Source organism: Phyllobates terribilis, unplaced genomic scaffold, assembly GCF_046119375.1.
Source record: "Phyllobates terribilis strain yellow unplaced genomic scaffold, ASM4611937v1 Scaffold_4__5_contigs__length_816908805, whole genome shotgun sequence".
NCBI lineage: Eukaryota > Metazoa > Chordata > Amphibia > Anura > Dendrobatidae > Phyllobates > Phyllobates terribilis.
In genome coordinates this window covers 718,529,614-718,817,971 of record NW_027362764.1, presented here as the reverse complement: position 1 = coordinate 718,817,971, position 288,358 = coordinate 718,529,614, and the positions used below count along the sequence as shown (strand labels likewise).

Genomic DNA, 288,358 nt, shown 5'->3' with positions numbered 1-288,358 from the left:
CACGCAGGTGGATTCGGGCGTGCGGTGGCGACTCGCCCGTCCGCACCCCTGGGATCCCTTCGTTCCTCGTTCCTGGAGCCTTCTCCGCTCCTCTTCCTTCCTTCTCCCTCTTCCAGGCCTGGGCCTCTGTTACTAGGCCCGCCTCCGGAGCAGAGCTCATGCAGAGCCCCTGCTCCCTGCCACTTCTGCTCAGACTTCTCTGCACTGAACTAAGATGGTGCCCACCTTTTATACTCCCTTCTCAATGCACCCAGGAACTGCTTCCTCCCTGCTCCTGCACTACAGGGTTCCCCTTCCTCAGTGTTCCCTCCCCCCACTCCAGCCAGGGACAGGGACTGTCGTGCCCATCTCAGGGGCATATTGGTCGCCTTGCCCCACGGCAATGTGGTGTAATGCATGCAGGTGTCGGGTCCTGATCCACACTACATCCTTACCTGAGAGTGAGATATCACACCTCTGGGTGAGGTGCAATACCTCTGTAGCAACCGAGCCCTCAGGGTGCTACAGTTCCATTTATCTTCAGCCTAGGTGACGTATTGCGATACAGGGCCGTGATTTTGGCTATAAAAGGGTCCCCTAGACCCCTACCCCAAGCTTTTTAAGAGAATCATATATGGCGTGCCAGGAGACTCTATGGAATGCTTTCTCAGCATCCAACGAGAGTATCTAATTACAAATTTTTAACTGCATCTAGCCCAGGAAATACTTTGTGCCTAGTAGCAGTGTCTGCTAGTCAGCGGATTATCCCGGCTGTTAAGCAAGCTACACCACCTGTAGTTTGGACACTTAATTTTTTCAAAGGAAATGCTTCGGGACCACGGGATACTCAGTGAAGAGCATCAGGAGGCACCCCAAGGCATAGGGGCTGGGACTGGCAGTAGGATGCCTTGCGGTGGACAGCCGAGCTCGATCCTTATAAAAGCTTTTTAACTGCAGCAGCTTTAGTGGACGCTACTGGAGCTGGAATTACGCGGCTGCTGGCATGAGACTTGCCCTCCAATAGATCCTTGTAAATGGATTTAAAGTGTATTCATTCAAATTAGAGAGACAATTTAAATTAAAAAGCTTAGAGCTGCCTCCACTACAGGGGGGCTCGCTCGACCCACCAGCGGACAGGCACCAGTATTGGGAGAGGGGGGCTGGCCGTCAGGGTTCACCGCGGCTCTGGCACAAACCCGGCGACGCGGAGGTGGCACGGGCAGGAGCGGACTGAACGTGTCGGCTTCTCACTTTTTGGATTTTAGAAGGGCATGACATGCCTATATCTGTGTCTCCCCCTCCTTTTACTCCTCCACCTCTTTTCTTTTCGCATGACTATATGTACTTGTCACTTTTCCATGTGTTAGTTGTGTCTTCTGAGCAGTTTGTCAGCTTTTGGACACCTTTGAAGGTGTTTTCTATGTGTTTCTATGTGTTTTTGTTTGCCTGCCATTGGTTTTAACGGTGTTCGAAGGTGTTCGACGAACAGTTCGACGAACAGTTCGGCGAACACACGGGTGTTCGACGAACCGAACCGAACTCGAACACTACGGGGGTGGCTCAACACTATTTTTGACATCAAATGATACTAAGATGGCACTAGGGGGGACCTGCCCAATATCCTTCAAGGCTGTCAGAAAAGCTCCTGTATCTAACAGATAGGATGGACTGCGTTGGGTCAAAGGTGTGAGAATTTTTTCCAGGAAGATAGAGTGGTGAAAGTAATGAGTCAGGGGAAGCTACTATTGGTCTTCCGGGTGGTTGTTCAAGATTTTTGTGTATTATTGGTAAGACATAAAAGACAGGGGTAATAGGAAATTTCCTAATCAAGAATTCACTCGTTTTGACATCTATGACACCTGCTGTGAGGTACATTTGGACTGTGGTCTGAATCAATGAGCTCAAGTGTGGGGTAGGGTCATTAGGTAATGGTCGGTATGTAGTGGTATCTCTCAATTGACGTTCTATTTCCTTAGTGTAGTCAATCTTGTTCATTACTACAATGGCTCCCCCCTTGTCGGCTGGCTTTATTATTAGTGATTTGTTATCCCTTAGTTCCCTCAAAGCTTGCTGATCAAGTGGTGACAAGTTCTGTTGGTAATGTAGTTTGCCCCTCTCGCTATCAGTGCATTCCAAAAACTCCGCTCAATCAACAAAACTGATGAATGTCTCCAATGCGTGGGTGCCGTGTGGTGGTCTATATGTACTCTTGTTCCGTAATCCTAATTTCTCTGCCGTAATTAATGCAATGGTGTCTGTTTGACTTTTATCTTTAATAGACACAGTTTTGGAGAAATGTGTTTTTAGACGCAGTGAGTGATAAAATCACTGCAACTCCATATCTAATTGGAATGTATTGTATTTACCTAACGGGCAAAAGGATAGACCCCGCTGTAATACCGACAATTGAGGGATGCTAAGGGTATAAGATGATATATTTACCACCAGGGGGGTGCTTGAGATCTGGTTATTTTGCTGTAGTCCATATTCCTTGTGTTGCCTGCCCTGCCTCGTTTTCTTCTTTGTTGTCTCCGGGGTAGGCCTAAAAAAGGAACAGAAGAAGAGTGATGATCCCGTCTGTCTACTTCTGAACCTGATGTGGAGTAGAGTAATTGTCGCGCCATCGGTAGACTCTATTGGACTCGTAGTCTTCGGTATCTCTTATGAACTTAGATCTTTTCCTTGCTTCGGTGTCACGTCGGTGGTTCTCGATGTTGGTTTTAATCTTGCCTTGTAAGTTAGCGTATTCCTCAGAACTAGTGGTCGTTAGGAGTTGGGCCTCTATGTTCTTGATCTCTTCCTTGGTCGTGATGATGGCCTTATTCAGAAAATCAACAGTTAATGTAATTAAATCAAAAGAACATTTATTTAAAATTTGTTAAAATCTTGTGGTATATTCGGCGTTGTTTGCAAATAATGTCGGCCGCAGTTGTACCCTCAGCCCCCTCGGGATACGTTGTGTTCTCAAATACTCTGTAAGGGTAGCGCAATGCAGTTTGTTGTTAATGAGATGCCACTGTTCTCTCTCGAGGTCTCTCCCACGGGTCTCCTTTGGTGCAACTTTCAAAAATTCGCTTGAAAAACTCGATTGAGCCAGTATGTTTGAAGTTTCCTCCGCATTGTATGAAAAAGTGATCGGTGTAGACATGACACTACAGTGTGCAGGCGTATAGGCGTATATATTCAAAAAGAGACCGCCGCACTACTGTGTAGGTGCACGAGTAGGGTCTTGGACCTATGCTGCCAGAAAGACCATTAGGCGCTTTACGTTCCTCCTAAAGAACCGGAGGGCAGAGCAGAGTGAAAATTACCTACAGAAGTGAAAGTGTGCTGAGATAGAAAGAGATCCCAGAGTGAGTAAAACAAACCACAAAATAAAGGATTAAGTACATACTGATAGAAAATATGCCGCCTACTTCCTAAAAAGAAACAGAAGATAGATGCAGGGAAAAGAACATAAACAGCAAAGAGATAAACCCTAGCTGGTCTTTCACTGACTGGCTTAAACTGCAGTAGTATAGCATTTTCAAATAAGACTATCACCAGCAGGGGGAAAGTATATAAAGCCGCAGTTGCAAGGTGATAGGGCAGACAAATGATTAAATGAAAGGTACTCGCTAAGTACTATGTACGAGGGTCAGTCAATAAGTAATGCCTCCTATTTTTTTTCTCCTTAAATAAGGTAGTTATGTTAAATATTCGAATTATTCCTCAAACCTTCTTCTCCAATCCACAGCAATTGCAACTTCCTGCACCAACAGGTGGCAGGACAGTATCCGTTTGCAAAATGGCTGACATCGATGTTCGTATTAGACAACGTTCTGTGATTGAATTCTTGCATGCAGAAGGTGAAACGCCCATTCGAATTCATGAGAGACTGAAAAATGTGTACGGTGATGCAACAGTGGATGTCAGTACTGTTAGACGATGGGTTCGTCGCTGTAACACAGCTGAAGGGCCATCACCGTTGGCTGACAAAATGCGGAGTGGCAGGCCAGTAACCACAGTGACTCCAAGCAACATTCAGCGAGTCGATGACATCATTCGTGGTGACCGTCGGGTGACTGCAGATGAATTGTGTGGCATTATCTGCCTCAGTAGAGGCAGTATGATGAAAATTATTGGACAACTGGGATGCAGAAAAGTTTGTGCACGGTGGGTCCCAAGGATGCTTTTTACCATGCTGGAATACATGCCCTTGTTAAACGGTGGACCAAGACTGTGGAAATGGAGATTATATTGAAAAGTGACAAATTAATCGCTAATGTTGTGGTTTTCAACCTATGTAATTGCATTTGAATTTCTTGCCAATTAAAAGGAGAAAAAAAATAGGAGGCATTACTTATTGACTGACCCTTGTAGTCTCTAAAATTTAATAATGGTTTCTAAAACATCCGTATTCAAATATAGGGATGTTTTAGAAACCATTATTAAATGTGTGTAACGCATTTTAGGACCTGTGTGGCCACAAATACCTGGACCTTCTTTAATGACTCTGACGTTGTGTCTATATGGCAATGCTGATTGCAGCACACTATGTATGTACACCATATGGACAAAAGTATTGTTCCCCCTCCACATCACACTCACAGGAGCTTACAGACATCACATTCTAAACCCATAGGCATTAATATGGAATTGGTTCCCATATTGCTATAACATCTTCCACTCTTCTGGGAAGGCTTTCTACAAGATTCTGGAAGTGTCTGTGGGAACCTTTGCCATTTGTGAGGTCAGACACTGATGTTGCAGAAGAGACGAGACTCACAATCTCCGATCTAGTTCATCCCAAAAAGTATTGGATGGGGATGAGGTCAGGACTATGTGTGACCGGTCATGTTCTTCCACACGAAACCATGTCTTTATGGACTTTGTGAATTGGAACACACTTATGCTGGAACAGAATAAGGCCTTCCCAAAACTATTTCAACAAAATTGGAAGCTACAACTGTCCAAAACATCTTGTATTCTGATACATTAACATTTCCATTCATTAGAACTAAGGGACTGAGGCCAAACCCTGAAAAACACCCCCACAGCATTATCCCTCCTCCACCAAACTGTAGAGTGGACACAATGCAATCAGGCAGTTAATGTTCTGGCATTCTCCTGGCATTCACCAAACCCAGACTCATCCATTAGATGTCGGACTGAGAAACGTGATCCGTCACGTCACAAAGCATGTTTTCACTTCTCCAAAGTCCAGTGACGGCTGCTTTACACCACTCCATCTGACGCCCAGCCTAGCGCTCGGTTATGTAAGGCTGCATACAGCTGCTCAGCCATGGATGCCCATACCATGAAGCTTCCAGCGCGAAGTTCTGTGCTGATGCTAATACCAGAGGAGGTATGGACTCTATGGAACCAGCAGAGCGTTGGTGACTTTTCTGCCCTCTGCTCCTCAGCACTCGGTGACCCCGCTCTGTAACGTTACATGGTCTCCACTTTGTGGCAGAGTTGCTGCAGTTCCTTCCACTTCTCAATAATATCACTCACAGATGATGGTGAAATGTTGAGGAAGGAAGTAATGTCATGAACTGACTTTGTTACATCGGTGGCTCCTATTAAAGGACTGCGTTGGGTTCAGTGAGTTATTTACCACCAGCCAATCTGTCACAATGTTTGCAAAGATAGACAGCATGGCAAGGAGCCGGATGTTATATACTGGAGATAATGGGACTGAAAAAAACCTGAATTCATTACTTATGTCCATAAAGTGTATATTAAGTGGCTGTACAGAGAGAAACAGAAATGTAGGAAGCAAAATTCAACTAGCTCAATTGGCAGCACTTTTTGGTCATGCTGGTCAGCCTCGACTCTTGGGAATTGACTGTTAAACTTGGTCCACAGAACATATACAGTGGTTTGAAAAAAAGTGTTTGCTTCCTAATTTCTTATTCTTTTGCATGTTTGTCACTTAAATGTTTCAGATCACAAAACAAATTTAAATATTAGACAAAGATAAGACAAGTAAACACAAAATGCAGTTTTTTAAATGAAGGTCTTTATTATTAAGGGAAAAAAAAATCTAAACCTACAGGGCCCTGTGTGAAAAAGTGAATACCCGCTTCCCCCTCAAAACATAAATTAACTGTGGTTTATCACATCTTTGGGAAGAAGAGTTCAATTTCCCTAGCCACACACAGGCCTGATTACTGCCACACCTGTTCTCAACCAAGAAGCCATTTAAATAGGACCTGCCTGACAAAGTGAAGTAGACCAAAAGATCCTCAAAAGCCAGACATCATGCTGCCATCCAAAGAAATTCAGGAACAAATGAGAAGCAAAGTAATTAAGATCTATCAGTCTGGAAAAGGTTATAAAGCCATTTCTAAAGATTTGGGTCTCCAGCAAACCACAGTGAGAGCCATTATCCACAAATGGCAAAAACATAGAGCAGTGGTAAACATTCCCAGGACTGGCTGACCGACCAAAAGTACTCCAAGAGCGCAGCAACGACTCATCCAAGAGGTCACAAAAGACCCAACAACAACTTTCAAAGAACTGCTGGCCTCTCTTGCCTCAGTTAAGGTCAGTGTTCATAACTCTACCATAAGAAAGAGACTGGACAAAAATGGCATGCATGGCAGAGGTCCAAGACGAAAACCACTGCTGAGCAAAAAAAACATAAAGGTTCATCTCAGATTTGTCAGAAAACACCTTGATGATTGCCAAGACTTTTGTGAGAATACTCTGTCAACTGATGAGACAAAAGTTGAACTTTGTAGAAGGTATATGTCCCACTACATCTGGTGTAGAAGTAACACAGCATTTCAGAAAACAAACATCATACCAACAGTAAAATATGGTGGTGGTAGTGTGATGGTCTGGGGCTGTTTTGCTGATTCAGGATCTGGAAGACTTGCTGTGGTAAATGGAACCATGAATTCTGCTGTCTACCAAAAAATCCTGAAGAAGAATGTCCGGCCATCTGTTCGTGACCTCAAGCTGAAGCGCACGTGGGTTATGCAGCAGGACAATGATCCAAAACACAACAGTAAGTCCACCTCTGACTGGCTTAAGAAAAGCAAAATTAAGACTTTGGAGTGGACTTTTCAAAGTTCTGACCTTAATCCGATTGAGATGCTGTTGCATAACCTTTAAAAAGGCGGTTCATGCTTGGAAACCCTCCAATGTGGCTGAATTACAACAATTTTACAAAGATGAGTGGCCAAAATTCCTCCAGAGCGTTGTAAAAGACTCATTGGCAGTTATCACAAATGCTTGATTGCAGTTGTTGCTGCTAAGGGTGGCCCAACCAGTTGTTAGGTTGAGAGAGCAATCACTTTCACACAGGGCCCTGTAGGTTTGGATTTATTTTTCGCTTAATAATAAAGACCTTCATTTAAAAACTACATTTTGCGTTTACTTGTGTTATCTTTGTCTAATATTTAAATTTGTTTTGTGATCTGAAACACTTAAGTGTGACAAACATGCAAAAAGATAAGGTATCAGGAAGGGGGCAAACACTTTTTTACACCACTGTAGCAGAGGCAAAGCCCATCCATATTGGAGCCCACTGTCCATGCCTCTTGTAACCAGCCTGGACATGCATTTTCAAAACTTCTCTCCAGGGCATATCTCATGTGAATGCCGCTCCTCCTAGTGTTCTCTTACCGCCACATTAACATGCTGTGCAAAATCTTAAAATGATTTTCTGAGTAACTGGAACTGTCATCACATCCAAGGAAAGATAACTTACATGTCAGGATTCATTTCAATATATTTAAATATCTTTCTTCAGTTTATGGTTCTCGACATAATAATCACAGACCCAGAGTTTGCTCCGTGGATATATTACAATTGTATTACAATGCTGCGGAGATTGTTAGACCATTTTGAAGGACAATGCCGCTGATTCGATGCATCTAGGCTCATCATATACTGGACTGTCTCAGCAGACCTTGACGTGTTACAATACCTTGACGAACTGCCACAGGCTCACAGGCTCACATATCGATGTCATAATGTGTTTAATTTCAAGCCTACCTGTTGCCTGTTAATAGTGTCTATATCTTCTCATCACCGTGGTTAAACCATCTTCAGCGAGTATCATAATGCAACTGGCATGCTCGAGGATGGAGAATGGCATTCATGCATGCAATTCTGAAGATAAAACCCCCATCAGTAGCGTAGCTACAGGGGGGGGGGCAGAGAGGGCGGTCGCCCCGGGCACCGCGCTCTGGGGGGGCCCACCCGGAGCTACGCTACTGTAACTGTATTGGCATGCACAGTATGCCTTTACAGTTCAATTCTGGGCAGAGCAGGGAGACTGGATGTCCCTGCACTGCCCGGCGGCCGATATGCGGCCCTTGAGCAGGAGGGGGGGGGGCCCAAGTGCCAGCATCAGGCTCCTCCGCCCGTCACCGCTGCAAGTTAACTGATGAGAGAAGGAGCGTGACGTTCCCTCTCACATCAGTCCCCATAGCGTCCTCTGCGTCTGACGTCAATGACATCATCACTTGGCGCCCGGCCGCTGTGCTGAAGATGTGTGCGGGCCGGGCGCCAGGAACAGTGAGGGAACGAGGAGGAGAGGTGAGTACTGTGTTTATTTATTTATTTTTCCTATTGCAGGGGGGATATTATGCTACATACTTTGCTTATGGGGGGGAGGAGATCATACTACAGACCGCCTATGGGGGGGAGATTATACTACAGACTGCCTATGGGGGAAATTATGCTAGAGACTGCCTATGGGGGGGGGATTATGCTACAGACTGCCTATAGGGAGAGGAAATTATACTACAAACTGCCTATGGGGGAGGAGATTATAATGTGGGGTCTTTGTATAATGTGGTGGCCATCATACAGTGTGGGAGATAATGTGGGATCTTTTCACAGTGTGGGGGCCATCATACAGTGTGGGAGATAATGTGGGGTCTTTGCACAGTGTGGTGGCCATCATACAGTGTGGTAGATAATGTGGGGTCTTTGCATAATGTGAGGGCCATCATACAATGTTGGAGATAGTGTCGGGTCTTTGCACAGTGTGGGGGCCATCATACAGTGTGGAGATAATGTGGGGTCTTGGCACAATGTGGGGGCCATCATACAGTGTGGGAGATAATGTGGGGTCTTTGTGCAGTGTGGAGGCCATCATACAGTGTTGGAGCCATCAGTTTAGAGGCTACTAATGGGTCAGTATACTGTGTGGGGGTACTATACAGTGAGGGAGCATTATACTGTGTATAGGAAAGTATCATACTGTGTAGAGGGGAGCTGTATATGGGGGAGACTCAGGACATTATTAAATGTTAAGTGGGCACTTATCGTTATAGGGGAACTCAGGTTATTGTAGCGTCGGCGTCCCTGCCTCCTGCTAGGCAGGGACGCTGTTCCCCTCACCTCTCTGCTCCGTACCCGGCGGCTTCCTCCCGCTCTGCTTGCAGCGCCCACTCTCCCCCGGTCACTGTGCTTAGGGCGCGCGCGCTTCCCCTCTCTTAAAGGGGCCGCGCGCGTCGCCCTAAGGAGTCCCCGGCCAATGGCCGGAGGATCCCTCCATATATAAGGCACCTCCTCCAAAATGGAGGTGCCCGAGCAATGTTGTTGCACTGTTCACTACTCTGCTTCAGCCCTCAGGTCCCGTTCCCAGTTACCTGCCAGTCTCCTGCCAGTTTGCTGCCTGATTCCTGCCTGTCATCCGCTTTCCTGCTTGCTAGCCTGAGGTCCGACGGTCTGCCTTCCGACACCTGTCAGTCTGTCTATGGACCAGCTTGCCCGCTCACCTGGGAGCGCTCACCTGCTACCTGCCTGATAGCCTACCTAGAGGCTCCGCCGTCACGTGCAGTGACCACCTGCCAGTCCAGAGACTCTTGCCCGCTCACCTGGGAGCGCTCATCTGCTACCTGCCTGTTAGCCTACCTAGAGGCTCCGCCGTCACGTGCTGTGACCACCTGCCAGTCCAGAGACTCTTGCCCGCTCACCTGGGAGCGCTCACCTGCTACCTGCCTGATAGCCTACCTGGAGGCTCCGCCGTCACGTGCCGTGACCACCTGCCAGTCCAGAGACTCTTGCCCGCTCACCTGGGAGCGCTCATCTGCTACCCGCCTGTTAGCCTACCTGGAGGCTCCGCCGTCACATGCTGTGACCACCTGCTTATCCTGAAACTCTCGCCTGCTCACCTGGGAGCACTCATCTGCCATCTTCCTGCTAGCCTACCTGGAGGCTTAGCCATCACAGGTCGTACCTGCCCGTTTACCCAGAGACTGTCCCGGTCACTTGCTGTGACCTCCTGCCCGTTTACCCAGAGACTGTCCCGGTCACTTGCCATGACCTCCTGCCCGTTTACCCAGAGACTGTCCCGGTCACTTGCTGTGACCTCCTGCCCGTTTACCCAGAGACTGTCCCGGTCACTTGCTGTGACCTCCTGCCCGTTTACCCAGAGACTGTCCCGGTCACCTGCTGTGACTGCCTGCCTGTCTTTCCTGGTCGCCACCCGCTTCCTTGCAAGGACCACCCCCTTGTATAAGTTGCTCAGAGGTTCCGCCTCCCAGACCCATTACAGTTTGCTCGGGCCATGGAACCCGGTGGCACCCAAGCTCCCTCGCTCTCGGACCTTTGTCATGAACTGTCCCGACAGAGGTCCCAACAGGAGTCCATCCTGGGTCACCTGCGGAATGTCAATACTCGCCTGAACACTTTGACTGCCCCACCAGCAACCACCAATACCATAGTATCCTGCTCTGGAATCCGGCTTTCTGCACCTCCTCGCTTCGGAGGCGACTCCGCTCAAGCTCGGGGCTTCATTAACCAGTGCACCCTGCACTTTGAACACCAGTCCCACCAGTTTAATTCCGACCGGGCTAAAGTAGCCTTCATCATGTCCCATCTCACGGGAGAGGCACTGGCTTGGCTAAATCCTCTATGGGAGAGAGGAGACCCCCTGGTGTCCGACCTGCCAGCCTTTCTCACGGCTTTCCGGAAGGTCTTCGACGAACCCGGACGGAGGACCTCATCCGCCTCATCTCTGCTACGCCTCCATCAAGGGAGTCTCACCGTGGGCCAACATGCCATATGGTTCCGTACCCTTGCTTCGGAGCTGGCCTGGGACAACGACGCCCTGGTGTCCGTCTTCTGGGAGAGTCTGTCCGGCCGTATTAAAGATGAACTCGCCGGTCGGGACATCCCTACCACTCTCGACGACTTGATTACACTTGCCACCCGGATTGACATCCGGTTCCAGGAGCGCGCTAGGGAGGTCACCCGTGAGAGGAGGATTCCACGTCTAGTCCCTACCTCCCAGAGACCCGTCACTCTCCAGGCACACTCACCTGAGCCTATACAGGTCGACCAGACCAAGATGGTCAAGACCCGTCAAGACTTACGTCGTGCCGAGGGGAGCTGTTTCTACTGTGGCAGTAAGGAGCACCGGATCCGTTCCTGCCCTGAGAGGTCGGGAAACGCCTGTGTCTAGGATCGCTCGGAGAGGTCGCCCTAGACAAAAGTAAACCCTCTCCATCCCTGATGCTGTCTGTTTCTATCTTCTGCGGAGAGAACCACTATTTTGAACTGGCTCAACTTGACTCAGGAGCTGCTGGAAATCTCATCTCTCAATCCCTGGTAGAAAAATACCACATTCCCACCAAACCTCTGGCCGTACCTTTATCTGTCGCCGCCGTGGATGGGGGCCTCTTACCACATCCCATCCAACTCATCACCGAATCTCTGACTCTGCAGGTGGGAATGCTGCATTCTGAGAGCATCTCCTTTCATGTTCTGCCTGGACTCTCTCACGCACTATTGCTTGGCCTGCCTTGGCTCCAGAAACATGCACCCGTGCTTGACTGGCAGACCGGAGAGGTCCTTCGCTGGGGACAGGACTGCCATAAGACTTGTCTAGTTCCCGTTCGTCCTACCCGTCCTTCTCCTACCCCAGCCAATCTGCCCGGTCTTCCGGTTCCCTATTGGTCTTATGCGGATGTCTTCAATAAAAAAGAGGCAGAGACTTTACCTCCTCATAGACCATACGACTGCCCAATCGACCTGATGCCCGGCTCTACTCCTCCCCGTGGGCGAATCTACCCTTTGTCCGCTGCTGAAACCCGATCCATGTCTGAATATATTGAGGAGAACCTGGCCCGGGGATTTATCCGGAAATCTACCTCCCCGGCGGGAGCAGGCTTCTTCTTTGTCAAAAAGAAGGACGGCTCACTCCGTCCATGTATAGACTATAGAGGCCTAAACCAGATTACTGTGAAGAATAAATACCCCCTTCCGCTTATTCCTGAATTATTTGACCGTCTGAGGGGGGCTAGAATCTTCACCAAACTGGATCTCCGTGGGGCGTATAACCTGGTCCGTATCCGTCAGGGGGATGAGTGGAAGACGGCATTCAATACCCGGGACGGCCACTATGAGTACCTTGTGATGCCCTTCGGTCTCTGTAACGCTCCTGCCGTCTTTCAAGAGTTGGTCAATGACATCTTCCGTGATCTTCTCTACTCCTGCGTGGCGGTGTACCTGGACGATATCTTGGTCTTCTCTCCAGATCTTCCTACTCACCGGAGGGACGTTCGTCAGGTCCTGCTCAGGCTCAGGCAGAACCACCTCTACGCTAAATATGAGAAGTGCATCTTTGAGCAGACCTCTCTTCCATTTCTAGGCTACATAATCTCTCAGACTGGTCTACAAATGGATCCTGAGAAACTGTCTGCCATCCAGAAGTGGCCCCGACCAGAGGGGTTGAAGGCTATTCAGCGGTTCCTGGGCTTCGCCAACTATTACCGCCTGTTCATACTGCACTTCTCTTCCCGGACCGCCCCTATCTCTGCTCTCACCCGTAAAGGTACGAACCCCAGAGTATGGCCGCCCGAAGCAGAGGAGGCATTTCTTTCCTTAAAACAGGCCATCCTCTCCGCCTCGGTGCTGCATCGTCCGGACGGCAACAAACAATTCTTCCTAGAAGTTGACGCCTCCTCCTCCGGAGCTGGGGCGGTACTTACCCAAAAATCTTCTTCCGGAAGAAAGGTAACCTGCGTTTTTTTTTCCAAACTTTTCTCCTCTTCTGAGCGCAATTATTCTATAGGAGACCGAGAATTGTTGGCCATTAAGATGGCACTGGAGGAGTGGCGTTACCTGCTCGAGGGGGCTCTCCACCCGGTAATAATTTACACTGACCACAAGAACTTGGCATATCTCCAGAGCGCCCAGAGACTTAACCCGCGCCAAGCCCGGTGGTCTTTGTTTTTTGCCCGCTTTGATTTCATTCTTCATTTTCGTCCGGCTGACAAAAACATCAAAGCTGACGCCCTGTCCCGATCCTTTCTGGTGTCTGATCTTGAGGAGGAGCCTAAACACATCATCGATCCCGCCAGAGTAATGCAGGTAGCCCCCGTGGGCCTAAATCGTCTCCCTCCCGGTAAGACGTTCGTAACGGAGTCCGATCGGGAGAAGATTCTACACTGGGGTCACTCGTCTAAGCTAGCTGGGCACGCCGGTCAGAAAAAGACCCTCCAGCTTATTACCCGGCACTACTGGTGGCCTACCCTGCACAAGGATGTAATTGACTTTGTTTCTGCTTGTGTGTCCTGCGCCCGCAACAAAGTTCCGAGACACCTGCCTGCCAGCCGCCTTCTTCCTCTGCCTGTGCCTGCTGCCCCATGGCAACATATAGCTATGGACTTCATAACTGATCTCCCCGTCTCTGCCGGTTGTACGGTCATTTGGGTGGTCGCTGACCGCTTTTCCAAAATGGCTCATTTTATTCCCCTGCCAGGCCTCCCGTCTGCTCCCGAGCTAGCTAAAGACTTTATCCGCCACATCTTCCGTCTCCATGGTCTGCCTCTCCACATCGTGTCGGATCGTGGGGTTCAGTTCACCTCACGCTTCTGGAGAGCCACATGTAAACTGCTCGACGTCACCCTGGACTTCTCCTCCCCTTACCACCCACAGTCCAATGGTCAAGTGGAGCGGATCAATCAGAATTTGACCAGTTACCTCCGGTACTTCGCTAATGCCCACCATTCTGACTGGGTGGATCTCCTACCATGGGCCGAGTTCTCTTACAACAATCACGAGAGCGAATCTTCTTCTAAATCCCCGTTTTTTGTAGTCTTCGGTCAGCATCCTCGGATCCCTTTTCCTGTCTCCACCTCTGTGGACAACCCGGCCGCGGAATCTCTCGTTAGCAAATTTTCCTCCATTTGGGAGAGTACCCGATCCGCACTCCTTCAGTCGTCCGAGCGGATGAAGAGACACGCCGACAAAAAACGCCTGGATCCTCCACAATTCCGTCCCGGAGATAAAGTCTGGCTCTCATCCAAATATGTCCGGCTCAAGATTCCTTCCTATAAGTTAGGGCCTCGGTTCAATCGGCCCACTAGAGGTTATCAAACAGATCAACCCGGTGGCCTATAAATTGAAACTCCCGGCCAACTTACGGATCCCTAACTCCTTCCATGTATCTCTTCTCAAACCCGTGGTACTTAACTCCTTTTCCAAGTCTACAGGTACGCCTCCTGCTCTGGTTTCTGCTGAAGACGAGTTTGAGGTAGAGAACATTCTGGCCACCAAAAGGGTAAGAGGAAAGACCTTTTTTCTAGTGGATTGGAAGGGGTTTGGTCCTGAGGAGAGAACATGGGAGCCCCGGGAGAACATCCATGCCCCTCTCATCCTTGCTAAATTTCTGTCTGGCCTAAAAAAGGGGGGGCCTAAAGGGGGGGGTACTGTAGCGTCGGCGTCCCTGCCTCCTGCTAGGCAGGGACGCTGTTCCCCTCACCTCTCTGCTCCGTGCCCGGCGGCTTCCTCCCGCTCTGCTTGCAGCGCCCGCTCTCCCCCGGTCACAGTGCTTAGGGCGCGCGCGCGCTTCCCCTCTCTTAAAGGGGCCGCGCGCGTCGCCCTAAGGAGTCCCCGGCCAATGGCCGGAGGATCCCTCCATATATAAGGCACCTCCTCCAAAATGGAGGTGCCCGAGCAATGTTGTTGCACTGTTCACTACTCTGCTTCAGCCCTCAGGTCCCGTTGCCAGTTACCTGCCAGTCTCCTGCCAGTTTGCTGCCTGATTCCTGCCTGTCATCCGCTTTCCTGCTTGCTAGCCTGAGGTCCGACGGTCTGCCTTCCGAAAACTGTCAGTCTGTCTATGGACCAGCTTGCCCGCTCACCTGGGAGCGCTCACCTGCTACCTGCCTGATAGCCTACCTAGAGGCTCCGCCGTCACGTGCTGTGACCACCTGCCAGTCCAGAGACTCTTGCCCGCTCACCTGGGAGCGCTCACCTGCTACCTGCCTGATAGCCTACCTGGAGGCTCCGCCGTCACGTGCTGTGACCACCTGCCAGTCCAGAGACTCTTGCCCGCTCACCTGGGAGCGCTCATCTGCTACCTGCCTGTTAGCCTACCTAGAGGCTCCGCCGTCACGTGCTGTGACCACCTGCCAGTCCACAGACTCTTGCCCGCTCACCTGGGAGCGCTCATCTGCTATCTGCCTGTTAGCCTACCTGGAGGCTCCGTCGTCACATGCTGGGACCACCTGCTTATCCTGAGACTCTCGCCTGCTCACCTGGGAGCACTCATCTGCCATCTGCCTGCTAGCCTACCTGGAGGCTTAGCCATCACAGGTCGTATCTGCCCGTTTACCCAGAAACTGTCCCGGTCACTTGCTGTGACCTCCTGCCCGTTTACCCAGAGACTGTCCCAGTCACTTGCCGTGACCTCCTGCCCGTTTACCCAGAGACTGTCCCGGTCACTTGCTGTGACCTCCTGCCCGTTTACCCAGAGACTGTCCCGGTCACTTGCTGTGACCTCCTGCCCGTTTACCCAGAGACTGTCCCGGTCACCTGCTGTGACTGCCTGCCTGTCTTTCCTGGTCGCCACCCGCTTCCTTGCAAGGACCACCCCCTTGTATAAGTTGCTCAGAGGTTCCGCCTCCCAGACCCGTTACAGTTATTATGACTGTCAAAGGGGCACACAGAGGGCACTATTACTTTCTAGGGGGCAAAATGTGGTCATTGTCTTCTATGGCACTTGCACATGGCATTACTATATTCTAGAGGTTTGATTTACCATCTAGAGGGCACACAGCAGTTGCAGTAATAGGGACACGGCAGCAGAGGCTCAGTAATGGATATTCTGCAGGATGAGGAGTTTGTGCAGGTTGGGAATAGATGGGGACGGGGCCTGAAATATAAGGAGTCAAATGTGTCTTTGTTGTGATCTCTGCAGACCTGAGACTGAGTCCTGGATGGAGGAGTTGTCGTGTCGGTCTGGGGCAGATGGAAAAGATGGGAAAAATGAACAATTTAATCAGAAAGAACGTCAGCTATAAGTTACAATATATAACTGTGCTGTGATCTCTTATATGTTCTGCAGGACTGGCATCTATCAATATATGTCACCATATGGCGATAGTATCAGTGCTGGTCTTTGTATAGAGATTATTTTTAGTAACAGCGCCGTCATCTGCTGAGGTTCTCCTACATCCACTCTCTGGGTGCACCACCATAGCTGTAATCAGGGTTACCTGGTAAGGGGCCCACTCAGAGGTTTCGCCTCCCCTGAACCAAAACCCTGGCTACGCCTCTGCCCCCATATAAACATGAGAGCTGTCAAAGGTTGCATTGCTTTCTCTGTTATTTTCACTTTGGCGGTTCAGCTAGAACCAGAGGAGGAATGATGAACCAATATAGTTGAATGTGTCATGGGGGTGTGTAACATGTTGAGATGTCTTTTTAGTAATGAGTTCATATTACTGACAGTATAAATTTCTCCTGCAATGACTAAGTCCGGCCATTAGGGGTCAGCAAGAAACAAGTAAAGAAAAAGCCCAGGGATCTGTAAAAAAGCCGGGGAAACATAAAACCAGGAAGTCCTCCGAGGAGACAAGACGTGTCTGATGCCGAGGGGGACGTCTGGGAGCTTGTACAGACTGCAGCCAGATGGTGTGTCCAAGAAGAAGCTGTGCCTTGTGAGTAACTGAGATATGTAACCAGTCACCAACTGTGTAGTCAGTCAGGGAAAGCTAGTTAGTGATTCCAGTAGTGCTGAGAACTGCCTGGTGTATATCACTGCTGATGGACTGATCAGGCTTGAGCCAGAGATTGTGAAGGATCTGGTATACTAAGACGCTGTGTACGTGGATACTACAAAGGAGCCCTGTTGTGAACTACACTTTGAGACTGAGATTGATTCTAATTCCTGCTTACACCTGAATGTGCTAAAGAGCTTGGTGAGAAGAAGAAGCTGATCAAACCCTGTGGCCAGAGATCAGGGTCTAATAAAAGGTTTAGTTGTTAACTGTTTGTATATGTATTAAGTCTGAGAGATTTCTCTTTGCCCTTGTAGGAAGAGAAACTGTACACTGTATAGGTAACGCGTTGGCTAAATATATATGAGTGTTCTCTAAGGGGAAAACAAGGGTACCCAGATCCCATTGTATTAGTGTGGGAGGGAGGTGTAAGGTTATATTCCTGGGAGAACCACGTGCCACGTCCGCGTTAACATCCTGGGTAGGCCCTGTACTGAATAAGGGTGGGAATGGCATAGCCAGGGGTAGTTTGGCTCATTCCCGCGAAATTGGCACTTGGGCTCTCTCGGGCTGCATAACTTGTATTTTGTGTTAGTGGCTGTGGTGGCCCATATTTTGTAGAATCGTTTAACCCTGTCATTTGTGTGACCAGTATAAAGAAAGTTATTTGCCACTATACGAGGTCAGAGTCATTCATAGCAGCGCAGTATCCCTCATACACATTCGACCGGTGTTCCAGTCGTTACATCTTGGCGTAGTCGGCAGGATACGGTGCTCACCATGAATGGTGACAGTAGCGCGGAAGGTGCTGCCGCGCCTGCTGTAGTAATCCACTCCCATCTTCCCGTTGTGACCAGTAGAGACCAGTTAGTTGGTTTCTCTGCAACAGACGCACTACTTAACCACCTGGCAAGTTTGATGGGTATAACTTGCTGTTCAGTGGTGGGTACGCAGGTTGAAGAATGCCATTGCCTTGCACGGTGTCAGCTCTCAGCTGCAACTGGAAGTCGCGCTGAATGCTCTGGAGGGGGATGCCCGCAAAGTTGTCTTGTTAAAGTCCGAGGATAGGCGAAAGACAGTCGACGACATCATCCGTATACTAGAGAAAACATTTGATCACGTGGTGGCAGCAGGGCAACTAGGAGTACAATTTTTCGCCCGGATCCAGAGAGACGGAGAAAGCCTGATCCAATATGCTATAGCGCTGGAGGAACTGCATCAGGAGATCAAAAAGAAGTCGCCTGTAACCGTGGGTACTGAGGCCGATGTCGACAGTATTCTTCAGGATCAGTTCATCGAGGGGATATGGAGTGAGGCGCTAAGGAGCGAATTGTTGCTGAAGGAGCGGAATAACCCTGGTGTCACCTATGCCGAAATACAGGAAGAGGCGGTAGCACGGACTTTGGAAGTGAAGTGGCTAACACAAGAGAGCCGAGACCAGACCCTGTTCAGGCCCAGCTGGCAGCTTTGCATAAAACCGTGGAAAACCTGACGGAACAGGTACAACAGATGCCAGTTCGGGAGACGCCTCCGATATGCTCAGCCTTGACGATCCCCCCTATTCCCCTTTATGGTCACCCCCCTATACCTCAGGAAGGACGCTGATTGCTTCTAGACCTGAGCCATCTGGAGGTAGGGCAAGAAGACCAGTTCAATGTTGGCAATGTTGGCAGTACCGCTGCATATGCCCAAATATGGGCTGTTGTGGCCCATATTTTGTAGAATCGTTTAACCCTGTCATTTGTGTGACCAGTATAAAGAAAGTTATTTGCCACTATACGAGGTTGGAGTCATTCATAGCAGCGCCGTATCCCTCATACACATTCGACCGGCGTTCCGGTCGTTACAGGTGCACAGTTATGGGGTACCTAGTTGGATTGCTAGGGGAGCACTTTTGGCTGGCATTGTTTTAGAAGACTGTGAATGGATATGTTTAAGAGGAATCTAGATAGAACTTTAAATGGGCACATGAATGGCACTCTTTAAAGGGGTTATCCAAGACTATTTAATTTTTTTTTACCATTGGCCTATGAACTAATAGGCTCATAGTTGCTTCCTACCTGCCTGTTGTCCCAGCGCGATCTTTGCCAGTACAGAGCGGTCACAGACCGCTCCAGCCGGAAATTCAGTGGCTTCCACTGACGTCACATCGACAGAGCAGTGGCTTCTCTTCTGCTCTGTTGGCGGGCGTGACTGCTAATGTCATGCTGATTGACAGCCGACTCCCTGCTGCCTAACTGCAAGGAGCCGTCTGTCAATCAGCATGACCTTGGCATTCACGCCCTGTCAACAGAGCAGCCCAGAAGAGGAAGAACTTCTCTGTCAACGTAGAGCAGCTAAATCGCCAGCAGGAGCGGATTAGTTACCGCTCTGAGCCTGTGCTGGATAGAACAGGAAGGTAGTTGCCTCTGTTAGTAACTACCTGTTAGTTTTTAGGACAACCCCTTTAACGGGCAAACTTGGCTCTGGTCTTGCAGCATGGACTCTTATGGGTCAAGACGCTATTACTGTATTCCCAACGTATACCTTGTAGACAGGCCACTTTGTAATTTTTCTACTATACCCTTGTAGGGGGCCAGCCCTTATTGGACATAGAATGATACTGTGACTTTAAAGTACCATGCTCCCCTCTGGGTTTTGTTGTTGGACTAGTCGCCTCCCCCTCCTGTTGTTTTTGGTTTGTACTGAGGGAGATGAACCAGGTAGCAGAGGGACCTCTGTGTCTAAGGGAACTGAGAGGGTCCTGCTGGTTCCCTGATAAGGAGAGGCTATATAAAGAAGCTGTTAATCTATGGAAAGATAAGAGTACTGACTTTAGGAAGATTTGTTATCAGGATTGCATTCTTCAAAGAGTAGAGGAATTCATCCCTCTTTGAAGAATGGTTTCCCTGAAGACTGGTGACCTGAGGCAACAGACAGCACAGAGTGTCAGCCTTTCCTCAACAGTAACAATATTTGCCTCCTTGCATAGGAAAGAGATCCAATATACAGGAGAAAGGACTCAAGTGAATTGATTCGGCACAGTTACACCAGGAACAAGCGGCGGCCGCCATCAGCGTCTGATCTGCGCAATTGTGAGTGACTCACTGGTGTTGAACTGTGTTAGGGTTAAGCATAGTTTTCTTTAGTTAAGACGCTGTAGCAGCGTGGCCCGAATAGCAGAAAGCCAGACAGAGAATTAGCTTAGAGTAGTTTGTGAAAACTTGATGTGTACTGTTTATATTGAACTTTCTTTGCCATAGCTGGAGCATAGCTTTGTAACTTGCTTCAGCTATATCTTCCTAGGTTCATGTTATTAATATTGTCATTGTAAATATTGTTATTCTCATCTCCCGGCATATAATTCCTTTGTACATAATAAAGCCGGAGTTTTGTTTCAGCCTTCTCGTCTGCTGTACAGTACTTGAATCCCACCTTGCGGTGTTCTTTAGACACCGCTACACCCTTTGCATAGGAAAATGTAAGCAGACTACAATATGTTACGCAGTGAAATAAAAGGTATGCTAGAAGGTGTGCAAATGCCAGAGCCCACTGGAGGAGAGTCTACTACTGATGTTTCTTAAAATCTTGGGTAATTCCTCTTGCACAGGACAGCATGAGAAATTATACAGGACACTACTATATTCTTATGTACTTTGAAGTTCCTACTTTAGAGCATTGGAGAACGGCATGGGATGAAGCATCTCTACATGTTTAGTTATTTCTCTTCCTCTTCTTCCGTTATCTTGTCTCTGCTGGACCTGAATATCTGTACCCAATGTACTGAAAACAAACACTAGCAGTGAGCTACAGGTTGCACTTCCTCCAATGAGAAGATTTTCCTGTTCTTAAATGTGTAAATGTTATTTTTTCCTACAAGCATTATGCACTAGCAAATATAAATATATACATGTTTTATATGTCAGAACATTATAGCATTATTAAATTATATTTATTCCGTAATCAAGACTTATCACAGGGTAGTTTTGATTATGAGAAAACCATTTAAGTTACTGTAAAATCATGAGCTACGATAAACATTAGAACATTAGTAGATCTTCAACTCACTATCTTCTAGAGTGTATTGCTAAATAGGGTTAAGCAGAGTGAGCAGCCTCTTCTTACCTCTGTACTCCTGATATCTCCAGTATTCGATCAGATTGACAAGGTGGACGGCAGAGTGAGCAGCCTCTTCTTACTTCATCACTGTATGCATCTCCAGTATTAGATCAGATAGACAGGCTGAATGGCGGTGTGAGCAGCCCCTTCCTACCTCATTATTCTATGTATCTCCAGTATTAGATCAAATATACATCGTGGACAGCAGTGTGAGCAGTCTCTTCTTACTTCAGCACCCCTGGTATCTCCAGTGTTAGATCAGACAGACAGGATGGACATCAGTGCGAGCAATCTCTTCTTACCTCATCACTCTATGTATCTCCAGTATTAGATCTGATAGGGTGGACAGCAGTGTGAGCAGCCTCTTGTTACCTCATCACTCTATGTATCTCTAGCATTAGATCTGATAGGGTGGACAGCAATCTGAACAGCCTCTTCTTACCTCAGCACCACTGGTATCTGGTATCTCCTGTATTAGGTCAGATAAACAGGATGGACAGCAGAGTGAGCAGCCTCATCTTACCTCAGTACCCTGGTATTTCCAGTATTAGATCACATAGACATAGTGGACAACAGTATGAGAAGTCTCTTCTTACCTCAATACTCCTGGTATCTCCAGTATTAGATCAGATAGACAGGGTGGACAGCAGTGTGAGTTGTGAGTGACTCACTGGTGTTGAACTGTGTTAGGGTTAAGCATAGTTTTCTTTAGGTAGGACGCTGTAGCAGCGTGGCCCGAATAGCGGAAAGCCAGACAGAGAATTAGCTTAGAGTCGTTTGTGAAAACTTGATGTGTACTGTTTATATTGAACTTTCTTTGCCATAGCTGAAGCATAGCTTTGTGACTCGCTTCAACCTCATCTTACTTCAGCACCCCTGGTATGTCCAGAATTAGATCAGATAGACAGGGTGGACAGCTGTGTGAGTGGCCTCTTCTTACCTCAGCATCGATTGTATCTTCACTGTTACATCAGAATATCCAATGGGAGCACATCTTCCTATTAGTAATGAGCGAGTATGAACTGTTAACCCTTTCGGCGAGCACCCGAGCGTGCTCGCCGAGTATTTGCAGCGTACTTGGCATCGATATAAGTGTCACCGCGGCTGCATGTATCACATCTGTTATACACCTGTGACACATGCCTGTTTGTTAGGTGACACTTACATCGATGCCGAGCATGCCGCAAATACTAGGCGAGCACCCGAGCGTACGCACCGAAAGGGTTGACAATTCATACTCGCTCATAACTACTTCCTATACATAAAAGAAGGGGTCGGGGCTTTCTACTGCACATGCTCAGAGGCACCGATCCTATTAACATTTTATGACAGGTTTCTGCTATTATAATGAGGCAGCAGCCATTTTAATGTACTGTAGTAGATTCCTCCCTTGACAAAACAAGTGGGATTTGCTTATTAAAGATATTTAGGAATGCATTTATAATGAAATTTCCTTCCTACCTTCCTTTCCCGGAGAGCCACTTTAACCCTTACACGACCTTTGACATGAAGGGAAAGCGCGTCATTCATCCAGCCCATCGTCGCCCCTGTCACATGATCCCGGGGAGGCGATGGGTTGTCACGACAGCCACGGGTCTGCAGAAGACCACCGTGCCTGTCATTACGATACTCGGCCGGCGTTCATAGAAGATCGCAATTTCTGCTATACATAGCAGCACTGAAGCTCTGCTATGTGTAGCACAGGCGATCAGATTATAGCAACTTCAAGTCTCCTAAAAGGAATAGTAAATAAAGTAACAAGTAAAAAAAAAGTTTTTAAAAATATAAAAAAAAAAAAAACACAAAAGTTGAAATCACCCCCCTTTTACTCCTTTAAAAACAAAACAATTTTTTAAAAATTACACATATTTCGTATCGCTGTGTTCATAAAACACAGATCTATCAAAATATAAGAGAAGAAAAATAATCCGATCGCCAAACAGCATAACAAGAAAAAATCAAAACACCAGGATTACATTTTTTTGGCCACCGCAACACTGCAATAAAATGAAAACATTGCATCTACTCCAAAATGTTCTCAATACAAACGTCAGCTCAGGGCACAAAAAAAAAAAAAACATCACCCAGCCCCAGATCTCAGAAAATAAATAAATTACGGGTCTCGGAAAATGGCGACACAAGTAAAAAAAATTTCTTACAAATTTTGAATTTTTTTTTCACCACTTAATTAAAAAACACCTATACATGTTTGGTATCTGCGTACTTGTACTGACTTGGAGAATAATATTGCCAGGTCAGTTTTACCATATAGTGAACATAGTAAATGAAAAAAAGAAGAAAACATTGTGGAATTTAACTTTTTTTTTGCAATTTCACCGCACTTGGAATTTTTTTCTTGCTTTCCAGTGCATCACATAATAAAATGAATCCAGCGAGTGAGGAGACTCCAGCAATGTGGTGTAATTAAAATTTCCATTTATTTGAAGGATGATATTTCCGTAAAAAATGGGCAAACAGAGTAAAAAAAAAAACCTACGCGTTTTGGCTTAGAAAAGGCTTAGTCATGGTACCACATCGCTGGAGTCTCCTCACTCGCTGGATTTTGGTCTGAAGTTGTGTTCAATTCAGCAGCCTGCTGCTATCCGAGCAGAAAGGAGGAAACACCGGGTGAGCAGACTTTATCATTTTCTTTGTATAATAAAATGAATGGTATCATTAAAAAGTACAACTTGTCCTGCATAAAGCTCTCATATTGCTATGGGGACAGAAAAATAAAAAAAGTTATGGCTCTTGGATTAAGAGGAGGAAAAAGCGAAAGCGCAAAAATGGAAAATCGCATGGTCATGAAGGGGTTAAGTATCTCATAACCAAATTGGTTACATTTAAATATCCAAAGAGTTTACAGCAAGACTTTGTTGGTTGAGCAATGATCATGGCTATACAAATAACAATGCCCCCGATTGATGGGCAAGAAAACAGACACTGGGGCAGATGACAGATGGAAACCCTGAAATGTGGAGCAAAGAAATGCAAAGAAATGGCATAACATCTGCACTGGACATTCTTAGTTGATATTGCTGATGGATCATTGTGAGCCCGGTAGAACCAGACGTGTTCCTAAATAGCTTTACCAAATGTTATTCCAGAACTCCTTCGATTAGGATTGGCATGTGATACAGTGGTCTTAGTAAGGGTGCGTGCACATGATGTCTTTTGACATCGGAATTCCCACATAGTCTTTGAATAAGAAGACATTTCGGGAAAATGACAGCGGTGATTTTCCTGAAGCATCTTCTTTGTCATCTGTTATTTCCTTTTTTTATGGTGTCTTTACATTTTCTGTCATATTTGTTTTAATTATATATCTAAAATTGTAGAAGCTTCCAAGAGGAAGCCTCCTGGACAATGGACCAGTCACTTCTTTTAGCCGCTCCATGGCTTTTAAAGCCTAAAGCGGTCAAAAGATGGAACATATGCACAGCAATGTCATTTTGACATTGCTGTGAATATATTCATTGTTTTTAAAGTTTATTGAGAGCTTTTTCAGGCAAGTTGCAGGCAGAATTCACCTGAAAAAGCTGCCACGTACAGATTCCCTAAATGTTCTTCATTGTTTGTAGAGTATTTCAAGTTGCAATACAGGCCGTCCCTGGGTTACGTACTAGTTAGGGACTATAGGTTTGTTCATGCCTTATCTTTGAACCAGATGTCATAGAAGCATAGAATGCTGGTCATCTGGTCCAATCCACTGATCAATGCAGGATTCACTAAACCATCTCAGACAGATGTCTGTCCAGCCTGTGTTTGAAGTCTTCCATTGAAGGAGACTTCACCACCACTCGTGGCAGCCTGTTCCACTCGTTAATCGTAAATGTCACTGTGCATCGTAAGGTCGCAAAGTTAACATTGCGTCCTTATGACATGCAGTGACTTCCAGGGCACCGATGCGGTCAGAAGTCCTAGGCTAAAGTGAAGAGGCCAGGGATTGTGACTCCGGAAAGAAGCAGACTCAAAGGAGGACATCGGGGCAGCTGGAAAGGTGAATATTATTTTTTTAAATTATTTTACCAATACATACCTCATCTTTTACCCCTGCTTCTGATGATTGATAGCTCAGACCAATGGCATCATTGTGCCGGTGGCCCAAACTGTGCACTAACTCATGTTGCAAGCAAAGGCATCCTTGCCTCTGCATCCGAGAAGCACAGGGGGAATAAAGCTATCCGTATCCAATGATCCAGCTATCTTCAGATCAGTGCTTACAAGATCTTTAACAATCTTGTAAACACTGCGCTCCTTGTTTACGCACCGCTGATCAACTACAGCTGTAGCCACTAACCTACGCAGCAAGCAATAAACCATAAAATTAAAAATCTGCAAATTGCAAAGTTGCTTGTTTTTATAAATACTTTGCAAAATTTCCCATTTAAGAAGATGAGACAATCATTCTAATATAACATTTGGCTACACGAAGAGAAAAACACTGACATTTTTTTGTTAAAAATGGTGTAAAAAAACAACAATATTTTCCTATATAACGCTGTGTGTGAAACCAGCCTAAAAGAAATGCAAAAAAATATATATAATTTGTCAATGGAGTTATTTTCTGTTCCCCTGACTGTAGCACACTATTATACCGTGCCACGGTACAAACCTTTCATCGAGAGCACACTGACCTGATACAACACGTCCTGTTCCTGATCGACCTAGTTAGTATATTATCACAGTCACCTGCCTTGAATACATCCATCAAAAATATCAATCGGCAAAGAACGAGAAAGGTAAAAAGCAGAGTTATGGTCCTCAGCCCCATATATTATTAAATAGCTGTAGAATAATGGTTTGGCCGGCAGCCATCATGTCCGACTCTCCTATACACAGGAGCGATGACTCTGCTGAACACTGTGTTCTCTATGAGAGAGCCGCTGCCAGACATCTTTGGTGGCGTCTTATCTTGTCGACCCGGAAGAGTCGGGAGCCCTATACACATTGGATTGTCGGCAGAGGTGTAGCTAGGGTTTTGGTTCAGGGGGGACGAAACTTCTGAGTGGGCCCCTAACTAGGTAACCCTGATTACAACTATAGTGGAGCACCTAGATAGTGGATGTAGGAGAACCTCAGCAGATGAAAGCGCTGTTACTGAAAATAATCTCTATACAAAGACCAGCACTGATACTACGGCCATATGGTGACCATATACTGATAGATGCCAGTCCTGAAGAACATATAAAAGATCACAACACAGTTATATAGCTTATATATATGACTCGCCCAGGGGGATATGGGGGACTCGGTACCCGGGCCTTTACCTTCTTGGGATGTCACGGCAGTCGGCTCCCGGCCCCGTACCCTGGGGTCACTCTTTAAAAGGGGGTTTGTTAACAGTTTTGTCTCATGACGCCACCTGTGGTTCCCGGTAATGAGTACCGGCGCTGCTGCAGACCTCTGGGGGTGATGGGATGGCAGCTGGGATGTTTCTGCTCCCCAGAGGCAGAGCGGGCCCCCGGGGCAGAGTTGATTTAAGGGATGCAGGTGAGATGTGGCCCAGCCGGGCCAGGGGAGAATAACAGACAAGCACACTGGGGGTTTGCTTCAGTACCTTTACTGGTGTAGACGGCAGGTACTGTCCAGGGTACTTGATAGGAAGGGTGCACTTCTGGACTCTCCCCAGTGAGTGGGTATAAGGCCTCCTGATCTGTTTCTTCCTCTCTCTCTGAAGCTTCTGACCAGCCTGAAACTAGGCCTAGTTTCTGTACTCTTTCATTCTCCTCACCTGCATGCTTGGTGGTAAGAACTTTCTTCTGGCTACCACTATCCCTGGATGCTGGGGCCTTCGTGGTTCCTAGTTTTTTAAATGATTGTAGCTTCAGGTGGACCAGGGGTCTAGAATCCTCCTGGTATACTGGGTGTCCCTACTGGGCGTAGAGGACCCTGTAGGTGCGGACCCGGTGTCCGGCTTGTGTTCTGGGGTGAGCCTAACATGCTCCTCTGCCCCCATAACTCCTCTCACTCTTCTCCTTGCCTCCGGCCCCGCTCTAGGCCCCAAGGCTTCAGCACGTGCTTTAGGCCCTGGCTGGCCCTCAGCACAGCAGCTCACATGCTGCTTCTTTACTGATTTCTGTGCCAGCACACACACTGACTACCTAACTCCACCCTCCAGTATATATATCCCTAACAGGGCTCCCTCTGGTGGTATGAGGTGGAAGGGTGGAGGTGTCTGTTATGTAATGAGGGCTTTTGGTGGAGAAGTCCATCCATGCACCCATTTGGGTCCTGTGGTACCTGTGATAGCAGGGTGCCACATATATATAAGCTGATGTTCTTTCTGATTAAATTGTTCACTTTTCTCGTCTTTTCCATCTGGCCCAGACCGACACGACGACTTCTCCATCCAGGAATCAGAGTCTCAGGTGTGCAGAGATCACAACAAAGACACATTTGACTCCTTACATTTCAGGCCCCGTCCCCATCTATTCCCAACCTGTACAAACCCCTCATCCTGCTGATACCCTAATACTGAGGCTCTGTTGCTGTATGTGTCCCTATTACTGCACCTGCTGTGTGCCCTCTAAATGGTAAAACAAACCTCTAGAATATAGCAATGCCGTGTGAAATTGCCCTAGAAAACAGTGCCCACATTGTGCCCCCTAGAAAGTAATAATGCCCTCTGTGTGCCCCTCTGACAGTCACAATAACCTGAGTTCCCCTATAACGATAAGTGCCCACTTACGATTTAATAATGTCCTGAGTCTCCCCCCATGTACAGCCTCTCTCTACACAGTATGATGCTCTCCTATACATAGTATAATGCCCCCTCACTGTACAGTACCCCCCACACACAGTATACTAACCCCTTAATAGCCTCCAAACTGATGGCTCCAACACTGTATGATGACCCACACACTGTGCAAAGACCCCACATTATCTCCCACTCTGTATTATGGCCCCCACACTGTGCAAAGACCCCACATTATCTCCCACACTGTATGATGGCCCCCACACTGTGCAAAGACCCCACATTATCTTCCACACTGTATAAATAGCCTACAAATACTGTCGTATAATGCACCAGATAGTCCTCAATATAGTATAACGCACTCCCCATAGCCCTTCATATAGTATAATGCATAGCCCATAGGCAGAGTCTGTAGTATAATACACCCCCATAAGCAGAGTCTGTAGTATAATGCCCCCCCATAGGCAGAGTCTGTAGTATAATGCTCCCCCATAAGCAGAGTCTGTAGTATAATGCCCCCCCATAGGCAGAGTCTGTAGTATAATGCTCCCCCATAGGCAGAGTCTGTAGTATAATTCCCCCCCCCCATAGGCAGAGTCTGTATAATAATGCTCCTGTAGCATCGGCGTCTCTGCCCCCTGCCAGGCAGAGACGCCATCCCCCTTACCGCCGCGGTCCTGCTCCGGCGTCTTCCGACCTCCCTGCAGCTGCTGCTGGGGCACGCAGCTTCCCTGGCTCTGTGCTTAGGGCGCGCGAGCTCCCTCCCTCTTAAAGGGGCCGCGCGTGCCGTCCTAAAAAGTCCCCGGCCAATGGCCGGAGAACTTTCTCTATAAAGGGCACCTCCTCCAACATGGAGGTGCCCGTGCAAGGTTGTTGCTCTTTGAAACTTACTTTGCTTCAGCCCTCAGGTCCTCTGCAAGTCTGTCCTGTCCGTCAGTCTGATCTTCAGTTCAGTCCGCCAGTCTGACTACCCTCCAGCCCGACAGTCTGTCTACAGTCCAGTCCGCCAGTCTGTCTATGGGCTCTGCCCGCCTGCTTACCTGGAAACACCTGCCTGTTACCTGCTGTGCCCGCCAGCCTGCTTACCTGGAAGCACCAGCCTGTTACCTGCCGTAGCCACCAGCCCGCTTACCTGGAAGCACCTGCCTGTTATCTGTTGTGCCCGCCTGCCTGCTTACCCGGAGCACCCTTCTGGCTATCAGCCAAATCAGCCTGCTTGTCTACCCGGACCACCCGTCAGCCTGTCTGCCATGCTCATCCACTGTACCAGTCAGTTCCTGCCTTCTGACCCGTGGGAGTCACCTGCTCTCATATAAGGTCGGCACCTGGTCCCTCGGCTCGGTTCCTCCCTGGTTCACGGAGTCGACTGAGCCGCCGTGCGACCTTGGTCGGGCCGAGTAGATACTTAGTCCCTCCTTGCACCGCAGTACAGAGGTTCCACCACCCGGATCCGTAACAGCTCCCCCCTTCCATAGGCAGAGTCTGTAGTATAATGCTCCCCCCTCCTCATAGGCAGAGTCTGTAGTATAATGCTCCCCCTCCCCATAGGCAGAGTCTTTAGTATAATGCTTCCCCCTCCCCATAGGCAGAGTCTTTAGTATAATGCTTCCCCCCACCTCCCCATAGGCAGAGTCTTTAGTATAATGCTTCCCCCCCTACCCCATAGGCAGAGTCTTTAGAATGATTCCCCCCCTCCCCATAGGCAGATTCTTTAGTATAATGCCCCCCCCATAGGCAGAGTCTGTAGTATAATGCTTCCCTCCCCTCCCCATAGGCAGAGTCGTTATTATAATGCTCCCCATCTCCATAGGCAGAGTCTTTAGTATAATGCTTCCCCCCTCCCCATAGGCAGAGTCTTTAGTATAATGATTCCCCCATCCACATATGCAGAGTCTGTAGTATAATGCCCCCTCCCCATAGGCAGAGTCTTTAGTATGATGCCCCCCCTCCCCAAAGGCAGAGTCTTTACTATAATGATTCCCCCCTCCCCATAGGCAGAGTCTTTAGTATAATGCCCCCCCATAGGCAGAGTCTGTAGTATAATGCTTCCCTCCCCTCCCCATAGGCAGAGTCGTTATTATAATGCTCCCCCTCTCCATAGGCAGAGTCTTTAGTATAATGCTTCCCCCCTCCCCATAGCCAGAGTCTTTAGTATAATGCTTCCCCCCACCTCCCCATAGGCAGAGTCTTTAGTATAATGCTTCCCCCCCACCCCATAGGCAGAGTCTTTAGTATAATGATTCCCCCCCTCCCCATAGGCAGAGTCTTTAGTATAATTCCCCCCCATAGGCAGAGTCTTTAGTATAATGCGCCCCCTCACCATAGGTAGAGTCTTTAGTATAATGCTTCCCCCTCCCCATAGGCACAGTCTTTAGTATAATGCTCCCCCCTCCTCATAGGCAGAGTCTGTAGTATAATTCCCCCCTCCCCATAGGCAGAGTCTTTAGTATAATGCTTCCCCCCACCTCCCCATAGGCAGAGTCTTTAGTATAATGCTTCCCCCCCACCTCCCCATAGGCAGAGTCTTTAGTATAATGCTCCCCCCCTCCCCACAGGCAGAGTCTTTAGTATAATGCTCCCCCCCTCCCCATAGGCAGAGTCTTTAGTATAATTCTCCCCCCTCCCCATAGGCAGAGTCTTTAGTATAATGCTTCCCCCCTCCCCAATAGGCAGAGTCTTTAGTATAATGCTTCCCCCCACCTCCCCATTGGCAGAGTCTTTAGTATAATGCTTCCCCCCCTCCCCATAGGCAGAGTCTTTAGTATAATGCTTCCCCCCTCCCCATAGGCAGAGTCTTTAGTATAATGCTCCCCCCTCCCCATAGGCAAAGTCTTTAGTATAATGCCCCCCTCCCCATAGGCACAGTCTTTAGTATAATTCTCCCCCCTCCCCATAGGCTTAGTCTTTAGTATAATGCTCCCCCCCCCTCCTCATAGGCAGAGTCTTTAGTATAATGCTCCCCCCTCCCCATAGGCAGAGTCTTTAGTATAATGCTTCCTCCCCTCCCCATAGGCAGAGTCTTTAGTATAATGCACCTCCCCCGCCCCATAGGCAGAGTTTTTAGTATAATGCCCCCCCTCACCTTAGGCAGAGTCTTTAGTATAATTCTCCCCCCTCCCCATATGCAGAGTCTGTAGTATAATGATCCCCCCTCCCCATAGGCAGAGTCTTTAGTATAATGCTGCCCCCCTCCCCATAGGCAGAATCTTTAGTATAATGCCCCCCCTCCCCATAGGCAGAGTCATTAGTATAATGCTCTCCCCCTCCCCATAGGCAGAGTCTTTAGTATAATGCCCCCCCATAGGCAGTCTTTAGTATAATGCTACCACCCTCCCCATAGGCAGAGTCTTTAGTATAATGCTCCCCCCTCTACATAGGCAGAGTCTTTAGTATAATTCTCCCCCCTCCCCATAGGCAGAGTCTTTAGTATAATGCTCCCCCTCTCCCCATAGGTAGAGCCTTTAGTATAATTCTCTACCCCCTCCCCATAGGCAGAGTCATTAGCATAATGCTCCCCCCTCCCCATAGGCAAAGTCTTTAGCATAATGCTCCCCCCTCCCCATAGGCAAAGTCTTTAGCATAATGCTCCCCCCTCCCTATAGGCAAAGTCTTTAGCATAATGCTCCCCTCCACTCCCCATAGGCAGAGTCTTTAGTATAATGCTCCCCTCCACTCCGCATAGGCAGAGTCTTTAGTATAATGCTTCCCCCCCTACCCCATAGGCAGAGTCTTTAGTATAATCCTTTCCACCCCAGTAAAAAATAAATAAACACAGTACTCGTCTCTCCTCCTCGTTCCCACACTGTTCCGAGCGCCCGACCCGCACACATCTTCAGCACAGCGGCCGGGCGCCAAGTGATGATGTCAGAGACGTCAGTCGCAGAGAGGGGACTGATGGGAGAGGGAGCGTCGCGCTCCCCCTCTCATCACTGAGCTTGCAGTGATGGACTGGGGGGCCCGATGCTGGCACCTGGGCCCTCCCCTCCTGCTCAAGGGACCCATAGCGTCTGCCGGGCAGTGCAGGGACAGAGTCTCCCTGCTCTGCCCCAGAGTGCAACTATATGGGTGTGCTGCGCACGCCGATACAGTTACACTAGCGTAGCTCTGGGTGGGCCCCCTCAGAGCGCGCGGCCCAGGGCCACAGCCCCCTCTGCCCCCCCGGTAGCTACGCTACTGATTGTCGGCCAAACCCTTCAGTCTCAATGAGTTCGACTGACGTTAGTTTGATGTGTATGAGGGCGTCAAGACTAGCCGAAGTCAAGCATGGGGTAGTCAGAAATCAAACAGCAATCCGTTGTATTGAAAAAGATGTTCAGGGTTCGGACATTACATTGGTGACATAAATGTGCTTCCATTGACCTATTAATTTGTGTGGGCCATTTATGATCTGCAAATTAGATCAAAATCAGACATCTGTTTTTGTGTTGACAACTAGTCCTCAAAAAAGAGAACAAAGAAAAGGAAATTTTCTACAAAAAACATGGCGAGAACATGTACATGATACACGGCCTAAGGGCGCATTCAGATGTCCGTACAATATATCCAAGATCGGTCCACAATGCTCAGACTGTCCGCGGGTCTCCTGACCCGAGTGTTACAGCTTCATAGGAATATAAGGTCAGGAGACCCGCGGCTGGTCTGATCTTGGGCCAATTTGTACGCACCTCTGAATGAGGCCTACTAGTGAGATCTGGCTAATCCAGTGATAAAGCTAGGTACAAGGTATTACACCACTATAATTGCCAGTTAGCAAAGTAACAGGTCCAACAATATTATTCTACCGTGTCGATTCTACCGTATTGATGCCAAAATCCCTTTCCAACACCCAAAAGGGTATTCAGAATAAATCCCAAGTGTGGTCTGACTAGAGATTTGTGTAGCTGCAAAATGATGTTCCCGTCATAAGCATTTATACCTTTTTTGATGCATTAGAAGCATTTGCCTGACACTGAATGCTTAAGAGAATAAAGTATTTTCATCTAAGACACAGAATAAGCCATAAAAGTCTGATACACGAGGGCCCAACCTTTGGCACCTGCATCTCTCATGAGAATGGAGACCCATCATAATGGGAACCTGACTCGTTGTACAGGCAGTCCAATCTGTAGGTCCATCTACAGAAAAATAAAAACATATATGTATCTCGGAAAATGGCAACATAAGCCAACATTTTTTCTTCTTTTTTAGGCACTAAAATATAAAAAAAACTATATAAGTTTGGTGTCGCTATAATTGTACTGATCTGTAATATCCTGTTATCAAGTCATTTTTACTGTATAATGAACACTGTAAAAAAGCAAACTCAAAATCAGCGGCAGAATTGCCTTTTTTTTACTATATTACCTCAATTCAAATTTTTTCCCCTCCATTCAGTACGTTATATTGCAAACTGAATGCTGTTATTCGAAACTACAACCCGCAGAAAACAAACTCTTGCAAGGCCGTGTCGACGGAAAAATGAAATACGTAGCTATGACACTGTTCAGAGTGGTGGAAGAAGAGAAAAAAAACCCCGAAGAGCAAAAATAAGGAAGTGCAGTAATGAAGGAGTTAATAGGAACTCTGTATAAAAGGAGTGACAGTACTGGCAAGGTTCATGACATGGCCTTCTGTGGGAACTGTTAAGGTGAGGCAATTTACTGGCACTGTGGTGTAAGGAGGTGTGTGCCAGCACTATTGCTTATGGGGTATCCATGTTTGCACTCATAATGGGGTCACTTCAAATGCATGATGGAGGCACTCTGGAAGTTAAATGGCTGAATTACAATTGCAGCTTCTGGGCCCCCTATTTCTATTGCTCCCCTACAAGCAGAAAGCTGGGAGGTGAATTTAGAGATTCCCATAGAAATGCATCAGCTGTTGCACGCTGAACACTATCGCAAGCAGCTGCACAAGGGGCATCTGTCACACAAATAACCACAAGCCCATTTGCTTCCAATATTTTTTGTGTTATCGGCATCAGAATGTGCAATTACTATAAAGAGGTTCTTCCCATCTCACACAGTGATAGAATATTGCTATAAAATGATGGCATATTTTGTGACAGTATGATAATAAGGGACACATCAATGTATAACATTCAGACCGGCCACCAGCCTCCTGACCTTAATTCAAAAGCCTAAGGACTTATTCAGACGTCCATGATTTTTCACGTACGCAAAAAGAGTCCAAGTTTCATCAGTGTTGGTCATTGTGGAAGATTCTACCATTAATGTTTAATCAGTTATTTTCACGTAAGGAAAACTTTAAAATTACCTGCAAAGCTTCTCATATCCATGGGAATATTAATCACGGACTGCACATGGATTGTTCGCTGATGCCATCCATACGCTGCCCGTGATATTCCCGGTGATTTTGATTTAAGACTCCAATCAATCAACAACAGAAATGTCTCCCTGATTTTTTTTGATTCCGCAAAAAAACAAAGACATGTGAATAGCACCATAGACTTTAGAGAGATTGTCCAGGCTTGGGGCTCAAGTCTGCAGTCATTCAATGTAACTGCAGACTTGTGAATCCTCACAGAGTGCATTGCACGCTGTCAGTATTCTCTGGTGACAGCAGCGAACAGTCCAGTGACTGTAAGTATGTGCTTTTCATACTTCTAGCCACATTCCAACTAGACGTGTCCAGCCTCAATTCACTAGTACTTAGCAAGGCCATGCACGTCTAGTCGGCACGTGACCACATGTATACAAATTGCGCCCGCCGACCCCAGCACTGGCACCAGAGAATCCTGACAACACACATACTACATAGAGTGACTGTCGATTTGATCCCCAAGCCTGGACCTCCTCTTTAATGGCTATGTGTTCTATCTGTGAAAACCACAGGATATGTAAAAAAGGGATGTCTCAATGACGCCTTATAGTCATATATGAGGCTGTTAAGTTTGGGACAAAAAACCTGCAGCTAGTCTGGAGATCACGGCATGTAATCTGACCGTGAATGTCAGACGTGTGAAATTGGCCTAAACAGAATTTCAGAGCTCTGTCCTCAAGGTGAAATAAGTCCCTGGGAATTTATTATTTGTTAGGAAAAAGGGGAAACAATCTATTAATCTGGATTTCTTATCACAGAAATTGATGATATACTGATCAGATAGGACATCATTTTGAGACTAGAACCAATCAACGGTGCGGCCCCGTCACATTTCTTCCCTGCATAGGTGTTCCCGTATAGGGCATGTCAGCTCTTGCTCTGACATCCCGATGCGTCCATATGTTCCATGGACGGTCATTCATTTGAAGAAAAGACATTGCAAGAGGAATTGTGGTAAAAAGAATATATATCCTATCCTGGGTGATCGTCACAATGGGGGACTTTTGTACCATTTGAATAAAGTGGTAGTTGAGCATGTGCTTCGCTGCTCCATTCATTGTCCATAGATGTGCCAATGATAGTCGAGCACAGTCAAATGTAGCAGTCCCATAAAGAATGAATGCAGTGGAGGTGGGCATGCTTGATGGAGTATAAAAATCATAGGTCCGATCCCCATCGATCTAAACAATATTACATATCAATATGTGACATGCAAAAGTGGTGCTGTTGCAGAGTGTGACATGCAGAAGTAGTGCTGTTGCTTTAAAAGCATTTAGCAACTATTAGAAGTAACACAAGCACAGAAAGTCTTGTGTTCCAGAAGCATCCAGCAACTAGAGGGGATAACAGAGTCACAGGAGAAGGGGAGTGTTTTAGCACAGCCCCAGGGGGCTTGTGGGGATGTTGTTTACTGTCTGGCCCGAGCCAAAGAGAAAGGTGGCTTATAATCTGTATCTCACAGAAGGCAAGGGAACAGAATTCAGGTCAGGAGGGAAGCTAAACCAAGGTCACTTAGACTCCCTGAGCTAACAGTGTGGAGTATTATCAACCAGGAAGATAAGGACTGGAAGAAAGCCTGTCATAGAGGTCATCTCCCTCATCACACCTTTCCCCCCTCCATCTCCATGCAGGATAAAGAATGCTGTGTGCTATTGAGTCCTTGTGAAGCAAAAGCCTGTGGTTGTGCATGCATTAAAACTGTGCTGTACTGTGCTACCAGATAATATACTGTGTACTGCTGTGTTGCAAAGGAGACTGTACTGTTATTACTGGAGCCTGTTGCTCAAAGAGACATTTGCATTGCACTGGCCGTGCCTCATTAAATGTTACTATTCTACCGTTTATGAAGACTCTTGTCAGATGTGTCTGGTCAGCAACTAAATCTATCGTGTGCCTGAGAGAAACTGTGGCCTATGGTCGCCCTGAGTAACGATTCCCCCAGGATTTCAACAAATTCATGTAACCGGTCTCGCCCCTATCTGAAGTTAGGCGGCGTGCGTGTAACATTAGTGGCCCGTAAGGGCAATCCTGAACAGGAATTAGCGTGTAGAGGGAGAAGAGGAAAGGTGTCTGGAAAAACACAGCAGCACAGCACCTCAACTCAACTCTGCTACACCAGTTAAAGGGGACCAGCCCTAAAGAAAAACTCACTAGCAGCAATGGATGTGGAAATACAAATGGACAGAATTAGTGAGCTGCTTCTTCAGTTAACCTGTGAAGAATTGAGAACAGTAGCAGAACATATAAAGATGTCAGAAGAACAGATTTCCAAAGCACACAACCGCAGGCAACTGTTAGCTGCCATTAATGCAAAAATGGATGAGCTGGGGGAGAAAGAAGCTGAAGACGTCATGGGGACATTCCTATAGGAACTAACAGTTTCTAACCAGGTTGAAGTTGGAGGATGGAGGGGTGGCACCCAAAAGTGGGAATCTCCGTCCACAGACTGAACTACAGGAATTGAAAGAACAATTCAAAGCCCTAACAACAGCCCTGCAGGAATCAACCAAGTCCTCAGAACAGGTGATAGAGTCAGACAGAACCTTTAACCTGCTCGGGTTAGATAAATCAGGAAGACACACCATTGTGGTGTCCGTTGACGGTGGAAACCACCATAAAAGCGAGAGAACAAGATCACCCTGTCTTTTCAACAACTACCAAAAGGGAAAATCGGTAGAGCACAACGGGAAGATCAGATAATTGGTAGAATACTACTTTATGTGGACAAAAATCGGTTTCCAAGTAAACGGGAGAGAGACAATGAGTCACCAGCAGTATCTGTTTTAATTAAAGAAAGGACGAAGCTCTACTTCAGTAAAGATGGTATCCTGTATCGTAAAGGAGGACAAAACTGTCAGTTGGTACAACCCAGAATATTCCGTATGTTGGTCTTCAAAGAACTCCATGAAAACATGGAACACCTGGGAGTGGAAAGAACAACAAATTTGATCCGTGAACATTTCTTCTAGTCGTACATGCAGACAAATTTTGAGAGGTACGTGACCAGGAAGTGTGGGTGTCTGAAAGTTAAACGTCCCAACACATCAACCCAGGCACCTATGGGCAACATTCAAACTACATATCCGTTTGAGATGGTCTCAATAGACTTTCTACATCTCGAGACATGCAAGGGTGGTTACGAATACATCTTGGTGGTGATGGACCATTTCACTTGATTTGCTCAAGCATATGCCACCACCAATAAATCGGGTCGAACAGCGGCAGAGAAGATCTTCAATGATTTTGCTTTGAGGTTTGGGTTCCCTAGGAGGTTACACCACTACCAAGGAAAGAATTTGAGAACCAGCTCTTTGCCAAGCTATGAAAGTACTGAAGAATTTAGAGATCCCACACAACGCCCTATCACCTAGAGGGTAATGGACAAGTGGAACGTTTTAACCGGACATTATTGTCAATGTTGCGCACTTTAACAGCTGACGAAAAGAAAGACTGGAAGAGATCTCTGTCAAAAGTGGTACATGCCTATAACTGTACAAAGAGCGATGCACCCCTTTTCCCATTGTATGGACAATCGCCAAGACTGCCCATCGACATGTTCGATACTCCGGTGTCAGAGACTTACAGAACGTATCCAGAGCATGTTCGCAAATGGAAGGAAAGGATGGCGGAGGCATACAATATAGCGTCCAAAGTGGTTACGCAAGGACAGAGCAAGTGTAAGGAGTGCAATGATCGAAAATGTTAAGGAGCAGAATTGGCACCGGGAAGCGAGGTGCTAGTCAAGAACATACATGAGAACGGCAGTCCAGGAAAACTTTGTTCGTACTGGGGAGGCAAGGTGTATTTGGTCGTAAGGAAGAAAGCTGATGACAGCCAAGTGTATGAAATCCGATTGGAAATGGGAGTCAAGAAAACCGGAATAGTCCATCAGAATTTACTACTACCCTGTGATTATCTCCCACCATAACAAGACTTCCCAGGAGTAGACCGACATCGTTCGAGGTCGACTAAGGGACCAACACAGACTGAAGCTCCGGAGGTGGATAGTGACTTGAAAGTTCCGATGGAGAAGAACACACCGTTGTATTTTTCGGACCGGCAAGGAGAGGGATGTACCATCCTCAGGAAAGTGAACTAAGTCCTGAGGCTTCAGAGTTCATACCAAGGAGTACAGATGAAGTCCAATTCAGATCTGAAGAGACAGATCGACACTCAGGAGGAGTGGAATTACCAGACCGTGCCGAAACAAGCGACTCAGGAGAAGTACGGGAACTTACAGAGGCAGCTCAAAGAGCATCTGAGGAAGCACGGGAAATGAGTGCGCCGGAAGAAACTTCTGTGACTGAAGAACCCGTGGTCTCTGAGGAACAACCCACCAGAAGGATGTCGACTCGAGAAGTGAGGAGGCCTGTGATGCTGACGTATGAGACACTTGGTGAACTAAGTCAAGTGCCAAGGACTGTCGACTGGAAACAGGTATCTCTGCTTGCAGACCAGGTAAGCCCACTTGAGTGGTATTCAGAACCGAGAGGCAGTATGGAAGATGTTGCCTGGTGGAAAGACTTGTTTTCATTCTTTGATTTTCCTTAAAAGACTTTGCAGAAACAAAGAACTGTGCAGCATGGAGAGAGAGAGCTGGTTGAAGACGTACGAAAAGCTCCAGCTGAAGAGATGCTGATTATTTTAATTGTGTTAATTGTTTATTTCTTACAGGCATCCTACAAGAAAAAGGCCATAACATTAGGTTGTTATCAATATTTATGAACGTTATACCAATTTCACAATGCTAATTTGTGTATAAAGTTATCCAACTTTCACCACTATCTCAGAATTGGTCAGATTGACCAATTAAGACGAATGTCGAGGACGACATTCAAAAAGGAGGGAACAGTGTGACATGCAGAAGTAGTGCTGTTGCTTTAAAAGCATTTAGCAACTATTAGAAGTAACACAAGCACAGAAAGTGTTGTGCTACAGAAGCATCCAGCAACTAGAGGGGTTAACACAGTCACAGGAGAAGGGGAGTGTTTTAGCAGGGCCCCAGGGGGATTGTGGGGAAGTTGTTTACTGTCTGGCCCGAGCCAAAGAGAAAGGTGGCTTATGATCTGTATCTCACAGAAGGCAAGGGAACAGAATTCAGGTCAGGAGGGAAGCTAAACAAAGGTCACTTAGACTCCCTGAGCTAACAGTGTGGAGTATTATCAACCAGGAAGATAAGGACTGGAAGGAAGCCTGTCATAGAGATCATCTCCCTCATCACACCTTTCCCCCCCTCCATCTCCATGCAGGATAAAGAATGCTGTGTACTATTGAGTCCTTGTGAAGGAAAAGCTTGTGGTTGTGTATGCATAAAATCTGTGCTGTACTGTGCTACCGGATAATATACTACTGCTGTTCTGCAAAGGAGACTGTACTGTTATTACTAGAGCCTGTTGCCCAAAGAGACATTTGCATTGCACTGGCCATGCCTCATTAAATGTTACTGTTCTACTGTTTATGAAGACTCTTTTGTCTGGTCAGTGTAACGGGTCAGGGAGGCGGAACCTCTGAGCTACTATACAAGGGGGCGGTCCTTGTAAGGAAATGGGTGGCTCCCAGGGAAGACGGGCAGGTAATCACGGCAAGTGACAGGGACAGTCTCTGGGTAGAAGGGCAGGTAGTCACGGCAAGTGACAGGGACAGAGAATTAGTTTTTTGGGCTACATTATCTCCAGTGAAGGTTTTGAGATGGACCCGGTTAAAGTTCAAGCTGTGCAGGAATGGCCTAGGCCTATTGGTTTGAAATCGATACAGAGGTTTTTGGGTTTCGCCAATTATTACAGAAAATTCATAAAAAAATTTTCTATTATTGTCAAACCGCTGACCGATCTCACCAGGAAAGGTGCTAATGCGGTTCAGTGGACTACTGAGGCCATTGAAGCTTTTGTGTTTCTAAAGGAGAGGTTCACCTCTGCTCCCATCCTTATGCAGCCTGATGTGACGAAGCCGTTTTTGGTTGAGGTTGGTGCTTCTTCGGTGGGGGTCGGTGCGGTGTTGTCTCAGGAAAACAAGGATGGAGTACATCCCTGTGCCTTTTTTTCCCAAAAATTTTCTGAGACTGAACTTAATTACGATATTGGTAATCGGGAATTGCTGGCGATTAAACTCGCATTTGAACACTGGCGTCACCTCTTGGAAGGTGCTGAATTTCCCATTCAGGTTTTCACTGATCATAAAAATCTGATCTATCTTGATGCTGCCAAGCGCTTGAATGCCCGTCAGGCTAGGTGGGCACTTTTTTTCTCGCGGTTTAATTTTTCCGTTACTTACATCCCGGGTACCAAGAATGTTAAAGCGGATGCTTTGTCTCGCAGCTTTTCTCCCATGGTCGGTGTTGAGGAGGAAGAGGAGAGCATTTTACAAGAAGGTGTTGTGATTGCTGCTTTGGACTCCGTTTTGGAGGATGAGATTCTTAAAGCTCAGGAGAATGCCCCATCTAACACTCCCCATGGGAGGTTGTTTGTGCCTAGGACCTTTAGGAGAGATTTGTTTGTTGAGTGTCATGAGTCTCGGTTGGCAGGTCATCCAGGAATTTCTGAGACCAAGAGACTTGTGGGTCGCAGTTTTTGGTGGCCTGGATGGCAGAAGGAAGTCATTAAGTGGGTGCGCCAATGTACTGTGTGTGCTAGATCCAAGTCTTCGCATGCTCCTGCTGCGGGGTTGCTTTGCCCTCTGGAGGTTCCTAGTGCACCTTGGACACATCTGGCTATGGACTTTATTACTGACCTTCCCCCCTCTGAAGGTTTCACGGTCATCTGGGTGGTCGTGGACCGTTTTAGCAAGATGTGTCACTTGGTTCCCTTCATCAAACTGCCTTGCGCTAAGACACTCGCTAAGGCCTTTGTCAAGGAAATTGTCAGACTACATGGTGTTCCTACTGACATTGTTTCTGATAGGGGACCTCAGTTCGTGGCTCGTTTTTGGCGTGCCTTTTGTGACAGGTTGGGAGTTCATTTGTCGTTTTCATCCGGATATCATCCTGAGTCTAATGGCCAGACAGAAAGGAAGAACCAGGATGTTGAGCAGTTCTTGCGTTGTTTTGTGGCAGACAATCAAGAGGGGTGGTCTGAGTTTCTGCCACTTGCTGAATTTGCTCTTAACAACCATACATCCTCTTCTGCTGGGTGTTCGCCTTTTTTTTGTTGTTCTGGGAGACATCCGTCTTTTGGGTCATTCTACAAATTGGTTTCGGCTGTGCCTGAGGAGGAGAGTTTTTCCGGTGATTTGGAGAGAGTTTGGACGGATGTGCGTGGTAATCTTCAGGAGGCTAACAAAAAAATCTAAGAGGTACTTTGATAGCAAACGGCAAGAGGTTTTGTTTGCTGTTGGTGACATGGTTTGGTTGTCCTCTAAGAATCTGCGATTGAGGATTCCTTCTAAAAAATTGGGTCCCAAGTTCGTAGGGCCCTTTAAGGTGCTTCAGATAGTTAACCAATCTGCTGTTAGGTTGGAAGATTAACCCGTTGTTTCATGTTTCTCTGTTGAAAAAAGCTGATGTGTCGGATGGTGACGCCTCTGCCACTGTTCCTCCGGTGGTGGAGGACGGGGAATATGAAATTTCCCGCATCCTAAATTCTAGACGGTATAGAGGGAGTTTGCAGTATCTCGTCGCTTGGAAGGGTTTCGGACCTGAGGATAACTCATGGGTGAGGGCGGATGATGTTTCTGCTTCCAGACTTGTCAGAGCGCTTCACAGGAGGTTTCCTGGTAAGCCTGGGCCTAGGGGATCCGGAGGATCCTCTTAGAAGAGGGGGTACTGTTAGAACTCTCCTGTTAGGTTCTTTTTAGTTTGCTGGTCACATGACCATTTTTGCCTATTTAATCCGACTCCGCCCTCCTGGCATTGCTGGACTTCATTGTATTTACTACTCTTGAGCTAGCTTGGTGCTTTGTTGCCGTTCTCTGTTAGTTTTGCTAGGTCTTCTGACCTCTATGCTTTTTGTTGTGTGTTTGTCTTTGACTGCTACTATTTCTGCTAGGAGGTGTCCAACTTATCCCAGTCCCTAGTTCTTGTAGGGATCCCTCCCTCACATCTATAGGTCTTCGTACAGACTAGCCGAGGACTTTAGCGGGTCTGATCGCAGGATCAGGTTCCCCGTTACATCGTAGGGATCTAGTTTAGTTCTATTGTAGGGACAGATCTCCTGTCTTTCCTTAGTCCCTGTAGCAGATCATAACAGTGACGGCAGAGCCTCCAGGTAGGCTAGCAGGCAGGTAGCAGGTGAGCGCTCCTAGGTGAGCAGGCGAGAGTCTCTGGACAGGCAGGTGGTCACGGCAAGTGACGGCGGAGCCTCCAGGTAGGCTAGCAGGCAGGTAGCAGATGAGCGCTCCCAGGTGAGCAGACAAGAGTCTCTGGACAGGCAGGTGGTCACGGCAAGTGACGGCGGAGCTTCCAGGTAGGCTAGCAGGCAGGTAGCAGACGAGCGCTCCCAGGTGAGCGGGCAGGCTGGTCCATAGACAGACTGACAGGTGTCGGAAGGCAGACCGTCGGACCGCAGGCTTGCAAGCAGGTAAACGGATATCAGGCAGGTATCAAGCAGGTGACTGGCAGGTAACAGGCAGGAATCTGGCAGGTGACTGGCAGGTAACAGGCAGGAATCTGTCAGGTGACTGGCAGGTAACAGGCAGGAATCTGGCAGGTAACTGGAAACGGGACCTGAGGGCTGAAGCAGAGTGAAGGCTTTGCAACAACATTGCTCGGGCACCTCCATTTTGGAGGAGGTGCCTTATATATGGTGAAGTCCTCCGGCCATTGGCCGGGGACTCCTTAGGACGGCGCGCGCGGCCCCTTTAAGAGAGGGGGAGCGCGCGCGCGCACGCCCTAAGCACCGTGGCCGGGAAGCAGCGCGCGCTGCCAGCAGAGCGGGAGGAAGACGCCGGGCACAGAGCGGAGAGGTGAGGGGAACAGGGTCCCTGCCTAGCAGGAGGCAGGGACGCCGATGCTACAGTACCCCCCCCTTTAGGCCCCCCCCCCCTTTTTTAGGCCAGAGAGAAATTTATCAAGGATGAGAGGGGCATGGATGTTCTCCCGGGGCTCCCACGTTCTCTCCTCAGGACCAAACCCCTTCCAATCTACCAGAAAAAAAGGTTTTTCCTCTTACCCTTTTGGTGGCCAGAATGTTCTCTACCTCAAACTCGTTCTCAGCGGAAACCGGAGCAGGAGGCGTACCTGTAGACTTGGAAAAAGAGTTAAGTACCACGGGTTTGAGGAGAGATACATGGAAGGAGTTAGGGATCCGTAAGTTGGCCGGGAGTTTTAATTTATAGGCCACCGGGTTGATCTGTTTGATAACTTCCAGTGGGCCGATGAACCGAGGCCCTAACTTGTAGGAGGGAATCTTGAGCCGGACATATTTGGACGAGAGCCAGACTTTATCTCCAGGACGGAATTGTGGAGGATCCAGGCGTTTCTTGTCAGCGTGTTTTTTCATCCGTTCGGACAACTGAAGGAGTGCAGATCGGGTACTCTCCCAAATGGAGGAGAATTCGCGAACGAGAGATTCCGCAGCCGGATTGTCCACCGAGGTGGAGACGGGAAATGGGATCCGAGGATGCTGACCGAAGACTACAAAAAACGGGGATTTGGAGGAAGATTCGCTCTCGTGATTATTGTAAGAGAACTCGGCCCATGGTAGGAGATCCACCCAGTCCGAATGGTGGGCATTAACGAAGTGCCGGAGGTAACTGGTCAGGTTCTGATTGATCCGCTCCACTTGACCATTGGACTGTGGATGGTAAGCAGAGGAGAAGTCCAGAGTGACGTCAAGCAACTTACATGTGGCTCTCCAGAAGCGTGAGGTGAACTGAACCCCACGATCTGACACGATGTGGAGGGGCAGGCCATGGAGACGGAAGATGTGGCGGATAAAGTCTTTAGCCAGTTCGGGTGCAGACGGGAGACCCGGCAGGGGAATGAAGTGCGCCATCTTGGAGAAGCGATCAGCGACCACCCAAATGACCGTACAACCGGCAGAGACAGGAAGATCCGTTATAAAGTCCATAGCAATATGCTGCCATGGGGCAGCAGGTACTGGAAGAGGAAGAAGGCGACCGGCTGGCAGGTGTCTCGGAACTTTGTTGCGGGCGCAGGACACACAGGCAGAAACAAAGTCTATTACATCCTTGTGCAGGGTAGGCCACCAGTAATGCCGGGTAATGAGCTGGAGGGTCTTTTTCTGACCGGCGTGGCCAGCTAGCTTAGATGAATGACCCCAGTGTAGGACCCTCTTCCGATCAGGTACAGTTACAAACGTCTTACCGGGAGGGAGACGATTTAGATTCACGGGAGCCACTTGCATTACTCTGGCGGGATCAATGATGTGCTTAGGTTCCTCCTCTAGATCAGACACCAGGAAGGATCGGGACAAGGCGTCAGCTTTGATGTTTTTGTCTGCCGGGCGAAAATGAAGAACAAAATCAAAGCGGGCAAAAAACAAGGATCACCGGGCTTGGCGCGGGTTAAGTCTCTGGGCCATCTGAAGGTAAGCCAAGTTCTTGTGGTCCGTGTAAATTATTACCGGGTGAAGAGCCCCCTCGAGCAGGTAACGCCACTCCTCCAGTGCCAGCTTAATGGCTAACAATTCACGGTCTCTAATAGAATAATTGCGCTCAGAAGAGGAGAAGAGTTTGGAGAAAAAACCGCAGGTTATCATTCTCCCGGAAGATGACTTTTGGGTAAGTACCGCCCCGGCTCCGGAGGAGGAAGCGTCAACTTCTAGGAAGAATTGTTTGTTGCCGTCCGGACGATGCAGCACCGGGGCGGAGGAGAAGGCCTGTTTTAAGGAAAGAAAGGCCTCCTCAGCTTCAGGCGGCCATCTTCTGGGATTAGCACCCTTACGGGTGAGCGCAGAGATAGGGGCAGTCCAGGAAGAGAAGTGCGGTATGAAGAGGCGGTAATAGTTGGCGAAGCCCAGGAACCGCTGAATAGCCTTCAACCCCTCTGGTCGGGGCCACTTCTGGATGGCAGACAGTTTCTCAGGATCCATTTGTAGGCCGGTCTGAGAGATTATGTAGCACAGAAATGGAAGAGAGGTCTGCTCAAAGATGCACTTCTCATATTTAGCGTAGAGGTGGTTCTGCCTGAGCCTGAGCAGGACCTGATGAACATCCCTCCGGTGAGTAGGAAGGTCCGGAGAGAAGACCAAGATGTCGTCCAGGTACACCACCACGCAGGAGTAGAGAAGGTCACGGAAGATGTCATTGACCAACTCTTGAAAGACGGCAGGACCGTTACAGAGACCGAAGGGCATTACAAGGTACTCATAGTGGCCGTCCCGGGTATTGAATGCCGTCTTCCACTCATCCCCCTGACGGATACGGACCAGGTTATACGCCCCACGGAGATCCAGTTTGGTGAAGATTCTAGCCCCCCTCAGGTGGTCAAATAATTCAGGAATGAGCGGGAGGGGGTATTTATTCTTCACTGTAATCTGGTTAAGGCCTCTATAATCTATACATGGACGGAGTGAGCCGTCCTTCTTTTTGACGAAGAAGAAGCCTGCTCCCGCCGGGGAGGTAGATTTCCGGATAAATCCCCGGGCCAGATTCTCCTCAATATATTCTGACATGGACCGGGTCTCCGCTGCGGACAAAGGGTAGATACACCCACGGGGAGGAGTAGAGCCGGGAATCAGGTCGATTGGACAATCATATGGTCTATGAGGGGGTAATGTCTCTGCTTCTTTTTTATTGAAGACATCCGCATAAGACCAATAGGGAACCGGTAGACCGGGTAGACTGACTGGGGTAGGAGAAGGACGAGCAGGATGAACGGGAACTAGACAAGTCCTATGGCAGTCCTGTCCCCAGCGAAGGACTTCTCCGGTCTGCCAGTCAAGCACGGGTGCATGTTTCTGGAGCCAAGGTAGGCCTAACAAGAGTGCGTGAGAGAGTCCAGGCAGAACATGAAAGGAGATGCTCTCAGAATGCAGCATTCCCACCTGCAGAGTTATGGATTCGGTGATGAGTTGGATGGGATGTGGTAAGAGGCCCCCATCCACGGCGGCGACAGATAAAGGTACGGCCAGAGGTTTGGTGGGAATGCGGTATTTCTCTACCAGAGACTGAGAAATGAGATTTCCAGCAGCTCCTGAGTCAAGTTGAGCCAGTTCGAAATAGCGGTTCTCTCCGCAGGTGATAGAGACTGACAGCATCAGAGATGGAGAGGGTTTACTTTTGTCTAGGGCGACCTCTCTGAGCGATCCTAGACACAGGCGTTTCCCGACCTCTCTGGGCAGGAACGGATCCGGTGCTCCTTACTGCCACAGTAGAAGCAGCTCCCCTCGGCACGGCGTAAGTCTTGACGGGTTTTGACCATCTTGGTCTGGTCGACCTGCATAGGCTCAGGTGAGTGTGCCTGGGGAGTAACGGAGGGAGTGACGGGTTTCTGGAAGGTAGGGGCTAGACGTGGAAACCTCCTCTCACGGGTAACCTCTTTGGCGCGCTCCTGGAATCGGATGTCAATCCGGGTGGCAAGTGTTATTAAGTCGTCGAGAGTGGTAGGAATGTCCCGACCGGCGAGTTCATCTTTAATACGGCCGGACAGACCCTCCCAGAAGACAGACACCAGAGCGTCGTTATCCCAGACCAGCTCCGAAGCAAGGGTACGGAACCGTATGGCATATTGGCCCACGGTGAGATCTCCTTGACGGAGGCGTAGCAGAGACGATGCGGATGAGGTCTTCCGTCCGGGTTCGTCGAAGACTTTCCGGAAAGCCGTGAGAAAGGCTGGCAGGTCGGACACCAGGGGATCTCCTCTCTCCCACAGAGGATTTAGCCAAGCCAGAGCCTCCCCCGTGAGGTGGGACATGATAAAGGCTACTTTGGACCGGTCGGAGAAAAACTGGTGGGACAAGAGTTCAAAGTGCAGGGTGCACTGGTTTATGAAGCCCCGAGCTTGAGCGGAGTCACCTCCGAAACGAGGAGGTGCAGAAAACCGGGGTCCGGGACAGGATACCATGGTATTGCTGGGCAGCGGCGCTGCCGGGTTGCGAGTCATGACACTAGCGGTGGTTGCAGGTGGAGCAGACAAAGTGTCCAGGTGAGAGTTGACACTCCGCAGGTGACTCAGGATGGACTCCTGTTGGGACCTCTGACGGGACAGTTCATGACATAGGTCCGAGAGCGAGGGAGCTTGGGTGCCACTGGATTCCATGGCCCGAGCAAACTGTAACGGGTCTGGGAGGCGGAACCTCTGAGCTACTATACAAGGGGGCGGTCCTTGTAAGGAAGCGGGTGGCTCCCAGGGAAGACGGGCAGGTAATCACGGCAAGTGACAGGGACAGTCTCTGGGTAGAAGGACAGGTAGTCACGGCAAGTGACAGGGACAGTCTCTGGGTAGAAGGGCAGGTAGTCACGGCAAGTGACAGGGACAGTCTCTGGGTAGAAGGACGGGTACTCACGGCAAGTGACAGGGACAGTCTCTGGACAGGCAGGTGGTCACGGCTAGTGACGGCAGAGCCTCCAGGTAGGCTAGCAGGCAGGTAGCAGGTGAGCGCTCCTAGGTGAGCAGGCGAGAGTCTCTGGACAGGCAGGTGGTCACGGCAAATGACGGCGGAGCCTCCAGGTAGGCTAGCAGGCAGGTAGCAGATGAGCGCTCCCAGGTGAGCAGACAAGAGTCTCTGGACAGGCAGGTGGTCACGGCAAGTGACGGCGGAGCCTCCAGGTAGGCTAGCAGGCAGGTAGCAGACGAGCGCTCCCAGGTGAGCGGGAAGGCTGGTCCATAGACAGACTGACAGGTGTCGGAAGGCAGACCGTCGGACCGCAGGCTTGCAAGCAGGTAAACGGATATCAGGCAGGTATCAAGCAGGAATCTGGCAGGTGACTGGCAGGTAACAGGCAGGAATCTGGCAGGTGACTGGCAGGTAACAGGCAGGAATCTGTCAGGTGACTGGCAGGTAACAGGCAGGAATCTGGCAGGTGACTGGCAGGTAACTGGAAACGGGACCTGAGGGCTGAAGCAGAGTGAAGGCTTTGCAACAACATTGCTCGGGCACCTCCATTTTGGAGGAGGTGCCTTATATATGGTGAAGTCCTCCGGCCATTGGCCGGGGACTCCTTAGGACGGCGCGCGCGGCCCCTTTAAGAGAGGGGGAGCGTGCGCGCCCTAAGCACCATGGCCGGGAGGCAGCGCGCGCTGCCAGCAGAGCGGGAGGAAGACGCCGGGCACAGAGCGGAGAGGTGAGGGGAACAGCGTCCCTGCCTAGCAGGAGGCAGGGACGCCGACGCTACAGTCAGCAATTGAATCTATCGTGTGCCTCAGAGAAGCTGCAGCCTATGGTCGCCCTGAGTAATGGTTCCCCCAGGATTCCAATGAATTTATGTAACCGGTCTCACCCCTATCTGAACTTAGGTGGCGTGCTTGTAACAAATAGGACTTCTTTCTACCAGAATGCCACTTTAAGGACTTGATACATCATTTGCGAGTTTTTTTAGGTCACTTTTCTTTTATCGTTTTGTGGTATTCACTGATTTTATTTGTGCCAAATTTTTCAAAATGGAGCACGTGGTTCATAAATTTAGCACAAAATGAAAAATGTCTTTAAGATTTTTTGCTACCAGCTAACATATTAAGTCACATGTTCTGTTAAAATTTCCCAAAAATCTAAATTTTAAAATGATACAATTGATGAAAACATCTACTATCCCAAAACTCCACCCACAATGACAAATGTTAGAAAAAAAGTTAAACATATAAAGTAAGCTTTAAAAACGGCACAAATGAAAAACACCAAAAACTAGGTATAATAGGCAGAAATGTAATAATAATTTTATATAGCGCCAACATATTCCACAGCGCTTTACATACATTATCATCGCTGTCCCCATTGGGGTTCACAATCTAGATTCCCTATCAGTATGTCTTTGGAGTGTGGGAGGAAACCAGAGAACCCCCACGCAAACACGGGGAGAACATACAAGCTCCTTACAGATGTTGTCCTGGGTGGGATTTGAACTCAGAACTCAAGCACAGCAAAGCAACAGTGCTAGCCACTGAGCCACTGAATTGAGACCTAAGTGCTTCTCAAGTGAATGGTCATCCATGTAAGTAACATAAGGGAAGACGAGAGAGTCAGAGCAAGAGCCACTGTAACCTGTATAGCAGGTGGGCAGGAGCACTGGTGCAGGGCAGGAGCACTGGTGCAGGGCAGGAGCACTGGTGCAGGGCAGGAGCACTGGTGCAGGGCAGGAGCACTGGTGCATCGATGGTTTCAGTCCTAAGATCAATGTAGTACACCCAATGATCAGTAAGTGATATACAGAGAGATACCCTCAAGTTCTGTGATAGGAAATCCAAGGGTCAGACCCCGACTAGTCTAGAAGTTAGCAGTACCTACAGTGCTGGCCAAAACTATTGGCACCCCTGCAATTCTGTCAGATAATACCCAGTTTCTTCCTGAAAATGATTGCAATCACAAATTCTTTGGTATTATTCTCTTCATTTAATTTGTCTTCAATGAAAAAAACACAAAAAGAATTGTCCTAAAGCCAAATTGGATATAATTCCACACCAAACCTTAAAAAGGGGGTGGACAAAAGTATTGGCACACTTTGAAAAATCATGTGATGCTTCTCTAATTCGTGTAATTAACAGCACCTGTAACTTACCTGTGGCACCTAACAGGTGTTGGCAATAACTAAATCACACTTGCAGCCAGTTAACGTTGACTCAACCTCTGTCCCTTGTCCTTGTGTGTACCACATTGAGCATGGAGAAAAGAAAGAAGACCAAAGAACTGTCTGAGGACTTGAGAAACCAAATTGTGAGGAAGCATGTGCAATCTCAAGGCTACAAGTCTATCTCCAAAGACCTGAATGTTCCTGTGTCTTCCGTGCACAGTGTCATCAAGAAGTTTAAAGCCCATGGCACTGTGGCTAACCTCCCTAGATGTGGACGGAAAAGAAAAATTGACGAGAGATTTTAACGCAAGATTGTGCGGATGGTGGACAAAGAACCTCGACTAACATCCAAACAAGTTCAAGCTGCCCTGCAGTCCGAGGGTACAACAGTGTCAACCCGTACTATCCGTCGACGTCTGAATGAAAAGGGACTGTATGGTAGGATACCCAGGAAGACCCCACTTCTTACCCCGAGACATATAAAAGCCAGGCTGGAGTTTGCCAAAACTTACCTGAGAAAGCCTAAAACGTTTTGGAAGAATGTTCTCTGGTCAGATGAGACAAAAGTAGAGCTTTTTGGGAAAAAGCATCAACATAGAGTGTACAGGAAAAAAAAAGAGGCATTCAAAGAAAAGAACACGGTCCCTACAGTCAAACATGGCGGAGGTTCCCAGATGTTTTGGGGTTGCTTTGCTGCCTCTGGCACTGGACTGCTTGACCGTGTGCATGGCATTATGAAGTCTGAAGACTACCAACAAATTTTGCAGCATAATGTAGGGCCCAGTGTGAGAAAGCTGGGTCTCCCTCAGAGGTCATGGGTCTTCCAGCAGGACAATGACCCAAAACACACTTCCAAAAGCACTATAAAATGGTTTGAGAGAAAGCACTGGAGACTTCTAAGGTGGCCAGCATTGAGTCCAGACCTAAATCCCATAGAAAACCTGTGGAGAGATCTCAAAATGGCAGTTTGGAGAAGGCACCCTTCAAATATCAGGGACCTGGTGCAGTTTGCCAAAGAAGAATGGTCTACAATTCCAGCAGAGCATTGTAAAAAACTCATTGATGGTTACCGGAAGCGGTTGTTCGCAGTTATTTTGGCTAAAGGTTGTGCAGCCAAGTATTAGGCTGAGGGTGCCAATACTTTTGTCCGGCCCTTTTTTGGAGTTTTGTGTGAAATGATCAATGATTTGATTTTTGCTTCATTCTCTTTTGTGTTTTTTCCTTGCAAGCAAATTAAATGAAGATAATAATACCAAAGAATTTGTGATTGCAATCATTTTCAGGAAGAAACTGAGTATTATCTGACAGAATTGCAGGGGTGCCAATACTTTTAGCCAGCACTGTATAGGTGATAACATTTTAAACGCAGAATACCCCTTTAATCCTACATGTTCCTTGTAAATCGGCATCTTTTTCTACCCACAATCCACTACTGGTCAGACACTTTTGTAGCTAGACAAGCAGTCATCAGGCCATTCTTTGCACTTAGTGCGGATTTTACACAATTTTTTGAAAAAAATCTGCATCATTTTACAGTACTAGAAAAGTGGAGCAATTTCTCTTGCAGTTTGTGTCATTGTTTGGTTACCTTTTTTCTGTTTCTGCAGCAATAGTATGCATAGATTTTTAATGCAGGAATTCTGCAAATTTTAGTTTAGAAATTTGGAAGAAAAATCTGCATCGGATAACCAACTTGTGAGCCTAGCATGAATGGCGTTAGGGTGAGACCTGACAGTGCAGCTGAATATGCGCTCACAAATCACGACCACCTAAGGCAGGGGTCTCAAACTCGGCTGGGTATATGGGCCGCACATGGAAAAAATTAGAATTTGGGGGGCCGCATTCTTTGTTCAATGTGACATTTTTAGTGATACCATTTTTTTTGTATACACCTTTTGAACATTTTTGCAGTGTTTATTTTTTTATGGCTTGGGTCGTTATGGATGTGGCGATAATAAACGTGCACTTTTTTGTGTTTACTTTAGTTTACATATAAAACAGCATTTTTAGTGCCCAATATTTTTTCATGCTTTATTTTATTTTTTTTACAATTTTATTTCCCCCAATTGGCCACATACAGTAATATTGTCTTACAATTAGCATCATATAGTAATAATGGAAAACATCTTGTAGTAATGTTCCCCATCCAAGTCCCCATCTTGTACTAATGTGCCCCATCCAGGTCCCCATCCTGTGGCTATGTGCCCCATCCAGGTCCCCATCCTGTGGCAACGTTCCCCATCCTGGTGCCCATCTTGTACTAATGTGCCTCATCCAGGTCCCCATCTTGGGGCTATGTGCCCCATCCAGGTCCCCATCCTGTGGCAATGTTCCCCATCCAGGTCCCTATCTTGTGGCAATGTGCCCCATCCAGGTCCCCATCTTGTGGCTATGTGCCCCATCCAGGTCCCCATGTTGTGGCTCTGGTCCCCATCTTGTGGCTCTGTGCCCCATCCAGGTCCCCATCTTGTGGCTCTGTGCCCCATCCAGGTCCCCATCCTGTGGCTATGTGCCCCATCCAGGTCCCCTCTTGTGGCTATGTGCCCCATCTAGGTTCCCATCTTGAGGCTCTGTGCCCCATCCAGGTCCCCATCCTGTGGCTATGTGCCCCATCCAGGTCCCCTCTTGTGGCTATGTGCCCCATCCAGGTCCCCTCTTGTGGCTATGTGCCCCATCCAGGTCCCCATCCTGTGGCTATGTGCCCCATCCAGGTCCCCTCTTGTGGCTATGTGCCCCATCCAGGTCCCCTCTTGTGGCTATGTGCCCCATCCAGGTCCCCTCTTGTGGCTATGTGCCCCATCCAGGTCCCCATCCTGTGGCTATGTACCCCATCCAGGTCCCCATCTTGTGGCTATGTGCCCCATCCAGGTCCCCTCTTGTGGCTATGTGCCCCATCCAGGTCCCCATCTTGTGGCTATGTGCCCCATCCAGGTCCCCATCCTGTGGCTATGTGCCCCATCCAGGTCCCCATCCTGTGGCTATGTGCCCCATCCAGGTCCCCATCCTGTGGCTATGTGCCCCATCCAGGTCCCCATCTTGTGGCTATGTGCCCCATCCAGGTCCCCTCTTGTGGCTCTGTGCCCCATCCCGGTCCCCATGTTGTGGCTCTGTGCCCCCTGTGCTGTTCTTCACACACATAAAATAGAAAAAAAAAAAGATGATTCTCACCTGTCCTCCGTTCCCTCGGCGGACTTCCTGCAGATGTGGCCCGCAGGCACCACAGAGTCCGACCCCTTGACGATCCCGACCTGGTCCAGGAGGAGCCGCCGACAGCAGCGCTGCATTGCCGCACAGAGACTGTCTCCCAGCACAGCATTTTCAATGTCAGCCGCCGGCCAATCAGAGGCCAGCAGCTGACATCTGCATATGGCAATGACGTCATACTCGCTGCGCCGACACGCAGATATCAGCTGCTGGCCTCTGATTGGCCAGCGGCTGGCATTGGAAATGCAGTGCTGGGAAACAGTCTCTGTGTGGCAATTCAGCGCTGCTGTTGGCGGCTCCTCCTGGACCAGGTCGGGATCGTCAAGAGGTCTGTGCCTGCGGGCCGCATAAAGCAGCCTCAGGGGCCGCATGCGGCCCGCGGGCCGCGTGTTTGAGACCCCTGACCTAAGGGGACCGATGGCCGCACTATTTGTCCCCAAAATAATGCGCTTATTGAACACCATGTGAAGATTCTGGTTTACAGGCCAATGCAAAGTCTCCAAGGAAAAACAACTGTTGATACAATTTATCTGTCTCTATCCAGTGTGCATGTTGACGGCCATGGTAAACAGCTAACAACACAGCAAAGGGATCTCATTGTTGAAACTTATCAGTCAGGATAAGTGTATAAAAATATTCTGAGGCATTAGATATACCATGGAGCACTGTGAAGATAGTCACCAAGAAGTGGTTAAATTTGGCATAACAGTGCCATTACCAGAACCAGACATCCCTCGAAAATTGATGAAGAGACAAGAAAAAGATCAAAGTTCTAGAATTGCTCAGCCAGAGGTCAGGACTGAATCCAACTGAAAATCTGTGGCCTATAGAGGGCGCTGTACGTAGGAGATGCCCCCCCCCCCCCCCCAGCTGACATATTTGGAGCTACTGCATGAAAGAGGGGGCAAAGATGGACAATTCTATAAGTGTCATGCTGATAGACTCCTGGCCAAAAAGACAGAATACTGTCAGAAATTCAAGGGGCACTTCAATAAAGTATTAGTTTAAGGGTGTGCATATTTATGCAACCACATTTAGTTATTTTTCCACTTGAAAAGATTTCACTTGAATTGTACAGATTACGGGTGACAGGATAGGGGAAAATAATTCTATTTGGCGCGATTTTACATGCTTAAAACCCAGTATGTTAAGAGGGGTGTGTAGACTTTTTATACCCACTGTACATAATATTTTATAAATATTATATATATACACACACGACCATGTTGGCTATACAGACTCATAACACCATCCTGTGCGTCCTTCTTCTAACAGCAGCCCCTCACACTGCCCTGAGCCGCCCCCTGACCTCCTGACTCCACTCTCTCCAGCACACTGTAACCTTCTCTCATTAGCTTTGTGTTTTCTATAGCCCCATAGTTTTGCTACCAACCAATCGCAGCTCTCCTTCCATTTTCCATCGTGCAGAATCGAGATAAGCCCCTGTCGACGATTGGTGGATTGCGTACTCCTCGGTGATTGGACGTGAGTGGGCAGATGGGCGGAGGCAGTCGCAGCAGGGAAGTGTTTTTTTTGCAGGGTGAGTGTGTATCGCTCCAGCATCCGGTCTGCTCTCCGTGCTCATCCGTTACCGAGCGGCGGACCGACCGCGGAACACGGCAGGGAGGTAGGAGCTGTGCTGCGGGGGAGGGCGCTGTGCGGAGACGTCCATGACTCTGCCTTTTATATAGCTCCCTATTGTTCCCGCTGTGCTGCGGGTCTACATAGAAGTCTATTGTGTCCTCATATACAGGCAGCACACAGAGCGCGTTATGTGGTGTGTACAGCGCTATACGGAGCCGCACTGTCACTGTATACTGAGGACTGGAGTCTGCTCCAGTATTGGCCGGATCTACACAACCCCATTGTGTTATCGCGCGTACCTAGACCCCCAATGCCCACCAGTGTTATCGAGCATAGCTAGACCCCCAGTGTCATCGAGCGTACCTAGATCCCCAGTGTCACCCCCCCCCCAGTTATCGAGTGTACCTAGACCCCCCAGTGTTGCCCCCCTCAGTCTTACCGATTTTCAAGCTTAGCTAGACCTGCCAGTGTCCCCCCCCCCCCCCACACCCAGTGTTATCGAGCGTACCTAGACCCCCAGTGTTGCCCAGCCCCCCAGTCTTATCGAGCGTAGCTAGACCGCCAGTGTTGCCCCCTACTCCACAGTGTTATCGAGCGTAACTAGACCCTAAAAGTCCCGCCCAAGCCCTCCCACCCCGTGTCCAGCGTACCTCCTAGACCGCCAGTGTCCCCCCACAGTGTTATCAAGCGTACCTAGGCTGCCAGTGTCCGCCCCCCCCCACCCCCCAGTGTTATCAAGCGTACCTAGACCCCCAGTATCGCTGGCGTTGTCGTCACCCCCATTCCTCCCAAACTGGTCTTAATAACTGTACCTAGACCCCCTGGGGATTTATTCAAGATTCAGGCAACAGAATGACCATATAAGGTACCGATGAGTTCAACCAATATGGATGACATTTATCTTCAATCCGCATATTTTAACGCGAGATGACGCGCCATCATTATCCGGAGCCCGGCTGGAATGTTTAAACATTTTTGGATGATACATAAATGATCATTACGTGAATATTTATTTTCTTTAAAAGTTCTATGATCAACGTGACTTCCAGCTATTCATCTCCTCTGAGGTGTTTGGCGGTGAGGGGGTATCGCAGATGCCATACTTGGGTGTTGGGGGCACTAGTCCTGTGCTTAGGCAATGCGGTACATCTCCACCCCAGATGACGTGCAGCCTGGCTCCCACACTGACCAGATGAGGGATGGACTTCTCCTCAGTTCGGTTCTGGTCACCTGTCCATTCGGGTATTCCTTGTGTTTGTTCTATTTTACGAGCAGATAAATGCATTAAGTGATCTGTTGTATTGGTTATGAAAATGGAAGTAGCAGGGCCCCATTGGTTATTATGGGGCCCATTTGTCTCTTGTTAAAAACCGGGGGGAGTAAAAAGGTCCTGCGTTCAGAACTTTCTTCCATTCTGAAAAAAAAACGAAACCCAGACGGACCACATAATAATCAATCGGGCCCCTCAGCTTCCGTTTTCATGTCTGATGCAGATGATCACTTACTGTTTCTGGTCCATAATCAGAACAAATGAAGTGCGTGAAAGCACAATAGATACATGGAGCTGTCACGCTCATGTCGGGAGAGCCGCCGGCCGGTCCGTGCCAGCACTGCTTTCCGATCTTGCCGTCTGGCTGCGCCCTAAGAGAACACCAGGAACTGCTCTAATCCGGTGTTCAATTAAAATAAAATGTGAATCTTGGAGCATCCAAAGTAACAGATTTCGGTCAGTAGGAAGCAATGGGTTTGGTGCCGCTGACTATGGGAACATAGGATTTTTTGGTTTTATTTGTGCCTTCATGTTATTTGTGTAATTACTCGGCTTACAAATGCATTGGCCAGTCAATTCTGCAGGTTTAGATAATTTAGAGGGGATTAAACACATTGTCATTTACTTACCTTTATATTATTTGTGTCTGTGACTCACTCAGCCCCAGGGTTCATTGTATTTTTAGTGTGAGTTGGAGGAATCTATTGTAGAACTTACTGATCTGTGCCTATAACAGATGCACTGTGTCTTCTATCGCTCATTGGCCACTACTTGTTGGCCTGTGGCTTGATGCTATTGAGTCCCAATGCAAAAAAATCTCTTGCTGGGCCGGACCTTTGCATAAGCACCTACTATGGTTAGCATACAATTGAGGCTGGGATCTTTCCTGGCAAATGTGCTAAGTGGATGCCTCAAACTGAAATGTTCCCTTATTTCTTTTCATTTAACATCTACGTGATGTCTGCCAGTCATTGTCACGTGACATAAATTCATTATGGATATAATGTGATGGCGGAAACCTTCATTGTCCGCCGTGATCGCGTGGTATCGTGGCCGGAATGAATTGGTTCTCGGCTCTCCTTATGATCAGACCATTATAGTCTAGAGAAAGTGGAGCTGCCAGAAGACTTGGTCGCACAGCACCTACCTAGCACCGTGCTTTATGTAGCAGACATGTTTTAGTTTTGTTATTACTGTCTGTACTGAGACAACTTATTGCTAAATCGTGGAAAATCCCTTTTACTAAAGTCACAGAGAAATGAATTCTCCTATTGTGCTGCACAGACCGGCAAATGTGAGAATCGGGCACTGCCATCCTGCCGGTTACATCTGAGAGCCCAGTGATGGCAGCCTTTGCTGTACACATTTTATCTGCCCACTTTTAATGCATTTATATTCTATGCTGACATAAATGATATACCTAATTGTTTCCAACTGTTTATACAACTGTTTTTATATATTTTTGCCTTTTTATAATATGTTACTCACAAAGTGATTTTCGATGGCCGGCAGTGCTGCGCTGAGGATCTTCTGTGCTCAATGTAGTGCCAGAACTGGGAACACTAATGAATGGATGCTTTAGGCTGCGTTCACACTGCTAAGAAATGGCATCAGACCCTGTAATGATTTTCTAAACCCAACTTGGAGCAGCATAGATTCCTATTCTCCCGTCCTATGACGTCTGAAGGATGTCATGGACAGAAATTGGTATATCATGATGTGTAAGGGGTTATCCAGAACTTTTTTTTTTACTATGGGCCGAAGAACTAACAGGCAGGTAGTTGCTAACTACCTGCCTGTTCTACCTGGTGTCGGCACAAAGTGGTCATTGACCGCTCCTGCCGGCGATTGTGGTGCTTCATGTCAACAGGGCAGCTCTTCCTCTTCCACGTTGCTCTGTTGATGATTAACAGATGACTCCCCGCAGTGCTGTCACTCAGCATGACATTGGCTAACTACCTGCCTGTTGTGCCCGGCACCAATCTCTGCTGTCACAGACAGCTCCTGGTGGCGATTCAGCAGCTTTCTCTTGACGTTGCGTCAAAAAAACAGCAGCTTCTCTTCCACGCCACTCTGCTCTGTTGATGGGGCGTGACTGCTGACATCAAGCTGATTGACAGCCAGCTCCCTGCTGCCTAACCGCGGGGAGCCAGCTATCCATCAGCTTGATGTCGACAGAGCAGCCCAGAAGAAGAGCTGCTCTGTTGATGTGAAGCAGCTGAATTGCCAGTAGGAGCGGTCCGTAACCGCTCTGTGCCGGCTTCGGGTAGAACAGGCAGACAGTTAGCAACTAACTGTATGTTTTAGGTTTACAGTAAAACAAATAAAATAGTCCTTAATAACCCCTTTAAGTGGAAATATTAGTTGCTTTAAGGCTCTCTGGGCATAGTCACAGAATGCAGAATTTGCCAATGTTGGATGTTTGTGTTTTTGCCACATGCACCTTGGTGTTTTGTTTTTGCGATAGACTTTATAGGACTTGGAGAGACACGAGTAAAAGTGTTACAAAATAAAAGAAATGCCACAAATTAAGGCATGAAACGTTTCTTTTCTCTGTAAGAACCATGAGGATTGTGTGTAGGAGGCTTGAATGGGGATATACACAAATCTGATGGTCATCACCTATCCACAGGATTGGTCAGTTCTATAGACCGGACTTTCCCTTTAAAGTTGTTCATGGTCTATTCCTTGGCCATTCCTGACAACATGGGTGGGAACATGCAGTACATTGTAGACGGCCCCTCAGGAGCCACAACGCTAATGTGATTAGGGCCGATTCAATATTTTCCCTGCAGTAGATGCAGATTTTATGTATCTTTTTATTATTACAGTGTTTTTTTTTTTAATTGTTTGTTCTCCCACAGGGACATTTGTCATGGGACTGGGCGCGCAGTCTCTACAAGGATGGGTGTCCGGGCTGCTGCTGTGTCTGCTCAGTATGGCCGGTGAGTACCCAAACTGCATGGTTTCTTGGTTTATAATCCATGTTCACTAGAGAAGAGCAAAAAGATCTGAACTACCCTGGTCCTGACATCCAGCTCAGTTTTCTATGACACCCAGACCAGGGCAATGTTCACTTCTTCCGGCATCTTGGGCACCTCTGCCGCTCTCTAGTCCTCCGAACGTACCTCTTGACACCGTGTGTTCTAAGTAATCCCTACCAATATCCTTAATGCGAGACTCACAAAGTAAAGAGATTGAGGTGTCCTGTGAACGGATTTCTGTAGCTCCAAAAAAGAAAAACTCTCAGTGAGTCAAAAGGGGGTATCCCCTGTATTCGGAGCCGAGACTCCAAATGTTACAGAATCTCTGATTCCCTCATTGATCAGTGCACATCCATCTTCTTGGACCCCACTTATAATAAGGGTTTATGGATAGATGGTGCCCTGATGTCCTGATGGGTGGTCCACGTGCTGGCTCTCACAGATGCCTCCTCGCCTTAGTGAAATCCTTGGCACCAGACACGGTGCCATTGTGCATTGTGTCCCTTCTAGATGCCCAGCGCCAGCCATGCCCACCAGCCTCCCTACCGTTTGAAGGTCCCATGGAGAGACAATACTGTTGGCAAGCTAAAATGAGAGTTGGTTCTCGCTTTCTCTTGGATCAATCACTGTTTGGTTTTATATTAAAGTGACTTTGCCCTGAAACTGAAAACCCTAGTGACAGATTTACTCCTGGGATGACATTTACTTTGCTGCCTGCCCCCGGCACAGTTGCTGCATGGATTGGTTTTATATGTTCAGAGCATTGCAATTTTTAACTGTATTTAACGTTCAAAAATTTTTACAATTATTTTTACAATGATTGTGTGAGAAATGTGTCCAGTAATCGCTCTCTGTGCATAACAATGTATGGACGGTAAATTTATCGGACCGTGCATGTCAGAGGCATGAGAGCGTCTGGAGTATGGTCCGTATCGGCTCCGGATCTCCTGACCTGTGCTCTTCATCCTCATAGACACATTTGTGGTCGTTGAAAAAACTCTGACCTGTTAATGGCCTTATAGGTTATAATGGCTATGTGTTGTATCCGTGTAAAACGCGGAGAGAGCGCATAAATGCAATACTGACTATAATGGTGCTGGCAGAGCGAACGTGTGCTCCATGGTGCATCATTTTTGGGCGTATACGCCTACTGGAGGTGGACACCCAGACGTAGTAGATAGTAGGTGTATACACCCAAAAATGATGCACGTTCACTCTGTCGGCATCATTGTCTATGGCTCTGTCAGTGCATACTCCTCCTGAATCCCGTTTTGCCGGGGGTCCGGACGTAAGCCCCGACGGGGCCACTGAACAGGTGACTAAACGCAATGTGAACCTCCCTAATTTAGCTAAATGGTTGAGAAAACGTGCATTATCAAAAATCGTGGGAATTTGCCCATAATGTGCGATGTCAGGTTTGTGGTCACCTAGCTTTGGATTACACATTTTGGCCGCTGTATGTATTGTATGCTGCAGTTTTGAAAGATTGCAAAAAAACTCTGATTTTCCAAATCCCCTGATGTTTCGCTGCCTTTTTTTTTTTTTTTTTTTTTTTTTTTTTTTTTTTTAATGATTGGGTCACAAGCTCCAACCATTGTTCTTTGCAATCTCATACCTGTATGATTCCTGTGGAGAAAAAAAAAACATTTCTGGAGTGAGATTTCTCTTATTCTTCGAGAGTGAATAAATGACCAATCCTGCATTACCCTTCATGGCAGACTTACCAGCTCGTCACAACAACCGTGATATTTTGTCTTTTATAGCGTACTCCCGTGTGTGTATAATAGGCCCGGCACCAGTCGCATCGGGGTCCTGGAGGGTCCAGCAGGGTCTATTCAGGTGGCAGCCGGTGGTTTGTCTCTTCGTCATTCTGGGCACAGCTGAATAGGAGGAAATGCGACTTGTGTGTGTGAGGAAACCACAGACTGAACGAAATGTCTGCTGCAAGTTACAGCACATGGTGATGTGCCACATGTAGGCCGTCGCGGGGGCAGAGTTAGTAGTGTGAACAGCCGGGGTCCTGTAGCTTCAGGCTTGTTTTTTGTAGACTTGGAATATGTTTGTCTTCGCATTGTGGTGTGACGATAAAGCTTCTGTGTGAGCGACTTGGGACGAAGTGCCAGACTATTGGTGTACAAGTCCGTAGAGGTCTATCCAAGAGACTGTACTGTTGTGATCGCTCCATCCCAGATACCGGTGGGCAGGGATGGAGGGATCTGTGGCTACATCTCTGGGAACTTGAGGTAATTTCCATCAGAAACCTCAGTGGTAAACACTTAAGCCCCGATTCATCAGTGTTTGTGTTAGAATTGTGTGTTTTTGTTTTTAAAAGTTGACTTTCGTCTGGTTCTCAGCCACAGCAGTAATCCAAAAGTTTTCGTCTTTGATTTAAGAAGAATCCCTTTAAGGAACTGATTACTGGGGCCATGCAGTGAATCGGCCCGGAGCATGTGCTCTCTATTACCATATTAGTGGAAGGAATGTGTCTGCTTCGGACAACCTCATCAGTGAGATGTAAAATGTGTTTCAGTGGATGAGAAGCTTTGTTTTCAATATTGTTTCTGGCCGCTGAACTGTGGAGGTTTAATGGGGCTTCTTCCCACTAGAGTTCAGCCGCTGTTCAGGCATGACGCTGTACAGTGAGGGGCGTCTGGGCTTCTCCCTGTGTTTCCCACAACGCAATGTCTGGAATTTATCATCTAACTTCCTTCCAGACTTCCCTTTGCTTCTACTGAACTTTCTGTATGACTCTGCGTTCCAGGTTATGGAATTCCCATAATGTATCGTGGGGTTTTTCTCTTCTTTTTTTTTTCTTAACTTAATCGCTTACGGTTATGTTCACACGCAGCATCTTTGCAAAGTTGTTGTTTTTTTTTTCCTGCAGCCAAAAACTACGATTGGAAGGTTCTGTTGCGTTATTTTGCTGGGTTTTTTTCTGGGGTTTTTTTTTCTCACTTATTTCTTTCTATGGGTGAAAACAAAAATCTGCGAAAATACTGAAAGAATTGACATGCTGCAGATTTGAAGAAAGCTCCTGTTCTCAAATTCAGTCAGAAAAATAAAACCAAATGTGTGTGTGCATGATATTTCTGAAATCTCATAGCTTTCTGGTTCTGTATGACTGATTTCACATGCAGCGTCTTTTGCTGTGGGTTTTTTTTTCTCCCTGCTGCTAAAACCTGCTCTCTTGCCGGGAAAAGTACTGCATCAAAAACTCCGTGTTTTTGTGTTTTTTTTTTTTTTTTTTTTTTTTTTTTTTTACATATTTTTTGGGTGCAGATTACATTTACTATAGACAAAGCATACATGTTTAATGTTAGTGTTGGTCACCAAAATTTGCAAAAAAAAAAAATTCTTACTTTTTATGGGTAAAAATCCCACCACTGAAACAATTGACATGCTGCAGTTTTAAAATTCGGTCAAGGGGGAAAAAAAAAAATCAAGTGTGTAAAAGGAGATCTCTGAAATCTCATAGCTCTTGTTCGTACTGGGAAAAAAAAAAAAAAGTGCCGTACTTGATCAAATGGTTTCCTAGATTAATAGTAGAAATGTTTCCGCTAAAACTGGATGCCAAACGGATGCGTGCCGCGAGGCTGTCTGTGGAGACACAGGGCTGCCTCCGGATGTTCTGTGTGGGATTTGATTTTCAAGTCTATGGGTGCGTGTGAAACGTCTGACTGCACTCTGATGTCATCCGAGTGCAGGCCGATGTCCGCTCACAGAGACTATGGAGAAGATAGAAAAATTAAGTTCTCCATCTTCTCCGCACCTGTGCTGCGACTCACATGCGAGGGAACCGGATCACACTGTGAGTCATTAGCTTAATTGGCCCGATTTCTCTCGCATGAGAGCATATACGCCAGTGTGAGTGGACCCTAAGCTATGTTCACACGTTGCGTTTTTTTCCGCAGGCAAAACCTGCTCTCTTGGCCGCAAAGGAGCAGCGTCATATAAGCAGGTTTTTGCTGCGTGTTTTTTTTCCTGCGTTTTTGTCAGGTACACTTGTCTCTTGTTCATGCTGATAAAATTTAGTGCATTAAAAAAAATAAATAAATAAGTGATTCAATTTCCTGACGTCTTTGCACCAAAAACACAGCAAAACCTGGTGCCTGCTTTTTTTTTATTTTTGCACTTACCCATTGCTTTCTATGGGTGAAAAACGCTGAAAGGGACATGCTACATTTTGCAAAAAAAACGCAGCAGTTTGACAAAAGTCAGGAAAGAAACCCGATGTGTACAGGAGTTTTCTGATAGCATATGCTCGTCCTGTAAAATGCAGTTTTAAAATTTGCATAAAAAAACGCAGCAAAAAAAACACTGCGAAAAAGCAACTTGTGAACATGACCTTAGGCTGAGTTGAGAGTTTATGAAACTTCATCCGTTTTTCTTCCCAAAAAAAATGACAACTTTTATCTGTATTGCCATCCATGTTACAACAGCATGTTCGTTTTTATACATCAACATTGAAAAATGTACAAAACTAAACGCTGTTTCCTATGTTAATTACAATGTATCTGTAAGAAAAAAAAAAACTATGGATGATTCATCTCACTGAAGTACTGTTACAGCTGCCTATTGAAGTCTATGGTGAGTGGAGAGGAGCAAAATAAGAGAAGCAGAGGAATGATGCTGTTTTCTCACTCCAGTGTTGGATTCAGATCCACACTGCTCAGTACGTTAAGAATAACACTATCCTATGACGACTTATTCTGAAGCGATGGGTGCGCTTTTAGGTTGGAATTGCTAGGAATCTTCCTTGTGTATTTTTTCCGTTTAGTGTTCCTTTCTTGTATAGCTTAGTTAGGTCTGATAAATATGGAGTCGCAGAGGCAGTCTCCTTAAATTTACGCTAATATCAGGTTTGTTTCGCCTGTTGTCTGTCCGGGTTTACTACCCTAAGAGCCTGTACAAATGATTGCCTCATTTGGAAATCCATTATTTATTTTTTTTTCCGTTGCCTCCTGGCAAGTCGTTTTTAAGAAGGCTTATTATTTCATGAGCGATTTACAACAAAATGGTCAATGCCCGAAAGGTTACATTACTGCAACAGGAGAAGCGGTCAAATTGAAGTGAATAAATTGTGATGCTGCAGGGACCATTACACACAGCGTCCGGGATCTGCCGGCTCTTTGTTCTAGACTTACGAGGACAATTGACTGCTTTCTTCTCAGATTCTCTCTTACTACTAGACCTCGAGACATCGGCCTTGTGTGAGCTGGTTAGAAATGTTACAAAGTTGTGTGGGCTTTTTAGGTTTGGAGGTTAATGTGTTTGTTTTTTTTTTTTAATTAATTTTTTTTTTATTTAATTTTGCCTTTTTTACTAGATGAAGTCTGCATGATATTTTAGAGTTCCTTTAAAGAAAGACTCCATGCCAATAAAGCTGAGGCTGTGTAGTGCCACATGCAGACGCTGAGGGGGTTGTCCATGATACAGGACTACTTTGGCAGAATCAAAAGTGACCTTCGTAACTTGTACAAGTTTTGCCACTAGTCTTAAAGGGGTATTTCTAACCAATAATATTAGAATACATTACTAGAATATGCCGCAATAATGTGACCAGTGATGGGAGGGTCTGATCTCTTGGACCCCTGCCGATCACTGGAACAAAAGGACCAATGTTGTCTCTGCTCCTTCTCTGCCCCAGGGCAAGGGCTCAGTCCCTGGTTTGTTGGCAACGTCACTGTGCAGGGAATAAGACTACGGGACTTCAGGTGTCTCCTTTTTGTGATCGGTAAGGGGTCTCTGAGGTCTGGTTCTTAACAATCAAGTTGCCACTTATGGTAGTATTGTTGTAACGCACCGCTCCTTCACTCTGTGTGATCATTGGGATGTGAGCAGATTGTCTTGATGGACCCTAGTCATATACTATTGCTTGGTATTGTAGGGAAAGGTTTTTAAAGGGTTAATTCAATCTTTGAGGTTTGGAAACCCTGAAGTGACCTGCTCCTTCTCCTGGCAGTTTCTGCTCAGTATAGTGTAAAGGACTCCGGCGGCACAGACCCTCCTCAAGAATGGCCGTGAAACCACCTCAGGAAAACGATTGCCAGTGCTTTCCTGAAATGGCTTCACCTGGGAAAAAAAACTCGGCAACTAAAAGACCCTGTGTGCACATAGCTTTGGAAATCACTACCTGATGGGCGATTAGTGGTGGTCCGACCACTGGAACCCCCACTCATCCCAAGAACGGCTCTCTGTCTGAATGGTGCGGTGCCCGGGCGTGCGTACCACAAACTTCATTCATTCTCTACAGGACTTTAGGGAGAAAGCTACGCTCTGTACTGTCCTATCTGACAGTCCGAGAGAGGTGAAAAAGCTACTTCTGGCCACCGCTGCCTTCAGACAGGACTCTATTCTCTGGATCAGTGTGGTTGTTTTGTTTTTTTCTCCCCTAGTCGTCAGACCCCCTCCAATTAGCAAATTATGACCTATCGTATGGACAGGTGATATCTTCTGAAGATGTCATTTGTTTTGTTCATGAATGAAGGAGAAGACCACCTTTTTTTTTTTTTTTTTTTTACTTCTTAGGTTCAGACATTTAGAAACTTTTCAGTCAAGTGACATTAATTTGTGACTTGTAACTTCCCAGAAAAGGCAAAAAATTATTCAGCTTCTTCTCAGAATTCATGAGTGGGTTTAGTTCAAGGTCAAATATTTGACCAACTATATGGGAGTTTAGATAATCAGAGGGGACCACAAGCTCGTCATAAACTGAGGACAACTCGTATGACAATCTCTACAATCTTCAGCTCCCCAAGCTCTGCTATTGTTTATTTTTAAAGGGGATGTCTTGAATTAGAATAATATGGTTGCTTTGTGAGTCCGTGCTAAATCTGTCCATAGTTTGTGTGATCTTGCAGCTCGGGCCTGTCCACCTCACTGGGTCTTATGCAATACCAGTCACAACTCAAAGATGTTGGGAAGTAATTGTCCAGGGTGTTTTAATACTTAATAAAAAAACAAAAACCTGCTCCCTGTTGGAAATCCATAAGCCTGTATATCTTAGAAAAACTCCCATGTGCACACAGGCTATTTCTTTTCTTTATGGAGTTTCATGTAGCTGGTCTGCTTGAAAAAAATCACTTAAACACTTGACAGACTCTATTGTGCTGTATTCTAAAACCACTTTGCTGGTGAAATGTCTTTTTAGCTTTGTTTTTTTTTGTTGCTTTTCCCACTTCAGATTTTGAAAAACACCTGATAGGAAAAGTGTGCAAGTCACTTTGTTAAAGTGGTTGCAGATGCGATCCGCTCCATTACTAGGCACTGTACAGTCAAAAAATAAAAATAAAAGCTTCAAAATCACTCTTGGAAACAAAAAAAAAAAAAAAACCTGGCCAAAGAAGGAGCATTTACTGAAGCCTTGTACTTAAACGGTGTGTGGTTGCATTTTTGTTTCTCTTGTATAAAGTTTGCTTTGTGTTTGTTACTTCCTGCTATTTGGCTTTGACAAAACTTTGATTTGCGAATTACGTGCGTCTTTAGAGCATTTCTGCAACACGTGTGTGTGTGTGTGTGTGTGTGTGTGTGTGGTTTTTTTTTTTTTTTTTTTTTTTTTAATGCCCGTTGTGTAATTTATACCCAAACTGCTACGGAGGTAATAGAAGGTGAAAGCTGAGATGCTATCTGCTCGCCGACTGTAAGACAAGCCTGTGTATTGACCCTCTCATTAAGCTGACTTCATCCACGATGTTCTCCCAGATATCCGAGCTGTTCCCTTGTTGTAGTTGCACACTCTGACCCCCGAGAGCCGCCGCTCAGGTAGCTTTAATTTGTGTTGTTATTCCCTCCACGATCCGAGGACAATGATTAAACGATTTACATCCAAATGTCAAGTGATTTCTTGCGTGCATGATGCGTCCTCGGTGTCTCTGTACCAGTCGGTGTGTCGAATTGTTTGCAAGTTTTCCTATTTTGGTGTTTTGCTCCGTCTGGAGTAAGGTGCACTAATTATTTATTTGTGAATAATTTTGGCGCATCTTTGGGCTGTCCATGTGCCAGAGTATGAAATTTGTGATGGTCACAAGTTTGCACAAAATACCGCTTGTAAGAAGCTTGCTCGGCATGGAGGCCATGATTCCTCTTTGTCTTCCATCCAACATTACAGCGGCCTTTTTCCCCTCTCAAGGCCCCCATACACATTAGACAGCTGTCAGGCATTCGATTAACGGCTCTCTGATTCCCGCCATTTTCTGTGAGAACTGCTGCCAGACTCCCAGCAGCGGCTTACCTCCAGGGAGAACAACATGGTCATCCCTTGAAGTTTCAACTGACCAGATCAGAAATCAGGAGGCCCCAGTATATAAATATATACCGTATCGGTCAACCTTTTTAAGGAGCTGAAAGACCTTGGATGACTAATTGGCCAAACCCAGCTGCCAAAAGAACTTCAGACTGCCCATTTGTGTCTCCCCTAGACATCATCCATCAGGGGTGAGTTGGGAGCACCCATGTACATGAGATGAAACCATCAGTTCTGACCAGACCACCCCCTCACCAACTATCCTATGTATGGGGGGGCCTCGAAGTGTCCATAGTATTGATGGGCAGCACATGTCTTCTGGTGTTCAGTGTGTGTGACCCCCGATTCTTGACGATACACAGCATGTCACTGAAGGGTTTCATGATCAGCAGGACAACCATACCCACATGGGACTTAATGTATTGTTGGTCACTTAATCTCTGAAATCGCTTTCTTGTGCTGATAAGCGGGAAGAGGTTACAAAAGGCAGAAGTGTAGAGGTGTAGCAGTGTCCTGTAGCCGCTCTGGGTACCGTAGCCGACACTGTGCCAGCACAAGATTGGCTTACTTCTGGTGGCACTATGACATCTACAGGAATTTGCCATAGCACATTCACATGTCTGGCCTTTGACATGGACGTTGTTGGCTGGAAAGGCCTGGATATCACAATGATCTGTTCAGTATCCAACCCAGGGCTGTGGAGTCGGTGTCCATTTTGGTGGAGTCAGTATAAAATGGACCAACTCTGAAAATATATAATAAACTAGATGGTGGCCCGATTCTAATGCATTGGGTATTCTAGAATATGTATGCGGCCGACCGGGCGCAATCAGCAAAGCGTTGTTAAAATTTGGCGCCTATATCGCAGATTGGTCACGGCCGGCGGTCGCAACTAATCAGCAGAGCATGGTTTAAAATTGGCGCCAATAATGCTGATTAGTTGCGGCCAGCGAACGCGACCAATCAGCACAGCAGTGTTTAAATGTGGCGCACAAATCGGTGATTGGTCGCGGCCGCTATTTAAATGTGGCGGCCAAATCGGTGATTGGTCGCGGCCGCTGCCCATTAGCACAGCGTTGTTTAAATTTTGCGCCAAGATCACTGATTGATTGGTCGCGGTCTCCGCACCCGACCAGTCAGCGAATCGTATTGGTGAGGACCGGGGAGCGGAATCGTATTGGTGAGGACCGGGGAGCGGAATCGTATTGGTGAGGACCGGGGAGCGCCGCTGCCTGTGCAGCTACTTCTGCTGCGATAAGCCGGGAGATGAGCGACTGCTCGCAGCAGAAGTATCCCGACCCGCAGCGCCGCTCCCCGGTCCTCCCTTCCGCATGGATGTCAGCGCCGCTGCCTGTACAGCTACTTCCGCTGCGAGCTGCTGGGAGATGAGCGGCCGATCGCAGCAGAAGTATCCCGACCCGCAGCACCGCTCCCCGGTCCTCCCTTCACACCCTAGCCGCTGATGTCCCAACAGTATCCGCATGGTGTTACTAAGCTCCGTACATTTGTGTTAAAAATCGCTGATTTGGGCGCCACATTTAAACACCGCTGTGCTGATTGGTCACGGACGCTATTTAAATATGGCGCCCAAATCGGTGATTGGTCGCGGGCAGCGTCCGCGACCAATCAGCACAGTAGTGTTTAACTTTTGCGGCAAGATCAGAGATTGGTCGCGGGCCAAGACCGCAACCAAGCACCGATTTGTGCGCCACATTTAAATAGCGGCCGTGACCAATTGGATGTCAGCGCCGCTCCCCGGTCCTCCCTTCACACCCTAGCCGCATGGATGTCAGCGGCGCTGCCTGTGCGGATATTTCCGCTGCGAGAACCTGGGACATGAGCGGGCGCTCGCAGCAGAAGTATCCCGACCCACAGCGCCGCTCCCCGGTCCTCCCTTCACACCCTAGCCGCTGATGTCCCAACAGTATCCGCATGGTGTTACAAAGATCTGGACATTTGTGTTCAAAATCGGTGATTAGTCGCTGGCGCTGCCCGCGACCAATCACCGATTTGGGCGCCACATTTAAATATCGGCCGCGACCAATCACCGATCTTGGCGCCACATTTAAACACCGCTGTGCTGATTGGTCACGCCCAGCGTCGGCGACCAATCACCAGTTTGGGCGCAACATTTAAATAGCGTCCGCGACCAATCAGCACAGTTTAAATGTGGAGCCAAAATCGGTGATTGGTCGCGGCCGATATTTAAATGTGGCGTCGAAATCAGTGATTGGTCACGGGCAGCGTCCGCGACCAATCAGCACAGCGGTGTTTAACTTTTGCGGTAAGATCAGTGATTTGTCTGGTCGCGGTCTTCGGACCCATCATCGAATCATCTTGGTGGGGAGCGGCGCTGCCTGTGCGGCTACTTCCGCAGCGAGAACCTGGGACATGAGCGGGCGCTGGCAGCAGAAGTATCCCGACCCGCAGCGCCGCTCCCCGGTCCTCCCTTCCGCATGGAGGTCAGCGGCGCCGGCGGTCAGGGTCCTTCCTTTGCTACCAGCCGGGAGATGAGCGCCTCGCGCCGCTCATCTCCCGGCTGCATCTCCGTCCCGCAGATGGGTCCGGCGGTCGAGGTCCTTCTGCTGGTACCGGCCAAGAGATGAGCGACTCGCGCCCGTCATCTCCCGGCTGCACCGCGGGATTTCCAGGACGGACAGACGGGATAAGACTATTATATATGTATATATTGGTACAGTAGTACAATGCAGGATGTGCTGTAAATGTTTTCAGAAGAATTTAGGATAGTTAAGAAATGTCCTATAATTGTGTGTTCTGTTCCTGATGGAAGGATCTTGGCTTTTAGTTGAGATGAATCTGTGCTGCACTTTATGTACACGCTGAGTAGTGAGGCAGGGCTGTGGAGTCGGAGGTTTGGCTTACCTGGTCCTCCTCGAGAGAGATTTGAGAAGCCCTAATAGCAATTGCACAGCGTGTCTAGACCTTGTCCTTCTGCTTGTAGCCAAAAGGGCCATGCTGTGAAATCTGTTACTTCTGCTGCATGGCAAATGAAGGGTGTCCATTGATTTCCGGAGGTCTAGTCTATAGAAGGAAGTCCGTTTACAGGGATGAATACCACTCCTTTCTTAATGAGGCCGAAAGGATCATATGGGATGACTGTATTTTATGTGTGATGAACACAAGCCTATTGAGTCTTTAAATGGTCTAGTATGGTGGTGTTTATTAATAATAATAAAAAAAAATCGAAGTCTGGGAACTAAATTGGTTTTCTGACTATAACAAGGCACTTGCATCTTTCTTGTCCATGTGCTGTATTTGGTAATGGTCCTGGGCTGCAACACTAGACACGGCCTGTAGTGAAGAACGGCGCTACTTCTGGGGAGGGCGGGCTGGGGGATTATTATTAATTTTTTATTTTAAATCACTGATTCTTGCTTTATCTAGAGAACTTTTTGCATGTGGCCTAGAAGTCACCAAGTTTTCAGTCGCTTTTTAAACATGGTCTTTTGTGAATTCTCTATCTGGAACCTGATTACTGTGAAATTAGTTTGCAGCACATGGTGTGTTAAATGGAGAAGACGATGCAGGTGTCATTTATTTTTACCCCGTAGTCTGTCAGTCGTAAAGAGGCGAGCACATTGTTTCTATTGCAGTGCTTTGGGTTTTGTTTTTTTTCTGGTCACACGTTTGAATTCTCTGTGTTTTTATATATGTTTAACCATCCTAATGTCTGCCGCCAGTATGTGGTGGGGGGGGGGTGTCTCAAAGTACAATGTGAAAGGAGCAGTAGTGACCATGTGCATTCCCCCCCCCCCCCCCCCCAACTCCTATTGGAGCATTGAGCATGTGCGACCACTGTGCCATTACTGGTCTTGCAGGAGGGGTGGTTGTACATGCTCACTAATGCTTCTTTAACATCGGACTTTGGAGCCCCGTTGTATAAATGTACAGTACAGACCAAAAGTTTGGACACACCTTCTCATTTAACGATTTTTCTGTATTTTCATGACTTTGAAAATTGTACATTCACACTGAAGGCATCAAAACTATGAATTAGCACATGTGGAATTATATACTTAACAAAAAAGTGTGAAACAACTGAAAATATGTCTTATATTCTAGGTTCTTCAAAGTAGCCACCTTTTGCTTTGATGACTGCTTTGCACACTCTTGGCATTCTCTTGATGAGCTTCAAGAGGTAGTCACTGGAAATGGTTTTCACTTCACAGGTGTGCGCTGTCAGGTTTAATAAGTGGGATTTCGTGCCTTATAAATGGGGTTTGGACCATCAGTTGTGTTTTGCAGAAGTCAGGTGGATACACAGCAGATAGTCCTACTGAATAGACTGTTAGAATTTGTATTATGGCAAGAAAAAAGCAGCTAAGTAAAGAAAAACGAGTGGCCATCATTACTTTAAGAAATGAAGGTCAGTCAGTCCGAAAAATTGGGAAAACTTTGAAAGTGTCCCCAAGTGCAGTTGCAAAAACAATCAAGCGCTACAAAGAAACTGGCTCACATGAGGACCGCCCCAGGAAAGGAAGACCAATAGTCACCTCTGCTTCTGAGGATAAGTTTATCCGAGTCACCAGCCTCAGAAATCGCAGCTCAACAGCAGCTCAGATTAGAGACCAGGTCAATGCCACACAGAGTTCTAGCAGCAGACACATCTCTTCAACAACTGCTAAGAGGAGACTTTGTGCAGCAGGCCTTCATGGTAAAATAGCTGCTAGGAAACCACTGCTAAGGACAGGCAACAAGCAGAAGAGACTTGTTTGGGCTAAAGAACACAAGGAATGGACATTAGACCAGTGGAAATCTGTGCTTTGGTCTGACGAGTCCAAATTTGAGATCTTTGGTTCCAACCACCGTGTCTTTGTGCGACGCAGAAAAGGTGAACTGATGGACTCAACATGCCTGGTTCCCACCGTGAAGCATGGAGGAGGAGGAGTGATGGTGTGGGGGTGCTTTGCTGGTGACACTGCTGGGGATTTATTCAAAATTGAAGGCATACTGAACCAGCATGGCTACCACAGCATCTTGCAGCGGCATGCTATTCCATCCGGTTTGTGTTTAGTTGGACCATCATTTATTTTTCAACAGGACAATGACCCCAAACACACCTCCAGGCTGTGTAAGGGCTATTTGACCAAGAAGGAGAGTGATGGGGTGCTACGCCAGATGACCTGGCCTCCACAGTCACCAGACCTGAACCCAATCGAGATGGTTTGGGGTGAGCTGGACCGCAGAGTGAAGGCAAAAGGGCCAATAAGTGCTAAGCATCTGTGGGAACTCCTTCAAGATTATTGGAAGACCATTTCCAGTAACTACCTCTTGAAGCTCATCAAGAGAATGCCAAGAGTGTGCAAAGCAGTCATCAAAGCAAAAGGTGGCTACTTTGAAGAACCTAGAGTAAGACATATTTTCAGTTGTTTCACACTTTTTTGTTAAGTATATAATTCCACATGTGTTAATTCATAGTTTTGATGCCTTCAGTGTGAATGTACAATTTTCAAAGTCATGAAAATACAGAAAAATCTTTAAATGAGAAGGTGTGTCCAAACTTTTGGTCTGTGCTGTATGTTGGGAGGGTCTCAACCTTTTTGGATCTTCCAATGATCAAACACAATAACTGGGGTCCAAAAGTCCCTTGTGTTAATGGTCGCATTGGTGAGCATGTACGGCCACCAAAGAGGTAATGGAGCAGTGGTCACACATGCTTGCCGCTCAGTTTATTGACCATAGAAATGGTGGTAACACATTCTCACTAATACTCCTTTAGCATGGGGCACCGAGACCCCCCCCACCCTCACTCTTATCAGTGGAGATCCCAGCAGTGTGTCCGTTTTGGTAGATGATACATTACTTTATGCAACAAACCCCATGGCTTAGTTTTTCTCTTTATCTCCATGGTGCGAATAAAATATTCATATTATTTTTTTTTATTATTATTTTTTTACTATTTGGCTTGGAGGGACCCTACTCTTGTCATAGATCAAAGGGCAATTACACATGACATGTCGCTTCCCTAAATAAAAAGAAATACAAAAAAAAATTCCAGTACCATATAATTCGAGTGCAATCACCAAAATGAGCAACGTCTCAATCTTGAGCTTTGGTACCTGCCGTCGTTCTGGAATTATCCAAGAAGGAATGGAGTCCTTACTCATCACTATATATTCCTAAAAATATCAGCCGTTCAGCTCCGATGCATTAAATGTTAATGTTTCTAGAGCTTAGATGTCATATGAAAGGGACTGCGGGTGGTCTTCTCTCTGCTGAATCCAGATGAGACTCCCTGCAGAGATGCGGAATACAACACATGGGTGAACTGATCTAATGGTCCGACCAAAAAATGAGACCACATTCAAGGCCGCGTAGGTCATTCTCCTATTGTTCCACGTTCTTGCACGGTTTTGGGTTTACTCGAGGCCCATCTGCTGGTTTTAAATTATGTGTGTGTCCTTAGCTGACACTTCTACCACTCTGCGTGAATCATCACTTACACCATTACTTACACTGATGCTGACAAATTGGTGCAATGATTATTTCTTTATTTTTAGTTGGTGTTAGCGTGAATTTACTCTGCATCTTCTTCTTCCATGCGTCCCTGATGAATGCTCTGCAAACAAAATGTACTGCATTATCGCTGACCTCCCAAAAAAAAGTTGTCAGGCACACACTAAGTTGAAAAATATCCCCTTGTTCCTTAAAGGGAATCTAAAGACGATTGTATTACAGAAACTATTGGTATAGTTGTATTTATATCCCGGTGCAACAATAAACCATGCCGCTTGGTAGGAATCTGATGCGCCAGTGCTGAGAAATCGAGCTGGTGAGACATAAGTAAATTGGCCTGGAAGTGCGTTGGAGGCATGTCCAAGTATATTGACACCCCCCCAATGTGCTTTATCCTCTTAAGACATGCAAATTAGTGTTGAATTACATAAGAGAGGGGGTTTCCATGTTCTTGGTTATGACCCAAATGTACTTTCAGGCCAATTTTGCATAAGTTTTCACAGCTCGATTTCTCAGTCCTGGCACATGTCCAACTTGTAAGAATCCTGTTATTACACGATTAGTCTTGGTGGTTTACTCAAGGAAAAATATATGTATTTATTGTTTGTTTTTTTTATTAAAAATTTAGCGTCTTCAGTGGTTGATGGCCATTTAAAAAGGGTAACAAATACCAGCTTTTGAGATTACTCGAGTCTTTTCATCAGAAAGGTTTAACACAAAATCTTAGCTCCCATATTTATACACGAGTACACTGTATTAGTGCCGTAATAAGACAAGTGATGTATAAGCAGAACGATCAATATGGGACGGGGAGAAACACGTGGCAGTAAATATTGGTCGTTCATGGATAAAGTGTGTGGAAGTTTTATTCTCTTAAATGGCGATGAGGATTCATCCTTGTTCTAAGTTTTTGTCCTGTCCACCATCCTAGACACAAACCGGAGACAACCATCCAACATCTGTGCCCAGGAGAGGAGGTCATACTATCTCTGAAACCCAATAAAGAAACCCTCCTTAAACCTGCAGAAAAGGATGGCAAAATAGTCCATAATGAACACATTAGACTACACGAAGGAAGCAAATAAACAACTGGCGGACACACGCTACTACACAAAATTGGGGTCTGTCCCTACTCAGGACTACTACAGGTAGCTAAAAAAAAGTTGTCTCTGGTCTACCTGGCAAATCCATAAGAGATGATGACCCAATATCAGAGAGGCCAAGAACAGGGACATCCTATGCTTCCCAAAATCCAGGAAAACCAGTCATTTCATGTGTGGGAGCCCCGAATGAGTGAGTAAGTTTCTGGATGGGTAGAGGATGAATTCATTGCCACACATTAAAAGAAAAAATAATACATCTGCGTGTGGCCAAACCTTTCTGTAGCCCTGATCAGAGCATCATGGACATGAGAATATTCGTATTGGAAGGTAACTTCAAATCCAAGAGAGACAGAATAATTGGAGTACAAACCTATGACAGCCTGTCTTCAGATCAGGAACAAATGTCACATGGATTTATGTCTTTCTACATCAATTAAGGAATATACCTCTCATGCCTTATGGGGGAATCTCAACCACGGAGGAGACCTCCATGAGTGGACCATAAAACTTTCATATTCCTCTATGAACTGACCAGTATTTGCTGCCCCAACTATTACTCCCCTTCCTATATTGACCTGCTTCCCATCACTTGTCTTATTACTGCACTATCCCTGTGTCCTGTTGTGTATAAATGTGACTCTTCAGATTTTGTGTTAACCCGTCCTGAGTAGTAGACCTGAGTAGTCTCGAAAGCTGCTATTTGTTACCATTTAAATGGCCAAACTGGAAAGATGGGTATCAACCACTGAGGACTCAATTTGTAATATTTTTCTAGTAGTCAACTTCTTAATGCCCTGTGATAGATATATGGGTTGGGTGCATGGAGTGGACTCAGGACTGGAGTCTGTTCCACACAGGACAGGTACACCGTGCTACACAGCCATCATCTCGAACACTGGCAATCGGAACTAGACCCTTAAATGCCGCTGTTAGTCACTGACTGTGGAATTTAAGCCATGCAACCAGACCAGATAGCCATTCTCCTATCTTCCGTGTGTGATTTCTGACAACCCTTCCATTGACAGCCACACGTGTTGTCTTTCATCTGCTGATAAGTTTCCTTTATCGACCACTACATCTACAGTCTTCAAAGTTACCCATTTCTTAGTGCTTCTTCCAAAGCGCTTGAACAGCACCTCTTGAAACCACAGTCTGCGTTGAAATATATATATATTTTTTTTTGCCTGTCAGAGACCTTGCTGATGTAGTATAACTACCTTGTGACTTGTTGCTGTGCTCAGTTTTGCCGTGGTTTATGACTTGTGATCTGTCTGCTTAGTTCTGTCTTTTATAACCTCACCTTTTTGTTGCAGGTTGGCTGTTCTTTATCCTGTTTTAAGGCTCCTACACAGCTGTTTCTGTTTTAGTTAAAATATTTGATCATCATTATCACCTCCTGTGGTATAATCTGTTCTTAATGCAACTGACTTTAATCCTACAAAATCCCTGACTTTGGAAGTGTATCTAGAAGTATTGATGATCTTTTGAAGTCAGTGCTGTCACACCAAAAATGGATTTTTTTCTTTTTTTTTCTTTGGATTTTGATCTTCCTTGGTTTCGCAGCTCCACACATTATTTTTTTTTTTCCAAGCTTGTGCTTCTCTTCATGCTTTAGACTTTCCTTCATCCCATCCATCTTCTAGTGTCACGGGTGTGTCAGAAGTGACAGTCGCCCTGCTGTTGGTTGCAGGAGATCTCTACGTTTGTCATTACAGACATCTTCTTAGAGGCTGGCTGTCTCTAGGACCTAGCGGCTACCTCCCTCTGGCTAATTAGCGCCCTGGCCTGGATGTATAAATACCTGCTGTGCACAGAAGGAAGTGCCGGCGATATTCATTACTCCTTTTGAGACTTCAGCAAGAGCAGTACTTCCTCCTCTCTGGTGTTTTGAGGACGTGTGCGCATTTGTCTGGAGTCGTCTAAAAGCAAAGCTATTTCCCGTTTGTCCTTCCTTTTTGTCTTTAGAGTTCAGTAGAGATCGACTAGTGCTCATCTCCTCCCTTCCCTGGCCTGAGTCTTAACGCCAGGGAAAGACAGGGCGAGGAATGCATGCGGCGATTGTAAGACCCAATATAGGGTCGATAGTTGAGACAGGGTGACACTAGACCAGACTAGGAGGTCTCCACTCCCCCCTTTCCCTAGAGTCTGGGCTCCCTTTCCCTCTTTCCTCTCTGTTGCACTAAGTCTTTCCCACACCTTGCGTGACATCTAGTCCATGATTTCATCATATACTAGACATATAGCTGTTCTAGAGAAAACGAGGACCCTGCATAACAAATGCATCTCGGCTGATTGTGATGTACCACATCTCATTTTCTGGATCCTTGTCACTTCCAGACCTTCAGTGATCTTCCCTCTCACGCACATATGATTGACATGCTATTGCTCTCTTTTGAGAGAAACCATTGACTGGACTTTTATCATGACATTGTCATGTTGACTTGTAGCGCAGGTCTCACATTTTACATGCTAGGTTGCATTTAGACAGTTATTTGTGTCCCGCTATTTTTACTACTTGCCACCTGCTGCAAGTGTTTGTTGTCAAACATCTCTTTCCTGGCACTGTCGTCTGCCGCTCCTGTTTGTTCTGTACACATCGTATGCTATGGTGACAGTGTGTAATCTTACCGAACAGGAGTCATCAGGACCATGTACGGTTTCCAAGGATCATACATTTATTTATTTGTTATCGTGGTGGCCAAAACTAGCGACCTGGTTTTATCCCTGAGGACGTCACAAGCAGGTGCCTAAAGGAGCTGCACATTTTCTAGCACCAGTGGACACCACACTAGGATCCTCAACTACCAGACGTGTAAAATATAAATATATTTTATACCGAACCTTCAAATCTGGGGTCAACTAAACATAAATATGGGGGCAGCAATGGAATAGTGTTTTGTACTAATTCCACAGCAAAAAAACCCCACAAAATTGCAGCATCAGAGCCCAGTCTTGGGTCTTTCACATGTCAGTGTTTCTTGTATGTGTGGTGACAGTTTCCACACGTACCAGACACACTAACAGATGCAGACCCATTCAAATGAATGGGTTTGCACACATGTCAGTGTGTTTCCACGGACAGTGTGTTCCACATGCCGACGTGTCCATTTTTGGACAACAGCACGGATCACACAGACCCATTCAAGTCAATGGGTCCGTGTAAACACACGGATGCTATCTGTGTGACACGTACCGGCGCTTGGGAATCGGTGTACAGTTAGCACTGTACCCAAGCGCTGTGCTCAATGCAGCCCTCATCATGGTTCCCTGCCGGCGCTGTGATCAGCACCAGCAAGGGACCATGATGAGAGTAATAGTCTGCTCCCGCAATGTCCCCCTGTAAAAATAAAAAATCCTTATACTCGTCTGTCCTAAGTGTCCCCCGCTGTAATCCATGCGACTGATCATGCTGGGGAGAATGAACCGCTGCACTGAGCGGGCCCCGAAGCTGCACTCAGTGAGTGACTGGACTTCTCTTGAGCTCAGCAGAAGTCTGGGGCCACTCACTGGAGCAAGTCATTCTCCCCAGCTCCTCTGCTGAGCGGTCGCATGGATTACAGTGGCGGACACTCAGGACAGGTGAGTATAAGTATTTTTTTTTTTTTTTTTTTTTTTTATTAAATTGTATTCTTATTTTCACAGGTGAACACTGCGGGAGCAGATACTACTACTTTCATCATTGTCCCTGCTGGTGCTGATCAGTGCTGGCAGGAACCATAATGAAGGCAGCATTCAACAACCAGCGCTTGGGAACAGCGCTAACTGTACACAGTGTTACAGTTGCGCCGGTACGTGTGATCCTGATTTGGCAATCGGGTGCCAGACACACACTGGCGCGGATATCTCCGGTACAGGAAGTATCCGGACGCGTGAAACCGGCCTTAGTGTTTCAGACACCCATCAATCTTGACTGTTTTCAAAAGTGTTTAGAAGGCTCACCATGGCAAAGAGGTGACTCTGATCTAGTAACAAAAAAGGCTCTCCAGCCAAAGAGCACAGTATGTCTTCAGCTGGCGCTGGCGCTCCTTTTTTTTTTGTTTGTTTTTTTCAGCTGTCTTGGTATGTCCGGACCTTGTAGCATCAGGCTAATTGAGCTGTAACAAAGTTGTCCACATTCATGTTATCTACAGTTATATGAAAAAGTTTGGGCACCCCTATTAATCTTAAGCTTAATGTTTTATAAAAATTGGTGTTTTTGCAACAGCTATTTCAGTTTGATATATGTAATAACTGTTGGATACAGTAATGTTTCTGCCTTGAAATGAGGTTTATTGTACTAACAGAAAATGTGCAATCTGCATTCAAACAAAATTTGACAGGTGCATAAGTATGGGCACCTCACCAGAAAAGTGACATTAATATTTAGTAGATCCTCCTTTTGCAAAAATAACAGCCTCTAGTCGCTTCCTGTAGCTTTTAATGATTTCCTGGATGAAGGTATTTTTGACCATTCCTCTTTACAAAACAATTCCAGTTCAGTAAAGTTTGATGGTCGCCGAGCATGGACAGCCCTCTTCAAATGATCCCACAGATGTTCAATGATATTCAGGTCTGGGGACTGGGATGGCCATTCCAGAACATTGTAATTGTTCCTCTGCATGAATGCCTGAGTAGATTTGGAGCGGTGTTTTGGATCATTGTCTTGCTGAAAGATCCATCCCCTGCGTAACTTCAACTTTATCACTGATTCTTGAACATTATTGACAAGAATCTGCTGATACTGAGTGGAATCCATGCGTCCCTCAACTTTAACAAGATTCCCAGTGCAGGCATTGGCCACACAGCCCCAAAGCATGATGGAACCTCCACCAAATTTTACTGTGGGTAGCAAGTGTTTTTCTTGGAATGCTGTGTTTTTTTTGCCGTCATGCATAACGCCTTTTTGTATGACCAAACAACTCAATCTTGGTTTCATCAGTCCACAGGACCTTCTTCCAAAAAGAAATTGGCTTCTCCAAATGTGCTTTTGCATACCTCAGCCGACTCTGTTTGTGGCGTGCTTGCAGAAACGGCTTCTTTCGCATCACTCTCCCATACAGCTTCTCCTTGTGCAAAGTGCGTTGTATAGTTGACCGATGCACAGTGATACCATCTGCAGCAAGTTGATGCTGCAGCTCTGTGGAGGTGGTCAGAGGATTGTCCTTGACTGATCTCACCATTCTTCTTCTCTGGCTTTCTGATGTTTTTCTTGGCCTGCCACTTCTGGCCTTAACAAGAACTGTCCCTGTGTTCTTCCATTTCCTTACTATGTTCCTCACAGTGGAAACTGACAGGTTAAATCGCTGAGACAGCTTTTTGTATCCTTCCCCTGAACAACTATGTTGAATAATCTTTGTTTTCAGATTATTTGACAGTTGTTTTGAGGAGCCCATGATGCAACTCTTCAGAGGAGATTCAAACAGGAGAACAACTTGCAAGTGGCCACTTTAAGTAGCTTTTCTCATGATTGCATACACCTGGCTATGAAGTTGAAAGCTCAATGAGGTTACAAAACCAAAAAAAGTGCTTTAGTAAGTCAGTAAAAAGTAGGTAGGAGTATTTAAAACTAGAAAATGATAAGGGTGCCCATACTTATGCACCTGTCAAATTTTGTTTGAATGCAGATTGCACATTTTCTGTTAGTACAATAAACCTCATTTCAAGGCAGAAACATTACTGTGTCCAACAGTTATTACATATATCAAACTGAAATAACTGTTGCAAAAACACCAATTTTTATAAAACATTAAGCTTAAGATTAATAGGGGTGCCCAAACTTTTTCATATAACTGTATATGGTGTAAGTGTTTTGTTGGTTTTCCTTCCCCCTCCAGAAGCGCTCCTTTTTCAGCCACTGCTCTTGCTTTTTTTTTCTTGTATCCCATCTAGTAACCTCATGGGCCTCTTGTGGCCTACATAACTGTAGCATTTCATTATAGATTCCCCTTGGTGTTTTCAATCATTCTGCAGGGATATTGGCCCATGAGGACAGGGCAGCTTCTCACCGATGAACCAAATTAGATGGCCCCTCTGAACAGCTTGTTCTACCACGTCCAGGAGATGCTCTAAAGAATTAAGATCTGTGGATAATGAAGGGCAAGGAAGTGAGTAAAAACTAGATTATGATCCAGGAGCCAGTCCATGACACTAGGACTTTGTGGAGTGGTGGGTTGTCCTGCTGAATGTGTCCTTCTGCTGTAGAGTAAAAAGCGGCCATAGAGGGACGATCTTGGTTGACCACAATGCTTTAGTGTGATCCAATTTTTGCTCTCTAGCCCATTTGAGTCTTTCATTTTTTTTATATTCCTAAAGGTCCCATATACGTATATATGAGACTACTGTTGGCTAAACCTGCTGATATTGATGGGTTCAACCAACTGTCTAATGTGTATGGGGGCGCCAGCTGGGCTGATGGTTGGGAGAGGCCTGTCGCACATGGCTGATTTCTGACTGCCGATCTCATTGTTCTCACAGAGATAAGCCACCGGCCAACGTGTAAGCCAGCGACTTTCTTGTGGACAGCACAGGAGCGCTCGGCTAGATGAGCAAGTGCACCTGTATATGGGATAGTTGGCTGAATGATCGACCAAAGCATCATTCGATCTATGGCAATCTGTGTATAGGCGGTCGTAGATAGCAGTGGCACTCGTAGATCTCTTTTGTAGATCATTTGTGCTAATGAACAATGAGTGTTTGTTCAGACGCATTAGTTGGAGCACTAGAGTTGTATTCAACGGCAATGTGGTTGATTGTGCACAGTCTGTTCATCAGAGCATTTCCTCCCCACCTATTCTGCCCCTTTTCGAGGACCAGTTGATGATGTCTACGGGATCCCCTTTTGCTGGATATCTTTCCTTGATCCCACCTTTCTCTTTATATTGTCAACACCATTTCATCCCCCACAAGATTGAAAGTTTTTTGTAATACTGGACCCAGCTAATCCAGCATCAGTGACCAGACTGCGATCAGAATCATCCAGATCTGCCTTTATTATTCCTATTCTAAGGTGAGTTTACACTGAAATTCTGAAAGATGTGGAGATGTAGGATAGAGGAAAATTCAGAGAGATGGATAAATGGGGGATTGTATATATAAAGGTGGTGGTGCTAGACTTAGAAACACAGCCCATATTTTTTGTTTCTCCTGTGATTTATGCTCGATACAAGAGAGAAGAATGCCCTCCTCTCGGTGCCAAGGCTTCTCTTCATTTTTAAATGTTTAATATTCTGTTTCCAAAGCTGCAGAAGGACACACTGGATGTTTTTATTCCGGACAGCTGTCTGTCCATATGCAATGCATATTTTTAGCACTTGGCACAGTTTTCCTAGAGACGTCTCCTGCTATTGCATGAAGCCTCCATATTGTCTTCATGAGCTGTCCATTGTATTTAGAGGCCCTACCTATAGTGACCTGCATAGCCATAGAAGATTACCGACTATTAGAATACTGCAGCTTTTTCTGTTGTGTAGTGGCTATTTTTTTTTTTATTTTCTTTTTTGATTTGCAAAATGCAGCTTAAGTGACAAGAATGGAGGGAACTGATTGAACTCAGACATTTTTTCTGTATTTTCTTACAGTACACCTTTTAGACGAAAAGAACAATCCCCCTATTACTAACCAGAATTTCTGATAACATGGGATGAGAAATATTAATCTGCTTATTGTATGAACAATGCAATCTTTTAGGCCCCCAAATTATTTTTGAGGCGTGCAGGAATAAGATAAACCAAATTCATTAAGAGGCGTGCGACTCTCCAAAAGAGAGAGAGGGGGGGGTAGTTTCTGGAATAAGAATCTGCACTCCTGCTCAGTATGACGGGCGAGTGTAGTCCCGCCCCGGCTCCACCCATTTTAGCGGAGCTGCTTTAAATTTCAAAACTTTTTTCAAACTTTGTTTCAGACCCTTAGATTGGCATGCAAATATATACCCAACTTCTTTGGGTAGGAAATTGGGATAAACTACCACCCTTTAAGATCTCCTTTATCAATGAAGTAGATGCACACAATGTTTTTTTTTTTTTTTTTTTTAATTTCTCTATTCATTAATACAATTTACACATTTTTTACACTTTGCAATGCTCAATTCTGTTTTTCTAGCTTAATTCACTTAAAGGCTGCATAATACTTTTATTTCAGTTTCCTTGGGTCACGTCAGGAGGAGACTTGAATTGATGCAACTTTTTATTTTCTATAGAAGAAAATTGCTGGCAGGAATACCCCCGTGATTACAGCAACATCAGCGCCGATTGCTTCTGTGAATCTACACAGTATGAAACCTCTACCGGTGACTAGGCAGCAGCTCCACTGTGTCTGTAATGTGCCACATGTGTTTTTTTGTTTCCCCCCATCACTCCCCTTTTTTGATCAATAAGGAGACAGGAAGCCAAACCTCTGACTCCTCAATTTCCCTGACTTCCGACTCCACAGCCCTGCCTCACTACTCAGCGTGTACATAAAGAGCAGCACAGATTCATCTCCACTAAAAGCCAAGACCCTTACATCAGGAAAAGAACAGACATTTATAGGACATTTCTTAACTTTCCCAAATTCTTATGAAAACATTCACAGCACATCCTGCATTGTACTACTGTACCCAATTTATTTTAGGAGTCGGTCCATTTTTTTACCGACTCCACCAAAATGGACTCCGACTCCACAGCCCTGTTTTTGATGCATGATATTCTGGTAGTATAGTCATGGGTACTTAAAGAAGGGGGAGGGGGAAGTTTTGAAATCCTGCTAGTGTGAAAAATGCATTTGAGCACTTCTAAAGGTTTTTTATTTTTCACTGTAGATTCACATTATGGGTACATGTGAACAGGCTGAATTTTCCTATTCCTTACTCAGGTTTGCCTCTGCTTTTTTGGGCATTTGAAGCAATGTATACACAAGGATTTTGGAGCTTTTTTTTTTTTTTTTTTTTTTTTTTTTCCCCCCAGATTTTGCTTTCTGCTTTGTAATGGTATGTGCACACGATCAGTATTCGCTGCGTATTACACACAGCACACTTGCACTGCGTACAGTCCACAGCGGCCAGAAGTTACAGCATAGTGGATGGGATTTATACAAATCCCATGCCCACTATGCGCCTGCGGTACACCCGTGGAGACGGACATGCGGCGAGTCTTCACAGACCGCAGCACGTCTATTTCTCTTGCGGAGACGCTGGTCGCCGCAAGAGAAATTCTACCACCGCAATGCATAGGATGCGGTGGACGCAGGTGAATCCTCATGTGTTCAATGAACACATGCGGATCCACCTGCGTGCAGCGCTTTGGACGCAGCATTAGTATGCTGCGTTCAAAGCGCTGCCAAAAAAAGGATTGTGTGCACATACCCGTAAGGTAAAAGCTACAATAAAAAATTAGCACAGAAAATGCTTGCAGCATGTAGATGAGACTTGTATACAGCTACTGATCTATTCTACTGTCAACTTTTTTCTTTTTTTAACCAGTTATGGCACGTGTGATTTCATCCTTAATCCTTACTGTATAGCATGTTGGTACCCAGGTGTAGTTTTTGCCGCCTTCTGTATCATCGGTTCGGTTGCTCGTTACTTGTCTTTGGTAAAGCGGACAAAGTAAAATCAATTTAAAACCTTTTTTTTTTTTTTTCTAAAACTGCATTTTTAAAAACAATCTTTTTACCGTTTTTGTTCAGACCGTTCCTTTTAGCGCCTGCAGATAGAATTACATTCCCAGTAATTACAAGAACATAAAATATTTAAAGGGACAAGATAATGGGAAGGAGCGCCCAGCCCGAACCAGCTTAATAACTCAAACTATGGCAATTCATTGTGACACTTTAAAGCCATGTATCCGTCTGGTGGCGGGGAGCGTCAGCTCGTTTCACATGCTATTTATGTCCCTGCTTTTTGATACACTGGGTAGAGGAATAACTGAGCGACACTATATTCCATAATCCTTTTATAAGCTAGGTGTTTAAAAATGCAGCAGCCCTCGGGCGGACAAGCCGTATGTCGTACTACCGCGCACCTGAGGAATCCGCACATTGAATTAAACCCCCTCAGAATTCCAGCTTCTCTCGTATCATTCTAGTTTCTGCTTGCTTTTATGCTTTCGTAAAGCCATTTTCTTCAAGGTTCCTCCTTCATTAGAGCTTCTTGGTATGACAGATCTGCCTGCATGTAAGTAAGGGTTAGATAAAAAATATCAATACACGGTGTAATTTTTGAGCCGCAAGATATAAATTCTGAATGTGTATCACGTCTCAGGTGAGAACATATCCTAACAGAAGCCACGGCACAATGCCGGATCCATTGACTCATAGTATGGTTTGTTGTGTTACCGTCACTGTTCTGATGGCACGAATATCTCTCCGCTGCCCTATTGGTGTTTATGCATCGGGACTGCTGCTAGAGCCTGAAGGAACGGCAGCTGTCGTCATATTGTCAAGTGTTTGCAGCGTGCCCAAAAGTGTCCAGTGATCAACTATGGTTATGGGACTCTACAGAATAGTTTGGTAGATGAAAATAACTACTGGTTGTGTGTTAGGATTACCCGCCTACCGAGGGAGTTCTCTAGTCGTACAATTCGGTTCGCTAAATTCTTGAGCAACTTGTCAGGACCAATAATACCTCAATTTTTTGGAACCTGAAAGAGTTTCCTTCAGGGAACCTCCACAAACTCCCCGCTGACATCTATCGTTGTGACAGTCTTGGGATATGTGCACACGGAGTCTTTTAGACGCCGGCGTAAAAGTTTTTGAAACCGAACTCTCGTCACTAAAACGCTGGCGTGGTTTTTCCATGAAGCCCTTTCATTGCGCCAACGTGTGGTTGTTCGCCCGTGTGTCTATAAACTATTGAACAATTATCAGGTCCCTTCTTTTAGATGGTTTATGGCTTTTTAAGCCTGAAACGGTTAAAATAAACTGAAGACTGAACAGGAAGACCTTTTGGGGGGTGCTCAGGTCACAGCAGGAGGCCGCCACAATGTAGGAGATGTGATCAGACAGCTGCAGCAGACTCCTGTGTACAGGGGCTGCCGTATTAGAGGTGTACAAGTGTCGTTACACACCTGCAAATGGCAGCCCCCAATGGCTGCAGAAAAAAATAATAAAAAAAAAAAGGAAAAAATGGTGAATTGAATTTTGTATTAAAAATAATTGATTATATAATCAATAATTATTAATACAAAAATAAGTCGAGACACCTTTACTTTTTAAGGCAGGTTCTTGAGCGTCTGAAACAGATATTGTGTTCACACTCTTGTTCCTTCCCATGTGTTCCCTTTTGAGGATCATAAGTTTATTCAGTCGCATTGGTTTCAGTTTGAGGATCAAGTTATAGTTGTCTGATAGCCTTAAAAGGCTATGTTCACAAGTTGTGTTTTTGCTGCGTTTTTTTGTCTGCAGGCAAAACCTGCTATTTGACAGTAAAGAAGCAGCTTCAAAAAAGCATTTTTTTTGCGTCTTTTTGCTGTGTTTTTCTTTTATGCGTTCTAATAGTTTGCTGCCCCCCAAAAAAAGATGCAACTTCCTTTAAGGTTTTTAGCACCAAAAAATGCAGCAAAATGCAGCAAAACCTGATACCTGTGTTTTTGTTTTTTTGCTGTATTTTTGCACTTACCCATTGCTTTCTATTGATGAAAAAAACGCTTCAAAAAAACGCTGAAAGTGACATGACGCAGTTTGCAAAAACGCTGCAGTTTGCGTGTGCATGAGATTTCTGAAATCTGATAGCTTTGGCTGATACTGTAAAACGCAGCTTAAAATCTGCATAAAAAAAAAAAACAGCAAAAGCACAACGTGTGAACATAGCCTAAAAGGGGTTTTACAATACAGAAATCTGCTTCTTTCTCCACCAGGATGAATTGTGCTCATTCTAAAGCCTCTGTCTCACATAGCGAGATCGCTAGCGAGATCACTGCTGTGTCACGGTTTTGGTGACGCCACAGCGACCTCACCAGCGATGTCGCTATGTGTGACACTTTGCAGCGATCAGGCCCCTGCTGTGAGGTCGCTGATCGCTGCAGAATGTCCTGGACCATTTTTTGGACGTTGCCCTCCCGCTGGTCAGCACACATCGCTGTGTGTGACCAGCGGGAGCAGCGATCAGGCTGGTAACCATGATAAACAGTGGGTTACTAGGGGCACACGCGCACTTAGTAACCCGCTGTTTATCATGGTTACGAGCCTGCTAAAGTGAGCGGTAACCTCCGGCTCACCATAGCAGAGTGGTAACCATGATAAACAACGGGTTGCTAGTTGCGCGTGTGCCCCTAGTAACCCGCTGTTTATCATGGTTACCAGCCTGCTCCTGCTTCAGCAGGCTGGTAACTAGGAGCAGGATATCGTGGAAAGATTCTTTCCACGATGTCGCTGCTCCCCTGATCGTTGGTGGGCCTGCCTGTTTGACAGCTCACCAGCGACCACATAGTGACGCAGCAACGATCCCTGACAGGTCGTATCGTTGTCGGGATCGTTGCAGCATCGCCAAGTGTGATGGGGCCTTAAATTCTCAAATCTGGGATAAAATCTGTATTCAGTGGAGATAGATTGATACATTACAGAGATAGGAGACGACAACTGCTACTGATAAGATTCTATGTCTGTAATGTAACAATCTGTCTTCACTGAATATCGACTTTACAAAATAATTGAGAACTTTGAAAATGATCAGATCTAGCCAAGAAGAAACAGATTTCTCTGATAAGATACATTACAAAGTTGCTTATTTTCACGTGTACTATTGATTTATGACATAAATTAAAACGACTTTTTTTTTTTAAAACCTTATCCAACGGATTAACTTAAAAGGAACGCAACAGGAGAATCAACACCTATTCACTAATTACACTGCTGTATTTGTATTTTAGTGGTGATTTCAGCCAACCCCATTGTTTTGAAAAGGTGAGAATTACGATATACTGTGACCTTGGCCCAAACAATGAAGTTGCCTAAAATCAATAAAGGCAAATGCAACCATGTAATTAGTAAATGAGTGTCGGCACTGTTGTCAGGTTCCCTCTTATGCCTGATAGGGGTAGGTTGTGTGCCCACTGTGTTTTTTAAGCGTTTCCACAGCGGCAATTCCGCTGCAGAAACTCTTAAACGCTTGGTAGAAGGTCTGCCATGTTCCCCAATGATAATCCGCATGCTGTTCACATGCTGCGGAAATTCCCGCTGCGGATTATCATTGCTGATAAATCCGCAGCACTAGCAATTATTTTGCTTAAGCGCGGCATTTTCGCCGCCATTGACTTGCATTGGAACACATGTAATCCACATCACTGGATCTGTACATGCGGATTACATGCATTTCAATGTGCGGATGGTACCCGGGTCTAGAGAAGAGGAGACTCTCCTCCAGACCCAGGTACCATAGTACCTGTAAAAAAAAGAATAAAATAAAAAATAAATATTATACTTACCTTCTCATGGCCCCCGGTGTCTTTATTCGATGCGTCCTGGCTTGCCGGCAGCTCACGATGGTCTGAAAAGGACCTGCCGTGACGTCATTTAGTCTTGTGACTGGTCACGTGGCCGCTGACTTCGGCAGTTCTTTTAGTCTACCGCGAGCTGCCGGCAAGCAGAGACACATCGGATAAAGACACCAGGGGCCATCAGAAGGTAAGTATATATTTATTTTTTACCATTCTTTGGGTCACACTACATAAATCTATGCCGTTTGCATGGATTTATATAGTGTGACCAAGTTGTCAAGCACTTTTATAAGTGATGCTAAAATCGCCTGGAAAGCGCTTGTCAACCCGCATGCGGAAATCCATGTGAAAAACGCATGTAAAATCCGCATGTAAAATCTGCATGTACAATCCGCATGTGTTTTGTTCTGCCAGGGAGATGCAGAAACGCTCAGGAAAAATCTGGAGCATTTCTGCATCGTGGGCACATAGCCGGATCCAGTTTTGTTTTGTATTCTCTTCTAAATACGGACACGTTACAACAAATATGACAACTGGAGATGTGAACAAAAAGTACATTATAAGTAATGCTATGGCTTTAGTTACCCAGTTTATAGAGATTATGTTCAGGGAGGAATATTTGACACTTTATTTGCATTATTTTGTGTGGCTCGTTACATGAGTTATGGGACACATTCAGTTTTTTCTGTAGAAACTTCTGTGCAGTTATTCATACAACTAATGCCTTTGCGTTGCTGCTTTTTTTAGCATCTGGTTAGTGTTGTACAAAAGACTGTATGCTTTGTACATTTTATGCCTTCAGACTCTCTAGTGTAATCTGTAGTTCTACATCCGGCCTCTTGCCTTTCTTGACCTTCTTGCTTTCTCCATTCCATTTTCGGAGTTAAGTAAGCTGAAATATTACACTTGTGCTTACATGCACATGCCTGAGCAGAGGATCGATAATTTACTGTAGACATGCTGGGACAAGCTGCCTGAGACAATAATTCCCTGAAGATCGATGTGTTTAGTATTTATTATGTATGCCGGCTCTCATCATAAAATGGGTCAGCTCTGGTGTTCTACAAAGCCATTAATATCCCACCAGGTACGGCTGGCAGCATGTCCTCCTGGATTCCCAAATATGCCTTTACTACGGCTTTAAAGGCAGCGTGTCACCGATTATTTTATAATTATGTGTAGAGACAGATATATTTATAATATTTTTTTCCTTAAATCTATTTTCTGTACACAATTGTAGGGTCAGCCGGCTTGCCTGAGCTTCTTTCTGTGAACAGCATTTCAAGAAATTCTTTCTAGCAGCCACATACCATCAATGGCAATAATCAGGATACTGCTGATTGATTAAGGCTATGTGCCCACGATGCAGAAATGCTCCGGATTTTTCCTGAGCGTTTCTGCATCTCCCTGGCAGAAAAAACGCATGCGGATTGTACATTCGGATTGTACATGCGTTTTTCCTGCCAGGGACATGCGGATGTGAAGCTTTCTTCACTTGCATTTCCGCATGTGGATTGACAAGCGCTTTACAAGCGATTTTAGCGTCACTTGGAAAGTGCTTGCCAACTTGGTCACACTATATAAATCCATGCAAACGGCATGGATTTTATATAGTGTGACCAAGTTAGTTAAAAAAAAGGAATAAAAATGGTTAAAAAAAAAAAAAAAGTATTAAAATGAATGCATTATACTTACCTTCTGATGGCCCCCGGTCTTTTCTTCGCTGCGTCCGGTCTCTTGTACGGCTCGTGATGGTCTAAAAGGACCTGCCATGGCATAATTTTAGTCATGTGACGGGTCACCCGACTGCCGACGTCTGCAGTCGCGTGACCCGTCACGTGACTAAATGACGTCAAGGCAGGTCCTTTTAGACCATTACGAGCCGTACAAGAGACCGGACGCAGCGAAGAAAAGACCGGGGGCCATCAGAAGGTAAGTATAATGCATTAATTTAAAAAAAAAAAAAAATTATTTTATTTTTTTTTATACAGATACTATGGTACCCGGGTCTGGACGAGAGTCTTACAGCCTTAGGCTGTGTGCCCACTACGCGTTTGTTAAGCGTTTGCGCAGCGGCAATTCCGCTGCAGAAACGCTTAACAAACGCTTGGTAGAAGGTCTGCCATGTTCCCCAATGATAATCCGCATGTGCTGTGCATATGCTGCGGAAATTTCCGCTGCGGATTATCATTGCGGAAACATCCACAGCATTACCAATTATTTTGCGTTTGCACGGCATTTTTGCCGCCATTGACTTGCATTGAATCGCTTAATATCCGCATGACTACATGTGCACATGCGGATATGAAGCGATTCAATGTGTGGATGGTACCCGGGTCTGGAGAAGAGGACTCTCCTCCAGACCCGGGTACCTGTTAAATTCTCTTTTTTTTTTTTAAATAAAAAAACACATGATACTTATCTTCTGATGGCCCCCGGTCTTTTCTCCTCTTCGTCCGGTCTCTTGTACGCTGACGTCGGCAGTCGCGTGACCTGTCTCATGACTAAATGACCTCATGGCAGGTCCTTTTACACAACCGCGAGACACCGTGAAGACCGGACACATCAGATAAGGAGACCGGGGGCCATCAGAAGGTAAGTATAATGGTGGGTTTTTTTTGTTTTTTTTTTAACTAACTTGGTTACACTATATAAAATCCATGCCGGTTGCATGGATTTATATAGTGTGACCAAGTTGTCAAGCACTTTCCAAGTGACGCTAAAATCGCCTGGAAAGTTCTTGACAACCCGCATGCTGAAATCGCATGATCAAAACACTTCACTTCCGCTTGTCCCTGGCAGGAAAAACGCATGTACAATCCGCATGTACAATCCGCATGTACAATCCGCATGTACAATCCGCATGTACAATCCGCATGTACAATCCGCATGTACAATCCGCATGTACAATCCGCATGTACAATCCGCATGTACAATCCGCATGTACAATCCGCATGTACAATCCGCATGTACAATCCGCATGCATTTTTTCTGCCAGGGAGATGCAGAAACTATCAGGAAAAATCCGGAGCATTTCTGCATCCTGGGCACATAGCCTTACAGTGGCTTGTGAAAGTATTCACCCCCATTTGGCTTTTTACCTCCTTTGTTACATTACAACCTGTGTTTTTAAATATTTTTGTAATCTGATTTGTGTGTGATGCATCAGCACTAAATAGTCTAAATTGGTGAAGTGAGAAAAATATAGGCATAAATTAAATTTATGGGATCAAATACCTAAAAATTGGCATGTGCATATGTATTCACCGCTTTTGCGTTGAAGCCCCTAAAAATTTCTGGTGCAAGCAATTACCTTCATAAGTCACATGCTTTATGAAAGGAAGTCCATCTGTGTACAATCTAGGTGTCACATGTCTGTCAGTATATACACTTTACCTTTTCTGAGAGGCCACAGAGGCTGCAACACCATTAAGGAAGAGGCATCACTAACCAAACACCACCATGAAGACCAAGGAGATCTCCAAACACGTCAGGGACAAAATTGTTGAGAAGAACAAGTCAGGGTTGAATTCTAAAATAATATCCCAATCTCTGATGATCCCCCGGAGCACCATCAAATCCATTATCATCAAATGGAAAGAACATGGTACCACAACAAACCTGCCAAGAGAGGGCCACCCACCAAAACTCTCAGCCCGGGTAAGGAGGGCATTAATCAGAGGGGTAGCAGAGTGACCAGAGGTAACCCTGAAGGAGCTGCAAAGTTCCCAAGCGGAGACTGGAGTATCTGTCCATACAACCACAATAAGCCATATACTCCATAGAGGTGGAATTTATGGAAGAGTATGCAGAAAAAAAAGCCTTTACTTACAATTTTTGTGTGTAAGGCTCATTTTGAGTTTGCCAAAAGACATGTGGGAGATTCCCCAAATGTATGGATGAAGGTTCTGTGATCAGATGAGGCCAAAATTGAACTTTTTGGCCACCAAGGTAAACGCAAAGTCTGGCGCCAAACCAACACAGCTCATCACCCCAAGAACACTATCCCCACAGTGAAAATGGTGGTGACAGCATCATGGTATGGGGATGTTTTTTTTCGCTGCAGGGACAGGGAAAATGGTCCGAGTCGAGGGGAGATATAGGGATATGCTTGAGCAAAACCTGTTTAAGTCTGTCAGTGATTTGAGACTGGGACAGAGTTTCTCCTTCCAACAAGACAATGACCCAAAGCATACTGCTGCAGCAACACTCGAGTGGTTTAAGGGAAAATGGGTAAATGGTTTGGAGTGGCCTAGTCAAAGTCTCTAGACTTTAATACAATTGAGAATCTGTGGTCAGACTTGAAGATTACTGTTCACCAGAGAGAACCATCTAACTTGAAGGATCTGGAGTAGTTTTGCCTTGAGGAATGGGCAAAAATCTCAGTGGCAAGATGTGGAAAGCTCATAGAAACTCATCCAAAGTGTCTTGCAGCTGTAATTGCAGCAAAAAAAAGAGGCTCTACAAAGTACTGACCTTTTTAGGGTAGTGAATAGCTCCGATCCCACTGCACCATCTTGTGAGCCCAGCTTCTGACAGCTGGAAGTCAGAAGCTCCTCTCCACAAGCTCTCAGTACAAGTCTGAGAGCCAGAACGAGGCTCTTATAGACTTGTATTGAAAAGTGACCTCCGACGCACATACATTGGAGCTCGCCGGTAGGTCACTTTTCACAGGAGACGCACCAGAGTGGCGGCGAAACCGATGAAGGTGAGTAGATGACAGGGGGCAGGGGACTTGCATTTAAAACACCAGTCCAGCGGTGCAATTAAAAAAAAAAAAAAATGCTGTAGTGGTGCTTTAAATCCCCAGTTGCAAAATCTGTGGTTGTATGAATGGTAACATGGGATTCCCATTGAAAACAGTTTATCGGTGGACTATTATTATTTAATTTATTATATACTATATTTTTCATTTTATATCATACACTGCTCAAAAAATAAGGGGAACACTTCTGTGAAATCAACCTGTCTAGTTATGAAGCAACACTGATTGTGAATCAGTTTATCTTGCTGTTGTGCAAATGGAAGGTAGAAATGATAGGCAATTAGCAAGACACCCCCTATAAAGGAGTGGTTCTGCAGGTGGTGACCAGAGAACATTTCTCTGTTCTCATCCTTTTTTGCTGTTATTTTGGTCACTTTTGCATTTTGTCATTGCTCTCACACCTAGAGAAACGGTAGCATGAAGCGGTGTCTACAGTACAACCCACAGAAGTTGCTCAGGTAGTGGAGCTCATCCAGGATGTCACATCAATGAGAGCAGTGGCAAGAAGGGTATTTCTGTCTGTCAGCACAGTGTCCAGAGCATGGAGCAGGTACCAGGAGACGTGGAGGGGTCCTTAGGAGGGCAACAACCCAGCAGCAGGACCGCTACCCCCTCCTTCGTGCAAGGAGGAACAATACCAGAGCCCTGCAAAATGACCTCCAGCTGCCACTAACATCCATGTGTCTGCTCAGAAACAGACTCCATGAGGGTGGTATGAGGGCGCGACGTCCACAAGTGGGTGTTGCGCTTACAACCCAACACCATACAGGGTGATTGGCATTTGCCAGAGAACACCACGATTGTCAGATTCGACATTAGCGCCCTGTGCACTTCACGGATGAGAGAAGGTTCACACTGAGCACATTTGACAAAGTCTGGGGACGCTGTGGAGAACGTTCTGCTGCCTGCAACATCCTCCAGCATGACTGGTTTCTTTGGAGGGCCACACAGTCTTCCATATGCCTAGCCAGAGGTACCATGGCTGCCATTAGTCCTCAGACCTATTGTGAGACTTTATCCAGGTGCGGTGGACCCTGGGTTTCTTCTAATAAATGACCATGCTCGGCCTCATGTGGCTGACCTGTGTTAGAAGTTCCTGCATGATGAAGGTATTGATGCGTTGGACTGGCCCGCCCGTTCCCCAGACCTGAATCCAGTCGAGAACATCTGGGACATCATGTCTCGCTCCATCCACCAACGTCACGTTGCACCACAGACTGTCCAGGTCTGGGAGGAGATCCCACAGGAGACCATCCGCAACCTCATCAGGAACATGCCCAGGCGTTGTAGGGAGGTCTTACAGGCATGTGGAGGCCACACACAATACTGAGCCTCATCAGGAGCATGCCCAGGCGTTGTAGGGAGGTCATACAGGCACGTCCAGGCCACACACAATATTGAGCCTCATTTCCTTGTCTCAAGGCATTCCCACTGAAGTTGGATCAGTCTGTAATTTGATTTTCCACTTCGATTTTGAGTACCATTCTAAATCCAGACCTCCATGGGATATTAATTGTCATTTACATTGATCATTTTTATGTTTTATTATTCTCAACACATTCCAGTGTGTGTGTGTGTGTGTGTGTGTGTGTGTGTGTGTGTGTATATATAGATAATATTTTTTTTTTTTTTATTGTATTTTACTTTTTCTATTTTTTGCGACAAATTCTGTGTTTACCATTTCCTAGCATATCCTAATTGTTGCCAATCTTTTCCTGTAAACGCATAGATCTGGCTGGACAGATCTTTTCCCAGTTGATGATGATGCTTAGTGCTGCATAAAATTAATAACTTTCTTTTTTTTTTTTTTTCTTTTCTAGAATATGGCGTCCATGCTGAGCACCTGGAAAATGTTCATCTTTCAGGGCTCCCACTGGGTAAGTGATCAAAAAAAATAGTCCCGGAGTCTGTTGTATGCAAAAGAAAAAGTGCAACTTGCCCGATCAGTTCCTCCTATATAAATAGGCGCTGGCTTCCAGTTTACTGCATGTAATGTAAGAAATTAAGCGGCTGAATTCGGAAAATATTCAGAAAAGATTAAAGTGACATCTGCCTTACTCTGAGCAGATTTCACTTAACTAAATCGACTGCCTAATTTCCTGCCTACGTAAACCCGCCATTAGCTGGCTGTTGGGAATCTATTTGTATGCAGTGATTTCCATGAAATGAAAATTGTTGTTGGGTACTCTGAGATGGAAGACGGCCGTTACTTGGTTACGGATTCTACAGCGAATAAAGTTTGCTTTTTTGTTTTTTTTATTTATTCTTTTTCTGTATTTTCTTATGTTTGCCTTCCTCTTTTTAATGGCTGTGGATTATTTTATTTTTTTTGTCTATTGTATGCATATTTCCTTCTTATGACCTGACCGGGTGAATATAATTGTTCATGTTTTATGTATATGCTAACGTGACTTAGTGTTGATGCAGAAAAAAAAAACTGCTTCCACCAACCTTCCATGCTAACCTGGATATTAAAGGAGCAGACGGAGAATCTTTTTCAGAAATGATATGCAATATAGGGGTATAGAAGTATTGCCTTGGCAGACACAAAGGCCTTCAGTAGCCCCCAGCTACAATTGCAAGCTATAAGCGTCGCACAGGGAGGTCGATGGGTTCCAGACTTACGGCCGCCATCCTTGAGGCCTTTTTAGATGCTGTTGTTGCTCTTGACAGTGGCATTGAAGAAGAATTTAAACTCGTCAATAATTTTCAGAAGCTGACTGTGTATTACAGTTGACGCCCGCACTGTAGGAAGCGGGCGTATATACGGCAGCTGGTGCTAAAAGGTTAATGGGATGTCTAAGAATGTGGCTGTTCTCACCCAAAAATAAAGTGACAAGGGTTGAGTCTTGTACTGAGAGTCTGCTCCCTTAAAGGGACTCTGTCGGCACAGAATGATTGTTTAAACCAAGCACAGGTGCTCAGTGCACCCTCGGTGTGGCCAGACAGTTTAGTGCACCTTCCCACTTGTTTTCCGTCTATCTCCACCCTTCTTTGGCTCTATAAAGCTAGAGCTGTCAGTCACCTAAAGGTGGGGAGGTAGGGATAGAGGGAAAACATGTAGATTGGAAGGTGCACTTAAATGTTTGGTGACACCAAGGGTGCACCGAGCGGCAGCACTTGGTCTGAATAATCATTCTGTGCTGACAGCCCCTTTTTAAAGAAAATCAGGTTAAACTACAATACCCTTCGCACAACATGGGGACAGATGTTGGTGTAAGGTATTACCATAACTCCTAGGGTAGCACGTCCGCTGTCATGGGGTTAAATTTGACTCGGATCTTTCCTTCGCCTTATATCCAATCACTCTCATGTCACCTGCACCTCAAAAAAAACCTCTCCAAAATCTGCCCATTTCTTAAGCTTGGAAACTGCTTTGATTCATTCTTGTCTTTGATTACTGCCACTCACAACTAATTGTTCTCCCTCATTAACCTCGTCCCCCTCTAATGTTTCCTGAACCACAGAAGCCAGGCTCATGTCTGTCCAGCTGTTACACAGATGCTTCCACCCTGTGCCAGTCATTACACTGGTGGCCCTTGTGCTGGAGTACACATGATAAACTTATCGTCGATAAACACTCGCATAACATAAAGTTCTCCACGATGCTGCACCAAGCCCCAAAATGCCAGAATTGATGTTTTTGGTTTTTTAATCATCGGACTCATCATCCCCCTGCCCCCAAAAAAGGAATAAAAGGTGATCAAAGCATATTAAGCACCCCAATATGGTGTCAATAAAAGTAAAGTTACAGGTAAACTTTGTATTTTATTTATTTTTAAATCCATAAAAAAGATGGGTATACCTGCTTACCTACATGTTTGGTATTGTTGCCAGGTAATTTATACCGTACATACAGTAAAAAGACAAACTCCACAAACCGCCCCCCCTTCCTCCCCCCACCACCGCATTTGGGGGAGAAAAAAAAAGTTTCCCTTATTTTTCGGTACATTATTCGATTATTTGAATAGTGCCAAACTTTATCTCACTTTGCAAAACAAAAACCCTCCTACAGTTATGTCGATGGAAAACAAGTTATGGCTTTTGGAAGAAGGGAGGAATAACCAAATGGAAAGCGCAAAAAACATGGAAGATAACTTTGATATAAGTCCAACCAAACCACAGGAAATCCCAGCTATCCAGAGAACCGGGGTCACCAAGATTGTGGTCATACCGTGCGTTGAACTACCACCAATCAGCTGTTAATTACTGCAGGAAGTAAAGAATCTTCATTCAAGGTGTTGTGGCCGCTGCTGGGTGCTGCAGAGCGCCTTTTAGTCTTTTGAATAGCAGGTGATTGGTGGGGATCCTGAGTGTTGGACCCCCACCAATCTCATATTGTTAAATTATCATGTAGGCAATCAATATTGTGTGACCAGACGACCCCTTTAATTGTCTGAGTCTGCTAGAAATATGCAATTGCTGTCCTCTACTTTCTCCGGCAGTCTCCCCAATAAATGGGCAGGTGTGCTAAGAACCATAAAAATATAAACTTTTATTGAATTCAATTTAAAGGGAGCTTAACAAGGGCTACATCTTCATGTAAGTTTGCTATTGCGTTGCGGTCACCGCCTATTAGCACCCGCAGACTTATTTTGAGGCGCTCCCTTTTATTTGCATTGGTCCAGTACTGATATTTTATACCTGTAACCTAACGCTGCTCTGGATGTATGGTATATGGAGGCTCACAGTGCCACCTGCTGGCAGATACAAGGCTTGCACTGCAATCCTCCAAGTTTATTGGATCAGTAATAAACCTTTTCTCCTTTCTCTTATCGCTCCCAGTCGTCTCATAGTTATGACTCTACTGCAGAAAACTATTACCTGCGTTGTTATAGTTAAAGCTAACAATATATTTTCTTTTCTCCCCATTGTAGCTTGTAGCGGGATTCCTGAACAGATTAGACAACCTAGCGGTATAATCACTAGTCCGGGGTGGCCTATAGAATACCCGTCCAGAATAAACTGCAGCTGGTACATCCATGCCAACCCTGGAGAGACCATCACCATCAGGTATGTGGCATGCTGTTACATAACTGTATGATGGGCCCGGCATTACAAGCCATGTAGCCCCCCAGTGCAACTAATAAATCTATTAATGTGTATGAAGGGATATAAATCACTGTAAGATGTTGATATACACCCACATACTTGTATATTACTCACCTGTGTGTAATATATATATACATGTGATATACATATGTGGGTTTATATGAACATTTTACAATGATTTACATCCCTTCTTACACATATTAACAGATTCACTAAAAAGAGTTAAAAGGTGATCTGTGTTGAATAAAATAGTGTTCCTTTGAAAACATGTTCTTTTCCTGATACATACATGTGTGTATGAGTAATATTTATATACACACTTACACACATGTTACATGCACACACATATTACACATTACATACACACTTGCATATTACACACACATATTATACAAGTATGTGTGTGTGTGTATAGATAGATAATATATATACACACATATATATCTCGTGTGTATGTTTGTGTGCATGTATATACAGTACAGACCAAAAGTTTGGACACACCTTCTCATTTAAAGATTTTGGGACCACAACTGATGGTCCCAATCCCATTTATAAGGCAAGAAATCCCACTTATTAAACCTGACAGGGCACACCTGTGAAGTGAAAACCATTTCCGGTGACTACCTCTTGAAGCTCATCAAGAGAATGCCAAGAGTGTGCAAAGCAGTCATCAAAGCAAAAGGTGGCTACTTTGAAGAACCTGGAATATAAGACATATTTTCAGTTGTTTCACACTTTTTTGTTAAGTATATAATTCCACATGTGTTAATTCATAGTTTTGATGCCTTCAGTGTGAATGTACAACTCTCATAGTCAAGAAAATACAGAAATTTCTTTAAATGAGAAGGTGTGTCCAAACTTTTGGTCTGTAATATATATAAATATATATCTGTTACACATATATATATATTTTACACACCTATATATATCTCTTAGACCTATATATATATATATATATATATATATATATATATATATATATATATATATATATATATATATATATATATATATATATATATATATATATATATTGCACACATATATATATATATCTCTTACACATATATATATTTTACACACATACATATATATATTTTACACACATACATATATATCTCTTACACACATATATATTTTACACACATACATATATATCTCTTACACACATATATATTTTACACACATACATATATATCTCTTACACATATATATATTTTACACACATACATATATATTTTACACACACGTATTTGTAATATGTATGTGTGTTCAATCTATATCAGGAAGAAAAGTAACATGTTTTCAAAGTAATACTATTCTATTCAACATAATCACCTTTTAACTTTTTGTTGGATACACTAAATGTACATCCTGTTCTGCAAACCACAACTCCACTGCATCAATTACGGTCTCCTTTGTCTTAAATTTTCATCCTTTTTCAACCTTTTTTTTTTGAGTTTTGGAAAGAGCTGATAATCATATGGGACCAGATCAGGAAAATACAGCGGGCGATCGTCAATGTCCAAGCCGATTTTCATGGAGTTTTTGCAGGGCAATATGAGACTTGTGGGCGGACATTATCCTGCAAAAAAACCAAGATACCCTTGGAAATTTTTTGCTGAAATTCCGATTTTCACCTGACACGGTTATTCGCTTTTCTTAACCACAAATTCAAAATGACGTTACCTTTTCTGATAAGACTTGGCACGTGCAGTTGTCAAAGTTTAATACTGGTTTCCTTATTTTTGTCTGATAGAAATATTCAAGACTGGCTAATTATCAATACCTTTAGATAGAAGTAGGGCGATGGTTGCCCTAAATTTAGTAAGCTGAACGATCATTTTTTCTGACTAAGACCTAGACTTTTAGTCTGTATTGTCTGTTAAAAGGCTCGTTCACACCACTGTGTTTTTGGTCTGAGTGCCGTCCATTTTAAAAAAAGACGACACTTGGATCAATGTTATTCAATAGGGCAGCAGTTTTTGTTTTTTTTTACCGCTGGAGTGGTGCTCCTATTCTAAGGTCCCTGACCCTACTGTTCTCCTCACCTGCTGTCGTCTTCACCTTTATCACCGCCACTTCCATCGATCTCCCCCCAGCTTGTGACCTGCCAGATCAGTGTTTCATGGAGCGAGCAGGAGGTCACAACTCAATAGTCTGATTGCCTTGTTCTGGCTCTTAGACTTGCATTGAGTGCTTGTGATGTAATTTCTGACTTCAGGCCAGTCAGAAGTTATGGTCACAAGGTGGCACCTAAAAAGGTGAAGACACTGAAGGGTCCGTAGAACATCGGCTGGGACCTTACATTAGAAGCGTCTCTCCAGCTCTGAAAAAAAGAAAAAACCCTGAAGTGGTGCTTTTAAAAGGGTTTTTGTGTGAACCCAATCCCGATCTCTGTCCTGTTAGGACACATGGACCTCTCGTGAGTCCACTATTTAAGGTCTATGAGCCAGAACATAGAACCGCTCTGTACAGGCCTCTCCAGCATGGACTAATTGCGTTGATCATTCTCTCCTGGTCTATGAGAAATCGTCCATACCTGAAAGATTTTTCAGAGACGTTTCAACACATATTAATATTTTTTTTGTTAACGGTCACCTATTGTAAGGATTGTTTTATGCTCGTGTTGGTTTTTTACCAGTAATATTATAACATGCACACAGGACTTGTTGACCTTTTATTCTCATTTTCCTCTAATTTCAGTTTCCAAGAGTTTGACATTCAGGGATCGGCCTCTTGCAATTTCGACTGGTTATCCATAAGTCCAGCACAAAACTCAGACGGGGCCAAGGCGTGTGGCTCTACAATCCCAGCACCATATACCTCCATACAGGACCACGTATGGATCAAGTTTCATTCAGATGACCACATTTCCAAAAAGGGATTCCACCTATCTTTTACTACAGGTGTGGCTGGTAGTAATCTGTATGTGAGGGTGTAACATGGCAGCTTGTGGCTTATTATGGATCATGTCAGAATACATAGGACAATGGCCAGAGAGCTGCTTTAATAACCTGAATCTGTGCCCTGCTTGCATCTCACGGCCCCTTAGACAATCACTTTTCTATATAAGTAGTCCTGCATGGATTCTCTTCACGTCTATGAAAGATTTGGCAAATCGAAGCTCTTGTATAGTCTATGCCAACTAAGTCCAAATGTGGCATCATAAGGGAATGACCATTATAGAAAGGCTTGTCTAAGGCTATGTTCACACTTTGCGTTTTTTTGTGTGCAAATTTATGCAAATTAAAAGCTATGAGATTTCAGAAATCTCATGCACACACGTTTTTTTTTTTTCCTGTCTGAATTGGAAAACTGCTCAGTTTTGGAAAACTGCAGCATGTCACTTCTTTCAGTGTTTTTTTTCACCAATAGAAAGAAATGAGAAACTTGCGTTTTTGCACTATCAGGTTTTGCAGGTACAACAGGATGTGAGACACATTTATTTTTGTGACTCTCTCCCTTCCTTCCCCCCCCAAGTTTATACCATAATGCCTTGGTATCCTCACATGATAATGGCAGTTAGGATTAGTACATTTTTAATTAAGTTAGTGATGTGTGTAAACATTGGCTGATCAAGGTGTGAAATGGAATTATACTGGGTCAACTTAAGGACCAACCAAAGTGTGAAAGTAAACGGTGTCCTACAAACTCAATGCTCTGCCAATGTCTTATATAAACTATTCCAGACCAATTCACCTCCTCCCGCTATTACATTTGCAGTTCTCTATCTTTTCATGAACTTTTTTGTTTAGAATAGTCACTATATTATTTTTTTTTTTTTTTTTTTTTTTTAAGACCTAAAAATCTTTTCCACTAAATTCTTTGATCAAATTGCCATTTTCCCAAAAAAGGGTTTTATGGTTTCAGATATGTCTTGCATTGGTGACCTGTGTTCATGCTTCTGTGGTGGAAGCAAAGCTGAACTTTGGTATCCTGAAAAACACAGCAAAACCTGCTTTTTGTAATCTGCTCCTTTACCGTCGAGAGCGGGTTTTGCCTGCAGGAAAAAAAAAACACAACTTGTGAACATGGACTAACCTTGGACAATCCTTTTTTTACGGTCTGCCAAATAAGTTATGTCTCTAGCAGGCACATGCATAGTTTTAGTTGTAATGTGCAAAGAGACATGACGGCCATCATTCAAGATTCCAGGTGAACTGCCACTGGAGAAATTGCACATTACTAAAACCCGACTCAACCATTCATTATGTAGAATCTTCTTCTTTAAAAAAGGGGATGTTCAGCAACACAAAGTCCAGATCTAAAAACATTCCACCAAATGTTGATTTCTTCTGGATTCACTACATTTCGGGTTTACAACAACCCTTCATCAGGCCAACAAGTTGAGACACCATACCATAGACTTCTGATGGTCTTCAGGTTTGAGGCTATTAAACCACTGCCATTGTTTTTTCTTCTTCAGTAGGCATTCAGGTTGAGACTCCAGGATTCTCATGGAGGGTTGTTGTAATCCCCAAACGCTGCTTTAAATACTCCTTTCTTCTGGATTATCACAAAAGTGTATTAATTGCACATAGAGTACTGTACTTGGGTCTGAATTTTGTGGTGTTTCACCATGAATCTTTGTCTGGTGTGCCGTTTCACAACAGTTCTGGATTGGATGGGATAGTGCCCCCACCAAACTTCCAACATGCACGCTAAATATGTCCATGAGGCTCCATTATTCGACTAAGAGGCCCAAAGTGCCCTCTTGGCCTCTTTCTGACTGCCATGTATTAGTATACTGTATATTATCTTATAATGTCAAACTTTGCCCTTTACGAGCACCTGCTAGGGTCCCTATTTTTGGCAAATGGTCAATAAATCATTTGAAGCTGCACTAGGGAGTCTAGTTGTATTTCCATGAGTGTAAGGGGGCTGAAACAATCCTGTGTAGTGTAGGAGGCAGTCTGTTGTGTAGCAAACAGAACAGCCTGTGACCACTTGTGCTTTTGGCTACATGTTCTCGAATGGTGATAGCCATCCCACCTGGACATATAAGTTAGATGTGGTAGAAGCAGCGCCTAGTGGGAGTCCTGCTCACTTTCTCCGATCTGCCGGTATCTCTGGAACCTCTTATGATTTGTAGGCTCAGCACGATGTCATCGTTGCTGCATGACATACAAATGATGTCGTTCCTGGCTGTCCAATCAAACGAGGAGCTGGAGATGCGGACAGGTAGGAGGCTGTTCGTGAGACTACCTGAGCAGTACTGATATGGCCTCTGTGTCAGGATCCTGCGAATTGAATCTCTCATCTCTGAATATATTTTAGAATATCTTCTGGTTTCTTGTAGAAAACAATGCAGAAAAAAAAATATATAATATTTTATGAAATCCATCTTTCAACTTTTTTTTTCTATTTTAAGGAAAGAAAAAATGCGACCGGAACAGATTTCGTTGCGACAATGGAAAATGTATCTCCGAAACATTAAAATGTAATCGCATGGACGACTGTGGGGATGGTTCAGATGAAAAGCTATGTGCCAAGCTCAATCGCCCGACAGAGGCGGCCTTACAGCCCTGCGCTTCCAATCAGTTTCAGTGCCTGTCGCGTTTCACTAAAGCCTACACTTGCCTGCCTAACTCTGTGAAATGTGATGGGAACATTGACTGTCTGGACTTGGGAGATGAGATTGATTGTGAATTACCTACCTGTGGGCAGTCGCTGAAATACTTCTATGGTGCATTCAGCTCCCCCAACTATCCCGATTTCTACCCCCCAGGCAGCAACTGCACGTGGATTATTGACACGGGAGATCGCCGGAAGGTTATCCTGCGTTTTACAGACTTCAAGCTGGATGGAACCGGCTATGGCGATTATGTAAAAATTTACGATGGGCTGGAGGAAAACTCTCGTAAACTTTTGCGAGTTTTAACTGCTTTTGATTCCCACACTCCACTTACAGTAGTCTCCTCGTCGGGGCAAATTCGGGTCCATTTTTGTGCTGATAAGGTGAATGCGGCCAGAGGATTCAATGCGACCTACCAAGTGGACGGCTTCTGTCTCCCCTGGGAGATTCCCTGCGGAGGTAACTGGGGCTGTTACACCGAGCAGCAGCGATGCGATGGCTACTGGCATTGCCCCAATGGAAGGGATGAGTTGAACTGTTCAATGTGCCAAAAAGATGAATTCCCTTGCTCCAGAAATGGGGTGTGCTACCCACGTTCTGACCGCTGTAATTACCAAAACCATTGCCCCAATGGTTCAGATGAGAAAAACTGCTTCTTTTGCCAGCCAGGAAACTTTCACTGCAAAAATAACAGATGCGTCTTTGAAAGTTGGGTGTGCGATTCTCAAGACGACTGCGGTGACGGGAGCGATGAGGAAAACTGTCCTGTGATTGTGCCCACGCGTGTCATCACCGCGGCGGTGATTGGCAGCCTCATCTGTGGGCTGCTGCTGGTCATTGCATTGGGCTGTACCTGCAAGCTCTACTCTCTGCGCATGTTTGAGCGCAGGTAAATATTATTTCATAACTGCATTATTATTATTACAAAATATGATAAAAAACATATAATGAGAGATGTATGTATTATAATATATATTAAATTATATGATGTATTATGTGATAATATATTAAATTGTTATATTTTAATATATATGTGTGTTCAGGTTCGGGAGCTGAACCCTTTGTAACTGGTGTACTGTCGCTGCGTCAGTGTTTTTGGGTTGTAGACTTGGATCAATTTTAAATTTCCATGTAAATGGGTCTAATGTGTCCTCTTCAGCACAGAAATTGTACGTGACCAATCACTAGTGATGCCTTGGTAGACAGTGTGAGACTCAGGGTATTAGTTGGTGACAGCGGTTGCATGTTTTAGACTAGATGTGGATAAGTAATGCTTATACTGATACATTATGCCATTGCCTGCATGTGCCCCAATTTTGGACTTATCTTGGATAACCCCTTTTAAATAGTACAATTCTGGCTGTTTGCAGGCTCCACTAGAGGGAGCTCCGCAACTTACTGCTTGTTAGTCTTCAGTTCAGTGTAAGCTTCATCATGTAGATGTAATAGTTCTAAATTCTCATAAAGCAATGTATGCCAAGATCAGAATATGTGCCTATTTTTATTTTATTTTTTTTTATCTCTTGGCTTTTCTCTTTCTTAAAGGTCCTTTGAAACCCAACTTTCACGCGTGGAGGCTGATTTATTGAGACGGGAAGCCCCTCCGTCCTATGGCCAACTGATCGCTCAAGGCTTAATCCCACCAGTGGAGGACTTTCCGGTCTGCTCTCCAAATCAGGTAAATGTCTGAATTTATTAGGACCCCTAGTATATTTTTCATTTAACCCTTTCACCCCGAATCCTGTTTTCGCCTTCCTTACCAGGCCTATTTTTACAATTCTGACCACTGTCACTTTGAGGTAATAATTCTGGAATGCTTCAACGGATCCCACTGATTCTGAGACTGATTTTTCGTAACATATTGTACTTTTAGTGGTAAATTTAGGTCAATGTATTTGCGTTAATTCGTGAAAATAATGATAATTTTGAAAATGTTGTATTTTTCAAACTTTACATTTTTTCCTCTAAACCAGAGAGTTATACCACACAATAGATGAACATCAGCATCATTTTTGAAACATAAGAATTTGGAAATGTTAATTTTTTTTTTTTTTGTTAAACTTTTATCAGCAATTTCTTATTTTTCCAACCAATTTTTACAAAACCTTTTTTTTTTTTTTTTTTTTAGAGACCACATCCCATTTGAAGTGACTTTAAGAGGCCTATGTGACAGAAAATACGCAAAAGTGACACCTTTTTTTAAAAAAAAAAAACTACAACCCTCAAAACCACATGCAATAAGTTTATGAACCCTTTTGGCGCTTCACAGAAATTTAAAGCAATGTGGAAGGAAAAAATATTACATTTTCCCACTAAAATGTTGCTTTAGCTGCAAATTTTTCATTTTCACAAGGGTTACATGAGAAATTGAACCCTAAATTTGTTGTGTATTTCTCCTGAGTACACAGATATGTGGGGAAAAACTACTGTTTGGGCGCACGGGAAGGAGCGCCATTTGACTTTTGGGAGTCCAAAATTGGATAGAAATAGCTGACGCCATGGCTTGTTTGTAGAGCCCCTGATTTGCCTAACTAGTGGAAAAGCCCCACGAGTGACCCCATTTTGGAAGCTAGACACCTCAAGGAAATTATCTAGAGGTGTGGTGAGCACCCTCAGGCGCTTCACAGAATTTTAAAACGTTGAGCCGTGAAAATGAAAGAAACTTTTCCCACAAAAATGTTGCTTTATCCCCAAAATTTTCATTTTCACACGGGTAAACAGGAGAAAACAAATGGTACAATTTGTTTCGAAATTTCTCCTGAGTACGCCAATACCCCATATGTGGTGGAAAACTGCTTTTGAGGCACAGTACAAAGCTCAGAAGGGAAGGAGTGCCATATTATAGTGCAGATTTTGCTGGCATGGTTTGAGGGTGCAGTGTCACATTGTCAGAACCCCTGAGGTGCCAGAACAGTATAACCACCACCCCCCCCTCCCCAATCCATAAGTGACCCTATTTTATAAACTATACCTGTTAATGAGTTCATCTAGGGGTGCCGTGATAATATTTGACATCTTGGGAGTGTCACAGAACCTTCTATCATTATTATTATTATAGCGCCATTTATTCCATGGCACTTTACATCTTTATCATTGGGTGATTAAGAAAAAATAATTAAATTATTACCTCAAAAATTTAGTTTTATCCACAGATTTTACTTTTTCACTTGGGGAAATCTGTAAAAATGGCACCAAAATTTGTCTCACAATTTCTGCTGTAAGTAGAAATACCCCATAGGTGGCTGTACAGTACTGCTTAGCCATACAGCGAGACTCGGGAGGGACGGAGCGTTATTTATCTCTTGGCGCACTCGGCAATACTTTTGCATAGCAGGGCATTAGCTCAGTGCATTGCAGACCGGGAGGAGGCATCTCAGGTGCTGCTATGAGCAGGAGCTTACAGGCCACTGTACCTGAGTGACCCTGTGGCTATCTTTCTGCCCAAGGTCACCATGGAGACTAATGGCACAATGTGATCGCGTTGTGCCAATTGGAGCAGAGAGGTAGCTCCCTACCTTTTGCTATGCCGATCACTCTGGCTATTGACAGCATCATCAGAGGGGTTAAACTTCTGCGATCGGCGCTAGCACTGATCGTCTGTTTTTCTGCAGGGTGTCAGCTATAATATACAGGTGCGTCTCACTAAATTAGAATATCATCAAAAAGTGAATTTATTTCAGTTCTTCAATACAAAAAGTGAAACTCCTATATTATATAGAGTCATTACAAACAGAGTGATGTATTTCAAGTGTTTATTTCTGTTAATGTTGATGATTATGGCTTACAGCCAATGAAAACACAAAAGTCATTATCTCAGTAAATTAGAATACTTTATAACAACAGCTTGAAAAATGTTTTTAAAATCTGATTTTTTTTGGCCTACTGAAATGTATGTTCAGTAAATGCCCTCAATACTTGGTTGGGCTCCTTGTGCATCAATTACTGCATCAATGCGGCGTGGCATGGAGGCGATCAGCCTGTGGCACTGCTGAGGTGTTATGGAAGCCCAGGTTGCTTTGATAGCAGCCTTCAGCTCGTCTGTATTGTTGGGTCTGGTGTCTCTCATCTTCCTCTGGACAATACCCTATAGATTCTCTATGGGGTTAAGGTCAGGCGAGTTTGCTGCCAATCAAGCACAGTGATACTGTTGTGTGTAAACCAGGTATTGGTACTTTTGGCCGTGTGGACAGGTGCCAAGTCCTGCTGGAGAATGAAATTTCCATCTCCAAAAAGCTTGTCGGCAGAGGGAAGCATGAAGTGCTGTAACATTTCCTGGTAGACGGCTGCGCTGACTTTGGTCTTGATAAAACACAGTGGACCTACACCAGCAGATGACATGGCTCCCCAAACCATCACTGATTGTGGAAACTTCACACTAGACCTCAAGCAGCTTGGATTGTGGCCTCTCCACTCTTCCTCCAGACTCTGGGACCTTGTGGAGTGTGTCAATGACTGCCTTCTGGACATCTGTCAAGTCAGCAGTCTTCCCCATGATTTTGGAGCCTACTGAAACAGACAAAGGGACCTTTGTAAACACGGAGCATTTGCAGGTGTTTTTTATTAATTTTAATTTACTGAGATAATGACTTTTGTGTTTTCATTGGCTGTAAGCCACAATCAACATTAACAGAAATAAACGCTTGAAATAGATCACTGTTTTTAATGACTCTATAGAATATACGAGTTTCACTTTTTGTATTGAACTGAAATAAATTTAACTTTTTGATGATATTCTAATTTAGTGAGATGCACCTATATAGCTGACAGCCACCAATGATCGCACCATCTCTGCAAGTTTAATCATTTAAAGAAGCTACCCAATTCATATCTACAGAACAGATGGCAGCCACAAATCTTTTTCCAACAAATCTTCCTAGGGCTTTAACGTATGGTCACATCTAAACCACAGTGTGCTGCAGTGTCCTGCACAGCCATTGGCCAGGAGAGCCTCTGTGCAGGAAAGCATTTTAAAGGGGGAAAAAGTTCTGTTTTATCCATCATTTTCTGGTGGTTTGGTAGTCCCGACAGTTAAACGAGTTCATAGTTTTCAAGGGATAGAGAAGATTAGGGATCAAAAGTTGGGAGGCCGCCATACACGACCAATAGTTTGCTTGACCGGTTTGGAATCATTGCTAATAAGCAAAGATGTTTAATTGATGAGCACCTGAAGGACACGAATTACTGTTTTTAATAAGTATTTTTTATTTTTATTTTTTTCAGGCTTCCGTTTTGGAAAACTTGAGAATTGCTGTACGTTCTCAGCTGGGATTCACATCCATTCGACTCCCAATAGCCGGCAGGTCCAGCAACATTTGGAATAGGATTTACAATTTTGTACGGTCCCGTAACTCTGGTTCTCTGTCTTTGGCATCTACCAGTGGAGATGGTTCTACAAGCCAAGGAGCTAACCGAGAGGGAGATCGGGGAAGCTCACACAGGGGACTCTTCTCTGTGGAGTCTGAAGATACAGATGCGGAACATGAAAGAAGAGATGCTCAAGGGGCTGTTGGAGGTGTTGCTGCTCCTTTGCCTCAGAAAACCCCTCCTGCTTCTGCCGTGGAAGCCACAGTGAGTGGAAGTGGGAGTTCTACCACTCCGGCATCTAACAGTAGACCAGCAGCTACCGTCAGGGAGACTCCTGCTCCAGAACTTCCCGTTGTAAGTCCAGCCCGCCAGCAGCTCAGCAGCGCTCTTAGCAGAATGACTCAAGGTTTACGATGGGTGCGGATTACTCTTGGGAGGTCAAGCTCTGCAGGTCAGAACCAAAGCCCCCTGAGGCAACTCGACAGCGCCGGAGCTGGAAGAGAAGACGATGACGACGTAGAGATGTTGATACCAGCTTTAGACTTTGACCTAAATGACTGCACTAGACCATTACTTGATCTTGCCTCCGATCAGGTAGGACTTGCACAGCAGAGTGCAACATCTCAAGGAGCAAGGTCCTGCAGTCGCGATGGTCCTTGTGAGTGTTGTGGGATTGTCCACACCGCTCAGATTCCAGAAACCTGCTTGGAAGCGGTGCTCAAGAATGAAACTAGCGACGACGAAGCATTGCTACTCTGCTAGGAACAGGCAGCACTTGGGAATCATGTTTGGAGCAATAGCTTGTCACCATTTTGTACTTCACAGAAACCAACAAACGCTTGGAATATTCAGGCAAAAAAAAATGAATTCAGGAACTAGTTCTGCATCTTGGCACTTGTGGTTACTACCGTGAATGTCCTTCTGCGGAGATGTTGGTGGATGACCCATAAGCTTTTTATCAGTACAGAATTAAAGTCTAGTTTACGTTGTGTAACCTTTTAGTTGTGTATGTGGCTCCGTGAGCAGCAGTAACTTGTGGCCAAATGCAACGAGTAACGGAGGAGACTTTGCTTTGGGTATAAAGTAATGTCCCTCTGACAAAAATCACAATTGCGGAACTTGAATACTGATTAGGTTGTGTAAGAAAGTGTGTATATTATTATTATTTTTATTTTATTTTTTTATGGTTTGTTTTTGTTTTTTATCATTTTTGAGTTATTCTGAACTTTACAAACCCCTCTGCCCTTTTTTCTTTTTTTCCTGCAAACATTTATCAATGTTTTCTCGTAATAATAATTTCAAATTAGGAATTTTTTACAATGATCACCCAAAGTCAGATGCAACGATTGTGTAAATCCGAGAGCCGCTATTACAGCGTATATTTGTGGAAGTGGGGATTATTGGCTTGGCTAACAAACTTTTCTTATTTTCTACTGTTGTGAGCGACACGGTCCACTTGGGAACCGGGTACTTGAAATCAAATATATCGGTACTTAAATCTTACATTGACGGTACTTGGACTAGAAGTGTTGCACAGAAATAGAAACGTTGTCCTTTGTGAGGGTGTAGTACCTGATTTTGGCCAGCGAGGTCGCTGTGATGGGTACAGCAACCTAAAGAAATCCCAACGTAAGTAAGGAAAAGCTATGTAAAATCCATTTTTGAAAAAAAATATACCTTATTGCAGAATTATTATTATTTTTTTTTATAATGGTTACACGTTTACTTGATGTAGCGGGATATGCTTTTTACATTGTCATTGGAATTATGCTTGAAAAGGGGGAAAAAAATAAATTTTAAAGGGCTCCTGTTGCCTGAATTCAGTGGTGGGAGCTCCATAGTATACAGTTGTGTATTCGCTCTATTACACAATAGCACGTACCCATGGAGCTGCCTCCGCAGTATAACAATCACGACAAGAAGGGAATGTGCAGGAGCCGCACAGGTTATAAGGTGTGCTATCTATATTGCCAAGGGATTTAAAGAAAATGCTGATGACAAGCAAAAATATCCAGGCGGTCTATAGAGATGGGACAGGATTTGAAAACTTTTTGCACAGTTATTTCAGAACCAGCGCTGCTCTGTGGCCCCTGGTCAGATTTGGAGTTAATTTCAGTGGAAAGCAGGCGGTTTTTTGTTTTTGATTTAATTCTTAGACTCTTTGAAGGGAACCTGTCATTAGGTTAATGCCTCTCGAACCACAGGCAGCATGAATCGGATTGCGACTGCATGATTGCAGTCTGATTGTTTTACCTTGAACGCTGCGGCTTTTCAGTAAAAGGATAGTTTGAAAAGCCGGTCATGATAGATGTGACTCATCCGGTGCAGCCTTTGGGCGGCTTCTCCCTGCCCTGCCTCAGGTGGTACATACATGGGAGAGACCTGTCACTCGTCTTGTGTGGAGAAAAGAAAAGCCAGCTGTGGTGCTGCAGGGGAAGGCATTTCATTGGTGTAACCTGCACAGGGGCCACCACCACTTCCAAATCATGTGAAATTTTGCTTTGAGGAGCTATTGGACCGCAGGGGGCCCATATACTGTTCTTTCACATGGGCCCTTCTCTGTCTGTGTCCACCATTGGGGAACCACAATGGACTAGTCACGTCTATCTCTATTGTTCCTGATCGGCTCTTCAAATAATTTTTTCTCTGACCGCGTTGGTAAAATGCATGTATGTGTAAACGCGCAGCTAGACTCCGATGTTGCTGGTGGTTCGAGCAGCTTGAATCTGACGGGATCTTTTTTTAACCTTTTATTTAGCACATGAAGCGATGTTTGCATGTGTGAAACGTGACCACTGAGGCCAGTGATCGTCTGCATCAGTCATGTGATTACTGGGCCCGATGTCATTGCTGGAAGAACTGTGGAGACCTCTAAAGAAGCAGCCTAAAATCCAAGACAAGGGGTAAATGGACCGGCACACCACAGTACCTACAGAGTATGGTGGATATTGGGGCTTCCTCAGGAATTAGGGTTGTCTTGAGTCCAGGCAAAGTGGAATATTTTCCTTTTTAAAGATGTCTCTTCTGCAGCACTGGCAGGGCTGCGGCGCGCCAGGGTTCAGCGAACTTCAGAGTAGCTGCCACTACTGATTGCAGCAGTAGCAGGTAACCGAGGGGCCACGAGCATTAAACAATAACAACATTTAAAAATCATAGTTTTTGAGAACACATAAAATTTGTAATTTACTTGTTAAAAAGTTGGGTGTTTTTTGTTTTTTTTCTCGTTTTTTTTTCTTTTTCCTTTTGCAGTTTTACCCATTTAATAAGATAACCATTTTAAAAGGATTGGAAAATGTGGAAAAATACAGTATATTGAGTTGCGATTGAAAGGAAAAAAAATGTATTGCGTCATGTACTGGGTAGCAGTATATATTTTTCATATCCTGGTTTACAAGAATGTTTAATGTGTCGTGATTAAAGTGTCGTGTCCATCCATCCTTACGGTGACTAGGTCTGTTTTGTTGAGTTCAGCAATCGCACCGAAGCCCATCTACCTGATTTGTTAGTAGAGATTACTAAAGTGCTAATTTAGTGACAGACAGACAGGCGGCAGGGGCTGGAGAATATTCTGGGATGAGGGAAAATGTTCGTGAACTTAACAATTGAGAGAAATCAGTGTTTTCGGACGCCTGCAGAAGTTAGATTTTTTTTGTTTTTCTAATTTTCATCTGTGTGCCATCCATGTGTCCATTTTGTTACATCCATGTGTGATCCTTTTTCTTACAACTACATTAAAACATGTACATGATCATATACAGTGTCCTAGGTTTATAATAGAAATCTATCCGTAAAAATCAGATGCCACTCCGGTGGTCCATGTGGGATCCAGTCTTTATTTTTCTTCTCACGGACAATCTGACAAAGGGGAAGAAATCATTCATCTGGACAGCACATAACACTGGTCAGTCTGCTGTCCTATATATACGCTCGTCTGCATGAGCCCTTGGGCCTCGCAGTATTACCAGATACTAGAGATGAGCGAACCCAAACATAAAGTTCGGGTTTCGTTCCGGATAGTAAGTGTCCAGGGCTAAACGCCAAAACATCAACTTCTCCAGGAAGTCCATTGCAATGTTCGGAGTTCCGGGAGAGAATTTTCCAGCTCAAAAGTTCCGGCCCCTATTTGTTTTCATGGGGGTTTGGGTTCTGATACCCGAATGGAACTTTGGAATAAAGGTCAGGTACCAGAACTCAAACTTTCACAGGTGCTCTCATCCCTACCGGAGACGACGCCGTGGTCTTTGCTCGTTTACAATAATATAACATCATTATGTCTGAGATTTGTGGACTTAAATCTAAAACTTGTGATTTTAAAGGGAATAAACTTCTTCTGTATTTGTGCATAAGTTTTATTTGCTAAACTTTTTCAGAGTTTTTCTGTGGTGGCAGACAGCTGATGTGTGGGCTCACTTAGCCCCCAAGTCGCTGAGCCTACATATGAGTACACCGACCTCCTGCCCACCAGACATTTTTGGCATACCTTGTAGAGATGCCGTAATTGCAGACATGAGTATTTTTAAAATCTGAAAAATTACTCCACTTTGGAGGAAAAAAAAAAGTTAATCAAATCCTACATTTGCCAGGCCTCATGAGCGGCACCTTACAGAAAAGTTCTCCAACACCCAATCCCCCTCGAAGTATACAGCTAGGTTTTCCCAATTCAGGATATGACCAGTAAAGTCATGACATAGATTTAAAGGGAAGAGCTTACTATGCATTGCCTTGAATTTTTAAGTGGGTCTTAATTTTTATTTTCATTTTTTGTTTTAAGGGTTGTACATTCATGTAAACTGGGGCTTTATTTATTATATCTATCTACTACTTCAGTCTCAAGTCTTGCTTGGTAATTGGTTGTTTTGGTACTGTATGTCAGAGAGCAGAACTAATTTCCAACACTCGCACCTCTGTGACTCCTCGGTCTATGTATATTGCTATATACATGCACCAACAAACAAAAGAACACTATGCGCTTTCTTGGATATATTCAGGTGATTTCTGCTTTTGCTACAGACAGATTTGCTTATACTAATACCATTATTTTATTTGGGCTCTTACTGGTTCATTGCTGGTTCTAAGAAATTTTTCACACTGTTTTTCTATATTTTTGTAATGTAAAATATCACCATGTAATATTGACAAACCTGCAATTTACATTGGAAAAAGAAATCTGCTGTTTTTTATTTATTCATTTTTTATTTTTTTTTATTTTTTCGGACTTTTACTGAACATTATTAATATGGACGTTGTGTTTGTGTCTATGCTATTTATTGAATTTAAACACTTTTGAACGGCATTTTACAAGCATGTTTCAAGTCCTGTGCATATGTCCTGTGTAGTCAGTTAAACTGACCAAATGTTTTATGTATGAACATTAAATTTACTTTTTTGCTAAATTTTGTGACCGGTGTCTAATGTTAATAAAATAATTGTCTCCTCAGTACATCTTATCCACTCAACCTATAATGATACAGTCACACTATCAGCATTTGTTCCTCACCTGGTTTTGGCTTACAAATACTGATGTAAAATACTGACCAAATACTGATGGTGTGACCGTAGCCTCAAAAACACTTGGGCTCATTAGGGGATACGTCAGTGTCAGAAGCGCACACCTCCTTAATGAATCCGCCGCGTCTAAAGAGTGGCCAAAGGTTTTGAAACTGACGCAAATTTTAATGGTTTTTACAAAGTTTTCTGCTTCAGTGTTCTTAGATTTTTTTTATTTTATTTTTTTTTTTAAGTCAGATGTTTCTACATTTATACTTTTTAAAAACTCCTGAAACGCTTATACCATAGAAACATCTCGCTGAAAGATCTAAAAAAAATAAGTAATAAAACACTGAAGCAGTTAACTTTGATCACAGTTTGTGTTGGTCTCAACTTTTGGCCAAGGTTGTGCAATCTAAGGGTAGCTGCAGAGCAGGGGAGGTGTTACTTATGCTGAACAATCTTAAGCAGGCATAAACACACTGGGAAGGAAGAGCCCCCCCACAATAGCGTCCATCAGGCTCCATGTGAGACCTGTATTGACAAACGTCTGCTCTGTATCTGTAAGAGAACACCAGCTAACTACGATGGTCTGTGATGACTTTAATTCCTGGAATATGACTCCTTCAGCATAGTTTTCTATTATTTCACCACTTAACACAGATCCTCACCAGTGTGTGAAGAGCTAATAAAATAGCTACCCTAATTCCAGTGAACCCTTCACACTTGATAAATTATTCAAACTTTGTTTTGAAGATGTCTAAGAGTTCAAGGTGTTGAATTGGCCTGCAAATTCACCATTCTCAATCTGATCCACCATCTGTGTAATGTGCTGGAAAATAAGTCCAATACAAGGAGGAAAACCCTGCAGCACAAAGGACTAAAAGGATCTGCTGCTAACATCTTGATGCCAGGCACCACAGGACACCGTCAGAAGTATTGTGGAGTCTGTTCCTCAATAGTTCAGAACTGTTGTGGTGGCACAAGTGAGACCTACACAATATTAGACAGATTTTCACGTTGGTGAATTGCAAAGTTTCTACGTGACTTCTGTTGCTCAGTTTTGAGGACACTGTTTGCTGCTGACTGTGTGCACTTGAATGAAGATGGCCTTGACTCTCTGGATTATTCAGGTAACCGTTAACCAGCTGATCTGACTACTGTGAAGAATTCCAATGATTTTTTTTTTTTTGCTAATGTGGGTCCCTCCTACTAAAGTTCATAGTGATTCTGAATTCTTCCTCTAACCACTGTTCACTGTATTTGTTCTAGACTGCAAACAGGAGCAAGTCTACAAAAATAATACAGGGTGTCCTCCTGGCATGACTTGTAGCACCTTTTGTGGCATAAATAGTAATTATTATATTAGTCAATTATTGACTTTGCCATTCTTTGTCCCCCACATTTTAAAAAGTTGATGACGTTGGTTAGGCTTGGTGAAAATTGCTAAAAGCTACAAAGTTTTGAGTTACACAAAAATTTCACAACTTATCAGACAGTTTTATGCCACAATTTGGTCATAAACTGCAATGGATATTGTAGCCTTTTGTGTTTATCTCAAAGTATTAGGCCTCATTTACACATTCTGTTTTCACATGTGTGTTATTCACAATTAGATAATAGGTATGTGTTCTATTTTTCTTTTTTTCCACCGTGTGCAAAAAAAAAAATAGGAGGCATGTCTGTATTTGATCCATGGCTTGGATTAAGTTTATTGCTCTCCGAAAACCATAGATGGAACACTAATAACGCCAACGTGCTTTACATTTTTAACATTGTAATGAGGAGAAGCTTTGCAAATATGAGTGTTCAATAAGTTATCTACCCCAGCATGTTCTGTCAGTGGTAAATTGAAGAGATTGTCTAGACATGCTACAGGTACAGTAGAAGTTCAGTTTGATGAAATCGCTGGAAGTGATAGGATGGCAAGTGCAGTACACAGCGGTTTTACAAATTAGTGAAGGATTTGCAGCTATTTCTTACAAAGGAAGAAAAGAAGCCTAAAGAAATCCATGAAAGGATGATTGCTGTATATGGTCATGTTGGATCTACCTGCAACCAAGTAAAATTTTACGCCAAGCAGTTTCAGTGGGGTAGGGGAGTCAATTGTAGATAATCCTGGATCAGAGAGACTTGTTGAAACATCTTCAGAGAAAATGTGATGTAAAATAGATGCCATGATTTTGGAAGGTCATAGAGTCAAAGTCTATGTTATAGTTTATAAATTAGGCATTTCAGTTGGCACAGTTTCTGGTTATCATTCATGAGGTTTTGATGTCAAACGTCAGTTCTCAGTGGGGGCCACTAATGATGAGCAAAATGAAACATGTTGCCGGCAATTCTTAGCCAATAGAACTTAGATACATTTAGAGAAAATCAAGGAGACTCCCATTCTCAAATTATTATGGGTGATAAAACATGGGTTCACCACCATGATCCTGAGACCAACCAAGAGTCCATGCAATGGAAGCCCATGGGGTCACCAACTCCAAAGAAATTTTGTGTCCAGCAGTCAGCTGGAAAGATCATAGCAACAGTTTTGCGGGACACAGTAGGCGTTTTGTTACTAGAATTCATGCCACACAAGGCAATAACTGGAGACACCTATGCTTCAACAATGAAGGCATTACAAGAGGCAATCAAAGAAAAATGTTGTGGCCGTTGTTGCTAGGTGTGTTGCTGCTTCACAACAACGTGCCGGCTCACAAGTCTCGTCAATCACAAGCTCCTATCGGGCAATGTGTCTTCATGGAGCTTAACACTAGAACTACTGATGGAGTCATTTTGACTCCTTTCGTTTTTTATTTCTCTTCTGTGACTACATTTTTCAGAATTCCGGCTTGAAACTCGGTGACTTTTCCTCAAATATGATGTGAAAAAAGATTTTGTGAGAATAAATAATTTTGGTGAAAAATTTGCGCGTTTTTTTTCAAAATTTACCAAGAACTACTGAAGGGAGTCATTTTGACTCCCTACTATATTTTGAGGTCCTTTTGTCACTAAATGTTGCTATAAAGTTTTGTGCATAATTTTTTCACTCTGTCTTATTTACCCTGATGTTCATATAGATGTAGTTCAGTTTAAATGTCAACTTTTCACATTTTCCTTGTGTTTTACCTGCTTGTATTACTGTGTAATGCTGAACAAAATAGCTTGTTTACTCTAGGCTCTTATCTTATGCTAATGAAGGGTGGTGTTTTTCTAAGGTCCTAGCAGGAGACAGTATTCTGGATAGTAACTTTACTTTCAGTTCAGCTGAAGAGACAAAGAGAACAGACGCAGACATACGAGCTCTGAAGACTCATACAGGTATGAATTGTTATGAAATAGTTTAGCTGTCTGTCAACTGATTCAGCCCACCTACTTTTGAAGGTGGCAGAACAGTTATTATTTCTTTTAGTTTTCATTTCATTTCTATTTTTCAGCAGGGAACTATATAGAATTATGGAATTTGTGAGGAATATGGAGAGAAGACGTTTGATAAAGCCTCAGGATACTCTGGCTACTTTGCAATCCATACCGGAGGATGAATCTGAATCCGAATTGCAGGAACATGTATTTGATTCTGACAGTGCTGAAGATTTCATTCCTCAGAACATATCAAGTGAATCTGAAGACTCAGAAGGAACAAATCCAGAAGGTAAGTAGTTATGTGTATTTATTTGTTCTTCCACACACTGAGTTAGGGCCTGTGCACACTAGCAGAATTCTGGCTGAATAGCCATCTGGATATTCTTGCCGCAATACAGGCCGTACCTGCCCGCTCATGCCTGAAGCTCCGCTCCGAACCCCGGGCTGGAGCCGCTGTCAGGGACAGAGCAGCGCTTGCTTACGCGCGAGCACGGCTCCGTCCCAGACAGCGGCTCCAGCCCGGGGTTCGGAGCGGAGCTTCAGGTATGAAACTCCGCTCTGTACCTGAGCGGGCAGGTACGGGCCGGATTGTGGTGAGAATATCCGGTCGGATATTCCGCCGCTAATCCAGCCAGTGTGCACGGACCCTTACAAAACAAAAATTCTAAATATTCATCAACTTTTTTACAGATATTCCAAGCACATCAACTGGGGATCGGCTCATGCAGTTATGTTGCCTCGTGACCATCCTCCTGGTCGTGGACAGAAAAAATCAGCAAAACATCCCAGAAATGAAAGAACAACAGATAACGATGGCGGCGAAGGTAATGCAACAACAAACACCAGAGAAGGCGAATCTGAAGGAATACTAGTTTCAGCGGATGGTATTCAATGGAAACCTGTTGAAATTGGAGAACACTTGCCTGGTAGGCGTGACAGCCAAAATATTCTTCGAGAAGCACCTGGCCCTACAGGATACGCCAGAAGAAATATCATTATCGATAGTCCTTTGAGCGCATGGCGTTTATTTTTTGATTCATATATATTGACACATATAAAAAACTGTACGCTTGCAGAAGCATGCAGGAACAATAATTTACAGTTTACTCTATCTGATGAGGAGCTAGATGCATTCATTGCGATATTCTATGCTCGTGGAATATCTGGCACGAACCGTCACTCGATTAGCAGTATTTGGTGTAATGACTGGGGAATACCGTTTTGCAAAGCGACAATGTCTAGGGACCGCTTTGTTGAAATTATGAGGTTTCTCAGATTTGATGAGAAATCTACTCGATCGGAGAGACTGCAAACGGACAAGTTTGCTCTATTTTCTACTGTGTGGGACAGGTTTATTGAAAATTGTATTGCGTGTTACAAACCTGGCCCATACATAACGGTGGATGAGCAACTTTTCCCAAGCAAAACTAGGTGTCCATTCACGCAGTACATGCCTTCCAAACCAGATAAATATGGCCACAAATATTGGCTAGCTGTTGATAAGAGGAGCAAATATCTGGCAAATGGCTTCCCTTATCTAGGCAAAGATGACACACGCCGTGCTGAGGACCGTTTAGCTGACCATGTGGTAATGAAGTTATTGGACCCGTTTTTAAAAAAGGTCGCAATGTTACAACCGATAATTATTTTACTTCAGTAAAATTAGCTAAACAGCTAAAAAGCAAAGGAACAACCATCGTGGGAACACTGAACAAGATAAGGCGAGAAGTGCCTAAAGAAATAAAATCCATGAAAGAGGAATTGTACAACACTAAAGTGTTTAGAAATGAAGACAATTTTACACTTACAGTATATCAAGGAAAGCCCAACAAAAATGTTGTCATTTTGAGTTCCGTCCATCCAGATGTTGTTGTTGCGTCTGATTCCGCTAAAAAAACTCCAGAAACGGTAAAGTTTTACAATGAAACAAAATATGGAGTAGATGTAGTGGATCAGATGGCACAAAAATATACCACACGAACATGCACAAGGAGATGGCCTGTTCATGCATTTGAAAATGCCTTAGACTTTGCGGGTATAAATGCATGGATAATATTCAAGGAGATTACCCACCAAAAAATGTCACGCAAGGCATTTTTGCAAACGCTTGTGAGAGAGTTGAGTGGTCCTTATGTCACAGATAGGGGAAAGGGTTCCACGTCCCAAGTTTCTACATGCTCAGAAGTGATGGTTCAAACAAAATTTTGCCAGATCAAAGAAAAGTGCAAGAAAAATAGATCTGTCGGAAATTGTAAGACTTGTGGTAAGTCTTTGTGTGGGCAATGTACTGCCATAAATCAAAGGCAATGCCTAAAATGCGAAACACCAAATGTTTAGAAGGTGAATTCTGCGCCATATTTTCATTTTTATGCTCCTCCACCTACATTTTCTCTGCTTTTTGTTCTTCAGTTGTTGTTTATATGTGTGCACTTGAATAAAAAAAAATGTTTGAAAAACATCTATTATAATTATTGTTATTTTCTGTAGAAAAATAAGAAAAGCAGAAAAAAAACAATCAAAAGCATTACTGTTGGATCTCACAATAATAATACATTACAAAAAATATAATTATTAATAAATAACCACAAATGAAACTCTAAAAATAAACGAAAACAAGCAAGGAGTCAAAATGACTCCTTTCAGTAGTTCTAGGCGGGGTCACGAGTCCAGTAGTCCTAGTGTTAACCATCCACCCTACAGTCCAGAACCTGAAGAAATTTCTGCACAGGCAATGATTTCAGCAGCAGCAAGAAGTCTCCCTCTACACTGAGGGCATCCATTTACTGAAGGCGAAGTGGAATAAGTGTGTTGAAGTCAAAGGGGACTACGTTAAAAAGTAGTAGGTGCAATTTTCTCAGATTTTTTTTTTTCTTATTCTGGTAGATAACTTATTGAACTTTTTATACACTTTTTTTTTTTTTTTTTTTTTTTTTTTTTATAGTTGATGAAACACTGACACATTGATGAAAATTGGTCCTTTTCCCCGTCTATGAGGAAAAAAATACACATCTAAATGAGGCCAGTGTCTATAACAAAATTTATTTATTGTTTTCAATCTACTTTATAATTTAGGAATGTAAACATAAAGTGCACTATTTATCTTAACATAAACTATAGGCCCCAATACACAATAGATAAGTGCTGAATCAGAAGATATCAACCCACACTCTGTGTATGGAGTCTCCCAGTAGATTAGGATTGTCATACTGGAATTCCAATGGTCGATCCTTTTGTCCTTGAGATATTCCTTGGCCAGAGGAGTCTGGCATTGGCCATCTCACAGAGACTGATAGAGCATTGGGCTGAGCCCAGAGTTCTTAGCTATGGCCATTCATATACTGTAATACTGACCATGCCTAAAAGCTGTAGTAAGATTGTAGCCCTTGGGCCACTATTAGCTCTTCAGCTCCCCTTCATTGCATTCCAAGGGGCTTCCTCCTCTGTCTAACCACCTTGATGCCGCAGTCAGCATCAACCGAGGCAGTTATTGCCTATTGATCCTGGATACAAATCTTCCTGCTCAATCAACACGCTTGTTTGCAGGAACTAGCAGCTAATCATAACATAATAGTACAACATGGGGGTGTTAATGCCTGTGGACAATTTTGGAGCTTTATTTTTTTTTTTCTCTCTTTTGAGATGAATGATTATTTTTGAATTCTGAATTATTAATACAAATCTCTTGCGCTCGGTTTGTGGCGCGTCCTTTGTCCGCTCTTGGTATTCCTTAATATCCTGAAATGGGTTTAGTCGAATGTATTTTCTTATTTTTACCAAGGATTTTTGAGTGAAATATTCATTGGAATGCTTTGAGGAATGAAGTAAATAACAGTTCACAAGTTCAGTGTCTGTAGCTTTTCCCCAGTATATATTCCTACGTGAGGGATTGGATTGTATTTATTCCAAATGTTTCACTCCTATTCTTAAAAATGTGTTGTCCACTTGAATTGTAAGAAACTCTATGCAGTCATTTCTCACTGATTGTTAGAAATAGATCCGTGTCAATTTGTATCCTGTCTCCTCTGCCATTTCTTGGAACCCACATGGACAGGCATTTTGGTCAAAATGTGGCCACCTGGAAAAAAGTAAGGTGGAGCTGATAAAAGACAAACTGGCATATAACTTTCCTAATAGTGATGCCACTTTGTGCAGGAGTGTGTAATATTTCATTAATATCTTTGGTTCTGTCATCACTCTAGATAACCTTACTTGGGATCATCCCTCAACCCTTTGGTGACCATAAGCCATTGAGATGTCATCCCAGTGCCTCAAAACTTTCCATGGAGCCTTCCCTAGTCTTATTTTCAACATCTGATATGCCAGACTCACCATTTTATGGCTGAAATGCATTATTCACTCCCCAAATCACATGTATGTTGTCGGCAGCATATCCTCTGTTTACATGCACTGTTGTGCGGCCAATAGCTATAATTTAATGCCAGCATAAACTGTATGCTCTGCTGATAACGGTTTGGTCGTTCAGTAGCATGTTCTACTCATTCTCTGATTATCGGCTTCTGAAAATGGATTTTAAAAGTGCGAGCCAAACCAGAGTCTCTTCCAAAAGGAAAAGTAGCCATCTGTAGGCAGCTGTTTCAAGAATTTTTGTCAGTGCAGATTAGGGTACTAGATGGCAGGATAATAGGCTCGTTTAATGGGTTGGACGTTGGATTGCTACCTCCGAAAGGGTAGAACTACAAGGACCACTTTCTTTTGGAACATTAGCAAGAACTGTAAAGACTCCTTGCCAGATGGTGGTCTCCATAATGAGTACTTTCACCCCTTTTTACCAATCGTGGCAAGTATATTCATAACTGTTTTCTCCAACACCTGCACAACGTACGACCGCATGCGGCCAGTCTAAGGATTTTGTGTGGCCCGCAGAGCTGTCTGAGATGCTGCTCCCTTCTTCTAGTAATCAAATGTATTTGCGTCTTTCAGGCATTTGGACACCTGCGGTGCTGCTACTGGGGCAGAAGAGAGCACATCAGTCCTGACCCAAACATGGAGCGGCATGATGAGGTCAGCACACTGCTGACGTCGTCCCACTGCTACCGGCACCTCAGCCCTGAGGCGCCGCAGAACAGAAGACGGAGTGAGCAAAACAGTAAGCACTCCATGATAGACCCGCAGATCAAATGCCTTATTGTGGATGATGGGGAAGAAGGTTAATGTTACTGTGAGGGCATATAACAAGGGTAACAATTGTGGAAGAGGCATAGTTTTGCGAGAGGCAGTGGTGGCGGTGGGGTACTTAATTCAGAGGGGTCATGTGGGAGATATTTTTTTGCAGAGGTGCAGTGTGGGGGGGGATATTTTGGAGAGGGGCAGTTTGCGAGGGGGGATATTTTGAAGCGGGGCACTGTAGGGGGGCATATTTTGTGCAGTAAGCAAAGGCATTTATTTAGAGGTGCAGCATGGGAAACTTTTATTTATGGGGCAGTGTAATACTTTTATTTTTAAGGACACAGTATCAGAAAGTGCTGCTGAAGACTGAGAATAGGGAAGTCTGGAGAGATGAGCTATGGGCATGAAAACTCATCATGGTGTCAGTGCTGCATGCAGCCAAAAGGGATGGGAACAACTTTAATCAGAGAAGATGTCACCTATAAAGTACCTGGGTGTAAATGTCTATTTGTGATACTGCCTGCGTCTCCTCAGTGCTGTGGTTCCTGTATGGATCAGAGTCTAATGATAACTGTTAACAACTCCCAGTATGTCCTTACCATTGTTAGAGACGTACTAGGAGTTGTAGGTTCATGCGATACAATTGTATATGGGGCTGACCTGAGATTGCAGTTGATTGCTGTATTAAGCTTGGTGATTTATTCACATACAGACAGTAGTTCTGATGCTGCATTCATGTACTGTAGGTGGTTCTGGCACTGCATTCATGTACTGACTGTAGTTTTTGAGCTTCATTCATGTACTGACTGTGGTTCTGGTGCTGCATTCGTGTACTGATAGTGGTTCTGATCTTGTACACATGTAGCAATCGAATACATGCTTCATGGCTATGTTAAAGCTTAAAAATCTTCAAAACTTAGAGTTTTGAGATTATGATGAGGATTTGGTGAGATTCTGCTCCAAAAACTCAATGTAAGTTAGGGTATGTTCACACTTATTTTTTTGAGCAGAATCTCTCCAAATCCTCCTCAAATAGTCAAAACTTGGTACTGGTGATGTATGAAAGTACTGATGTTGGTTCTGATGTATTCATGTAATTACCCCTTTAAATATTTTGCAGCCCTTGGGATTAGTCCTGTATGGCATTGCTGTCCTTGGACCAAAAAAATGTTGTGTACCCCTATTCTATCATGAACCTAAGCTAGAAAGAACCAAGGGAAAACTATTTTTTACCTGACAATATTGTGCCCACCAGTATTGAGCATTGATACTATTCTATTGTATAAGATTTGTCTTGTAATTTCTGGACCTCCCCCAATTGTATTACATCTTTCAAGTGTGAAAGTGGTTTATATGAAATTATTGTTGTAAAACCCAAGTAATTGTAGAGAGGTTTTCATAGGGGTCAACTTTATCATGGTGGTAGGTAGAAAAGTAAGGGGGAATACTTGGCTTTTTATTGTAGTTTCAAACCCACTGCCATCTCTGTAGCATGGCATGCAAAGGGGCCTTAACAGTAATCCCAGTATGACCAGTAGCCGGTCACTGCAGCTTTTTGATGACAGGACCATAAATTGAAGACTCCTTGGATAGGAGAGGCAGCTGTGTCAAATCTTTTAACCAGCAACATCTTTTTTTTTTTTTTTCCCTAATATGAATGTATAATACTGCCTGCACTTTATTATTACTCGTGGTGATTTCAGATTCAGTTGTCTGTGTGCAGTTGAGTGATCTCCTTGCTTCAGGCTCCTAAGAGTTAATATAATTATATGCTTTGTTCATTTGCTGCTGACATTTCTCCTTCATAAAGTGATGGGTGATGAGAGCTCTGATTGCTTGCAACACATGTTACTGACATGTCTGTTGTTTTCACTTGCTGTGAACCGGGGTCATTGACTTTAATGTAACAAAATGCCCTTTAGGGCCACACACATTTCTGTTGGAGTCAGCTCTCCAAAGGTAAACAAGTGTCATACTATATAAATCCATGCAAACAGCATGGATTTATATAGTGTGACCGTAAGAATGTTTCAAAATAAAAAAATAAACCTATACTTACCCTCTGATGGCCCGGCGTGTGTAGCTGCACTCGCTCCTGTCTGCCAGCTGATCGCGGGACACTGCACTGAAGGGCCTGCGGTCACATGACTGTGACGTCACCGCAGGTCCTTCAGTCCAGCCCGCAAGCAAAGGGAAGGAGACCGGGGGCCGTCGGAAGGTGAATATAAACTTTATTTTTTATTTTATTCTTTTTTTTACAGGTACAATGGTACCCAGGTCTGGATGAGAGTCTCCTCTCCTCCAGAACTGGGTACCATCCGCACATTGAAACGCATATTATCCGCGTGTACAAATGTACTGACACGGATTGTGTGCGTCTCAATGCAAGTCAATGGCGGCGATTACGCAGCGCTTCCGCAAAATTAATGAACATGCTGCAGATTTTTGAGCGCAGCATAAACGCTGCGGAAAGATCCGCAGCATGGGCATAGAACTTGCGGAATCCCCTTGGGGACCATGGGGTGCGGATTACCTAGCGTTTCACAAGCGTTTATGCTGCGGAAATTCCACAGCATATACGCTTGAAAAACGCTACGTGGGCACTTAGCCTTAAGCATGCAATTTAAAATATTTTTTTAGACTGGCCTATCACATTACCTCCCTAATCTTAACTATTCTCAGTTCTCCCTCCTTACGTTTTCCCCAGAATCTGGTCCTTTCCATTATCTGTAACTTACCCCAGATATGATGGCTGGAACTGCTTCTCTTTGGTAAGGCATCTGATATTAGGTGGTATTGATGTTATTATTATTTATATAGCGCCATTGATTCCATGGTGCTGTACATAAGAGGTTACATACCAAATACAGATATCACTTACAGTAAATGAGCTAACAATGATAGACTGGTACAGAGGGATGATGTTACTCACTATTCCATTTCCAGGTTTGCATCGGTCTGGAGCGCAGTCGACTCATTGCGATGGTAAGTATTGTAAAGATTTGATCACAGCAGTAAGTTGTTCTGAACACGGATGTATATTTCATCACTGCTGCTCACATAACATTTATAGAACTAAAGCAGTGAGAGGTCTGCTGTATACATCACATAGGAGACACCGAGATACATCATATAGGAGACAGTGAGACCCTGTTGTATTTACATCACATAAGAGACACAGAGACTGCTATATATACATCACATAGGATACATTTACCTGTCCTTCATGTGTATTGCAAGATCTGTCACTCACTTCCTGCCCTCCATGTGTCATGTGGGGTATGTGACTCACTCTCTGCCCTACTTGTCAGCAACCTGCAAACAAAGTAATGTGGCTATAAATGCACTAAACATTATTGTTTTATATGTCTTGTGTATTATTCTAAAGCAGGGTGATAGATGTATCTCACAGGGTGACTCCCAGTAAAATTGGATGAGTTTGCATGTCTAGAAATGAGTAGAAGATTTGAAGGCTGAGAGTGACTTAGACTGCAGCTGTCAGTGGCCGTCATCAAATGTAAGTTATCTGAAAATAGTAACGACATATGGAGCACAGAAGAGAAACGGAAAAAACAGCAGAGACTGAATAGAAGACAATTTCATAGGAACAATGCTAGAAATACTGATGAAGACATGTCTCCTGTAACTATGGGTTGGAAGCTGCTTTTGAAGCTTGGTTCAATCAAATAACATTCATATTTCCTAATAGACTTGATTGTGGTAGTTGCAGGCAAAAATTCACAGAAGGGGCTAAAAGAGAACAAGGCATCTAGGCTCCAACTAGAAACTGTTACCAATGAGGCCTCCGAGTCCTAGACCAAAGTGAGGGAAAAGAGTATGTCATACTTAGATATATGCATCAAAAGTTTCCATTTGGGGTTGTTCCTGGGAATGGAGCTTTTCTAAATTGGGTGTTTTGAAAATTTGGTCAGAATAGATGATTACAGATCCACTACACAAGGAGGGCCGGTAGAGAGTGACAGACCCCACACTACACATGGAGGACAGGTAGAGAGTGACAGACCCCACACTACACATGGAGGACAGGTAGAGAGTGACAGACCCCACACTACACATGGAGGACAGGTAGAGAGTGACAGACCCCACACTACACATGGAGGACAGGTAGAGAGTGACAGACCCCGCACTACACATGGAGGACAGGTAGAGAGTGACAGACCCCACACTACACATGGAGGACAGGTAGAGAGTGACAGACCCCACACTACACGTGGAGGACAGGTAGAGAGTGACAGACCCCACACTACACGTGGAGGACAGGTAGAGAGTGACAGACCCCACACTACACGTGGAGGACAGGTAGAGAGTGACAGACCCCGCACTACACGTGGAGGACAGGTAGAGAGTGACAGACCCCGCACTACACGTGGAGGACAGGTAGAGAGTGACAGACCCCGCACTACACATGGAGGACAGGTAGAGAGTGACAGACCCCGCGCTACACAAGGAGGACAGGTAGAGAGTGACAGACCCCACACTACACGTGGAGGACAGGTAGAGAGTGACAGACCCCACACTACACGTGACAGGTAGAGAGTGACAGACCCCACACTACACGTGACAGGAAGAGAGTGACAGACCCCACACTACACGTGACAGGAAGAGAGTGACAGACCCCGCACTACACGTGGAGGACAGGAAGAGAGTGACAGATCCCGCGCTACACGTGGAGGACAGGAAGAGAGTGACAGATCCCGCGCTACACGTGGAGGACAGGTAGAGAGTGACAGACCCCACACTACACATGGAGGACAGGTAGAGAGTGACAGACCCCACACTACACGTGGAGGACAGGTAGAGAGTGACAGACCCCACACTACACGTGGAGGACAGGTAGAGAGTGACAGACCCCACACTACACGTGGAGGACAGGTAGAGAGTGACAGACCCCACACTACACGTGGAGGACAGGTAGAGAGTGACAGACCCCACACTACACGTGGAGGACAGGTAGAGAGTGACAGACCCCACACTACACGTGGAGGACAGGTAGAGAGTGACAGACCCCACACTACACGTGGAGGACAGATAGAGAGTGACAGACCCCACACTACACGTGGAGGACAGGTAGAGAGTGACAGACCCAACACTACACGTGGAGGACAGGTAGAGAGTGACAGACCCCACACTACACGTGGAGGACAGGTAGAGAGTGACAGACCCCACACTACACGTGGAGGACAGGTAGAGAGTGACAGACCCCACACTACACGTGGAGGACAGGTAGAGAGTGACAGACCCCACACTACACGTGGAGGACAGGTAGAGAGTGACAGACCCCACACTACACGTGGAGGACAGGTAGAGAGTGACAGACCTCACACTACACGTGGAGGACAGGTAGAGAGTGACAGACCCCGCACTACACGTGGAGGACAGGTCGAGAGTGACAGACCCCGCACTACACGTGGAGGACAAGGCGAGAGTGACAGACCCCGCACTACACATGGAGGACAGGTAGAGCGTGAAAGACCCCACACTACACATGGAGGACAGGTAGAGCGTGACAGACCCTGCACTACACATGGAGGACAGGTAGAGAGTGACAGACCCCGCACTACACATGGAGGACAGGTAGAGGCAGGTAGAGAGTGACAGACCCTGCACTACACATGGAGGGCAGGAAGAGAGTGACCCAGTGAAGCCATGTCAGTCAGTGCAGGGTGGATCGTGACAGCCGCAGACAATCAGTAGCCACAGATAGTAGTCTCCAGTCTTCATTATTACGTCAGAGCGGACTTACCCTCTGACAAAATACTGAAAGGCTGCAGCTGATCAGTGGTTGCGGATTGTGTGACCGGCTGCTTGCATATCTCCCTGTGAAGAGCTTTCTGACACCTCTGCAAATGGCACAGGCAATTGGGAGTCCTGTTTGAGTTGGCAAAAGAAAATATACCTGAAATCTCAGACAGATTGGGGCTTAGTTCTCCCATCTTTGGCTAGCTCTACAGATCGAGTCCACCCACTTTAGAATAGGTGATGATGATGCAGAAGTTGTCAGTCCAAGACAGCAGCTTTGCCCCTCCGTATAATAATCACGTAGACCTTTAATATTCCCCTTCGGCTCTCCTGCTGTTGCAATAATACAACTTTGAATATTTGACTGATGAGAGTTGTAGTTTTGTAACAGTTTGAGATCTATAAGGTTGGAGGCCACTAATGGTGGCATTCTTCTCATTGTTTGCACTTATCGGATACAAGGACCAATCTTCTCAGTTATTTCACCTTTTGATCACTAGATTTCAGTTGTTACAGGAATAGCATCACAACCCGGCCATCACTGGCAGTTTCCTGATCATGTTCCCTCAATGCCTTCAGCCTTGTCATGTTGTTATTCCACAAGCTTGTTACACCTCCTAGTTTGTATTAATGTTTTCTCACTGTATGATTATGTTTTTGTTTGCTATGAGACTGGTACAAAAACATTTACACGACTTTAAGTGCTAATAGCTTGTGTGGATTCCACAAATGGCTGCATAAATTACTGATACTTATAATGAGCCCCAAGCAGCTCTGGTTCATGTCAGGACTTGTTTTGATCAGTGAGTCTAAGGCCACGTTCACACGTTCAGTATTTTACATCAGTATTTGTAAGCCAAAATAAGGAGTGAAACAATCAGAGGAAAAGTATAATAGAAACACGTCACCACTTCAGTATTTTTCACCCACTCCTGGTTTTGGCTTACAAATACTGATGTAAAATACTGACCAAAAACTGAACGTGTCAACGTGGCCTGGAAGGGGGTGAGGGTGGACCCTAGCCAGTCTCTTGCATGTTGCCATAATAATTTTGCATTGTTCTATGGCCCTGTGTGTTTCTATATGCCATTGTAATTTATTACCAGGCCCCAGAATTGCCAGAGGAAAAAGATGGCTTCTGAGATATATGGTTTTCCATCCCTCACATGGACTTATGTTCAGTGCACTTGTTCGTGTTTTCACCGTCCAGTTCCTATGGGAATGTGAGCCATGATAATGCTGCAGCAGCTTAGAAGTTAATGTATGTCGTCCTGAATACTGATGGAGGCCGGGCAGGGAATGCGAGTGGCACAGAGGTTATTTAGTGGGTGGCTCGCCTTCATTCTGTGTCAGTTGCAGAGAACATGAATAGAGAGCAGGAGTTAAGTTACTGAGTAGTGGAAACATCTTGAACGGTGTTCTGCACCAGGTTACAAAGGAAAAATGACCTCTGTGACTGTTCCGGATATGGGAGAACAGCCACTTGTAAGGCCTCATTCAGACATTCGTGTTTTGTCTGTTTTTTTTGGCGTATACAATACTTACCCATTATAACGTATGGTGCTATTCACACGTTCGTGTGTTTTCACAGACATGGAAAACTCACGGAGACGCATCCGTTTTTTTCCAGCATCATGGATGAAATGGGCCAATACAAGTCTATGGGACCATGAAAATCACGTACAGCACACAGTTGGCATCAGTATGTAATCCGTGTGCTGCACGTATTTAACATTGGTTTAAGTTGGTATACATGCAGCACATAAATGCATGTTTCAGAATGGCCATGAATCAGAAAAACCTGCAAGAAGCAAAATGAACATAAACCCTGCTGTAAATAAATAAAAGCAAGTGCATTTAAATAAAATAGGGTTCTTAGTAACACTGTTTTTGATCAAAAATAGTATAAAAGCTTTCCTACCACGACAAGGTGAACCCGTTCTGGATGGTCCTACACTGTCTAATATTAAAAACCTTACCATGTGTCAAAGTTGACCTCTGTGTGAATAAGGGCAGACAAAGGACTGGGTTCTTCTTGTAGATTTTTCTGATTCATGGCCATTGTGAAACATGCATTCATGTGCAGCATGTATACCAACTTAAACCAAGCTCAAATTTTGTGTTTTTTCTTTGTATTTTTTGTATTCTGTGCAGCTAGGGTTTGGCCTCCTTTTCTAGAGCTGGATAATACATTTATAACACTTCCCTTAGCTGGTGTCCACAGTTCAGGACAAGGTAATTGACCATAGATAGAAGATAATGGGGTAAGAAAGTGTTGTTTGGGACTAGCCCATAGTGGGAGCGCAAATGGCAGTAAAAAGAGACTGCTTCCTGTTTTAAAGAGAGTTCATTCACGATTGAGATAAGATCAAGTTCAAGGGCAGTTAGGGCTGATAGAAAGAGTGAGTACATGGGAGATCCGGTAAGCTTTGCTATGTTGTCAGGAGGCTGCATTTTGACTGGAACTGCGGCTAATATGCCAGCCTAAGTTACAGGGAAAATCTGATTATAAAAACAAAAAAATATTTAAGTATTGAAATGCCCCCCAAAGACCTTTTATGACCTTATGGGGGGCAGAACATGTGAAATAAATTAAAAATCAATAAATAAAAAGTACGGTAGGTAAAAAATGAAATAAAGAAAAATCCATTGCCAATCCGAATCGCTGTTACTTGCCGTGCACCTGCCCCCCTAAAAAATGTGTTTGATATATCAAAGTAATTGTTACAGAGAGGAACAAATTTTGAAAAATATTTTAGTGGTACTTTGTGGTTAGAAAAAATTATGAAAAGCAGATGTACAGTTTCTTCATTCTCCCACCGATATCGCTCGATATTGGCAAAAAAAGGAGAGTAAGACAATGAAATAAAAATGAACTCCTATGTATCACAAAAAAAGACACAAAAATGACTTGAATATCTGAATGAGAACATTATTTTTTACAGCTCTTTAAAACTCATGTATGAAAAACCCCCAAAATATGCCTGGTCAGGAATGGGGGAAAATGGTAAAGAAGAACAAGGAGTCCTGGAAGTGATGATATGGGCCCCACATAGCTCTGATCTCAACATCATTGAGTCTGCCTGGAATTACATGAACAGACAGAAGGATTTGCACAAGCGACATCCACAGAAGATCTGTGGTTAGTTCTCCAAGATGTTTGAAACGACCTCCCTGCCGAGTTCCTTCAAAAACTTTGTGCAAGACGAATTGATGCTGTTTTGGATGCAAAGGGTGTAAAGAGCGGTCACTCCAAATATTGATTTGATTTTAGATTTTTATTTTTTTTTTGTTTTGTTTTGTTGATGAAAATAAACTATTAACACTACTATTTATGACAGCATTCTTACTTGGCAGCATTCTTTCCATACTTGCCTGAAACTTTTGCACAGTACTGTATTATTTCACGTAATGTATGGACAGAAAAATAAAATGTTAACTGATAACTCGTTCAGCAGGTTTCGCTCGGGTGACCGCCATCATGAATGATTTTTAACATAACATTTACGGTACATACAATCTTTTTCTCTTTATAGACTATCAGCAGGCGCAGCCAATCAGTCCCGGTCTGCTCTGCTAGTTAAGCTAGTCCGCCTCTCTCTGCTTCATGTTACAACTTCTTATTGCTGTGCCACCGCTACTGCTAATGCATTTATTCAAAAGATCCATTTTAATTTAACAATGAAGCCTGGAAGGGCTGCAAAAAAAATGAAACCAAAATTTTGGAAATATAGTGACAGTGCAAAAACACTGTTTTTCATACTCTGTAGAAAGGTTAATGTTACGATTTCTGCTGTAAATCATAAACTTTAGTATAAGAATGGAGGAATGGTTAATAATACACAGTTGTACTGAATGAGTGCCCTGTAAAAGGTGGAGGAGTGGTTTGTGAAACCTTTCTGTAATTAAAGCTGGCTCTGGTATGTGCTATATCACATAACATACTAGACCGGAGCAGGGACAGAGTCCAGCTAAAGACCCAAGCTGTGACCATCGGCAGAGATCCCGGCCACTTCTCTTATAGGATTATACTAGCAGCAGCTTTCTAGTTTCTTCTGCAATACTTCAGGTCAAGCCAACCAGGCCCATGGCGTCAAAGAGGATTTTGATCAAAGGTGGGAAAATAGTGAACAGCGACTCTTCCCAGATATCTGACGTTTACATAAACGATGGGATAATCCAAGACATCGGAGAGAACCTGCAACCTGACAACATTGCTGATGTGAAGATCATAGATGCCAGCGGTAAACTGGTGATACCAGGGGGCATCGATAGCCACACACACATGGAGTTCCCATTCATGGGTACATCTTCTGTGGATGATTTCCACATTGGAACAAAGGTAATGATTTGGTTTGTAATTGACTTTAAACAAATAGTTATTCATTTTAGATTTAAAAATTCTGCAGATTTCTAATAAACCTCGTAGCAGATTTACCAGCTTCTTAAAATTTTGGTTGAACTCCATATTTATGCATCACCTGAGCTTTGTTAGACAGGACTTCATATTTTCATTTAGCATACTTTTCTATACTTTTAAACTTGGGGTCAGAAAACAATATCAAGTCCGACCTGGCATTGTTTAGCCAGATTCGACATTAGAGCATCTGCTGTTCACGTATCACATATTTTTTTTTAAGTCCAGAAGATAAGAACCAGTCTTGATCATGTGCAAATGACTTGTCGACTTTGGATGGTGTCTTTTTTTTAAAAGATTGCCCCATCACATATGGGACTGCCAAATGTAATCTGCAAGGATACTGTCAATAAGCGTTGAATTCTTCTACAGCGCCACTGACTCGCCCCCTGGGCCGTGGGGCACGCGGGAGTAGTAGTAGTGGCGGCCCGGTCCCGCGGCTCAGGGTGGTCAGGCCAATGGTAGTCTGCTACGTGCTTCAGATAATGTCCGACTATGCCACCCGTGGATTGCGGTTATTAGGAACCGCCGCTGCATGCAGACCGCTGGGGCTGATGAGGTGTGCAGCTAGGGTAGTGTGACTCCCCACGGGAAGAGTGCGGCCCCAGGGCAGTGTAGTGGATGGTGGGAGTGATGGTGGTGAAGGTCCCAGTACCGGTAGTGCCGGAGGAGTGAAGGAGCACACGGACAACAAGTTACAGTCCAGGGTCTTTACTCACAGTTCGTTTGTTCCGGGTCACTTCCGTCAGCAGTGACCGCCCGAGCCGTGCTGCGTCCACCAGGTGAGGGGCTCTGTCAACTCCCAGGCAGTTCAGGAGCATGGCACAGGACCCCCTTTAATCCTTTCTCTGGCCTGCCTCACCAGTGACCCACTTTTGTCCAGCTGCCACGGACTCGTGCGGTTAAACGTGGGCCCTGTCCTCCGCTGTCCCATATGGTGCCTTCCTAGCAGGTTTGATGAGGTGTCGCACCAATAGATGATCACGACGACCGGTCTTTGGCTGAGGGTAGTTTCTCCTCCACCAACTTGGGATCCGGTACCCTTAATCTGCCTGACCCTTCACCCTGGATTCTCGTGGGTTCTTAGGGTCCCTTCCACCTTCTTGTTCCTGAGCCCTTCTGTTTCTCTGTCTCTTCTTCTCTTTCTCTGTTCCTTTCTGTTCCTTTCTCGTGGAGCTGGGATGAGACTTAATCACAGCTCCCTTTCACCTCCTCTCTCTCTCTCCCTCGGCCTCTCTCTAGGCCCGCTCCTGAGTGGAGCTCCTACAGAGCCTCCACTCCCGGTCTTCTCCTCTGGCTGAACGAACCTAGATCTAAGATGGTGCCCACCTTTTATACCTCCCTCTGACCATGAGCCCAGGTGACCAGCAACCAATGAGCTCCTTCCTACGCTCAGGAACCAACCCCTATCTGCCCCTAGAGCACTGGGTGTTCCACCCCCCTTCCCCACTCCAGGCAGGGACATAGTCGGTCGTGCCTGCACTTATGTCTAGTGGGAGCACCGTTGAGCTGTCCCTCGGAAATGGGGTGTGTGTGCTGTATGCAGCTAACAGAGCCCTGGTCCATACTCCATCCTTACCCGGGAGTGGAATACCACACCTCTGGTCTGAGGTGCAATACCCCTGTAGCGGCCGAACCCTCGGGGCGCTACACCACCACAGGTGAAATTTAAGCATTACAAAGTGTCCATTAAATATCAGTGTCTCTCCACATAATGAACCAATATGGAAGGTTTCAGAGGGAAAGTAAGTTCTTTGTAGCTGCTGTACACTCTGCGAATCTTGAACATTTCTATTAAGGGGTTAGAACTTACATGCCCATGACTTCACCCCCTGCTGAGGTCATCCACCCTGAAACTTACATGCCCATGACTTCACCCCCTGCTGAAGTCATCCACCCTGAAACTTACATGCCCATGACTTCACCCCCTGCTGAAGTCATCCACTCTGAAACTTACATGCCCATGACTTCACCCCCTACTGAAGTCATCCACCCCGAAACTTACATGCCCGTGACTTCACCCCCTACTGAAGTCATCCACCCCGAAACTTACATGCCCGTGACTTCACCCCCTACTGAAGTCATCCACCCCGAAACTTACATGCCCGTGACTTCACCCCCTACTGAAGTCATCCACCCCGAAATTTACATGCCCGTGACTTACCCCCTCTTAAAGTCATCCACCTCGAAACCAATTACAACTTGTTATATGAAACCGTGAAAGAGAAATGGAGGTCTTTTAAGTTCTTGTTTCTAACACAGGTCATATTACCTCTAGCTATTTTGCCACTAGCTCAGAGGCAGCTGTTATCCTATCTAGCAGTGTTACCATGAACGGCCCCCTGCGTTCCCTGTAGGCTTATGTGTGGGAGTCCCCATACCCACAAAAACAAGCTTGAAGCCACCTGGAGAGTCCAGAACTTTGTTGGCTCTCCCAAACCATCCATCATAAACCACAGTAAGCGACTTCGAGAAGCTTCCCCAATTACCACAACCTTTACCTGCAATGAAAAAATTTCTAAATCCAACTGTTGACAATCTCAAATTCCAAACCTCAGCGTCCTTTCTAACTTACCAAACTCCAGTGTTCCCAAAAAACTAGCCAAGTCCAGGGTAGATTGGTGGTGGTTTTGCCACCTCCCAATGACCACCCGTTTTATAATAATCCCCATTACCCCTTTCTTCTGAAGTCACACCCATTCTCCTCCTGCTTACTACTACATTCCTACTTAAAGAGGACCTATCACCTCCACATACATTATGGTATATTATAGTAAGGACACTGTAGATATAAATGATCATGAAATAAATTACTTTTGGAAGAATTACTTGAATTATGAAATGAGAGAATCACAGTTTATGGGAGCGGCCATCTTGGGATTGGCAACTCAGCATGCTGTTCTGAGACACACCCCCAAAGGCTGGTTGCTTGGCAGCAGTGTAGTGACCCTAAGAGCTCATTTATCAAATGGTAGTTATAGAAAGAGGGAAAATGTATATAAAGGGGTCTCCTGTCTATATGTACTATGTTTAGAGCCAGAGAGAAGGCTGCAGAGTAACCACAGCGTGTATCACCCATAGCCGCTTAAAAAACTCACATTTACATCTCCTGGCTAAAAATGGAGCAAGGAGAATAATAGAGTTGAAGCAGCGCTCAGTGGAAATAAGTGACAACGGCCGATTTTATCCATCCAGATCAGATGGAATAGGGGAATAAAGTCTGTATCACTTATTTTCATTGAAGTGCTGCTTCCATTCTATTTTTATTATTTTTGAAGGTTTTTAGCTGGTCGCTGATATTTTTCCATATATCTCTATAGATCTATAGATTTATATATAGTGAAACTTTATGTAACTGCGTATTATGGTTAAGCCCCTCTGCTATATAACACATGTATGTACAGGTATATATGTAGCACTCTCTCTTGCTATATAAGTTTATGTGTATATGTCATAGAGAGAGAAATACAAATATACATGTGTACTATATATTACACTGGTATGTCAGTATATGTATCTCTCTATAGAGAGGGAGAGCTATAGGTACACAAATATATCTGTGTAATATATAGTACTATATATGTTACACAGGTATATTCACATCTCTCTCTATGACATACAAAAACATATATATATATATATATATATATATATATATATATATATATATATATATATATAAGTGTGTGTGTATATATATATTTATAGATAGAGCAAGAGAGTGCTACTTATACATGTTTTATGTAGACAGAGAGGCTCAACTATATTGTGCAGTTCCATAAAGGACTGCTATCTCTCTCTCTATATATATTATTTATGTACACACACATATGCATATATATAAACACATGCATATAAATATACATACATATACACACACAAATATATATACAGTGTGTGTGTATATATATATATATATATATATATATATATATATATATATATATATATATATATATATATTGTGGGGTTTCTACTCACTTGGGTGCGTCGGGAGGCAAACAGGAAGCGTTTTCATTTAAATGTCCATGTCGGTTTATTACTTCATAAACCCGGCAAAAGCAAAACAAAAACAAACAGCTTTTTGTGCAGGCAAAAAGTCCTTTAAGCAACATCTCTGGTTACATAGTTCTGTGGGCACACAGGCTGGATAGCGTCCAGAACCCTGGCTCGGTCTGGAGACAACAACACACAGGAGGCCTTCTCCCTCCAAACACACAGACCATGTGCCAAACAACAGCCTCCACTTTATACCTTAACCACACCCAAAGGTGAGGTATGTGGGTAGCAAGACCCACCTATCTCTCAAACTACCTGTAACCCAGTCCCAGGTGCACCAAACAGTCCTTTTAGTGCTTACATGCACTAGAGCAGTGGTTCTCAACTCCAGTCCTCAAGACCCACCACCAGATCATGTTTTCAGGATTTCCTTAGTATTGCACAGGTGATGGAATTATTACCTGTGCAATACTAAGGAAATCCTGAAAACATGATCTGTTGGTGGGTCTTGAGGACTGGAGTTGAGAACCACTGCACTAGAGCAACAGTCTGGGTTACATCACAGAGGACAGCCATCTCTGTGATACATACCTCCTAACAACTATGTGTCCGTTAGAAACCTCACATACCTCCCCCCTCTGCTTAAAGCCCTGGGGCTTGGCACCTTCTACTACCAGACAGGGGATTCTTGAGAGGGCATCGGCATTACTATGTAGCATCCCTACTCTACCTTCTACATGGAAGTTGAAATCCTGTAGGGCTAAAAACCAGTGGGTGACCCTAGCATTTTTTCCCTTTTTCTCCCTCATCCACCTGAGTGGGGCATGGTCGGATACCAATCTAAACTTTCGTCCTAATAGATATTACCGTAACGTGTCCACCGCCCACTTTATGGCCAAGCACTCCTTCTCTACGACAGAATAATTTTTCTCGCATGAGGACAGCCTCCTACTTAGGTAGAGAACAGGGTGCTCCTCCCAGTGTATCTCCTGGGAAAGGACTGCTCCTAACCCGACATCTGAGGTGTCTGTTTTGAGTATAAACTCATTCTAGAAGTCAGGGGCAACCAGAACCGATTGCCTACACAGAGCCACTTTCATTTCTTGAAAGTCCATCTCCGCCTCTACCATCCACTTGGCCATGGCTGATTTCGACCCTTTAAGGAGGTCAGCCAGGGTTGGGGCCATCATGGCGAAGTTTGGGATAAACCTCCTGTAGTATCCCACGATTCGAAGAAAGGTTCTAACTTGCTTCTTCCACAACGGTCTCAGCCATGTCTGGATTGCTTCCACTTTAGTGATTTGGGGTTTGATCTTGCCTCTACCCACTACATATCTCAGGTATTTGGCTTCTTCCTTCCCCATGGCACATTGTTTCGGATTTATTGAAAACTCCGCCTTTCTTAGAGCATCAAACACTGCCTGGACTTTTTCCAGATGACTTTCCCAGTCTGGGCTGAAGATAAAAATATAATCCAGGTATGTAGTGGCATATTTCTTATGGGGTGCAAGGATTCGATCCATGGCGCTCTGGAAGGTGGCAGGGGCCCCCTGCACTTCAAACGGCATCCGGACATACTGGAAGCATCCGTCCAGTGCAGAAAATGCAGTCTTCTCCTTGGCTCCCTGTGACATGGGGATCTGCCAATATCGCTTCATCAAATCCAAGGTGATTATGTACCTTGCTGGCCCAAGTCTCTCGATCCGCTCATTAACACGCGGCATCGGATATGTGTCGAATTTGGAGACCTCATTCAACTTCCGATAATCATTACAGAATCTACATTCGCCATCGGGTTTTGGGACCAGGACAATCGGGCTCGACCAATCGATCTTGGATTCCTCAATGACCCCGAGTTTCAGAATATGACTCACTTCTTTGGAGATCAACTCTTGTCAGGCCTCAGGAATCCGATAGGGCTTCAAGTTCACCCGCACATATGGCTCCATTAGAACCTCATGTTCTATGACCTTTGTCCACCCCGGCAATTCCAAGAACAGATCCCTGTTCTTCTGCAGCAACTCCCGACACTGCTGTTTTTGTGCCATTGTCAGCGTCTCCGCTATTGCGACTCCTCCAACCTCGCCTTCTAGTTTGACTAGCAAGCACGGAGCTTTAACAGCCTCTCTGTCTTGCCACGGCTTGATGAAATTGACGTGGTAGATCTGGTATGGCTTACGTTGTCCTGGTTGAGGAATCTTATAATTCACTTCACAAACCTTTTTCAACACCTCATATGGCCCTTCCCACTTGGCCAAGAACTTACTTTCCACAGTAGGAATCAGTACAAGGATTCCGTCACCAAGACTGAACTGCCTCACTCTGGCTGACTGGTTGTAGACCCTGACCTGTGCTTCTTGTGCCTGGAGGAGATGTTCTTTTATGATGGGCATTACCTACGCAATCCTCTCCTGCATCAGGGCGACGTGCTCGATGATGCTCCTGTGGGGCGTGACCTCAGCTTCCCAGGTTTCCTTTGCTACATCCAGGAGACCCCGTGGATGTTGGCCATACAGGAGTTCAAATGGCAAGAACCCAGTAGAGGCCTGTGGAACCTCTCGGATTGAGAACAATAGATACGGCAGGAGACAGTACCAGTCTCTGACGTCCTTTTCTATGACCTTCCTCAGCATATTCTTCAGAGTTTTGTTGAACCTTTCCATGAGGCCAGCTGTCTGAGGATGGTATACTGATGTTCTCAGTTGGGAGATTTGCAGGACCTAACACAACTCTCTCATCACCTTACTCATAAAGGGTGTTCCCTGGCCGGTCAGGATCTCCCTTGGCAACCCTGTCCAGGAGAAAACATGGACTAACTCATGATCTATACTCTTGGCGGAGGAGTTTCTCGAAGGGATCGCTTCAGAATAGCGGGTGGCATAGTCTAAGATGACCAATATATATTGATGCCCATGAGCAGATTTAACCAGGGGACAGACCAAGTCCATAGCAATTCTCGAACGGTACTTCAATGATGGGTAATGGCACGAGGGAACTTTGAAAGTGAGAGGTGGGGGCGGTTAACTGGCATTTAGGGCAGGACCTGCAATACTTTAATATTTCCCGGTGACATCTGGGCCAATAGAACCTCTGCACGATCCGTTCCTGCATTTTTATCACTCCCAGATGTCCTCCCAAGATGTGTGAATGAGCCATGTCCAAAACCCTCCGTCTATAGGGCCCCAGCACCAATAAATGTTCCACAAGATCCTCCCTCACTTTCGTAACACGGTACAACAATTCGCCGTTCATCATAAAATAGGGAAATCTTGTGTCAACCCCCGACTCCTGTGCAATCCCATTTATGACCAAGACATTGTTAAAGGCTTCCCTCAGAGTTAGGTCCCTATGTTGGGCAGACCCCAAATTCTCGCTGGTCACCCCTAACTCCGGAATTTCAGACTCAGGGGACACTACCCCCTCATCCCCCACAAGAACACAAAAGGGAAACCCATCTGTGAAGAAACGGCACCAGGGGGGCCCCGCAGAATCCCGCTGTCGCCGCTTCTTCTGGTGGATCCACACACCACCACCCGCCTGATGTCACACTATGCCAGACGGAGCATGCGATACGGATCTACCCTTTGCACCAATGTGACGTTCCGCACCCACTCAAGGACGCGTAAGGTCAGATTGGCACAGTTCTACACCATCACCTCCTGTCCTCACAGTTACAGAGAGGCACCAGGGCGTTGGACAAGGTGGTCCACTCAGATGCTGACGTGGCCCCACACTCTGCAGTCTGGCATTCGCTATCTCCTCCTGAGCTAGAAAATCCATTTTGTGAAGAGCTGGGACATATAGTTCTCCCACAACTCGGTATTGAAATATAGTACCTTAATGAAACAGCACACTAGTGAACAAAGGAAAGGATCACTGTCAGCTCAGCTCACAACTACAGAGGGACACTCGCACTGAAGCTCCCCTCCCTTCTCTCTTACAGTTGGGAGTCGGGTTAGCTGCGTCTGGAAACCCGACAACCAGGGCACATGTGATTATTCTAGAATATTCTTCACACCATCTGACTTTGGGTGTGGTGATACCTCTTCAGGGTTAACTTGTTTCTTAACTGAGCCAGTGAAACCTGAACCCTTCTCCCACAGATCCAAAAATAAACAAAAGTCCCGGCCTATAATAATGGGGTGCAACAAGTCCTGGATGACGCCGACCTCGTGGGACTCAATGCCGTGGGCCGTTTCAAAAAACAAATGTGTACAGCATGACAACGGATGGGTTTTTAAAGGCCCAAAATGGATGGTAACTGGCATCCATTTTGGGCCTTTAAAAACCCATCCGTTGTCATGCTGTACACATTTGGTTTTTCTACTTGAAAAAGACGCCGGTACGGCATTGAAACGCGTTGTTAATAAAAAGCCTTTTCATCATCATCTCTGAAGAATTGATTTACTTCAGCAGCACAGCCCACTTACGTGTTCATCCAACTGGATCCAATTTCTCCTGGAGGATTTATCTTCCAGCCACGGGGCAGCAGCTCCCGCAGACTTTGAGCTTTTCTCATAAGCTCCAGTTGTCTAATGGCTTGTTCCGTCTTCAACCGGACAATCCGCTTCATGCGAACACATCGCCAGTGTATGTCACTTAGGACAGCCACCCTCTTCACTGTGACTTTGGTTGTGGACAGGACCACCAGCTGTTTAGCTTTTGAGGTCGAGTACACCTTACAGTCTCCCACGGCCTTCTTAAACTCTTCATGTACTGACTCTCTGGTGCATTCTTCTCTCAAATCTTCGGGTACATCTATGAGGCACTTGTACCGAGAAGTTTCTGTCTCACCAGTGGTCTCCAAACGATCATTTGGCTCAGGTTTCAGGGACAACTGACTTTCAGATTATTCACCCTGTATGCTTCCCCTGAGCTGATTCACAGCTATGAACTCAAGAATTCTCCTCTTGACATCTTCCATCCCATACTGATCTTCTTTTAACACTTCCTCAGCTCTCCTCAGGTCCACCTTCTCATTATATAAAGGTTTAAGCGCAACTTGTATGCCTTTTTCCTTCTCCAAGGCGGCCTCGTTCACTGATTGGTACTTTGCCAGGCGACCTTTGAGCTCGAAAACTTCTTCCTCTAGCTCAGCTATTCGCCTCTCAGCAGCCCATCTCTGAAGCTCTTCCTGCTTCAACTGCTCCTTGTTCAACTGCTCCTTGTTACTCTTGCGCCCGGACTGACTGGCGTGAGCGTGATTAGTGATCCCACTGGACCATGGAGAGCCGAGGAGTGCCTGGAGGGGCGTAACTAAATATCAACCCGGTCCGACCAAGGTCGCACAGCGGCTCAGTCGACTCCGTGAACCAGGGAGGAACCGAGCAGAGGGACCAGGTGCTACTCCAGGTCAGACCCCGGTCACAGCTGTTGACCCACACCGGGGAATGCAGGAACAGGCAGGTTAGCTGGTATGCAGACAGGTGGGTACAGGCAGGCACGGCTGCTATGACGGCAGGTGGGTACTTAGCAGGCACGGCTGGTATGAAGGTAGGCGGGTAATGGCAGGCACGGCCGGTATGCAGACAGGCAGGTGCTGACAGGCACGGCTGGAATGCAGACAGGCAGATACTGGCAGGTATGAACGCAGGCTGGATAGGGACCAGGAACAGAGCCGCAGGTGCGGTGGACTAGTAGAGCAAAACCGCAGGAGTGGTGAACAAGCAGAGCGGAGCAAAACCGCAGGTCCGGTGAACAAGCAGAGCGGAGCAAAACCGCAGGAGCAATGAACAAGCAGAGCGGAGCAAAACCGCAGGTGTGGTGAGCAAGCAGAGCGGAGCGAAACCGCAGGAGCAGTGAACAAGCAGAGCGGAGCAAAACCGCAGGTGCGGTGAACAAGCAGAGCGGAGCAAAACCGCAGGTGCGGTGAACAAGCAGAGCGGAACAGAACCGCAGGTGCGGTAAACAAGCGAAACAGAGCGGAACCGCCAGAGTGGTGAACAAGCAGAGCAGAACAGAGCAGAAGGTGAAGGCAGACAGGATAGGGCTCTGTTCACATGGAACAGACTGGAAAATACAGGAAGATGGTTAGAACACAGGAGGTAGATATGGAGGCAGGGAAAGGGGACAAGCAGAACCAGATACACACAAGGTACTTACAATGAAGTAGCGAGTGGACACAAAACTCACAAACAGAAGTACAGAGACAACGAGTTGGAGTTAGGTGCAGGTTCAGACACTGCAGGAAAAGGGAAGGTACGGCATAGAGAGAAACAAGTAACGGGCTAGGACACTGTTCAGACAGGAACTGAACCGGGAACAAGATACAGGAATGAGCCTGGGAACTCAGCCCCCAGGGTGGCGGAAACAGACTAGAAGTCAGAGATACAGGTAGCGGCCCTGGGTACTCAGCCCCCAGGGTGGCAGAACAGACTAGATACAGGACAGGACCTGGCAACTCAGTTGCAAAAGACAAACTGAGTGAAAGTGTTGCTCAGGCACCTCCTACTGGGTGGAGGGGGTTTAAGTATCCAGTGACTCACAGCAATAGGCTGGAGACGCATTAGGACTGTGCACACAGTAGCTATAAGAAACAAGCAGAAAGCCGCGCCGACGCCCTAATCAGACAAGAGACATGGACACAGTGACGCGCCCCCAGGACTGTGGGGTACTCGGCAGCCGGGCCTATGGATGCCGGTGGGGGAGAATTTCACGGTGGCTGGCCTGGTCCGTGGCCCAGGGCAGTCAGCAAAAAGGGGGATTATTTATAGGGGATTTGTAAAGTGTTCGTGACGCCACCTGTGGAATGCGGCTAAAGGGAGCCGCCGCTGCGGAGCAGTCCTCTGAGGCAGATGTTAGGGCAGCTTGTGATGGAACGGCTCCCCACAGGTGGAGCGGGCCTCAGGGCAGTGTGGGGTAATAGATGGTGGTACAGGTGAGAGACGGCCAGGACGGTTCAGGGAGAAATGACAGACACTCACACCGGGGTTCGCTTTGGTACCTTTACTGGTGGAGATGCAGGTATGGTCCAGGGTACTCGGTACGCAGGGTGCACTTCTGGACTCTCCGAGTGAGCGGGTATAGGGCCTCCTGATCCGTTGCTTCCACTTGCTAAGCTTCTGACCTGCCTGGAGCTAGGCCTGGCTTTGTTACTGTCTCTCTTTCTCTCTTGCACCTGCTGACCTGGTGGTAGGGCCTTCTCTTGGAGATCACTCTCCCTGGACGCTGGGGCCTTCGTGACTCCTAGCCCTGGTACAATAGTCAGCGTTGGTCGTCCTGGGACTTGTAGTGCTCCAGGTATCCGGTGGTCCCTACTGGGTATAAAGGGTCCCTGTAGGCACGGACCCGGTGTCCGGTGTATAGTTCGGGGTGAGCCTGGTACGCTCCTCTGCCCCCTCAACTCCTCTCTCCATTCCTCCTTGCCGTCGGCCGCAGTCAAGGCCCTCACATGGCAGCAGCAGACGAGCTGCGTCTTCGCTGGTCTCAGAGCACACTCTCTGAACTAACTAACGACTGACTGACTTCTCACAGAACTAACTGAGCTGCCTGGCTCCACCCTCCCTATATATATCCCTAACGTGCTCCCTCTGCTGGTCTGAGGTGGTAGGGTGGAGGTGTGTGAATGTGTGAGGGCCTCTTGTGGAGAAGTCCATCCATGCACCCTACTGGGTTCTGTGGCACCCGTACGTAGCAGGGCGCCACAACAGCAGGTACTGGAGCAGTAGTGCAGCATGGACTGACAGGTAAGATTGCGGTCTTGCATGGTGGGAGGTGGTGCACCATGCAAGCACGCCGCCAGGGATGTTACACTCCTTTATCAGCAGAATTCTTTCAGCCCTCTCTGTCTCCAATGCGCCCACTCGGCTCTCGACAGCCAGTCTCTCAAGCTTCTTTTGCTTTAAATGGGCTTGTAGCGTCTCCTTGAGCTCCTTGATCTCGGCTCTTACATCCACCGAATCATCCAAGCTCGCATTATTCGAGGAGGTATTTGCTTCATACCTCCCTTCTCCAGTGGCAAACTCCTGACCCTGGTCTGTGGCTTCTCCGATAGACTCCTCCATCTTTTTCTGCTCAGTTTCCATCCAGCCGATTCTATCCTTAAGGCACGTCTCTTTCCTCTGGAGATCATCACATAACGTCTTCAGCTCCTTCACCTGAGCTTCCAGTCCTAGGATCTTTCTGCGGAGATCATCATTCTCATCACGGGTGTCCTGCAGAGTGGTCTCAATCACTTGGCGCATGTGCTCTGCATCAGCCTTATCATCCTCTAGTTTTTTCTTAACCTTGAGGATATCCTCATAGTCTCTCTTGGTTTGTTGCAGTTCCTTATTGAACTGTTCGCGCAGTTGTTCTAGGTCTTGATCACGTCCAGAAACTTCATCCTTCAGCGCCCCTTTTAAGGCAGATAGCTCCCTATCCCTCTGGTGATGACCCTCATCCAGCCTTTGCTTCTCCTGCATCAGCCGCTTCACCTGCTCCTGAAATCTCTGCACTTCCTTTCTTGTGACCTCTGATTCCTCCGCATCCACAGAGCCTTTCTTCACTAGGTTCAGCTCTGACTGCACCAGGGAGAAACGATTTTTCATCTCGTTCAGCTCATCTTCAGACTCCTCTTTCTCAAGCTTCAACTGCAAAACCTCCTCCTTGGTTTTGCGGAAGTCCTCTTTATTTTTCTGGAACATATCCTTCCATTGGTTGATTTCCTCGCTGCTTTCCTCCAGTTCTCGCTGCAAGTTCCTCACAACCTGGTTTATTTTCTGCCGTTCAGACTCCGGGCTCAGCTGGTCCTGGGACACGTTCTCCATGTTTTTCCTTAGTTGCGGCACGTCACTCTGATACTGCTTGTCTGACAGTCTCCAGCTCTTGGTCATGATTGGCCACCTCCTCTTCCATCCTGATCTCCTCTGCTTCTAAACAAGGATCCATACTGGGAATAAAGGCACACAGCATTGCATTTTCTTTATTTACCCTTTCAGCAAAGGCTACAGGAGCAACTTTTTTGTGGCCCTTGCGCCTTCGACGACGAGAGTGGGACTTTCTCACCTTGTTTAACTCCTCCTGACTGAACTCTCTTTCTACTTCCGTAGTGTCACCGTCAGCTGTGGGGTCTGTGACACTCTCCACGGTGTTGTGGATCAACAAGTCACCTCCCACTTTGATGTCAACCCCTTCTACTGGAGCTATCCAGATATCAACGGTCGAATTGTCATTTTTAGACGGTACCAACACACGACCAGTAACCAATTCTGGGTTTGTATGCTCCACCCCCTTTGAGACTCCGCCCCCTTTTGGACAACCACACCTGTAGGGGGTACTTTAAAAAAAAATCCCGCAATAGTCTTAGGACCCAGTTCACAACATATCTTACTACCTCCCAGGGCACTCTGCGATAGTACCGGCGCCACAGGAGAACTCAAAGAATGGTCCGCTGCCACCATTCTGTAAGGAGCCAACAACTCCTGCCATTCCTGTACCATGTCCTGTTGTCGTTTCTCAAATGCCTGCTGCTGCGATTTTAACAGGCACTTTAATTGCTCAATAGCTTCAGTCTCATTTGCTGCTCCCTTCACAGCCATCTTTATCAGCTCCTGCATTTCTTCAGGATACTCTATTTTGTTGAATAATAATAATAATAATTTTTTATTTATATAGTGACACGCAGCACTTTACAAATTAAGCGGGGACATGTACAGACAATAAATTCAATACAATTTAAGGACCGTTTAAACAGTTACATTAGGAGTGAGGTCCCTGCTCGCAAGCTTACAATCAACAAGATAATGGGGGGACACAATAGGTGAAAAGTGCTTGTTATTTCAGGTCTGACAATTATAATAAATAGGGATTTTCATATAAAGCTGTATGATCCGGTCATCAGCCTGTATGTTTAAGTGCAATAATCAAGTATTGAGTGCAGTTATCTTGTGCATGGAGGGTGTGGAGACAGATGAAGAGTAGGGAACAGATTCTGAATGATATTTAGGAGGGAACAGGGGAAACTTAATTTACTGAATAGTTAATGTGGTAGGCTTGTTTAAAGAGATGGGTTTTTAAAGCGCGCTTGAAGATATGGGGGCTAGGCATCAGTCGGGTCGCCTGGGGTAGTGCATTCCAGAGAACTGGCGCATCACGAGAGAAGTCTTGGAGACGGAGGTGCGAGGTTCGGATTATGGGGGATGTTAGTCTTAGGTTATTTGTAGAACGGAGAGCACGTGTAGGGCGATAGACAGAGATGAGAGAGGAGATATAAGGCGGTGCAGAACTGTGGAGAGCTTTGTGGGTGAGAGTGATGAGTTTATATTGGACCCTGAGGCGGACCAGCAACCAGTGTAAAGACTGGCACAAGATGGAGGCATCGGTGAAGCGGCTGGACAGAAATACAACCCTGGCTGCCGCATTCAGGATGGATTGGAGAGGAGAAAGTTTGGTAAGAGGGAGACCGATCATAAGAGAGTTGCAGTAGTCCAGACGAGAGTGAATAAGAGCAACAGTAAGAGTTTTAGCAGTTTCAAAGGTGAGAAAAGGTCGGATTCTGGAGATGTTTTTAAGATGCAGGTGACAGGAAAGAGTGAGTGATCGGAGGTAAAGGAAAGGTTAGTGTCAAATATGACCCCCAGGTAGCAGGCGTGCTGCTTGGGAGTTATGGCTGAACCCTCCAAGGTAATTTCGATGTTAGGTAGAGTTGGGTTAGTGGAGGGGAGAAACACAAGAAGTTCAGTTTTAGAGAGATTCAGTTTAAGATATAGGGAGGACATGATGTTAGAGACAGCAGACAGACCATCCTTGGTATTTTGTATTAGGATAGGGGTGATGTCAGGTGAAGAGGTGTATAGTTGGGTGTCGTCAGCATAGAGCTGATACTGGAACCCAAATCTGCTGATTGTTTGTCCAATAGGGGCAGTGTATAGAGAGAAGAGGAGGGGGCCTAGGAACTCCGATAGTAAGGAGACGAGGAGAGGAAGAGGAGCTGGCAAAAGATACAGTGAAGGAGCGGTCAGAGAGGTAGGAGGAGAACCAGGAGAGAACGGTTTCCTTGAGGCCTATAGAGTGGAGCATAGTGAGGAGGAGCTGGTAATCCACAGTGTCAAATGCGGCGGAGAGATCCAGGAGAATTAGCAGGGAGTAGTGACCTTTGGATTTGGCTGTTAGTAGATCATTAGAGACTTTAGTGAGGGCAGTTTCAGTGGAGTGTAAGGAGCGGAAACCAGATTGTAGAGGGTCGAGGAGAGAGTTATCTGAGAGATAGCGGATTAGACAGGAGTGGACCAAGCGTTCCAGAAGTTTAGAGATGAAAGGAAGATTAGAGACAGGTCTGTAGTTAGCAGTGCAGTTCTGGTCCAGGGATGGCTTTTTAAGTAAAGGGGTTATGATGGCATGTTTAAATGAGGAGGGAAAGATACCTGAAGAAAGAGAGAGGTTAAATATTTTAGTCAGGTGAGTGGTGACCACCGGTGAGAGGGACTGCAGGAGATGTGAAGGAATGGGGTCACTGTTGCAGGTTGTAGGCCGAGAAGAAGCGAGGAGCTGGGTAACTTCTTCTTCTGTAACAGGCTCAAAGATGGCTAGTGAGCTTGAAGTGCGGCAAGGACGGGGATCCAGGCACTGAGGAGATTGGGCTGAGATGTCCTGATGGATGTGGTTGATTTTTTTCTAGGAAATAAGTGGCCAGATCCTCCCCGCTAAGGTTAGTGGTGGGGGTCTGTGCTTTAGGGCTCAGGAGGGAGTTTAAGGTTTCAAAAAGTCGTTTTGGATTGTTGGACAGTGAAGTGATGAGAGTGGTGAAGTAGGATTGTTTGGCCAGATGAAGGGCATAGTTATAGGTTTTGAGCATGAATTTATAGTGGATGAAGTCCTCTGCTAAAAGAGATTTTCTCCACTGCCGCTCAGTACACCTAGAGCAACGCTGGAGAAAGCATGTTTGCATTGTGTGCCAGGGCTGCCGTTGTCTGTGTCGGGTCTTTCTGCGTGTGGAAGGTGCGGCTTCATCTAGGGCATTCTTCAGTGTATTATTGTAGTGTGACAATGCTAAGTCTGGACAGGAGAGGGAGGAGATGGGGGCTAAAGATGTGTGGAGATTGTCCATAAGCTGCAGGGTATTAATGGTACCTGTGTTCCTATAAGTGTGGTAAGTGGGGATGTCCCGGGTGAGGAGGCAGTTCTTGACAGAGAAGGAAAGAAGGTTTTGGTCAGAGAGCGGGAGAGGGGAGTTAGTAAAGTCATGCAGCGAGCAGAGACGGGAGAAAACCAGGTCCAGAGTATTCCCGTCTTCATGCGTAGGAGAATTAGTAAATTGTGAGGCGTAAATTGTGCTGAAGAGCGTTTGCAGCCGGTCATCTAACCACTTCTCCATTCCGTCTGGGGATACTGCTCCATTCATAGCCATCACGGTACGCTGTTCACATCAGACACTTCACACCAGACACTTCACACTGCTCTCCCCGGAAAAATTTTCGTGGCCCCACCAAGCCACAGCAAGCCAGGTTTGAGTGTGATGACAATTTTCGTAACCCCGCCGAGTTACAGCCAGATGCTTTAATCTTCGTGGCCCCACCGAGCCACAGCCAGATGCTTGCATCCACGTTCGTCGTCCTGTGCCGTTAACCCTTGCAACCAGGCTGCAGTGTCCCGCATTCTCTAACCAATTGTGAGGTAGCGCTATTGATCATGTTGAGGGGCACTCACTTCACTGGGTCAATTAAAGCACACATGCAACGTTTTTCAGTAAACTAAAGTCCAGCAGTTTATTACTCATTATAAACTGCTCTTAATATAGACCATCTCAGTGGCTAGTAGGAATGTTACACACGTAATATCCTAGAGCCTTTCAGTGGCAGCTGTGCCCGCTTGGCTTCAGATACAGTGCTCACAAAGGTAACAACACTAATGTCCATATCAAGCACTGTCTTTTACCTTTGCCAGGTCTAGCTGCTTCTATCAGCTCTGCTCTGCCAAAGCTGTGGTTTTAAGGCTCACCAGGCGTGATCTCCAGGCCTCGTGCCTTCCAGGGCTAATGGTGTCCCAGGCACAGGGATAAGGTCTCTTGCCCCTCCTGTGTTTAAATACCACCCGGATATATATCTCCGCTGTGCGCACAGGACCTGTGATGATGTCACAGTCATGTGATCAGTCACCTGAAGGGGAGGTACGTGGTCAGCCAGAACACACCCTCTCAGACATTTTGGCAATGCAGCAAGCCGCTGCATTACAATATATATATATATTGTATGTATATACTGTATATACGCACACACACGCTTATATACATACACACATATATATGCACTACCAGGGTGCAGCAGACCCATATAAAGATGGCGGCTACACAGGTGCAAAATACTGATGAGACAACCACTCAGAACCTACCATTTCATGGATGGGGTGACTGCTTAGTATTTGAGTTGCACACAAAAAGGCTTTTATAGGGCGCTGTTCACACTTGGGTAGTGCACAGTATCCGGCTAACAGCCTATTAGTTATGCCCATACTATTAGATTAGACGAGCTGCCCGGTACTATCCTAGTGCACCCCATGGGAACAGACACCCCAGTTTACAATGCTAGCACTAATGGGCCCAGCTGCACCCCGGAATAAAAAAGTGCAAAAATGCATATATATAATATATGAGGTATTAGTCGATATTTTGGCCAAAATACGTAAGCTCGAAACTCACGTCAAGGGTCCTCACAGGTGCAAAATACTGATGAGACAACCACTCACAACCTGCCATTTCATGGAGGGGGTGACTGCTTAGCATTTGAATTGCACACAAAAAGGCTTGTATAAGGCGCTAGACATATATATATATATATATATATATATATATATATATATATATATATATATATATATATATTTATACATACACACATATATATTTATACATACACACATATATACAGTACAGACCAAAAGTTTGGACACACCTTCTCATTTAAAGATTTTTCTGTATTTTCATGACTATGAAAATTGTACATTCACACTGAAGGCATCAAAACTATGAATTAACACATGTGGAATTATATACTTAACAAAAAAGTGTGAAACAACTGAAAATATGTCGTATATTCTAGGTTCTTCAAAGTAGCCACCTTTTGCTTTGATGACTGCTTTGCACACTCTTGGCATTCTCTTGATGAGCTTCAAGAGGTAGTCACTGGAAATGGTTTTCACTTCACAGGTGTGCCCTGTCAGGTTTAATAAGGGGGATTTCTTGCCTTACAAATGGGGTTGGGACCATCAGTTGTGTTGTGCAGAAGTCTGGTGGATACACAGCTGATAGTCCTACTGAATAGACTGTTAGAATTTGTATTATGGCAAGAAAAAAGCAGCTAAGTAAAGAAAAACAAGTGGCCATCATTACTTTAAGAAATGAAGGTCAGTCAGTCCGAAAAATTGGGAAAACTTTGAAAGTGTCCCCAAGTGCAGTTGCAAAAACCGTCAAGCGCTACAAAGAAACTGGCTCACATGAGGACCGCCCCAGGAAAGGAAGACCAAGGGTCACCTCTGCTTCTGAGGATAAGTTTATCCGAGTCACCAGCCTCAGAAATCGCAGGTTAACAGCAGCTCAGATTAGAGACCAGGTCAATGTCACACAGAGTTCTAGCAGCAGACACATCTCTTCAACAACTGTTAAGAGGAGACTTTGTGCAGCAGGCCTTCATGGTAAAATAGCTGCTAGGAAACCACTGCTAAGGACAGGCAACAAGCAGAAGAGACTTGTTTGGGCTAAAGAACACAAGGAATGGACATTAGACCAGTGGAAATCTGTGCTTTGGTCTGATAAGTCCAAATTTGAGATCTTTGGTTCCAACCACCATGTCTTTGTGCGACGCAGAAAAGGTGAACGGATGGACTCTACATGCCTGGTTCCCACCGTGAAGCATGGAGGAGGTGTGATGGTGTGGGGGTGCTTTGCTGGTGACACTGTTGTTGGGGATTTATTCAAAATTGAAGACATACTGAACCAGCATGGCTACCACAGCATCTTGCAGCTGCATGCTATTCCATCCGGTTTGCGTTTAGTTGGACCATCATTTATTTTTCAACAGGACAATGACCCCAAACACACCTCCAGGCTGTGTAAGGGCTATTTGACCAAGAAGGAGAGTGATGGGGTGCTACGCCAGATGACCTGGCCTCCACAGTCACCAGACCTGAACCCAATCGAGATGGTTTGGGCTGAGCTGGACCGCAGAGTGAAGGCAAAAGGGACAGCAAGTGCTAAGCATCTCTGGGAACTTGTTGGAAGACCATTTCCGGTGACTACCTCTTGAAGCTCATCAAGAGAATGCCAAGAGTGTGCAAAGCAGTCATCAAAGCAAAAGGTGGCTACTTTGAAGAACCTAGAATATAAGACATATTTTCAGTTGTTTCACACTTTTTTGTTAAGTATATAATTCCACATGTGTTAATTCATAGTTTTGATGCCTTCAGTGTGAATGTACAATTTTCATAGTCATGAAAATACAGAAAAATCTTTAAATGAGAAGGTGTGTCCAAACTTTTGGTCTGTACTGTACATATATACACACACACATATATACATATATACACACATGCATATATACATATATACACACATGCATATATACATATACAGTACAGACCAAAAGTTTGGACACACCTTCTCATTTAAAGATTTTTCTGTATTTTTTTGACTATGAAAATTGTACATTTACACTGAAGGCATTAAAACATGTGGAATTATATACTTAACAAAAAAGTGTGAAACAACTGAAAATATGTCTTATATTCTAGGTTCTTCAAAGTAGCCACCTTTTGCTTTGATGACTGCTTTGCACACTCTTGGCATTCTCTTGATGAGCTTCAATTGGTAGTCACCGGAAATGGTTTTCTCTTCACAGGTGTGGCCTGTCAGGTTTAATAAGTGGTATTTCTTGCCTTATAAATGGGGTTGGGACCATCAGTTGTGTTGTGCAGAAGTCTGGTGGATACACAGCTGATAGTCCTACTGAATAGACTGTTAGCGGCTTTTTTCTTGCCATAATACAAATTCTAAGTAAAGAAAAACGAGTGGCCATCATTACTTTAAGAAATGAAGGTCAGTCAGTGCGAAAAATTGGGCAAACTTTGAAAGTGTCCCCAAGTGCAGTTGCAAAAACCATCAAGCGCTACAAAGAAACTGACTCACATGAGGACCACCCCAGGAAAGGAAGACCAAGAGTCACCTCTGCTTCTGAAGATAAGTTTATCCGTGTCACCAGCCTCAGAAATCTCAGATTAACAGCAGCTGAGATTAGAGACCAGGTCAATGCCACACAGAGTTCTAGCAGCAGACACATGTCTTCAACAACTGTTAAGAGGAGACTTTGTGCAGCAGGCCTTCATGGTAAAATAGCTGCTAGGAAACCACTGCTAAGGACAGGCAACAAGCAGAAGAGACTTGTTTGGGCTAAAGAACACAAGGAATGGACATTAGACCAGTGGAAATCTGTGCTTTGGTCTGATGAGTCCAAATTTGAGATCTTTGGTTCCAACCACCGTGTCTTTGTGCGACGAAGAAAAGGTGAATGGATGGACTCTACATGCCTGGTTCCCACCGTGAAGCATGGAGGAGGAGGTGTGATGGTGTGGGGGTGCTTTGCTGGTGACACTGTTGGGGATTTATTCAAAATTGAAGGCATACTGAACCAGCATGGCTACCACATCATCTTGCAGCGGCATGCTATTCCATCCGGTTTGTGTTTAGTTGGACCATCATTTATTTTTCAACAGGACAATGACCCCAAACACACCTCCAGGCTGTGTAAGGGCTATTTGACCAAGAAGGAGAGTGATGGGGTGCTACGCCAGATGACCTGGCCTCCACAGTCACCAGACCTGAACCCAATCGAGATGGTTTGGGGTAAGCTGGCCCGCAGAGTGAAGGCAAAAGGGCCAACAAGTGCTAAGCATCTCTGGGAACTCCTTCAAGATTGTTGGAAGACCATTTCCGGTGACTACCTCTTGAAGCTCATCAAGAGAATGCCAAGAGTGTGCAAAGCAGTCATCAAAGCAAAAGGTGGCTACTTTGAAGAATCTAGAATATAAGACATATTTTCAGTTGTTTCACACTTTTTTGTTAAGTATATAATTCCACATATGTTAATTCATAGTTTTGATGCCTTCAGTGTGAATGTACAATTTTCATAGTCATGAAAATACAGAAAAATCTTTAAATGAGAAGGTGTGTCCAAACTTTTGGTCTGTACTGTATATATATATATATACACGCATATATATATATATATATATATATATATATATATATATATATATATATATATATATATATATATATATATATATATATATATATATACACACACACATATATATGTTGACAGAGTCACTGGTTTTATATGCGAGGGGAGTTTGTGTCACTCAGGATGCTCTGATGTGTGAACTAAGACCTACGGAATTTCTGCCAGCACGTTATATACTGCTGGGTTACCTCTTTTAAAGGGTGTGGTTTTATGGGAATGATGTAGAGATGGAAGGGAAGTCATTCCCCATACCTCCCCCTCAGGGTGTGTCTGAACAGGGTTTAAATGTTCAGTCAGTTTGTTTTCCTGTGTAGAGTGTGTGGTCTGGAGATTGAAGTCTCCAAGCTGTGTGTGGCTGATGCCAGAGAGCAATACCGGAGGACTGGTGTTGCTGAAACTTCACAGGACTATCTGCAGCCGGCAAAGGCCTTGCTGGCTAGAGGACTCTGTTATATTTCATTTTTTTGTTTTCCCGTTAACCCCAAGAGAGACTGTTTAGTTTTATGGGACGCTGCTGGAGTTTATGCCGCACAATAAACCTGCAGGAAGTTTACCCAAACCGTGTGTCCTGTTTTTGCCTCCAGAGAGCCGAGCAAGTCGCTTTACCACAGTTGGTGTGAGAGTGCTGGCAAAGATCCAGGAACACATGTACCTGCCACAAAGAACGGTGGATGTCCTGGGTGAAGGCCGTCCACCAGCCAGAGATGTCCGGCAACATGGAGGAGCTTATTAAGCATTTAGTCCAGGGCCAGCAGCAGCAACATCAGCAGCACCTGCAACAATTACAGCAACACTGGGAGCTACAGCAGCAGATCCTGCAGCAGCAGCAAGCTCAACAGGAGACAAGCAAACTGTTACTACAACAGATCCAGTTGCAGCAAAAGGCGCAGCAGCACCATCAGGAGCAACAACATCAGATACAGCTTATGGTGGACACCATCCAGGGCAGAGCGACCGTCCCAACCCCAGGGTCGACTGATGACTCCCACGTCAGGAAGGCGGTAAGACGGGCCATGCAGAAGATGACCCCCGGGGATGATGTAGAAGCATCTCTGACAGTCTTTGAGAGGGGGCTGATCTGGAGAGACTTCCACCAGAACAGGGGGCAGAGGTTCTGGCACCATATTTGTCGGGGAACCCCAAAAGGCATATTACGACTTGGCACTGCAGGATGTCAAGGAATACGGCAAGCTAAAGAAAGAGATCTTAGCACGCCTGGGAATAAATATGGTGGTGATAGCCCAACGAGTCCACCACTGGGCGTATGCCGCGACAAGCCCCCTCACTCGCAGATGTTTGACCTACTGCATCTCGTTCATAAGTGGTTGCAGTCAGAGTCCTCCACTCTGGCCCAAATGGTTGAGTGGGTGGGGATTGATAGATTCGTGCACTCCCTTCCCAAGCCAGTACAGACTTGGGTTGCCCAGGGCGTGTCCCCAGAACGCAGATGACTTCATCGGCCTGGTAGAGAGGTACCAGGTGGTTGAGAAATCCCTCAGGAAACCAGATATAGTCACTTCTTCGTACTGGGATACCCAAAAGGGGGCGGGTTCACCACGGAAGGGGTCTAGAGCCACCTCTGGGGGGTGTCCCACTCCCACTGAAGGTGCCACAAGGACTGTTGCTAAAGATATAGTCTGTTGGCAGTGCCACAACCTTGGACACGTAGCCTCCAGGTGTCATATGTCCCCTGAGCCCATGGACTGCAACCTAGGTAGACGGGTCTCCTATTATACTTATCCACCCTGCAGTGTGGACTGTCGACCCGGCGAGGGGCCGCAAGCATGTGCCATGTCTGTTAATGGGGTAAAGGTGCTTGGACTGTTGGACTCTGAGAGTCTGGTGACCTTAATCAGAGCTACCCTTCTCCACCAGTTGATCCCTTCCAAAACTGTGGGCGTTCGGTGCATCCATGGGGATGCCAAGGATTATCCCGTGGCCACAGTGACAGTGGGAATAGACTGTGGTGCCCAGTCCCAGGAAGTCGGGGTGGATAAGGACCTGATACATCCCGTCATAATGGGCCGTGATTTTTCTTTATTTTGTGACTTGTGGGGGAAGGAAACCGGACTAAGTAGCGTGGGCAAAAGCCATGTCCCTGGAGAAGAACCCCCGACGAAGTCTCAGGTGGATTTGTTCCCACTGGTCGTCCTTTCTGACAGCGAGGGCGAGACGGTGACCGAGGAGGCTGACCTCCCTGAATTAGATATGTCCGGAGAGAACTTTGGGACTGCTCAAGTTAGAGAACTGACCTTAAAGGGGGCGTTTGACCAAGTTACTGGTAATATCTTTCTCCTCTCAGATTGTGATGACAGTGGGGGAGGGGCACAATCACCACTCCAGCAGGCTTCAGTGCTGGAAAGTGTGGGTAGGGAACTGGGAGGTGAAGGAGGATACACAAGAACAGCCTCCAGCTCACTGCCTGGTGAGTTATGGAGCACATACCCAGAGCTACACGCTGGACTGAGCACATCCTGCTCACAGTCACAGTGCCTGGGCTCAGACCAGCAGATTGCTGTTCACTTTCCTTGATGCACTGCATCATGGGAGAGTGACGTCAGCACAGCAGAGAAGCAGGGGAATTCTCCTGCCTGGAGGCGTCTTCAGCTGAAGTCTGCTCGGTTGAATGAGAGGCTCGTGCCAAGAAAAGGAGTTTTTCTCCCACTTGGTATATGCCTTGTTTATAATTTTTTGGTCAAATACTAAATGTTATTACATCTGCTTTCATTTAAATAACAAACATTTTACTGATAGGTCCTCTTTAAACCCTCCCTCTTAGGACTCTGGCCGATGTTCTGCCTCTCTTGAAATGTGCATGGCGCATGCCCTCCCTGACTTTGCATAGGAGATGCAACATTACAGACTTTGCATGTGAATGACGGCTATACCAAATGAACATTTGATTGTTTGTTTTAAGATTGCTGCATCGGTAGCAAAATAGGAGCATTTATTTTACAAAAGACTATGTCTGTGATATGATGCCACACTGAGGCACTGTATGGCGGCACACCGGGTGCCTATAGGAATCCTCTGCCGCTGTACAGGCTCCGTGCACACGGCTCTCCCATGTCACTGAGCCATTGCTGTGTAAATAATCAGAGCTCCCAGAATGCCATGATCTTAGTTAACAGTAGAAAAACAGAATACAAATGAATTAAAATGTAAAACTTTTTTCAAGCATAATTTTACTTCAAACGTGTTCTCTGTTTTTGATAAGCCCTACTTGTTTCAATGGTCTTTTTACAATAAGCGGATTACAAAGTGTGGCTATGATGGAACCCCAAGTGATCAGCTGTAATGTGGGGGGAATTCTGGCAGTTTGTTCGAGTGTTCTGTGTTCCTGCAGCTCCCCCAGAGGGTAAATTAAGTATTACACAGTGATCAATTAAATTATTAGAATGTCTGTGTAATGCAGAGCAGTACAGGTCCTCCAGATGAGAGACACTCTTTACAGTTGCTCTTCAATCTGTCCAAACGATTAATATTCTGAACAGAGGACTTCCTTCCCGCTTTATTAATTCAGAACTCCATATTAGGGAAATGGGTTTTATAAACGGGACAACCACCAACAACATCTTGCAACATCTTGGCATGATTTAATAATTGCTCTAAAATTACTTATGACCATTGGAGGTGGGGGGGGGGGTTAAATTGGGAAGGCAGAGAATAAGTTATGTGAGGTCACAGGAGTGTGAGAGCAAAAAGGAAAACATTATTCCACCGGGTTAATATAAGGCCACCGGCCTCTGACAGCAGAGTGGAAGTTCGATCCCCTCCATGAAGCTGTTTCTTTAAACAAGATTCTTCTTTCAGTCTACAGAAGAAAAGTAATAAAATACAACAGGAGCAAATGTAATGATGCTTGCAGAACAACTCTGTGCTTATGGCATGTAATCCATATCTCCAAACCATCTGTTCTGGCCATGTGGTGGACACACGGGAACTCATTAGAAGTCAGCACACTAATACTGTAATGAGTTTTGCACCTGCGTGACCATCTTACATGAACTGCACAGGTTTTGTATCCTCTGGAAGTAATGAATAAGCAATGTGGTACCTATTGATCGGCAAAATGTGAAAATTTTTGAAAACTGCAAGAAAATGGTACAGAAAACATATACAGTGGCTTGCAAAAGTATCCACCCCCCCCCCCCCCCCCCTTTGGCTTTTCACCTCCTTTGTTACGTTACCTGTGTTTAAATACTTTTGTAATCTGATTTGTGTGTGATGCATCAGCACTAAATAGTCTAAGTTGGTAAAGTGAAGTGAGAAAAGCATAGGCATACATGAAAATTATGGGATCAAATAACTAAAAATTGGCATGTGCATATGTATTCACTTTTGCGATGAAGCCCCTAAAAATTTCTGTTGCAAGCAGTTACCTTCATAAGTCACATGCTTAGTGAAAGGAGGTCCACGTGTGCAATCTAAGTGTCACATGGTCTGTCAGTATATACACATCTATTCTGAAAGGCCACAGAAGCTGCAACACCATTATCAAGAGGCTCCACTAACCAAACACCATGAAGACCAAGGAGATCTCCAAACAAGTCAGCAACAAAGTTGTTGAGAAGTACAAGTCAGGGTTTTGTTTTTAAAAAAATATCCCAATCTCTGATGATCCCCCGGAGATCATTGCCAGCCAGTCACTGTAATGCCGCAGCCATGTTGTTTGTGGGCATTACAGTGATTGGCTGGCTGCACAGCGTCACCTCGAGTATTTAAAACCGGGCGCCGCCATCTTGGACACAGTCGCTCCGGATCAGACAGTGTAGGGACAGCGCTGCTGATTTAGGGAGAGATATATCCTGCAAAATAGTTAGTGTAGAGTCTGTAAAGGCTGCCAGATCAAACAAACAGTCCTTCTCAGGACTAATATCCATCCCAGGTATATCAGGCAGGCAGGCTGTATAGGAGACGCAGTGGTTATACCAGCAAACGCTGCATTACAGTCCTGTGTGCTGCTCCTGTTGCTGAAATTGCTGGACTTAGCTCCAGGTCCCGGGGGCCAGGAAAAATCCTTTTTTTTTTTATCTAGATCCTCTTTTTTTTTTTTCCTCCGTCACAATGTACAAATACCCATCTTATTAACCTTTTGGTGTCCCCCCCCCCCCCCAAAAAAAAAAAGTGTGCCTCTGATTTTTCAGACACAAATATATCTGTTGAAAATAGTCTGGTGTAGGCCAGAGAAATAGAAGTGTGGTTTTGCAGTTCTATGGGCCATTTGTATCTAAAAAAAACAGTTTGAGTGTGTCGCTCACTGTTCAGCCGCAAATATATATATATATATTTTAAAAAGCCTGGTATACACCAGTAAATTATTACTGTGCTTTTGCTGTTCCACGGTAAAACATCTCTATTATCCTGTTTTTGGCATTTTTTGCTGTATAAAAATAATAATAGTGTCTCCCTGATTTTTCAGACACAAATATATCTGTTGAAAATAGTCTGGTGTAGGCCCGAGAAATACAAGTGTGGTTTTGCAGTTCCACGGTACAAACCTCTGTATTATCCACTTTTGGGCCATTTGTATCTAAAAAAAACAGTTTGAGTGTGTCGCTCACTGTTCAGCCGCAAATATATATATATTTTAAAAAGCCTGGTATACACCAGTAAATTATAACTGTGGTTTTGCTGTTCCACGGTAAAAAATCTCTATTATTCAGGTTTTGGTAGTTTTTTCCGTAAAGAAAAACAGTAGTGTCTCCTGACTGTTGTGACACAAAAATATATCCGTTGAAAATAGTCTTGTGTAGGCCCGACATCCCAGTGTGGTTTCGCAGTTCCACGGGTCAAATCGCTGTACTATCCAGTTTTGGGCCTTTGGTATCTAAAAAAAAAAGCAGTTTGAGTGTGTCGCTCACTGTTCAGCCGCAAATATCTCTATTTAAAAAAGTGTGGTATACCCCAGTAAACAATAACTGTGGTTTTCCTCTTCCACGGTTCTAATCTACTCTTTATTACCCTTTTTCCATTGATAGTGCAAGTGTAAGCTATTTTACTTCATTTACAATGGGCAAGGTGCGTGGCAAGGGACGTGGAAGTGGACGTTCTGGTGATGGTTCGTGCAGAGGACGGGGCCGTGGCCAAGGTGAAAATGTGCCACAACCAACAGCCACATCTTCTCGCTCCCACTTCTTGACCGAATTACTAGGGAAGCACAGAACAACACCAGTATTGAGAACTGATCAGTGTGAACAGGTTATTAATTGGATAGCAGACAATACTTCCAGTTACCTGGGCACCACCACCTCCGGTCTGTCTTCCACACGGTCAACTCTTAGTAGCCGTGAGTCTCGACCGCATACTCCTCCTCACCCTGATGCGCCTTCCTCCCACCATGCCGAGTGTCGTCAGACAGCAAGTGATCCCACACTTGGACACTCTGAAGAGCTGTTCACTGGTCCATTTCCATATTTGGGCCCCTCGCCTGATACGCTTGAAGTGGTGGAAGAGGAGATCCCATGTTGCGATGCCCAAATATTTGAACAGCCACGGCCACAGGAAGTAAACGTTGGCAATCTGTCACAAGAGGTGGACGATGACGAGACACAATTGCCAGGAAGTGAGGAGGAGGATCGTGGTGCGCAAATGGAAGAGGAGGAGGTGGTGGATGATCTAGTAACTGACCCAACGTGGAAGGAGGACATGCAGAGTGAGGCCAGCAGCACTCAGGGGGAGGGAGGCAGAGTACCCCAACAGGCAGGAAGAAGCAGTGTGGTGGCCGCAGACCGAAGGCAGGCAACCGTTCCCCGTAACACCAACACGAGGGACGTTGCCAGTACAAGCGGTAGGTCTTCCAGAGTCTGGAATTTTTTTAAAGACTCTGCTCATAACCCCAAAAAGGCCATATGTTCCACCTGCCATGCCAGCATCAGCAGGGGTGACAAAACTACCAGCCTGACCACCACCAGCATGATCAGGCACATGGCAGCAAAGCACCCGACTTTGTGGGGCGAAACCCAGGGTCCACGACCAGTGTCAGCGGGTGTCACCACTGCTTCTTCCACTGTTGTGCGTGCAATAGAACCCCCTGTTGTGTGTGCAAGGCAATCCCCTGTCCATACTGCATGTAAAGATGCCCCCTCCTCTCAGTCTTCACTTGTTATGGCAGTTTCTCAAGAAACAGCATCAACGTCCACGTCCACGTCCCACCGCAGCGTTCAATTGTCCATATCCCAGACCTTTGAACGAAAGCGGAAATTCGCAGCTAACGCCCCACAGGCCACAGTCCTAAATTCGCACATTTCACGATTGCTTGCATTGGAAATGCTGCCTTTTAGGCTGGTGGAGACGGAATCCTTCCGCAATCTTATGGCGGTGGCCGTCCCTCGGTACTCGGTCCCCAGCCGACACTATTTTGCCCGGTGTGCCATCCCCGCACTACACAAGCACGTGTCCCAAAGCATCTGCCGTGCCCTCAACAACGCAGTTACTGTGAGAGTCCACCTGACAACGGACACGTGGACAAGTGCTTGTGGCCAGGGACGGTACATCTCTCTGACGGCACACTGGGTAAACATAGTGGAAGCCGGGACCCAGTCAGACCTTGGGACGGAACACATCCTCCCCACACCGAGGATTGCGGGCCCTATGTCAGTCAGAGTTGCCCCCACAGTGTACAGCTCCTGCGCATCCTCCTCCTCCTCCTCCTCATGTTCAGCCTCCATCTCAGATATCACCACATCAGTTACAAGCTGGAAGCATTGCAGTACTGCCTCCGCCAAGCGGCAACAGGCTGTGCTGAAACTCATAAGCTTAGGTGATAAACCTCACACTGCTTGTGAGTTGTGGACAGCTGTGAAAGAGCAGGCAGATCTGTGGCTGAGACCGCTGAACCTACATCCCGGCATGGTCGTGTGTGACAATGGCTGTAACCTGGTGGCGGCTATGAGGCGAGGTGAGATCACACACGTACCATGCCTGGCTCATATGCTTAACCTCGTGGTTCAGCGGTTTCTTAAATCGTACCCCGAGTTGCCAGATCTGCTCGTGAAAGTACGCCGCCTGTCAGCTCATTTTCGCAAGTCGGCTACAGCTTCCGCCGCCCTTGCTGTGTTGCAGCAGCGTTTGCAGCTTCCGGCACACCGACTGGTGTGTGATGTCCCCACACGTTGGAACTCTACCCTCCACATGTTGCAAAGGATTTGTGAGCAGAAGAGAGCAGTTGTGGAGTACCAGCTGCAACAAGGCCGTCGATATTCAGGTCAGACTCCACACATAAGACCTCAGGAGTGGACCTGGATGTCTGACATATGTACCATCCTGACAAACTTTGAGGAGGCCACCAAGATGGTGAGTGGCGATGATGCCATCATTAGTGTCAGCATCCCACTTGTCTGTCTTTTGCAACGCTCTCTGCAGAGAATTAAAGAGGAGGCATTGCAGCCAGAGTATGATGAGATGGATCAAGAAGCCGTAGCGGGTGATTACACACAACCCAGCCTCATCTCATCCCAACGTGCATTGGGGGACAATGAGGGAGGGGAGGAGGAGGAAGAACAGGAGCTGCTATCATGCGTTGTAGATGGTAGTACCTGTACAACTGTCATACCGTCGGTTCAGCGTGGGTGGCCTGAGGACAGGGGGGAGGAGGAAGAGGAGGAGAGCATGGTCAGTCGTCATCTTGGTGAGGACACGGAAATCTTGCCCGTTACCAGTCTGGCACGCATGGCTCACTTTATGTTACGCTGCCTTAACCGTGACCCTCGTGTTGTCAAAATGTTGGGTGACAGTCATTACTGGTTGGTGACACTTGTAGTCCCCCGCTGCAAGGAGAACTTTCACTCTCTTATTCCTGAGGTGGAGAGGTCTACAAAAATGGGGCAATACCAGAAGGCCCTTGCTGCAGAACTCTTAAAAAAATTCCCATCTGAACACGCTAGCGGCAGAGGTCACAGTTCGTTGCCCAACCAAGGCGTACAGGCGAGAGAGATGCAACTCCAATCCAGCAGAGGCAGGGGAATACTGTCAACGTTCTGGGACAGTTTTCTGACACCCGCCCAGCTTACAGGCCCTGAGGCGCGGGGTACTCTCACAAGGAGTGGAAAGTTTCAAAAGATGGTGAGGGAGTACCTTGCCGATCGTACCAGCGTCCTCCGTGATTCCTCTGTGCCTTTTAATTATTGGGTATCCAAGCTGGACACTTGGAATGAACTCGCTCTGTACGCCTTGGAGGTCCTGGCCTGCCCTGCCGCTAGCGTGTTATCGGAGCGTGTTTTTAGTGCCGCTGGGGGAATTATAACTGATAAGCGCACTCGCCTGTCAACTGACAATGCTGACAAGCTGACCCTTATCAAAATGAACAAGGGCTGGATTGGGCCAGACTTCTCATCACCACAAAATGACAGCAGAGTAACATAAAGTCAAATCCACTGTGTTATTTCGGGAGGTGTATTCACATGCACCGCTTCACACCCACACATGGGTATACGCTTCCTCGTTTCGGCTGTTTAATCTTCTTCTCCTTATCCTCAGCCTCCACCACCACTATACCACCAGGGTGCCAGCATTGCAAGTTCCTCCGTCCTTATTTTTGGCAGCTTTTGCTTGCAAGGCATAAGCAAATACTATGGGACATCCACTCCCCAATAATGGGACTTATGTTTGTAATATGCTGTACTGCATGGCTCTTGTAAGGGGCATTGCAAGTTGCTCCGTCCTAATTTTTGGCAGCTTTTGCTGGGAAAGCATAAGCAAATACTATGGGAGACCCACTCCCCAATAATGGGACTTATGTTTGTAATATGCTGTACTGCATGGCTCTTGTAAGGGGCATTGCAAGTTGCTCCGTCCTAATTTTTGGCAGCTTTTGCTGGGAAAGCATAAGCAAATACTATGGGACACCCACTCCCCAATAATTGGACTTATGTTTGTAATATGCTGTACTGCATGGCTCTTGTAAGGGGCATTGCAAGTTGCTCCATCCTAATTTTTGGCAGCTTTTGCTGGGAAAGCATAAGCAAATACTATGGGACACCCACTCCCCAATAATGGGACTTATGTTTGTAATATGCTGTACTGCATGGCTCTTGTAAGGGGCATTGCAAGTTGCTCCGTCCTAATTTTTGGCAGCTTTTGCTGGGAAAGCATAAGCAAATACCATGGGACACCCACTCCCCAATAATGGGACTTATGTTTGTAATATGCTGTACTCCATGGCTCTTGTAAGGGGCATTGCAAGTTGCTCCGTCCTAATTTTTGGCAGCTTTTGCTTGCAAGGCATAAGCAAATACTATGGGACACCCACTCCCCAATAATGGGACTTATGTTTGTAATATGCTGTACTGCATGTGACGCGCCCCCTGGGCCGTGTGTACACGTGTGTGGGATACCCGGTGCCGGGTCTCTGGGTTCTGTAGTCTCCGTGGCGGTGACCCGGTCCCGTGGCTCAGGCTGGTCAAACCAGTGGCAGTCTTTCTTAGGTTTTGAGGTTAATTGTCTGACTGCTCCACCCGTGGATTGCGGTCAGGGAGTACCACCGCTGCGAGGCAGACCGCTGAGGCTGGTGTTGTGTGCGCAGCATAGAATGGGATAACTCCCCTCGGGAGGAGTATAGCCTCAGGGCAGTGAGTGTGGATGATGGGGGTGATGGTGCACGAGCGCAGCAGGAATGACTCAGAGTCTTTGCAGTGCAGTTCAGGGTCTTTACTGATGATTATAAGGTAGACCCTCCCGGGAGTACTGGTTAGCATAAGAGGCCTGGTCAGTCTGTGAGCAAGCAGGAGTTCCCCTGGCCAGGTGGAGTTGTAGGCCTCCCCGTCTGTCTGCACTCTTCCGGGCTACCTTGCTGTAAGCGGGTAGAAGTAGCCCACGTCCCTGAGTGTACCGTGTAGTGCTCACCCGTATGGCTGGTGACTTGGGGCCTTCTGTTAGCCTCCGCTCCACGACGGCGGTGCTGGTCCCTTGCTTGTGACTGAGCCTCCGGGCTTCTATGGCCAGAGGACCTGAAATCCCCTGCCGGCTGGTTTCTGCTGCTGGATATATAAGTCCTCACAGCTTCGGACTCCTGTGTCCGGTTCCTATTGTCTTCTGCCAGGGCGAGCTCTGCTCAGCTTCCAGCCCCTGGTCTTTAGCTCCTAGCTCCTACAGAGCTCCTTGCTGTTACTTTCCCTTGCTCTAACTCTGACTCTGACTGTTCTCTGACTCACTCAACCCCGCCCCAGATCCAGTTTATAAGGGCAGAATTCTCCCCTCCCAGGACTGGGGCAGGAGGATGTTGCATGTTTAAGGGATCCTGACCAGGAAACCTCCCACTTGCTCTCCGACATAATATCTCTATTACTGTGGTGACCAGACCCCTGGGGTGCCACACATGGCTCTTGTAAGGGGCATTGCAGTTCCTCATAATTTTTGGAAAGCCTTCCATTCACTGCTTAGGCCAACAGTGCACGGGAGACCCAGTTGCTATAAATCGAAAAAAAGGTTTAGTTAACGCCCTCTGACCTCCATGTCATTTCCAAGGGGCATTGGAGTGGCTCGAAATTTTTGGTAGGCATTGCACTCACTGTATGCCCTATAACTGTGTAGCCGAACCGCTCCTTTTGTTACAGAAACATATCCTACAAGACATATCTGGTTGACTGGCCTGATATTGATGTGAATGGTCCCTGTTCCTCCTGCTCTTTCTCCTTTGCCACCACCTCATCCATCATTTATCACCTGAAGCTTTGTTTTAACGGGAGTCATAGAACTTGGATAGTAGCAGGAAAACATCCAGCAATCCTCGGAGGAGATAGGATATGCGCCAAAACGCGGACCACCTCAGGCCTAGCCGCTACTACATACATGTACTTGCATTCCAAGAAAACAAAGCAGATGTTAACTTCTATCATCATCATCATGCTCCTCACCTAGGCACTCTCAACTCCCCTGATGGAGAAGCCAGGGCCCACCGGAGGAGTCTGGTTCTCTGGTGGGCTCGTCCAATGCTGCCCTAAAGCAGGTCACGCTAAGAAAAGTGTGGGGGAAGGTGACAGGAGAAATCAGGGTGGCTGGGGACCGAGTATGGACACCTGGCCGCCACCTGGCGGCTGGGGACCGAGCGTGGACACCCGGCCGCTGGGTCGGCTGGGGACTGAGTATGGATACCTCGCTGCCGAAGCGGCCATGAGGTAGTGGCCAGCTTCGGCCTCCTCCAAACTAAAAGGCCCCATTTCAAGTGAAAGCTAGCAGTATGGTATTGCAGCCTGCGGGTGGGTGGGTGGGTGGTTGGCTGCATATTTTCCCTTGCATTGCAAGGAATGGGGGAGGTACAATTGAACACTGCCCTGGGACAAGGACTTGCACGGGGATAGTTGCAAGTCTGCATCTTCTGATGCGGCAAGGATCACTTCTGATGGGCACACTTTTAGACAGTGACCTGGGGGTCAGAGATGCTTCCAGGGGTCTTCCCCATGCTGATCCCTTGTCTTTTCAGCACTGTATGCATGTGTCACACAGCACATGGCCAGATAAGGTTGTAAAATGTTAAAATGACATTTCCCGGTGAACGCATTTGTCACGGTTGAAAGCAATACAAAAGTGCAAAAACGCATGAAAAATGCTACTTGTGAACATAGCCCAAGGTATGGAGGAGTATTTTTGTTTTTGGTTATTTATTTTACCTTATACACAAGTTTTTACCCTGGAAAGGAAATTGCTTAACATATTTCACAGGAAAACCATTTCAGTTTCGTTTTTGAACGTTTTATTGTGATCCCGCAAAAGTGGCTTAATACCTCTGACCACGTTGTTGACAGCAGTGACCTGGGGGTCAGAAATGCTTCCAGGGGCAATCCCCATGCTGCCCCCATGTCTTTTGAGCACTGTCACTATCGTTTTGGGCACTTTTTAGGCTTTCTACAGACTGCCGGGGGTGCTGCCGCAAAAATGCTCGGGTCTCTCATAGACTAACATTGGGCTCGTTGCTCGGGTCGAGCACCCGAGTATCACGGTAAGCTCGGCCGGAGCTTCGAGCACCCGAGCATTTTAGTGATCGCTCAACACTATCAGTCGTCATCTTGGTGAGGACACGGAAGTCTTGCCCGTTACCAGTCTGGCACCCATGGCTGACTTTATGTTACGCTGCCTTAACCGTGACCCTCGCATTGTCAAAATGTTGGGTGACAGTCATTACTGGTTGATGACACTTTTAGACCCCCTCTACAAGGAGAACTTTCACTCTCTTATTCCTGAGTTGGAGAGGTCTACAAAAATGGGGCAGTACCAGAAGGCCCTTGCTGCAGAACTATTAAAAAAATTCCCATCTGAACACGGTAGCGGCAGAGGTCACAGTTCGCTGCCCAACTAAGGCATACAGGCGAGAGAGACGCAACTCCAATCCAGCAGAGGCAGGGGAACACTGTCAATGTTCTAGGACAGTTTTCTGAGACCTGCCCAGCTTACAGGCCCTGAGGCGCAGGGTACTCTCACAAGGAGCCAAATAAAAGGTAGGAGGCGCTGGTAGGCTGGTCACTGATTAGCAGCGAATCAAGGGACACAAACCACAATGTGTCAATGGGATAGTACCAATATAAATAGGGGTATAATTCACGCTTGGGTAGTGGGTAAAGGGAGATTGGGGAGATACCAACGTGGAGGCGTAACTAAGGACTAGTCGTAGATCGGGTAAAATTAATTAAGCTTTATTTGGAATAAATAGATAAAAAGTGTTTAAAACCAGTTAAAAGTTGATAAAGTCTCTGACCAGAGGCCAGTATATCTAGAGAATAGGAGTAACGTATTATATTTTGATAGAAGATGGTCCTTAGTGTGGTCCAGAGGTGTAAAAACCTGTGGAAAAGGGTAAGGGGAGTTAGTTTAGTGGGATTATTGGATAAGGTCAAGATGAGATAGATGGTGACCAATGTACCTGTAGTAGGGTCCTTGTTCTTATTGGTGAATAAGTATCAGGGACTATGGTCTGTTAGGTAGGTGCTCTTATTCCATGGTGGGAGAATCTACAGGGCTAAATGATAGGTATGAAGGATTAATTAAAATAGAGAGATGCTGCAAAGTAAATAAATTCTCTGTACCTACTGTAATCCGGGCGGATATTAGTTTCGGGTAAGAGGAGGTCCAGGGGCTTAGGCTTCCTGTAAACCTGGTGTCCTTGATTATCACTTTAGTCTACCTGCAGTGCGAAGGTAGAGGGTGGGTAGAAAACGATCTTTGCCCTGGTGGGGGCTATAAATAAGTAGTGGATATTTACCTGATGATGCAGGTGTGTTCCAATAGGTGACCTGTAGCAGTCAAGGGAAGTCCGGTGGGTCTAATACAGTGGTGACCCTGTACGTCCTGGTCGTGTGATAATTGTACCTGTGGTGAGGTAAGTCACATGGGTCAGGTGAGGCAGGATGTCAACCAACCAAGGTATGAGAATCCTACTAGGTATACCTTGTCAGGGGAGTTTGTAGCACGGTGGTTCCCCTAGGTCCTAGAGCCGGTCGGTGCCAGATAGGAGAAATATTGGTAGGGGTAGCCTTAGCGTATAGATAGGCCTGGTTCTAGGAGAGAAGCGGCCGGTTAGTCAAATGGAGGGTAAAGCTGTGCAAAGTTGACGGAGCGGTCACTGCGTCCAGTTACTCACAGTTGGGGAGGTCTACGTGGATCTGAGTCAGACAGTCGTCCCAGGGACGGAGGCGTCCTGTCGGCAGGTACCGTGACTGTATCCGGAGCGAGAGCGGAGTCCCGGCCGGAGACTTCCGCTCCTCGCGTGATCTCGGATAGGGAGAGCGCGCGCTTCCTGCAGAAAGCGCGCGAGACTTGTGTGACACGCTGACACGTGACACACAGGATGCAGCGGCCTCTTAGCGCTTAGTGAGCTGGGATAGGGCGGGTCCTACGCGTTTCGAAAGATTCGTCTTTCTTCCTCAGGGATAGTCCTACCCAGCATCAGTGCCCTTATATACTCTAGTCAGGAGAGGTCTTGGTGACTGCCTGTCAGTCATGTGTATGTTTTCTGAACACACACAGGTCTGTCAGTCATTAAATGCAAACAGCTCGATGTCACTGTTTAACCCTTTGGGTTTAAGGGTGTTCAGTTGAAATATCCACTTACTTTCTGTTCTGGACATAGTTTTAATAAAATTACCAGATCTCCAGTGTGTAGGTACAATCTGGATACCTGTGATTTGGGTCCCATTTATGCATCCCTTATGTTTTTCCATGTAATGCTTGGAGAGCGGGTGTTCCTTATATTTATTTTTTATGTTCCTTAGATGTTCGTTTATTCTGACATTCATAGGTCTTTTAGTTCGCCCTACATACATCTTTTGGCAAGGGCATGTCAGACCATATATTGCTCCTGTACTTGTGCAGGTGATAAAGTCCTTAATGGGGTATGTTTCAGTTCCATGGCTGACAGTACTTTGTTTGCAGGTTTTAACCATTCTGCACATTTTACATTTTTTACATGGAAAAAAACCTTTAATTTTTTGTTTAAAGGGGGTGTATATTTGATTGTTTAATGAAAAGTTATTTGTTGTTGGTGCTAATATGTTTCTTAAATTCCGTGCCTTTTTATATATATATTGGGGATTGACAGGTATCTGATCTCCAATTATTTTGTCATCCCTGAGTATGTGCCAATGTTTCCCCACAATTTTCCTGAATAGATGGATATTGGAACAATATGGTGTGATGATCGGAATGTTAAGTTGTTCCCTATCATACTGTGATTTTTTATTGGTATTTCTGGATGGGTTCAAAAGGGTTTCCCGTGGTATTTGAGCTACGGAATCTACTATTTCATTAAGAAATTTAGCATCATAACCTTTCTCAAAGAACTTTCTTGTCAGTTGATCAGCCTCTTTTCTGAAGTCGGGATTTGTTGAGCAATTTCTGTGTATTCGTAAGTACTGGCTACGAGGTACATTGAGTAGCCAGTTTGGTAGGTGACAACTGTCCAGTGGTATATATCCGTTTGCGTCTGTGGGTTTGTAGTAGGTACGTGTCCGGATATGATTGTCTTCAATATAAATATTTAAATCCAAAAAGTTAATGGTTTTGGTGCTGGTGGTAGATGTGAACTGTAGGAAGTAGTTATTGTTATTTATATCCTGTAGGAACTTCTCAAGGGAAAAATGATCGCCTGACCATATGAATAATATGTCGTCAATAAATCTCCGCCACAGGACCAGGTTTGGGTGTAGGGTACCCCCCGGGTGTATGGTTAGAGATTCCCACTCTCCCACATACAAATTAGTGTAGCTGGGGGCGAACCTGGTTCCCATGGCAGTGCCCCATTGCTGGGAGAAGTAGTTCCTCTCATATGCAAAATAATTATGAGTAAGTATGAATGTCATGCATTCTGTAATGAACTGGCTCTCCTGACTAGAGTATATAAGGGCACTGATGCTGGGTAGGACTATCCCTGAGGAAGAAAGACAAATCTTTCGAAACGCGTAGGACCCGCCCTATCCCAGCTCACTAAGCGCTAAGAGGCCGCTGCATCCTGAGTGTCACGTGTCAGCGCGTCACACAAGTCTCGCGCGCTTTCTGCAGGAAGCGCGCGCTCTCCCTATCCGAGATCACGCGAGGAGCGGAAGTCTCCGGCCGGGACTCCGCTCTCGCTCCGGATACAGTCACGGTACCTGCCGACAGGACGCCTCCGTCCCTGGGACGACTGTCTGACTCAGATCCACGTAGACCTCCCCAACTGTGAGTAACTGGACGCAGCGACCGCTCCGTCAACTTTGCACAGCTTTACCCTCCATTTGACTAACCGGCCGCTTCTCTCCTAGAACCAGGCCTATCTATACGCTAAGGCTACCCCTACCAATATTTCTCCTATCTGGGACCGACCGGCTCTAGGACCTAGGGGAACCACCGTGCTACAAACTCCCCTGACAAGGTATACCTAGTAGGATTCTCATACCTTGGTTGGTTGACATCCTGCCTCACCTGACCCATGTGACTTACCTCACCACAGGTACAATTATCACACCACCAGGACGTACAGGGTCACCACTGTATTAGACCCACCGGATTTCCCTTGACTGCTACAGGTCACCTATTGGAACACACCTGCATCATCAGGTAAATATCCACTACTTATTTATAGCCCCCACCAGGGCAAAGATCGTTTTCTACCCACCCTCTACCTTCGCACTGCAGGTAAACTAAAGTGATAACCAAGGACACCAGGTTTACAGGAAGCCTAAGCCCCTGGACCTCCTCTTACCCGAAACTAATATCCGCCCGGATTACAGTAGGTACAGAGAATTTATTTACTTTGCAGCATCTCTCTATTTTAATTAATCCTTCATACCTATCATTTAGCCCTGTAGATTCTCCCACCATGGAATAAGAGCACCTACCTAACAGACCATAGTCCCTGATACTTATTCACCAATAAGAACAAAGACCCTAACTACAGGTACATTGGTCACCATCTATCTCATCTTGACCTTATCCAATAATCCCACTAAACTAACTCCCCTTACCCTTTTCCACAGGTTTTTACACCTCTGGACCACACTAAGGACCATCTTCTATCAAAATATAATACGTTACTCCTATTCTCTAGATATACTGGCCTCTGGTCAGAGACTTTATCAACTTTTAACTGGTTTTAAACACTTTTTATCTATTTATTCCAAATAAAGCTTAATTAATTTTACCCGATCTACGACTAGTCCTTAGTTACGCCTCCACGTTGGTATCTCCCCAATCTCCCTTTACCCACTACCCAAGCGTGAATTATACCCCTATTTATATTGGTACTCTCACAAGGAGTGGAAAGTTTCAAAAGATGGTGAGGGAGTATCAGCGTCCTCCGTGATTCCTCTGTGCCTTTTAATTATTGGGTATCCAAGCTGGACACTTGGAATGAACTCACTCTGTATGCCTTGGAGGTCCTGGCCTTCCCTGCCGCTAGCGATTTATCGGAGCCTGTTTTTAGTGCCGCTGGGGGAATTATAACTGATAAGCGCACTCGCCTGTCAACTGACAATGCTGACAAGCTGACCCTTATCAAAATGAACAAGGGCTGGATTGGACCAGACTTCTCATCACCACCAAATGACAGCAGAGTAACATAAAGTCAAATCCACTGTGTTATTTCGGGAGGTGTATTCCCATGCATCGCTTCACACCCACACATGGGTATACGCTTCCTCATTTCGGCTGTTTTTTGCTCTTCTCCTTATCCTCAGCCTCCACAACCACTATACCACCAGGGTGACAGTGGTCCATGTTGCCAGCATTGCAAGTTCCTCTGTCCTAATTTTTGGCAGCTTTTGCTTGGAAGGCATAGGCAAAGACTATGGGAGACCCACTCCCCAATAATGGGAATAATGTTTTTAATATGCTGTACTGCATGGCTCTTGTAAGGGACATTGCAAGTTCCCCCTTCCTAATTTTTGGCAGCTTTTGCTTGGAAGGCATAGGCAAAGACTATGGGAGACCCACTCCCCAATAATGGGAATAATGTTTTTAATATGCTGTACTGCATGGCTCTTGTAAGGGGCATTAAAATCGTCTTGTTAAGCTACTGTGACCTCCACATCTCTTCCAAGGGTCGTTAATATTGTCTTTTTATTCCACTGCGACCTCCACCACTCTTCCAAGGGGCATTAAAATCGTCTTGTTAAGCTACTGTGACCTCCACGTCTCTTCCAAGGGTCGTTAATATTGTCTTTTTATTCCACTGCGACCTCCACCACTCTTCCAAGGGGCATTAAAAGCATCTTGTTAAGCTATTGTGACCTCCACGTCTCTTCCACAGGGCGCTGATATTGTCTTTTTATTCCACTGTAACCTCCACCACTCTTCCAAGGGGCATTAAAACTGTCTTGTTAAACCACTCTGAACTCCACGTCTCTTCCAAGGGGCATTAAAACCATCTTGTTAAGCTACTGTGACCTCCACATCTCTTCCAAGGGGCATTAAAACTGTCTTGTTAAACCACTCTGAACTCCACGTCTCTTCTAAGGGGCATTAAAACCGTCTTGTTAAACCACTCTGAACTCCACAGCTCTTCCAAGGGGCATTGACATGTTGTTTTTAATTACCTCTAACCTCCACGACTCTTGCAACGGGCATTGCATTTCCTCCTAATTTTTGTCAGCTTTTGCTTTTCAATGCATAGGCGAACACTAAGGGAGACCCACTCCCCAATAATGGGTAGAAGGTTTTTAATACGCTGTAATCCACGTCTGTTTCAAGGGGCATTGCAGTGCCTAATAATTTTTGGAAAGCCTTCCATTCCCTGCTTAGGCCAACAGTGTACAGGAGACCCAGTTGCTATAAATGGAAAAAACGGTTTAGTTAAGGCCCTCTGACCTCCATGTCACTTCCAAGGGGCATTGGAGTGCCTCAAAATTTTTGGTAGGCATTGCATTCACTGTATGCCTTATAACTGTGTAGCTGAACCGCTCCTTTTGGTACAGAAACATATCCTACAAGACATGTGTGACACCCCAGGGGTCTGGTTGCCACAGTGATAGAGATATTACGTCTGAGAGCAGGTGGGAGGTCTCTTGGTCAGGGATCCTATGCATGCCACACCTCCTGCCCAGTCCTGGGAGGGGAAGAACTTCCCCTATATAAACCTAGGGCTGAGGCAGGGTTAGTGAGTAGAGAAGAAGCAGAGGAAAGAAGCAAATATAGGAACAAAACAACAGGAGCTCTGTGGGAGCAGTGTTACAAGGAGTCAGGGGCTGGCAGCTGCAGAGCTCGCCCTGACTGAGAAGTGATCACCGGACCCGGAGTCCGAGGCTGTGGGGACTAACTCCTATCCAGCAGCAGAAACCGACCGGCAGGGGATTGCAGGTCCTCTGGCCCAGAAACCCGAAGGCCCCGAGTCACCGGCCATACGGGTGAGCACCACACGGTACACTCAGGGACGTGGGCTACTTATACCTGCCTCTAGCAAGGTAGCCAGAAGAGTATCGTTAGTTTGGGAGGCCTACAACTCCGCCTGGCCAGGGGAGATCCCATCTGCTCAAGGACTGACCAGGCCCCAATCGCTAGCCAGTACTCCGGGAGGGTCTATCTTTGTGACCAGTAAAGACCCTGAACTACACAGTACCGTCTCCGAGTGGTTCCTGCTACCCCCATCATCCACGTCGGCTGCCCTGAGGCCCTACCCCTCCCGTTGGGGGTTATACTATCACGCTGCACCATCCTACCACCGGCCTCAGCGGTCTGCCCTGCAGCAGCAACTCCTTAGCTGTACTCAACGGGTGGCGTAGTCGTTCAACATCTACCAAGACTGCCAGCCACTCAGTTTGACTCCCTGGGCACGGACCGGGTCACCGCCACGAGACTACTACCCCCATCTGATCCGGATCCGGGTAAGCTCCCCCGTGCGCGCGATGCCGCGCGAAGCAGCAGGCCCAGGGGCGCGTCAACTTTTGGCGTAGTCGGCAGGATCTCGTGCCCGCAACCACCGGGTACTGCGTGCCTGAAAAAGACTGTGAAAACTTACCCGTGGTGAAGATTCCCGCCATCCGGCGCCATCTTCCGCTTTCTTCCCGCCATCGGTGGAGTTTTCCCGCAATCCGGCGCCATCTTCGGCCTTCTTCCCGCCATCCGTGGAGTTTTCCCGCCGTTGGACGCCATCTTGAGGACGCCGCGCGGGAAGAAGAGGGGCGTGGACTCCGAAAGCGCGCGAGAACTGAAGCCCCGCCTCACGTCCGGACGTTGCGTAAGGTCCTGGAAGGAGCCCAGCAGACGCCGACGTCACAGGAGCGCGACGGAAGGTCCTCAACCCTGACGATCCACTGCGGAGCCGCGGCCACTAGGGGGGAGAAGGATGTCGGATACGGAGGAGAGCTTCACCGCTCCAACCCCCGCCAGCGCCACCGCTGTTGCGGTCATGCCTTTCACCATGCCCTATATCCCGGGGGCAGCCTGGCTACCCCAGTACTCAGGGGAGTCACATACCCTGCAGGACTTTAGAGAAAAACTGGATAGCCTCTTCCAGGTGTACCCCCTCACAGAAGAGCAAAAAGTGAGCATCCTGGTGGCCCAATTAACCGGGGCAGCCCAAAGGGAGGTAAAGTCCTGGCCACCTGGGGGGAGGACTGTCGCAGGGATACTAACCCGGCTGAGGGACACCTTTGATACCCGCACCTCAGCCGAGATCAAGCTTAGATTCTACGGGTGCAAACAGCGGGCACATGAGCGTATAAAGGACTATGCCCTGAACCTACAAGAGGCCCTGAGAGCCATTAAGCAGACCGACCCTGACGGCGTGGGAGACGAGGACAGGCTGTTAACTGAACAATTTATAGAGGGTTTATATTGCAATGCCCACCGAACCCAGTTGCGGGCAATGGCCTTACAGGACCCTCATCTGGGATTTGCACAGTTCAAGGACAGAGCCATCCGGGTGCTCCGAGAACCGGCACCAGGTGGCGTTGTGACCCACAGACGCCCCACTACCACTTACCACCAGGAGGCGGCGCCCTTGTCGGCAGGGCCTGTGGGAGCTGATGCGCAGGCTTTGAACAATGACTCGGCTCCAGACCTGCACCATCAGGTCCAAGAGCTAGCTAAAAGCGTTGCTGCGCTAACCCGAACTGTGCAGTCTTTACAGGTTTCCACTCCAGGGAAGATCCAGCTGGCATCCGGACCGGAGGACATCCCGTGGCGTCGACCAAGGAGGACCCCACCGGCCAGAGGAAGACCCAGCGACCGATACAACGAGGACGGACGACCCATCTGCCGCCGCTGTAATCAACCCGGACATATGGCAAGGTACTGTCCTTTAAACTGGCACAACCTAGGGTAGAGGGCCAACCCCTAGGAAAAAGATCATCAGGCCCATCAAACTGGCGCGACAAATATGTGGGAGGACGTCCAGTCTTGCCTGTGGTACTGGATGGCATTCCTATGAGTGCCCTACTGGACACCGGGTCACAGGTCACCACCATCCCGTACGTGTTCTTCAAGCAGTACTGGAATGACTCGGATATTACCCGCTACCCTGACGACGACTTGAGTATCATCGCCAGCAATGGTCAGCCCGTGCCACAGATCGGATTTAAAGAGGTGACCATTAAAATTGGTAGAGTTGAACTGGCAGCACAGGGACTGATCATTGTAGACATTGACAAACACGAGAGTCACCCAAAGATAACTCTAGGAACTAATGTAATTGAAAATTGTCTTGCAGAGGTGATTTTCCTTTTACAGCAGGTTGCCAAGAACGCCAGCTCCGGCGAGCAGCGAGTGCTCCAAAAAGAGATCCGGGCACTGATGTGACGGCAACAGGTGGAACTCTCCGGCGGTGAGATTGGTAGCGTGAGAATGTGTGACCCTTTCCCTATTGCCATGCCCCCAAAAAGTGAAATGATGATTTGGTGCCGGGCAGCTATTGGTCTGAGAGGTAGAGATTACCAGGCAATGGTAGAACCAGTTTACTCAGACAGTAGGCCCACCATCTTGACAGCACGGGGGGTGGTTAATGTACGCCATGGGAGGGTGCCCGTTCGCATAATCAATATCGGGAAGAGGGAAGTGTACCTGCCCCGGTATGCCACGCTAGCCAAATTATATACCATTAACCAAAATGCTATACAATCTGTGGAACCCTTGCCTCCATCTCACCCGGAGGAAGGTAACGGCTCTAAGAAAACAATGGAGGACTGGTGTCAGCAACTACATTTGGGTACTGACTCCACTCCCTCACACCAGAAACAGGGAGTCTATCGGGTGGTTCAAGAGTACGAGAGAGTGTTTAGTAAACACCCGTTAGACTTCGGGCGAGTTAAGGGGGTAGAACACCACATCCCCACGGGAGACCATCCTCCCATAAAAGAGAGGTATCGACCCGTACCCCCTGCACACTACCAACACGCCAAGGGGATGCTTAGAGACATGAAGGAGGCTGGGGTGATCAGGGATAGCTGTAGCCCCTGGGCTGCTCCACTAGTCTTAGTCAAAAAGAAAGACAACACCATGAGGATGTGTGTAGATTACCGGAAAATCAACCGTATCACACACAAGGATGCGTACCCCTTACCAAGGATAGAGGAGTCTTTGGCTGCTTTAAGATCTGCTAACTTCTTCTCTACCTTGGATCTCACTAGCGGGTACTGGCAGGTTCCTGTAGCAGAGGCGGACCGGGAGAAGACCGCATTCACCACCCCGATGGGACTTAGCGAGTTTACCTGCATGCCGTTCGGACTCTGCAACGCACCAGGAACCTTCCAACGATTAATGGAGTGCTGTCTGGGCCACAGAAACTTCGAGACGGTCCTGTTGTACCTGGACGATGTCATCGTATATTCTAAGACTTATGAGGACCACCTGAAACACCTGGCGGAAGTGTTCGAAGCTCTGGCAAGCTACGGCCTAAAGGTGAAACCCTCCAAGTGTCACCTCCTGAAACCAAAGGTGCAGTACCTGGGACACGTGGTGAGCGCTGACGGAGTGGCTCCCGACCCTGATAAGATCACCGCAATTAAGGAATGGCCAAGTCCCTCCAGTGTAAAGGAAGTGCGGCAGTTCCTCGGGTTGGTAGGCTACTACCGCAGGTTCATCCCCGGTTTCACCAAAAAGGCAGCTCCTATGCAGGACCTCCTGATAGGCCAGTCCCGGAAGGCCAAGAACCAGAAGCCGCCCTTCAGATGGGAGAAGTTGGAAGAAGAGTCCTTCCGCCAGCTGAAGATGGCCCTCACGGGGGATGAAATCCTGGCGTACCCGGATTATAGCCAGCCCTTTATCCTCTACACCGACGCAAGTAACATCGGGCTAGGAGCCGTGCTGTCCCAGATCCAGCAGGGGAAAGAGCGAGTAATCGCTTACGCCAGCCGAAAACTGCGACCCACCGAAAGAAACCCTGAGAATTACAGCTCATTCAAGCTAGAGTTCCTGGCAGTGGTGTGGGCAGTCACCGAACGCTTTAAGCACTACCTCGCTTCTTCCCGGTTCGTCGTGTACACGGATAACAACCCGTTGACACACCTGGACACGGCAAGACTCGGTGCCCTAGAGCAGAGATGGATGGCCCGCCTGTCCAACTACGAGTTCTCCATCAAATACCGGGCAGGACGCTCCAATACCAACGCGGACGCCCTGTCCAGGATGCCAAACCTACCGGACGTAGGAGAAGATCCAGAGGGACTGGAAGAAGTCGAACTCCCCGCGTTTCACCGTCATGGGACTATCCAGTATTCCCATCGGGTAAGGAGTAAGCAAGACGCTACGCTTAACCCCTTACCTCACTACAACTGGGCGGAAACGCAAGACAGTGACCCTGCCGTCCGGCTGGTGAAGGAGATGCTGACTCGGCCAGAGGCTCGCCTTGACCCAGATGCTCCGGAGGAAGCCAAGCAACTGTGGGCAGAAAAGAGTAGACTGTTCCTTTACAAGGGGAAGTTGTGCCGCAGAATGGTTAACTCCCGGACGCATGAACTAATCTGGCAAGTAGTGGTGCCACGAAGAGACGCAGCCATGGTGATGGAGGCATACCATGACGGGGCTGGACACTTCGGATGGAAGAAGCTGGAGTTCCTGCTGCGCGAGCGGTTCCACTGGGTAGGCATGAGGGGAACCATCGAGAGGTGGTGCAGAGACTGTGGCCCGTGCAACCTAAGAAGGAAGGACCGTGCCAGCCAGAAGACTCCCCTGCAGTCCATCGTCACCCGGCAGCCGTTGGAACTGGTAGCCTTGGATCATGTAAAACTGACCCCAAGCAGAAGTGGCTACGTCTACGCACTAACCATCGTGGATCACTACTCCCGGTTCTTGGTTGTCGTCCCCGTCAAGGACTTAACAGCTCGAACAGCAGCTAGAGCCTTCCAGCAGCATTTCTGCCGTCCACACGGGTACCCGGACCAAGTGTTGACCGACCAGGGACCTGCCTTTGAAGCGGAGGTCTTCCAAGAATTCTGCACTCTGTATGGCTGCCGGAAGATAAGGACGACACCCTATCATCCGCAAACTAATGGACTTTGTGAGAAAATGAACCAGGTGGTAATGGATCTTCTGAAAACGTTGCCCCTGGAAGAACGCGGTCTGTGGCCTGAGAAGCTGCCCGATCTGGTGGACCTATACAACCACATCCCGGTAGGTTCCACCAACTGTACCCCGGCTTACCTAATGAGGGCGAGACCTGGTAAGTTACCTGTTGACCTGGAAATGGGAGTCCTGACACCCGAGGACACTTCACCAGAAGCAGACTGGGACACAGAGAGGCAGCAGCAGTACCGGAGAGTACAGGAGAGCGTGGAGCGAAGTCTCTGTCAGGCTAGGGAAAGACAAGAGAAAACTTACAACCAGTATGCTCCCGCTGTTCCCCTGGTACCCGGAGAGCAGGTCTTGAAGAGAAAAAGACGGCTCCACAAGTTGGACGACCAGTGGGAGAGGGACCCGTACACCGTACTGCCCTCAAGCCACGACAACCCAAAGGTCTGTACCATCAGTAAAGACGGAGGGGAAACCACGACCATTGTATCCCGGGATCACCTGAAGAAGTGTCCCGAACAGCTACGGAACCCTGAAGAGGAACAAGAAGACCCTCGACCCGTAGAGGAAAGGGAAGACATGGTTAGTACTGTGCTCGGAGACTTCCCTCGGTCTTGGACTCAAGTCAATGGCGCAGTTGTGGTACCCGTACTCACCTTCCTCCAACCAGCATCCCAAGCACCTACGGAGCGACAGGTAGAGCTGGAAGAGCAGCCGGTCCAGGAGGCAGAAGACTCCACACAAGCAGAACAGGAGGATCAACCCTCTGCTTATAGTGAGCCTGCCGTACCCCTAGTGAGCCAAAGAGCCGGTAGACAGCTGCCCAGTTTACCCTTGACAGCTCCTACACCCTGTAATTCAGGGCCAGACAGTCAGCTCCGTAGGTCCACTAGGGCCACTAGAGGCCAGTTACCCGCACGTTGGAGGATTTGAAGTGTTTAAATTGTTTTATTTGTGATCACCTGTCTGTTACTTGTAAATAATTATGTGTTTCTAGTTATTTTTAGGAGTCCTTGGTGGATTTACCGGGAATCCTTTGTACATAGTTGGAGCGTAACCCAGGACGGACTAAAGACTGTTAAGGACTCGGGGTAGGACAGACCCCTACCTGGTTACGTCTCCCTGTTTTGGTGAAATGGACACCTTGCTTTTCTTCAAAACTGCACCAGGTTGCGGACACGCCGTAACCATCTTTGTGTTTTCTTATTGTATTGTTATTGTTATACCTTGTTATGTTTTTCCAAAAAAATATGTTTAGTCCCGGAGTACTAAATTTCACTAGGGGGGAATGTGACACCCCAGGGGTCTGGTTGCCACAGTGATAGAGATATTACGTCTGAGAGCAGGTGGGAGGTCTCTTGGTCAGGGATCCTATGCATGCCACACCTCCTGCCCAGTCCTGGGAGGGGAAGAACTTCCCCTATATAAACCTAGGGCTGAGGCAGGGTTAGTGAGTAGAGAAGAAGCAGAGGAAAGAAGCAAATATAGGAACAAAACAACAGGAGCTCTGTGGGAGCAGTGTTACAAGGAGTCAGGGGCTGACAGCTGCAGAGCTCGCCCTGACTGAGAAGTGATCACCGGACCCGGAGTCCGAGGCTGTGGGGACTAACTCCTATCCAGCAGCAGAAACCGACCGGCAGGGGATTGCAGGTCCTCTGGCCCAGAAACCCGAAGGCCCCGAGTCACCGGCCATACGGGTGAGCACCACACGGTACACTCAGGGACGTGGGCTACTTATACCTGCCTCTAGCAAGGTAGCCAGAAGAGTATCGTTAGTTTGGGAGGCCTACAACTCCGCCTGGCCAGGGGAGATCCCATCTGCTCAAGGACTGACCAGGCCCCAATCGCTAGCCAGTACTCCGGGAGGGTCTATCTTTGTGACCAGTAAAGACCCTGAACTACACAGTACCGTCTCCGAGTGGTTCCTGCTACCCCCATCATCCACGTCGGCTGCCCTGAGGCCCTACCCCTCCCGTTGGGGGTTATACTATCACGCTGCACCATCCTACCACCGGCCTCAGCGGTCTGCCCTGCAGCAGCAACGCCTTAGCTGTACTCAATGGGTGGCGTAGTCGTACAACATCTACCAAGACTGCCAGCCACTCAGTTTGACTCCCTGGGCACGGACCGGGTCACCGCCACGAGACTACTACCCCCATCTGATCCGGATCCGGGTAAGCTCCCCCGTGCGCGCGATGCCGCGCGAAGCAGCAGGCCCAGGGGCGCGTCACATGTGTGGTTGGCTGGCCTGATATTGATGTGAATGGTCCCTGTTCCTCCTGCTCTTTCTCCTTTGCCACCACCTCATCCATCATTCATCACCTGAAGCTTTGTTTTAACGGGAGTCATAGAACTGGGATAGTAGCAGGAAAACATCCAGCAATCCTCGAAGGAGGTAGAATATGCGCCAAAACGCTGACCACCTCAGGCCTAGCTGCTACTACATACATGCGCTTGCATTCCAAGGAACAGAAAGCTAAGGAGGTGGATGGCCTCATGATCATGAATAATTTACTCGTTGTGTAGGAGGCCGACCACTGCTGCTGTCTACCTTCTGAACTTTGTGTTGAAGCCTGATTGACCCAGGACCCGCAATCCTCTATGTCTGGAGGACGTGTTGCATCACAGTGTCCAACTGTGTCCCGGCTTCCACAATATTAACCCAGTGTGAAGGCGTCAGTGAGATGGACCATTCCTGGCCACATTCACTTGTCCACGTGTTTGTGGTTAGGCTGTCCTTCCCACTAAATGCACTGAGGAGGGCACAGGTAATGTTTTGGTATGCGCGCTTGTGTATAAGGCGCACCGGGACAAATAGGGGCGGCTGGGGACCGTTTGTGGACACCCGGCCACCCCCACGCGGCTGGGGACTGTGTGTGGGCACCCGGCCGCGGGGCGGCTGGGGACTGAGTATGGACACCCGGCCGCCCCCTGGCGGCTGGGGACCAAGCGTGGACACCCGGCCTCCGGGCGGCTGGGGACTGAGTATGAATACCAGGCTACCGACGCAGCCATGACGTGGTGGCCAGATTCCACCTCCACATGCCTAAAAGGCCCAATTTCAAGTGCAAGCAAGCTAGCAGTATGGTATTGCAGCCTGGGGGTGGGTGGGTGGCAGACTGCATACTTGCGCTTGTATTGCAAGTTATGGGGGAGGTACAATTGAACACTGCCCTGGGACAAGGACTTGCACGGGGATAGTTGCAAGTCTGCATCTTCTGATGCGGCAAGGATCACTTCTGATGGGCACACTTTTAGACAGTGACCTGGGTGTCAGAGATGCTTCCAGGGGTCTTCCCCATGCTGTTCCCATGTCTTTTTAGCACTGTATGCATGTGTCACACAGCACATGGCCAGATAAGGTTGTAAAATGTTAAAATGACATTTCCCGGTGAATGCATTTGTCACGGTTGAAAGCAATACAAACGTGCAAAAACGCATAAAAAATGCTACTTGTGAACATAGCCCAAGGTGTGGAGGAGTATTTTTGTTTTTGGTTATTTATTTTACCTTATACACAAGTCTTTACCCTGGAAAGGATGTTCCTTAACCCCTTTCCGACCTGGTCAGTAATAGTACGCACCAGGTCGGGAAGGCCGGTTCAGCGGGGGCTCCGGCGGTGAGCCCGCACTGAAGCGAGCACATGTCAGCTGATTATTGGAATCGCAATCCACCCACAGCTGTTAACATGTTAAATCTCTGACAGTGGCATTTAACTCGCGCTTCCGGGAGTCCTAAGCCCCGCCCATCAGTGACCCCGTCACGTGATCGCGGGTCGCCAATGGGTGGGCATGACAACTCAGGGTCTGCAGCAGATGCCTGTGGTTTAAGCATCACTTGGAAAAGTGCTTGACAACTTGTTCACACTATATAAATCCATGCAACCGGCATGGATTTATATAGTGTGACCAAGTAATAGTTAAAAAAAAAGAATCCGAATGGTAAAAAATAAAAAAATAAAGTTTATACTCACCTTCTGATGCATTCTCTGCCCCGTCCGGAGTCTTGAGCGGCTCACGCTGTTGTGTGCAGGACCTGCGGTGACGTCATTGAGTCATGTGATGGGTCACATGACTCAATGACGTGGCAGGTCCTTCACACAACAGCGCGACGGCGGGAAAACACCAGAAGATAAGTATAAACTTTATTTTTTCTTTTTTTTACAGGTTCTTTGGTACCCAGGTCTGGATGAGAGTCTCCTCTCATCCAGACTTGGGTACCATCCGAACATTGATTCCGCTGCGCTTCCGCAAAATTAATGAACATGCTGCAGATTTTTGACCGCAGCATATACGCTGCGGAAAAATCCGCAGCATGGGCATTGACATTGCGGAATGCCATTGGGGACCATGGGGTGCGGATATACATGCGTTTTACAAGCGTTTACGCTGCGGAAATTCCGCAGCATATACGCCTGTAATACGCAACGTGGGCACGCAGCCTAATGATAATCTTTTTTTTTCTTCTATTACATGGCTAAAAATGCTCTGCTCCTCTACTAGGAAGTCTAGCCACCACCAAGAAGCTTTGATGGATACAACATGTATAGCAGCATTCTTGTAAAGATGTATATGTCACAAACATGGATCGTGGACCCCAGTGACGGCTCCAGGTTTTTGTGGGCCCTGGGCGAAATAGTCACAGTGGGCCCCTTTAACACATACCACGATTCATGATGCACAGATACCACAGAGAAATATAGATATAGTACAAGGCCAAATATTTCACTTCTTACATTACATGAGGGATATCTATTGTAAGTTCCACAATAGCTCAGAAACCGGCGAATCCTCCCAGCGCACAGTGCAGACCGGACAGTATAGTCCTCCATACAGTATTATTGACTCGCCCCCAGGGCCGTGGGGTACTTGGCAGCTGGGCCTTCTGGCTGCTTTTGGGAGAGATCACGGTGGCTGGCCCGGTCCGAGACCCAGGGCGGTCAGTGCAAAAAGGGGATATATTTATAGGGGATTTGTCGTGACGCCACCTGTGGTGTCTGGTGAGGATCACCAGCGCTGCGACAGTCCTCTGAGGCAGATGTTAGGGCAGCTTGAGATGGAACAGCTCCCCACAGGCGGAGCAGGCCTCAGGGCAGTGTAGATGAATGGAGGTGCGCTGGGCGCTGTAGTGCAGGGAGGGAAATGGCACCGGCGAAATAAAGGATACTGGACTCCATATAATGCTCCATACAGAATACTGGCCCCCATATAATGCTCCATGCAGGCTGTGCCCCCCACATAATGCTCCATGCAGGCTGTGTCCCCACATAATGCCCCATGCAGGCTGTGCCCCCCCCCCCCATAATGCCCCATGCAGGCTGTTGCCACATTGCACGCTGTTCTTCCCCACCCTATAATGCCCCATTGAAGGCTGTTCCCCCCCACACATAATGCCCCATGCAGGCTGCCCCCCCCCCCCGCAATGCCCCATGCAGGCTGTTCTCCCCCCTATAATGCCCCATTGCAGGCTGTTCTCCCCCCCTATAATGCCCCATGCAATCTGTTCTCCCCCCTATAATGCCCCATTGCAGGCTGTCCCCCCCATATAATGCCCCATGCAGGCTGTTCTCCCCCCATATAATTCCCTATTGCAGTCTGTTCTCCTCCCCCATATAATGCCCCATTGCAGTCTGTTCTGCCCCCCTATAATGCCTCATGCAGGCTGTTCTCCCCCCCTATAATGCCCCATTGCAGGCTGTTCCCCTACCATATAATGCCCCATGCAGTCTGTTCTCCCCCCAATATAATGCCATATTGTAGTCTGTTCCCCCCATATAATGCCCCATTGCAGGCTGCCCCCCCCCCCCCCTATAATGCCGCATGCAGGCAGTTCTCCCCCCCTATAATGCCCCATTGCAGGCTGTCCCCCCCCCCTATAATGCCCCATGCAGTCTGTGCTCCCCCCATATAATGCCCTATTGCAGTCTGTTCTCCCCCCTATAATGCCCCATGCAGTCTGTTCTCCCCCCAATATAATGCCATATTGCAGTCTGTTCCCCCCCATATAATGCCCCATTGCAGGCAGTCCCCCCCCCTATAATGCCGCATGCAGGCTGTTCTCCCCCTTTTAATGCCCCATTGCAGTCTGTCCCCCCCCCCTATAATGCCCCATGCAGGCTGTTCTCCCCCCCTATAATGCCCCATTGCAGTCTGTTCTTCCCCCCATATAATGCCCCATGCAGTCTGTTCCCCCCCATATAATGCCCCATCTAGTCTGTTCTCCCCCCCCATATAATGCCCTATTGCAGTCTGTTCTCCCCCCCATATAATGCCCCATTGCAGTCTGTTCTCCCCCCATATAATGCCCCATGCAGTCTGTCCCCCCCATATAATGCCCCATGAAGTCTGTTCTCCCCCCCAATATAATGCCATATTGCAGTCTGTCCCCCCCCATATAATGCCCCATTGCAGTCTGTTCTCCCCCCATATAATGCCCCATGCAGTCTGTCCCCCCCCATATAATGCCCCATGCAGTCTGTTCCCCCCCCATATAATGCCCCATGAAGTCTGTTCTCCCTCCAATATAATGCCATATTGCAGGCTGTCCCCCCCCACTATAATGCCGCATGCAGGCTGTTCTCCCCCCCTATAATGCCCCATTGCAGGCTGTCCCCCCCTATAATGCCCCATGCAGTCTGTTCTCCCCCCTATAATGCCCCATGCAGGCTGTTCTCCCCCCCTATAATGCCCCATTGCAGGCTTCCCCCCCCCTATAATGCCTCATGCAGGCTGTTCTGCCCCCCTATAATGCCCCATTGCAGGCTGTCCCTCCCCCATATAATACCCCATGCAGTCTGTTCTCCCCCCAATATAATGCCATATTGCAGTCTGTTCCCCCCATATAATGCCCCATTGCAGGCTGTTCTCCCCCCCTATAATGCCCCATGCAGGCTGTCCCCCCCCCCCCTATAATGCCCCATTGCAGGGTGTTCTCGCCCCTATAATGCCCCATGCAGGCTGTCCCCCCCCCTGTAATGCCCCATTGCAGGCTGTTCCCCCCCCTCCTATAATGCCCCATGCCTCCACACATTAAAAAAAAAATGTGGCGGCTCACGAGAGGGCGCGGTGGAAAGACATCATCACACCCTCTGACCTGAGACTTCACAGTCAGAGGACGCAGAACAGACCGGAGCTGCTGCGGAGTCACAGGGAGAGGTAAGTATTGTGCCGGGGCCCTGAGCAAGCGGGGGGGGGAGGGGGTGGTAGGCGCTGGCACCGCTCTCCTCCGCTCACAGGTCCCATAGCGTGCCAGGGTGCCCGACGGCGAGTGGGCCCCCCCACCGTCTCAGGGCCCCGGCACTTGCCCAGGTGCGCCGGGTGCTGATGCCGGTCCTGGTGGACCCAATGTGACACGGGCCGGGCATACCTAGGAGGAACGTAGCTAACCAGCTACTTGGTTTTCGCTAGAGCTCCTGATGGTGGATTCAGGGTTGAGCTGCAGGTAGCCGCGAGGTACCATTCCTAGGCAGTTCCTGGTACTGCAGCTGCTGATCCCAGGGATCAAGATTGCAGACAGGGACACAGGCACTGAGTCACTGGCAGGACTGGATTCCCACTCTGTTCAGACAACAAAGGTTCTGGGTCACCAGGCAAAATGAACACAAACTCTCAGGCGGGACTGGATTCGGATACTGGAACAGGCTCCAACAGTAAGGACTCTGGACCGCTAATCAGAACAGACACTAGTGCTGGTTCAACTGCCGCCGGAACGGTTTCAGATCGGGTACCACAGGAGCAGCTTTAGGTTTAGGTACTGCTGATGCGGCTTGAGGCTCAGGTACTGTCGGTGCAGCTTTAGGCTCAGGTACCGCTGGAGCGGCTTCAGGTCTAGGTACTGCCGGAGCGGTGACAGGCTCAAGAACCGCCGAAGCAGCTTCAGGATCAGGTACGCCGGAGCGGTGACAGGCTCAAGAGCCGCCGAAGCAGCTTCAGGATCAGGTACGCCGGAGCAGTGACAGGCTCAAGTACAGTCAGGTACAGGTACAGGCTTCAGGTTCAGGTAACGTCGATGCGGGTTGAGGCTTGGGTACTGCTAGAACAGCTTCAAGTTCAGGTAGCGCAAGAGTGGCTTCAGGTTTGGGTACCGCTGGAGCAGTTTCAGATTCGTGGACCGCCGATGCGTTTTCAGATTTAGGGACTGCCGATGCGGTTTCTGGTTCAGGTGCAACACAGCTCTCAGGAAACAGGTAAGGTTCAAACACCAACTAACTTGACAGAGACCTGGCAATATACTAATTGCACACAAACACACAAGGTAGGACACTGCAGGGGTTGCTCAGGCACCTCCCTACTGGGGAGTGGGCCTTATATACTTCATACCTCCCAGCTATTGGCTGGGGGCATTTTCAAAGTGCGTGAGCTGCACCTTTAAGAATAGGGGAGCTCACGCACATGCACCCACTATGCAAGCCGCCAGGAGACTTGTGTGGTGTGCGCAGGACTAGAGCAGCAGGAAGTTGAGCAGGGAAGAGGAACACCGCCGTGTGGCCGGGGTGGTGAGTATGTCGGCGTCCTTGCCGGTAGGAGGGAGAAGGAGCATGCAGGGAAGTCGGAATTAGCATTACAGTATGCATCCAAATGCACTGAGCTCCCCCTAGTGGTGACTGCAGGCAGCCTAATTTTTTACACTCAGAAGTGACAAAACATTTGTCATATATAATCACCCTTCCAGGTGCCTTCTGTTTGCCTCTAGCTGCTTTATCTGTGGAGACCGGCGTTCTGATCTTTCTGCATCCAAGATGGCCATCACAGTGGCTTGGGCAGTCTAAACCACACCTTGATGGCACAGGAAAGGCAGGGTAGGCACAGTTCAGTCTTACCACTATGGTGGACATCTAAGATACTGTCTTGAATCTTAGCAGAAGGCAAACAGAGAGCATTAGGTGACTATTCTTGAGAAATGCCATGGAGGAGGGACACTTTAAAGCTTAGCAGTGGCTGTCATACATATATATAGTGGCCATGTGCCTTTCTTGTATGGCGCTGAGCCTGCTCCATGCTGCATGGGTACTGGCTCTCTTACATAGCCGGTGCCCGTCAGTAACTCATATGATCAGAGCCTTAGTTTAATAACCTTAAATGTTGCTGTCAAGCGTGATAGCAGCATTTATAAGGCTTCAATATGGCGGCCATCACTTCTGACTGCAATTGGCACCCCGTGCAACATGATTGTGGGGTGCAATTTGGTTAACGTGACAACCGGGGGCCTTCTGTATAAATATATCAGTTTCTAAATGGGGAGTGAGCAATACCGTCTCCAAATTATGGGTCGCTGGTGACGTTGGTACACCAGGTGCCTACTACATGGAGCTGACTTTTTCATAGCAACTTGTTTGCCTTGTTTCTTATCTCTTAATGCAAGAACAAGAAATCCACAGGTCTGGGTGTGATGTGACCATCTCACCGTACTGGGTGGACTGTTGGTGGGCCAGGAGGCCACCTCTGCTCCTCCACTGATCCCACTCTGTCTGTGACTCCTCTTGGGACACAGTGGCTGCTATTCTTTCCTTTGGGAATATTGTACATGGCTCGCTTGTGTTCTGCTTTCTGCCTAGTACTAACACTACACAAGTTCACGTCTCCCAACTTACCCTACCAACTTCCTCGGCACCATCTAACTATCACCCGGGAACCTTTACGGGAACCATTGTCAGTAAGCTGTGTCCTCTACTACAGGTTACACTGATACTTTTTCCATATTTTGAAGACATGATCTGACCTCTATTTCCAGCCTGATCCTTTTAAATATTTATCTGAAAAGACAAATATGGAACTTATTATATCAGCGGTGGGAATGTGCAGATCTATCATCTCCAGACCTTGGCCTGACATAAATCATTTTACCAGTCCTGGGGCACGAGTATGAATTGCTCCATTCTCCACTTATGTTCCAAGCCAAGTCACATGTTTACATTGGCAAAAAATAGATAGAGGTTAGAAGCTGCATGGTTAATTATTACAATTATTTTATATAAGACGATAAACACTATTCCTATGGGCTGACACAGACAGGAGAGGGCCCCTGTGCAAGAACCATATACGGGTCCTTTGCGTCCAATAGCTTATCTTGATGCACAATTTCACCAGCTTTAGAGATGGTAGTGGCCTCCTTACCTCTTTGTAGCTGCACAGGTTTCACTAATGGTATGTCCGTATGGGATTATTTACCCTTTAAGGGGTTTTCCTCAAAAATAAATTTGCCATCTATCAGCAGGATAAGCATGATCCTCCATAGAATAGAATGCACTCCCCGTGGTCCTCCATAGAATATAATGCACTTCCCGTGGTCCTCCATAGAATATAATGCACTCCCCGTGGTCCTACATAGCATATAATGCACTCTCTGTGGTCCTCCATAGAATATAATACACTCCCCGTGGTCCTCCATAGAATATAATGCACTTCCCGTGGTCCTCCATAGAATATAATGCACTCCCCGTGGTCCTCCATAGCATATAATGCACTCCCCGTGGTCCTCCATAGCATATAATGCACTCCCCGTGGTCCTCCATAGAATACAATGCACTCCCTGTGGTCCTCCATAGAATATAATGCACTCTCCGTGGTCCTCCATAGAATATAATGCACTCCCCGTGGTCCTCCATAGCATATAATGCACTCCCCATGGTCCTCCATAGAATATAATGCACTCCTCATGGTCCTCTATAGACTATAATGCACTCCCTGTGGTCCTCCATAGAATATAATGCACTTCCTGTGGTCCTCCATAGAATATAATGCACTCCCCGTGGTCCTCCATAGCATATAATGCACTCTCTGTGGTCCTCCATAGAATATAATACACTCCCCGTGGTCCTCCATAGAATATAATGCACTCCTCATGGTCCTCTATAGACTATAATGCACTCCCCGTGGTCCTCCATAGAATATAATGCACTCCTCGTGGTCCTCCATAGAATATAATGCACTCCTCGTGGTCCTCCATAGAATATAATGCACTCCCCATGATCCTCCATAGAATATAATGCACGCCCCGTGGTCCTCTATAAAATATAATGCACTCCCCGTGGTCCTCTATGGAATATAATGCACTCCCCGTGGTCCTCCATAGAATATAATGCACTTCCTGTGGTCCTCCACAAAATATAATGCACTCCCTATGGTCCTCCATAGAATATAATGCACTCCCCATGGTCCTCCATAGAATATAATGCACTCCCTGTGGTCCTCCATAGAATATAATGCACTCCCTGTGGTCCTCCATAGAATATAATGCACTCCCCGTGGTTCTCAATAGAATATAATGCACTCCCTGTGGTCTTCCATAGCATTTAATGCACTCCCCGTGATCCTCCATAGAATATAATGCACTCCCCATGGTCCTCCATAGAATATAATGCACTCCCCGTGGTCCTCCATAGAATATAATGCACTCTCCGTGGTCCTCCATAGAATATAATGCACTCCCCGTGGTCCTCAATAGAATATAATGCACTCCCTGTGGTCTTCCATAGCATATAATGCACTCCCCGTGGTCCTCCATAGAATATAATGCACTCCCCGTGGTCCTCCATAGAATATAATGCACTCCCCGTGGTCCTCCATAGAATATAATGCACTCCCCGTGGTCCTCCATAGAATATAATGCACTCCCTGTGGTCTTCCATTGCATATAATGCACTCCATGTGGTCCTCCATAGAATATAATTCACTCCCCATGGTTCTACATACTCTATTATGGCCATCAGTCACTGATTTAAAAAAAATACATACAATACTCACCTGACCTCTCACCTGAAGCTCCGGTTTCTTGAGCCTGTGGAATAAAGCGCTGCACATCTCAGCACAGCGGATGTGCTGTAACAACGTCATCGTGCCCGCTGCTCTGACACATCAGACGCCGAGGAAGAATGATGGGGGAGTAGCTGATGCTCCCTCCTCCATCATCATTGCTTGCAATTTCTGGCAATGGGGGGCCTAGTGTGGGTGCTGGCATAGGGCCCCCAAAGCAGTCGCGTGGCATGCCGCCATTGTGCTACACCACTGCCTAGAGGGACTATATTGTTTAAAACGTAGTAGGTGAGTAATTGACCTAAAAGGATGTGGGTGGTAAATCACACTCCAGACCCTTTTCTCCTGGGTGGGAGAGACTTTTACTACAGTCTGTCCTCTTGGAATTATAAAGGGGAACTCCAGCTTAAATAATAATATTTTCAGGGGAAAAAACTATTAAACTTCACAAACAATGTCATCTATTTGCTTGTAATTAAAGATTCTCATTTTAATACACTGTGAACGTTACATTTCTGTCTTGAGTTTTGCTTCAATGTCCTGGTGGAAGCAAATATTTTGAATCTAAAAATCTGCCCTCAAAAGAACCGAATCTGTTACTAATATATAAAGGCAGCTTATGTAACAGTAAAAGGATCTACTGTTCTCAATAAAGTTGTTTGTTGGCCACGTGACATTCCTCCCTCTGGCACTGCTATCGTGCCCATTGCAGTGCCAAAAAATGATAGCCACTCCCTGCCTCTTCTTATCCACAGTCCACCCCTTATAAAAGTCAGGAGTTGCAGTAACCTGGGCAGAGGTGAATTCAGAAGCCTATTTGTAAGAGCCCGAGCTGATCATTGATAAAATGGCATCACCTAATAGGATCCTACTCAGAGGGGGCAAAATAGTTAATGATGATTGCTCCTTTTTTGGGGACATCTACATTGAAGATGGGCTGATAAAAGATATTGGACCAAACCTACGCCCTTCCAGACCTGATGGTTTAAAAATCATAGATGCCACAGGGAAACTGGTATTTCCTGGAGGCATCGATCCTCACACACACTTCCAATTTCCATTCATGGGATCACAGAGTATTGATGACTTCTACCAAGGAACCAGGGTAAGATCTCAGAAAAATCTTCTCTCTCTTTTAGATACATTCCTTCTAATAGAAGTTGGAGTATAAAGTACGGGGTAATTAAGATATTGGTGTAATCAGAGCCTATAAATGAGAGACAATTAGTTAGCCAACAATTTTTGGAACTCTTATTGTAGAGATGAGCGTTGTTCGACTCGAACTGTTTGCCAATCTCAAATTCGAGCTGTTTTGGGCGGTGTTCGAGCCGTTCAGAGGCTGTTCGAGGTTATGTTCGATAACTGTTCGTGCACCAAAATCATAACTGGATTTTTTCTCAGTAATGCTGAAAATTAATGTTAATACGCAGTTTGAGTGTACAGCGGGGTGGGGGGAGGGGCAGGGGATGGATCTCTGCAGGAATAATGAAGATCTCCATTTTTTTTTCTCTTTCCCGCATTTACAGTGGGGAGGTGCAATCTGTCAGCCTATCAGCAGCGCACACACGGAGCGAAGTGCTTTTTTTCACACAAGCAAGGGCATGTGTCATTGGCAGTGTATGTCACATGTCCTTGCCCTATAAGACCCAGCCATTTTCCCCGTCGCCACCATTTTCTCACTGCTGCAGCTGCGTGTTAGACGGCACCGCTGTTGCTGTGTGCGCTATACCTTGTTAATTTCAAGCCAATTTTCGCACAAATCTACAGATAGCTTGGGAGTAGGGAATAGTTGTGATTGCAGTCCTTTTAAGGACTAGGTTACAGCATTTCCTACGACTTTTATCAGGCAGGTCTGTGCTCTTAAATAGATAGGTTGGGAGTAAAGACTAATTGTAATTGCAGTCCTTTTCAGGACTAGGTTACATCAGTTCCTATCACTTTTTGCCAGGCAGGTCTGTACCAGTGCTGTGCAAGTTTTTTTTCACAGCATTTGGCTAAATCTAGCAAAGCAAATCCTTTTTGGCCTATTGCAGAGTGTGTTAGTCAGTGGAGTAGCCTATCTGTGTTGCAAGCTACACCACCTGTGTATAGAATGCAATTTTTTTTACTGCACCTAGTGAAGTAAAACCTTTTGGGCATAACATCATTCTATTAGTCCATCTATACTGACCTCCATCAGGTTGCAAATTCAATATAATATTTTTCTGCATCGAGCGCTGAAAAAATATTTTGGCTTCTAGCAGTGTGTGGGACTTGTTCTATTAGTCCATCTATACTGACCTCCATCAGGTTGCAAATTAAAAATAATTTTTATCTGCATCTAGCTCTGAAAAAATATTTAGGCTTCTAGCAGTGTGTGGGACTTGGTCTATTAGTCCATCTATACTGACCTCCATCAGGTTGCAAATTCAATCTAATTTTTTTCTGCATCTAGCTCTGAAAAAATATTTCAGCTTGTAGCAGTGTGTGGGACTTGGTCTATTAGTCCATCTATACTGACCTCCATCAGGTTGCAAATTCAATCAAATTTTTTTCTGCTTCTAGCTCTGAAAAAATATTTCACCTTGTAGCAGTGTGTGGGACTTGTTCTATTAGTCCATCTATACTAACCTCCACCAGGTTGTAAATCAAAAATAATTTTTATCTGCATCTAGCTCTGAAAAAATATTTAGGCTTCTAGCAGTGTGTGGGACTTGGTCTATTAGTCCATCTATACTGACCTCCATCAGGTTGCAAATTCAATATATTTTTTTTCTGCATCTAGCTCTGAAAATATTTAGGCTTCTAGCAGTGTGTGGGACTTGGTCTATTAGTCCATCAATACTGACCTCCATCAGGTTGCAAATTCAATCTAATTTTTTTCTGCATCTAGCTCTGAAAAAATATTTCAGCTTGTAGCAGTGTGTGGGACTTGGTCTATTAGTCCATCTATACTAACCTCCACCAGGTTGCAAATTAAAAATAATTTTTATCTGCATCTATCTCTGAAAAAATATTTAGGCTTCTAGCAGTGTGTGGGACTTGGTCTATTAGTCCATCTATACTGACCTCCATCAGGTTGCAAATTCAATCTAATTTTTATTCTGCATCTAGCTCTGAAAAAATATTTCAGCTTGTAGCAGTGTGTGGAACTTGGTCTATTAGTCCATCTATACTGACCTCCATCAGGTTGCAAATTCAATCTAATTTTTATTCTGCATCTAGCTCTGAAAAAATATTTCAGCTTGTAGCAGTGTGTGGGACTTGGTCTATTAGTCCATCTATACTGACCTCCATCAGGTTGCAAATTCAATCTAATTTTTTTCTGCATCTAGCTCTGAAAAAATATTTCAGCTTGTAGCAGTGTGTGGGACTTGGTCTATTAGTCCATCTATACTGACCTCCATCAGGTTGCAAATTGAATATAATTTTTTTCTGCATCTAACCCAGCCAATAGTTTTGGCCTAATACCACAGTTTGGCCACTCAGCTCTGCTCGGTTCCCATCCATTGTTTTTTTGTGCAAACAACTCCAGAGTTGTGAATTAGTTAACCACCAAAATGAGTGGAAAAAGGCCTGCTGCTGGTGGAAAGGGGAATAGGCGTGTTGGGAAGGGGAAAAAAGGTTGTGTCCGTGGGGTAGGTGTTAAAGCAACAGTAACATCTGCAGAAGAAAGACCATCTTCCAGCCAAACTAAAATGTCTACTTCTTTTAGCGGACAATGTGATAAGATCCCTTTCTTACGGCCACGCCAATCGCTACAAATTCCAAATGAGGCACAAAAACAGCAAGTGCTTCAACGGATATCAAGTGCTCCTTTAAGTGGGCTCTCCTCCACCTCAACTTCAACATCACAAATACTCCACTCCTCAGAGGTGTCACCCCAATCGCACTTGCTTCCTCACAGCTCCCAAGTCTCCAGCTGCCCGTCTGAGTATGGGGTAACACAGATGGTTGAGTCTGCAGAGCTGTTTACTCATACTATAGCCTGGGAATCAGAGGTCAGCTCCAGAGCTTCTGTGAATCCAGACGAGGAAATGATCTGCACTGATGACCAGAATCTTTGAGTCGAATCCAGGACCAGACGCAGAAGGTTCTGACCATAATGTAGACCCTCGTTCCCAAACTGTAACTCCTGTTGGTGGAGACAATGAGGAAGACGATGATGAGACTCAAATACCTGATTGGAGCAACAACTTTAGTTTTTTGTCAGGGCAGGAACAGGTTGGCTCTGAGGACGACGGGTGTGATAACACACAGGGTGATGATGATGAGGTTGGAGATCCCACTTACTGTCAACCCACAGTCGGCCAAGAGATGAGGTCAGCAGAGGAGGTGGAGGAGGATGCTAGTGACGACAAGGTCAGGTTGCGCCTTCCTGGACAGAGACGTAGTACTGGAAGCACGTCAACAACTACATCCTCAAACACAACTGTGCCTCTGACCACAAGTCGTGGTGACTCTTCAGGTCGCATGGGTGCTAAGCCTTGCATAGCCTGGGCATTTTTTCAGATCGATAAAGATGACCCAACTCGTGTTATCTGTAACATTTGTCAGCAAAAGCAGCAAAGTAGAGGCCAAAAAATACATAGTTTGAGTACTTCATGCATGAACCGGCACATGGACATGAAGCATAAGTTGTAGTGGGAAGCTCACTGTGCTACAATGCGGCCTAGCCGGCCGGGCCAACCACCGTCTGCCCCATCTTGTGCATCTGCGACCTCTTCATCCTCTGTGACTGGGGGGACAGCAGTCACACCTGTTTTGGGACGCAGACCTGCCACCTCTTTACCCGCAACAGCCAGCGTGATTGGCAGGTCATCATTTTCTTTGGAGGTGGTAACACCAGCTGGTGTTGAGCGCTGTCTGACATCGATAGCACCACCTTTGGATCAAGGCAACCTAACATGTCCGCCTGCATCTTCCTCACAGACCGGCAGTTTGCCGGGGACACCCTTCTCAACCCCGTCTAAGCACAACAGCCAGCCCTCGGTCCCTCAGATGTGGACAAGTAAAAGACCATTTCCTCCTAGCCATGAGAAAGCTAAGAGGTTGAATTTCACCATCTGCAAGCTCTTGGCTACAGAAATGCTTCCTTTCCGCCTGGTTGACACAGAGGATTTTCGAGACCTTATGTCCGTCGTAGTGCCCCAGTACCAGATGCCCAGTCGGCACTACTTCTCAAAGAAAGGTGTGCCTGCGCTCCACCAGCATGTCGCACACAACATCACCGCTTCTTTGAGAAACTCTGTGTGTGACAGGGTGCATTTCACCACAGACACTTGGACGAGTAGGCATGGACCGGGGCGTTACATGTCGCTGACTGGGCACTGGGTAACTATGGTGACAGCAGGACAAGAGGCTGCTGTCCAAGTCTTGCCATCCCCACGAGTTGTGCGTCAATCCTCTTTATCTCAAAGTTCCTCCACTGCTTCTGCCTCCTCAACCTCCTCTCGGTCCTCCACCTGCACCCAAAGCCTGTCTGGTCATGCCACAATCTTTCTAACTGAGCAGAAGGGATCCTGCACACCTCCTTACTATGCTGGCAGCAGGGCTCAACGTCATCATGCGGTTTTTACTTTGAAATGTCTGGGAAATGTGAGTCACACAGCTGAGGAGTTGTGGTCAGCTCTGGAGAACCAGTTTCATGAATGGTTGTCTCCACTGGACCTGAAACCAGGGAAGGCCGTGTGCGACAATGCTGCAAACCTGGGTGCGGCCCTTCGCCGGGGCAATGTCACACACGTGCCTTGTATGGCTCACGTGTTGAACCTGGTTTTCCAGCAATTTTTAGCCCACTATCCCGGACTAGATGGCCTTCTGCAGAGGGCACAGTCGCTGTGTGCTCACTTCCGCCGTTCGCATCCCGCAGCTCAGCGACTTACATCTCTACAGAAGTCGTTGGGCCTGCCACTTCACCGGCTAAAATGCGATGTGCCTACCCGGTGGAATTCAACTCTGCACATGTTGCAGTGACTGTGGCAGCACCGACAAGCCCTGGTGCAATACGTTCTGACGTATAGCCTGGGCCAACGAGATCCAGAGGTGGGGCAAATCACGCTGGAGGAGTGGTCTCAGATCAGGGACCTATGCACCCTTCTGCACAGTTTTGAAATGGCGACGAAGATGTTTAGTGCTGATGATGCCATTATCAGCATGACTATTCCGGTGATTTACATGCTGGAGCACATGTTAAACAGAATTCGGAGTCACGTGGTGGCACAAGAGGAGGTGGAGGAAGTAGAGGAGGAGGAGTTGTATGCGGAAGGGCTAACATCTGCAAGGTCCAGACGGTCGGCAGCACCAAGGTGGCAGGCATGTGAGGGTGGGGGAGATGGTTTTACCAGGGCGTATGGTAGCAGCCAAACTAGTGAGGAAGGTGCAGGAGCCCAGGAAGAAGTGGAGGACGAACTGATGGAAGACTCATCAGATGAGGGAGACCTTGATCACATTTCTGTTGTGCGAGGTTGAGGGGAGAGGACAGAGGAAGGAAGCATGATTGTTACCTCGCCACCAACACAACAGGGACTTGGTGCTCCTGGATGCGCAAGACACATGAGTGCCTTCCTTCTGCACTACCTGCAACATGACCCTCGAATTGTGAGAATTAGAAATAATCCTGACTACTGGGTTGCCACACTGTTAGATCCCCGGTACAAAGGTAAATTTGCAGAAATTATTCCTGCCATAGAAAGGGATGCACGCATGCAGGAGTATCAGCAGAGACTGTTGCAGAATCTTACATGTGCTTTTCCACAAAATACCAGTGGTGCACGTAGTGAATCTCACAGTTCCAACTTGCCAACCGTGGGACCGTCGAGTGTTCAGCACTCAAACCGTAACAGAAACACAGTATCTGCTGGTAACATCAATTTTGCGGAATCATTTCACCACTTTTTTAGCCCAACCTTTGCAAGGCCACAGGACACAAGAAGTCTGACACATAGTCAACTCCTAGAGACGATGGTACAGGAGTATCTCCAAGTAAACATTGAAGCCATGACTGTGTCACTAGACCCTTGCTCTTTTTGGGCTTCCAATCTGGATAAATGGCCGGAGCTAGCCACTTACGCCTTGGAGATCTTGTCATGCCCCGCAGCCAGCGTTCTGCCTGAACGTCTGTTCAGCGCTGCTGGTGGTGTGCTGACAGATAAGCGCACGCGGCTCTCCACTGATAATGTAGACAGACTCACGTTCATAAAGATGAACAAATCATGGATCCGAAACGACTTTTCTACCCCTGTGTCATCCTGATGAGAGTAAAAGCTTGATGATTTGTTAAAATCACCTCAGCAACCGTTTTAAGCTTTAAAATTACTAATCATGTTTATCTGTATCTTGGCTGGAAAATAATTTGGGCTTTGTAGCAGTGTGCAGTACTGATTCTATTAGGCCATCTATACTAAGCTCCACCAGATTTAAAATTACTAATCATGTTTATCTGTATCTTGGCTGGAAAATAATTTGGGCTTTGTAGCAGTGTGCAGTACTGATTCTATTAGGCCATCTATACTAAGCTCCACCAGCTTTCAAATTAATAATAATTTTTAGCTGCATCTAGCCCGGAAAATAATTTTGGGTCTCCTAGATGCGCAAGACACATGAGTGCCTTCTTGCTGCACTACCTGCAACATGACCCTCAGATTGTCAGAATTCGAAGTAATCCTGACTACTGGGTTGCCACACTCTTAGATCCCCCACACTCTTCGATCAACCTTTTCATTTTAATAAAGACAAAAAAATGGTAATTTTTGAAATTATAAGCATTAGCAGGTTATTAGAAACTGAAATCAAAAAGTTGTCAACTCAAAACTTTATTCTAGGTGATGTTACATTTGCACATAGGACCCCTTGTTCGAAAGGAGCTTCTGAACTGTCTCGTCCATTGAATTTGTCAGGTTTTGGATGGTTTCTGCTTCAATTGTTTTGCATGAGGACAGAATACCCTCCCAGAGCTGTTGCTTAGATGTGAACTGCCTCCCGCCATCATAGACACTCCTTTTGATGATGCTCCAGAGGTTCTGAATGGGGTTGAGGTCAGGGGAGCATGGGGGTCACACCATAAGTTTGTCCCCTTTTATGCCCATATCAGCCAGAGATGCAGATATGTTATGTGCAGCATGAGACGGTGCATTATCATGCATGAAAATGATCTTGCTGCGGAATACACGGTTCTTCTTCTTGAACCATGGCAGGAAGTGCTGTTTGAGAAACTCCACATACATTATGGAGTTCATCTTTACCCCTTCAGGGATCCTAAAGGGGCCGACAATCTCTCTCCCCATGATTCCAGCCCAAAACATTACTCCACCTCCTCCTTGTTGGCGCCGTAGCTGTGTTTGCGTGGGGTGTCCATCAACCAGCCATCCTCCACTCCATCCATCTGGACCATCGAGCGTTGCACGGCACTCATCGGTGAACAAAACAGTTTTGAAGTCAGTCTTCATGTAATGTTTGGCCCACTGGAGCCGTTTCTGCTTGTGTACAGTGGATAGAGGAGGTCGACAGGATGGCTTTCGCACAGCTGCAAACCTCTGAAGGGCCCTGCATCTTGTTGTTCGGGGGACGTTGGAGGCACCAGCAGCTTCAAAAACTTGTCTGCTGCTATGACAAAGCTTTTTTGCCGCTGCTCTTTTAACCTGACGTAATTGCCTGTAGTGAAAGACTGAAACACAAATGCAAACAACACAGTAAAGATAAATTCGATCCCAATGGACCCATGTTATTGCATGTAAGACTCATGAAAAGAACGGGCCATCATCTTGTAACAGTAAAGGGAAGGAGAGATTTGTTCCTCTGTGAAGCAGAGAAACAAATAGATGGCCACACAAGTTCAAAATGGTAAAGAGGTAAGAAAATTCCTTTATTAACACATGTAGTAAACACAAATTACAGAGATAAATGCGGACAACAGAGTGGACACAGAGTGCTGGATCCACATGGATAAAACAATGTTAAAAACCGTGACACAGCACCCGAAAGGTCAGCCTATATAGCAAATAGGACTATAAGGGGGACAGCAACAGGGTCACATGTATTAATAAATATATACACACTTATAGAATACCCTTTCCCAAATAATACCCCCAATGCAATAATATCCCATCACAATCAAAATACCCAGCAACAAAAGGGGTTAAAACGCTTATACAGATAGAAGTAATGTAAACAATAGATCATAAATAGGCTGAAATAGCTGTGTACCTGGGTAAGGCCACCAAACAGGCTCTGCTACCGTCACCCCGACGCACGTTTCGGTAGGAAAACCTTTTTCAAGGGGTAATGCTGCACACCAACCATCCACCTTTTATACCCACATATCCATATCTGCAGCGTGCACATGTTGCACAGTAAAGCATGTAACTGACTTCCTGCCTGAAGGATGGCTTACGCACAGCAGCAAACCTCTGAAGGACCCTGCATCTTGTTGTTCGGGGGACGTTGGAGGCACCAGCAGCTTCAAAAACTTGTCTGCTGCTATGACAAGGCTTTTTTGCCGCTGCTCTTTTAACCTGATGCAATTGCCTGTAGGAAAGAGTCCTCAATTTTCCCTTATCAGCACGCACACGTGTGTACTGTGAATCAGCTACATACTTCTTGATTGTGCGATGATCAGGATGAAGTGTCTTGGCAATGTTGATTGTAGTCATGCCTTGACCTAAACACTCCACAATTTGTTGCTTCTCAGCAGCCGACACATCCTTTTTCTTTACCATTTTGGCAGAAAATGTAGGCTGCTTAATAATGTGGGACAGCCTTCTTAAGTAGTCTTGCCTTTCATTGGACACACCTGCCAAACTAATTAGCACAGGTGTCTGCAATTGCTTACAGTGATATAAAGAGCCCTGACACACATCACCATCAATGAATTTAACTGACAAACAAACAAATTCTTCCCTTATCACTCCTAAACACTTTTTGCATAATAATTTGGAACACAGTGTACATGTGCTTTTCCACAAAACACCAGTGGTTCACGTAGTGAATCTTACAGTTCTAACTTGCCAACCGTGGTCTGTATGGAGTTGTTCAATAAAGGGCCCAAAATTAAGATAACATAGACGGGAGAGGTCTCTATGAATAGGAATTCCTAAGTATTTGATACCCTGTGAGGGCCAGGCAAAGGGAAAGTTGGACTGGATGGAATCCTGTATGGATTTGGGGAGGGAGACATCGAGGGCCTCAGACTTCGCTGCATTGATTTTAAAATTTGACCATGTAACAAAGTGATCTATTTCAGCCATAACAGCAGGGATGGATATATGTGATTGAGTGATATATACTAAGACATCATCAGCAAATGCAGAGCACTTGTTCTCGGTGCCTCCCACCTCAATCCACCTAATATTGGGGTTATGGCGAATTGATGAGAGCAGGTGCTCCGTCACTAGGATGTATAAGAGAGGGGACACAGGACATCCCTGCCTTGTCCCATTGGTGATTATGAAAGGTGATGAAAATGTTCTGACGCGCCCCCTGGGCCTTGGGACACCCGGAGCCGGACCCTTTTTGGTGGATGCTGGTGGTTGTAGTCTCCGTGGCGGCGACCCGGTTCCGTGGCTCAGGGCGGTCAAACCAGTGGCGGAACTATTTATGTGGTTTTGATGTTTAAATGTCCGACTACGCCACCAGTGGATTGCGGTCAGAGTGAATCGCCGCTGCAGGGCAGACCGCTGAGGCTGGTGTTGTGGGTGCAGCAGAGCGTAGTATAACTCCCCACGGGAGGAGTATAGCCTCAGGGCAGTGTATGCGGAGGATGGGGGTGATGGTGCAGGGCAGCAGCAGTAACGACACGGAGTCAGTGATGCAGTCCAGGGCCTTTACTCACAGTTCTTATTATCCAGACCACGTCTGCAGGTAACGGCTGCCCACGTCGTACTGTGCTCACCAGGTGAGGGGCTCAGACAACTCCCAGATAACTTTGGAGCGCTTCACAAGACCCCCTTTGTGTGTCCTTTGTCTGGCCTTTCTTACCAACGCTTCTGTCCAGCTGCCTCGGGCCTCCTCTTGGTAAACTTGGCGCCAGTTTCCCTGACCCTATGTGGTGCCTTCCTAGCGGGTGTAGCGAGGGGCTGCGCCACATAAAATGTCACAGCCTCCGGTTTCTAGCTGAGGGTCGTTTCCCGCCTCCACTAGTTTCGGGGACCGGTCTCCCCCTTTGGCCTGACCCCTCCACACGGGTGGATTCGGGCGTGCGGTGGCGACTCGCCCGTCCGCACCCCTGGGATCCCTTCGTTCCTCGTTCCTGGAGCCTTCTCCGCTCCTCTTCCAGGCCTGGGCCTCTGTTACTAGGCCCGCCTCCGGAGCAGAGCTCATGCAGAGCCCCTGCTCCCTGTCACTTCTGCTCAGACTTCTCTGCACTGAACTAAGATGGTGCCCACCTTTTATACTCCCTTCTCAATGCACCCAGGAATTGCTTCCTCCCTGCTCCTGCACTACAGGGTTCCCCTTCCTCCGTGTTCCCTCCCCCCACTCCAGCCAGGGACAGGGACTGTCGTGCCCATCTCAGGGGCATATTGGTCGCCCTGCCCCACCGCAATGTGGTGTAATGCATGCCGGTGTCGGGGTCCTGATCCACACTCCATCCTTACCTGAGAGTGAGATATCACACCTCTGGGTGAGGTGCAATACCTCTGTAGCAACCGAGCCCTCGGGGTGCTACAGTTCCATTTATCTTCAGCCTAGGTGACGTATTGCGATACAGGGCCGTGATTTTGGCTATAAAAGGGTCCCCTAGACCCCTACCACAAGCTTTTTAAGAGAATAATATATGGCGTGCCAGGAGACTCTATGGAATGCTTTCTCAGCATCCAACGAGAGTATCTAATTACAAATTTTTAACTGCATCTAGCCCAGGAAATACTTTGTGCCTAGTAGCAGTGTCTTCTAGTCAGCGGATTATCCCAGCTGTTAAGCAAGCTACACCACCTGTAGTTTGGACACTTAATTTTTTCAAAGGAAATGCTTCGGGACCCTGGGATACTCAGTGAAGAGCATCAGGAGGCACCCCAAGGCATAGGGGCTGGGACTGGCGGTAGGACGCCTTGAGGTGGACAGCCGAGCTCGATCCTTATAAAAGCTTTTTTACTGCAGCAGCTTTAGTGGACGCTAATGGAGCTGGAATGAGACTTGCCCTCCAATAGATCATTGTAAAAGGATTTAAAGTGTATTCATTCAAATTAGAGAGACAATTTAAATTAAAAAGCTTAGACCTGCCTCCACCACAGGGGGGCTCGCTTGACCCACCAGCGGACAGGCACCAGTATTGGGAGAGGGGGGCTGGCCGTCACGGTCCACGGCAGCTCTGGCACAAAGCCGGCGACACGGAGGTGGCACGGGCAGGAACGGACTGGCCGTGTCGGCTTCGCACTTTTTTGGTTTTAGAAGGGCATGACATGCCTATATCTGTGTCTCCCCCTCCTTTTACTCCTCCACCTCTTTTCTTTTCGCATAACTATATGTACTTGTCACTTGTCACTTTTCCATGTGTTAGTTGTGTCTTCTGAGCAGTTTGTCAGGTTTTGGACACCTTTGAAGGTGTTTTCTATGTGTTTCTATGTGTTTTTGTTTGCCTGTCATACCCAGCGGTGTTTAAATGTGGAGCCAAGATCGGTGATTGGTCGCGGCCGATATTTAAATTTGGCGCCCAAATCGGTGATTGGTCGCGGGCAGCGTCCGCCACCAATCAGCACAGTAGTGTTTAACTTTTGCGGCAAGATCAGTGATTGGTCGCGGGCCAAGACCGCGACCAATCATCGATTTGTGCGGCACATTTAAATAGCGACCGCGACCAATTGGATGTCAGCACCGCTCCCCGGTCCTCCCTTCACACCCTAGGCGCATGGATGTCAGCGGCGCTGCCTGTGCGGATACTTCCGCTGCGAGAACCCGGGACATGAGCGGGCGCTCACAGCAGAAGTATCCCGACCCGCAGCGCCGCTCCCTGGTCCTCCCTTGACACGGTAGCCGCTGATGTCCCCACAGTATCCGCATGGTGTTACAAAATCGGTGATTGGTAGCGGCCGATATTTAAATTTGGCGCCCAAATCGGTGATTGGTCGCGGGCAGCGCCAGCGACCAATCAGCGATTTTTAACACAAATGTCCGTACCTTTGTAACATCATGCGGATACTGTGGGGACATCGGCGGCTAGCGTGTCAACGGAGGACCGGGGAGCGGCGCTGCTGGTCGGGATACTTCTGCTGCGAGCAGTCGCTCATGTCCTGGCTTCTCGCAGTGGAAGTATCCGCACAGGCAGCGGCGCTCCCCGGTCCTCACCAATACGATTCGCTGATTGGTCGCGCTCTCCGCCCGCGACCAATCAGTGATCTTGGCGCTAAAGTTAAACACCGCTCTGCTGATTGGTTGCGGCCGCTGCCCGCGACCAATCACCGATTTGGGCGCCACATTTAAATAGCGGCCGCGACCAATCACCGATCTTGCCGCCACATTTAAACACTGCTGTGGTGATTGGTCGCGGATGCCAGCCGCGACCAATCAGCGAGCTTGGCGCCAAATTTAAACAACGCTCTGCTGATTGGTCGCGGACGCCAGACGCGACCAATCATCGAGATTGGCGTCAAATTTAAACAGCGCTCTGCTGATTGGTCGCGGAGGGCAGCCGCGACCAATCAGCGAGATTGGCACAAAATTTAAACAACGCTCTGCTGATTGGTCGCGGACGCCAGATTTAAACAACGCTCTGCTGATTGGTTGCGGCCGACCGCGACCAATCAGCGAGATTGGCGCCTAATTTAAACAGCGCTATGATCTCCCGACGGCAAGTGTGAACGGAGGACCGAGGAGCGGCGCCGTCGGTCGGGATGCTTCTGCTGCGAGCAGCCGCTCATCTCCCAGCTGCTCGCAGCGGAAGTACCCGCACAGGCAGCGCCGCTCCCCGGTCCTCACTAATACGACGCTGATTGGTTGCGGCCGCCGGCCCCGACCAATCATCGATATGGGCGGCAAATTGAAACCCCGCTCTGCTGATTGGTCGCGGCTGGCGTCCGCGACCAATCAGCAGAGCGTTGTTTAAATTTTGCGCCAAAATCGCTGATTGGTCGCGGCTGGCGGTAGCGACCAATCAGCGATTTTGGCGCAAAATTTAAACAACGCTCTGCTGATTGGTCGCGGACGCCAGCCGTGACCAATCAGCGAGATTGGCGCCAAATTTAAACAACGCTCTGCTGATTTGTCACGTCTGCCGTCCGCGACCAATCAGCGAGATTGGCACCAAATTTAAACAATGCTCTGCTAATTGGTCGCAGTCGCCGGCCGCGAATAATCAGCAGTATTGGCGCAAAATTTAAACCCCGCTCTGCTGATTGGTCGCTACCGCCGGGCGTGACCAATCAGCGATTTTGGCACCAAATGTAAACCCCGCTCTGCTGATTGGTCGCGGTGGCCGGCCGCGACCAATCATCGATATTGGCGCCATATTTAAACAACGCTCTGCTCATTGGTCGCGGTTACCGGTCACGAATAACCAGCATTATTGGTGCCAAATTTAAATACCGCTCTGCTGATTGGTCGCGACCGCAGGCCGTGACCTATCTGCGATATAGGCGCCAAATTTTAACACCGCTTTGCTGATTGGTCGAGGCTGGCAACCGCGACCAATCAGCGATTTTGGCGCCAAATGTAAACACCGCTCTGCTGCTTGCGCCCGGTCGGCCGCATACCTATTCTAGAATACCCGATGCGTTAGAATCGGGCCACCATCTAGTACTAAATATCTCTGGAACAGAAATTTTCCACATTCAGTGGCTCAAATATTGTACAGCTAACTCTGCCATCTACTCGCAAATTCATATATTGCATACAGTAATGATAGAATTGCAACTTTTAAAGATAGAATGACTATAAAAGAAAATACAATAGTGCGTTTTCAGAAAATATATAAATAAAATAAATATATTTCATAGTTCCACAGCTCTTTACAAACATCATCATCACTGTCCCCAGTGGGGCTCACAATCTTTGGAGTGTGGAGGAAACTGGAGAACCCGGAGGAAACCCACGCAAACATGGGGAGAACATACAAACTCCTTGCAGATGTTGTCCCTTGTGGGATTTGAAGCCAGGACCCCAGCACTGCAAAGCTACAGTGCTAACCACTGAGCCACCATACTGCCATTATAATTATTCCTCTATAGTAATGAGGTCCGGCATTACTGTGTTATTGGTCAACATGACTTCTGCACAATATCTGCGCATTGTATTGTTTAAAAGTCACTAAATGTTGCTGGATTTTTAACAAAAACGTTTTCAGCTACCGAGAGCGAACAGAAAACCCGAAACATATTAGAAAGCTGCAAAATATAATAGAAATAATAATTAACCCTTTCCCGACATGGTAATTTTTGCACTTTTGTTTTTTCCTCCCTTTCTCCCAAGAACTATAACTGTTTTGTTTTTCCACCGACGTACAGGAGCTTGATTTTTTTTTTTGTGGGATGAGTTGTAGATTTGAATGAATTTTACCATATAATGTATTAAAAACTGGGAACAAAAAATCAAAGTGCGGTGAAAATGCGAAAAAACTGCAATTTTTTGGGGTTTTGTTTTTTACTGTATTCATCGTATGGGAAGAAAAATGACTTGTCAACATGATTCTTCAGGGCCTTACGATTACAGAAAAACAAAACTTACATTTTTTTTTTTTTTTAAGTAGTGAAAAAAAAAATCAAAATTAATACAAAAATGTTTTGAAATGTCAGCATTTTCCAAGACCTTGTTTTCTTACATGGTGAGCTGACGTTTTAATTGATACCATTTTGGCTTATATTTAATATTTTGATAGCTTCTAAATTTACTTTTTTTTGTGGAGTTGAGGCAACAAAAAAAAACCCCCACAATTCTTTCATTCTTTTTTAACCACTTAAATAAAAGAAAACTATACATGTTTGGTATCTGCGTAATCGTACTGACCTGGAAAATCATATTACCAGCTTAGCTTTAACATACAGTGAACATGGTAAAGAAAAAAAAAATTGTGGAATTGCCCTTTTTTTTTGCAATTTCACCTTACTTGAAATTTTTTTCCCGCTTTCCAGTGCATGACATGATAAAATTAATGATGTCATTCAAAAGTCGTCCCGCTATATTGACAGAATAATAGAAAAGTTATGGCTCTTGGAAGGAGGGGAGGAAAAAAACAAAAGCAAAAAAAATAAACATAAAATCACCTGGAGGTGAGGGGGTTAAAGCGTAACGGTCGTCTTAATTTTTATTTCATAAATCAATAATACACATGAAGAAAAGCAACTTTGTAATAGATCTTATCAGAGAAATCTGATTCTTTCTCTGCCAGAATTGTTCAGTTATTATCAAAATTCTTAATTCTGAGGTAAAATCTGTATTCAGTGAAGACATTTGAGATGACAGTTGGTGCTGATAAGATTCTATGTAGAGGGGAGGGGAGGAGCTAGAAGCACAGCTCCTCCCCCTCTTATAAGTGTATCCATAGGAGCTGCCATCTATCTCTGTAATGGGACAGTCTGTCTTCAGTGAATACAGATTTTACCTCAGAATTGAGAAATTTGATAAGAATAATAATTTTTGATAAGAAGCAGATTTCTCTGATAAAATATAGTACAAAGTTGCTTATTTTTACGTAATAAAAAATAAAACAACAGTTATTCTTTACACCTGGACCCGGCTTGACACCTGGGTCCATAACCATAAAAAAAACACTCTGAAAATAATGGGGTACATACATAAAAAGTATCTTTAGGCCAACCAGATTCTTAAAGTTATCATAAATCCTGTGGTGTACCGCTTATAGCAGCAGACAAGGCGGCCGCTTCAGCACCGGGCCCCCCCATTTGACTTTCAGCTGTATCCGCATCCTGGATGCAGATACTGCTGAAAGGAATGATGGAGGAGGGAGCCGTCAGCTGATGCTCCCTCCTCCGTCATTCTACCTGTGCATTTGACGTCTCGGCTTAGCGGGCACGATGACATCATTACACTGCGACTGCTGTGACGAGAAGTGGGGGAACAGGGAAAGGTGAGGGTTTTATTTTATTTTTTAATCAATGAGTACTTTGTGGGGCCATCATACTATGTGGAGGGCTATTTGTGGGGTCATCTTACTAAGTGGAAAAGTATTTATGGGGCCATCATACTATGTGGAGGGCTATTTGTGGGCCATAATACTATGTGGCTGACTATTGATGGGGCCATCATACTATGTGGAGGAATATTTATGGAGCCATCATACTATGTGGAGGGCTATTTGTGGAGTTATTATACTATGTGGAGGCCATCATACTACTGGAGTGCTATGGGGGTCATTGTACTGTGTGGGGTGTTGTGGGAAGCATTATATTGTGTGTGGGAAATTATACTGAGTGGAGGGTTGTGTGGGGGCCATTATACTGTGTGGAAGGTTGTGTGGGGGCCATTATACTGAGTGGAGGGTTGTGTGGGGGCCATTATACTGTGTGGAAGGTTGTGTGGGGGCCATTATACTGAGTGGAGGGTTGTGTGGGGGCCATTATACTGTGTGGAAGGTTGTGTGGGGGCCATTATACTGAGTGGAGGGTTGTGTGGGGGCCATTATACTGTGTGGAGGTTTGTGTGGGGGCCATTATACTTTCTGGAAGGCTATATGGGAAGCCATTATACTGTGCAGAGGGTTGTGCGGGGGCCATTAAACTGTATGGAGGGTTGTGCGGGGGCCATTATACTGTGTGGAGGGTTGCGCGGGGGCCATTGTACTGTGTGGAAGGTTGTGTGGGGGCCATGGGGCCATTATATTGTCTGGAGAGGTATGTGGGGGTGCATTATACTGTGTGGAGTGTTAATGGGGGCCATTAGAGTGTGTGGGAACACTAAGGGCCTTCAATAGGGGCACAATAGGGGGACTTTTGCTATGGGGCTCTATGATTTCTATGTACATCCCTGCATAGGTCTGTATGAAAATTTGGTGCACTGTATCCTCAATGTCTGATCTTCACCTGATGGTTATTCCCTTCTCATTGTTTTAGGCTGCGGTGGCCGGAGGTACCACCATGATCATTGACTTTGCCATTCCAAAGAAAGGTTGCTCACTGATTGAAGCCTTTGACATGTGGCGGAGCTGGGCCGACCCTAAAGTGTGCTGCGATTACTCTCTCCACGTGGCTGTAACTTGGTGGAGTAAAAAGGTAATTATTATACTTAGTATCTACAGTGGAAATCATCGTATTTTGCCTACAAGTCAAATGGAGACTACTGCATTCGGTTTGATCCTGTAGCATCAGATCCCCTCCATCATCCCCCTACTTCTTAGTAGTATATATTGGGTGTAAGTAGTAAAGGACAGATGTAGAGGAATATAACAGGAACAGACTGCACAGGTTTATTTTGATTCTCGAACTGTGGAGTCACCTAGTTCTGCATAGGAGCTGTGTACACAAAACGGTAGTTTTTTTTTTTTTCTTAAATACAAACCAATGGAATTAGCCATGGATAAAAAAAAACTATACAACTTCTGATAAAATAAAATATTCTATCATGGTTTTAGGGGTACTCCAATGTCTTGTCATTCCAAAGAAGGCAAGTAATGTTGGGGATTTTACACAATTCATTTTATATATCCCAAAAAATGGCACTGCATTACCTGAAATAATTGTCTACAGGTAAAAGAGGAAATGGCACTCCTTGCAAGAGATAAAGGAGTCAATTCCTTCAAGATGTTCATGGCCTACAAGGATCTCTACATGGTTAATGACATGGAGCTGTTCCAGGCCTTTTCCTGCTGTAAGGAGATTGGAGCCATCGCTCAGGTCCATGCAGAGAATGGAGATCTTATTGCAGAGGTCAGTCTCATCCTTTCCCTGGCAGTTGGAAACGTTTATTGCATCTCCTGTACAATAGTGACATCTAGTGGCAATTTATGATATTGCATATAAATTTGGAAATTTGGTAAAAATATATATTTTTTAAGGTATTCCCAATTGTATTCATAGCACCACAATGTAATTAATACCATATACTGCTCATAATCATCCATACAAGCTCCCATCAATGTTGGAGCTCACAATCTAACCATTTTGGTTTCCAATGGCAGAAGTGTTATATATGCTACTATTATGCACAATCAAAGTGTCTGTTCAGTTACATTGGCCGTAGATATATTGTCTGTTTAATTGATATTTTAAAGGGTGCTAAGAAGATGCTGTCCCTGGGAATCACAGGACCGGAAGGCCATGAGCTGTGCCGACCAGAGGAAGTGGAGGCAGAAGCCACACAAAGAGCCATCACTATCGCCAATTCTGTCAACTGTCCTCTATACGTGGTTCATGTGATGAGTAAATCTGCTGCCAAGGTCATTGCCAATGCAAGGAGAGACGGTAATGTTACAACCCTAATTGCATAGTTAAATGGTCACTGTCATTTTAACAAACTTTACATAAATCAATAGTACAATAGAATATAAGAACCTTTGTAATATAACTTATCATAGAAATCTGCCTTCTGAACTGATCATCCACTTATTTAAATCCTTCTTGGTCAAAGCAAGATGGAATGCCGGAACAGTGAGGAGGCAGGTTACAAATAGTTACTAAAAAAGAAGCAGAGACAGACAGATCATGCTGCACTTAGTGCATGATTTAGCTTATCTCAGAGCTGGATTCACAGCCACACAGCTCAGTATTGCATATTATGTGCTCCATGCTGTTGATGTTACTTTTGAACATGGTGTAAATGGAGAAAAAAGCGGGAATCCCCCTGTTTCTGTTTACAGGAGACATCATAGCAGCTAAACTCCACCTCCTTGATCAGAGAAAACTGAAAATTGGAGATAGCCCTTCAGAGTGGAAAACTAGTGACATGCAGGATACAAGTCATATAATGGCCGGAAATGGTGTTATTCCTCATGTACACACACATGACAGCTTATTTTGAAAGGGTAACTGAATTGACAAGTATGATTTAATATAACCCGCCCCCCCACCATGGTTGGTCTTCTCCATTTTACTACTAGGTGGGAAATCTATGCAATTCTGCCTCCTCTAAAGCAGCTGCATTGTTAACAACTAAGGAATTAAGACCAAGTGTCCTGAAAAGGATAGAAATCCCTGCAATTCTGGGTACTAAAAGTTGGCAATATAATACGAGGGAGGCATTTTGATTAATAAGTATGGCACTAAAGTTATAGTGAGTTTACTTTAACAACAGCTAGTGCTACCTGTCAGCCTTTTGCTCACACTGAGATCATTGTTGTGTCCCTTTAAGAATACCAATAGGGTCACTGACAAATACACCGCATGCAATAGACATCAAGTATTTCCATTCTACACTCAGGCTTCTGTCCAGAGCTCTGCAGACATCTCCAGATGTAGCCAAGAAGCCATTAAAATAATCCTACATGACTGATGTGTGTTACATAGCGAGGGCCAAATGTAACCCTGCAGTAATTCCATTATCTATGCCGAAAACTACTTCTGATCAGCAGAATAATGTGAAAAGCCATTACACTACCTGCAGAACCTCTCTGGAGACTTTACATCTAACAGAACCATAACTCTCTATAAGAATAAAAGTCAAATGAACCTGCCGATATCAGCAGGAGTGAGCGACAGTCTAATGTGTATGGGGGACTCTCTACTTTCCCTTCAGTCAGAAAAGTAATGATCGGGCAGTTGGAATTTTAGAACTGGAATTTTATAATGCCCAAACCATCTGGTAGCAGATTATTCCCCTTTCCTCATTCCTCATTGAAAACACATGAGCAGTCAGCTGAGCCAAACTTTCCTGTCAATGGGACAGTTGGGAGAGATAGCTGTCTGCCATATGAGCCATCAGCCGACACTTATGTAATGTGTTTGACTAGTTATGGACTTATGGAAACATTGTACTAAAGTGTCAGCCCCAATCACATAAAGGGACAACTGTTCACATACAATGAAAACTCCATCCAGTTAAAATAAGAGTTCCATTCAGAGAAAATGATCACTTCATCCAGATAATGACCACTCCATCCAGATGACAACTCCCCCCAGATAATGACAACTCCCCCCAGATAATGACAACTCCCCCCAGATAATGACAACTCCCCCCAGATAATGACAACTCCCCCCTGATAATGACCACTCCATCCATATAATGACCACCCCATCCAGATAATGACCACTCCATCCAAGTAATGACAACTTCACCCAGATAATGACAACTCCACCCAGATAATGACAACTCCACCCAGATAATGACAACTCCACCCAGATAATGACAACTCCATCCACATAATGACAACTCCCCCCAGATAATGACCACTCCATCCAGATAATGACCACTCCATCCAGGTAATGACAACTCCCCCCAGATAGCGACAACTCCCCCCCCAGATAATGACAACTTCCCCTAGAAAATTATAACTCCATCCAGATAATAACTCCACCCAGATAATGACAACTCCACCCAGATAATGACAACTCCCCCCAGATAATGACAACTTTATGCAGATAATGACAACTCCACTCAGATAATGACGACTCCCCCCAGATAATGACAACTCCCCCCAGATAATGACAACTCCCCCCAGATAATGACAACCCCCCCCAGATAATGACAACTCCCCCCAGATAATGACAACTCCCCCCAGATAATGACAACTCCCCCCAGATAATGACAACTCCCCCCAGATAATGACAACTCCCCCCAGATAATGACAACTCCCCCCAGATAATGATAACTCCATCCAGATAATGATAACTCCATCCAGATAATGACCACTCCATCCAGAAAATGACCACTGTATCCTGATAATGACAACTCCCCCCAGATAATGACAACTCCACCAAGATAATGACAACTCTATTCAGATAATGAATGCTTCATCCATATAATGACCATTCCATCCAGATAATGACAACTCCACCCAGATAATGACCACTCCACCCAGATAATGACCACTCCATCCAGATAATGACAACACCCCCAGATAATGACAACTCCCCCCAGATAATGACAACTCCCCCCAGATTATGACAACTCCCCCCAGATAATGACAACTCCCCCCAGATAAAGACAACTCCCCCGAGATAATGACAACTCCACCCAGATAATGACCACTCCACCCAGATAATGACCACTCCACCCAGATAATGAATTCTTCATCCAGATAATGACCACTCCATCCAGATAATGACCACTCCATCCAGATAATGATAAACCCACCCAAATAATGACCACTCCAACCAGATAATGACCACTCCATCCAGATAATGACCACCCCATCCAGACAATGACCACTCCATCCAGGTAATGACAACTCCCCTCAGGTAATGACAACTCCATCGAGATAATGCCAACTCCATCGAGATAATGACAACTCCGTCGAGATAATGACAACTCCATCCAGATAATGACAACTCCATCCAGATAATGACAACTCCATCCAGATAATGACAACTCCATCCAGATAATGACCACTCCACCCAGATAATGACCACTCCACCCAGATAATGGCAACTCCCCCCAGATAATGACAACTCCACCCAGATAATGACCACTCCACCCAGATAATGACTACTCCCCCCAGATAATAACTACTCCATCCAGATAATGACAACTCCCCCCAGATAATGACAACTGCCCCCAGATAATGACCACTCCACCCAGATAATGACCACTCCACCCAGATAATGAATATTCCATCCAGATAATGACCACTCCATCCAGATAATGACCACTCCATCCAGATAATGACCACTACATCCAGATAATGACAACTCCACCCAGATAATGACCACTCCACGCAGATAATGACCACTACATCCAGATAATGACCACTCCACCCAGATAATGACTACTCCATCCAGATAATGACTACTCCCCCCAGATAATAACTACTCCATCCAGATAATGACAACTCCCCCCAGATAATGACCACTCCACCCAGATAATGACCACTCCACCAGATAATGAATATTCCATCCAGATAATGACCACTCCATCCAGATAATGACCACTCCATCCAGATAATGACCACTACATCCAGATAATGACAACTCCACCCAGATAATGACCACTCCACGCAGATAATGACCACTCCACGCAGATAATGACCACTACATCCAGATAATGACCACTCCACCCAGATAATGACCACTCCACCCAGATAATGACAACTCCACCCAGATAATGACAACTCCACCCAGATAATGACAACTCCCCCTAGAAAATGATAACTCCCCCTAGAAAATGATAACTCCATCCAGATAATGACCACTCCACCCAGATAATGACAACTCCCCCTAGAAAATGATAACTCCCCCTAGAAAATGATAACTCCATCCAGATAATGACCACTCCATCCAGATAATGACCACTCCACCCAGATAATGAAAACTCCACCCGGATAATGATCACTCCATCAAGATAATGACAACTCACCCGAGAAAATAACTCCATCCAGATAATGACCACTCCATCCAGATAATGACCACTCCATCCAGATAATGACCACTCCACCCAGATAATGACAACTCTACCCAGATAATGACCACTCCATCCAGACAATGACAATTCCCCCCGAATAATGACAACTCCATCCAGATAATTACAACTCCATCCAGATAACGACAACTCCCCTCAGATAATGACCACTACACCTAGATAATGAATACTCCATCCAGATAATGACAATTCCATCCAGATAATGACAACTCCCCCCAGAAAATGATAACTCCATGAAAATAATGACCACTCCACCCAGATAATGAAGACTCCACCCAGATAATGAAGACTCCACCCAGATAATGACCACTCCATCAATATAATGACAATTCCTACAAGATAATGACAACTCCATCCAGATAATAACCACTCCATCCAGATAATAACCACTCCATCCAGATAATGACCACTCCACCCAGATAATGACCACTCCACCCAGATAATGAATATTCCATCCAGATAATGACAATTCCATCCAGATAATGACACCCAGATAATGACCACTCCACCCAGATAATGAATATTCCATCCAGATAATGACAATTCCATCCAGATAATGACAACTCCCCCCAGAAAATGATAACTCCATGAAAATAATGACCACTCCACCCAGATAATGAAGACTCCACCCAGATAATGAAGACTCCACCCAGATAATGACCACTCCATCAATATAATGACAATTCCTCCAAGATAATGACAACTCCATCCAGATAATAACCACTCCATCCAGATAATAACCACTCCATCCAGATAATGACGACTGCACCCAGATAATGATGACTCCACCCAGATAATGATGACTCCACCCAGATAATGACCACTCCATTCAGATAATGACCACTCCACCCAGATAATGACCACTCCACCCAGATGATGACAAATTTATCCAGATAATGACAACTCCCCCCAGATAATGACAACTCCATCCAGATAATCACAACTCCCCCTAGATAATAATACCATCCAGATAATAACTCCATCCAGATAATGACCACTCCATCCAGATAATGACAACTCCACCCAGATAATGACCACTCCATCCAGATAATGACTACTCCATCCAGATAATGACTACTCCCCCCAGATAATGACTACTCCCCCCAGATAATGACTACTCCACCCACATAATGACAACTCCATCCAGATAATGACCACTCCATCCAGATAATGACCACTCCATCCAGATAATGACCACTCCACCCAGATAATGACCACTCCACCCAGATAATGACCACTCCACCCAGATAATGACCACTCCACCCAGATAATGACAACTCCATCCAGATAATGAAAACTCCATCCAGATAATGACAACTCCCCCTAGAAAATAACTCCATCCAGATAATGATAACTCCATCCAGATAATGACCACTCCATCCAGATAATGACCACTCCATCCAGATAATGACCACTCCATCCAGATAATGACCACTCCATCCAGATAATGACCACTCCACCCAGATAATGACAACTCTACCCAGATAATGACCACTCCATCCAGATAATGACAACTCCCCCAGATAATGACAACTCCACCCAGAAAATGACAACTCCACCCAGACAATGACAATTCCCCCCAAATAATGACAACTCCATCCAGATAATTACAACTCCATCCAGATAACGACAACTCCCCTCAGATAATGACCACTACACCTAGATAATGAATGCTTCATCCAGATAATGACCACTCCATCCAGATAATGACCACTCCATCCAGATAATGACAAACCCACCCAAATAATGACCACTCCACCCAGATAATGACCACTCCATCCAGATAATGACCACCCCATCCAGATAATGACCACCCCATCCAGATAATGACCACTCCATCCAGGTAATGACAACTCCCCTCAGGTAATGACAACTCCATCGAGATAATGCCAACTCCATCGAGATAATGACAACTCCGTCGAGATAATGACAACTCCGTCGAGATAATGACAACTCCGTCGAGATAATGACAACTCCATCCAGATAATGACCACTCCATCCAGATAATGACCACTCCACCCAGATAATGACCACTCCATCCAGATAATGGCAACTCCCCCCAGATAATGACCACTCCACCCAGATAATGACCACTCCACCCAGATAATGACCACTCCACCCAGATAATGACTACTCCATCCAGATAATGACTACTCCCCCCAGATAATAACTACTCCATCCAGATAATGACAACTCCCCCCAGATAATGACAACTCCCCCCAGATAATGACCACTCCACCCAGATAATGACCACTCCACCCAGATAATGAATATTCCATCCAGATAATGACCACTCCATCCAGATAATGACCACTCCATCCAGATAATGACAACTACATCCAGATAATGACAACTCCACCCAGATAATGACCACTCCACGCAGATAATGACCACTCCACCTAGATAATGACCACTACATCCAGATAATGACCACTCCACCCAGATAATGACCACTCCACCCAGATAATGACAACTCCACCCAGATAATGACAACTCCACCCAGATAATGACAACTCCACCCAGATAATGACAACTCCACCCAGATAATGACAACTCCACCCAGATAATGACAACTCCATCCAGATAATGAAAACTCCATCCAGATAATGACAACTCCCCCTAGAAAATGATAACTCCCCCTAGAAAATGATAACTCCATCCAGATAATGACCACTCCATCCAGATAATGACCACTCCACCCAGATAATGAAAACTCCACCCGGATAATGATCACTCCATCAAGATAATGACAACTCGCCCGAGAAAATAACTCCATCCAGATAATGACCACTCCATCCAGATAATGACCACTCCATCCAGATAATGACCACTCCACCCAGATAATGACAACTCTACCCAGATAATGACCACTCCATCCAGATAATGACAACTCCCCCAGATAATGACAACTCCACCCAGAAAATGACAACTCCACCCAGACAATGACAATTCCCCCCAAATAATGACAACTCCATCCAGATAATTACAACTCCATCCAGATAACGACAACTCCCCTCAGATAATGACCACTACACCTAGATAATGAATACTCCATCCAGATAATGACAATTCCATCCAGATAATGACAACTCCCCCCAGAAAATGATAACTCCATGCAAATAATGACCACTCCACCCAGATAATGAAGACTCCACCCAGATAATGAAGACTCCACCCAGATAATGACCACTCCATCAATATAATGACAACTCCTCCAAGATAATGACAACTCCATCCAGATAATAACCACTCCATCCAGATAATAACCACTCCATCCAGATAATGACGACTGCACCCAGATAATGATGACTGCACCCAGATAATGATGACTCCACCCAGATAATGATGACTCCACCCAGATAATGATGACTCCACCCAGATAATGACCACTCCACTCAGATAATGACCACTCCACCCAGATAATGACCACTCCACCCAGATAATGACAAATTTATCCAGATAATGACAACTCCCCTCAGATAATGACAACTCCACCCAGATAATGACAACTCCATCCAGATAATGACAACTCCCCCTAGATAATAATACCATCCAGATAATAACTCCATCCAGATAATGACCACTCCATCCAGATAATGACAACTCCACACAGATAATGACCACTCCATCCAGATAATGACTACTCCATCCAGATAATGACTACTCCCCCCAGATAATGACTACTCCCCCAGATAATGACTACTCCCCCCAGATAATGACAACTCCCCCCAGATAATGACAACTCCATCCAGATAATGACCACTCCATCCAGATAATGACAACTCCATCCAGATAATGACAACTCCATCCAGATAATGACAACTCCATCCAGATAATAACAACTCCCCCCAGAAAATGACCACTCCATCAATATAATGACAACTCCTCCAAGATAATGACAACTCCATCCAGATAATAACCACTCCATCCAGATAATGACGACTGCACCCTGATAATGATGACTCCACCCAGATAATGATGACTCCACCCAGATAATGACGACTCCACCCAGATAATGACCACTCCACCCAGATAATGACCACTCCACCCAGATAATGACCACTCCACCCAGATAATGACCACTCCACCCAGATAATGACCACTCCACCCAGATAATGACAACTCCCCCTAGATAATAATACCATCCAGATAATGATAACTCCATCCAGATAATGACCACTCCATCCAGATAATGACAGCTCTACCCAGATAATGACCACTCCATCCAGATAATGACAACTCTCCCCAAATAATGACAACTCTACCCAGATATTGACAACTCCATCCAGATAATGACAACTCCCCCTAGATAATAATACCATCCAGATAATGATAACTCCATCCAGATAATGACCACTCCATCCAGATAATGACAGCTCTACCCAGATAATGACCACTCCATCCAGATAATGACAACTCTCCCCAAATAATGACAACTCTACCCAGATATTGACAACTCCAACCAGAAAATTACCACTCCACCCAGATAATGACAACTCCCCCTAGATTATAATACCATCCAGATAATGATAACTCCATCCAGATAATGATAACTCCATCCAGATAATGACAACTCTACCCAGATAATGACCACTCCACCCAGATAATGACCACTCCACCCAGATAATGACCACTCCACCCAGATAATGACAACTCCACCCAGATAATGACAACTCCACCCAGATAATGACAACTCCACCCAGATAATGACAACTCCACCCAGATAATGAAAACTCCATCCAGATAATGACAACTCCCCCTAGAAAATAACTCCATCCAGATAATGATAACTCCATCCAGATAATGATAACTCCATCCAGATAATGACCACTCCATCCAGATAATGACCACTCCATCCAGATAATGACCACTCCACCTAGATAATGACAACTCTACCCAGATAATGACCACTCCATCCAGATAATGACAACTCCACCCAGAAAATGACAACTCCACCCAGACAATGACAATTCCCCCCAAATAATGACAACTCCATCCAGATAATTACAACTCCATCCAGATAACGACAACTCCCCTCAGATAATGACCACTACACCTAGATAATGAATACTCCATCCAGATAATGACAACTCCATCCAGATAATGACAACTCCATCCAGATAATGACAACTCCATCCAGATAATGACAACTCCATCCAGATAATGGCAACTCCCCCCAGAAAATGATAACTCCATGCTAATAATGACCACTCCATCCAGATAATGACCACTCCACCCAGATAATGACCACTCCATCAATATAATGACAACTCCTCCAAGATAATGACAACTCCACCCAGATAATGACAACTCCACCCAGATAATGACAACTCCACCCAGATAATGACAACTCCACCCAGATAATGACAACTCCATCCAGATAATGACAACTCCCCCTAGAAAATAACTCCATCCAGATAATGATAACTCCATCCAGATAATGATAACTCCATCCAGATAATGACCACTCCATCCAGATAATGACCACTCCATCCAGATAATGACCACTCCACCTAGATAATGACAACTCTACCCAGATAATGACCACTCCATCCAGATAATGACAACTCCACCCAGAAAATGACAACTCCACCCAGAAAATGACAACTCCACCCAGACAATGACAATTCCCCCCAAATAATGACAACTCCATCCAGATAATTACAACTCCATCCAGATAACGACAACTCCCCTCAGATAATGACCACTACACCTAGATAATGAATACTCCATCCAGATAATGACAACTCCATCCAGATAATGACAACTCCATCCAGATAATGACAACTCCATCCAGATAATGACAACTCCATCCAGATAATGACAACTCCCCCCAGAAAATGATAACTCCATGCTAATAATGACCACTCCATCCAGATAATGACCACTCCACCCAGATAATGACCACTCCATCAATATAATGACAACTCCTCCAAGATAATGACAACTCCATCCAGATAATGACAACTCCACCCAGATAATGACAACTCCACCCAGATAATGACAACTCCACCCAGATAATGAGAACTCCATCCAGATAATGACAACTCCCCCTAGAAAATAACTCCATCCAGATAATGATAACTCCATCCAGATAATGATAACTCCATCCAGATAATGACCACTCCATCCAGATAATGACCACTCCATCCAGATAATGACCACTCCACCTAGATAATGACAACTCTACCCAGATAATGACCACTCCATCCAGATAATGACAACTCCACCCAGAAAATGACAACTCCACCCAGACAATGACAATTCCCCCCAAATAATGACAACTCCATCCAGATAATTACAACTCCATCCAGATAACGACAACTCCCCTCAGATAATGACCACTACACCTAGATAATGAATACTCCATCCAGATAATGACAACTCCATCCAGATAATGACAACTCCATCCAGATAATGACAACTCCATCCAGATAATGACAACTCCATCCAGATAATGACAACTCCCCCCAGAAAATGATAACTCCATGCTAATAATGACCACTCCACCCAGATAATGACCACTCCATCAATATAATGACAACTCCTCCAAGATAATGACAACTCCATCCAGATAATAACCACTCCATCCAGATAATGACGACTGCACGCAGATAATGATGACTCCACCCAGATAATGACCACTCCACCCAGATAATGACAACTCCATCCAGATAATGACAACTCCCCCTAGATAATAATACCATCCAGATAATGATAACTCCATCCAGATAATGACCACTCCATCCAGATAATGACAGCTCTACCCAGATAATGACCACTCCATCCAGATAATGACAACTCTCCCCAAATAATGACAACTCTACCCAGATATTGACAACTCCAACCAGAAAATTACCACTCCACCCAGATAATGATAACTCCCCTCAAATAATGACAACTCCCCTCAAATAATGACAACTCCCCTCAGATAATGACAACTCCACCCAGATAATGAATACTCCTTCCAGATAATGACCACTCCATCCAGATAATGAAAACTCCACCCAAATAATGACAACTCCAACCAGATAATGACAACTTCTTCCAGATAATGATAACTCCATCCAGATAATGATAACTCCATCCAGATAATGATAACTCCATCCAGATAATGATAACTCCATCCAGATCATGACAACTCCACCCAGATCATGACAAATCCACCCAGATAATGACCACTACACCCAGATAATGACCACTACACCCAGATAATGACAACTCCCCCCAGATAATGACAACTCCACCCAGATGACAACTCCCCCCAGAAAATGACAACTCCCCCCAGATAATGATAACTCCATCCAGATAATGACCATTCCATCCAGATAATGACCACTCCATCCAGTTAATGAAAGCTCCACTCAGATAATGAAAGCTCCACTCAGATAATGGCCAGTACACCCAGATAATGACAACTCCACCCAGATAATGAATATTCCATCCAGATAATGACCACTCAATCCAGATAATGACCACTCCACCCAAATAATGACAACTCCCCCAGATAATAACAACTCCCCCCAGATAATGATAACTCCACCCAGATAATGACCACTCCACCCAGATAATGACCACTCCACCCAGATAATGACCACTCCACCCAGATAATGACCACTCCACCCAGATAATGACCACTCCACCCAGATAATGACAACTCCACCCAGATAATGACAACTCCATCCAAATAATGACAACTCCACCCAGATAATGACAGCCTCACCCAGATAATGACAACTCCCTCCAGATAAAGTGATCGCTTCATCCAACTAAAGTAGGAACTCCATTAAGTAAAGTAATATAACCCATTCCAGATACACTGTCAACTCCATCCATATATTAGCCAGCAATTGAATTGTTTACTGTGTCTTTATATGCTTACATTGGCTTAATGACTAACGTTAACTTTTACATAGTGTGTATAGGGGCCTTACAATATTCGCCCCATTTTTAGAGATATATTCGTAACTGGTGATGTTTTTTATGTCAGAGCCACATGTTTCTTGAACATTCCTCAGCCACTCCCACTTCCTTAGAAGAAAGGTTATCTGTAGTGTATAAATATAAATCAGGAATTCAGGGAAGTTCAGGGGCATCCACATTAGCTGCTGTCATCCAGCGTTTCCCAGAAACAGTTAAAGATGGGTGTAACAATCACTGTTGCAGGCAATCTGAATTGGCCCAGAAGAAGAGAGGTCCCACCCGGACCCTCAGCTAGTCAGTGCTTTTAACTGTATCCATGTTTTTATGATGCGAATACATTTAAGAGATTGAGGAGCAGAGAGCCCTTGGCTCCCTGCTCCGCTACTATCTCTGGTAAGCAACAGCCTACTTAAGGTCTGAAACCTATCAAAGCCTATCAGAGCTTGAGAAAGCCAGCCAGACATCACATCATCGCCCCGTCTGCACCTTGTCATGTGCTGCAGGGAAAAGGAGGAGGATTACAATGCGCGTCATGGGTGCAGAGTGAGGTGAATTTGATTTTTTTTTATTGATGGTGCATAGATGGGCACAAAGGGGGACATCATCAGTATGATACAGGTACTTCTCACAAAATTAGAATATCATCTAAAAGTTAATTTATTTCAGTTCTTCAATACAAAAAGTGAAACTCATATATTATATAGAGTCATTACAAACAGAGTGATCTATTTCAAGCGTTTATTTCTGTTAATGTTGATAATTATGGATTACAGCCAATGACACACAAACTTCATTATCTCAGTAAATTAGAATAATTAACAAAAAATACTGCAAAGGCTTCCTACGCGTTTAAAAAGGTCCCTTAGTCTGTTTCAGTAGGCTCCAAAATCATGGGGAAGACTGCTGACTTGACAGATGTCAATAAGGCAGTCATTGACACACTTCACAAAGAGGGTAAGCCACAAAAGGTTATTGCTAAAGAAGCTGGCTGTTCACAGAGTGCTGTATCCAAGCATATTAATGGAAAGTTGAGTGGAAGGAAAAAGTGTGGTAGAAAAAGGTGCACAAGCAACCGGGATAACCGCAGCCTTGAAAGGAATGTTAAGAAATGACCATTCAAAAATTTGGGGGAGATTCACAAGGAGTGGACTGCTACTGGAGTCATTGCTTCAAGAGCCACCACACACAGACGTATCCAGGACATGGGCTACAAGTGTCGCATTCCTTGTGTCAAGCCACTCATGACCAATAGACGCCAGAAGCGTCTTACCTGGGCCAATGAGAAAGACCTGGACTGTTGCTCAGTGGTCCAAGGTGTTGTTTTCAGATGAAAGTAAATTTTGCATTTCATTTGGAAATCAGGGTCCCAGAGACTGGAGGAAGAGTGGAGAGGCCACAATCCAAGCTGCTTGAGGTCTAGTGTGAAGTTTCCACAATCAGTGATGGTTTGGGGAGCCATGTCATCTGCTGGTGTAGGTCCACTGTGTTTTATCAAGACCAAAGTCATTTTAGAGCACTCCATGCTTCCCTCTGCCGACAAGCATTTTGGAGATGGAAATTTCATTCACCAGCAGGACTTGACACCTGTCCACACTGCCAAAAGTACCAATACCTGGTTTACACACAACAGTATCACTGTGCTTGATTGGCCATCAAACTCTATGGGGTATTGCCAAGAGGAAGATGAGACACCAGACCCAACAATACAGACAAGCTGAAGGCTGCTATCAAAGCAACCTGGGCTTCCATAACACCTCAGCAGTGCCACAGGCTGATCGCCTCCATGCCACGCCGCATTGATGCAGTAATTGATGCAAAAGGAGCCCCGACCAAGTATTGAGGGCATTTACTGAACATACATTTCAGTAGGCCAACATTTCGGATTTTAAAAACATTTTTGAAGCTGTTGTTATAAAGTATTCTAATTTACTGAGATAATGACTGTTGTGTTTTCATTGTCTGTAAGCCATAAACATCAACATTAACAGAAATAAACACTTGAAATAGATCACTCTGTTTGTAATGACTCTATATAATATAGGAGTTTCACTTTTTGTATTGAAGAACTGAAATAAATTAACTTTTTGAAGATATTCTAATTTTGTGAGAAGCACCTGTATATCAATCTATTAACTGTTAAGGCAGAAAGGGAAAATTGCTTTTCTAAAGAGGCAAAGGGGGACATTATTTTAGCGCTGGGGTCCTGGATTCAAATGCTACCAAGGACAACGTCTGCAAGGAGTTTGCGTGGGTTTCCTCTGGGTTCTCCGGTTTCCTCTCATATTCCAAAGACATACTGATAGGGAATGTACATTGTGAGCACCAATGGGGACAGTGCCCGTAATGCCTGTAAAGCGCTGTGGAATTAATGGCGCTATATAAGTGAGTAAAATAAATAAATAAATAAAAAATTGTATAGGGGTGAAAAGATTGCATTAGTAGTATATAGAAGCACAAAGGGGGACATAATTATTATGTGTGGCACAAACGGGGACATGATTATTATGTGGGGCAGGTTGAAATAATTATCATATGAATGCCCCGAAAGGGACATAATTATTTAAGGGGGCACAATTGGGGGTAAAATTATTGTATGTGGTATTGCAAAAGGGGACATTACTCCTGCACTGGGGCACAAAGGGGGTACTATTACTTTGTTGAGGTAGTAGAGGTGTGCTGTAAGCTGTGGGGGCCAAAGCTGGCTTATGACAATGGAGAATAGCATTATTACTGCATAGGATGCTATTTAGTTTGTTTAGAGGTGGTTAAAAATTATGAGCTAAAAATTTCTGCATGTTACATTCTGAAGAAACAAGATGTGGATGGATGCAGAAGAACAGGGGAAATCAATGACTAAGATAACCGAGAACCTGACCGGTGAGTCATTGGATTTATCTGTCAATAATACACATATATGCTATACAGAGCATTTTTAATCATCAGTAAGATGATATTATTAGGTCACTATGTGGTGGTATAAGTGGTCATGGTGAGGTGGTATTATTTATTCCTTATGTAGTGGTATTGTTGATAGTATTGGTGTTATTATAGTGGGTTTTGCTCAGAAACAGTATGGTGGTATTTTTTACTTGTATGGCGGTATTACTTGCAAATTCTAAAGCTGTGTTAATATATTTGTGTTTATTAATTATTGCCGGTGGCACATTTATCTTTATAGACCTTAGAAGGGCCACATGCACCAATGCATCAAAGAAACAACCTGGTAGTTGTAGCATAGCGCTAGCGAGGCATCTCCTTTTACACACCGGTATGCTACATGAAAGTGTGGGTCCTGGCTGCAGGTGTGGACTTGTGCTGGGAGGGTATTATGCCCGTGCAGGCCACATGTATCCGGTGATGTGGACTGGCCAGGACCATAGGTTCCACAGTTCAATATGGGAAACCACCATTCAATAATAAAGTCTTTACTGAACGTTAACTTTGTAAAGGTTATATACAATGGATAGCGAGTACAAAGTCTTATGGACACTTTCTCTAAAATATGAAACATTTTCTGTCTCACAGTATCCTTCCTTTTAGAATCTATGTTGTTTTACTATCGGCCATCTTGTTGTGATTTGCTGGCTTCTAGTGTTTTCCTCTGGTGCTGGGTGTCTTGGTCACGTGATCTCTTCACTCTTTATTACTCCGCACCTGTCTCCCATTCCCCGCTTGACATCAGTGTTGTTTCGCTTGTGCTCTGGCTAAGTTGCCTTTTTAATTCTTTGTGCTTAGGGCAATTGATATCCTGGGACTTCTTGTTCCACCAGTTTTGTTTCCTGTTATCTTCGTTTCTGCAACTTACTTTTCTTTTAGGAGGTCTCCTGTTTTTGCTCCCAGTCCTTAGATCTTTTAGGGACACCCTTTCCCCTTCCTTCAGGTCTTCATTTGAGTTCAGTGCAGGAGTGTCGGTGGGGCTATTCACAAGGAATAGGGCACCCACCCCAGCGTAGGGTTTAAGCTGAGTCTCAGGGCAGGGACAGCTTTTCCCTCCTATTCCTTAGTTCTAAGTTGAGAACATAACATTTCCCATGTAGTCTACTCCAGGGCTATTGAGGCACACTGTTTCATCATACTTTGCTACAACCCAGCTTTAACGCTACAGTCCTGATCAGCAATTCTCCTTACTTGCTCAGCAGTTCCACGTCCTATTTCTTCCACTACTGGCACCCTGGATCTACCGCTCAGAACCCCACTAGTCCCACGTACTTAGTACTGTTTAGGCCCATGACTCGGTGTCCCCTCCAAGGAAACTTCTCTGGAAGGCCACTCTCTCTCATCAGTAACTTCTCTTCAGAATTTCGCTATCCCTAGCCTTTGGTCTCCTCTTACTATGGATCACCCATTAGGATGCACTGCTCACTTTGTGTTAGGAATCGTGGTTCTGTTCTCCCACCTGGGAATGTAGCAGGTACGGTGCTGCGCTACTCTGGTCGCAGGCGCCACCATTGCCCTGACCCTGGAGGTGGAGCTACTACACTTGCACGGAGACTGTCCCAATCGAATGAAGCATCATGTTCTGGTGTTGTAGGATGTGTGAGGACGTGGGTCGCTGTGTCTCTCACTGATTTCTCTGGTTGTCAGGCAACACAGAGCTGTGTTTGGCACTATGCAGTGGTGGGATGTTGCCCAGTCTGCTGTTCAATCTAGCAGGGAGTGGTTGTCTGGGGATGATTGGGAGGTATTCAACACCTGATCATTAGGCGGGCTATTTAATCCTGCTCCCTGCTCTGTCCTTTGATATTTATTGCAGTTCCTATGTGTGATGATGAGTGGTGCTAGCATTAATATTGATTTCTTTTCAGGTGTTTTCTCATTTTCTCTTCTGGTTTCACTTCCTGGGGTTCTTGCAGAGGTACTCACCTGGTTCTTGACTAGGCACCAGCCGCGTCACCAGATGCCAGCTGTCCGTCGACAGTGGGCCTTCGAAGGGCTCTGCCAAAGTCCCCCTTCCATTTACTGGGAGCTGGGTGAAGAGTATCACTGGCCCTCAAGGGCTCGCCTAGCTGGGCAGGTTGTGCCAAGTGTGTCTGTGGCTGCGCCTTTGCTGGTTTGGTGCCAGTCTTGCTGGGTCCCTCTGCAAAGCGTTCTAAACTTGAACTCCCTAACCACTAGGAAGCAGTCACTTTCCCTAACACTAACCTCTCCCCTGTGGGTTAGTCTCAAACATTAACTCTGTCTTACCCTAGCATCACTACCTATGTTACAGTCAACTATATGCATCCTATCCTATACACTATGCCTTACACTATCACATTCTACACTATATATTACTTCACAATATACATAACCACATCACAATACACTACAATTCACACTACACAATATATACAAAAGACGGACGACATAATTAACACAATGCGATTGGTGTCTTCAGGAGCAGGAATGCGATAGCAAAGTCCACCACCCTTACATTCCTCCCCTCTTTATTGATGGTCTTGCTTGACTATCCGAACACCTGGAAGACACCAATGCTATAACAAGAATAACAATCTTCTTTCCAGCAGTAACCCTTAATGGGTCAGCATGATCCTGGTTCCACTAGGTTGGGACCCCAGAACATAGAATTCTTTATAACTTTAGGCTCTCAGGCCAATGTAACAACAGTCCAAAAGTGCATGGGCCCAGTCCATTCCCCCTCCTCCCTAACATTGGTCCTCATGACCAGGATATAGTCCTTTTGGGACAGGGTGCATATGAGAAAAGTCCATTGTCAATGGGAAATGGACACAGGTCCTTCATTGCTTTCTCCCACATTGCCTCGAATCCAGTCCCGAACTGTGGGTGTAGAACCCTCCAGTGCTGCAGCGTCTCTGCAATCCAGCAGGGGGATGCACAACAAAACTGGGAAAGGGGGGAACATAACTACTTGACCGTCCACAGCCATCAAAGTGGGGGAGTCCAGACACAGGGGCCCCCAGGAACCTCAACCTGTTTTTCTTCACAAATGCAACTAGCACAACTGGGACTCGTACTTCTTCTGGATCCATTACCCTCTACTCCTTAGAACCATGTCTTCTTCCAGAACCCGTCCTTCTGCACGTAAACAGCCAAGTGTACACCCTGCGCTACATACACGATCACTGGATTGACTGCCACTGCTGGCAACCCTGTATACGCTTCTACGCTTCACTTTCAGATCTTCAGTGGAGCTGCAGGAGCTTGGATCCGCTGCTCTGGCACCCTCCTCCACGCGAGCCTCCGGACATTAGGGAGCTAGAACCCTCGGGATGGGCACTTCTATTCTTTGTGACACAGCTGCTGACTGTCTCAAGGACTCGAGCGCCATCCTTACTGTAGAGACGGCCACCGCAAACCACCCCTATGGTCCGTCTTCTTTCAAGAAATGTACCCACTCTCCAGGCTGCAAACTCTGGGAATGGGATGTAAAAGAGCTGCGCCCAACAGAGCGGGCACTGACATACACCGTATTCCTGGTGTGGTCTTCCTCAAGGAACCCATACCCACAGACGTGGAAGAAAGAACAAGACCATCACCCTCACCATACGTTGGGCCAGGTCCTCACCTCCAGGGCCGTCCAGCTGGGACCGGACCTGCTCCTCCCTCTTCTTCTTAGTTCACCACATCATTGATCCACTTCTTCCGGGTGGCAAGAGGTTTGCGTCCCAGGGCTGGGGTTCACCTCTGGGCTAGGTGGGAGAACCTCCGGCATAGGTGACCTATGGCATTTGGCAGTCCACCGGCCTGTGAACCAGGCCGACGTCCATATCCCCAGCTCCTGCCCGGCCTTGCTCTTCTCCCATAGGCTGCCTGGCCTCACCTCCCACAATGTCCATGAGCTGGTGCATCCGTTCTCGGCCACCCTTCTCCTTGGCCATCTCGCTCTCTCATCTCGACGACTTGCAACCATCAAATTGCGATGTCTCTCCTCCTCCTGAAGCTCGTCATGGCCCTGCCTCTCACTGGGTGGAGTCTTCCCTGACTCACCATCCAGTTTCTCTAATGTCCCTGCCTGTTTCCTCAGGCTATACCTTACTGGGTGGATCTTCTCTTTCCATCTCACTCTACAACGACGGTCACTCCCTGCTGTGGGCTGGCGTTCTCGACTCTGGCGCTCCCATCTGCAGGTGAACCTCTTGAAGAGCTGGACACCACTTTGCGCCCTTTTTCTTCTGTTACAGCCACAATAAGGGATTTCATCTCACCATTTTCGCCACTCACCGCCATCTTGCAGTCCTTGTTCAACACCATCTTAGACTGCTTAACGGTCGCCATCTTTCTTGTCACTCGAGTCTTCCCTGCACCCCTTGCTCTCTCAGATGCAAGACTCGATCCTGCCGACTACGCCAAGTGTACCGCAGTGCGGGGCGATAGCCTCGGACGAGGCACTTGTTTCCTTTTATGCCCCAGTACGCTACATAAAAGTGTGGGTCATTGCTCGGTGTGAGGGCATTACACCCGAGCAGGCTGCATGCAGCCAGTGGTAGGTTCCACAGTTCAATAAGAGAGACCATCATTCAAAAATAAAGTCTTTACTGAATGGTAACTTGGTAAGGGTTATATACAAGAGATAGTGGGTACAAAGTCTTATGGATGTTTCCTCTAAAGTCTGAAGCATTTTCTTTCACACAGTATCCTTCCTCTGTAGTCTACAACAGGGCTAATGAGGTACACCAGCTTTAATGCAACCCAGCTTTAATGCTACAGTCCTGATCACCTAGGCTTCTTACTTGCTCAGTGGTTCCACGTCCTATGTTTTCCACTACTGGCGCCCTGGATCTACCGCTCAGGACCCACACTAGTCCCACATACTCAGTCCGGTTTAGACCCATTACCTTCTGCTCTATAAGCTCTGAATTCGTGACTCAACATCCTCTTAAAGGAGCCTTCTCTGGAAGGCCACTCTGTCTTGTTGGTAACTTCTCTTCAAAATCACGCTATCCCTAGCCTTTGGTCTCTTTTTGGTATGGATCACCCATTAGGTAGAACTGCTCACTTTGCACTCCAAATTTGAACTCCCTAACTATTAGGAAGCAATCACTTGCCCGAACACTAACCCCACCCCTGTCGGGTTAGTCTCAAACATTAACTATGTCTTGCCCTAACGTCACTACCTATGCCACAGTCAACTATCTACATCCTGCGCCTATCAAATCCTACACTATACATTACTTCACAATATACATAACCACATCACAATACATTACAATTCACACTACACAATATATACAAAAGACGCACGACATAATACACACAACACATTTGGTGTCTTCAGGGGAGAAACGAAATAGCACAGTCCACCACCCTTACATGGGGAAGAAGGGCAGGTCTAAAAGTTTCCCCGTTGCCTGTAGAGCTCTAATTACACCCCTAAAATTAGGAGAGGTCAACTCAAAGATGTCCATGTTCTTGGTAGTTTTTCTTTTGTTATTTTCAGACATACAGTTTCCTGCTAAAATTTCTATGTTTAAGCCCGGGACATTATTATTAACTACTTTCATTATAAACGCCATTTTTCCAATAAAGCTTGTATCGTCAGATATTACTGTGCGTGGGGCAATGGGGGGGCACCACCTTTAAAAGGCAACGACTGTATGTATAAACAGCATTAGCATTATTGCACAGTAATCATCTTTTTATCGAGATGGGCTGTGTATGAGCTGCTCACACTTTCCATATTTTATACAGTGTGCAGCACCGCGGCCTCGCTCTCTCGTGTTTAGAGAGCCTTTATTAACTGTAGGAGGCTCACTCTTCGGGGAAACATGTCAGATGAAGATTTATAGTACGCTGGTAACAAAGCTGCATTTTCAGCATTAAGGAGCCGACGTTATTAGTTTTTTTTATTTTTGTCTCCGGGGGAGTCGCTGCTGACATTTCTTTTCAAATTTAATTTTAATATTAGAAAAGGTGAAAAGAGACAGAGGCCGATCCCCGATTCACAGCTCGTTAACTGTTTCCAATGGTTTTCTACAGGTAAAGTGGTATACGGGGAACCCATAGCTGCCGGCCTTGGCACTGATGGCACTAATTATTGGCACAAGGATTGGAGTCATGCTGCCGGACACGTGATGGGACCCCCACTTCGTCCTGACCCGAGCACCCCAAAATATCTAATGCAATTACTTGCAAAGTAAGTACACATACGGCACCTAACCTTTCATACCTATTGTCAATGTGATCATATAGATCGTGGCTTCTTAAAAAGGTAGTAAGGATTTATTAAATAATGGTTATTATTATTAATTGTTCTCCTCAACTTCCAATAGGTAAAACTTTTTTTATTTCTCAATACTGATTACTATTTTGGGGTCCATACAACTTTCTGATCTCTTTTTGGAAGGCAAAGTGAACAAAAAACAGCAATTCTACCATGTCTATTTTTTTTTCATTTCGACATTCAATGTAAGGGATGAATATTATAATATTGTATTTGTTCGGACAGTTATGGAGGTGACGATACCAAATATGTTCTTTTCTTTTTTTTTTTTCATTTTTGAGGAAAAGGTGGTGATTTGAACTTTTACATTTTTTTTTTTTACTTTTTAAAAATATTTTTCTTTTTTTTTTGGTCACATAGATGATTTGAACTCTTGTCACAATTGACAGCGGCATCTAAAGGAATGTTCTCATTACACTTTTTTCAGACGGATTTGGAGTGGGTCTGTTTCGAAAACTGCCTGAAAAAGTGCTTGAGTAAAGCTCAAAAGAATGAACATTAATTTCTATGTAAAAGTGACTTGCTGTGCGTACGTTCAGGCTTTTCATCGTATTTTAAATGCTTAAAGTGTATAAAAATGCCAAGCAGCTAAAAGAAATGAGCAGACCATTCTTCAGATGGTTTCTGCTTGAAAGACACTCCATACTTACACAATGGGAAGGATTAAAAGACAACTGGAAGTTGCATGGGCATCTTTTGTAGAATTTTGTGAGCATTTTCACCTAAAAAATTGCTCTTATTTTACTCATTCATAATGGATTTCAAAAAATGCCTATAAATCACCCCAAGGGATGCAATAAGAAAAGTTCAAGATACGTCCACAAAAAATGCCTTCGAGAGCACAAAAAAACATTTATATATCACTTCAGTAAATAGGAGAAAAAAATTTCAGGAAAAAAATGCCATAAAAAAACGCAAGCGTTTCCTGAAGCAGTTTCCACTTGAAAACCTCAGCAGTCTTGATTTATCCTATGTAGTGTATATACATCAGAATTTTGGTGTCTCCTTTGTGATGTATACAGCAGTCTCAGTGTCTCTTATGTGATGTATATACAGCAGTATCACTGTATCCTATGTAATGTATTTACATCAGTCTCAGTGTATCCTATGTGATATATATACAGCACTCACAGAGTCTCCTATGTGATGTGTACAGCAGCCTCTGTTTCCCATGTGATATATACAATACAGTCTCAGTGTCTTCTGTGTGATATATATACAGTAGAGTCTCAGTGTATCCTTTGTGATGTATATACAGCAGTCACAGTGTCTCCTATGTGATGTATATACAGAAGCTGCTGAGACTCCTATATGATGTATACAACAGCCTCTGTGTCTCCTATGTGATTATACAGCAGTAACACTGTATCCTATGTGATGTATATTCAGCAGTCTCAGTGTATCCTATGCGATGTATATACTGCAGAGTCTCATTGTCTCCTATGTGATGTATATGCAGCAGTCTCAGTGTATCCTATGTGATGTATATTCAGCAGTCTCAGTGTATCCTATGTGATGTATATACAGCAGAGTCTCATTGTCTCCTATGTGATGTATACAGCAGTCTCAGTGTATCTTATGTATACAGCAGCCTCTGTGTCTCCTATGTGATGTATACAGCAGACCTCCCACTGCCTGAGCTTTGTAAATATAACATGAGCAGTGATGAATTTCCCATGTGAGGAGACCTGCAGTGTAATATACATCTGAGTTGGGAACAACTTATTGCTGTGAGTTCTTTTCAAAACTTATCGCAAAGAGTCGACTGCGCTCTTGAACTGCACAAATCTGGAAAAGCAGTTGAGAGTTTCAGGAGCCGCTGAGCCTGCTCCATACATGCAGTGGGTATACCTGTTGCACATGTATGGAGGATGTCACAAGTTGAACCTGGGCAAAGTGAGCCCCCCAGGAACAAAGGGCATAGTCCAAATAACTGTACAGTGATGAGCTTTGCACCTGTATTTCAATCCCGTGATCAGGACAGATTTATATTTCCTATATTTAACTCCTTCCTGATAAGTGATGTAAATGTGCATCACATGCCAGATGCATGAAGATGTATGAAGCAGGCACAGATGCTGAGTCCCCTCCATAAACTGTGTGTGCTGGCTGTGTTACACAGCTCTGATCAGTGATGTTGGCTCAGTGTCATAGGAGAATGTTCATTTTACAATTCTTCAATTCTAATATATTGCAATATATTGTACAAGTAATCACAGGTTGAAGTCTCCTATGATAAAAAAGGGAAACTTTTTTTTAAGAAATAACAAAAAAAAAACTTAAAATTTCAAATCATACACACAAAAAAAATACACAGAAAGGCCATATCTTATTTTTTTGTGAACCCCCCCCAAAAAAATAGAATAAAAAGCGATCAAAAAGTTATGTATACTGTAACCCAAAATGCTAGCAATGTAAGCTGCAGTTTACCTTGCAAAAAATCAAGCCCTCATACAGCTCCATTATGCGTCTCAGAAAATGGTGACACAAATCAATAAATACCTGAATTTAAAAAAAACTATAAATTAAAATATATATATAATTTTGTATTGCCGTAATCATACAGACCTGGAAAATAATGTTACCAGGTTATTTTACTGCAGAATGATTGCTATAAATATGATACCCAAAAAGCTATGGCAGACTTGTGGTTTTTACAATTTCAAACTTCGGTACATTTTATGTTTGAGGACAATGTCATAAAAAAAATAATTTTGTCCTGCTAAAAAAACAAGCCCTCCTTGGCAGTGTCCATGGCAGATAAAAAACTGATGGCTTTCCGACGATGTTCTATGGCTTAGGGTATGTTCCATGACTTAGGGTATGTTCTATGGCTTGGGGTATGTTCCATGACTTAGGGTATGTTCTATGACTCAGGGTATGTTCCGTGAATTAGGGTATGTTCCATGACTTAAGGTATGTTCTATGGCTTTGGGTATGTTCTATAACTTAGGGTATGTTTTATGACTTAGGGTATGTTCTATGACTTAGGGTATGTTCTATGACTTAGGGTATGTTCTATGGCTTAGGGTGTGTTCTATGGCTTAGGGTATGTTCCATAGCTTAGGGTATGTTCTATGACTTAGGGTATGTTCTATGGCTTGGGGTATGTTCCATGACTTAGGGTATGTTCTATGGCTTAGGGTATGTTCCATGACTTAGGTTATGTTCTATGGCTTAGGGTATGTTCCATGACTTAGGTTATGTTCTATGGCTTGGGGTATGTTCTATGACTTGGGGTATGATTTATGACTCAGGGTATGTTCTATGACTTAGGATATGTTCTATGACTTGGGGTATGTTCCATAGCTTAGGGTGTGTTCTATGGCTTAGGGTATGTTCCATAGCTTAGGGTATGTTCATAGAATCATAGAATCATAGAATCATAGAATGGTAGAGTTGGAAGGGACCTCTTGGGTCATCTGGTCCAACCCCCTGCTCAAAGCAGGATTCACTAGATCATCTCAGACAGATGTCTGTCCAGCCTCTGTTTGAAGACGTCCATTGAAGGGGAACTCACCACCTCTCGTGGCAGCCTGTTCCACTCATTAATCACCCTAACTGTCAAAAAGTTTTTTCTAATATCTAATCTGTGTCTCCTCCCATTTAGTTTCATCCCATTGCTTCTAGTCTTTCCTTGTGCAAATGAGAATAAAGATGATCCTTCTACAATGTGACAGCCCTTGACATATTTGTAGACAGCTATTAAGTCTCCTCTCAGTCTTCTTTTTTGCAAGCTAAACATTCCCAAATCCTGCAACCGTTCCTCATAGGACATGGTTTGCAGACCAGTCACCATTCTGGTCGCTCTTCTCTGAACTTGCTCCAGTTTGTCTATGTCTTTTTTAAAATGTGGTGCCCAAAACTGTACACAGTATTCCAGATGAGGTCTGACCAAAGAGGAGTAAAGACCGATAATGACTTCACGTGATCTAGACTGTATGCTTCTGTTAATACATCCCAGAATTGTATTTGCCTTTTTTGCTGCTGCATCACACTGTTGACTCATGTTCAGTCTATGATCTATTAGTATACCTAAGTCTTTTTCACATGTACTGTTGCTTAGCTCTTTTCCTCCCATTCTGTATATGCTTTTTTCATTTTTATTGCCCAGATGTAGTACTTTGCATTTTTCCCTGTTAAAAACCATTCTGTTGGTTGCTGCCCACTGCTCCAGTTTATTTAGGTCTTTTTGAATCCTCTCTCTCTCTTCTCTAGTATTAGCTATCCCTCCTAGCTTTGTGTCATCAGCAAATTTAATCAGTTTACCCTCAATTCCTTCATCTAAATCATTGATAAAGATGTTGAACAATACAGGTCCCAGGACGGAGCCCTGTGGTACCCCACTTGAGACATTCATCCAGCTGGATGTGAAGCCATTTACAACCACCCTTTGAGTCCGATCACTAAGCCAGTTATGAATCCACCTAACAGTTGCCTGGTCCATTGCATACTTGGTCATTTTTTCAATAAGGATGGTGTGAGATACTTTGTCAAATGCTTTGCTGAAGTCAAGATATACTATATCTACAGCATTTCCCTGATCCACCCAGTCAGTGATTCTGTCATAGAAGGAAATTAAGTTAGTCTGACATGACTTGTTAGTTACAAACCCATGCTGACTCTGGTTAATCACTTCATTCTTATCCATGTACTTACATACATGTTGTTTAATAATTTGTTCAAAGATCTTTCCTGGTATAGAAGTCAGACTCACCGGCCTATAGTTCCCTGGGTCCACCTTCTTCCCCTTTTTGAAGATAGGAACAACATTTGCTCTTCTCCAGTCTTCTGGGACTTCTCCTGTTCTCCAAGAATTTTCAAAGATTATGGAGAGTGGTTCTAAAATTTCTTCTACGATCTCCTTCAGTACTCTGGGGTGTAATTCATCTGGACCTGGAGACTTGAACTCATTTATGTTAGCTAAATATTCCCTCACAATCTTTCTGTTTACAGATAACTTGGATTCCTCTATTCCTTTAAAAGGACAGTGAAGATCAGTTGATGTTACATTTTCTTTCTGAGAGAAAACAGATGCAAAATAGGAATTAAAAAGTTCGGCCTTCTCAACATCCTCTCTTACCATTTCTCCATTTTCATCCTGTAAAAATCCTATAGCATCTTTGACTTTTCTTTTACTTTTGACATACCCCCAAAATCCTTTTTTATTGCTTTTGACATCTCTTGCAAGCCTTAATTCATTGTCAGCTTTAGCTACCCTGATACGTGCCCTGCAGGAACTGCAGACTGCATTATAATCTTCTTTAGATATGCCTCCCTCTTTCCATTTAATAAACATTTCTTTCTTTCTTTTTAGCATGTGTTTAAGTTCTGTGTTCATCCATCCTGGTTTCCTTAAATGCTTCCCATTCTTCCTACTTTTCGGGATTGTTAACGATTGTGCTTTGAGAATCTCATTTTTAAAAATTTCCCATCCTTCCTGGACATTTTTGTCCTTAAGGACATCCAGCCATTGGATCCCTCCTATTCTCTTTCTGAGTCTCTTAAAATCTGCCTTTCTAAAATCTAACCTTGAAGTTTGAGTCTTCACATGTCTTCCTCCTCTAGTTATCCAAAATTCTATAATAGCATGATCGCTGCCTCCTAGGGTCCCAGCCACCTTTACCTCCTCAACAATTTCCTCCCTGTTTATAAGGATTAGATCCAAAGTAGCAGATCCCCTTGTTTTCTCCCCTACCTTTTGGAAGATAAAGTTGTCAGCAAGAGAGGATAAGAATTTGCTTGACCTGTTAGTTTTACTTGAGAGAGATTCCCAACAAATGTCTGGATAGTTGAAATCTCCCATGACCACTACGTCATATTTTTTGGAGAACTTGGTCATTTGATACATAAAGAGTTCATCCATATCTTCAGCTTGCCCAGGTGGCCTGTAGTAAATGCCTACAATGGTGTCCTTTCCGTTGTTCTCTCCTTGTATTCTTACCCAAACAGTTTCCACAGAACTCCCAGTCTCTGAAGCTTCAATCTCTGTGCAGATATACGCTTTTCTAACATACAATGCAACACCTCCTCCTCGTTTATCAAGTTTGTTTGTTGCAAATAAGTTGTATCCTTTTAGCCTTTTATTCCAATCATGTGTATCGTCCCACCAAGTTTCAGTGATTCCAATGACATCATATTCCTTTTCCTGCATTAGTAGTTCCAATTCTCCTTGTTTGTTGCCCATGCTTTGTGCATTTGTATAAAAACATTTTAGTTTGTGATTGGTTTCTCTTCCTCCCATATTTTTATTATTTAAATTGTTTTGTCTTTGTTCTTCCTTTCCACTTCCAGTAGCAGAGATCTCAATAGTATTTGTCAGCTGTATGGCTTTTTCTGGCCTTTTGCTTCCCTTCCCACATTGTTCTAGTTTAAAGCTCTCCTGATGAGTGTAGCAAGGCGACTTCCAAATACATGTTTTCCAGTCTTCGTAAGGTGCACCCCATCTCTAGCAAGTAGTCCATCGTATAGGTAATTCATTCCGTGATCCAGAAATCCAAATCCTTGTTGACGGCACCATCGACGTAGCCAGTTGTTCACCTGTAGAATCTTATTCCACCTCATTGTTCCATGGCCATCCACTGGGAGGATGGATGAGAAGACCACCTGCGCTCCCAATTCTTTCACTTTCTTGCCTAAGTCTTCAAAGTCACTGCAGATGGTTTCCAGGTCCTTTCTTACGGTGTCATTTGTCCCCACATGTATTAGCAGGAATGGGTAGTGATCTGTAGGTCTGAAGAGTCTTGATATCCTGTCCGACACATCTTTAATTTTTGCTCCTGGAAGACAGCACATTTCTCTTCTATGACTTAGGGTATGTTCTATGGCTTGGGGTATGTTCTATGGCTTAGGGTATGTTCCATAGCTTAGGGTATGTTCTATGACTCAGGGTATGTTCTATGACTTAGGGTATGATCTATGGCTTGGGGTATGTCCCATATCTTTTAAGTATGTTCTATGGCTTAGGATATGTTCCATGGCTTAGGGTATGTTCTATGACTCAGGGTATGTTCTATGACTTAGGGTATGTTCTATGGCTTGGGGTATGTTCCATAGCTTAGGGTATGTTCTATGGCTTAGGGTATGTTCTATGACTTAGGGTATGTTCCATGATTTAGGGCATGTTCTATGACTTAGGGTATGTTCCATGATTTAGGGCATGTTCTTTGACTTAGGGTATGTTCCCCTGTCGGTTCTGCCAATAGCTCTATGATTGGACCTGACCCCTCCTCACTTTCCTTCATGTTGCAGTGATGACCTGAGTGTTACCGGCACAGATAACTGCACATTTGACACCTGTCAGAAGGCGCTGGGCAAAGATGACTTCACTAAGATCCCCAATGGAGTGAATGGCGTGGAGGACAGGATGTCTGTGATCTGGGAAAAAGGGGTGGTAAGAAACAGAAAAAAATATAGAGAAATGTTTCCATCATGTCATTATTATTTGATTTTTCTATTACTTGTTATTAACTTCAACCTTTCAAATGTTGGTCATTTCTGACAGCCAGAATAGTATAGTTAGCCATACTGCACTACATAGCTGTGACATACAGAGAACCTATAGGGAACCTTAGAAGAAATTAGAATGGACCCCACTCACATTGAGAGTTCTGCAAATCCACACACCTTTTATTATAGCTAATGTCTCCCATTCAATTTTAAGATCCAAAATGTTGTGTGGGGCAACTCTTTTTTTTTTCTGATTTGATAAATTATGTGCCCACCACTAGGGGGAGCCAACTACATCAGGATTATAGAACTCAGTGGGTGCTGCATTAACCTGGATGCTGTGAGCTCCCCCTAGTGGTGGCTTCATGTAGCCAATCTTTTAGTATTACTGCTAGCAAGGGAAGCAGTTTAACTCAAGATTCCCTTTTACCATGGGCAGTAACCTATATGTTAAGGGAAATATGTAATTGATAGTTCTCAAAATCTCACAGACAAGTGCTAGTAACTTAACACGTCATGCAGACATATATTGTTAGATAATGAATGCTATTATTAAATCAGTTTTCTATAATATACATATACTGTGTGTATATATATGTCTGCATGCCGTTACCTGCGTTTGCTTGTGAGCCTTTAAATGTATATATATATATATACAGTACAGACCAAAAGTTTGGACACACCTTCTCATTTAAAGATTTTTCTGTATTTTCTTGACTATGAAAATTGTAAATTCACACTGAAGGCATCAAAACTATGAATTAACACATGTGGAATTATATATTTAACAAAAAAGTGTGAAACAACTGAAAATATGTCTTATATTCTAGGTTCTTCAAAGTAGCCACCTTTTGCTCTGATGACTGCTTTGCACACTCTTGGCATTCTCTTGTTGAGCTTCAAGAGGTAGTCACCGGAAATGGTCTTGCAACAATCTTGAAGAAGTTCCCAGAGATGCTTAGCACTTGTTGGCCCTTTTGCCTTCACTCTGCGGTCCAGCTTACCCCTAACCATCTCGATTGGGTTCAGGTCTGGTGACTGTGGAGGCCAGGTCATCTGGCGTAGCACCCCATCACTCTCCTTCTTGGTCAAATAGCCCTTACACAGCCTGGAGGTGTGTTTGGGGTCATTGTCCTGTTGAAAAATAAATGATGGTCCAACTAAACGTAAACCGGATGGAATAGCATGCCGCTGCAAGATGCTGTGGTAGCCATGCTGGTTCAGTATGCCTTCAATTTTGAATAAATCCCCAACAGTGTCACCAGAAAAGCACCCCCACACCATCACACCTCCTCCTCCATGCTTCACGGTGGGAACCAGGCATGTAGAGTCCATCCGTTCACCTTTTCTGCATCACACAAACACACGGTGGTTGGAACCAATGATCTCAAATTAGGACTCAGACCAAAGCACAGATTTCCACCGGTCTAATGTCCATTCCTTGTGTTCTTTAGCCCAAACAAGTCTCTTCTGCTTGTTGCCTGTCCTTAGCAGTGGTTTCCTAGCAGCTATTTTACCATGAATGCTGTACAAAGTCTCCTCTTAACAGTTGTTGAAGAGATGTGTCTGCTGCTAGAACTCTGTGTGGCATTGACCTGGTCTCTAATCTGAGCTGCTGTTAACCTGCGATTTCTGAGGCTGGTTGACTCGGATAAACTTATCCTCAGAAGCAGAGGTGACTCTTGGTCTTCCTTTCCTGGGGCGGTCCTCATGTGAGCCGGTTTCTTTGTAGCGCTTGATGGTTTTTGCAACTGCACTTGGGGACACTTTCAAAGTTTGCCCAATTTTTTGGACTGACTGACCTTCATTTCTTAAAGTAATGAAGGCCACTCGTTTTTGTTTACTTAGCTGCTTTTTTCTTGCCATAATACAAATTCTAACAGTCTTTTCAGTAGGACTATCAGCTGTGTATCCACCAGACTTCTGCACAACACAACTGATGGTCCCAGCCCATTTATAAGGCAATAAATCCCACTTACTAAACTTGACAGGGCACACCTGTGAAGTGAAAACCATTTCCGGTGACTACGTCTTGAAGCTCATCAAGAGAATGCCAAGAGTGTGCAAAGCAGTCATCAAAGCAAAAGGTGCCTACTTTGAAGAACCTAGAATATAAGACATATTTTCAGTTGTTTCACACTTTTTTGTTAAGTATATAATTCCACATGTGTTAATTCATAGTTTTGATGCCTTCAGTGTGAATGGACATTTTTCATAGTCATGAAAATAGAGAAAAATCTTTACATGAGAAGGTGTGTCCAAACTTTTGGTCTGTACTGTATATATATATATATATATATATATATATATATCTATAGATATAGATATATATACAATTTTTTTTCATATTTTTATGTTCTTGAATATATCAATCATGTATTTATAATGTTATTTTTTGTCAATTGTATAAGTATTTGTACCTGCTCCACAATTCTGACATCTTTATGGCTTCTTTAATATAGTGCAGTACCTAACCCTATCCTGTAGATGTCACTGTTGCTATTGAGGTCTATAGGAAGCAGTGGCTAGCTCTTCACTTACGCAGCATTGAATTGGCTAGAAAAAAGAATAATATTTAATTTATTGACAAAACTTGTAGATAATCTATCGATTTTGGCAGAAATATAACTTAAAACTCTACAGTCCCGATGTAAAATTTGCAAAAGGGCCCATATGAACCGTAAACCATTTATAATAGCGGTGTCTCATGTAGCAGAGGGGTCTTTGGACCCCCTGAGGCACCAGGGCCAGGGTGAGACTGAGAGTTCACCCACTATAACTGTATTCATGAGATTAGGTAACAATACTACAGTCCTGGAGTTTTATACTTCTTCTTTTGCCCTCCAGCACAGTGGTGATATGGATGAGAACAGATTTGTAGCTGTCACGAGCTCCAATGCGGCGAGGATTTTTAACATGTATCCAAGGAAGGGGCGAATAGCGAAAGGCTCCGATGCAGATGTTGTTATCTGGGATCCAGAAGCTACAAGGTAAAGGCATTAAAAAAATGATTTTCGGTTTTGCAATATAAGATGAGTTATATCACTATTATACGTATGAGCGTCATCGCCTGAGAATAAAGACCATTAGAGAAGTGTCAGGGATGCACAGCCGAGACCAAAAGTCAATACTGAAAGGGCATCTGTCTCCAGATTTTACCATACCAATTGCATATTTTATTAAATAGATCTCGTAGACCAGAAGAGGCTGGTATACTTACTTGGCAAATCCATGTAAAAAACTGTGCAAAGTTTCCCGGCCTAATATTAAAATGAGCATTTCATGGCTTTAGCCTATTATTATTTTAGGATTTTACATCCAATCTAGGATTTTCATTGTAAGAACACCAGCCTCATTAGGTCTAAAAGCTCCATTTAATACTGAATGCAAAGTTCACCGAAAACTGTACTATTGTACTATTAATACTAAATTAATTAAAAACCAACATTTAAGATTTTAAAAACATTTTTCAAGCTATTGTTATAACGTATTCTAATTTACTGAGATAATGACTTTTGTGTTTTCATTGGCTGTAAGCCATAATCATCAACATTAACAGAAATAAACACTTGAAATAGGTCACTCTGTTTGTAATGACTCTATATAATAGATGAGTTTCACTTTTTGCATTGAAGAACTGAAATAAATTAACTGTTTGATGATATTCTAATTTAGTGAGAAGCACCTGTATATATTGTTGAAACCAGAAGTTTACATACACTTTATAAAAAGACACATCTGCATGTTTTTCTCAATATCTGACATGAAATCAGAATCAACCTTTCCCGTTTTAGGTCAATTATGATTACCATCATTTTTAATATTTGCCAAATGCCAGAATAATGAGAGAGAGAGAATGTTTTAAGGCATTTTTATTACTTACTGCAAAGTCAAAAGTTTACATACATTTCATTAGTATTTGGTACCATTGCCCTTAAACTAAATGACTTGGGTCAAACGTTTGGGATATCCTTCCATAAGCTTCTCACAATAGTTTTGGGCCCATTCCTCCTGACAAAACTGGTGTAACTGGTCCAGGTTTGTAGGTCGCCTTGCTCGCACCTGGCTTTTCAGCTTTGCCAATAAATTTTCAATAGGATTGAGATCAGGGCTTTGTGATGGCCACTCCAAAACATTGACTTTGTTATCCTTAAGCCACTTTGTTACCATTTTGGCAGTATGCTTCGGATCATTGTCCATTTGGAAGACCCATTTCCGTCCAAGATTTAACTTCCTGGCTGATGTCTTGAGATGTTGCTTCAGTATTGCCACATAATCTTCTTCTCTCATGATGCCATCTACTTTGTGAAGTGCACCAGTCCTTCCTGCAGCAAAACAACCCCACAACATGATGCTGCCACCCCCGGGTTTCACAGTTGGGTTCGTGTTCTCAGGTTTCCAAGCTTCTCCCTTTTTCCACCAAACGTAACGATCATCATTATACCCAAAAAGTTAAATTTTAGTTTCTTCAGACCACAGGACATGTCTCCAAAAATCAAGGTCTTTGTTCTTGTGTGCATTTGCAAACCTTAATCTGGCTTTTTATGTTTATTTTGGAGTAATGGCTTCTTCTTGGCAGAGTGGTCTTTCACCAATGTTGATACAGTACTCGTTTCACTGTGGATATTGACACAATCTTACCAGCTTCCGCCATCATCTTCACAAGGTCTTTTGCTTTTGTCCTTGAGTTGATATGCACATGTTGGACCAAAGCACGTTCATCTCTGGGACACAGAACCAGTCTCCTTCCTGAGCTTTTTGATGGCTGGACATTTCCATCTTGTTTGTACTTGCATATAATTGTTTGTACAGATGAACAATGCACCTTCAGGTATCTTGAAATTGTACCGAAGGATGAGCCAGACTTGTGCAAGTCCACAATTCTCTTCCTGATATCTTGTCTGATTCCTTTAGACTTTCCCATGATGCTACATAAAGAAGCAGTGTGTTTCAGGTGTGCATTAAAATACATCCACAGGTGTGTCTCTAATTAACCTAGATGTTGCCAAAAAAACCTATCAGAAGCTTCCAAAGACATGAAATAATCATATGGGCAGTCCAGAATTGTTTAAAGGCATAGTAATCTTAGTGTATGTAAACTTTAACCCCTTAAGCCCCGGAGCATTTTTCGTTTTTGCATTTTCGTTTTTGCTCCCCTTGTTCCCAGAGCCATAGCGTTTTTATTTTTTGGTCAATATGGCCATGTGAGGGCTTATTTTTTGCGGGACGAGTTGTACTTTTCAACGCCATTACTAGTTTTATCATATCCTGAACGGGAAAATGGGAAAAAAATTCCAAGTGCGGTAAAATTGCAAAAAAAGTGCAATACCACAGTTGTTTTTTATTTATTTTTTTTACCATGTTCACTTAATGCTAAAACTGACCTGCCCTTCTTATTCTACAGGTCATTACGAGTTCATAGACACCAAACATGTATAGGTTCTTTTATATTTAAGTGGTGAAAAAAAATTCCAAAATTTGGTAAAAAAAAAAAAAAAAAAATAGCGCCATTTTCTAAGACCCGTAGCGTCTCCATTTTTCGTGATCTGGGGCTGGTTGATGGCTTATTTTTTGCGTGCCAGGCTGACGTTTTTATTGATAACATTTGGGGTAGATTCGATGTTTTGATCGCCCGTTATTGCATTTTATTGCAATTTTGCGGCGACCAAAAAACGTAATTCTGCCGTTTAGAATTTTTTTCTCGCTACGCCGTTTACCGATCGGAATAATTCTTTTTTTATATTGATAGATCGGGCGATTATGAACGCGGCGATACCAAATATGTGTATGTGGGGTTTTTTTTTATATATTTTATTTTGAATGGGGCGAAAGGGGGGTGATTTAAACTTTTATATTTTTTAATTTTTTTTTATATTTTTAAAAACTTTTTTTTTTTACTTTTTGCATGCTTCTATAGTCTCCATAGGAGACTAGAAGCAGCAACTGTCCGATCGCCTCTGCTACATACAGGGGACGAGCAGGTCCCCTGCATGCAGCAGAAATGGTCCTGTGCTATGAGCGCCGACCACTAGGTGGCGCTCATAGCGACAAGATCATGACAACCACAGGCGTCTGCTGCAGACCCTGGGTTGTCATGCACGCCCATCGGCGACCCGCGATCACGTGACGGGGTCGCCGGTGGGCGGGGCTTATGACGCGCTACCCGGAAGCGCGCGTTAAATGCTGCTGTCGGAGATTGACAGCAGCATTTAACTGGTTAACAGCCGCGGGTGGATCGCGATTCCACCCGCGGCTGTTGCGGGCACATGTCAGCTGTAAGAATCAGCTGACATGTGCTCCGTTCAGTGAGGGCTCAGCGCAGCAGCCCTCACTGAACGGGGGGTACGCAAATATGCGTACTAATACGTCCCCGGTAAGTAAGGGGTTAAACTTTGCAGTAAGTAATAAAAAAGCCTTAAAACATTCTCTCTATCTCATTATTCTGGCATTTGGTAAATATTAAAAATTATGGAAATCCAAATTGACCTAAAACGGGAAAGGTTTATTCTGATTTCATGTCAGATATTGAGAAAAACATGCAGATGTGTCTTCTTATAAAGTGTATGGAAACGTCTGGTTTCAACTGTATATTTATCTAGCAAAACTATAATGCAAGTGGACACCCTACACAATAATGGGGATAAACCAACAAATTTATAGCCCAGGAAATCCTCAATATCCCTGATGGTATCCCTGAAAAAAACTTTCCTGGGCATGGAGGTTGGCAACCTAAATACGCAAGTGGCACCCCTGCTTACCGATGACTGGCCCTAGTACACCCTAGTACGCCCTTCTAATAATTCTTGGAATTCAAGCCAAATGGACTAGGTAGAATAAACACAGGGAATTGTCACAAAACTATGTGACCAAAAACCACAACCATGTGGATAGCAAAGTAGACGCCAGATAATAAACAAAATAGACAAAAAAAAGTAATAGAAAAGAAATAGACTCAAATTATATAGGCAGAACCTTATAGATAACTGAAATGGATGATGGGTATAATCACTGTCAGCTCATGTGCCCTAGACAGGATGAATCCTATAAAGTATAGTACATCCATACAGATCATTCCCCAGGCTTGCATCAATCACACAGGTTCTCACAACTAGACCTAAGTGAGATAAAGTAGAGATCATGAGCAATATACAATAATTACTTCCCACTTTGTGGCCCCCTACAATAATTGTGCCCTTTGCACCCCGATAAAATAATTATGTCCCCATCTGTCACCAATATAATAATTATGTCCCCTTTACAATAATAATGCCCCCTTTACCCTATACCATAATAATAATGCTCTTTCGCTCACATACAATAATAGTAATAATGTCCCCATGCAACAATAATAATAATAATAATGCCCCCTTTGCACCCATATAATAATAATAATAATAATGCCCCCTTTGTACCCATATAATAATAATAATAATGCCCTGTTACAATAATGCCCCCTTTGCACCCATATAATAATAATAATAATAATGCCCCCTTTGTACCCATATAATAATAATAATAATAATAATAATGCCCCCTTTACCCAATACAATAATAATAATGCCAAATCCAGAAGTGAATCCAGCAGGAAGGAGCAGTAATTCCCATTCCTCTTGAATCCCATTCTGGCTCCAAAAAATACATGGCCGATTCCATCCTAATCGTCCTAATATAAGAGCATGACTATGGACTCTAATTGTCTAGCAGTTCACAATGAATGCAGGTAATATCTTCAATATCCGTATTCTGTCTAATGGACTTTTATTACTTCTGATATTTAGTATTTATTAGGTTTTTCTATGTCCATTGTAAGCAATTTTTTTTAACAAATTGCCTAAGAAAACAATCTAGTTGGCAACCCTGACTATGGGTGTGCCCGCTGCAGTGGGACTGACTACTCAGGTCTATGTAGTGCTGCACAGTCCTCTGCTGGGTGATCACTAAGCAGAACTCCCACCAATAGGGCAGGTGCAGATGAGCGCATTTTTATGCCATCCGAGAAAATCAGATCAATTATGCAAATGATGCTCTGTTCAAGCTCTGTGTGATCATAGTGTGATCCAATTTTCTCAGATGAGAAGATGGAGAAAAAAATGTCTCCATCTTCTCCATATTATCAGTCCGTGGAAATCAGACTGCACTCAGATGTCATCCGAGTGCAGTCCGATGTTTTCCACAGACTCATTGACTTACATGGCCGAGTGCGATCCGAATATCTGATCAAACTTGAGCATTCTGTGATTTTTTTTTTCCCTGGACGGACTCTTTATGGGGAAAAAATCGGCCCCTTGGTCAGAGTGCGATCCTATGTTTTGTTTCGCACTCAAATCGATAATACGGTCATATACACGAGCCCTAACGAAAGATCATTTAAACACCCACCATGGACAGATATCGCCATCTTAGGCTTCATTCTGTTTTTTATGCACAAGTGCCATCTGTGTTTGTCATGTATACAACATGTACCCATGAATGTTTGCCCAGTTCACAATTAAGCCCCTAAGCCCAATGGGTTTGGCCAACTAGATCGGAGAACTCAGCAGCAGTAGGGAGGAGGGACACTGAGGAGCTGACAATCAGGCTGGATGGGTGGAGATTGAGTTTAAACTTTCACATAGAATTACAAAGACATCTGAAATGCATTCTCACAGTAAGTACACCACCCTCATTGGGTCTAAGTGATCTATCTAATGATGTATTCAGTTTGTTTTGGGAATTCTTATTATAAATCAGTGATTTATTTGATGTTCCTGATATTTTTCCCATAAAGAATGTTCCACTTTTGCACCAGTTTGTGATAAATAAAGGTATGTGGTACATTAATAGTTATTTTTCCTGCAAAGTGGAGAAGCAGTCTAGATGACCTTTTATTCCAAAATGTAAAGTGGGCCATAAAATTGCGAGTGAAACAGCATTTGTAACATTACGTACTTCTGCTCGGCAAAGCCCAGGAATCTGATTCACGCCAGGATCTAATCCACTTAAACAAAGTACCGTGTTAAGTCAACAGAATGTCAGCAAAGCATAAATTCAACATGATTAAATTGAAGAATATTCTGGAGTTGAACTCACTCCACTATTGGAGCATCAATTAGACAATTTGAAAGAAGTGTAAGTCAGCAAAAAATTGAGGATAGTCTGGGTGTAGCCGCGCCAGACGCCTGGTGTCAGCAACTCAAGTCCAACAGTCCAAACATAAATCTGATTTAAAGCTTGATGGAAAATTACCTGCATTAGGGAACACATGCGACATTAAGACTTAAACTGTCCTCTTCACGACCACCGATGGTAAATAAACGTTGGTGCTTGCTGGGCTTTGTGCAGCACCAACATTTCTCTATGGTCGGCGATCTTGCCATGCTCGGAACCTCCAGAGTCCTGCAAGTGCTGGGTTTCCGGTGCAGAGCGATAGCTCTGACCAGCGACATCATCGGGACCTGATTGTCTCAGATCCTGATGATGTTATCCCTGTGCTATCTTCTAGATTCCACAATCAATTGCGATTGCGGCATTTAGAAGTTTGTGAGAGGGTGAGGTCTCCTTCTCTCATCCCTCCAGCACCCCAAGACATGACGATAGGGGAGCTGAGGGTTATCATGGCAGCCAGAGGTCAAATGATTGCCTCCAGGTCTGCCAGCTAGGGTGGCATGACATGACTCCGTCAGCAGAAATATAGAAAAATGATACCTCTCAAAATACGGTGATGCAAAAACCTTTTTTTTTGCATAAAAAGAGTTTTTTTAGAGTGTGACAGCAGCCAAACCAGCAGCCATAAAAAAAAACTATTTAAATCTGGTATCGCTTTAATCGCACCGACTCGAAAAATAAAGTCGTCTAATCACTTATACCGCACGAGGAACGGCGTAAAAAATAAATAAAAACAATTCTTTACCTGCTGTTGATTTGTTCATTCTGCCTCCCAAAGATCGCATTAAGGCTTAGCTCACATTTACTCTGCGCTGAACGCTTACACCGTAGTTTCCGTGTAAATCTCTGAAATATGTGATTCAGACAGAACCCCTGGCGGAAGATTCCCTATAATGAGGCAGATGGAGGCACTGGGGATGCCGTCTGGCCTATGATCTACTGTGTCCATCTTTTTAAGCATGCATAAAAGCATGATCGGCTACAGTTTTGTGCACTTCTGAAAAGACAGACACCGCTGAACTGAGGCCAGACGGAGTACAGAGTCACTCTGCTGCCTTATTATAGTGAATGGATCCATCGGGGGTTTCATCTGAATCACATCATTCAGAGATTTAGATGGAAACCCCAATGTAAGTGCTCAGCCTAGAGTGCAGGATAAATGTGATCTAAAATGTCATGTAAAATGTTCCCAATAAAAGCTTCAACTTGTTCCAAAAAAAGCAAGTTCCCACTCAGGTCTGTCATCTGTCAGCGGAAATATAGGGGGCTTCCACGTTATTGGTAGCATCAAGGTTTTGGAAAAGCGCCATAGTCCCCCCCCCCCCCCCCAAAAAAAAAATAAATCCTGGGCTCCTAAATCCAAATGCTCCCCTCCCTTCTGAGCCCTACAGTGTGGCTAAGCCAAATTTAGCATCCACATGTTTGACATTTCTGTAGCGCTGAGAGCCCGCTTAATTTACGAGTACATGTCTGCATAAGCACGAGCTGGGCACAATGTACTGGGCACTACAATGTATGGGCACTACAATAGCAGATTTGCAATTTTCACTCAGCAACATCCACTGCTACTTGTTTCTGGAAAACATCCATGGAGTCAAAATCATCACTACACCTGTAGATAAATTCCCAGAGAGGTGTAATTTTCAAAATGGGGTCATTTTGCTCTTCTAGCACTTAGGGGCTCTGTATATGGAATTGCAAACTATTCTACAAAAATGTGTTCTCCAAGAGTCAATAGTACTCCTCCCCTCCCAAGTCTCACCAAATGTTCTTCAATTGTGAAAATGTGACATAGCATCCACAATTTGTTCCAGCCAAAATAACATCCCTTCCCTTCCCAGCCATGCCATGCGCCCAAACAGCAGTTTTCTACCACATGTGGGTTATCGTTGTACTCAGGAGAAATTGCACAACAAATTGAATGGTCCATTTTCTCCTGTTACCCTTGTGAAAATAAAATATTTGGAGGCTAAAACAACATTTTTGTGGGAAAAAAATTATTTCTTTATTTTCATGGCTCAACGTTATAAAATTATGTGAAACACCTGTGGTTCAAGGTGCTCACCAAACCTCTAGATAAATTCCTTGAGGTGTGTAGTTTACAAAATGAGGTCACTTGTGGGGGAGTTTTAGGCACATTAGAGGCTCTGCAAACACAACATGGCATTCACTATCTATTCCTGTTAATTTTGCGTTCCAAAAGTCAAATGGTGCTCCTTCCCCTCTGAGCCCTTCTGTGTGCCCAAACAACAGTTTTCCATCACAAATGGGGTATCGGCGTACTCAGGAGAAATTGCACATCAAATTTTATGGTCCATGTTCTTCTGTTACCCTTGTGAAAATAAAAAAATTTGGGCTAAAGCAACACTTTTGTGGGAAAAATTTGATCTTTTAATTTTCACGGCTCAGCATAATAAAATTCTGTGAAGTACCTGCAAGTTCAGGGTGCTCACCACACAGCTAGATGAATTCCTTGAGGGATGCGGTTTGTAAGGTGGAATCACTTGTGGAGGGTTTCCACTGTTTAAGCACATCAGGGGCTTTGCAAATGTGACATGGCATCCGCTATCTATTACAGCCAATTTTGCTCTACAAAAATCATGTGGCTCTCCTTCCCATCCGAGCCCTGCCGTGCACCCAAACAGTGGTTTTCCCCCACACATGGGGTATCCGTGTACTCAGGAGAAATTACACAACAAATTATATGACCCATTTTCTCCTGTTACCCTTGTGAAAATGCAAAATCTGAGTTATAGTAACATTTTTGTGGGAAAAAAATCATATTTTACTTTTTCCATCCATATTGCTTTAATTCCTATCAAGCACCTAAAAGGTTAATAAACTTCTTGAATATGGTTTTTCAGGACTTTGAGGGGTACCATTTTTAAAAGGGTGTCATTTTCAGGTATTTTCTGTTACATAGGCCCCTCAAAGTCACTTGAAATGTGATGTGGTCACTAAAAACAATGGTTTTGTAAATTTTGTTGGACAAATGAGAAATTGCTGATCAACTTTTAACCCTTCTAACTTCCTAACAAAAAAAAAATTATACTGATGTATAATAGACATGGGGTAAGTGTTATTTATGAACTATTCTGTGTGATATAACTATCTGGTTTAAGGGTGTAAACATTAAAAATTTGAAAATTGTGAATTTTTTGCAAAAATTCCGATATTCTCACAAATAAATGCAAAAAATATCGACCTAAATTTACCACTAACATGAAGTACAAAATGTCACGAAAAAACAGTTTCAGAATCAGTGGGATATGTTGAAGCGTTCTAGAATTATTATGACACAAATTGTAAAATTTGACCTGGTCATGAAGGTGAAAACTGGCTCTAGCACAAAAGAATTAATCACCAATCCTTAGGATAGTTCATGAATATTGATGACCGGATAGAAGAAGTTTCCCTCCCCCCCTCTCGGCACACATTGGGATGTCAATCATTACTTTGTGGGTGTGATACCAGCATGCTGTTGTAATGAGTGGCAGCGGTCCTAGATTCATCCAGGTACACACACGCCTGCATTAAACTTCATTTGAAACATACTAATAGAGGGATCATTCAACCCCTGAGGAAGCAATGGTTTCGTCAGTGACTGCAGTCTCTGCCCCATGATGACACTTTGTTTAAGTATCCCAGCAGTTAGATAGTGTAGTCAGGGAAGGATACTGAATTTTTAATTAAAGTATATTAGAAAATAGATTAGATTATAGCATTAAATATATAGGGATTTAGAAGAAAAATTCATTTTTATTTCAGAACCCCACTTTAACTACCTTCAGCAATGATCTGCAATACCCAGGAGATAAGCAGAGTGATGTCTGTGCAAAATCTTTCAGGTTCTGTAATCAGGAATGTCTATACTAACATTGCTTTTTTGAAAATGTCTTCAACTGTTACTAATATTTATTTACCCCTGTCCAATGGAAACACTGGTTTACCATATTTTGATTTTTCTGGGCTCATCAGGGGGTTTATAAGATTAGAAAAACATGGCTGTTTTAACCTCTCTATAGGTTTTATCTGGTATTGCAACTCAACTCTATTGAAATGACATTGGCTACGCTGCAATACCATAAACAACCTGCAGAGAGGTGTGGCGCTATTTTGGACATTTTTTTCTAATCTTATACAAATAACACTTTAAATACAGCTTTTTCTTGACTATTTCTTGCTTGAATATTTTTTCCTTGTGGCATACTCCCTGAGAATAGCATTGCGTTGGTATAAAGGTGTCTTTCATTTCACATGGTTAGATATTGACAGTTAGATATAATGAGCGTTATTGTCATGTAAAGACGTCTACGCTAATTCAAACAATTACCGACACTGCCGGAGATATTTAGTGTCACATTAACGTCAGTAGATGTATTATTAGCCTAAGATTCTCATTTCTGGATATGTAGTGCAATAACGTATTTGTATAAATTCTAATACAGAAGCTTAAACCTTCTATGCGGCTGCACCGAGGTCGATGACACACGGTCTGCATATTAAATGGACCAAGGTTGTTGTGAGTTTCTTACAAGCTGGTTGTGATGGATTCGGCATGACTGCTAAACCAGCAGAAACATATTGGTTTTGACAGATGGTGGGGAGGTTATTTTTGAGCTTTACTGTTGTGCGGTGCAGGTACGAGGGATGTTGTGCACGTCTAATGGGCTGTTTTGTCATGTACAGCGAATCTATCTGTTTGGACATCAGCGCTCAGTGTGACCAGTTATCTTCCTTTGCACTGTTTTTCAGTTGATTTGTATTGTTTTTTTCTTTTGCTTTAAGGGGCATGTATCCGAAAATTAGCTTTTTTGCTTAACCATTTTCTCTTTTTACTTTTTTAATAGTGTAATTATTTTTTTCATGTGGCTATTCATATAAGAAAAAATCCTGAGACTTTGCAGTTTTCTGCAGTTTGCATTTCTGCTTTGCTGTATAGACTGAGACAGAGTTAACAGAGTCATCTTTATTATCATTAAAAAGCAAGGTATTTAGGAGCATCGCTTTAGTACTAAAGCTTATGGGGATCACGCCCTACAGCTAAGCTAAGATCACAGTAGGACATGTCTAATGTACAAGGTGGGCCATTTATATGGATACACCTAAATAAAATGGGAATGGTTGGTGATATCAACTTCCTGTTTGTGGCACATTAGTATATGGGAGGGGGAAAACTTTTCCAGATGGGTGGTGACCATGGTGGCCATTGTGAAGTCGTCCATTTTGGATCCAACTTTATTTTTTTCAATGGGAAGAGGGTCATGTGACACATCAAGCTTATTGAGAATTTCATAAGAAAAACAATGGCATTCCTAAACTCTTCATGTAGGAATGTTCGGACCTGACACCCATAATGTGGTGGTGCAGCATCTCAGGGAAAAACACAGGGAACGTGCCATCTTCAGTGCATAAAGAGGGAAACACAATTTCAGATATCCAGTGGCATTGAGGTTTCCACTGAATGGCCCCACTATCTTTGTACCCCATATACCACACCATACCATCAAGATACGAGATGTGCAGCATCTGAAACAACGGATACTGGAAGCCTGTGCTAGCATTTCTTCTGCAGTGTTGCTATCAGTGTGTCAAGAGTGGGAGAAGAGGGTTGCATTGACAATCCAACACAATGGGCAGCACTTTGAACACATTTTTATAAGTGGTCATAAACTTGTAAAAAACTCATGAAAGAATAAAGTTACGTTAAAACCAAGCACACCATTGTTTTTCTAATGAAATTCTCAATAAGTTTGATGTGTCACATGACCCGCTTCCCATTGAAAAAAATAAAGTTGGATCCAAAATGGCTGACTTCAAAATGGCCGCCATGGGCACCACCCATCTGGAACAGTTTTCCCCCTCCCATATACTAATGTGCCACAAAAAGGAAGTTTATATCACCAACCATTCCCATTTAATTTAGGTGTATCCATATAAATGGCCCACCCTGTACTTTTAGGCCACATTCACACACCTAGAGTGGCTAATAAAATGCAGAAGTGGTGACGTGTTTCTATTATACTTTCCCTCTGATTGTTCCACTCCTGAATTTGGCTTACAAATACTGATGTAAAATGCTGATAAAATATTGAATGTGTGAGCCTGGCCTTAGAAAGTATATGGGGAGGGTGTGTAAACATGGATATTGACAGATTTACAAATAACGATCCAGGCCGTTAAAGTTCTGCTCATCGGTTAAATGCAAGTGGATCTGTAGTCATTTAATGTCCTACCTATTTACAGAGAACAGACCAATTTCTGCAGTGGCATGTAAAAGTTTCTGCACCCCTGGTCAAAATTACTGTTATTGTGAACAGTTAAGCAAGTTGAAGATGAAATGATCTCTAAAAGGCCTAAAGTTAAAGATGACACATTTCCTTTGTATTTTAGGCAAAAAAATATATATATATTGTCTTTTTTTCCCATTTTAAAAAGTACAAAAAGGAAAATAGGCTGATGCAAAAGTTTGGGCACCCTTGGTGATTTGTGTGCTTAGATAATTTTGACCAAGATTTCAGACCTTAATTAGCCTGTTAGGGTTATGGTTTGTTCACTATCATCATTAGGTAAGGACAGGTGATGCAAATTTCCCAGCTTTATAAAAACCCAGCCTCCTCTAACCTAATGCCAAAAAACAGCAGCCTTGGGTTCTACTAAGCAGCTGCCTAGCACTCTGAAAATGAAAATGGTGGAGGCCCACAAAGCAGGAGAAGGCTATGAGAAGATAGCAAAGCGTTTTCAAGTTGTCCTTTCCTCAGTTCGAAATGTAATTAAGAAATGACAGTTAACAGAAACAGTGGAGGTCAAGATAAGGTTTGGAAGACCAAGCAACATTTCAGTGAGAGCTGCTTGTAGGATTGCTAGAGAGGCAAATCAGAACCCCCACTTCACTGAAAAGTCCTTCAGAAAGATTTAGCATACTATGGAGTTGTGATATATTGTTCTACTGTTCAGAGACACCTGCACAAATGTGGCCTTCATTGAAGAGTCATCAGAAGAAAACCTCTCCTGTGTCCTTACCATAAAATATATATCAGAAATATGCAGAAGAACATCTAAGCAAGCCTGATGCATTTTGGAAAGAAGTCCTGTGGACTGATGAGTTTAAAATAGAACTCTTTGGCCACAATGATCAAAGGTACGTGTGGAGAAAAAAGACACAGAATTTCAGGAAAAGAACATCTCACCAACCATTAAGCATGGGGGTGGATCATTCATGCTTTTGGGGTTGTGTGGCAGGCAATGGCACGGGGAACATTTCACGGGTAGAGGGAAGAGTGGATTCAATGAAATTTCAACAAATTCTTGATGCAAACATTACACCATCTGTAAAAAAAAAACCCTACAGTTGAAAAGAGGATGGCTTCAACCAATGGATAATGATCCTAAACACACGTCAAAATCCACAATAGACTACCTCGAAAAGTGTGAGCTGCAGGTTACAATGGCCCTCACAGTCCCCTGATCTGAAAATCATTGAAAATTTGTGGCTAGACCTCAAAATAGCAGAGCATGTAAGAAGACCCAGGAATCTCACTGAACTGAAGAATTTTCCAAGGAAGAATGGATGAAAATCTCTCAAACAAGAATTGAAAGACTCTTGGCTGGCTACAAAAAGCGTTTACTAGCCGTGATATTTGCAAAAGGGTGTAATACAAGGTGCTAACCATGCACGGTGCCCAAACTTTTGCATCGGCCTATTTTCCTTTTTGTAATTTTTAAAATGTAAAAGATGACAATATATGGTTTTTTTTTTTGTCTAAAATGCACATGAAATGTGTCATCTTTAACTTTTTAGCCCTTTTAGAGATCATTTCATTTTCAACTAGCTTAACTTTTGACCAGGGGTGCCCAAACTTTTTCATGCCACTGTATGTGCACGAAGCGAATATTCTGTGCGGGTCAAATACAATTGCTATTGCAAACACATTTCCTCTTTACACAGGACAATATGCTGCCAATAATGATAATTTACAAACCTACTAAAAAATCATCGCACCCTATGAACGAGCGTTTGCTCATTAGTCAGGTGATTACCAGCCGGTTTTGATGGGCCAATAATCAGAAACAAGCATTTTTAGGACTGTTCATTACTTACAGTATTTTTCGGACCATAAGACGCACTTTTTTCCTCCAATATTTTGGAGGAAAATGGGGGGTGCGTCTTATGGTCCGAATGTTGGGGGGGGGGTGTATATATATATGTGGGGTGTGGGGGGAGCGGTATCGGTGGAGGAGCGGGGCACAGGAGGCAGCAGCCGCCTACTGCAGCCTACACTGTCCCCGCTGCTAAAGAAAATGCATATTCACTGCTCCCCACGCCCATGGGGCGTGGGGAGCACTGAATATTCATGCTCTTTAACAGCGGTAAACTATGTAGCCGCGCTGCGGCTGCTGCTGCTGCCGGCTATCTCCTGTGCCCACTGTTAAAGGACATGAATATTCAACCTCTCTCCACGCCCAGGGGCGTGGGGAGGGGGTGAATATTCATGCCCTTTAATGAGCGGGCACAGGAGATAGCGGCAGCAGCAGCAGCCGCAGTGTGGCTCGGCTGTGTGCCGGCTATGAAGGAGAGTAAAATCACTGCTCCCCGTGCACACAAACCCGGCGTGGGGAGCAGTGACTTCCGGCAGCTGATCTCTCCATGTGAGCCGCGCATGGCAGTGACGTCATGCGCAGCTCACATGGAGAGAAGAAAGGTGAGTAGGAGTGTTTATTTTTTTTTAATGTGCAGCCTGATGGGGATTAGGGGGACCATGCATACTAGGACAGGGATTAGGGGTGCCATGCATACCAGGACAGGGATTAGGGGTGCCATGCATACCAGGACAGGGATTAGGTGTGCCATGCATACCAGGACAGGGATTAGGGGTGCCATGCATATCAAGACAGGGATGAGGGGTGCCATGCATACCAGGACAGGGATGAGGGGTGCCATGCATACCAGGACAGGGATGATGGGTGCCATGCATATCAGGATAGGTATGAGGGGTGCCATACATACCAGGATAAGGATGAGGGGTGCCATGCATACCAGGATGGAGGGATGCCAGGCATACCAGGATGGGGATGGGGACCACATATAAAAGAAAGGGGGGCGGCATATACTGTATACCAGGATGGGGGATATTGTCAGAATTGGGGGACATTACCCCTATACCAGTGTCAGCAGAAGACCCCCTCTTCCTTAAAAGTGCATCATGACCACATTTTTTGCTTAAATTTTTATTTTTTTATTTTCCTCCTCTAAAACCTAGGTGCGTCTTATGGTCCGGTGCGTCTTATAGTCCGAAAAATACGGTAATTTTTGGCCCATTAAAATGGGCCTTTAAAGCACCATTCCAGCGTTTTGTTTTTTTTATTTTACCGCTGAAGTGGTCCTTTTAATCTAAGGTCCATGCCTTTCGTCTTATACTTACCTGCCGCCATCGTCACCTTCTATCGCCACCGGTCCTGTCTTCTCCAGCAGTTTGTGACCTGCCGGATCGCTCAAGTGTTTGCCTCGTTCTGGCGCTCATAGAGAGCTTTTGACCATTACTTCTGACTTCCGGACAGTCAGAAGTTGCGGTCATAATATGGTGCCATGGGACTGGAGCGGCATCAATAAAAGGTGAAGACGCTGGCAGGTAAGTACAAGACTACTGGCAGGGACCTTAATCCTTTTGCACTAGAGCCTGATTTTGCCTTTCTGACCAGGCCAATTTTTTTAATTCTGACCACTGTCACTTTATGAGGTAATAACTCTGGAACGCTTCAACGGATCCCAGTTAGTGATGAGCGAGTATGTTCTGTTAACTCTTTCGCCGAGTATGCTCGGGTGAGCATCGAGTAGCTACAGCTGCTCGGTGTTATGTTTGAATCACTCCCGTGTTCATGATTTGCAACTGTTTGACAGCTTTAATACATGTGAGGAATGTGTAAGAAATAGACCAAATAAACACATGGACAGAAAAAACAGTTTGGAGGACAACGAACACTATTTTTTATTGAGGCGACTATGTATGCTGATAATATAATCAGAATGCATGGTCTCCTCAATAAAAAATAGTGTTCGTTGTCCTCTAAACAGTTTTTTGGAGGTACATTGTGGCTAATTTCTTTGCTTTAAGAGACACGGTGTAGTGCGCTTTTATATTGGCACAGTGTACATCACTTTTATATTTAGGGAGCACAATATTATATTAAAAAGCTTCTCCTATCCTTTGCAATATAAATGGAAAGCACACGGACTGTAGTCTGATGCCATTAATTTTCTGTCCCTGATTTTTACGGACCCGTAGACTTGTATTGGTACTTTTCACCCGTCATGTCGGACATGTCTCCGTGATTTTTGCATGGTCACATATTTTGCATAATGTGAACAGTCCCATAGACTATAATGTGTAATGTTCTGTCTGAGAAAATCACAGATTTAACATGTACTCGTAAAACATATGTCTGAATGAGGTCTTATGTGTTGATTTCAGTGTTCAATGAGAGCCAGCATCCCTCCTTATCTTAATTTTATATAGTAATGTATAAATTATAATTGAGTAATAGGATCTCTTTTATATAATTAACCTTATTTTTGCCAACATATTTTATTGTTTATTGCAATATAACAAACAAAAAGAAACAATAACTGTCAAAAAACTTTGGTAAAACTATATTTTACCCTACTCTATTTTCTACCCCACCACCACAACAGACTCCTTTATATGCTTTTTCCCTTTGTTTTCTTTTTTACTCCTTCTTGATTCCCTTTTTTGTTGTTACTCCATAAAAAAATAATAATAAAATGTATAAAATGCCATTTAGCTAGGTGCAGGAAATAAACTAATTTTCTATACAAAATAAGTAAAAAAAAATAATAAATAAACATTTCTAACTAAATAGTATAACATTTCCAAAGGTTTCCAAAGATTTTATATGCTTTTTTTATTTTGGGGAATATAACAACCAAAAAGAAAAAAAATAATTTTGGCAAAAAGCTTTGGTAAAAACTGTATTTTAACATACTCTACCATCTCCTCTTTAACACCTCCCACCATAATTACCTTTATGTGCTTCGTCCCCTGTTTTCTTTGTTGCTGCTTCTTGATTCCCCTTTCTTGTTACTCCATAAAATAATAATCATAATAATAATAGAATGTATAAAATGCTATTTACAGTAACTGGGTGTAAAAAATAATAATAAGTTTCTTAACAAAATAAGTAACTAACAATAATAAAAAAAATTCTAAATAAACATTGTAAACATTTCTCAAGGTTTTCAAAGATTGTACTTGGTTCTTAAAAAAAATCGAAATCGACAGCTTCCCCTGGAAAAACCGAGATCTCTCGTGTCTACAGAAATTAAAATATAAAAAAAAAATGTCATAATGAATGTGAGAGTGTGAAACAATTGTACTGCTTTTTAAAATCAAAATCTAAAATCTACAACATCAATGGATATTATGCTCTAAAGAGAACACTAAGACTGTGTCAACTATATGTAGATACGAAATAAATGTCTACAATAAAAAAAAAATACAAATTTTGTTTTTACAATTTTAAAGGAGTTATCCGCTACTGGGTAACCCTTTTTTAACTGCTAAAGTGCCCTAGATAGCATCAAAAAGAATGAATACTCATCTGCCGAACCAGCACTCTTCCAGTGATATCGGCACTGTGTCTTCCAGCGACATTGTTATCTCACTTGACCGCTGCTGCCACTGATCGGTTGCAGCGTTCACTATTTCATCAAAACAGACATTGGATTTGATGAGATACTGTAAGGGTTCAGCCAATTAATGGCCACGGATTGACTGCACCATTCACATGACATAATAATGTCCTTAAGCATCGGGAGACACATTACCAGTTTCGCTGGAATAGCGCTGGTCCGGGAGGTGATTGTGTATTTTTTTTTTTAATATGTATATATATATTTTTTTTATTTTTATTTTAACTGAGACACTTTAGTGGCTGAGAAAGGGATGTCCTTCAATGTGGCTGCTTAGGGTATATATTGTCAATATATTTAGTGCCATATACAGTTAAATTAGGATTGTCTAATTTTTCCCACTTTTGCCCAGACAATAGAACACAGCCTTTACTGTAGACTAATTTGTAGTCTGAACGTACTGCAGACTAAAGCCTCATTCAGACATCCGTTTTTCACATACGTGTCCTACCTGTCATTTTCCCAGATACAGCATGGTCCCGGTATCGTCTACGGTGCTATTCACATGTCTGTATTTTTTGTGGACTATGTGTTTGCAAAAGACTTGGATCGAAATTCCCAATACAAGTCAATGGCTCTGTGAAAATGACGGACAGCGCACGGAAGACATCGATGCGCTATCACTGCAATGGATAAGAAAGGGTTTTGCAATTTTTCTTTTTCATATGTAAAAAATCACTGATAAAAAATTGATGGTAAAAACTGAAACACTGATACTGGATCCAAAACAGAGATGAACAATCATGGACGACTGAATAAGGGCTTGGGAATTGTACATGGTGGCCCCTGCTGGAGGTGAATTTTGGACTTGATGAACTTTTGTTTTCCTTCAACTGTAGGAAGTGTATTCAGACTAGCAGGACTTGTCAGAACTATTTGATCACTGTCCATGAAATGTTTTGAGGTGTGCAGACAATTGGACGCTGTTGAGTATGCTCAGTAGACTGTTATGGGAAACATGACTTTAACCTAGTAAAGCCGCTCGCTGTGTTTCCTGCCTCGTTTCATCAGCAGGCTTTCTTCTGAAGTGACAAAGTGCACACAGGAACATCCCGCTGGCATCTTTATCCTGCTCTTGACCATGGCTTATAAATTAGATAGTTAAACATTATTAAATGTGTCTGAAGTGGCAATAATCCCTTCAAACTGTTTGTGCAATCTGAAAAGGTTAAAGGCAAAATAAGAACATTTCAAAGAAGCAGGTAAAGCAGAAAAAACTCACTGACCTAGATTTATCAAGCCTGGACAAAATGTGTTCATTCCCGTCTGGCTGTATCCTGGCCATTTATCAGAGTGTCTGGACAGTAGTTTGGTCTAAGAAGTTGGCTTTGGGGAATAAGTAACAATAGGACATACTTAATATTTGTCACCAAGCAGAAACTTTACCGATTCTCTATTTGAAGCCCCAATTCAATGTAGCAATAATGCATCAAATTAATGATAATGAAAAAAACTTGAGTTCATTGATGTTTGCTTCTTCTGTACGTGTAGACATGCTTCCATGAACATCTTTTCTAAGTTATGAATTTTTGCAATACTTCATTACTGTAACATCTGTGTCAGTTCCTGTTCCTTCTGTTTCTGCTTCTGGTGACGTGTGACAGTGTCAGTCCTGTTTTATTCCTGGGATTTTTCGTGAAGCTAGATCAGGGAGCTATGGCGTTCATTGTTTTAGTTTTTATTACTCCTTTCTGAGATCTCGGAGTGAGGTTGCCTGCTATTTAAACGCCTGGGTCTCTGACTTCTACTGCCAGTCAGTGAGTTCTGCTTACCTGCCTTGAAGCTCTAGTCCTTGCTGTTGTGTTGTATCCCTGATTTCTTCCATTTTCTGACCTTGACTTGAATACTGACCATCTGCTTGTGATCCCTTTCTATTGCCCTCTCGTGGTGACCCTTCTTGACTCTGGTTCACTTCTCCAGCCAGCAGCCCTTTCGTGGAAGCAATCAAGTGAACCCCATTGTAAGACCTTATCCCTGTAAAGGGATTAAAGGGTGAAGGTCGGGGTTCCCTCTGGAATCTGACCGGACGGATTGGCTTGTGCCAAGTCTGACCGAGGTAGCCTTTTTTAATCTGTGATATCTGTCAGATGTGATAATTATTTTCTTTTGCTTCCTTTTCTCCCAAATACTGTGCTTCAGCGCTATTTAACTGCCCAATGTATGCTCCTTTAAAAACTGATTTTAACTTCAGCTCAGTAAAGATCTATACTCTTCATACAAACAATCAGTGTACGGGACTTTTGCAGTCTGAGTCAATCTGCTCCCCATTCCTGTACTCCGAGGAATTCCTGTACACAGACTGTGTGAATGTAGTGTACTGATTTTTGTTGAACAGCAGTTACAAGGAGCTTCCAAAGGAGCACGAATCATCACTAAAATGGTGTTTTTTTTTCAAATCTATCATCATTGTTTCAAACACTCTCCTGTCTTGATTAGAATTTAATTTAATTGGACCAGGATAAAAAGGACCACCTACACATATGACAAAAGTTGGTCAATCTCGTTGACTGTGGCCATCTGACGTGTTTGGGCACCTTCTCCCCAATAGTTCAAGTTGGGGAAGAGAAGGATCAGACAGTTAAAATATCAATGCCTGGTTCTTTTGTTTTCAGTCCAGATGACAGAAGAGTCTCAAAGTGACTTTTTCCCCTCTGCCCTTTAAAAATTATTGATGCTCTGCCAAGCGTACATCACTGTGGAGGACACAGGAGATAACTGGTGCCCATTGTAATGTGTAATTTACAATACTGGTGACTTTTCATGTTTCAGGGGTGCCATTGGTCCCCTTCAGGCACCCGGTAGACCTCTCAAATTATGCCTTTGACCTTATGCTCTTTAAACTGATACTTTTAGCAGCAATAAATATTACTTTACTGATTTTATATTTTAATAAGAGTAATAATATTGAAACAAGTTATGTAGAATTTTTTATATATGGTCTTATCTTTATACAGGACTATTTCGGTGAAAACTCATCATCAAGCCGTGAATTTCAATATATTTGAAGGAATGGTTTGCCACGGAGTTCCTCTCATCACCATTGCTGGTGGAAGAGTTGTATATGAAAATGGAACCCTGCACACTGTACCCGGCCACGGCAAATATATCCCAAGAAAACCATTTGCTGACTATGTTTACAGCAGAGTTTTAAAAAGAGATGAGGTAAGCCTATGGAGGGTGATTAAGACAGAGTATCAATGTCAGGAGGGAGGTTTAAAGGGGTTATCTCATTTCAGACAACTTTGGATAAACAGTTGTTTCGCAGGGGCAAATTGCTTCTTGTGACATATCGTATTGCAGAGCAGCTACTCAACATTTAACACATGGGCGGCTCAAGTCCCCCAGCCGCTACTGTTAGGCTATGTGCCCACGATGCAGAAATGCTGCATATTTTTTACGCTTCTCCCTGGCAGGAAAAACGCATGCGTTTTTTACATGCGTTTTTCCCGACAGGTAGAAGCGTTTGTCAAGCGTTCTTCACATGCATTTCTGCATGCGGGTTATCAAGCGCTTTTCCAAGCGATTTTAGCATCACTTGGAAAAGTGCTTGACAACTTGTTCACACTATATAAATCCATGCAACCGGCATGGATTTATATAGTGTGACCAAGTAATAATTAAAAAAAAGAATAGAATGGTAAAAAAAAAAAAAGATTCTACTTACCTTCCGGTGTTATCTCTGCTGTGTTCGGTCTCTTGCACTGCTTGCGGTGGTGTGAAGGACCTGCGGTGACGTCATTGAGCCATTTGATGGGTCACATGACTCAGTGACGTCATGGCAGGTCCTTCACAACAGCGCGAGCAGTGCAAGACACCGGAGGGAGCAGACAAAACACTGGGAGGACAACGGAAGGTGAGTATAAACTTTATTTTTTATTTTGAATTCTTTTTTTTTACAGTTTTCTATGGTACCCAGGTCTGGATGAGAGTCTTCTCTCCTCCAGACTTGGGTACCATCCACACATAGAAATGCATAATATCCGTGTGTACAAATGTACTGACACGGATATTATGCGTTTCAATGCAAGTCAATGGCGGCGATTATGCAGCATGTCCGCAAAATTAATGGACATGCTGCGGATTTTTGAGCGCAGCATAAACGCTGCGGAAAATTCCGCAGCATGGGCATTGACATTGCGGCTTGTCATTGGGGACCATGGGGGGCGGATAACCAAGCGTTTCCCAAGCGTTTATGCTGCGGAAATTCCACAGCATACAGTACAGACCAAAAGTTTGGACACACCTTCTCATTTAAAGATTTTTCTGTATTTTCATGACTATGAAATTGTACATTCACACTGAAGGCATCAAAACTATGAATTAACACATGTGGAATTATATACTTAACAAAAAAAGTGTGAAAGAACTGAAAATATGTCTTATACTCTAGGTTCTTCAAAGTAGCCACCTTTTGCTTTGATGACTGCTTTGCACACTCTTGGCATTCTCTTGAGCTTCAAGAAGTAGTAGTCACCCGAAATGGTCTTCCAACAATCTTGAAGGAGTTCCCAGAGATGCTTAGCACTTGTTGGCCCTTTTGCCTTCACTCTGCGGTCCAGCTCACCCCAAACCATCTTGATTGGGTTCAGGTCTGGTGACTGTGGAGGCCAGGTCATCTGGCGTAGCACCCCATCACTCTCCTTCTTGGTCAAATAGCCCTTACACAGCCTGGAGGTGTGTTTGGGGTCATTGTCCTGTTGAAAAATAAATGATGGTCCAACTAAACGCAAACCGGATGGAATAGCATGCCTCTGCAAATGCTGTGGTAGCCATGCTGGTTCAGTATGCCTTCAATTTTGAATAAATCCTCAACAGTGTCACCAGCAAAGCACCCCCACACCATCACACCTCCTCCTCCATGCTTCACGGTGGGAACCAGGCATGTAGAGTCCATCCGTTCACCTTTTCTGCGTCGCACAAAGATACGGTGGTTGGAACCAAAGATCTCAAATTTGGACTCATCAGACCAAAGCACAGATTTCCACTGGTCTAATGTCCATTCCTTGTGTTCTTTAGCCAAAACAAGTCTCTTCTGCTTGTTGCCTGTCCTTAGCAGTGGTTTCCTAGCAGCTATTTTACCATGAAGGCCTGCTGCACAAAGTCTCCTCTTAACAGTTGTTGAAGAGATGTGTCTGCTGCTAGAACTCTGTGTGGCATTGACCTGGTCTCTAATCTGAGCTGCTAATAACCTGCGATTTCTGAGGCTGGTGACTCGGATAAACTTATCCTCAGAAGCAGAGGTGACTCTTGGTCTTCCTTTCCTGGGGCGGTCCTCATGTGAGCCAGTTTCTTTGTAGCGCTTGATGGTTTTTGCAACTGCACTTGGGGACACTTTCAAAGTTTGCCCAATTTTTCGGACTGACTGACCTTCATTTCTTAAAGTAATGATGGCCACTCGTTTTTCTTTACTTAGCTGCTTTTTTCTTGCCATAATACAAATTCTAACAGTCTATTCAGTAGGACTATCAGCTGTGTATCCACCTGACTTCTGCACAACACACCTGATGGTCCCAACCCCATTTATAAGGCAAGAAATCCCACTTATTAAACCTGACAGGGCACACCTGTGAAGTGAAAAACATTTCCGGTGACTACCTTTTGAAGCTCATCAAGAGAATGCCAAGAGTGTGCAAAGCAGTCATCAAAGCAAAAGGTGGCTACTTTGAAGAACCTAGAATATAAGACATATTTTCAGTTTTTTTCACACTTTTTTGTTAAGTATATAATTCCACATGTGTTAATTCATAGTTTTGATGCCTTCAGTGTGAATGTACAATTTTCATAGTCATGAAAATACAGAAAAATCTTTAAATGAGAAGGTGTGTCCAAACTTTTGGTCTGTACTGTATACGCTTGTAAAACGCTACGTGGGAACATACCCTAAGGGATTATTTCGGTGTCAGACTAAAGATCCTGAGGCCCAAAGGAGATAATTGGGGGAGCGCTCTCCATCTACCATTTTCATTGGATTATATACCTTTTGGTGAATCGTTCCAAATAGAGTCGTCTTATGCCGAAACTCTAAAGCCCACAATTGTACCAGAGTCTTGGCCCCCACAGGATCTTTCGCTGGGTCTAAATGGGGTGACACCCCCACCCCCTTGTTCTTAAAGGCATACTTACCAACATTTACTACACCTAAGTCAAAGCCCTCAATGCCCCTTCCATTTTACAATCTGGTTTATATGATTTTGAGGACTTTTGAAAAGTATAGGTATGACCTTCATTTAATTGTTGCCCTTTTTGGCTATATATTTATTAATATTGAAATCCAAGTAGAAGGAGATGCCAGCTACTTCTTCAAACACTGATGTCACCAATGGGCTACGTTTCTACCCATTTTATTAACCATCTGAAAAACAAGAAATATTGAGAAGGCCATGTTCACACAGTGCAGTTTGGGACAGAATTTATTGCTTTTGTGACGCCTCAAAGCCTCCTGTAAGCCCCTTTACCCTGGGAGATGGGGGACTCGGAGTTGGGTCCTGTGATGGAGAGATGGGGTGCAGCCGTGGCCCGGACTCGCTCCGTGCCCAGGGCCGTCACATTAAAAAAAGATGGTACGGGCTTATCCGGGTTGAGTGGCTGATTACGACTACACCACCTGTGGCACCTGGTGAAGGCCACCAGCGCCGCTGCAGTCCGCTGAGGCCTGGTGTTATAGCAGCTGACGTTGTTACTACTCCCCACAGGCGGAGCAGGGCCTCAGGGCAGAGAGGCAGGAAGACAGGGGTAGTAGTCTAGAAAGTCTGCATAGTGCGGTGTGGCGCAGAATAAAGAGTCCGAAGGCCATAGGGGTGAACTTCCAAGGCTTTACTCACATAACAGATGGCAGTAGGAAGGCGACTCCCTGCTCCTCGCGGAGTTCTGCGGTCACCAGGGACGGGGATCCGACAACCTCCGAGTAAGTCCAGTATTCGATCAGGACCCCGCACCAGAGTGTTCCTAAACTACAGACCGAGTCCTTTCCTGTCTGTGTGTGTGTGGATAGGCCGGGTCTCCCTCTGAACCCCTCTCAGAAAAAGGGCACGGGTGGCAGCTCCTCTCCTTCCGTTACCCGGTGGGATCCTCAGGGCCTACCGGGCTTTCCCGACCAGGACGTGGAGTAGCAAGGTCGGGTGTCGGGGGCCGGTACCCATCTTGCAGCCGGACTCCCTCTGAATATATCAGGTTGGCGAGGACAGGTGGCGTACTCCGCTCCATCTGCATCCTCCCTGGGATCCATTTGCGGTGGAGCTACACTCTAAAGCTCCAGGTCTTCTTGGTCATGGTCCTTGACCGGGCTGAGACACACATTATCTGCAGCCTGCCCCTTGACCCAAGGCCAAGGTACGAGGGCTGTGTCTCCATCCTATGCAGGCCCACACAGAATCCGCGTCCAGGGTAGGAGATCACAGTAGTTCAGTCAAAGATCCATCACAAGACATCAAAAGGACCAAAGGACAAAAGACCAAAGACCAAGATGGCTGTTTATTAAATATGAATTATTAAGTGTCACTAAAATGTGAGTCCTCCACCCTCACGCACTAAATGGTTCCCCTAACTCTTGGTTCCCCAGTCTCCCTGTAACCAGGAGGGCAGCACCTAGTGCATTCTACCCCCTCTGGTGGAGAAATGTGGTGTTGAATGTGGAGGTGGAGTCCTGACCATCACACTGTTCTTACCTCAGAGGAGGAACACTACACTCCATTAGAGAAGTGCAGCATCCCTGTGGCGGTCGAACCCTCAGGTGCGCCACACTTTCTTTTTTTTGGGTGCCAAAATCAGGATTAAATCCTAACCCCAAAAAAATGTCAAAAAGTCCACCATTTCATTAATGCTTTTGCCTTTTTTTTGGTGTTTTACGTCTGTTTTTAATTTGCACCTAATTTTCATTTTAATTTGCACCTTTTTCAAAGTCTGTTTTACATGTGTTCACCTCTGTTCTTTTGTCTGAAATTGTGATCTGAGTTGGGGGTTTCTACTTTGGAGGTTGGGGGTTTCTAAAAAAAATACACTCCAGTTCCCCTGTGTAGAGATGTTCTCTGTGCCAGACATTTTGAAGCAAATTTTGAGCCATTTTATGAAACATGCAACTTTTTTTTTGCAGTCAAACAGGTAAAAAGGCAACGATAAAGATCACTTTTGACTTTGACGAAATTCATGAACTGCAGGCACTTTTTTAAAGAATTTGCAGCAAAAAAACAGTAACGAATACTGCAAAACAAAAAGAAAAGTAACTGAAAAATTTTAAAAAATGCAAATTATGAATGCACATGAGACCTAGTCCTGCAATGACAATCTCCTGCTGATAAAACACTGGTTGTATTGAAACTACAACAAACAGCCTAATAAGTGACACATCACTGGAATCAGGATCTCTTGTTCTACAGTATATTATGCTGCTCTCAGATTAAATAGCAAAAACCTGCTGTCATATTCTCTTTAAATACAGTTTACAAAAAAACACCCCCTATTGTGAAGATAACACAGCAACGGTTCAAGCATTATGAATGTCACAATTGGCTCCAATCTGAGCCCTGATCACCATTCCTCTGTACTCCATCACTTTGTCTGGCAATGTATTTCACCAAGGTCTTCTTTTTCAGGTATGTCAACCGCTACCAGTACAGAGAGAACCATATACAGGACAAGTCATCCAGATCAAATAAATGGTGCGTCATTTACTATAATATTAATAGATGATGTACTTATTATTTACAGGAAAACTAAATTTACCCCCAAATTACACAAGTTTTCTAAAACGTCATCAATTCTGACAAAGTTAACATAAAAATACCTAATATTAGAAGTTCGTGATATGACACTTGAGTTTCCTGGTTTCCTATTTCAAAGCTAAGGCCGGAGCAGAGCTGATTTTGTAATTTAGCACCATGTAAAGAGAACCTGCCACTTGCCATACATATGTGATTTTTTTAACCTGCCATGATTAAAGTTTATCACACATCCGACTTTCACATACTAGGGCGATCCTTGGCTTTCACGGATATCACTCGTACCTGTGATAGTCTATGGGGCCATTCACATGTCTGTGATTTTTTTAGGGACTGAGGAGTCTATGGAAAATTGTGGAGACATGTCCGTTTTTAATCCGAGGGTCGGCTCAAAATTGGCAATACAAGTCAACGAGTCTGGGAAAAAATTGGACCGGACGACATCAAGTGCGGTCTGATTTTCACAAACTGTCAGAATGGAGAGGGTGGAGAATTTTTTTTTTTATCATTTCTCCAAAAAACAGTTGACTCTAGGACCACACTCTGATCAAACTCTGATCAGAATAATCATTCCATTTTTGGCGTATGTGGAAAAATCGGACATGTAAATGAGCCTTAACTCTTTAACCCCTTTATGACCTTGGATGTATGAGTACGTCCAAGGTCGCATCCCCATTTTTGGCGCGGGCTCCGGTGACGAGCCCGGTACTTTCCAGGGATATAACAGCTGATCAGATCAGCTGTCCTGTGCCCCCAACAGCCGCGGGTGGAATTGCGATCTACCCGTGGCTATTAACATGTTAAACGCCGCTGTCAATCTCTGACAGCGAAAGTGCGTCAATCCGGAAGTGCGTCATAAGACCCGCCCATCAGTGCACCCGTCACATGACTGTGGGTTGCCGATGGGTTGTCATGACAACCCAGGGTCTGCAGGAGACCCCTGCAGTTGTAATAGACAATCTGATATGAGCGCCACCCAGTGGTCGGCGCTCATAGCAGATGAGCATTTTTGTTACACATAGCAGGGCTAAAGCCCTGCTGTGTGTAGCACAGACGATCGGAAGATCGCAGCTTCTAGTCTCCCATGGAGACTATTGAAGCATGTGTAAAGTAAAAAATAAATGTTTTTAAAAATATTTAAAAACTAAAAAAAATATAAAAGTTCAAATCACCCCCCTTTCAACCCATTCAAAATAAAACAATTAAAAATCAATAAAAAATCACATATTTGGTATCGCTGAGCTCAGAAACACCCGATCTATCAATATCCAAAAACTATTAATCCGATTGGTAAACGGCGTAATGAGAAATAAATGAAAAACTGCAGAATTTACTTTTTTTGGTCGCCGCAACATTGTATTAAAATGCAATAACGAGCGAGCAAAACATTGTATCTACCCCAAAATGGTATCAATAAAAATGTCCGCTCAGTGCGCAAAAGATAAGCCTTCACCCGGCCCCAGATCCCGAAAAATGGAGACTGTACGGGTCTCGGAAAATGGCGCCATTGTTTTCTTTTTAACAAACTTTGCATTTTTTTTCCCCCCCTTAAATAAAAAAGAACCTATACATGTTTGGTATCTACGAACTCATAATGACCTGGAGAATCATAATGGCAGGTCAGTTTTAGCATTTAGTGAACGTGGTAAAAAAAAAAAAAAAACAATTGTGGAATTGCACTTTTTTTTTTGCAATTCCACCGCACTTGGAATTTTTTTCCCGTTTTCCAGTACACGATATGGTAAAATCAATGGCGTCGTTCAAAAGTACAACTCGTTCTGGAAAAAATAAGCCCTCACATGGCCATAGTGACAGAAAAATAAAAAAGTTATGGCTCTGGAAAGAAGGGGAGCAAAAAATAAAAACGCAAAAACCCAAAGGTGGTAAAGAGGTTAAAGGGATGTTCTTATTTCAGCTTTTCATGGCAGAGACAGGAAAAAAATGAATTGAGGTTCCGATCACTGGAGGTGGAGAGATGGAAACATCCCAGAGAAGTTGGTTTCCGTTTTGCCCATAGACATAAATAGGAGTTACGGGAGCAGCGTAGCACAGCAAGAGCCAAAGTTACAGAAACAGCTTACGGTAGCTCAGCCACTCTCCCTACCTCTAGTGGTCAAAGCCCAGATGGAGTTACTCCCATCTCAATCAAGAAAGGCTGAGATACGAATAAAGCCCCCGTCTCACATAGCGAGATCGCTAGCGAGATCACTGCTGTGTCACGGTTTTGGTGACGCCACAGCGACCTCACCAGCGATGTCGCTATGTGTGACACTTTGCAGCGATCAGGCCCCTGCTGTGAGGTCGCTGATCGCTGCAAAGTGTCCTGGACCATTTTTTGGTCGTTGCCCTCCCGCTGGTCAGCACACATCGCTGTGTGTGACCAGCGGGAGCAGCGATCAGGCTGGTAACCATGATAAACATCGGGTTACTAGGGGCACACGCGCACTTAGTAACCCGCTGTTTATCATGGTTACGAGCCTGCTAAAGTGAGCGGTAACCTCCCGCTCACCGTAGCAGAGTGGTAACCATGATAAACAACGGGTTGCTAGTTGCGCGTGTGCCCCTAGTAACCCGATGTTTATCATGGTTACCAGCCTGCTCCTGCTTCAGCAGGCTGGTAACCAGGAGCAGGATATCGTGGAAAGATTCTTTCCACGATGTCGCTGCTCCCCTGATCGTTGGTGAGCCTGCCTGTTTTACATCTCACCAGCGACCACATAGTGACGCAGCAACGATCCCTGACAGGTCGTATCGTTGTCGGGATCGTTGCAGCGACGCTAAGTGTGACGGGGCCTTTACCCTTTAATTTTATACAATCGTCACTGGTCCTCCTAAGGTGCAATGACTGAGTGAAAAATTCCATGCAGACAGATACTGCTACTATATGGCCTAATAATCTCATTTCGACCCAACGCTCTGCTTTCCGGACACCATTGAATGGAGTGGTCACAAACATCTCTCAGATTCAATACATAGAACTAAGAAGCTGTCATTATGGTCTTGTGTTTATCACCTTTTTTTGCCTATTTAAAGCGTCTGCTTCTTCTTTTCCCTCTTAAGGACAATACATCCATGATGACAATCACAGCTGGAAACAAAGAAAAAACAAAACAAAAGTGGTGCACTATACAGCACCCGCCGCCATTCCTTGACTCTGCATCTCTTATTCTTCTCAGAGCAACTACTTAAACATTTCCTCGTTTCCCATCAGAAACTTGCTTTTGCTCTTTTAACTAATGCAACCATTGCGGGCCATTTTGAATCCTATGGGCAATTTTCTGCTGTCATCCAGACACTGAGCATGCATTATACTATATTCTATGCATTTTGAAGCTTTTGTCTGCTATAATAACTAATCAGATATGTCATAAGTATGAATATATCAGCCACATTATTAATATAGGTTGTTTTCTTTATTTCCAAATCTCTATAAAGCTGGGTAGAAAAGCTAAATGTTATAATTTTCAGCAACTTATTATATGCTGGGCTTTTCAGCGTCACAAATCTGCAGCAAAACCCAATCTCTGGCAGGAAATCAGCTGCGTCAAAACGCTGAAAAAATGCTGACGCAAATTTTGGTGCGTTTTTGATGTGTTTTTTTCACCACCCATTACTTCCTATGGGTGAAAAAATGCTGAAAAAAACGCTGAAAGAAGTGACATGCTCTATTTTCCAAAAACCCAACCAAGGCACAAAATACGCAAGGAAAAAAAAACCAAGATGTGTGAACAGCGAATTCTTGTTTCTCATAGACTTTGCTGCTACTGCAAAAATTGCAGCTGAAAATTTGCCTAAAAATCTGCAGCAAAAAACGCAGAAAAACCCAACATGTCTGAACATAGCCTTATACCTATATAAAGAAACAATACAGAAGAAGAATCAACACCTTTGAAATGTGGTGTTGGAGAAGGATGTTATCAATACCATGGATGGCAAGAAGAACAAGCAAATTAATTTTGGAACAATCAAGCCAGGCAGACATGTCCCTCGATGCAAGGATCACCGAGCTACGACTTGCCTACTTTGGACACATCTTACGAAGAGAGCAATCACTGGAGAAGGACATCATGGTTGGAAGAATAGAGGGAACAAGGCGAAGAGGAAGACCAGCAACCTGATGGCTTGATACTACCAGATAATGCCAGAGAAGACCCTGGTGGACCTATCTAGGGTCGCACAAGATTGATCTTCCTACAGATCGTTCATCCATCAAGTCGCCATGGCTCGAGATCGAGCTGAAGGGCATTAAATACTAACACAGGTGTTACACAGCTGTCGGCCAAATTCTTCTTCTGTCGGGAGCTACTGTATCTATCCTCAACCTCCATACACATGACTTGGCTCAATGTGCATGTGCTCTGAATGAGCAGAGGGGTATGCAGACACCTGGTAAAAAAGGATCTGGTGTTAAAATTCAACATGTCCGATCCCTTTGTCCCCACTCACACCACCAACAACTTTTGTCTGAGGAGAGTCAGGAGGCCTTCATACACATTAGATGGTCTGCAGGTCCTGTCAAAATCGACTGGTACAGCCAGCATTAATCTAATGTGCATGACTTAGATCTTATCTACTACTTGTCAGGGAACTGAGAAGAAGCAATTAAATGACAAAGGCAACTGCAGTACATGGAGGAAGGACTTGTAAGGTGTTCTGAATGCTGGGAGCCACAGGGAGCACTAATCAGCCACTTTGCGCTAAACAGGTATTTAAATAAAGGCCATCTGGTTTAGAAATGTACATACTAAATGCTACAAATATATACAGTATTTGCTACACAATTTCATTCCTCACTGTCTTGTCTGATTACATAATATGGATGTTGCATGTTTTTTTTTTAACTTACAATAAAACTAAAATAATACATCATAAAATAAAACATTTTATTCGCAGATTTGGTGGTTTTGACATTCCAGAGTAATGTTAAGAAAAGCTAAAAAAATGGCACAGTATTACATGGGCACGGCTGTGTATATTTTGTAACTTCAGATTTCAAACAGCATTAAATGGTAACTTTTTAATTTAAAAAACTGTGATAAAAGTACCCTTGTGTGGGTATTCTGTGTATTGGAAACTACTGTGTAGGTGCTATGTGAAAATATACTACATGGAGAAAACCAAATAGTACAAAATATCCAGCAACAAGAGGAAAGGTAAGCTAAAACCAAAGATTTATTGGATCATATCATATTATACAGACGTGGATTATATGGAGAAAAGTATTGGAGCATCTATTCTACATATTTCACTTTGAGGATCTTTTATGAAATCCTGCTCTAAACCTATAGGTATTGGAGGAGTTGGATCCTCTTTGGTTATAACAGCTCTTCTTCTTTCTACAAGATTTTGGAGGTGTCTGTGGGAATTTTTGCTCATTCATCCAGAAGAGCATTTGTGAGGTCAGACACTAATGTTGGATGGCAGGCCGGGTTCACAATCTACATTTTAGTTCATCCCAAAGGTGTTGGATGAGGTTGAGCTCAGGGCTCTGTGCGGCCTGTCATGTTCTTGTATATACTCACCCAACTTTTATGGACCTTGTTTTCACTGAGGCACAATGAAATGGTAAAAAATGAAAACTCAAATTCTAATGGAAACTTTAGGAACATTTTATTACACAGTGATTAAGCTTTATTTAAATTAAACTGAAAACTTATTAACAATGGGCTCGGCTTTGGACAACCCCAACTTTTTAAATAGTTCACTTGACAATAAGCAGAACAAAAAGGCCAAAATTCATTAAGGCTGGCATAAAAAATACCATTTATTCTGAATCCATAACTAGGCTGTGAGTGTGATGGCTCCTGAAACACCATTTCTGTGGCTGTCTTTATGTACCGGTGCTCATGTAATGCCAGTGATGCAGTACTCTGCCATAGATCACACACATGTGGTGTGTGGGTATTACCATTTCACTAAGGCAGGAATAAAAGGAAAATAAAATGTAGTTTGTGACACCAGGGTGCACAGTGTTAACTTCTGTTTCCTGGTGTGATGGTGTGTTGTGCACCCGATAGTCCAGAAAAACAGAGAGGATAGGCTATTGGTAAACTTTACTTAAAGCAAACAAACACAGGTAAATCCAGACAGATGAATCAGCAGAAATTCTATTTCAATGCGGCAAGCACAGTTACTTTCCAGCATGATAATGCAGATACATAAATGGTGCAGTGATTCCTGAGTCCTAGCTTCTGCTTATCTGTAGAGTCCTTATCACACAGCTGAGTGCAGCTGTCACTTTGGTCTCTCATACACCAGAGATCTGGGCTTCCATACCTGTTCCTCAGCTCATCACAGGCAAGACCAGACACCACACATGTCTCCTCCTCTCTCCTGCTCCTGCTCCCTGAGCACACACTGCACTGAGCTCAGGACCTTGACATGTCAGCTAAACTTGTGACCTTATCGCCATGTATGGAAAGCAGGGATAAATCATTAACTCTTAGTAATCTGATAGCAGAACACAATGAGTACATCACTCTATGCACATATAAACCATTCTGTATACTGGATCCTCATCTACATTATCTGCAAAGGGAAATATAAACATTCTGCTATTTTTTAAAAAAGTTGGCAGAACTGGCCGGGACTGTCGTAAAAACACCAATAGTCTATGAGCATGGATTTTCTAAACTGGACAAAGCCTTAAATATTCACATTAATTCTAAATCATTTCTATTAACATTTGAAATTTTTAGACTTTATCTTGACCACAGTGCTACAGAAATGTTAAATCTGTAAAAGGACCCCTCCCTACATGTGTCATTAATAATCCTGGTGCCCGGCAGAGTGACCTTTGGTGTACTATTAGAATCTCTGTTCCTTTTATATAGCTTTGTACTGTATCAGTATATCAAAAAAGCACTATGAAAAAGTATACACTATTTGCCCCTTAAAGGGGTAGTCCACTTTCAGGAAAGAGGGCCCCAAACTCTAAATAATACCTAAAATAACAAACTCAATAGGTACTCATCCTCACAGGGTCCTGGCCAGATTCCTACTGCCTCTCCAATATATGTTTTGGCTGCAGCAGTGACCTCACATGAACAGCACACGCCACCACTCTAGCCAATCACTGAGCTCAGCAACAATGTGACATCATCCTCAGCACAGCTGCTGAGCTCAGTGATGTGATGTCACCACTGCAGCCAAAACACTGAGACTGGAGCAGCGGCCAGGAGCCAGTCAAACATGAATGTATATTGGGAAACACTAGGGGCTTAAAAAAAAGATCTTCTACTTTTGTCACCTTCATGTAATTTATTGCAGATCCTTTTTTCAGAAAAGAAGAGGAAGTGAGATAGACGTGTCAATCTGAATGTAGAAATGAAGTTCCCTTTTTAAAGCCACAAAAATTTCCAATTACGATACTCATGAAAAAATAAACTAGATTTACAATCACGAACAGCTAAAGTATGTTACGAGCCTATCGTATTCACACCAAACTCCTTATGGTAAAATAGCAGCCTGTGCGGGGGACCTTATCTACTATATAATTGTCTTATCCCGTCTGTCGGTCTGTCTGTCTGTCTGTCTGTCCTGGAAATCCCGGGTCGCTGATTGGTCCGGCCGCGGCCAATCAGCGATGCGGCATTTCTGAAAAACATGGCGGCCGTTAGCGGCTCATGTGCGGCACGGAGGTCAGCGGTGATGCAGCTGGGAGATGCAGCCGGCTACTCGCAGCATAAGTCCCCCGACCGCAGGTGCCGCTGACCTACATGCGGCTATCGTCGGGAGATCAGCGGCTTCGGCCGCTTATCTCCCGAGGACAAGTGTGACGCCCCTTCCCTCCCCTCCTCTCCCCTCCTCTCCTCTCCCCTCCCCTCTCCTCCCGTCCCTCCCCCCGCTCGATCAGGACCCCGGCACCCGGCGTCATACTTACCCCTCCCCTCCCCTCCTCTCCCCTCTCCTCCCATCCCTCCCCCCGCTCGATCAGGACCCCGGCACCCGGCGTCATACTTACCCCTCCCCTCCTCTCCCCTCCCCTCTCCTCCCATCCCTCCCCCCGCTCGATCAGGACCCCGGCACCCGGCGTCATACTTACCCCTCCCCTCCTCTCCCCTCCTCTCCTCTCCTCTCCCCTCCCCTCTCCTCCCATCCCTCCCCCCGCTCGATCAGGACCCCGGCACTCGGCGTCATACTTACCCCTCCCCTCCCCTCCTCTCCCCTCCCCTCCCCTCTCCTCTCTCCTCCCGTCCCTCCCCTCTCCTCCCGAACCTCCCACTCGCTCAGGACCCCGGCACCCGGCACCATACTTACCCCTCCCCGTGCCTCCGCAGCTGCTCCTGTGTCTTCCGCTGATGCTCTGTGACGTCTCAGGTCAGAGGGTGCGGTGACGTCTTTACACCGCGCTCTCTTCTGACCGGTCACAGCGCACAGCGTCAACATGCCTGTTACGCTGGAGTCCAGAGAAGCAGCTGAGAAGGGAGGTGAGTATTGGATTTTTTGTTTTTTGTATGGGGCCATAGGGGACCTGCATGGGGCACTATGGGAGGATGGATATACAGGGGATATGACTTCCTGAATGGGGCATTATATGGGGGAGAGAGGTGACATCCTACATGGGGCATTATATGGGGGGGAGAGGTGACATCCTACATGGGGCATTATATGGGGGAGAGGTGACATCCTGCATGGGGCATTATATGGGGGGAGAGGTCACATCCTACATGGGGCATTATATGGGGGAGAGGTGACATCCTGCATGGGGCATTATATGGGGGAGAGGTGACATCCTGCATGGGGCATTATATGGGGGGAGAGGTCACATCCTGCATGGGGCATTATATGGGGGAGAGGTGACATCCTACATGGGGCATTATATGGGGGAGAGGTGACATCCTGCATGGGGCATTATATGGGGGGAGAGGTCACATCCTGCATGGGGCATTATATGGGGGAGAGGTGACATCCTGCATGGGACATTATATGGGGGGAGAGATCACATCCTGCATGGGGCATTATATGGGGGGAGAGGTCACACCCTACATGGGGCATTATATGGGGGAGAGGTGACATCCAGCATGGGGCATTATATACGGGGGATGTGACTTCCTGCATGGGGTATTATATACGGGGGATGTGACTTCCTGCATGGGGCATTATATGCGGGGGATGTGACATCCTGCATGGGGTATTATATACGGAGGATGTGACTTCCTGCATGGGGCATTATAAAGGAGGGTCGGGAGACATATGCTAGAATACCCGATCCATTAGAATCTAGTGGTAAAATAACAGCCTGTGCGGGGGACCTTATGGTAAAATAACAGCCTGTGCGGGGGACCTTATGGTAAAATGGCAGCATGTGCGGGGGACCTTATGGTAAAATAACGGCATGTGCGGGGGACCTTATGGTAAAATAGCAGCCTGTGCGGGGGACCTTATGGTAAAATAACAGCCTGTGCGGGGAACCTTATGGTAAAATGACAGCCTGTGCGGGGGACCTTATGGTAAAATAGCAGCCTGTGCGGGTGACCTTATGGTAAAATAGTAGCCTGTGCAGGGGACCTTATGGTAAAATAGCAGCCTGTGCAGGGGACCTTAAGGTAAAATGGCAGCCTGTGCGGGGGACCTGATAGTAAAATAGCAGCCTGTGCGGGGGACCTCATGGTCAAATGGCAGCCTGTGTGGGGGACGTGATAGTAAAATAGCAGTCTGTGCGGGGGACCTTATGGTAAAATGGCAGCCTGTGTGGGGGACCTGATAGTAAAATAGCAGCCTGTGTCGGGGACCTTATAGTAAAATAGTAGCCTGTATGGGGGACCTTATGGTAAAATAACAGCCTGTGCGGGGGACCTTATGGTAAAATAACAGCCTGTGCGGGGGACCTTATGGTAAAATGGCAGCCTGTGCGGGGGACCTTATGGTAAAATAACGGCATGTACGGGGGACCTTATGGTAAAATAACAGCCTGTGCGGGGGACCTTATGGTAAAATAGCAGCCTGTGCGGGTGACCTTATGGTAAAATAGTAGCCTGTGCAGGGGACCTTATGGTAAAATAGCAGCCTGTGCAGGGGACCTTATGGTAAAATGGCAGCCTGTGCGGGGGACCTGATAGTAAAATAGCAGCCTGTGCGGGGAACCTCATGGTCAAATGGCAGCCTGTGTGGGGGACGTGATAGTAAAATAGCAGTCTGTGCGGGGGACCTTATGGTAAAATGGCAGCCTGTGTGGGGGACCTGATAGTAAAATAGCAGCCTGTGCAGGGGACCTTATAGTAAAATAGCAGCCTGTGTCGGGGACCTTATAGTAAAATAGTAGCCTGTATGGGGGACCTTATGGTAAAATAGCAGCCTGTGTCGGGGACCTTATGGTAAAATAGCAGCCTGTGTCGGGGACCTTATAGTAAAATAGTAGCCTGTACGGGGGACCTTATGGTAAAATAGCAGCCTGTGTCGGGGACCTTATAGTAAAATAGCAGCCTGTGCGGGGGACTTTATAGTAAAATAGCAGCCTGTGCGGGGGACCTTATGGTAAAATAGCAGCCTGTGTGGAGACCATATAGTAAAATAGCAGCCTGTGCGGGGGACCTTATAGTAAAATAGCAGCCTGTGCGGGGGACCTTATAGTAAAATAGTAGCCTATGCGGGGGACCTTATAGTAAAATAGCAGCCTGTGCCGGGGACCTTATATTAAAATAGCAGCCTGTGCGGGGGACCTTATAGTAAAATAGCAGCCTGTGTCGGGGACCTTATACTAAAATAGTAGCCTGTACGGGGGACCTTATAGTAAAATAGTAGCCTATACGGGGGACCTTATGGTAAAATAGCAGCCTGTGTCGGGGACCTTATAGTAAAATAGCAGCCTGTGCGGGGGACCTTATAGTAAAATAGCAGCCTGTGCGGGGGACCTTATAGTAAAATAGCAGCCTGTGCGGGGGACTTTATAGTAAAATAGCAGCCAGTGCGGGGGACTTTATAGTAAAATAGCAGCCTGTGCAGGGTCCTTATGGTAGAATAGCAGCCTGTGCGGGGGACGTTATAGTAAAATAGCAGCCTGTGCTGGGACCTTATGGTAGAATAGCAGCCAGTGCGGGGGACTTTATAGTAAAATAGCAGCCTGTGCGGGGGACCTTATAGTAAAACAGCAGCCTGTGCGGGGGACCTTATAGTAAAATAGTAGCCTGTGCGGGGGACCTTATAGTAAAATAGCAGCCTGTGCTGGGGACCTTATAGTAAAATAGTAGCCTGTAGGGGGGAACTTATGGTAAAATAGCAGCCTGTGTCGGGGACCTTATGGTAAAATAGCAGCCTGTGCGGGGACCTTATAGTAAAATAGCAGCCTGTGCTGGGGACCTTATAGTAAAATAGTAGCCTGTAGGGGGGACCTTATGGTAAAATAGCAGCCTGTGTCAGGGACCTTATAGTAAAATAGCAGCCTGTGCGGGGGACTTTTTGGTAAAATAGCAGCCTGTGCGGGGGACCTTATTGTAAAATAGCAGCCTGTGCGGGGGACTTTATGGTAAAATAGCAGCCTGTGCGGGGGACCTTATGGTAAAATAGCAGCCTGTGTCGGGGACCTTATGGTAAAATAGCAGCCTGTGTCGGGGACCTTATAGTAAAATAGTACCCTGTACGGGGGACCATATAGTAAAATAGCAGCCTGTGCGGGGGACCTTATGGTAAAATAGCAGCCTGTGCGGGGACCTTATAGTAAAATAGCAGCCTGTGCAGGGGACTTTATAGTAAAATAGTAGCCTGTGCGGGGGACCTTATAGTAAAATAGCAGCTTGTGCGGGGGACCTTATAGTAAAATAGCAGCCTGTGCGTGGGAACCTTATAGTAAAATAGTAGCCTGTGCGGGAGACCTTATAGTAAAATAGCAGCCTGTGTCGGGGACCTTATAGTAATATAGCAGCCTGTGTGGGGGACCTTATAGTAAAATAGCAGCCTGTGCGGGGGACCTTATAGTAAAATAGTAGCCTGTGCGGGGGACCTTATAGTAAAATAGCAGCCTGTGTCGGGGACCTTATGGTAAAATAGCAGCCTATGCAGGGGACCTTATAGTAAAATAGCAGCCTGTGTGGGAGACCTTATAGTAAAATAGTAGCCTGTGCGGGGGACCTTATGGTAAAATAGCAGCCTGTGTCGGGGACCTTATAGTAAAATAGTAGCCTGTACGGGGGACCTTATGGTAAAATAGCAGCCTGTGCGGGGGACTTTTTGGTAAAATAGCAGCCTGTGCGGGGGACCTTATTGTAAAATAGCAGCCTGTGCGGGGGACTTTATGGTAAAATAGCAGCCTGTGCGGGGGACCTTATGGTAAAATAGCAGCCTGTGTCGGGGACCTTATGGTAAAATAGCAGCCTGTGTCGGGGACCTTATAGTAAAATAGTACCCTGTACGGGGGACCATATAGTAAAATAGCAGCCTGTGCGGGGGACCTTATGGTAAAATTGCAGCCTGTGCGGTGACCTTATAGTAAAATAGCAGCCTGTGCTGGGGACCTTATAGTAAAATAGCAGCCTGTGCGGGGGACTTTATAGTAAAATAGTAGCCTGTGCGGGGGACCTTATAGTAAAATAGCAGCCTGTGCGGGGGACCTTATAGTAAAATAGCAGCCTGTGCGTGGGAACCTTATAGTAAATTAGCAGCCTGTGAGGGGAACTTATGGTAAAATAGCATCCTGTGCGGGGGACTTTATAGTAAAATAGCAGCCAGTGCGGGGGACCTTATAGTAAAATAGCAGCCTGAGCAGGGACCTTATGGTAGAATAGCTGCCTGTGCGGGGGACCTTATAGTAAAATAGCAGCCTGTGCGGGGGACCTTATAGTAAAATAGTAGCCTGTGCGGGGGACCTTAGAGTAAAATAGCAGCCTGTGCGGGGGACCCTATAGTAAAATAGTAGCCTGTGCGGGGACCTTATAGTAAATTAGCAGCCTGTGCGGGGACCTTATAGTAAATTAGCAGCCTGTGCGGGGGACCTTATGGTAAAATAGCAGCCTGTGACGGGGACCTTATAGTAAAATAGTAGCCTGTGCGAGGGACCTTATAGTAAAATAGCAGCCTGTGCTGGGGACCTTATAGTAAAATAGTAGCCTGTAGGGGGGAACTTATGGTAAAATAGCAGCCTGTGTCGGGGACCTTATGGTAAAATAGCAGCCTGTGCGGGGACCTTATAGTAAAATAGCAGCCTGTGCTGGGGACCTTATAGTAAAATAGTAGCCTGTAGGGGGGACCTTATGGTAAAATAGCAGCCTGTGTCAGGGACCTTATAGTAAAATAGCAGCCTGTGCGGGGGACTTTTTGGTAAAATAGCAGCCTGTGCGGGGGACCTTATTGTAAAATAGCAGCCTGTGCGGGGGACTTTATGGTAAAATAGCAGCCTGTGCGGGGGACCTTATGGTAAAATAGCAGCCTGTGTCGGGGACCTTATGGTAAAATAGCAGCCTGTGTCGGGGACCTTATAGTAAAATAGTACCCTGTACGGGGGACCATATAGTAAAATAGCAGCCTGTGCGGGGGACCTTATGGTAAAATAGCAGCCTGTGCAGGGGACTTTATAGTAAAATAGTAGCCTGTGCGGGGGACCTTATAGTAAAATAGCAGCCTGTGCGGGGGACCTTATAGTAAAATAGCAGCCTGTGCGTGGGAACCTTATAGTAAATTAGCAGCCTGTGAGGGGAGCTTATGGTAAAATAGCATCCTGTGCGGGGGACTTTATAGTAAAATAGCAGCCAGTGCGGGGGACCTTACAGTAAAATAGCAGCCTGAGCAGGGACCTTATGGTAGAATAGCTGCCTGTGCGGGGGACCTTATAGTAAAATAGCAGCCTGTGCGGGGGACCTTATAGTAAAATAGTAGCCTGTGCGGGGGACCTTAGAGTAAAATAGCAGCCTGTGCGGGGGACCCTATAGTAAAATAGTAGCCTGTACGGGGACCTTATAGTAAATTAGCAGCCTGTGCGGGGACCTTCTAGTAAATTAGCAGCCTGTGCGGGGGACCTTATGGTAAAATAGCAGCCTGTGACGGGGACCTTATAGTAAAATAGTAGCCTGTGCGGGGGACCTTATAGTAAAATAGCAGCCTGTGCGGGGAACCTTATGGTAAAATAGAAGCCTGTGACGGGGACCTTATAGTAAAATAGTAGCCTGTGCGGGGGACCTTATGGTAAAATAGCAGCCTGTGCAGGGGGACCTTATAGTAAAATAGCAGCCAGTGCGGGGGACCTTATAGTAAAATAGCAGCCTGTGCGGGGAACCTTATAGTAAAATACCAGCCTGTGCGGGGGAGCTTATGGTAAAATAGCAGCCTGTGACGGGGACCTTATCGTAAAATAGTAGCCTGTGCAGGAGACCTTATGGTAAAATAGCAGCCTGTGCGGGGGCCTTATAGTAAAATAGCAGCCTGTGCAGGGGACCTTATAGTAAAATAGTAGCCTATACGGGGGACCTTATGGTAAAATAGCAGCCTATGCAGGGAACCTTATAGTAAAACAGCAGCCTGTGCGGGGGACCTTATAGTAAAATAGTAGCCTGTGCTTGGGACCTTATAGTAAAATAGCAGCCTGTGTCGGGGACCTTATAGTAGAATAGTAGCCTGTATGGGGGACCTTATGGTAAAATAGCAGCCTGTGTCGGGGACCTTATGGTAAAATAGCAGCCTGTGTCGGGGACCTTATAGTAAAATAGTAGCCTGTACGGGGGACCGTATGGTAAAATAGCAGCCTGTGTCGGGGACCTTATAGTAAAATAGCAGCCTGTGCGGGGGACTTTATAGTATAATAGCAGCCTGTGCGGGGGACCTTATGGTAAAATAGCAGCCTGTGTGGGGACCTTATAGTAAAATAGCAGCCTGTGCGGGGGACCTTATAGTAAAATAGCAGCCTGTGCGGGGGACCTTATAGTAAAATAGCAGCCTGTGCGGGGGACCTTATAGTAAAATAGTAGCCTGTTCGGGGGACCTTAGAGTAAAATAGTAGCCTGTATGGGGGACCTTATGGTAAAATAGCAGCCTGTGTCGGGGACCTTATGGTAAAATAGCAGCCTGTGTCGGGGACCTTATAGTAAAATAGCAGCCTGTGCGGGGGACCTTATGGTAAAATAGCAGCCTGTGCGGGGGACCTTATAGTAAAATAGCAGCCTGTGCGGGGGACCTTATAGTAAAATAGCAGCCTGTGCGGGGGACTTTATAGTAAAATAGCATCCTGTGCGGGGGACTTTATAGTAAAATAGCAGCCAGTGCGGGGGACCTTATAGTAAAATAGCAGCCTGTGCAGGGAGCTTATGGTAGAATAGCAGCCTGTGCGGCGAACCTTATAGTAAAATTGCAGCCTGTGCGGGGGACCTTATAGTAAAATAGTAGCCTGTGCGGGGGACCTTAGAGTAAAATAGCAGCCTGTGCGGGGGACCCTATAGTAAAATAGTAGCCTGTGCGGGGACCTTATAGTAAATTAGCAGCCTGTGCGGGGACCTTATAGTAAAATAGTAGCCTGTGCAGGGACCTTATGGTAAAATAGTAGCCTGTGCGGGGGACTTTATAGTAAAGTAGCAGCCTGTGCGGGGGACCTTATCGTAAAATAGCAGCCAGTGCGGGGGACATTATAGTAAATTAGCAGCCTGTGCGGGGGACATTATAGTAAATTAGAAGCCTGTGCGGGGACCTTATAGTAAAATAGCAGCCTGTGTGGGGACCTTATAGTAAATTAGCAGCCTGTGCGGGGGACCTTATAGTAAAATAGCAGCCTGTGTGGGGACCTTATAGTAAATTAGCAGCCTGTGCGGGAACCTTAGAGTAAAATAGCAGCCTGTGCGGGGATCTTATAGTAAAATAGCAGCCTAAGCAGGGGACCTTATGGTAAAATAGCGGGGACCTTAATTGTAGCCTTGAATGGGGGAACCTCCTCTTTTTTATGCCAGGTTATCTGCATGAGACATCCCCTTTAACCATTGAGTTGAACTGTACAATATAGTGACATTATGGAAACAAAACACATTGGGGCATGTTTACCAACCCTGACTAATGCTTACACAGACCACACCCATTCTCTTTTATGCCACACCCATTTCACAGAAGGCCACGCCCTCTTGATTGACAAGGCGCAGAAAGTGTCTAAAACACATAACAAATTTGTTGTAAATCATGAAAGGCAGACTTTAAAAAAACAAAATTTAATTTACACTAGAATTCTGGCACTTTTAGCTTAATAAATCTGCCCTATTGACAGTTTCTCATTGGTTAGATTAAGAGAAAAAAAATCCACTAATTTACAAATATCTATTTTTTTTGCCTAGAATTTAAATAATTCACATTTTATAATTTTCAGCGTTGAATTGATTAATTATGAAGTAAATTTTCACTTCGTCAGTTTCCAACAAAAACTTGGCCTCTGGTGAGTGAAGAAAAGATGCAAATATGACAAAGATCCAAATTACCGATTCTTGATAAAATGTTTTCTTGTGATTATCGGAAACCAGAAATCCACCTATAAGAGACAGAACAAAGCATTATACCTAATGAATAGCCATATGTTTACCTGAAATGCTTGATGATACGCCTGCGATACTGAAAGATAGATGGAATTGGACCCCTTAGTAGGGATTTACCCCAAGTGACCCAGTTTTAAGAGTGACCAGTTTTTACTTTTATTTTATTCCCGCTTCTCCCCTGAGAAATCCGTTTTTTTTTTGTTTTTTTTTAAATCTGCCATACTTTTTCAGAGATAATGGCCTTTTATTTTATGCAAATGTTTTGATCTTTATCAAGGGGTTGCTGCTTAAGGGATAATTATAATGCAGAACAGTCTAAAGACAATGTGACGACACAGCATTTGTTCTTCATTAGGCCAGACGTGTCTTTTTGGTGGGTCAAGAGACATATGCCATTGTTATAATAGCCTGAACACTTGACTCTTGAGTTGATGTTTATTGCAGGTTATTGTCTCCTGTCTTTGAAGGACAGGGACGCAGGGTAATTGAAGAATGGATATTTGCTAATATGTTGATTGCCCATTGTATTCATTGTATCCCAGTCCATGTAGCTTGTTGACCTGCAAACAGTTAAGGACAAACTAAGCAGATTGATTAAATACTCAAACAATGAGAGATGACCTCATACCACCTTCCCTCTGACCTGTGGATGATGGCCTGAAGGACAGTTGTGAACTATAAAAGGAGGAGCTGATCAACGTTTCTTTATTGCACCAGGCAGCTAAAGAGTAAATGAAAAAAAAAACTGCTAAACACAGGATAATAGTCATACATGGCACCCACTGAAGTCAAGGGATATTGTCCACCCTCTAGAGCCAATGGATTCCATTTACAGAACTTTCAGCTCTGATTGGTTCAGATCAGGGAATATGGAATGTGGACCTGTTTGGGAAGAGGAGGTTCTTAACTTCCATTCTGTGATCCAAAGAGGTGAAACACCCATCAATCAATGGTAAATCACTCTGCTCAGCTTGTCTTCCTCTGTATCCTGCTGCCCACAGGTTGGACTGCAAGTACAATGTGAGATTTTCTCTTCAAACCCTTAGGACGCAGCCAATTTTAACCTTAATGACCAGGCCAAATATTTGAAATCTGACCAGTGTCACTTCATGTATTAATGACTCTGGAACGCTTCAACTTATCCCAGTGATTTTGAGAATGTTTTTTCGTGACACTTTCTACTTCATGTTAATGGTAAATTTAGGTCAACATACTTTACATTTGTTTGTAAAAATATCAGCATTTTGGTGAAAATTTTTAAAAAATTGCAATTTTCAAAGTTTCGGTTTTGATATCCTTAAACCAGTTAGTAATGCTATACATTAATTAATAAATAACATTTCCCATATGTCTACTTTACATCTGCATCACTTTTCAAACGTCATTTTATTCTGTTAGGATGTTAAAGGGGTTAAAAGTTCAGCAGCAATTTCCCTTTTTTTTTCAAGCAATTTACAAAACCTGTTTCTTTAGGGACCTATTCAGATTTAAATGAGCTATGAGGGACCAATATATTGGAAACTCCCCAAAAGTTATTCCATTTTAAAAATCGCACCTCTCCAATACTTCAAAAATGCTGCCAGGACATTTTTTAACCTCTCAAGAGCTACACAGGAATTAATGCAAAGTGGAATGAAAAAAAAATAAAAATTTAAATTTTACCTCTAAAATGTTGCTTTAACCACTTCGCACCAGAGCCTGTTTTTGCCTTCGTGACCGGGCCAATTTTTTCAATTCTGACCACTGTCACTTTATGAAGTAATTACTCTGGAACGCTTCAACGGATCCCCCTGATTCTGAGATTGTTTTTTTCGTGACATATTGTACTTCATGATAGTGGTAAAATTTATTCGATATCACTTGCGTTTATTTGTGAAAAAATCGGAAATTTGGCGAAAATTATGAACATTTTGCAATTTTCAAACTTTGAATTTTCATGCCCTTAAATCAGAGAGATATGTCACACAAAATAGTTAATAAACAACATTTCCCACATGTCTACTTTACATGAGCACAATTTTGGAACCAAAATTTTTTTTTGTTAGGGAGCTATAAGGGTTAAAAGTTGACCAGCGATTTCTCATTTTTCCAACAAAATTTACAAAACCATTTTTTTAGGGACCACATCATATTTGAAGTCACTTTGAGGGGTCTTCATGACAGAAAATACCCAAAAGTGACACCATTCTAAAAACTGCACCCCTCAAGGTGCTCAAAACCACATTCAAGAACTTTATTAACCCTTCAGGTGCTTCACAGGAATTTTTGGAATGTGGAAGAAAAAAATTAACATTTAACTTTTTTCACAAAAATGTTACTTTAGACCCAATTTTTTTTATTTTCACAGGGGTAACAGGAAAAAATGGACCCCAAATTTTTTTGTGCAATTTCTCTTGAGCGCGGTGATACCCCATATGTGAGGGAAAACCACTGTTTGGGCGCACTGCAGGGTTCGGAAGGGAAGGAGCGCCATTAGACTTTTTGAATGTAAAATTTGTCTGAATAATTAGCAGACGCTATGTTGCTTTTGGAGAGCTCCTGATGTTCCTAAACAGTGGAAACCCCCCATAAGTGACACCATTTTGGAAACTAGACCCCTTAGGGAACTTATCTAGATGTGTGGTGAGCATCTTGAACCCCAAGGTGCTTCACAGAAGTTTATAATATTGAGCTGTAAAAATAAAATTTTCACATTTTTCCCACAAAAACGTTTTTCATCCCTTAATTTTGCATTATCATAAGGGTAATAGGAAAAATTGCACCATGAAATTTGTTGTGCAATTTCTCCTGAACACGCCGATACCCCATATGTGGATGCAAACCACTGTTTGGGCGCACGGCAGGGTTTGGAAGGGAAGGAGCGCCATTTGACTTTTTGAATGTAAAATTTGTTTGAATAATTAGCGGATGCCATGTTGCATTTGGGGAGCCCCTGATGTGCCTAAACAGTGGAAACCCCCCACAAGTGACACCATTTTGGAAACTAGACTCCTTAGGGAACTTATCTAGATGTGTGGTGATCACCTTGCACCCCCAACCGCATCACAGAAGTTTATAATATTGAGCCGTAAAAATAAAATTTTCACATTTTTCCCGCAAAAAATGTTTTTCATTCCCTAATTTTGCATTATCATAAGGGTAACAGGATAAATTGCACCATGAAATTTGTTGTGCAATTTCTCCTGAGTACGCCAATACCCCATATGTGGGGGAAAACCACTGCTTTGGTGTACGGCAGGGTTCGGAAAAGAAAGGAGCGCTATGTTGGCTGGGATAGGTTGCAGACACCATGTCACATTTGAAGAGTCGCTGACATGCCGAAACAGCAGAAACCCCCACAAGTGACCCCATTTTGTAAACTACACCTCTCAAGGAATTCATCTAGGGAAGTAGTGAGTATTTTTTAATTTTTAAATTTATACCATTGGGCAGTGAAAAAAGCATAATTATATTTTTACCACAAAAAAATGTTTTACCCTCCGATTTTACATTTTCACACAGGGCAATGGGTAAAAATGGTGCCGAAATGTGTCACACAATTTCTTCTAAAAGTGGCAATACCCCATATGTGGCTGTATCGTACCGCTCAGCCATACGGCGAGATCTGGGGGGGGACGGAGCGCTATTTGACAATTGGAGAACAAATTATTGTAGAATAGGCATTTGGATTTGGGAGCACAAAATTTTCTGCATTTCTTTTGGGGGGCAAGGGCCATTTCGCTTTTCCAGAGCCTTTCTGCTACCAGTAAGTTGGAAGTCCCTTATA

At 45.0% G+C, this 288,358-nt stretch overlaps 3 protein-coding genes across 5 annotated transcripts in view; 2 read left to right on the top strand and 1 right to left on the bottom strand.

The window, feature by feature from the left end:
• Positions 1–54,370: 54,370 nt before the first annotated feature.
• Positions 54,371–109,464, top strand: LRP12 (LDL receptor related protein 12). 2 transcript variants are annotated; one of them, XM_073679759.1, is made up of 8 exons: positions 54,371–54,502; positions 58,594–58,674; positions 94,506–94,562; positions 97,563–97,698; positions 100,444–100,646; positions 103,112–104,204; positions 104,861–104,993; positions 108,536–109,464. In XM_073679759.1, exons 1-8 carry the CDS (start codon positions 54,373–54,375, stop codon positions 109,379–109,381), a joined length of 2,679 nt encoding a protein of 892 aa, XP_073535860.1. In that variant the 5' UTR covers positions 54,371–54,372; the 3' UTR covers positions 109,382–109,464. The 2 variants fall into 2 exon arrangements, with proteins under 2 accessions (XP_073535860.1, XP_073535861.1); XM_073679760.1 differs by having other exon boundaries at positions 54,373–54,415.
• Positions 109,465–132,275: 22,811 nt separating this feature from the next.
• On the top strand, positions 132,276–271,766 carry DPYS (dihydropyrimidinase). 2 transcript variants are annotated; one of them, XM_073679758.1, is made up of 10 exons: positions 132,276–132,686; positions 208,590–208,748; positions 209,223–209,402; positions 209,747–209,936; positions 230,905–231,061; positions 238,400–238,541; positions 241,445–241,587; positions 262,403–262,610; positions 268,037–268,102; positions 271,223–271,766. In XM_073679758.1, exons 1-9 carry the CDS (start codon positions 132,432–132,434, stop codon positions 268,097–268,099), a joined length of 1,497 nt encoding a protein of 498 aa, XP_073535859.1. In that variant the 5' UTR covers positions 132,276–132,431; the 3' UTR covers positions 268,100–268,102; positions 271,223–271,766. The 2 variants fall into 2 exon arrangements, with proteins under 2 accessions (XP_073535859.1, XP_073535858.1); XM_073679757.1 differs by lacking the exon at positions 132,276–132,686 and adding an exon at positions 191,386–191,722.
• Positions 271,767–284,154: 12,388 nt separating this feature from the next.
• DCSTAMP (dendrocyte expressed seven transmembrane protein) overlaps positions 284,155–288,358 on the bottom strand; it is a 25,343-nt gene continuing 21,139 nt past the window's right edge. Inside the window, exons 3-4 of the mRNA XM_073676980.1 lie at positions 284,539–284,588; positions 284,155–284,215 (exon numbers count right to left, since the gene is read on the bottom strand). Coding sequence (XP_073533081.1) covers positions 284,155–284,215; positions 284,539–284,588 — 111 coding nt within the window. The remainder of the gene's footprint in view (positions 284,216–284,538; positions 284,589–288,358) is intronic.

Excerpts from the sequence above, each read along its gene's own strand:
- LRP12 (XM_073679759.1), top strand. The coding sequence starts at position 54,373 with ATGGGCGGAGGCAGTCGCAGCAGGGAAGTGTTTTTTTTGCAGGGTGAG. Across the intron at positions 94,563-97,562 it reads TCTTTCAGGGCTCCCACTGG|CTTGTAGCGGGATTCCTGAA; the intron begins GTAAGTGATCAA and ends TCCCCATTGTAG. Across the intron at positions 97,699-100,443 it reads GGAGAGACCATCACCATCAG|TTTCCAAGAGTTTGACATTC; the intron begins GTATGTGGCATG and ends CTCTAATTTCAG.
- DPYS (XM_073679757.1), top strand. The coding sequence starts at position 191,465 with ATGGCATCACCTAATAGGATCCTACTCAGAGGGGGCAAAATAGTTAAT. Across the intron at positions 231,062-238,399 it reads CTAATGCAATTACTTGCAAA|TGATGACCTGAGTGTTACCG; the intron begins GTAAGTACACAT and ends TTCATGTTGCAG. Across the intron at positions 238,542-241,444 it reads TGATCTGGGAAAAAGGGGTG|CACAGTGGTGATATGGATGA; the intron begins GTAAGAAACAGA and ends TTTGCCCTCCAG.